The sequence below is a fragment of the Mustela nivalis genome (genome assembly GCF_964662115.1).
Source record: "Mustela nivalis genome assembly, chromosome: 11".
Lineage (NCBI taxonomy): Eukaryota > Metazoa > Chordata > Mammalia > Carnivora > Mustelidae > Mustela > Mustela nivalis.
Genome location: NC_139030.1, coordinates 49,145,943 through 49,434,300, shown reverse-complemented (window position 1 = coordinate 49,434,300; position 288,358 = coordinate 49,145,943). Strand labels below are relative to the sequence as shown.

The window sequence follows — 288,358 nt, the reverse complement described above, 5'->3', positions numbered from 1 at the left end:
TCAAAGCTAAAGATCTAATTTTATCAGACTACAAGTCAAAAAGTACACAGCATGGGAGAAAATATCTCACATGTCTGGAATCCTAGTGAGAGAACTGCCAAGTACCATATGCATTCAGCCACACTCCTGCCAAATTGAATGAGGCTTTTCAGAGTATAAGTATACCTGAGCCATAGACCTGTCATTAGAATATGGAAACTTCTTACCAAAATAATATAATCTGGCATCAAAAATTTACTATTGAATAAGAAAATGTCAACTCAATAAAAATTTCTAGCTACCTCCACCTAAAGCCATTAATTTTCTAATAAAAGTTCAACGGTAAGGAGTATCTTAATAATATCATTAATTTGGGGAGCTAGCAAAATAGCAGATGAGTAGGAGACCTAAATTTCATCCCAGGAATTCAGCTAGATAGTTATCAAGCCATTCTGAACACCTACAAACTCAACAGGAGATTGAAGAAAAGAATAACAGCAGCAACTCTATGAAAAGAAAAGTGACCACTTTCTGGAAGGTGGAACACACAGAGAAATGAATCTGAGGCAATATATGGGAAGATAGACCTGGGGTTGGGAGAGGGAGCCTCTGTCAGCCAACTACCAGCAACTGATAGAGCAGCAGAGCACAAAATTGGAACTTTTAGAATTCTGCTCCACGAAGGGATGTTGCTCCAGTGGCTAAGCAGGGGTGGGGGGGGCGTTTTTATGGAATCCTTACTGGGACAGTGTGGTCTCAGGACCCTCAGGGTCACATAAAGACCGGGGGTGCCTGAGTGTGGCAGAGCTCCCAGGTATCAGAGCAGGGAAGTCAGCTGCCCAGGAGTGGGCTCTCAGCTCAGGTTGCCATAAACCGAGATCTGTGGCACAGTTAGGCCACTGCTTTTGGAATAGGAGCCCAACAAGCTGCAGATCTGGGGAGACTCCCCTTCCTCCCCCAGGAAGAGCAGCACCGAAGCGTACCACAGTAATCTACTGGGTTTGGAGACTCCAAACGGGGTCACATGCCAGAGCTAGAAACCCTAGGTCACACGCCAGGTGAGCACAGAGCGCAATCAGAGACCAGGAAGACAGCAGTGATTGACTGTTTTTGTCTGAGGCACACTGAGGAGTGGAGCTCAGAGCTTTCAGCTCTGGAGCTGGAGATTGGCCACCATTTTCATTCTCATCCTCTAAAGCTGCCCTGAAAGCCTTCAGGAAACAAAAGCCACATAGAGCAGTGGAGCAAACAGGAGCAGATTACTTAGCCTGTCCCCAGGCAAGGGCAGTACAATTCTGCCTGGGGCAAAGACATTTGAGAATCACTGCAACAGGACCCTGCCCCAGAAGATCAGCAAGAAAGTCCAGCCAGCACCAAGTTTATCCATCAATGAGAACTGCAAAGCTATAGCACAAAGGGAATATAGCAAGCAATAGAACTCGTGTTTTTTCCCCCCATGATTCTTTAGTCTTTAAAACTTCAATTTTTTTAATTAAAAACTTTAATTTTTTAAAATGTTTTCTTTTTTTCTTTTTTTAATTTTAATTTTAATTTCTCTCTTTTTAAATTTTCTGTATTTTTTTCTTTTTTAAAAAAATATTTCTTCTTTCCTTTTCAACTTTCTTATTTTATCAACTCCTTTTTTTAAATCTTTTTAAGTTTTCACTTTTATAGTCACATTCTATCCCTTCAGTATATTTAATCTTATTTTTGTATATATATTTTTTCTTTCTTTAAAATTTTGGGATGTAGTTTCTTCTAACAGACTAACATACACCTGAAATCTATTGTATAGCTCTGTTCTATTCACCCACCTGATCATATTCTTTCTTTCCTTCTTCCTTTTTTTTTTTTTTTGGGTTTTGTTATTCTTTGGAGGTTTTATTGTTTTGTTAAAGCCTTTTTAAACTTTCATTCTTATAGTTATATTCTATCCTTTCAATGTATCTACTTTTATTTTTATATATATAAGTTTTTCTTCCCTTACAATTTTGAGATGTAGTTTCCTCTAACAAACTGACTAAAATATACTCAGGAGATAGTGTTCTGTGCACCTGTCTGTTTATATCCTTTCCTTTTATTGTTGTTTTCTTTCTCTTTTGTTTATTCTTATCTTTTAATTTCCATTTTTACAGTTACATTCTATCCTTTCATTGTATTTAATTTTATTTTTTGTACATATATAAGTTTTTCTTTCTTTATAATTTGGGGATCTAGTTTTCTTAAAAAAATAAATAAATAAACAGACAATCCAGTATATTGCTCTATTCTGCTCACCTGTCTGATTATATTCTCTCCTTCCCTCCCAGTTTCGGGTCTCTTCTGATTTCTTTAGTGTGTATTTCTTTGAGGTCATTGTTGCCATTAGTATTTTGCTCTCTTGTTCATCTATTCTTCTCTGGACAGAATGACAAGATGGAAAAACTCACCTTACAAAAGAGAACAAGAGGCAGTACTATCAGGGACCTAATCAATCTGGACATTAGAGTTCAGATATTATAAAGATAATAGCTGGGCTTGAAAAAAGCATAGAAGGTACTAGAGAATCCCTTTCTGAAAAAATAAAATCTAACCAAGTCAAAATCAAAAAGGTTATTAATGAGGTACAATAAAAAATGGAGGCTTTAACTGTTAGCATAAATGAGGCAGAAGAGAGAATTAGTGATATAGAAGACCAAATGTTAGATAATAAGAAAGCTGAGAAAAAGAGAGATAAACAACTACTGGATCATGAGGGAAGAATTTGAGAGTTAAGTGATTCCATAAGATGAAACAATATTAGAATAATTGGAATCCCAGAAGAAGAGAGAGCGGGGCAGAAGGTATACTGGAGTGAATTATATTAGAGAACTTCTCTAATTTGGGGAAGGAAACAGGCATCAAAATCCAGGAGACACAGAGAATTCCCCTCAAAATCAATAAAAATAGGTCAACATGCTGACTTATAATAGTGAAACTTACAAATCTCAGAGACAAAGAGAAAATCCTGAAAGCAGTTGGGGACAAGAAGTCTGTAGCTTACAACAGTAGAAACATTAGATTGTTAGCAGACCTATCCACAGAGACCTATTAGGCCAGATAGGACAGGCATGATATATTCAGGGTATGAACGAGAAAAATATGCATCCAAGAATACTATATCCAGCTAGGCTGTCATTGAAAATAGAATGAAAGATAAAAAGCTTCCAGGACAAACAAAAATGAAAAAATTTTGTGATCACTGAACCAATCCTACAGGAATAATGAAAGGGATTCTCTAAGCAAAGAGAAAGCCTAAGTGTAACATAGACCAGAAAGGAACAGAGACAATACACAGTTAACAGTCACCTTATTGGCAAAACAATGGCACTAAATTCAAATCTTTCAATAGTTACCCTGAATGTAAATGGGTTAAATGCAGCAATCAAAAGACACAGGGTATCAGACTGGATTAAAAAACAAAAACAAGACCCATTGGTATGCTGCCTGTAAGAGATTCATTTTAGACCCAAAGACACCTCCAGATTTAAAGTTAGGGGCTGGAAAACCATTTACCATGCTAATGGACATCAAAAGAAAGCTGGGGTGGCAATCCCAATATCAGACAAATTAGATTTTAAACCAAAGACTACAATAAGAGATGAAGAAGGATACTATAGCATACTTAAAAGATCTATCCAACAAGAAGATCTAACAATTATAAATATTTATGCCCCTGACACGGGAGCAGCCAATTATATATAATCCAATTAATACAAAATCAAGGAAACACATCGACAATAATACAAGAATAGTAGGGGACTTTAACAGCCCCCTCACTGAAATGGACAGATCATCTAAGCAAATGATCAACAAGGAAATAAGGGCTATAAATGACACACTGGACCAGATGGATTTCACAACATATTCAGAACATTCCATCCCAAAGCAACAGAATACACATTCTTTTCTAGCGCACATGGAACATTCTCCAGAACAGATCACATCCTGGGTTACAAATCATGTCTCAACTGGTACCAAAAGATTAGGATCATTCCCTGCATATTTTCAGACCACAATGCTTTAAAACTCAAACTCAATCACAAGAGGAAAGTTGGAAACTGAGCATTGCTGGAGGGGAGGGGGGCGGGAGGGATGGGGTAGCTGGGGATACATACACTGGAGAGGGTATGTGCTATCGTGAGTGCTGTGAATTGTGTAAGACTGATGATTCATAGACTTGTACCCCAGAACAAATAATATATTATATGTTAATTTAAAAAATAAAAAATTAAAATTAAAAAATAGAAAATAAAAAGATCATGGGGCGCCTGGGTGGCTCAGTGGGTTAAGCCGCTGCCTTCGGCTCAGGTCATGATCCCAGCGTTCTGGGATCGAGTCCCACATCAGGCTCTCTGCTCAGCGGGGAGCCTGCTTCCTCCTCTCTCTCTGCCTGCCTCTCTGTCTACTTGTGATTTCTGTCTGTCAAATAAATAAAATCTTTAAAAAAAAAAAAAAAGAAAAAAAAAAGATCACTAATTTTGCAGGAAGAATGCTTCTAGCTAGTTTGTTTAATGTATAAGGTACTATAGCACTTTATTTTTAGATTGTAATATATCACTTAAGTAATAGTAACATTATAATTTCTATGTAGGGGTGCTTGGGTGGCTCAGCTGGTTAAGTGACTGCCTTCAGCTCAGGTCATGATCCTGGAGTCTTGGGATAGAGTCCTGCATCAGGCTCCCTGCTTGCAGGGAGTCTGTTTCTCCCTCTGACTTTCCCCCTCTTGTGCTCTCTCTCTCTCATTCTCTCCCTCTCAAATAAATAAATAAAATCTTTAAAAAAAATTCTATATAAATGGACCTATTGACCTAAATAAAACTTTATTTTTTAAAGATTATTTATTTATTTAAGAGAGAGAATGAGAGAGTATATGCACAAGTGAGTGGAGTAGAGGGAGAAAATTTTCAAGCAGATTCCCCACTGAGTGTAGAGGTGGACTTGGGGCTCAATCTCACAACCCATGAGATTACAACCTGAGCCAAAACCATGAGTCAGAGGCCCAACCAACTAAGTCATCCAGGCACCCATTATTGAAAACTTTATATTGCCATTAGTTGTAAAAAAAAAAAAAAGAGAGAGAGAGAGAGAGAGAGATTGGGGGGGGGGGCAGCAAATCAAAGTTTACTGAGCAATAATAAAGTGATTGTACAAAGCTCCCAAAGAGGGAGGGAATCAAGAGGTGGCCCATAAAAAAATATTTTTTAACTTTTTTTGAAAGTTGAGAAATTTAGAAAGATTTTGACTAGGCTGAAAAGGCACAGCAAAGATTGATTCTGCCATAATGTCAGTCTGCTTAAAGTTATGGCAGTACCCTTAACTTAAAATGCCCTTAGGGAGTAGGGGAAATAAGACCAATATTTAAGGGTACAGACTTGCAATGAGTAGTAAATAAGACATAAAGATCTAATGCACAGATTATAATGAATATAGACAACAATACTGTACTACAATCATCAAACTTGCTAGGAAACTAACTGTCATTATCCCATCAACTAAAAAGGAAGGATAATTATGCAAAATGACAAAGGTGCTAAATATCACTTCAATGGCAATCACATTATAGTGTATAAATGCATCAAATTAACACATTGTATGCCTTAAATTACATGTTATTAGTCAAATATACTCAATAAAATTTTTAAAAATAATTCAGAACTTAAAAAATACAATGTTAGACTATTTTACAACATATACAGATATATTTTTAGAAGTCTTACTATGTCTAAAATTAACCTATTTTAAACAGAGAACAGATTTTTTAAGTGGATGGGGGTATAGCTCAGGGGTAGAGCATTTGACTGTCCATTTTTTAAGTGGAACTGAAGCAATGATATTCTAGTAAATAAAAAGGATAAATATTAAGTTCTAAGAAATTCAATTATCATTTTATTTTTTTTAAAGATTTTATTTATTTATTTAAGAGAGAGACAGTGAGAGAGAGCATGAGCGAGGAGAAGGTCAGAGGAAGAAGCAGACTCTCCATGGAGCTGGGAGCCCGATGTGGGACTCGATCCCGGAACTCCAGGATCATGACCTGAGTCGAAGGCAGTTGTCCAACCAACTGAGCCACCCAGGCATCCCTCAATTACCATTTTAAGCAAGTAGGGTTAAAAAAATCTACTTCCTTAAAAAAGACCCATTCCTTCTGAAAATCCTTAAGGCATGAATAGTCTCACAATTACTTCAATTCAAATTGAATACTTTTTAAAAATATCTTGGATCAGATGAGATAACTTGAGTCCACAGTATGTATTCTGTCCTACCAGACAGTTCTCAGTTGTGTAACCAAGAACTTAATACTAGAACAAGCAGGAAGTGGGGCAGAGGCTGCTAAAAGCCATCTCACAATCACATGACATTCTATTTTCGATTTTTGAGGGATTGCAAAGGTAGCCACTCCTATAAGTCCACTGAAAACTGATGGTCCACTAAGTCGTCATGGGAGGCTGTAGGGCCTGTGCGTGTAAAGTCAACCACAAATCTAGGCCTGTCAGGGAGTTGCTGAATTGGTGACACCAGGCTGACACCGGGCTAGGCAGGAGTATGAATATTGTGCCTTTTTTAAATAAAGATTTTATTTATTTATTTGACAGATAGATCACAAGTAGGCAGAGAGGCAGGCAGAGACAGAGGGGGAAGCAGGCTCCCCGCTTAGCAGAGAGCCCGATGTGGGACTTGATCCCAGGACCCCAGGATCATGACCTGAGCTGAAGGCAGAGGCTTTAACCCACTGAGCCACCCAGGTGTCCCTGAATATTGTGCCTTTTAAACAGCATATTAAAACACTTCAAGCAAGGGATGCATGCACCCCAACTGACATAATCGACACCCCATTATCACCAATAGCCAAATTATGGAAAGAGCCCAAATGTCCACTGACTGATGAATGGATTAAGAAGATGGTGTGTGTGTGTGTGTGTGTGTGTGTGTGTGTGTGTGTACCATGTAATATTACTTGGCCATCAAAAAGAATGAAATCTTGCATTTGCAATGTGGATGGAGCTAGAGGGTATTATGCTAAGCGAAGTAAGTTGATCAGAGAAAGACAAATATCATGTGATCTCCCTTATATGTGGAATTTAAGAAAGAAAACAGATGACCATAGGGGAAGGGGAAAAAAAAGAGAGGGAAGCAAACCATAAGAGACTCTTAAATATAGAGAAGAAACTGAGGATTGATTAAAAGGAGGTGGGCAGGTAGATGGGTGATGGGGGATGGTTATTAAGGAAGGCACTTGTGTTGAGCCCTGGGTGTTATGTGCAAGTGATGAATCACCAAATTCTACTCCTGAAACCAATATTACACTCTATGTTAACTGACTAGAATAATAAAAACTTGGAAAAAAATATCCAGGGCAAAGGATGTTCTTGGCCATGAAATCCCATTCCATCCCACCTCTGGCCAGTCTGCCACACAGTCTGCCATACCCCACAGGCCCAGTGTGTCTCCCCCAACCCTGACCTGTGACCTCCCATGTTCCTCCCTCCAGAAGGGCAGGGTTTGCTGAAAGGATTAGCTGTACCTCCAGGTCTGCAGGCTGGTCCTGGGCAACCACGCCCCCACCCCAGCACCAACTCTTAGGTGAGAGAAAGGGCTTCTGAGGGAAACTGTGGAAACCAGGGAAATCTGGAGGACATCTTCCAGCCCACCATGGCATGGTGAAGCATGGGAGTGCATGGGAGGGCTGGAGGACAAACCTGGATGAAATCCAGAGGGAAGGGGAAGGGCCCAAAGAAAGGAAGGGCCAGGTGAATTCCTCCTGTACCTAAAAGGAGTCAGTCAGAGTGCCAGAGGATAGTCCTGGAGCTAGAGGTGGAGACCCTAGGAGACCCCAGCTAAGGTTGCTCAGGTTCCTGGATCCTCATCCCTAGACATATTTCTCTACCAGCTGGGTCAGTGCTAGGCGTTCTAGACTGTGCATGTGGGGCTGGTCTCTCCCAGGAGAAAGTCCCAAGGTCTATGTTTTCCTAATGCACAGAGGAATCCTCCCTGTTAGCTTTATGTGTGAGGCACAGAATAAGTGTGGTTATCAGGGATGTCTGAAAATGCAATCTCCTTCTCTAGGAAAGCTGCTTATCCTATCATATACACTGCAGTGAGCCTTTGGCTCTGGAAAAACTAGGCCACCTTCTCTATTTAGCAAGAGTATATAACCTATACCCTTTTTAACACTACAAGCCAGTGGGTTGGAATAGCTGCTGGGGATTGATTAGAGAGAGATGTGGCTGCAGGTTGGGAGGGAGAGGATCTTTGCAGAGACAGTGTTATTATACATGAACAGAAGCATCAAGGTGCAGCTAATGAGAGTCCTCATCAGGGCCAAGGAAATATGTTTATCACAATTTAATATTCTTCCTAGGGTTCAGGAGAATGTTCTGCATACTGAGAATCTTATTGGACCTCAAGGATACAACCATATGAAAGACACTTCCAACCACTAGATCTAATGGAATTATCAGTGTACAAAGGCTGATGCCAGCAAATGACCAGTGTCCAGAATCTCCTTTTTCATGTCCTAGGCTTACAGTTGCAAAACTGGGACAGCCCAAGGCTAGAATTTTCCTTGGTCACTGAAATTATCAGGTGCTTTGGAAAAGTCTTCTTCACAACTGATACTGGGATAAACCCATGTGGAAAATGGGGCTCTAGCCTTTTTGTGTTTATTTCATTCTAAGCGAAGCCACTTCTGGTACCTAATAAGAATGTAATACTAATTAACATTGTAGACATGGACTTTCCTTATTTTAAGGTGCATTCCTGTCCAAAATAAATTTTAAGAGATGTGTTTAAGAAAGATGGGTGTAGCCATCAACTGACTCTCTTAGTGGGAAAAAAAAAATTGTTGATCGAAAGCTAGAGGCTTAGCCCAGCACAAGCTAAGTTAGAATCTTGAACTAGTACTGGAGAGTAACTTAACAAATTTAAGCAATTATATCAGTCAGGAAACCAGAAACCACACAGGTCATTTCCGCAGAGAATTCAATACATGGTTACAATTTAACCAATACAATTGGTTAAACATATTTTGGAAAACTGAAAAAGCAAACAGAGAAGTCTGAGGTAATACAGACTATAACTGTCAGGAAGCAGCGATCACCCTGAAAGTTGGGGGAACGAAAGGAAGAGGGTGGAGTCATTAAAACAAAAACTTAGAGGAGGGGGGCACCTGGTAGCTCAGTTGGTTAAGCATCTGCCTTCAGCTCAGGTCATGATCCCAGAGCCCCAGAATGAAGCCCCACGTCAGGCTCTCTTCTTTGTGGTGGTTCTCTCTCAAATACACAAATTTTTTAAAAACCTCAGAGGAGGAAACCCAAGATCTGGGATTCTCTAAAGAAGAGATACTGTCTAGCTAGTGCTCTTACTTCTGAGACTAGAACAAACTGTAATTCTTGGTATGAAGAATAATATAATTAAATATTATTTATTTAATTAAATAATACAACAATTATGGTTTGACTGGTCAATTCACCATACAAAAAGATTTAGGGGCAGTATGTGCAAGAGGAACACCCTTTTTTGCAGAAAAGTAAAGCCTGCAAAAATGGCAGAAGACTTCAAACTCAAGAATACAGAAACAAATAACCCAACAACAACAACAAAAACCCCTAAGTATTTAAATAGATATTCTTTGAAAGAAGATACACAAATAGCCAATAAGCATGTGAAAAATAAGTTCAGTATCAGTGCCATCAAGGAAATACAAACCAAAACCACAATGACATACTACCATACCCTCTAGAATGGTTATAATATATTTTTTTTAAGACAGAGAAAGAACAGTAACAAGCATTGGTAAAGATGTGGATGTGGAAGCATTAAAACCTTTAATACATTGCCAGTGGAAATGTAAAATGGTACAACTGCTGTGAAAAACACTTAGGCAGTTCCTCAACAAGTTAGACACAGAGTTATCTTATGACCCAGCCACTAGCATTCAAAAGTGTTTTAGAATTAGTATGATGATTGCACAACTCTGTGAATATACTAAAAGTCACTAAATTGTGTACTTTTTTTTTTAAGATTTTATTTATTTATTTGATAGAGAGAAATCACAAGTAGATGGAGAGGCAGACAGAGAGAGAGAGGAGAAGCAGGCTCCCTGCTGAGCAGAGAGCCCGATGCGGGACTCGACCCCAGGACCCTGAGATCATGACCTGAGCCGAAGGCAGCGGCTTAACCCACTGAGCCACCCAGGTGCCCCTAAATTGTGTACTTTTTTTAAATACTTTTTTTGTCAAAGATTTTATTTATTTGACAGAGAGAGAAAGATCAGAAGTAGGCAGAGAGAGGCGGGGAAGCAGGCTCCCTGCCGAGCAGAGAACCCAATGCGGGGATCAATCCCAGGACCCTGGGATCATGACCTGAGCTGAAGGCAGAGATTTAACCCACTGAGCCACCCAGGCATCCCAAAATTGTGTACTTTAAAAGGGTGAATTATATGATATAATGTGAATTATATAATGTGAATGATAATGTGAATTATATCTCATTTTTTTTTAAATAATGAGAGAGAAGACAAAAAAATAAGGAAAGTGTTTTGAACAAGATAATATTAGACCAAACATATAAATGTGGCTCCTTTTTCTGGAACACCCTGTTTAATACCTTCCCACATCAAAGTGTATTTTGACTTTGTCATCTGCTTTTCAAAATCTGACTGACTAATCAAACCCTCAAAACACTAAAAAAAGTACACAGGAAAAAAAAAGTACATAGAGTGCTTTCATGATTAACCTGTGATTCACCCATCCAAGAATGCAAGTACAGAAACCTACAAAGCATAGTGTCCCAGTGTTATCCACCCCATAATCCTGGCTTCTGTGATCTGAGGCCCCTGCTGGTTAGGAAAGGGCACCCACCTTTCCTTCAGACTCCTGATCCCTACTTGGCACCAATCCTAGACTCCTACAAGCCTCCCACCAGCCACAGGACAGGGACCAGTAGCAGATGAATTAGTAAGATTATGGACCAGGAAGCCGTCTACTCATCTACCTTACTTGGTATCCCCATTCTCCTCCTATCACTCCATAGAACTCTCATCACACATCCATCCTCCTTAGCTAGAAGAAAGCCAGAAACCCAGAGGAAGTAGGAACATCTTCCTATCTTCCATCTATACCTGTAGGAACATCTCAGGTACTGACTTGAATATTTTATTTTTTTTTAATATTTTATTTATTTATTTGACAGAGATCACAAGTAGGCAGAAAGGCAGGCAGAGAGAGAGGAGGAAGCAGGCTCCCTGAGGAGCAGAGAGCCTGATGTGGGGCTCGATTCCAGGACCCTGGGACCATGACCTGAGCCGAAGGCAGAGGCTTTAACCCGCTGAGCCACCCAGGCGCCCCTAGACTTGAATATTTTAAACACCAATTCATCTTGCTCACATTTTCCTCCCAGGATTTTCCTCCATCCACCTCTTCTTTTCTTTTACCACTGCTTCTTCCTAGTTTATGCCTACACTGTTATAATTGTCTCTCGTTTTCTACTTAGTATCTCCCATTTCTCATTATCCTGCACACAGATATCAAATAACTTTCCTAGAACATTTTCTCTTTTTCACTTCTCTGAAATCCTTCAATGCCTCTTCAGTGTGAGTTTCAATGTTAATAAAGTCTAACTTCTGAATCTGGTTACAGAGTCCTCTATAATCTAGTTTCAATCTCTCTCTCCAATTTACATAAACTCCCAATTTGATGACATACGATATTCTACCCTCAGGCTAAGATTGCCTATTTCTATGTTTTTATAGGTGCCTTCTCTCCCAGTTCCTAATCCTCTCTCCATCACAGCCTATCAAAACTCTTCAAGGTCTTCAGGACCTATTTTTTAAGGCCTTCAAAGAAGCCTTGATTATCTCAGCTGATTTTAATCTCTCTCTTTGAAATCATCACTTTTTTCTCACCCATTTGTCCCTCACCATCCACTACTCTGTAGTGTAATCACTTCTGACCTCCCCAGTTCCCTGCTAAACTCCAGGAGAACAGTGGAGCTTTGGATGTCCTAAAGTTCTAGTCAAATTCAGACTGCAAATCCATTCTGCACAGTGACTTTAGAACTTTCAAGTAGTTATTGTCAACATTTAAAAGTTGGTTGGGGGCGCCTGGGTGGCTCAGTGGGTTAAAGCCTCTGCCTTCGGCTCAGGTTGTGATCCCAGAGTCCTGGGATCGAGCCCCGCATCGGACTCTCTGCTCCACAGGGAGCCTGCTTCCTCCTCTCTCTCTGCCTCTCTGCCTAGTTTCTCTCTGTCAAGTAAATAAAGTAAAATAAAAAATTATTAATAAATAAATAAATAAAAGTTGGGTGACTTCTCATAAAAAGCTGGATTTCCCACTTCTCTTGAGAATTTTGATCACACTGGGATGAATTCAATTCACACTGGACCTGTACTCCTGCTTAAAAGATGCTAAGGCTCAGTAGTGGCCGCCTCTTTAAGATGGGGACTGTATCCTCCAGTTCACCCAAATTCCCATCTTGCATAGTCTTTAAACCTCATTCATGCCCCCAAAGGGGTCTCTGCTTCTAACATCTCTACAGTGTAAAGGATGGATGGGTAGATGGATGGATGGATGGATGGATGGATAGATGGATAGATGATAGGTGGATGGATGGATGGGTGGATGGATGGATGGATGGATGGAAAAAGAGATAAATGAACAAAGTTAGCATGTGGTAAAACTCACATCCTCCACATGTGTCTTGCTGCCCAGGAAGTCCGACAGCTGAATCCTCTTAGCTTCCCCATTCTTCCACTCTGTTCTTTACCTGTCACAGGTCATGTTCAGAAAAATTTTGGTCTAACCCTGAGTGGAGAAAAGTGTATTTCTTTTTAATACACACTTCCCATTTTCCCTCTCAAAACTCATATGACTGTGAGATGACAGTCAAGATTTTTAAAAAACCATTCCTGTGCCTCTGTGTCTGAAACTGGGAAAGTAAAAACCCAAAAGGGATCCATGCAAGTCACAGCCTTTGCTTTGATGTGCCCCTTGGTGACCCACACTGAGGCAACACATGGCTATGGGTACCCATTGTTAGAGTAAATGTGACCGTTTTTACACAAGAGGATTGTGGTTTTGATCGATTGAAAGGACCCCGTGGGCAGCCAGGGATCAGGATAAAGGGTGAAAAGGTGAACAATAAATATGCCAGTGCATTAACACAATTAGGCTTATAAAAAAGGCACTGAAGCAAAATGAAACATCGAGAGTTTACAAAAGCAGTTGACGTGTTCTGTGTTTTAGAGATGGATTTATGGCTAATTAACTGTCCAGAGCCATTCTAACTCCTGTACATAGGAAAACATGAGCTGAGACAAAGAGTGATTGATTTTAGTGGGAAAGTCTTGTTTTGTGAAATGAGAGAGAAAGGGAGGATAGTATAGGGCAATTATTTAGGAAGTACTGAGTTTGCGCAGCATAGATGTGGAATCAGGGTTTTGCTAAAGACTGCGTTTTGTTGCTGCACTATTGTTCTTATTGCTGTGTTTGTGTTGTGTTAAAGTGTCTTATAATAAGGCAATGGTTATATCTATCATGGAAAGGTGGCTGGATCACAAGATTTACCAGATTTAAGTTACTATACTAGAATCCAATATTAGGTATTAATCAACTCTCATTGTATGGGGACTATAATGCTATTACAAAAGAGGAAAGAGAAGATTTTGACTTTAATAGTAATGACCTTTTTCATATTTCGAGTTTTACCTGGATTTCAGGGTCACTGAGAAAGTGCCCATAATAGGAACAGGTACTACCATATCTAGAAAATATACTTTCTATTTAACTCATTCTGTCTTGAAGTAAACACTTTCTGCCAACAGTTCCATATGCAACCACTCCTAGCCTTGAAACAGTCAAACCAAGAGAGTGTATACCATTAATAAATATTGGTCTAATACCAAACATCTATATTCAAATAAGACCTAAGAACAGATAATAGCAATGGGATTCATCATCTCTGTGGTTCTCTTTCCTCCACCTTTTCTTTTTTCTTTTTTTTTTTTTAAGATTTATTTATTTATTTATTTGACAGACAGAGATCACAAGTAGGCAGAGAGGCAGGCAGAGTGAGAGGAAGGGAAGCAGGCTCCTTGCTAAGCAGAGAGCCCTATGTGGGGCTGGATCCTGGGATCCAGGAAGGCAGAGGCTTTAATCCACTGAGCCACCCAGGCGCCCCTCCTCCACCTTTTCTAAAGATTAATTGCTCTGACTATGGTTATCCACTTCCTCCCTCTAGAGAAGCTTCTAAGAGAGGTAAGTGGGAATATAACTAGAGAAAAAGAAGGTCAAGTCTAATAACAGAGCAGACATAGACAGCAGAAGATACAGGGAAGTCTACAAAGAGGGAAAATGGTTTGGATACAATTCAAGTTGGCAGGGAGTAGTTAAGATTAAAGAAAACAAACAGCTTGTTTTTTTGAAAGGGAAAAGCTGGATTCTAGATTCTGCAGATTTGCTGATACCAGGCTCTAGAAAATATAAAGCTTAAACATAGAGTTGGTTACCACTTAGAAAGGAACTAGAGATAACTCAGAGCAACTGACCTCTTTTTCTTTTTTAAAGTCATGTGACAAAGTCCTCCATGATAGAGAAACCAAGACAAGATGATAGTACAGATAAAATTGACAAATTTATGATGACAGAGACTGTCGTTAACTTGTTCACTGCAGTTCACAGATCCTGACTCAGGCTCAAATATTTGTTTTGATTAGTAAAGTTAGGTACATTCTGATGACTGAAAAGCAATACCCAAAGCACATTGTTTTCTGGATCTCTGTCAACAGATTTTATTTTATTCACCTTCATATCTCCAGGGGATTAGAAAATACCTGGCATACAGTAGACACTTAATAAAATGTGATGAATGGATGAATGAAGAAACCTATAGGTCTTTTAGAACATTCTTACAAGGTTTTCTTTCTTAACCTAGTTAATATTTTAATCAATTATTTGGTTGAAGTTATATTAAAACAAAGGATTATCAGTTACTGCAATTATGCACATTGAAACAATGAATAGATGAAATACAGTGAATGAAAAGGACATAGGTCAATATTAATACTACAAAATTTACTATCACTAAATCTATATTCAAGAAATGCATGAGGCAAAATAATAATAATAATAATAATAATAATAATAATAAGCACAAGACCTATGATCCAGCAATTCTACTGGGCACAGACATACCTCAGAGATATTGTGGGTTTATTTCTAGACCACTACAATAAAGCAAACATCACAATAAAGCAACCCAAATAATTTTTTGGTTTCCTGGCACAAATGAGTTATTAACACTGTGTTGTAGTCTATTAAGTGTACAATAACATTATGTCTAAAAAATTAATTTCAAAATTAATTTTTAAATATTTTGTTGTGGGGTACCTGAGTGATGCAGTCGTTTGGTGACCAATTCTTGGTTTCGGCTCAGGCCATGATCTCAGGGTCATGAGATGGAGCCCTTGGAAGGGCTCCACACTCAGTGGGGAGTCTGCTTGAGACTTCTCTCCCTCTTCCTCTCCCTCTGCCCCTCCCTACCTCGTGCACACCACTTGCTCTTTCTAAAATTAATAAATAAATTTTTTAAAAGAAGAAGAAGAAAGAACATATCCTGGCTCATACATAAACCTTACCAAATGTAAAAGAATTAAAATCATATAAAGTTTTCTGACCACAAAGGAATTAAACTAAAAATCAGTAATAGAAAGAAAAATGTTTCAAACATATGGAAACTTAAAAACACACACTTAAATAATATAAATAAATAAAATAAATAAAAATAAATCAGACAGGAATTCTCAAAGGAAGTCAGAAAATGTTTTAAGCCGAATGAAAATAAAAATACCACATACAAAAACGCATGCTGTCCAGCTAAAGCAGGGTTTCAGAGTTCATGTCATTACATACTGACATTAGGAAAGAAGACAGTCTCAGATCCATAAGCTAAGTTTCCATCTTAAAAAAAAAAAAAAAGAAAGAAAGAAAAACTGAAAAAGAAAAGTAAAATAAACAAAAATCTCACAAACGGAAAGAATTGGAAAATATAAAAGCAGAAATCAATGAGATTAAAACTAACCAAATCAAAAAAAGAAAGGGAGTTACACTAGAGAAAACAATAACAAAAGAAAAGAGCATTAAAATCGAAAACCCTCAATAAATAAATAAATGAAATTGAAAACCCTCTAACAAGGCCAACAAGAAAATAGGAGAAAAGACACACATTACCAATTATTAGGTAAGAAAGAGGGAATCACAAAAGATCCTACAGATGTTAAAAGAATAATAAAGGAATACTACAAGCAATTCAATGCACATAAATAGAACAATCAAGATGAAGCAAACCAATTCCTTTAAAACTGCAAAATATCGGGGCACCTGGGTGGCTTAGTGGGTTAAAGCCTCTGTCTTCGGCTCAGGTCATGATCTCAAGGTCCTGGGATCCAGCCCCGCATCGGGGCGCCCGGGTAGCTCATTTTTTAAGCATCTGCTTTCAGCTCAGGTCATGATCCTGGAGACCTGGAATTGAGTACCACATCAGGGTCCCTGCTCAGCAGGGAGTCTGCTTCTCCCTCAGACCCTCACAACTCTTATGCTCACACTCTCAGTTGTGCTCGCTCTCTCAAAAAAAACTTCTGAAAAATCTTTTTTAAAAAATCAGGGAAACTGGGACGCCTGGGTGGCTCAGTTGGTTAAGCAGCTGCCTTTGGCTCAGGTCATGATCCCAGTGTCTTGGGATCGAGTCCCACATCGGGCTCCTTGCTCAGCAGGGAGCCTGCTTCTCCCTCTGCCTCTGCCTGCCATTCTGTCTGCCTGTGCTTGCTCTCTCCCCCTCTCTCCCTCTGATAAAAAAAAAAAAAAAAGGGAAACAAGCAAAAATAAACTATTGGGACTTCATTACAATAAAAAGCTCTTCACAGTGAAGGAAATAATCAACAAAACTAAAAGGCAACCTATGGAATGGGAGAAGATATTTATAAATGACATCTGATAAAGGATTAATATCCACAATAAAGAACCTATGAAAACCAGTACCCAAAAAAACAAATAATCCAGTTTAAAAAAGGGGCAGAGGGGGTACCTGGGTGGCTTAGTCAGTTAAGCGTCTGCCTTCAGCTCAGGTTATGATCCTAGGGTCCTGAGATCAAGCCCCACATCAGGCTCTCTGCTCAGTGGGGAGTCCGCTTCTCTCCCTCTGCCCCTCCCTCAGCTCAAATGCTTTCGCTTTCTCAAATAAATATGTAAATACATATATTTTTTTAACGGGCAGAAAACATGAATAGACATTTTTCCAAAGGACACATCAAGATGGCTAACAGACACATGAAAAGATGCTCAACATTACTCATCATCAGGGAGATACAAATCAAAAGTACAATGAGATATCACCTCACACCAGTTGAATGCTTAAAAATAACAACACAGTATACATGTTGGCAAGGTTACAGAGAAAGGGCAACCCTCTTACACTGTTGATGGGAATGCAAACTAGTGCAGCCTCTCTGGAAAACAATATAAATTTTCCTCAAAAAAGTTAGAACTACCCTACAATCTAGCAATGGCACTACTAAGGTATTTACCTAAAGGATACTAAAATACTGATTCAAAAGGATACATGCATCTCAATGTTTATTGCAGCATTAGCAAAAATAATTAAATTATTGAAAGAGCCCAAATGTTGACTGATGAATGGAAGAAGAAGAGGTGGTATATGTATACAACGGAATATCACTCAGCCATCAAAAAGTATGAGATATTGCCACTTACAAAGATGAGGTTGGAGCTAGAGAGTATGATGCTATGCAAAATAAATCAGTCAGAAAAGGATAAATACCATATGATTTCACTCATGTGTGCAATTTAAGAAACAAAACAGATGATCATGAGTTTAAAAAAGAGGGAGAGAGGAAAATCTAGAAACACTCTTACTTACAGAGAAAAAGGGTTATTGGAGGGGAAGTGGGCAAGGGGATGGGCTAAATGGGTGGTGGGTATTAAGGAGGATACTTGTGATGAGCTCTGGGTGTTGTATGTAAGTGATGAATCACTAAGTTCTACATCTGAAAATAATACTACAGTTTGTTAACTAATTGGAATTTAAATAAAAACTTGGAAGAAAAAATAAAATAATAAAAAATAAAATAAAATACTTTTCTAATTTTTTAACTTCAAAATATCGAAACTCACCCAAATGAAATAGATAAACTAAATTGCCTTATAACTAACGAAAGAATTGAAACTATAGTCAATGTCTTCTGAAAAAAGATTTCCAGATGCAGATGGTTTTACTGGGGAATTCTGGCAAACATTTTTAAAATATATATTACACAAATTTTACACGGTCTCTTCCAGAAAACAGAAGAGGAGGGAACACTTCTCAACTAATTTTTTATGAAGTTAGCATGACCTTGATGATAAAACCAGACAAAGACAGTACAAGAAAGCTATAGACTAATACCAAAATTAAAACCCAATACCACTTACAATAGCTCCAAAAAATGAAATATCAAGGTATACATCTAAGAAAACTTGTACAGGAACTGTATACCATAAACCTCAAAACCCGTTCTCTTGCTTTTTGTTTTCTTTGCCTTTCTTTCTTTTTCTCTTTAAGTTTTTTTGACCTATGGTAAATATGGTTTGCCAGAAGAAATGGCAACTTCCAGAGAAAAAGAGATTGATATAGCTGGTCCAAAGGTTATCAACAACGGTACTGACAGGGACATACTCTAGGGCACCTGGGTACTCAGTCCTTTAAGCATCTGTCTTCCACTAAGGTCATGATCCCAGGGTTCTGGAATTGAGACCTGCCTCATGCTCCCTGCTCAATGGGGAGCCTGCTTCTCTCTCTTCCTCCCCGACCCCCACAGGCTTGTGCTCTTTCTCTCTCTTGCTTACTTTCTCTTTCTCTCAAATAAATAAATAAAACCTTAAAAAAAAAAAAAAAGAAGAAGAAGAAGAAGGAAAGAAACATGCTCTAAGGTATCAGTTTTAAGTGTGTGGAAGCTAAGGGCTCGTTTCTCTAGAAATACACATAAACATATTTTGCTTACAATTTTAGGTATTCTGGATGCCATTGATGCTTTATGACATAGGTATAATTATTTTAGCACTTGGTCGTCTGGGAGACATATAAAATAACACAAATAAGTAACAACTAGGATAGTTCTTGTGCATAGTAGGCACTCAATAAATTCTCATTTAATCTGAAGTCTGATTAATTTGGTTAATAGTACTTTTTGCCTTCAAATAGGGAATCTATACCCACTAGATTTAAAATAGTCTATTATAAGAATTTGCCACAGGGTGTCACTATTGTTCTAGAGAAAAAATTAAGAGCTTGCAAACCCCCTCCTCCTCGCACCTCCCATGCTGTGCCCCCACCCCCCAACCTCCTTAATTTAAAAAACTAAGTAATTCCTTATGGAGTATTATGCTTCCATCAGAAAGGATAAATACCCAACTTTTGTATCAACATGGACAGGAATGGAGATTATGCTGAGTGAAATAAAGCAAGCAGAGAGAGTCAATTCTATGGTTTCACTTCCTTGTGAAGAATAAGGAATAACAGAGAGGACATTGGGAGATGGAGAGAAGTGAGCTGGGGGAAATCGGAGGGAAAGACAAACCAAGAGAGACTGTGGACTCCGAGATACAAACTGATGATTTTGGAGGGGAGGGGAGTGGAGATTGGGTGAGGCTGGTGGTAGGTATTAAGGAGGGCACGTATTGCATGGAGCACTGGGGGTGGTGCATAAACAATGAATGCTGGAACACTGAAAAGAAATAAAATAAAATGAAATGAAAAAAAAAATAAACTAATTCCTGTGTGGTGAGGAGGGGGTAGGGAAGGGCATCATTTTTGTATTCTATTAGCTTTTTAACATTTAATATTAACATAATTCATTGAATTTGAATGTCATTATAAAAATGTTGCATTAACATATTTTGGGTTACTGGGCAGTTGTCCAGAGTGTAAAAAAAAAATTAAAAAGCACTATTTGGGTTCAGAAAGTTTACTCCAACCCAGAGGATCCATGGAAAATCTCAATCACTCATTTATTCATTCATTAAAGATGTATTACCAGCTATGTGATATGCATCATGTAATCATAATATGTCAAGAGGTTTGGGCATATGTGGTCACTTTTACAATAGCTCGGGGTGATTAGACCCCTGCTTAGGGTAATGATAGGATAGGGATTTGGTTCAGGATACCTATAGAGAATTTGGTCACCCCAAACAGCCTCTCATAGTTATTCAACCTGAAATATGTCATAATAGTCCTACATCCTATAGTGCTTGGGGATAACATCCATCCATCACTGCTAAAATGAGCAGCAGACACCAGAAAAATAACCAGGTGACCCATGCCTTCCTCCCTCTGGGCACCAACTGACAGCACAAGAAACAAAGACACAACATTCCAATGAGCGGTTTTGTTTTGTTTGTTTTTTAAGTAGGCTCCACACCCAACATAGGGCTTGTACTCAGGACCCTAAGATTGAGAGGGACTCAAGTCATGGTCCCAGGATCCTGGGATGGTGCCCCACATTGGGCTCCCTGCTCAGTGGGGAGCCTGCTTCTCACTCTCCCTCTGCTGCTCCACCTGCTGTACCCTCTCTCTCTCTCAAATAAATAAATAAAATCTTCAAAAGGAAAAAGAAGATTCTCATGGCCTACTGACTGAGCCAGTCAGGCACCCTGAATTTTAAGTTTTCTTAATAAAATGTGTTATCTCTTTATCTGTATATTTATTCTGCTTGCCTCTCTGGAATCATTTTTTTTTTTTTTTTGAGGTTGACTCTCTTAATTTTTTATTTTTTATAAACATATAATATATTTTTATCCCCCGGGGTACAGGTATGTGAATCGCCAGGTTTATACACTTCACAGCACTCACCATAGCACATACCCTCCCCAATGTCCATAACCCCACCCCCCTTCTGCCAACCCACCTTCCTCCAGCAACCCTCAGTTTGTTTTGTGAGATTAAGAGTCACGTATGGTTTGTCTCCCTCCCAATCCCATCTTATTTCATTTATTCTTCTCTTACCCCCTTAACCCCCCATGTTGCATCTCCACTTCCTCATATCAGGGAGATCATATGATAGTTGTCTTTCTCTGCTTGACTTATTTCGCTAAGCACCATACCCTCTAGTTCCATCCACGTCATCGTAAATGGCAAGATTTCATTTCTTTTGATGGCTGCTTAGTATTCCATTGTATATATATACCACATCTTCTTTATCCATTCATCTATTGATGGACATCTAGGTTCTTTCCATAGTTTGGCTATAGTGGACATTGCTGCTATAAACACTCGGGTGCATGTGCCCCTTCGGATCACTATGTTTGTATCTTTAGGTTCCTCTAAATCTTGAAAATAGAACTACCCTATGACCCAGAAATTGTACTCTCTGGAATCATTTTAAAGAAGATTTAATTGTCAGTAAATAAATAATTCCCTGCTGTTTGTAAACCAGGTTCTGCCTAGTGTGATCAAATGATAAAATTTTGTTTCTTTTTTAAAAATTTTGTTACAGTAGGGATGCCTGGGTGGCTCAGTCAGTTAAGCATCTGCCTTTCCCTCAGTTCATGATCCCAAGGTCCTGAGATTGAGTCCTGTGTTGGGCTCCTTGGTGGGCCAAAAGCCTGCTTCTCCCTCTGCCTGCTCTGCCTGCCATTCCCCCTGCTTGTGCTCTCTCTGTCAGATAGATAGATAGATAGATAGATAGATTCTTTTATAATAGAAATGATAATCTACTTTTTAAAGTAGATTAAAGTACATTTAAAATGGTATTTTTTCAAAAATATTTTATTTATTTATTTATTTGACAGAGAGAGATCACAAGCAGGCAGAGAGGCAGGCAGAGAGAGAGGAAGGGAAGCAGGCTCCCTGCTGAGCAGAGAGCCTGACGCGGGGCTCGATCCCAGGACCCTGAGATCATGACCTGAGCCGAAGGCAGAGGCCTCAACCCCCTGAGCCACCCAGGTGCCCCCAAAATGGTATTTTTTTAATCAAAACTTGAAGATTCTTTTTTAGTCAATTCAACTTATTTTTCATTTTCATACCAACTGGTAAAATCTTTTAGCTCGCTCACTAGTTACTTGGGTCCAGCCCTTGAAAGAAGCAGCTTTAATAAACTAGTTCCAGTTTATTCTGGGAACCCGGTTAAGTTATTTCTGGGACTTGGGATCAGGAATGGACAATACTAAAGAGTCAAGAAATCACTCGTATCATCTATAATAGGTGTTTGGTGTGGGCTGGCAAGGTACATGTAGAGTTCCAACTAATTACCCCAATTCCACCTTCACTGAGCTTAGACTGTGCCTCATACACAGCTCATCGCCCACCTGACTTTCATTTCATCAGAAGGCTGACATTAAAAACCAGTGACTCAGTGAGAGAGGAATGAGCAAGAAGCCAAAAACATAAATAGAATCCTATTACGCTTGCTCCTCTTTCACAGATGTCTCTCGAGTATATGAGTGACTGAGTGAGTGAGTGAGTGAGTGAAAAAGCATTTAAACTTGAGTAACAAAATAATTAACTATAGTACTGTATTATAACTCAGAGTAAGTTAAATATCCATGAGTTCATACTGACATGAATAAATGATTGAAAAAATAAATACATGGCAGAAAAGGGAAAACCTTTCTTACAGAATTCCAAATAATAAACATAGATATTTTCCCCCTCCAGGATATGGAGCCTAATCTTCCTACACTTAAGTGTAGGCTGAACTTAGTGGCTTCCAAAAATTGAGCAGGGAAAGAGAAAACAGTAACTTGACTGTGGAGAAACCTGGTGCAGACACCACCTTAACTAGGTGATCAAGGATGGCATTATCCGTGATGTCATGTTGATATCATCTACCCCTCCGATTTGATCCCTTATATCACAGAACTCTCTAAATATATAAGGAAATTTAATCTCAAAAATATATTTAAAATCTCTTTTGTTTCTTTACACACTTACCTCAATTTAGGGATAGGTATGTGTGTATGAATCTATTCAGGAATATACAAAAGTGGTTTGAGAGGAAATAGATGAAACTGTTAACAATGGCTACTTCCAGGGAGAAAAGTGTTCTTGGAGGAAAAGGGACAGATGAAGGAGCACTTTCACTCTTTATTCTACACATTTCTGTATGGTTTTAAAATTTTTCAAAATAACTTAAGTAATTTTATGAATTTTAAAAAATAGAAATGGTCTAAAAGAAGAGCTCTAGGGAGAAAAAAATTTGCAATTTTACACTCCATAGCTCTGGTCTCCTTCCAGACACAAAGAAGTGCTGTCTTAAAGTATCTTATGAAGATCTTTTCTGATTTGTCATTCTCTACTTTCATTTATTTTCAAAATACTTAATTCACAACAATATAATTAAATGCTACTCTTAAATTTGAACTCTCCTTTCTCAACACCAGACTTTAGTGTCTTTTCCAGCAGGAGTGTTAAGGCTTAGTTAGATGGCGAGTGCCTATATGTTTCTCGGTGTTTTATGTAAGTGATGAACCACTGAATTCTACTCCAGAAACCAATATTACACTGTATGTTAACTAACCAAAATTTAAATTAAAAAAGAGTAGCTCCCAGGACTACTAATCTTTGCCCATTCCCAGCTAAGGCAAGTGGCAAGTGTATGAATAAGAGAATGCATGTTTTACACACCAAAGGATCACTGGAGTTAGAATATGAAGCCTATGAGAATGACTATAAAGAGGGAGGGGTAAGGGCAGGGTGCCCAGGTGGTTCAGTTGGCTGAGCTACTACGTTTGGCTCAAGTCATGACTCTGCAGTCCCAGGATCAAGTCCAGCCTCGGGCTCCCTGCTCAATGGGAAGTCTGCTTCTCCCTCTGCTCCTCCTCCATCTCATGTTCTCTCTTTCTCAAATAAATAGAGAAGGGCAAAGAACATTACATCTTCATTGAATTTCCAAGATACCATTATTTTTATATGTTAAAACAGGCATTAATCTACATGAACCTCAGATGTCAGCACTATCATCTTGATTCTAAGTAAGTAAGTTGATTGGGTAAAAAGTTGACTGGGTAAGATTGGGTAAAACATCCACTCCACCTTCTACACAATATCCAAGATGTCTGATGTCTCAAAGGGTTTGTCTTCTCATAGATACCTATAGCTCCAAGCTTTAACTTCCTCAGAATTAATTGGTTAAGATTACGGATGATACCTTCTTCACAAACTTCCTGTCCCTGTTCTGAGCCATGAAATTTGACATCACTTTCTAATTTCTACTGTGGAAGAAATACTCACACAAAGCTTTGTGTTTTGTGAGATGAATGGGGTTTACACAACAATTCTACCGATAACTTAAAATCCAGAGTTAGATGTCCATGCCATTCAAATGACCTGCCATTATGTTGAAACTGCAATTTCTACTTCAGCCTCCCTCCAGGCTTCTCACTTCCTCTCCCACTCATCCCCGCCCGCCCCCCATGTGAGTATCCTAAAGGTAAATAAGCTGACAACCTTCTGGAAAGCATTTTTCATACTGTTAACTTTTTTATTGGTATAGATAATAGTATAGCTTACAAAAAGGATTTTTCTCAACTTCACTGGTTGTTATAATCAGCAGATAATAGAAATTCTAAGAATTAGGCAATGACTTTTTTCTTCATTCTATACCTTCTTTAATCGTTAAAATTAACCTGCTGTTTAATGTACTGTAAATAGCCCCAACGTCATCAGATTGTTTTTGTGTTTTCGATTTGCACGAAAGAACAGTAACAATTAAACCCATTCCATTCATAACATTTATGTTTAATGCTGTGAGGAATTGCTATGTTATCAGTCCATTGAGCACTGAAGTTCAATTTGAGTGTACAGATCATATTGTAAAACAAAATAATAGCCTTCTAAATGTGTTACTATGTACTATTAATGGCATGCTATTAAAATAACTTTGGGTACCATAGTAAATCTACCTTGGAAGTATGAGTTTACAATGTTTATAAAATGTTTTATAAATATGATCAATAACAAAATATAAATAATTAGACATTTTCCTTGTTCTTTTTTATACAGAAGACAGGAATTATGATGTTGACCAACTGAGATCAAAGCCATGTATGTGTAATACAATTGTACTATTGTATGGTTATAAATGACAGCTTAGTTTTGGTAAAGTGGCTGCCAAAGAAATGTCTATCATTTTGGCAATAATGATCAATATATAGCGTTTTACCCAGTTTTTAGGGGAGGTTGTCATAATATAAATAAATGAATTTTGGAGTATAACTGGATAGTCTGATAGATTTATTTTAGGAAGGACAGTGTAGGCAGGAAACAGCATAAATAAAGTACTGGTACATACTGGTAATCAGTTCACTGGTTCAGAATTCCTGGTCATCAGTAAATAATGAGATGTAATGCTAGAATTTGGGGGTAATCTGGCTTGATAACGATAATGATAAAGAACTCATCCTATTAAAGTTTAGGGAAGACACACTGAAGTATAGTAAATGGAAATAGAGTGATTCACTTCAGAATCACTGGTTTGTTTAAAATTTGACCAGATTAATGGGGCTGTTGACACTGGGAAGAGAAAAGGCCTGATACCTATTACTGGTAGCATTGAAATAGAGTGGCTGTAACTATTACCATGAGAACTAGGTAGGAAGACACAAGATGAGGAGTACATAGCCTTCCTCTCTTCCCTACCCTACCATTTGTTGTCCCCATTAAAGCTGAGATTTGCCTCCTCTGCATAATCCATTGCCAACTTTTTACACTAAACTCAACTCAATCTACCTGAGCAAGAATACATCTACTTTGGATGCAATACGTTAAGAAAATGAACAAGTTTCGGGGTGCCTGGGTGGCTCACTCAGTTAAGTGCCTGCCTGCCTTCAGCTCAGGTCATGATCCTGGAGTCCTAGGATCTAGCCCCGCATCAGGCTCCCTGCTCAGAAGGAATCTGCTTCTTTTTCTCCCTCTGCCTCTCCCACGGCTTGTGTGCACGCTCTCTCTCTCTTGTTCACTTGTTTTTGAGCATGGCATAGTGTTCTTGACAGCATATACTAGCTGCTGATAAATATTCACAAATTAAGAATTTTTGTGTTTCACCCAGTTGCTAAGCAGTTCTTTCATTCCTTTTCAGTGATATAAGGAAACATCATTTCTTTTTTTTTTTTTAAGATTTTATTTATTTATTCAACAGAGAGAGATCACAATTAGGCAGAGAGGCAGGCAGAGAGAGAAAGAGGAAGAAGCAGGCTCCCTGCTGAGCAGAGAGCCTGATGCAGGACTCGATCCCAGGACCCTGAGATCATGACCTGAGCTGAAGGCAGCGGCTTAACCCACTGAGCCACCCAGGTGCCCTGGAAACATTATTTCTTAATGCATCCCCTATGATGTCCATGCATTCCATAGACCATCTTATAAATAAACCATAATGTTTCGTTTTATTTTCCATAAGCTTAAAATCTTTAAATGGATTCCACAACTTCTTTATAGTAAGAACATCTTTTTTCAACAAAAGAACAAAGGATTCCATAAATTCAACATTTCAGTATACACATTTATTCAAAATAAAAATTTATGGGAACATTAAAACCATCTAGTAGCTCTTCTACATTTTAAAAGAGCTTACAGTAAATGTTACTCAGGGACTTGTGACATGTATTTAATGATTATCTTCACATAAAAGCTAAGGAATAGATCAGAGTTAAAAAACAGATCAAACACTTGGAAAAGCACGGATATAATTACATCTCTCTCTAAAGGCTTTTTGCTTAGTACCCATTTTCTAGTAGTTAGACTTAGAAATTTGTTTCTAGGTGCAATAATTTTATTTTGATAGAAATATGTTTCAATCAATATTGATTGCCACCTAATTGAACAGAGTAACATATTTGTACTAATGCACAGTTAATGCTATATACATTCAAGATTTCATATTTTTTTAATATTAAGATCATAAAATATTTTTGGCTTACTGAATGTCTTCCTAGTAAAATGTGTCTTCTTGCCAGAAAGAATACCAACCACTAGGATATCCAATGTATTATGAACACACAATAAAAAGCAGAAGCTGGATTTAAGGTGCTCTGGGGGAAAGGCAAGATGGCAGACTAGTAGAGGACTCCATTTCAACCGGTCCCCTGAATTTAGCTGGATATTTACCAAGCCAGTCTGAACAACCATGAAATCTGCCTGAAATGTAAGATTATATATATCTGGATCTCTACAGGGGCAGAGGCTCTTCAGTCCAAAGGCACAAAGGATGGAGTTGTAATTGCCAGGACAGATATCGGAGGCTAAACAGAGGAGGGAAGGGCCCACCAGAAGCTACCCTCTGGGAAGTAAAATAATACCCCAGTGCAAAAGCGTCCTGCACTTGGGGACCAGTGACAGATGGGAAGCACCTGATAACAGCCATCAAACAGAATCCATGAGCTTAAGGGGCAAACACTGGACCCACTGGGCCCCTTGCATGGACCTGTGCCTGTGGGCCTTAGGGGTTGGCTGGAACCAGATCCTTCACAGTTTTGGAGGCACAGGGGGCAGACACAAGCAGGGGCCTGGGTAGACCACTGAGACAATTGTTGGGGGCATGCAGTGCCTGTGGGAGGCTGCAGTTTTCAGTGGCGCTCACAGAGGGGGAGACTGTTTTCTGGAGGGTTCAGAGAGAAGCCTTCTCCCCTCTGGGACAGAAGTCTGGCACAACATTCTCCTTTGCCCTGACCCTCTGAAAAGGCACAAAAAGCTACGGAGGACAAAAGTCTAAAATACCAGTTTCCACGGAGCCCAGCCCCTTGATAGGGGGCTGGGCAACTCCAAAGAAGCAGGGTTGCCTGAAAAACAGTGTGGCAGGCCCCTCCGCAGAAGACAAGCTGGACGAACAAGAGGACAACAACCTGAGGATCCCCATAAAACTGTAAAACCCCAACAATAGGGGAAAATAGTATACTGAACTCCTGTGTATTGCCTCACAGCCTGTGTATTTCTTTTTTTCTTTCTTTTTTTTTTTTTAATTTACTTGACAGACAGAGATTCACAAGTAGGCAGAGAGGCAGGCAGAGAGAGAGGAAGGAAAGCAGGCTCCTGCTGAACAGAGAGCCCGATGCGGGGCTCGATCCCAGAACCCTGGGATCATGACCTGAGCCGAAAGCAGAGGCTTAACCCACTGAGCCACCCAGGCGCCTCAGCCTGTGTATTTCTTAGATATAACTTTTTTATGCTTTCTCATGCTTCTTCTCAGCTTTTTCTTTTTACCTACTTAGCATTTCAACTAGATGCTTAATACAACATATTCCATATATGTTGTATTAAGCAGAGGCTTAACCCACTGAGCCACCCAGGCGCCCCTCCATAGTAACTTTTTAACTTCTATTGTTTCACACACATACTTTTTTCTCTTTTTCTTTTTATACATATATAGATATAGATATAAGCTTCAATGCAGTCCTTTTTACCTAATCAATACTATCTTTATATACACACCAGTTTTAATTTCCTATAACTCTGGGAAACAATGCTCCCTAACAAAGAGACCAAAATACACATAGGAAGAACGAAAACGCCCAACCTCACCCACATTAAGAGTTTATAGCCCCCTCCCCTTGCCTCAACCCCTCTTTTTTCCCTAACTTTACAAATCTTATTCTTGGGTTTCATGTTGGCTGGATTTCTTTGGTGGTGGCCTCTGATAGCTCTGAACATTCCCAGGGTGCACCTTGCCTGGATTGTGGTTGATATTTTTGACATAAGCTACAGTAGGAGACTTCAACACTCCACTCCCAGCAATAGACGGATCATTTAAGCAGAAAATCAGCAAAGAAACAAGAGCTTTGAATGACATACAGATGGACCTCATAGGTATACACAGAACATTCCACCTAAAACAACAGAATACTCATTCTCCTTGAGTACACATGGAACTTTCTCCAAAATAGACCACATACTGGGTCACAAATCAGGGCTCAACTGATATGATATTCTCAGACCACAATGCTTTGAACTGGAACTCAATCACAAGAAAAATTTGGAAGAAATTCAAACATTTGGAAGCTACCAACCATCCTGCTTAAGAATGTTTGGGTCAACCAGGAAATCAAAGAAGAACTTAAACAATTCATGGAAAGCAACAAGAATGAAAACACATCTGTCCAAAATCTATGAGATACTGCAAAGACAGTCCTACGGGAGAAATACATAGCCATCCAAGACTCACTCAAAAAAACTGAAAAATCCTGAATATACCAACTCTCTTCACACCTTAAAGAACTGGAAAATCAACAATAAATTAAGCCAACCCCATGCACAAGAAGGGACATAATTAAGATTAGAGAAGAGATCAATGAGTTAGAAACTAGAGATACAGTAGAACACATCAGTGAAACTAGAAGGTGATTCTGAAAGAATTAATAAGATTAATAAACCACTGCCAAAACTAATACAAAAGAAGAGAGGACCCAAATTTAATAAAATTATGAATGAAAAGGGAGAGATCATGACTAACACCAAGGAAATAGAAACAATCATCAGAAATTATTATCAACAGTTATATGCCAATAAGTTAAGCAATATAGAAGAAATGGATACATTTCTGGAAACCTATAAACTTCCAAGACTGAAAGAGGAAGAAATTGACAACCTGAATAGACCAATACCTAGTAACGAGATTGAAGCAGTGATCAAAAACCTCCCAAAAAACAAGAGTCAAGGACCTGATGGATTCCCTGAGGAATTCTACCAAACATTCAAAGAAGAAATAATACCTATTCTCCTGAAGCTGTTTCAAAAAATAGAAACAGAAGGAAAACTTCCATATTCTTTCTATAAAGCCAGCATTATCTTGATCCCCAAACCAGGCACAAACCCCAGCAAAAAGGAGAATTTCAGACCAATATACCTGATGAATATGGATGCCAAGAATCTCAATAAGATCCTAGCTAATAGGATCCAACAGTACCTTAAAAGGATTATACACCACAACCAGGTGGGATTTATCCCTGGGATTCAAGGGTGGCTCAACATTACAAATCAATCAATGTGACAGGACACAATAAGAGGAGAGAGAAGAACCATATGGTGTTGTGTCTCAATTGATGCAGAAAAAGCATTTGACAAAATATGGTATCATTTCCTGATTAAAACTCTTCAGAGTGTCTAGATAGAGGGAACATTCTTCAATTTCACAAAAACCATCTATGAAAATCCCACAGCAAATATCATTCACAATAGGAAAAGCTGAGAGCCTTTCCCTTAAGATCAGGAGCATGACAAGGATACGCACTCTCGCCATTATTGTTCAACATAGTATCAGAAGTCCTAGTAACAGCAATCAGACAACAAAAAGAAATAAAAGGTATTCAAATTGGCAAAGAAAAAGTCAAACTCTCTCTCTTCACAGATGACATGAAACTTTATGTGGAAAATCCAAAAGACTCCACCCCTAAATTGCTAGAACTCATACAGCAATCCAGTAATTTGACAAGATACAAAATCAATGCACAGAAATCAGTTGCTTTCCTATACACTAATAATGTAACTGTAGAAAGAGAGATTAGGGAATTGATTCTATTTACAGTAGCACCAAAAACCATAACCAAACCTAACCAAAGAGGTGAAGGATCTATAATCTAGAAATCACAGAACACTCATGAAAGAAATTGAAGAAGACACAGAAAAATGGAAAAACATTCCACACTCATAGATCGGAAAAATAAACATCATTAAAATGTCTATGCTTGGGCGCCTGGGTGGCTCAGTGGGTTAAGCCGCTGCCTTCGGCTCAGGTCATGATCTCAGGGTCCTGGGATCGAGTCCCACATCGGGCTCTCTGCTCAGCAGGGAGCCTGTTTCCTCCTCTCTCTCTCTCTGCCTGCCTCTCTGCCTACTTGTGATCTCTATCTGTCAAATAAATAAATTAAAATCTTAAAAATAAATAAATAAATAAATAAATAAAATGTCTATGCTTGGGGCGCCTGGGTGGCTCAGTGGTTAAGCCACTGCCTTCGGCTAGGGTCATGATCCCAGAGTCCTGGGATTGAGCCCCGCATCGGGCTCTCTGCTCAGCGGGGAGCCTGCTTCTCCTTCTCTCTCTGTCTGCCTCTCTGCCTACTTATGATCTCTGTCTGTCAAATAAATAAATAAAATCTTTAAAATAAAATAAAATGTCTATGCTTCCCAGAGCAATTAATACTTTCAATGCCCTCTTGATCAAAATACCAACGGCATTTTTCAAAGTGCTGGAACAAACAATCCTAAAATTTGTACAGAATGAGAGAAGCCCCCAAATCACCAAGGAAATGTTGAAAAAGAAAAACAAAGCTGGGGGCATCATGTTGTCTGATTTTGAGCTATATTACAAAGCTGTGATCACCAAGACAGTTTGGTATTAGTACAAAAACAGACACATAGATCAATGGAACAGTACAGAGAGCCCAGATATGGACCTTCAACTCTATGGTCAAATAATCTTCAACAAAGCAGAAAAAAAATATCCAATGAAGAAAAGACAGTCTCTTCAATAAATGGTGCTGGGGAAATTGGACAGCTATATGCAGAAGAATGAAACTCAACCATTCTCCTACACCATACACAAAGATAAGACAAAAGTGAATGAAATACCTCAACGTGAGACAGGAATCCATCAAAGTCTTAGAGAATAACATAGGCAGTAACCTCTTCAACACTGGCCACAGCAACTTCTTTCAAGACAAGTTTCCAAAGGCAATGGAAACAAAAGCAACAATGAACTTTTGGGACATCATCACAATAAAAAGCTTCTGCACAGCAAAGGAAACAGTCAACAAAATGAAGTCCCACGGAATGGGAGAAGATATTTGTAAATGATACTACAGACAAAGGGCTGATATCCAAGATATATAAAGAACTTCTCAAACTCAACACCTAAAAAACAAACAATTCAAAAAATGGGTGGAAGACATGAACAGACTTCTCCAAAGAAGACATACAAATGGCAGACAGACACATGAAAAAAAGGTTCATCATCATTAGCCATCAGGGAAATTCAACTCAAAACCACACTGAGATACTACCCTATACCAGTCAAAATGGCAAAAATTGACAAGGCAAGAAACAACAAATGTTGGAGAGTTTGTATAGCAAGGGGAACCCTCTTACTCTGTTGGTGGGAATGCAAGTCGGTACAGCCACTTTGGAAAATAATGTGAAGGTTCCTCAACAAGTTAAAAATGGAGCTACCCAATGACCCAGCAATTGCACTACTGGGTATTTACCCCAAAGATACAGATGTAGTGAAAAGAAGAGCCATACACACCCACAGTGTTCATGGCAGCAATGTTCACAATAGCCAAACTGTGGAAAGAGCCGAAATGCCCTTCAAAAGATGAATGGATAAAGAAAATATGACCCACATATAAAATGAAATACTACTCAGCCATAAGAAATAATGAATTCCCAACTTTTGCATCAACATGGATGGACTGGAGGAGATTATGCTAAGTGAAATAATAAGTCAAATAGAGAAAGTCAATTATCATATAGTTTTATTTATTTATGGAACATAAGGAATAGCCTAGAGGACATTAGGAGAAGTAAGGGAAAAACAAAGAGGGCGAAATCAGAAGGGAAGAGGAACCATGAGAGACAATGGACTCCAGGAAACAAACAGGTTTAGAGGAAAGGGGAAGAGTTGGGGAAGCAGGCTCCCCGCTGAGCAGGGAGTTCCATGCGGGGCTTGATCCTAAACCCCTGGGATCATGACCTGAGCCAAAGGCAGATGCTTAACTGACCAAGCCACCCAGGCACCCCACAGATGCATTTTTCTATGTAAATCATACTTCAGTAAAATTTATTCAAAAATTTTAAACGTTTAAACAATAAATGTTTAAGCACATACACACACAAACTTTCCTTGCAAAGGCAAGAGAAAAATAAAGTCTGGGAAACAGAATATATGAAGTTCTAGTTATAAGCACATTGAAAAATATGTCTTCATTTCAGTCTTCATTACAAAAATCTTACTGTAATTTCAGTATATTAATTTAATATGCTTCACAACAAATTTTCACAATCTTTAAAATTTAAAACAACACAAATTTATTGTCTCAGTTTCCATGGGTCAGGAGTCTGGGCTGAGTTCATTGCTTAGGGTCTCACTTGAAATCAAGGTGTCAGCAAGACATGATCCCATCTGAGGCTTGGGGTTCTCTTCCAGGCTCATTTGGGTTGGCAGAATTAGGTTCCTCATAATTAGATGGCTGCAGTTTGTTTTCTTGCTGGCTCTCTCAGCTCCTAGAGGCTACCCTCCATTCCTAGCCATGTGGCTTTCTCATAACTTGGCTACTATTTCAACAAATCCTGCAGAAAAAAATCCCCTTTAAGGGTTCACCTGATAAGGTCAGGCCCACTACAGATAGCCTCCCTTTTTTTTTTTTTTTAAAGATTTTATTTATTTATTTGACAGAGAGAGATCACAAGTAGGCAGAGAGGCAGGCAGAGAGAGAGAGAGGAGGAAGCAGGCTCCCTGCCGAGCAGAGAGCCCGATGTGGGACTCAATCCCAGGACCCTGAGATCATGACCCGAGCCGAAGGCAGAGGCTCAACCCACTGAGCCACCCAGGTGCCCCCAGATAGCCTCCCTTTTTGATGAATTTGAAGGACATTAATCATATCTGCAAAATCTCATTTTTGCCACATAACATAATTTCATGACAGGGCTGATATCTTTTTAATAGTCTTGGATTCTTCCATGCTTGAAGGAAAGTGACTAGATAAGGTATGCACGTAAGGAGAACAAGAATTTTAGGGGTCATTCAGAAATCTGTCTCCATAGTTTGCACTTTGGCACTCAACAATTCATGCTCCACCCAAAGGAAAAAAATACAATTCGCTCCCTCCCAAGGTTCCTTTCGCCTCCATTACACTGGCAGCTCAAAATCCATGATCTCATCATCTAAATCATCTATATGTGGTGCAAATAATGTTCTGGGCTATAAACCATTAAGTACAGTTCCTCGAAGCACAATTCCTCTTGACAGACTTGGGAAACTAAAGAGACCAGTTGTCTGTCCCCCACACTTCCATCACACAATGATGGGCTAAGCACAGAAGAACAGTTAGAGATATTTCAGTTCGAAACTTCCATCCTTGCCTTTTCATGAAAGGTAAAACGTACGTGCAGGTTTGAAATTTTATCAGCCTGCTTCCTACCGGAATTTTGCTGGGTCTTAGCCTCTGCTGTTTGTTCGAGTAGCACCACCCTTGATTCTACAACCTGTCTTAGTTCCCTGTTATTGCATATATCAAATTACCACCAATTCAGCAGCTTAAAACAACAGACATGTATTATCTCCTTGTTCTGTAGATCAGAACTACAAGCATGGTTTTTCTAGGTTTTCTGCTTATGGTCAAGCCAGGCTGCAAGCTAAATACTCCTTGAGCAAAGGGCTTATCAGAAGTTTTACTGGAGAAAGATCTGCTTCCAACCTCATTCAGGTTGCAGGCAAATTCCCATTCCTTGCGCTTATATAACTGAGGCTACTGGCCCTAAAGGCCGCATCATAGCAACTGGCTTCTTCTTCTTCTTCTTTTTTTTTTTTTTTTAAGATTTTATTTATTCATTTGACACAGAGAGAGAGATCACAAGGACACAGAGAGGCACGCAGAGAGGCAGGCAGAGAGAGAGGAGGAAGCAGGCTCCCCGCTGAGCAGAGAGCCCAATGCAGGGCTCCATCCCAGGACCCTGAGATCATGACCTGAGCCGAAGGCAGAAGCTTTAACCCACTGAGCCACCCAGGCGCCCCACAACTGGCTTCTTTAAGGCAAGCAGGAGAGTCTTGCTGCAGTCAGCTAAGATCAAGTCTTATATAACAACATAATCATGGAAATGATACCCCACCACTTTCACATCCCATCACTTTTGCCATAGTCTATTGGCTAGAAGCAAGTCACAGATTCTGCCTACACCCACAGCAAGAGGCTTTTACAAGGGCCTAACTCATTGCGGGCCACTTAAGTATGTTCCTTTGTCTTCATTATTTTCTTCAACCTGAGAAAAACTCCTGTGGTCTTTCACATTTCTAGTATTTGGCAAAGAGCCTACCGCAGAGGTGCTCTAGAAAATGTAAAACTGCAGTTATCAAACCTATGACTTCAGGATCCCTTTATATTCTTATAAACATTATTGAGATTTAAAAAAAAAAAAAAAAAACTTACTGAGGACCTGAAAGAACTTTTGTTTATATGGGTTATATGCATTGATTTTTAGTAAGATATTTAAAATGTCATTTACTGAGTCATTAAAGAGTAGTAAATTCATTATATGTAGTAGTAAATTCATTATATACATAACATCTTTTTTTTTTTTTTAAAGATTTTATTTATTTATTTGACAGAGAGAAATCACAAGTAGATGGAGAGGCAGGCAGAGAGAGAGAGAGAGAGGGAAGCAGGCTCCCTGCCAAGCAGAGAGCCCGATGCGGGACTCGATCCCAGGACCCTGAGATCATGACCTGAGCCGAAGGCAGCGGCTTAACCCACTGAGCCACCCAGGCGCCCCTACATAACATCTTTTAAAGATTTTATTTACTTCAGAGAGAGAGGAGAGAGAGAGAATGTGCATAAGGGAAGAGAAGGAGACTCCTTGTTGAGCAGGGAGCCTGATGCAGGACTCAATCCCAGGATTCTGGGACCATGACTGGAGCAGAAGGCAGATACCCCAACCACAGAGCCACCCAGGTGCCCAAAGTGGATAACATTTTTTTTTTTAAAGATTTTATTTATTAATTTGACAGAGAGAAATCACAAGTAGACGGAGAGGCAGCCAGAGAGAGAGAGAGAGAGAGAGAGAGAGAGGGAAGCAGGCTCCCTGCTGAGCAGAGAGCTCGATGCGGGACTCGATCCCAGGACCCTGAGATCATGACCTGAGCCGAAGGCAGCGGCTTAACCCACTGAGCCACCCAGGCGCCCCTGGATAACATTTTTTTAAAAATTATATCACACACACACCCCCAAATGTGAGAAGAGTAGCACTGTCTTACATTTTTGCAAGTCTTCTTCCTCTGGCTAATGGAAGACACCTGGACTGTCACACCTGCTTCCACATACAATTACACATCGTAGGGCTTCTGGAAAACGCCACTGCACATTCAATGAATAAATAAGTTACAAAGGCAAAGAATGTCTTCGTATTATTGTGCATATAGTTTGACCTTCTAGGTGGCCTGAAAGGATCTTAAGGAACTCCAGAGATCCCCAGATCACACTTTAAAAACCACTACTTTAAAGAATTGTCATAAGTTGAGGAAAGGAAAGCATTTTAATTCATTTGAAAAGTTTTCCAGTGCCTACTCTGCGCCAGCTACTGTTCAAAGCAAACTAGATAGATCAAGTGCTGCCCTCCGGGTGCTCGGCGTATGTAGGGGTGAAAGAAAGATCAGGGACAGCCTCTGTCGATATCTGAGCTGAGACTTAAGTGACAGAGGCCAGGTCATGCAGAGATCTGGAAAAGAGAATTCCTGGCAGAGAAAGCCCCCCACCCCCGCGCGCCTCACTGGAATGTACGCAGAAAGATTGGGTTAGCAAGAGGTCGGACAGGTGGGCAGGACCAGATCTGGCGGGGCCAGGTAAAGAATTAAGAGTTTTTAAGTTTAAATTTCTTGACTGTAGCAAAATGGGGGAAGAGGGTGGAATGGCTTAAGAATGTCTGTTTGGAGGCCCGGAAAGTCATTCAGAGGTCAAGCACAAGCTCCTGGGCCGGGGCCGCCCAACCGCGCCTGGAGCCTCAAATCCGCTTAACAACGCGACGCGGCGGCGGGGCGGGGGCGGAGAGCGCGCACTCTACCTCAGGAAGCTTGGATCTCGGCGCCCGCCGTAGACGTCGTGACAGAGGCGGTCCGTTGCCTGGGAGCCAGTGAGACGCCACTCGGCCTCCACCGCTGTGGAGAGTGCCCGTGTTGGGCCTCGGTCACCATGTCGGTGCTGGACGCGCTTTGGGAGGACCGGGATGTCCGCTTCGACGTCTCCTCGCAGTGAGTCGCTCCTAGGGCCTATAGAGGGCGCCGCGGCGCGGTTTCTGGAGGAGGCTGCGCCCCCACAGCTCACGGCCCTCGCGAGAGTGGGAGGGGGTTTGAGCCTGTGGTCCCCGGGAGATCCCAGATTGGCTTGGCCATTGAGGGAATTCATCTCAATGAAACCGTTTCAGAGATCTGGGGAAAGAGAATTCCAGGCAGAGAAAGGGGGTCCCGGGCACCTAGCGGGAAACTGAGCCCAAGTACGTCCGGGACCATCTAGGACTTGGGCGTTCAAGTACACCCAAGTGAGCTTGGGAGTGCTCCTCTTCTGTGATGGGGGACGTTTGGAAGGGACTCAGAGGAGACCAGGGTTCTGAAACTAGGTCTGGAATAGCGACACATATTGTAGACCCTTAGGCCTCGCCATTTTAAGCTCGAGTCTCTTTGTAAAACAAAGGAGGTTTGGGAATAAGCATTTCCCATAATGGCTAACCTCTTGAGAACTTGGTTTCCATGATAAGCTTCCATCTTGCCATTCATTTAAATCGCCAGTGGGAGGAAGAAGCTACTTTTTGGAACCTCTCAACAGAAACCCTGGGTTTTTTGTTTTTGTTTTTTAATGTCATGCTTTAAAGAAAAAAATACTTAACAACCTTCCTACCCAAAGACCAGGGGCGAAATGCCCATTGAGAAATTAACTGTTGGAAGACTGTGATGCTTCTCGGGTTAATGGTATGAAGCTTCTTAGCCACTTCCTATGATTCCCTATCATGACCAAAACCTTAGAAAATGAAATAATTTCCCAGGCTTAGTTATGGCTTGGTATCTAAAACTAACAGGGTCTTAGATCCTTTAAGAAGTTGTGAGGGAAGGGAATTTATAAACAATGGTTACAGACTGCACACATTCTATGACTTTTTCTATTATTCTCGGAGGGTTCTTAAACCAAGCAAAGGTCCATTTCATGAACACTTCCATTTTCTTGAACATTTATCAAATGCTTATTATGTTCTAGGTACTATGCTGCATTTATCAAATGCTTATTATGTTCTAGGTACTATGCTGATAGCTAGAGATACAAAAATAATAGAAAATGATTACCTGCCACCCATTTTAGTGCAGGAGATACACATAGACAACTATTTTTTAAAAATGTGGTAAATATCCATCCTGAAAAAAAATGAACAAAAAGCTGGGGTATCATAGGAACAGAATGGTTCATTTTGCCTGGAGAATGCCTTGAAGAAGAAATAATATTTGTGTTCAACCCTGAAGACTAGACAGGGCCTTGTCATGGTAGACAGGAGAGTATTCCAGAAAAAAAAGAAAACAAAACACTGGGAGCAAAGTCTTGGAAGTACAAACGGCATTGGCTGGAAGGCAAAGTCTGCAAGTGGAGGATGGAGGAACAAACAGGTAGATTAGCCAGATTATAAAATGTTTAGCGCAGGATTTTGGACATAATTTTTGTGGCAGTGGGATGACATGGAAGATTCTTAGGCAGAAAAGTTATATTATGATCATATCTGTATTTTGAGTAGGTAATTGGGTCAGCTGTATGGAGAATGTGTTAGAATTTCCTACCACATATTCTACTAGGTTCTGTTTGTTTGGGGACACTCTGGAATGCATTCTGTCTGACAGCAAACTATTCTTGCCTCTTTATTTCCTTTTATTCCCTGTATCTAATTGTTTACCGATTCCTAATGATGCTTTAACTTGCTCCTTCTGTAACTGCCTAACCTCTTTCGTCTACTCAGAAACCTCAGAGGGTTTTCCATTGTCCACAGGATAAGGCCCATACCTATCTGACTAAGCATTCTGAGGTAGTGGCATGTATTTCTCACTACCTCTTAACATGGATCTTCTTCCCTAGCTAGGCCCATCTTTCCACATTCCACATATTATTTCTTTTTTCTGGTCTTTAACCACTTTCCTCCCTCTCTCTCTCATTTCTCCAAATCCTACCTCTCCTACTTCTGGCTTTTCTACATGTCCCTGATTACTCCAGGCTCCACGGGTCTCCAGACTCTTAAAGTTCTTAAGCCCCTATTTTCAAATGCATGAGCGTTTGGTACTGTATCATTTATATTGATGGTTGTTTTATATGCATATGTCTCTTCTCTCCCTAACTAGATTGTAAGTGGGTATGGTTGTAGCTATTAAAGCCTCGATATTTATTTTAGACAAATGAAAACAAGACCTGGAGAAGTCCTTATTGATTGTTTAGATTCAATTGAAGACACCAAAGGAAATAATGGGGATAGAGGTGAGTATATTTCCTAATATGTTTTATATTCCTGGTTTGATTTCCAAATGTTAAATCATATTAACTGGGGAGTAAGATATAAAAGAAATGTAATTGTGTCAGTAAAAGAGTTAAATCCACATGAGAATTTTCTCAGACTTAAACAGGAGAAAGATGGGTATTAAACCTTTAGCCAGGGCCGCCTGGGTGGCTCAGTGGGTTAAGCTTCTGCCTTTGGCTCAGGTCATGATCCCATGGTCATGGGATCAAGCCCCACATGAGGCAGGGGAGCCTGCTTCCCCCTCCCTCTTTGCCTGCCTCTCTGCCTACTTGTGATCTCTCTCTCTGTGTCAAATAAGTAAATAAAATCTTAAAAAAAAAAAAAAAACCTTCAGCCAGGGAATACAGGTTCTTCCTCAGAAGTTTGGTCCCTTCAGTAAGTCTCAGTTTTGATATCAGCTTTCTCCAACATAACTGTTAAAACTTCAGGATCCCTGTTTGTAAGGGCCATGGGATAGTTCTGACTTTTGAATCTGCCTCCTCATGAAAAGAATATGAGGTCGTGGAACACAAGTAGGTCATAGCTGTGCTATCTGGAGCCATGCTTCCTTTTAAGAAATCCAAGAGTAATTCATGATCCCTTGAGACTGACACCTGGAGATAGACATGTGGAGAGCAAATTTAGTGCTGTACTTTTAAGTCTAGTGTAGGTTAAGCAGTGAAAAGTCTTGTGAGACATCTGTGTATGTCACTGAGGAACAGCCAGAGTTGGACTCTAGAGTCCCCCCAGATCAAATTCCCCAAAGGCTAGAACTTTGAAAAGTCCAAGCTGCATACAACAGCTATACATAAAACTAGCATCCAGTGACCAGTTCTTGTAAGCATCACTACTGTTGTTTTGGGTGTAAAAAAATAGGGGATGAGTGGGCAGTCTAGTATCTCTGAAAAGGTCTTTTAGAGAAAGGGAGGTTTAGGAGGATGGGTCATAAACCTATTATTGAAGAGAAGAGTAAATAGTAAAAAACCTCTTTCAGGTAAGAAGGGATCAGTAAATCCTAGAGGCTACACAGTAAACTTTATTGGGAGAATGGGCTCACTGCAGCCTTTCAAGCAGCCACTTGCTCTCTGGGTCTTTCCTCTGGTCTGCTCTGGGGTGGAATGTAAGCAGCACTTAGTTGCGGTCCTTTCTTCCCTGTGAAGGGCACCTATCATCACCACCACAATAGGCAGATCCTGTCAATGGCAAGGGTCCATCCTTAAAAGAATGCTTAGATCACATTTATGAAGTGATTCCTAGTATCAGGCCCAGGAGAGAGTGAGGTATGAAGGTTTAGCAGCAAACAAGAAGTTTTAGCTTGTGCCTTTGAGCCTTTGAGGGTGGAATAATCATCTCTAGGTACCTGGATCTTTTTTTTTTTTTTTTTTTTAAGATTTTATTTATTTATTTGACAGAGAGAAATTACAAGTACACTGAGAGGCAGGCAGAGAGAGAGAGAAGGAAGCAGGCTCCCTGCTGAGCAGAGAGCCCGATGTGGGACTCGATCTCAGGACCCTGAGATCATGACCTGAGCCGAAGGCAGGGGCTTAACCCACTGAGCCACCCAGGCGCCCCAAGGTACCTGGATCTTGACAAACCTAAATTAACTTAAGGAAGCCAAGAGAAAATTTGGTGGTTCTCATATAGACTGGCAGGAACTCTTATGTGACAGTCCATCTGTCATTTGAGACAGAGACTGTGGGTAATAGAACATTTTTTGGTTCATTGGGTATTCATTGAGTGCAGAATCTTATACTAGCACTTTGGAATAGAGAGGGCAAAACACCTCCCTGGCCAGAAGTGTCCATCACAGTGGGTGCCTGAAATCTTCCTATTCCTAAAAATAACTGTATGTATACTCGCCTCAGAAACATTCCTCAGAAAATGAAATGTTACAGGCGGGTATAGAGCTTCTAGTAAATAAGAAGGTAGAAAAAAGAAGGGGAGTCCTGCCTTTTAGCCTTCTTCCTCTCCTTTGCAGCAGTTTGAAAATTGCTGAATTAAGGCATTCATTAAGTTCAGGAACCCATGTTAAAACTATAAATACCCCGGGGCGCCTGGGTGGCTCAGTGGGTTAAGCCGCTGCCTTCGGCTCAGGTCATGATCTCAGAGTCCTGGGATCGAGTCCCACATCGGGCTCTCTGCTCAGCGGAGAGCCTGCTTCCCTCCCTCTCTCTTCCTGCCTCTCCATCTACTTGTGATTTCTCTCTGTCAAATAAATAAATAAAATCTTTTAAAAAAAAAAACTATAAATACCCCCAAAAGATTAGCACTTTTAATCCATTTCAACTTTAAGCACCCTGACACGAAATTATCAGATTAGCTTTGCACTGAAGCTGTACGGGAAAGAAACAGCCGTATTTCAGTGTTCGAGATTAGGAAAAACAGAGACAATTATATTTTGGTGTTTGAAAACACAGAGAGAGACAAGTCCATGCCTAGGACACTGGGTTTGTAGCAATAGGATGGGGCCTTTCAGCAAGAAAGAGGCAACCTAAGAATGCTAGAGATTTATAGGAAATGTACCAAGATCAGAAAAATAGGTCATTAGAGTTGGTTATTGGCTTTATTTACCACTTCATAATTTTTCCTGGAATCTTCTAATAGACAAATATCAAAAAGAATAAAAAGATATCCTAGGCTTATAGCCCAGTTGTGGAGACATAATGTTAGTTACATGAAATGGTGTAAGGAAAACATAAATCATTGTATCTATGATAACAGAATAGTTTGTCCATAATCTTTCTTGCTTGTGCCACTGGCCTACATTTGTCCCTCCAGGTCCAGCACCCATCACCCTTTCCCCCTTGCCCAGGGAAAATGAGTTGTATAGACCATGTCAAGGGGCTACTTGTGCACTCTAGCTTTGGGTTGGAAAAGCCAAGCCAGAAGATCAAAGGGGATCAGGAGAGTTTGGTCTGGATATTTATTCCCCCAGTTCTTTCTTCTCAAGGTATTTAGCCATGCAGGACTTCCACATTTGCTTAACTGTTCCCTATCCTTGTCCCACTGGGCCTGGGGTGGTAACAGGTTTGCAGCACTCACTTACGGTTCCTGACACCCCACCCATACCTTTCTAATAAGTGACTTATTTATAAGTCCTTTTATAAATAAACCTCAGTTATTCTGATTTGAATGTGCCATCTGTTGTCCATTTGACCCCAACTGATAGATTCCGTGTCTACTCTTCTATGTCTTGAGTGAATCTTATAGTCTTGAAATGCTGGACTATTTACTTTTTGTCAAACATACTATGTTCTACAGTTTCTCTTGAGAACACCTTCCTTTATTTTGGAAACAGCCTTATCCATCTTACCCTAGCATTCATACAAGCTTAGTTTCTCTAATTTTGGATATTCTCAGGGTTTTCAGAGAGGAAGAAATATTACCTGGCTATAGATGACTCATCAATAGAATTCGCTGGGGGGGGGGGGAACGCCTGGGTGGATCAGTCATTAAGCATCTGCTTCAACTCGGGTCATGATACCAGGGTTCTGGGATCGAGCCCCATATGGAGCTCCAGCCCCGCATCAGGCTCCCTGCTCAGCAGGAAGCCTGCTTCTCCCTCTCCCCCTGCTTGTATGTCATCTCTTATGGTCTGTCTCTTTCTATCAAATAAATACATAAAATCTTTGTAAAAAAATTCTATGGTTTATAATTTGTTGAAGAAATGTTAAAGTTAAGTGAGTTTTATTCAGGATTATCAAAAAGCTATGCTAGTATGTTAATTGTATCATAAATCTGTAAGACACATAGTTTACCATGCTCAGATTTACTTGACTTTTTTTTTCTAGAGCATTTATAGGTACTACTGTTTCCTAAGATACACTTTGAGAAATGAAGTTTATCTAACTCTGTATGTCAGTGTAAGAACATCAGTCTGAGGTTAGGAATGAAAAACATAAGGCCTTAAGGAGACTTCAGCTTGGCCATAACTTCATATGAGCAAAAAATTTTTTGCTTATTGCAAAAAAAGAGAAAAAGTATTTATAAGTGTGGCTCATATAAATGAGAACTGTTAAGAGATTAGTATATATATGAAAGTCCTTTGAGCAGTGTGATTTCACCAAATGGCTTTGTGATTATACCATCCCATACTCATTCTCAGTTGTGCACATATGACCTGCCAGAATTCCAGAACAGCTTCCACCAAGACAAAAATCCAGTACACAGTTCTCTCTATTAATTTGAGTCAAACCAAGCTATTGGCATTGAAGACATGTATCCCATCTGTAACTATCAGATTTTGTTTCTCTGGGATTCTGAGTCGTGCATTATATGCCTTATACTGGATATAAAAGAGCAGTAAACATGTTCATTTGATAAATGTCTGAGAACATCTGTGGGGGTTACTGCTCTTCCTGAGCTAGAGGTTTCATGCCTATCTCTCTCTACTGCAAAAATGGGTCCTTACTTAAGGTAACCTACTTTTTTGTCTGTTTGTTTTTAGGTAGACTCTTAGTAACAAATTTAAGAATTATCTGGCATTCTTTGGCATTACCCAGAGTCAATCTTTGTAAGTATCTTTGTTAGAGAACACTAAAAAAAAAAAAAAAAAAAAAAAAAATACTTTGTCAGATGAACTTGCACAGTGGCTTTTGATAACCAAAAAAGCTATACCATGAAATATGAAGAAAAATTGATAAAAAAAAATTTTTAGCAAACCTAGACTAACCACAGACTGTACCATTTTGCAAAGAAAGGTTTATCAGTCCGTTTGTCTCTTGGAAACACACGAGATTAGTGCTTTTACACTGAATGGTTTTGTTCTTTGCATATCTTTGACAATTTCCTGTGTTTCAACTAATCCAGTAGAAGGGAGATCTAAATTCTAATAAAAGTGCAACCTTCCGGGATGCGTGGGTGGCTCAATTGGTTGGACGACTGCCTTCAGCTCAGGTCATGATCCCGGAGTCCTGGGATCAAGTCCCGCATCGGGCCCCCAGCTCCATGGGGAGTCTGTTTATCCCTCTGACCTTCTCCTTGCTCATGCTCTCTCTCACTGTCTCTCTCTCAAATAAAAAAATAAAATCTTAAAAAAAAAAAAAAGTGCAGGGCGCCTGGCTGGCTCAGTGGGTTAAGCCGCTGCCTTCGGCTCAGGTCATGATCTCAGGGTCCTGGGATCGAGTCCTGCATCGGGCTCTCTGCTCGGCAGGAAGCCTGCTTCCCTCTCTCTCTCTCTGCCTGCCTCTTCGTCTACTTGTGATCTCTCTGTCTGTCAAATAAATAAATAAAATCTTTAAAAAAAAAAAAGTGCAACCTTCCATTGTGTTAAATTTTATTTTACTTATTTTTAAAAATTATTTTAGATTGTCCTGCTAGACTTTTTCTCTAGAGGTATTGGTGCTAAGATGTTCAGTAAATAATAATATATAGGTTTTAGAGAAGCAAACTTCCTTTCTTTCTTTCTTAAAGAAGCTAAGAATGTTTGCAAAGAAGCAGAATTTACTTGTTCTTTTAATTATTTAACTTAAATTTGTAGTAATATATTAAAATGTTTTAAAGTTGTACTTTATATTTAATTTTTAAAAAACTTAAAGTTCGGGACGCCTGGGTGGCTCAGTTGGTTGGGCAGCTGCCTTCGGCTCAGGTCATGATTCCAGCGTCCTGGGATCGAGTCCCACATCGGGCTCCTTGCTCCGCAGGGAGCCTGCTTCTCTCTCTGACTCTGCCTTCCACTTTGTCTGCCTGTGCTCGCTCTCGCTCGCTCTCTCTCTGACAAATAAATAAATAAAATCTTTTTTTTTTTTTTTTTTTAAAGATTTTATTTATTTATTTGACAGAGAGAAATCACAAGTAGGTAGAGAGGCAGGCAGAGAGAGAGAGGAGGAAGCAGGCTCCCTGCCGAGCAGAGAGCCCGATGCGGGACTCGATCCCAGGACCCTGAGATCATGACCTGAGCCGAAGGCAGCGGCTTAACCACTGAGCCACCCAGGCGCCCCATAAATAAAATCTTTTAAAAAAAAAAAAACTTAAAGTTCTATTTGCGGAGGTTTTTATTTTTCAGTTTATTATATCGTGTTCTTGAAATTCTTTGCTTTTGAATTTTAGCTATCGGTTACAACTGCATATTGAGCATTACAACAAGGACTGCTAACTCTGTAAGTCTGAAAAATCTTATTGAAATATATATAGTGAAGAAGCATTAGATATTTGATATTGGACTTATTTTCACTGTAAATGAGAAATTGCTCTTGAAATCTGAACTTTTAAATAAATTTGTCCTTACAGAAATTACGAGGCCAAACTGAAGCTCTTTATATACTAACAAAATGTAACAGTACTCGTTTTGAGTTTATATTTACAAATTTGGTTCCTGGAAGTCCTAGACTTTTTACTTCTGTGATTGCAGTACACAGGTATGATAATACTTTATGGAATATTAAATAATTTTAAGGTCAATCTATGATTTAGAAGTTTGTAGAGCAAAGTATATAAGTATGGTACCATCTTCCTCCAAGCTCAGAAAATTGGAGTATCCTGAAGATATATAGAAGAACATATTGCATTATCATTTAATAAGCACTTTTAAAGTATTTCTAAAACACATAAGACTACTGAAGATTTATAAAAATTTCTACTTGAAGATTCTATTAAATTAGCTACCAAACTAGTTATAGTGAAACAGAGAGTTAATTCAATATAGATAACGAAGTTGGATAATTCAGTTAATGAATTAAAAAAGATTATTTTAGGGGAACCTGGGTGGCTCAGTTAGTTAAGCCTCCAGCTCTTGGTTTTGGCTCAGGTCATGATCTCAGGATTATAAGAATGAGCTCTAGCTAGGGCTCTGTGCTCAGTGCAGAGTCAGTGTGAGTTTCTCACTCCCTTTTCTTCCCTCCCCCACTCCCTGCTCTCTCTCTTTCTCTCTCTAAAATAAATAAGTAGGGGCGCCTGGGTGGCTCAGTGGGTTAAGCCTCTGCCTTCGGCTCAGGTCATGATCCCAGGGGCCTGGGATCGAGTCCCGCATTGGGCTCTCTGCTCAGCAGGGAGCCTGCTTCTCCTCATCTCTCTCTGTCTGTCTCTCTGCCTATTTGTGATCTCTCTCTCTGTCAAATAAATAAATAAATAAATAAATAAATAAAATAAGTAAATCTTAGCAGGGAAAAAAAGGTTATTTTACTAGCAGTTGAAGGCATGTCTGGGTGTTTTCCCTTAAGAGTTTTGTTTTCTTTTGTGGCGGTTTGTTCATTTGTTGCTAAATTCTTTATACTACCTTAGCTTTTTTTTTTTTTTTTTTTAATTTTATTTTTTTACTTGAGAGAGAGTGAGAGCACAGAGGATAGAGAGAGAGAGAGAAGCAGACTCCTTGCTGAATGAGGAGCCCAACACAGGGCTCTATCTCAGGACCCCGGGGGTCATGACCTGAGCCAAAGGCAGCTACTTAAGTAACTGAGCCACCCAGGTGCCCTGCTGTTTTTTTTTTTTTTTTTAATTCTATAAGGAAATGCAAGTTGACATTTTCTCATTTCCAAGATATGTAGAAACAACATATTTGCACATAATTTTTTGGGTGAAACTCGGCCTCAATCCACATATCATAAATTGCTTTGCAGGAATATTTTTCAAATAAAACATCACAATTTAATTATTCAGTGCTGCACATTGTGCTCATATCATTTCCCTCGAGTGAATCTACAAAGGGTGGCAATTAGTTGGGGAACTGCAGAAAATATGGAACACTTCACAAATTTGCATGTCATCGTTGTGTGGCGTCTATGCTAATCTCTGTTATCATTCCAGTTTTAGTATATGTGCTGCTAAGTGAGCACCTTAGCTCTCTGGTTTTTTTTTTTTTCATTTTTTTAAAGATTTTATTTAATTATTTGACAGAGAGAGATCACAAGCAGGCAGAGAGGCAGGCAGAGAGAGATGAAGGGAAGCAGGCCCCCTGCTGAGCAGAGAGCCCCATGCGGGACTTGATCCCAGGACCCCGGGATCATGACCCGAGCCAAAGGCAGTGGCTTAACACACTGAGCCACCCAGGCACCCCTAGCTCTCTGTTTTTAACCAGCCTTAAGTACAATGATCTTTTAAAAGCTTGGCTAAGATGACAGGCTATTATACATATACACAAATTTATGCTCACACAGAGAAGTATATATACTTTTTAAAATTTGCATTTCTTTATTACTAGTGATGTAGACATTTTTCTCCCTTTTTTGGCTATTTATAGTTTTCTATTATAAATTTTTTAATTATGCCCTCATCTGTCATATATGTAGAAATTTATTTCTTAGTTTCCTAGTTACTTGATTTTTCATTTTGTTGATGATTTCTAATCTATATAATCATATAAATTTTTTGAGATGTAATTCATATAGTATAAAATACTATTTTAATATTTACAGTTTGAGGGGTGCCTGGGTGGCTCAGTTGGTTAAGTATCTTCCTTTGGCTCGTGATCCCAGAGTCCTGGGATCGAGTCCGGCATCTGGCTTCCTGTTCAGTGGAGAGCCTGCTTCTCCATCTGCCCCTCTCACCAAACCCCTCCCACTCATGTGCTCTCTCTCTCTCTCTCTCTCTGCTCTCTCTCAAATAAATCTTTTTTAAAAACAAATAAGGTTTACAGTTTGATAGTTTTAGTTTTCACAAGATTGTGTAGCTGTCATCACTACCAATTCTGGAATATTTCTGTCACCCCAAAATGAAACCCTTGTAGCCCTGTAGTCCCCATATTCCTTCCCTATCCTGTCCTCTTCATAGCTCCTGGCAACTACTGATTTTCTTTCTTTCTGTATGGATCTGCCTATGTGGGACTTATAATATAAATGGAATCATGCAATATAGTGACCTTTTATAGCTGACGTATTTCAGTGTTTTCACTGATCATCCATGTTGTAGCATCTATCAGTACTTCATTCTTTCTATAAATAGTATTACATTGTGTAAAAATATTTTTTTTCCTTACTAGTTGTTGATACACATTTGGATTGTTTCCACTTTTTAGCTACTATGAATGCTTTTAATTTGTGTTGGACATATTTCTAAACCTTAGCTCTTTATTTTACTTTACTTAGAAATATAATATGAAGAGGATTATGAAAGGACCTTATAAGCTGCTTTTCTTCAATAGAATAAAAATAAGTGTTCCCCACAAGTAACTCACAGCATAAATAGTTTCCATTTTGTCCACTGGTTAAACGATGATTATAGCACTAAAGGAAATTAAGGTCTATAGGCAAATGCTCAAATCTTCTTCTTTTACAATTTATATATTAGTTCAATTAAAGTTAAAATGACAGGTTTAACAATGAATATTATGATTTATGTAAAAGACATTTAAAGTTATTCAGGCTAAGAAAATTCTTTAGTCTTATTAAATGAGTAAATTAGCCTATAATTTTGTGGGGTAAAATTATAATCAATCAAATGTTATAATAAAACTAATCCAAAAACTTAAAACTAATGAGGGGCACCTGGGTGGCTGAGTTAAGCATCCTCAGTCTTGATTTTGGCTCAGGGTTGTGAGATTGAGCCCCATGATTGGGCTTCATACTCATCAGGAAATCTGCTTGAGATTCTCTCTATTCCTCTCCTTCTTCCTCTCCCTCTGCCCCTCTCCTGCTTGTGTGTGCTCTCTCTCAAATAAGTAAATCTTTTAAAAAAACTAATCAAAACTAATAATAAATACTGAAGAAAGTTTTTTTTTTAAAGATTTTATTTATTTACTTGAGAGAGAGACAGTGAGAGAGAGCATGAATGAGGAGAAGGTCAGAGAGAGAAGCAGACTCCCCATGGAGCTGGGAGTCCGATGCGGGACTCGATCCCAGGACTCCAGGATCATGAGCCTTCGGCTCAAACCTGAGCCGAAGGCAGTCGTCCAACCAACTGAGCCACCCAGGCGTCCCATGAAGAAAGTTTTGAATACAGTACTTTCTTCAGTATTTATTATTTATCAATAGGAAGGCATGGAGAGAAAACAAAGAGGGATTTTATATATATATAAATGTATACACACACACAAACACTTGCACATGCATACACACTGTTCTAGGTTCCCTTTTGTGATTGGTACAGATTTATTCCAATTTTCTGTATAGAGGTAACTATGAGCATGTTTACGGTTGCAATGAGAAAATTAACTGGACGCCCAATTGTTCCTTTGACTAAAACAGAAATGCAGAGAAGGATTTTGATAGGGAAAAATAATATCGAAGTCTATTATATGCAAGCATTGTTTTTCAGCTTAAAGAGAAAATGTTTCCTCTCATATGTGCTATATATGATACATGTTGCCTTAAAAATTAGACCTCTAGGGGCACCTGGGTGGCTAAGTTGTTAAGCATCTGCCTTCAGCTCAGGCCATGATCCCAGGGTTCTGGGATCGAGTCCCACATAGGGCTCTCTGCTTGGCAGGAGGCCTGCTTCTCCCTTTCCTACTCTTTCTCTCGCTGTGTCTCTCTCTGTCAAATAAATAAAATCTTTAAAAAAAATTAGACTTCTAAAAACAGGTACTGAGATAAAATATGTAAATACTACAGTAAAATGATAGTCTATAAAAGACTGTGACACCAAAATTTATTGAAAAGTAAATTTTTAAATTTGTTATAATTGAATGATATACATAAGTATTAACAGTTGTATATTTTGGTAAATAAGTAAACATAACCTAGGAAAACCACATTTTCAGTTTGGGTTGGTCTCTGTTCTTTTTTATAGAGCATATGAAACTTCTAAAATGTATCGTGATTTTAAATTGAGAAGTGCACTAATTCAAAATAAGCAACTACGATTATTACCACAAGAACATGTATATGATAAAGTCAATGGAGTATGGAATTTATCCAGTGATCAGGTATTGTGCAAAAAGCTAATGAACCTTTTGGGTCAGTGCTTTGGTAATCATTTTCCTATTTGTCATTGAGTTTGAATATTCACTTAATTCTATTAAAATATAGCATTATATCTCCTGATAAATTAGTATTGAAGCTCTTCATATAAAATAATTTTCTGATTTTCATATCTTTATGTTCTTTTTAGCAACATTTGTTGTACATAGAACTTATAGCTAGAGTGGTCTTTAGAGGTTATCTGGTTCAGTCTCCATTCACTTATTGATTAAAAACTCAGGCCAAAGAAAAGTGACTTCACACATCTAGTTCATCTGAGAACTATGTTCTTCTCCTCATGCCACACTACTCTCATCATCTTGATAACTTACACTGATGGAGGATAGTCATGAGGTGGACAGTCATGGAAGACTTTTAATCTGGTCTTTTGGGGATGCCTGGCTGGCTGGTTGGAAGAGCATGCAACTCAGGGTTGTTAGTTCAAACCCCATGTTTGGGTGTAGAGATTACTTAAAAATAAAATCTTTAGGGGTATCTGGGTGGGTCAGTGTGTTAAGCCTCTGCCTTCGGCTCAGGTCATGATCTCGGGGTCCTGGGATCGAGCCCCTCATCGGGCTCTCTGCTCATCAGGGAGCCTGCTTCCCTCTCTCTCTGCCTGCCTCTCTGCCTTTAAATTTTTAAAATTTTTAAAAATAATAATAAATAATAAAATCTTCAAAAAAAATAAAATGATCCTTATGGAATTAAATGTATAACTCATTTGGTGATTCCTATATCCATTATCATGACTTCTCATTTGCTCTTGAAGTTATGACCATTTAAAACATCTAAGTTGGAGTAAGTAATACATCAATTTCTAAAGAAAAATTTTCTCTTACATAAGAATAGTTTCTTTGGTTAGACCGATAATCACTGGGTAAATTTAGCATTTGAATGAAGAACTTCTTGCTAAACGTTTTATCATAAACTTAAGTTGTAAATAAATTTTGCTCATTTGAAAAGTTCTCGTTTTAAACTCTGATGATGGTTCTGTAGTAAATAGCCAGCTCTACATCTGAATAAGTTCTCATCAGGAATCAGCAAGCTTTTTACTCTGAAGGGCCAGATGGTGAATATTTTAGGCTTTGCAGGTCATACCATTTCTGTCATAACTTCTCAGACTTGCCATTGTAGTGTGAAGCCATAGACATAGACATAGACAACAAATGAGCATGGCTGTGTTTCAAAAAAACTTTGTTATGGATCCTGAAATTTGAATTTCATACAGTATTCATGTATCATGAGTTATTATTCTTTTGACTTTTTTCTAGCTATTTAAAAATCTAAAATTTGGTTTGTGGGGCCAAGAAAATTGGCTTCTTGGCTCTTGGGCCATACAAAATGAGGCGAGAGGCCAGATTTGTCCCACAAACCATAGTTTACAGATCCCTACTTTAGGTCATAGCTTAGAAGTCGCTTTCTATAAGGCTTCCTTCTGAGTTTTGCTTATGCAATCTGTACTTAATTACTACTTTAAATTGTTCCTGATCTAAAATACAGGGACGCCTGGGTGGCTCAGTTGGTTGGACGACTGCCTTCGGCTCAGGTCATGATCCTGGAGTCCCGGGATCGAGTCCCGCATCGGACTCCCAGCTCCATGGGGAGTCTGTTTCTCTCTCTGACCTTTTCCTTGTTCATGCTCTCTCTCACTGTCTCTCTCTCAAGTAAATAAATAAAATCTTAAAAAAAATAAATAAATAAAATAAAATAAAATACAGAGCTTGTCTGTTCCCCAGCATTAGACTGTAGGCTTTATAAGGGTAGGAGTGGAATCACTCTGTTCATATTTAAATCTTTGCCATCTAGCACCGCACCTGGCATTTTAAATTGATTAATTAAGATGCTCAGGATTGTCAGAAATATTTTACTGAAAATAGGAATGTTATTGTTAACCTAACTTCTGTTTATTAAATATAAAATATGCCTTCCTATTCTTTTATTTAAAAAATCCTTAGGAGTTTTGTAAGTTGCTCTCTTCTAAAATAAGAGGAAAGAATGACATAAATAATTACTTTATAAAGTTAGACTTAGTACTGTTTAATGGGATGTTGGCCAGGGATAAGGGGGATAAAATTCTTTGTATAACAATTTTTTGCAAGATGAGAGTAGAGGAGGGAAATCTATATACTTACATATGTTTATTAACTTAATTGTAATTAAGAAATAGTTGGTCTTTTCTGTTGTTTCAAACCTGGTCATCCCAGGTTTTGGGTTTGTAAGTTAATATTTTATGCCCAACCTCAACATATAAAATAAATTCCTCTGGGAGTATATGGTGGGGAGGAGGTAGAAATGGAGGTAGATAATGATATGGATAAATAGTAGAGGTGGCTAATTTTGGTGTCATGTACTAGGTATTAAAGTTTTTTTAGACCATTTAGTTACCATACTGGAGTAATTATGAGTAAATATTGAGGGGCCATATAATTGGAAAACAGTTTTGATTCATGGTTAGTGTTGAAGAGCCATAAAGCATCTCTCGTGGACCAATGGAAGTTATCACATATGTTTTGTCTTTCTCTTACCACAACTTCCTTGTCTTAACTTAATCCCACGTTTTGAACAATAGCTGTAATAAGATCTAACACTTGCAGCATGCTTACTATGTGTCAGGCATTGTGATAAGGGCTTTATTTATAGGGGTTATTTAATCAAATTTCCACTTTACATTTGACACAATGCACCAAGAACAAATTTTTGCCCATGGTCAGGCAACTGGTAAGTACTGATAACATAATGATTATAGTCTAACTTCAGAATCCAGGCCCTCAGTCAGCTAATTGTTCTTCGATCCAGTGAATAATGAAGTCATTGATTCTCCATGATATTCAATTCTGGTATTCTCTGCTACTGCGATAATTAGAATTATCCCAGTGTTTAGAAAATAAAGAGTAAGTATTCAAACAAATGGTCACTCATGTATCTGTCTTTTACAGGGAAATTTAGGAACCTTTTTTATTACCAACGTGAGAATCGTGTGGCATGCAAATATGAATGAGAGTTTTAACGTCAGCATACCATATCTGCAAATTGTAAGTGCATGCATTTTGGTGTTCTTATTTTAATGCAGAATAAATAATTTCTGTTCATTTGTTAATGGAACTTTCAAGAATAGATGAATTGTCTCCCTCTTTTTCAGTGGCAGCAGTATAGCTGACAACAGACTTTTAAAATGTTGATAATTTACAGTTTCAACATAGAAAAGACCCAACAGTACTTACATTCAAGGGATGCCCCACCATTATAAACTTGCTATTAAGAGAAAAATATACTGGACTTAAAAATTTTAAATAGCATACAGGGGCACTTGGGTGGCTAAGTCAGTTAAGCGTCTGCCTTCAGTGCAGGTCATTGTCCCGGGGTCTTGGGATTGAGCCTCACATTGGGCTCTCTGCTTAATGCAGATCCTGTTTCTCCCTCTGCTGCCTCTTGCTTGTTTTCTCTCTCACTGTCCAGTAAATAAATAAAATCTTTAAAAAAAAAAAAATAGTCACTATGCAGATTAAAATGTATCTCTCTTCTTCCTTTTCCTTTTCTTTTTTTCTTTCTTTTCTTCTTTATTTCTTTCTCTCTTTCTTTTTTTTTAAGATGTGTCCTTCTTAGATTCCAGTCAGAGGACATTAGCTACTACAGTTTTCCATAATCTTTTCATGAGGCATGTATACAGCAGTTCTTTGCTTGGCTTCAGCGCACTGATGCACACACATTGTTTTGGCTCTCTTGACACTTTGCTTTTAAAGCCAGAGGAATTCTTTTATTCTGTGAATGAATTGTTTTCACTATATTCAGAGACAGCATGTAAAATAAGCTGGATTCCTTTTGGTGAAAGGAATTAAGATGGGTTTTAGTAATAATGATTTTTTTTAAAGATTTTATTTATTTATTTGACAGAGAGAGATCACAAGTAGTCAGAGAGAGAGAGGAGGAAGTAGGCTTCCTGCCAAGCAGAGAGCCCAATAATGCGGGTCTCGATCCCAGGACCCTGAGATCATGACCTAAGCCGAAGGCAGAGGCTTAACCCACTGAGCCACCCAGGTGCCCAGTAATAATGATTTTTAGCTTAAGTTCAACTGAAGCTGTTAAAATCCAGAACAGGAACTAACTACATCTGAGACCAATTTGTTTTGAGAATAAAGGTGGTTCTTTTTATCTCTTCTGCTGCTGCTACTATGTGATTCAGTGAAACAAATAGTAAACTCCAATAAACTGAAGTATTTCGTTTTACATAAGGAAATTACTTATAGGACTCTAGTGCAAATTAGATGGAACAAAAAATAGTTAATGAAAATCCTGTGTGATTTTCCTATGATAATTACACTTATTGCGGGATATTAGTAGTCTTAATACTGAGCAGTTTCATTAACAAATATTTATTGAATAGACACAATGTATGCGATATCTGGAAGATGTCATTTTTAAAAAGATTTCCTGGTTTACAAGAAGGATGATTCTTTGCTAACTATTCCCAAGCCAATTGTTTGCTGAATTGTTTGATTTTTGAGTTTCTTTAGAATATCAGGTCATTCATTTGCCAAGTATTTAGCACCTATGCTGTGCTAGGTGCCAGCAATACAGTTGTGAGAATTATGAACCAGTACACAGTGCCTGCCATCAAGGTTTCAGTCTGATAGAGATTAAACAGAAAATCATAGAATCTGGTAGGAAAAAAATAATTTCTGGTCATCCAAAGAAATACAAGAATTTATAATTGTGGCTGGGAAGATATAATAGAATCTACGTAGGTATTTGATAAACTGGGGTTTGTATTGTCCATTGCTGTTTTATATAGTTTACATATGTTACAGCTTGTCTGACCTAATCTCTATTACACTACAAAATTACTGAGTAGTAAACAACCTTGTGCTTTTTATTCTTCAGATAGATGCTTTTTGTTATTTAAGAATACAGTTCCCAAGTATGGCCTCTGGAATGAATTCAGCTTTGTCCAAACAACTTGCAATCTGATATCATCACAGTCTGTCACTAGGACAGTCATATTCATGTGACTTTTAAAAACTAACCCAGCCTTGGGAACCACTCAAAACACCGGCTCTCTAGTACTAAAAGATTGCTGGCCCTTGGTTTAAAATACTCAGAAAATTTGTATACTCCCTGATTGTGGGGGATATTTGAGTCAGATAATTTGTGTATACTTCAGATACGTCTCCTTCGTATTTCCTTACAAGTCTGATGGCTATTTCTAGTAAAGACATTTTCATTTACTTGATCTCTATGGGAATATAATGAAGGAAAGAGGGAGAATTCTGTTCTTTAGATTAAGAAAAGCAGTTACTGTGTAGAAGTTGAAAAATTTGTTTGTGCTAAAGAATCACTACTATCAGGTAATAAAAATATGCATTTTCTTCTTTTCCATTTTACATCTAGCGTTCCATAAAGATTAGAGATTCAAAATTTGGTTTAGCTCTTGTCATAGAAAGTTCTCAGCAGGTAAGGTATTATATATCCATATTAATCTTTAATAGATTTTTTAAACTATGTGACAGTCTATATTTTTTGTTTTATTTATAAAGTAACCTGTGTACATTCAAGAAGAATATTAGCTATAACATGTTGAATAGAGTTTAAAGTTGTATAGTAATTGTACTCATAGGAAAAATTGTTTCATGTTTCCTTGTTGGACAGACATAACAATTATTATCATTATGATTATTATTTTTAGTGACAGAGTTAAGTCACTGTATTTTTTATGCATTCCTTCAATCTTTACACAACCCTATGATACAGTTACTATTTTTCCCCATTTTACATTCAAGGAAACTGAGGCTTGGAGAAATTAGGAACCTTGCCCACAGTCTCTCAACTGGTAACTAGTCAGTCAGGTCTAACTGACTCACAAGAATATCAATGAGAAACACAGATATATACAAATATACACACACATGCAGGTTATACTGTATCTAATTATAATTCCTGTGCCCTATTAGGCCAGATCTTTGCAGAAATACATTTAAATAAAACATATACTTATTTGTAAAATCAGTGCTCTTGTAAATTCTAACTGTAAATATGAATGTCTACTCACTCCTTTCCCCTGGCCTGCAGATTTGTAGCTTCCATTTACTGAGTGCTTACTATGTTCTAGGAACTGTACAAATATCATGTGTACATTATTTTATTTAATATAACAAGTTGATAACTGTTTTATGGTTAGAAAATTGAGGCTTGGATGGGTGGCCAGGTGATGGATATAAAGGAGGACATGTGGTGTGATGAGCACTGGGTATTATACACAACTAATGGATCATTGAACACTACATCAAAAACTAATGATGTATATGATCCCTCTGATATGGGGAATTTCAGAGGCAGGGCAGGGAGTTGTTGGGGGTAGGGAGGGAAAAAGTGAAACAAGATGGAATTGGGAGGGAGACAAACCATAAGAGACTCTTAATCTCAGGAAACAAACTGAGGGTTGTTGAGCGGTGGGGAGGCTGGGTTATGAACATTGGAGAGGGTATGTGCTATAGTGAATGCTGTGAATTGTGTTAAGACTGATGATTCACAGACCTGTACCCTTGAAGCAAATAATGCATTATATGTTAATTTAAAAAAAAAAAAAAGGAAGGAAGGAAACACACAGAAGACCATTAAAAAAAGAACTAATGATGTACTATGTGTCAGCTAACTGAACATAAATAAATAAATTTATTTTTAAAAAAAGAAAATTGAGGCTTAAAAGACTAAGAAAAGTATGTTTCCCAGCATCATATAGCTGGCAAATTTGTTGTAAAACCTGAATTTAAACTCAAAAGTATATGCTGTCAACCTAAATCATATGCTTTCACCATTTACAGTATGCTACTTAATTTTTTTTTTTTTGCTACTTAATTTTTTAACAGTTTTCAACAACAATCTGTCGTGTTAAGGTTTCTTTCCTAATTCTTCAAGGAATTAGCCTCAGTTGGACCATTCCCTTTCTTCTGATATATGGTCTTTTCCCTTTCAAGGTCTAGCTCAAGAAAAACTTAGTTCCATTGGCCTTCACAATCAATAGTGTATTTTCTTAAATCTTAAAATCTCATCTTTGATATTTGTATATAGAAATGATGTGATATCTGGATATGCTTCAAAATAATCCTAAGTGGGTAAGGGGAGGAGATTTGGGGAAAGGGGAGGTTAAAGATGGAAGAGAGTTGGTCATATATTGCTACTTATTGAAGCTGGTTGATGGCTACATGGACACTTACTGTACCTTTTTTTTTCCTATTTTTATATATTCTTTAAGTTTTTCATTACAAAAATTTTTTAAAAATCAATTTATGTATGGAGCTCTGAAATAACATTAGAATGGGGTATAGTTTATCATATAGTATAAATACCCATTCCTCAGGCTTGTTTTTTGTTTTTTCATTATTTTTTCTTACAGAGTGGAGGATATGTTCTTGGCTTTAAAATAGATCCTGTGGAAAAACTACAAGAATCAGTTAAGGAAATCAATTCACTTCACAAAGTCTATTCTGCCAGTCCTATATTTGGAGTGGATTATGAGATGGAAGAAAAGGTAATTTGTTCACTATGCTATGTAAAATACAGTTTGCTGAATTGCTTTCACACAATCTATAAAATAAGGATATAAACACATTGTGAACAATTTAAGTTTGAACTATGTTTAAAATGATGGATATACAGACTCTGCTCAGAGAACATGACCCCTTGGCCAACACTAATTTGTGCCATCTACCTATCTTCTCACTGGCTGCTTCGTCATTCATTCCTGCCCTTTTAGGTGAGCAGCTTATCCAGAGAAGTGTCTATGTGCAAGGCTCCTGTGATGTGGACAGACTTCAGTCTCTCACTGTTTTATTTTTATTCCACTTCTGCCTCCCATTAGCATTTGGGCAAACCTTACAGGCCTCACAGACACCAAACCTACCCTGTTCTCCAAGTCCCTCAGCTCTCCTTTGACTTTACTCTTCAGCCTCTCCAGCTGAAACACTTGTCATCTGGTGTGTCACTGGTGTCCTCACCAGCCACTACACTTTATCTGCTCTATCAGCGGTACTCTGGCCAGAGGTTCTATCTCAGGTAGCCTCACCGACCACTCTTATCTCAGGTTCCCTTGCTGTCTGCTCTTTTGCCGGCACCCTCACTGTACGCTATGATGGTGCCCTTGCCACCCACTCTTTCAACAGCGTCCCTGCTGGTGCTCAGCATGTTGAGCCCTATCACACAGCACATATATTATCTATATCTCTTCTGCTCTTGGACTGTAGCATGTGACTCAAGAAGATCAGGAAGTAGGGCTGGACAGCTAAGTTCAAATTCACACCCTCTGACTTCAAACAGACCCTTGTTGCCTGGTAGCACTCCTTGCTAGTTTTTTTCTCTTCCTGCAATATTCTCTGTATATCCCCCTTCCCTTCAAGCTGAAACATCTCTTTGGGTTGCTGACACTGTATTAGACATACACTCATGTTTTTCACATCTTTAATCATCCTTTTCTGTTTTCCTCCCAACTTGCATTTCTTTCAACACTCTCCCTTTCATTCTGCCTTCTCTGTATATTCTTCAGGAATATCAGCTCTCTTCCAGTTTCCTCAACCTATACTTTTTTTTTTTTTAATATTTTATTTATTTATTTGACAGAGGGAGACATAGTGAGAGAGGAAACACAAGCAGGGGGAGAGGGAGAGGGAGAAGGAGAAGCAGGCTTCCCACAGAGCAGGGAGCCCGATGCGGGGCTTGATCCCAGGACTCCGGGATCATGACCCAAGCTGAAGGCAGACGCTTAATGACTGAGCCACCCAGGAGCCCCTCAACTTAAACTTCTATAGATGACTCCCACTTTATTTTGATCTTGACACATTCTCTCAGATGACCATGGTTCTAAATATTCTTGAATATCTTCACTATAAATGAGCATTTCAAACAACATAAACTGAATTTCTCATTTAAAAGTTTGTCCTAGTAATTTAATTAAGTAAATAATTTTCCAAATCTGTAAGATACACTGGGACTTGAGTATCTCAAACGTGGCATACTTAAAATGCTATCATTTTTCTCAAAAGCACCATCCTACTGATAGATTTATTTATTTTCTACTTATTTATTTTTAGCATTGGCAAAGTCAGCTGTGCTCAGAACCTCAGAGATTTCATTTTTTATTTTCCTGATTGTCTTATTTCATACATTCAATCATGAATGTCTCCTCCCTTTTCCTATCCCTTTCTTTTCACTCAAACCACAATTACCATTATTACTCTTGCTTGCATAATAATATTGTAGAACATACCTGGTTCTTGGAACATGGCAAACCTGACTTTAGTCCCAATTTCACCATTTATTTGTGATTCTAGGTAGATTTGAGCTTCAATTTTCTCATTATAAAATGAAGATAATCTGGGTGTCCAGGTGGTTCAGTCGGTTAAGCGTCTGCCTTCAGCTCAGATCATGATCCCAGGGCCCTGGGATCGAGACATGTGTCGGGCTCCCTGCTCAGCAAGGAGTCTCTTTCTCCCTCTCCCTCTCCCCTTCCCCCTGTTCATGCTCTCTCACTCCCTCTCTCTCTCACTCAAATGAAGAAATAAAATCTTTAAAAACATTTTTTTAAATGAAGATCATCTGCCTCACAAACTTATTAATCATATCCATGAAATTCCTGGCATGTGAGATACTTAGTATGTTAGTTCTCCTACCCATTCTCTCTCTATCTTTCATTTCTTTCCTTTTTTGGCCCCTAGTTTGTAATAATAGTGGCCATAATAACCCACTCTGTCATCTCATGTAAGTCCCTATGCCAAGCCACCTCTTCAGGGAGGTCTTCCCTGAGCACCATCTAAAACAGTAGCCTCATCATTTTATTGTTCCTTATCCCTGTTTGCTTGTTTGCTTTGTTTTTGATAACACTCATAAGTCTTCTCCACTATAAATAACCTCCATAAAGTCAGGGATTTTCATCTACTATCTTTAACCCTGTATTTCCAGCAATTAGAACTAGCACATAATAGGTGCTTTAGTGAATATTCATAGATGTTGAATGACTGCACTGAACACCTGTTGTTCCCATTCACTGCTCTAAGAGCTTCATATGTATCATCTATCTCATTTAGTCCTCCCAACAGTACTATGAAGTATAACATTATTATTATCCTTATCTCACAGTTATGGAGACGGAGGCTTAGCTAGGTTAAGTTACTTGTACATAAAACTTGTCACACAACTCTGAATGCAGGCTATCCTCAGATTAGCAGATCAGGTCACTTTTGTTGAGCACTATACTTCTACCCTATACACCCTCCCACCAGTTACCTATAGATAAAGTCTGAATTCTTTGGGCTGGTATTAAAGAATTTCAGTGGACACCAGCCTACATTTTCTACCTTATCTGCACAGTCACAGTGTCTGGTTGTGCAGGATGTGCTCTGCTCAGCTATGAGAACATAGTAAACACAGACTTCAGTGTGAATGATGCTCCTTGGGTTTGTTCAGTACAGTAGCCCTGCATAGCTTCTTCTGTCTCATGGGACTCTTCTCTTCTGACCATACTGGATTATTCATCATTCTTCAGCCACATTCTGTGGTTTCTCTCCTTTGCTGATGCTGGTCTCCTCTGGCAGAAATACCTTTTCCCCTAATCCTACCTTTGGAAGTCATCCTCATTCTAAAAGGCCTAGATTACATGTCATTCTTTTCTTCATGCAAGTTTCTGGGATTTACAATCCAGAAGTTGTGCTGTCTCTAAACCTTTCTTTTATAATGGATAGTACATTCGTTACAACTGCTATTCATAGGTTTAACCATATGATACTAATATTTGATCATTTTTTACTAACAAAAATAGTAACTTCATATGTTCCAACCTAATATTTAGTTATCTGTAATTGTGTTTTATTCTTTCTCCACCTCCACTAGATTACAAACATTTTGTGAGTAGGGACAGGGAGTTTCTACTTGGTAGTGTTAGCATAGTGCCTAACACACCAAAAATACTAAAACATTTGAATAAAGAATTAATATTGGTACCACATTTTATTCTGCTTTACCATTGGCATATTCCGTGCAACTCTTAGTTCTTTTACTTTTCACGAGTTCTATTTAATGACTGTTTTGAAGAAAATTGAAAATTTGCTATATCCAAACTTAGTTTTTTTAAACTGTATGAAAGAAAATCAGATTAAGTCCATTGAGAGTTTTTCTTTAAGGCTATCTCTAAGTATCATATTAAGTTTTTATAAATTTGTCATATTAATACTTTTGATGATACTGACTTCAGATTTAAAAGCTTAGGTTTGATTTATTACTCAGGTTAGTTTTAGTAGAATATAAATTATACAATGATTTTTCTAAGACTTGAATAGTTTTCAATTGTTTTACCCATTTACAAGTATTTACAATTCTCACAGCACATTTTATTAAAACTATTTGTTTAATTAATATTGTCTCCTCGATGCATTTTTTTTCCTAAAAATCTACTGATTTTTAGCCACAGCCCCTTGAAGCTCTAACAGTTGAACAGATTCAAGATGATGTAGAAATAGATTCTGATGATCACACGGACGCTTTTGTGGTGAGCATGACAAAGAAGAGCTACTAAATTTCTTACGATTTTTTAAAAATCTCAGTCATGTTTAAGTAATGGCTTAAGTGTATAAAACACGATAGAACTTGAGAGTTAGAAAGTAATTTTTTTTTTAAGTTAAGGATTTTTTTCTTTGTTTGAAATTACTTTTAAATTACCAAACTGGGAAATAGTTTGAGAACACTATTTTTCAGAGGATTTCAGATTTGTGAAAAATTTTTCATACCTTAGAATAAGAGAACAGGTTAAATAATTAATTAAATTAATGTAAAATATATTTTTCATTATTAATCTTTACAAGATTGACTTCCTTTCAACTTATTGGTATATTATATTAAAAACTATATTTGAACTATGAGCTTTCCTATTTCCAAATTTGTATGATTTCATAGCCAAAATAATACTAATTCTTTATATATAGTGTAATGTATGAATCTGACCAGCATACCGCTCTGGGAATAAATATTTTTAAACAAGTGTGAAATTAGTATAAAATATCTAATTATAAACTACAGCATTTGCTGACACATTGAAGCACTGATTGCTTTGTTTTGTTTTGCTAGCACCTTCTCCTAAACCAAAAGTAGGGATGAAATTTTATAGCTTCTAAGTCATTCTTTTAATCTCCTTTCAAGTTAACAATGCTAATTGTATACTAAATTACAAAATACATTTTTTGGAGCTCAAAACATAACTCTTGTAGTTGTTACTAATGATTAACAGAAGTGAAATCTGCTACTACCATAGTAAAGATAGGTGAGAAGACCATTAGACATACAGTAACAGAATGTAAAATACAGTTAGTTACACAATTGTTCTGTAAATTAATTACCTGTTCCTTAGTTCACTGACCTGTTACATGTCAAGTATGTGAAATAGAATTTTCTTTGTCTTCTAGGCTTATTTTGCTGATGGCAATAAGGTAAGGACATTTTATCTATAGTATTTGAAAAAAACTTGCTATATTCTAACATTTAGTATTCACAAAACTTATGTGAAACCTATTTTTTGTTTTTTTCCTCTTCCTTGCCCACCTTCTCTATTCCCATCTTATCCTCTTATCTCCCAAAAAGCAACAAGATCGTGAACCTGTATTTTCAGAAGAACTGGGGCTTGCAATAGAGAAATTGAAGGATGGATTCACCCTACAGGGACTTTGGGAAGTAATGAGTTGATCTTGAGTTGAGCTGGATTTCTATTTAAGGATATCTCAAGATTAAAGATACTAGTTGCCTGCTATAAGGCATGGAATAGTTTTTACTTTTACAGAGAAAGCTTTTAAAAAAGTTTTTTAATGATTAAGGAAAAACTCATTTATCTAAGATTTTATTGCCACTTTTCTAAAAATTGTATTTAAAATTGTAATCAAAATGTATCTGGTTTGTAAATATGTTTATTTTGTACCTAATGCTTGTAAATTATTAGTCTAGAGATATTAAATGACTGTATCTTGTTGGGTTTAATAAAGAATTTATGCAGCACCATTTAATGTTTTGAAAGCATTATTTAAAAGAATAAGTCTATTCTTATGGAGGGGCACCTGGGTGGCTCAGTGGGTTAAAGCCTCTGCTTTCGGCTCAGGTCATGATCTCAGGGTCCCGGGATCCACCCTACATCGGGCTCTCTGCTCCATAGGGAGCCTGCTTCCTCCTCCCTCTCTCTCTGCCTGCCTCTCTGCCTACTTGTGATCTCTGTCAAGTAAATAAATAAAATCTTTAAAAAAAAAAAAAAGGCTATTCTTACGGAGTAATCAAAGTACTGCCTTTTTTATTATAAAAGTCTGGTTTAAATAAATTATCAAATAGCTCCAAATGTAAGCCAACTGTAATATAAATCATAACCCTTAAACTTGTCATGTGTAAGTGACCATTTCTGTAAAACCTAAAAATTATAGTTAACTGTAGAGGATATCAATCCCTACGTAATGTTTTGGGCACTATCTTATAAGTAATTTCAATATAGTATTGGCAAGAATTTATTTTTTAAGGAAATAGTTTTAAATAGTTTGTAAACAAATTGTTCTTTTATTGACTTTCTCCTTGTTTGTACTCAATGAAAAACCTCTTTGAAATTTTCAAATAGGATATTCTCCGATTTTTTGGTTAGCTACAATTTGGCAACTTCTCTGGCATCCCTGCTTTTTGCTACTGCTTTGATATTAAGAAAAAAAAATTGTAAGGATCCTTTGTCAAATCATTGAAATTAACCAAAGGAGCCCTCTTTCTCTAGAGGGAAAGGAGTGAGTGTGTAAAAACTTACAAAATAAGATGCAACTGTATGTAAACCATAAACACTTAGTAACCAAATGCTAACTAAGTGCTAACCTGAGTTTAATTAAAGTCAAAGAATAAAAGCTATGCATTGGTTTCTTTATTTTAAAAAGAAAGGAGTTGTACATTTTTAAGAGATAGAGTTATAATAAACAACCTACATTAAGGGGAAAAAGGGGCTGTTCGAAATTTTTACACAGGTCACAAAATGCTGCCAGGAATATGTTTAAATAGTTTTCGAAGCAAAACAGACTTTATAATTGCTGACTAGTAAGGAATCTCAAATGTCATATCATGGTGTTCACATCTGACTCACTAATCTTTTCAAATGTTAGTTGTTAACAGAGTAGAGAGAAATGAGTCATTTATTCTTTAATCAGGGGAGCAGCTGTTAGTTTCTTCTAGTGTGTTAAAACCTTTAGTGACAACTATAAATGGAAAAAAGAGTCAATGAGCTCTTCTTTCAGCTGTTGTTTTAGCAGCTGACAGTACCTTTGACTTCACTGTGATGTAAAATAAAAGAAAAAAACCTTTACTCACAGAGACCTTGAAGTTTAAAAATACCCAATTCACTGATCTAGGGACATTGATTCATTTGACAAGTATTTACAGAGCACATGAGGTCCTGGGGCTATAGCATTGAACAAAGCAAATTAAAAAAAAAAAATTTCCTGTCTTCAGGGAGCTTATATTCTTTTGAGCAGGTTTAAGAATACCAGACTTTGAGGGGTGCCTGGGTGGCTCAGTGGGTTATAGCCTCTGCCTTCGGCTCAGGTCATGATCCCAGCGTCCTGGGATTGAGCCTTGCATCAGGCTCTCTGCTCAGCAGGGAGCCTGCTTCCTCCTCTCTCTCTGCCTGCCTCTCTGCCTTCTTGTGATCTCTGTCAAATAAATAAATAAATAAATAAATAAATAATATTTAAAAAAAAAGAATACCAGACTTTGAAATTATACAGTAATTTCCTGCAGTACCATTGAGTTCAGAAAATGTGACAGTAAAAATTTTGTAATAATTCATGAAGAGGTATATATGATGTCTATATGATGTCATCTGCATATAAACAAAAAAGTTTTTTTTTTCAAATCATGACTTATGCATTCCATAATTAAGAGGGTGTTCTATTACAATCAACAACTTAAATTATGATTTCAGTTACTCTTTTTTTTTTCTCTTGAATAGGCTTGTTTTCCAAATTATGCCAGTGATACAGCATTGCTTCCTGATTTTGCTGTGTTCTGTTGACAACATTGTTTTGTTTGTTTGCTTAAGACTTTATTTATTTATTTGACAGAGAGATATACAGCAAGAGAGGGAACACAGGGAGGGGGAGTGGGAAAGGGAAGAAGCAGGCTTCCCGCCAAGCAGGGAGCCTGATGCAGGGCTCAATCCCAGCACCCTGGGATCATGACCTGAGCCCAAGGCAGACACTTAATGACTGAGCCACCCAGGCGCCCCTGTTGATAGCATTATTTTCGTGGAGTTACATCTGTTCTGTATTTTTAACTTTTTATTTAATTTTTTTATTTTCAACACTTAAATCACAGAATATCTTTAGTAATCATATGTGATTTTTTTCTTTACCTAGTGTTGACTCTTAACTATTCCTATTTCTTTCTGAACTTGTTTCATTTTAACCTTATGCATTTATCCTACTTGTGTTATAATTGTTTGCCACATCAGATCCTTTGTAGAGAAAAGCAGGGTCTGAATAACAAATAATTTTGTAATGTAATTCAATACTAATTACGGTTTTTCCACTTAAAAGGGTAATTTAGAATGTTAGAAAAGTAGCAGTTTCCCTGCGTTTATTACTTCCATTATGATGAGATATTGTTATTTAAAGGGTTTTTTAGATTATATTACTAGTACATAAATAGAAGTCTTTAAGTTTCCTACTTCGAAAAGAAAATTATAAATACCACTGTTTTGACTAGAAAATAAAAATTTTTATGTAACAGTAATTGGAAAAGGGATTTTGCTTATGAGTATTCAAATGAACTCACCTCATATTCTTGACCTTTGCATCATTCATTCAGACAGCCAAGGAGTTTGCCACTAGACCATTTTTAGCGGACTGACTCATTTTTATGATTCAGTTTTCTGTCAGTTCAATAAACACTTTCTTTAAACATGTCTTTATTGGCCTATGTTCTAATGCTTTATGTAAAAGCTTCCCACTTCATTTAAATGGCTTGTTTCTTAGCTGTTTCCTTAGTGATTGAAAGTTCCAGTTGTTCCCTTCAATCTATAACAGCTGCAGGAACAACTCTTCTTTCCAAACTAGCTCTCCTGAATTCCCGTTGTTAGAGTTGGTATCTATATTTAGCTGGTGGGATTAAATTGCAAAGGCTTCAAGCTGGGCAAAGCACACCGATCTGCCTTTTTACAGCTAGACCTGTGTATTGCAAGGAGCTAAGGCCTTCAGTGTCCCCTTCCTTACCCAGGTTACTCACAAAATGGATTCTCAGCGGGAACTCACAGAGGAACTGCGGCTTTACCAATCCACCCTTCTTCAGGACGGTCTAAAAGATCTCCTGGAAGAAAAAAAATTCATCGATTGCACCCTAAAAGCAGGTGACAAAAGTCTTCCTTGCCACAGGTTGATTTTGTCAGCTTGTAGTCCTTACTTCCGTGAGTATTTTTTATCTGAAATTGATGAGGGGAAAAAAAAGGAAGTAGTGTTAGATAATGTGGATCCTGCTGTGCTGGATTTGATCATCAAGTACCTGTACTCTGCCAGTATCGACCTCAACGATGGAAACGTGCAGGATATTTTTGCCCTGGCCAGCCGCTTTCAGATCCCTTCGGTGTTCACTGTCTGTGTTTCTTATCTTCAGAAGAGACTTGCTCCTGGCAACTGTCTAGCAATCTTAAGGTTAGGACTTCTTCTCGACTGCCCAAGACTCGCCATCTCTGCCCGTGAATTTGTGTCTGATCGCTTTGTGCAGATTTGCAAGGAAGAGGACTTTATGCAGCTATCTCCACAGGAACTGATCTCAGTAATTTCAAATGACAGCCTAAATGTAGAAAAGGAAGAAGCAGTGTTTGAGGCAGTGATGAAATGGGTGCGAACGGACAAAGAAAACAGGGTTAAGAACCTTAGTGAAGTGTTTGATTGTATTCGTTTTCGCCTTATGACAGAAAAATATTTTAAAGATCATGTTGAGAAAGATGATATAATTAAAAGCAACCCAGAACTCCAGAAAAAAATCAAAGTTCTCAAAGATGCCTTCGCAGGCAAACTCCCCGAACCTAGCAAAAATGCAGAGAAGGCTGGGGCTGGTGAGGTGAATGGTGATGTTGGTGATGAAGACTTACTTCCTGGTTACCTGAATGACATTCCCAGGCATGGGATGTTTGTCAAAGACCTCATCCTCTTGATTAATGACACAGCTGCAGTGGCTTATGATCCCACAGAAAATGAGTGCTACCTTACTGCACTGGCTGAGCAGATTCCCAGAAATCATTCTAGCATTGTTACCCAACAAAATCAGGTGTATGTGGTAGGAGGACTATATGTGGATGAAGAAAATAAAGATCAGCCTCTACAGTCTTACTTCTTCCAGGTAAGAAGCGCTATTTTTATAAAAGTAGAGGCATAAAGGAAACTGTGATTCACCATTCCGTTAGCTGGTGTGTGAATTATTCAGGCTACTTATGTTCTATCCTGCTTGATGTCCTATTCCAGCCCCTTGCACTTTTGCTACTTCAAGAGCTGACAGAAATATTTAAATCAGTTAATTTAATGGCTTGTCAATATCTTAGAAATAGTTTGGTAAAAAATGAGGTCCTAATTAATATGTAAGTGATGACTCAAGATTTTCTTTATACTCTTACCCAAAGTGTCAAGTTTTTAGCTGATCATGACTATGCTCTCTCAAAACCCAGTGTTTTAGTAAGACTTAAATTTATTCTTGTATCTCTTCTGAAAAATAGGTTAGGTTATGACTTAGGGAACCTAAGATTTAGTACTTTACACATTACAAAAATGATAATTGATCAGATTTTCAGCCTTTTTCCAGGTTTTCTTAAAGTGATCTGAATAGTTCTTAAAGGTAGCATTTTATCTGTTATTTATGTTTACTGACAAAAATATAATTTTGTTGTAAATGAAGAGAACTTACATACTTAATTTACACACTTTGGGTTACTTTTGGGGAAAAAGTATCTACACCAGTGTGACTAACTTGAATTCATTAATTATATTTAGAAATTTTTTTTATGATAATTTTTTTTAAGTAGGTACTCCATACTAGGTATGGAGCCGTTAACTGGGCTTGAACTCACAACTCTGAGATCAAGACCTGAGCTGAGATCAAGACTCAGATGCTTAACAGACTGAAACACCCAGGCGCTCCATTAATTTTTATTTATGACAAGTGACCACATGTATTTGGATCAGAGTTGTACTTAGACATTATTGCAAGTTAATCTGTTTTGTGAAACCCCAGAAGTATCCAGGAAAACAAATCCTCCAAACTAATAAATTCTTTGAGGTTTATTTGAAGGGAGTTTATTTCATATTATCAACATGATATCTTTTTATCAGTTTATGAAGGGATCAGTGGCTTAACCTTTATCTTGAATAATGCCAATACCAGTACTTTGTAGCTTACAGCTAGCTCAGAAGTGTCTGTTTAGGTCATAGCTACCCAGAGCCTGAGGTTTATGGGCACTTGAGTTGGAAAGGCCAAAGATAAGTGTAGAATGTCATAGTCACTGTGTGCTCTCAGAGTGTGTGACATGCTATGCATTCACAAAATACTACTTTTAACCAGCTTTTTCTAATCTTGAAAAATCTAATAATACACATTGCTCACATTAATCACAATTCTTAATATTCAAAGTTCTGTCAAAAAGTATTAACTACAAAATATAAAAATACAATTGAAGCCATAATCATAAGTATTTGAGTGCATGCCAGAAAATTTCCTAAGCCCTAATTTCAAATTCACTGAAATTTCAGAAAAGCTAAATTCTATTTAAAAGTTAATAATTATATCTAGGAAGTAAAAATGCCATCAAAACACAGATGGGCAAATACAAAAAAATACAGATGAACAGATACCTAGAAATCATAGATCCAAGAAATACTTATAGTCTTATCTTCATTCTCTTCCATCTTGTTACTCTTCTTACTTTTATTGGCAAAGCTTCTCATTTCTGTTTCAAGAAACCTGTTTGATGTTCTTTATAGTTATTAAAAGTCACACAAAGTTGAAAAGATCGGCTTCTTGTCATTGCACATGCCTTGCTCCTTTTAAAAGGCACAATAGTGCAACAAGGTACCAGGATAAAACACCCAACTATAAAAAGGGTTATTTATGACTCACAAGAAAAAGCACGTATGAGAATATCAGGTTTTATATTGTATTTTTCTGCTTGGTCACATCTGTTTAAAATGTCTTAAGTTAGGAGTAGTATGATCTTCGATTGTATGTTATAAATAGATGATGAGAATTCTTTACCTGGGTAAGAGAGGGGATTTTTTTCCTTAGAATTAATAGATTCACCAAATCTTTGAATAGCACCCCATCTTAAAGTGCTCTAGGTTCAAACCTTGATCGGAAACTAGAGCCAGAAAAGTTAAATAGCTTGACAGCTCATCTATGAAAGTGCCTGGTAGGCAGTCTCCTATTACATTTGCTGTAGTAAGTGCCCTAACTGGGGGTCGTGTGGGGCTGTTGGCGGTACTGTCCAGCATGGGCAGTACGCCCTCCAGTCTGGGATTACAGCAGCTACTGTTCCCATTTAGAAAACAGTGGATTTATATAGCTTCTATTTGAATATCACTTAAAAGCTCTGTGAGCATTTAGTATAAAACCTGTCACAGAGCCAAACTTCATAAATGTTCATTATTTCTACTGGAGCACACACCACCTTCTTGATCAAAGGATTTGTTTTCAGAAGGAAAACATTAGAGCTCACTGTCTAGATATTTAAATTCGTGACTGCAGAGCTAACAATATATATGTGAAGAATAGACTGATCATCATATCTAGTCTTAATTAGTGCTTTACTTTAACCAGAGTTATGAGGCAAGATATATACAGACTTCTACAGAGATCCCTCCCTGGCCTGCAGCCTTTAATATCTGCACCTGCTCTTGGTATCCAGTTATTCTGGGGTTTATTCCTTTTTCTTCTGCTACACAGAAGTAGCACGACAGAGAACAATCTGTAACTGCATTCCCTCGTGAAGATGTGTTCTCATGCCTTGGTGTCCTTAAATGCAAACTGGAAAATCTTATAAATGACCAATAGTAAGTGCTGAAACCAATGCCAGCCATACCAGAATGACCCATGAGAGCATGGGCACTTCGAGAGCTGGCTTAGGCTTGCAGAAGTTGCAGTCGCAAAAACAGGCAAGTTGCTTCTATTACTAATAGATTTTTTTTTTAAATAGAGACAAGGGTATTTCAAATGACTTCCAATGAAAGGGTTGGACGTTATAGATGTTAATACCTGCCTATGTCAGAAGTAATAGAGTGAAACAAAGAGAACCTAAACAATTCTGAAGACTAGAAAAAAGACGTTGCCTAACATCCCAGTTGTCTGTGGACTGAGCGACAGGTCCAGCTGTCCTGGGTGCCGGCTTGGGGAGTGTGTTAAATATAGCATTCTGGGGTCACTCACATACTGTGGCCCTCCTTACAGTGACAACCTCTCTTTCCTCAATGCCCTGAAAGTATTATGATGTCTTTTTTGAACCTGAAGAAGGCAACATGGGAAGAAACTTTGACAAGAAACCTCACAGTTCTAACTGATCACTAGTGACTCTATTCTCTCCCTCCTTTCTGCAGATTTTGGCATTTTAAGTAAGCCAAGTAGGTGTTCTCATTTTTCATGGTATTCCAGTGGTAAAATATGATACTTTTGGATTGCAGTTTTATTTTACCTGCAACATCTTTCATTATGTCAATGCATTCAACACAACATGTTAAATATAGCATATTGCTTGGTGCAACTAACTTTTTTCTAACAAGTTCCAAAATTCCTCATATGTTTTTCTTTCAGCTTGATAACATAACATCTGAGTGGGTTGGACTTCCACCTCTGCCTTCAGCCAGGTGTCTCTTTGGTCTGGGAGAGGTAGATGACAAAATCTATGTAGTGGCAGGCAAGGACCTTCAAACAGAGGCTTCGCTGGATTCAGTATTATGCTATGATCCCGTGTAAGTTGACATGACGTTTTTGTTTCCTAAGCATTTGGGTATATGAGTACCTATTACATATTCGTAACCTTACACCCTGGTGTTAACTGAAAGCACAGAAGTTCTACCATCTTTTCATTGCAGGGCTGCAAAGTGGAATGAAGTTAAAAAACTGCCTATCAAAGTCTATGGCCACAGTGTAATTTCACATAAGGGGATGATATATTGTCTAGGAGGAAAGACAGATGACAAGTAAGTACCCTAAAATCTCCTTATGGTTTACATCCAAATGATTTTTTTTTTAAACCTTTGGGTTTTTTTTTTTTTAAGATTTTATTTATTTATTTGACAGACAGAGATCACAAGCAGACAGAGAGGCAGGCAGAGAGAGAGGGGAGAAAGCAGGCTCCCCACTGAGCAGAGAGCCCGACGCGGTACTCGATCCCAGGACCCTGGGATCATGACCTGAGCAGAAGGCAGCGGCTTAACACACTGAGCCACCCAGGCGCCCCACCTTTGGGTTTTTTAAAAGTAAGCTCTAGCCCCAGGGTGGAGCTTGGACTCACAACCCTGAGATCAAGAGTTGCATGTTCTGTTGACTGAACCAGCCAGGCACTCCTCCAAATGATTTTTATTGCAAGAGTTCTTTCCTCCTTTCATTTGAACCTATGTACTGAAATGGAACTTGGTTCTCATCCATAATATTTTAGAAGTTAAAGTTTCAAAATAAAATTTTGAAAAGCTATTAGAGGATATTATAAATGATTTCTAAGGGAAACTGAAGGGCAATTTAAATAAAATTGAAAAATTGCTAACCTAGGGCACCTGGGTGGCTCAGTTGGAGAAGCGTCTGACTCTTGATTTCGGCTCAGGTCATGATTTCAGGGTTGTGAGAGGGACCTCTGCATTGGGCTCCATGCTCAGCATAGACTCTACTTGAAATTCTCTCCTCCTCCTCCTACCTCTCCCCCTCTCTCTTTCTCTAAAATAAATAAAAGCTTTTTTTTTTTTTTTTTTAAGTTGCTTAAGTAAACTTGTAGATTCCAGCATATTGCTAGGAACTAGCATGATATTGCCATCATAAGCATTCTTACAGTGAGAAAGCAGCATTTAGGAGCATAATCAAGTCTTTAATTGGGCTAATTTTTTTAAAAGATTTTATTTATTTATTTGACAGAGATCACAAGTAGGCAGAGAAGCAAGCAGAGAGAGAGGAGGAAGCAGGCTCCCCACTGAGCAGAGAGCCCGATGTGGGGCTTGATCCCAGGATCCTGAAGGCAGAGGTTAAAGCCTCTGAGCCACCCAGGTGCCCCAGGGCTAATTTTTAATTATATCTCACTACATTAAAACCAATAGGCTTTGGGGGCACCTGGAAGGCACAGTAGATTAACCTTTGGACTCTTGGTTTCGACTTAGGTTGTGATCTCAGGTCCTGAGATCAAGTCCCTAGTGGGGTACCCCTAGTTGGGCTCCCCAAGTTAGGCTCCCCATTAGATGCAGTCTGCTTGAGATTGTCTCTCCCTCTCCTTCTGCCCCTCCCACTTGTGCTTTTGCACTCTCCCTCCCTCTCTAAAATAAACTGATAAATCGTTAAAAAAAAAAAAAACAGTGGGCTTTCTTATTCTTTTGACCATAAATAAATAAAAATTAAGTCTACCTCTGTAATGTAATACTTAAAATATAACTGCTAAAGGGATAGTGCATAAAAATACTACAGATTTATACTTTCTATTCATAAAAGAGAATTTAGATAGATGAGTTTGAAACTGAAAAGCATGGGGACTGAAAAGAGTGCAGTTGTTTCCTAAGCAATGTTTCACTGACTTACTCCTGGACAGAGAGGATATTAAAAACATTTAACAATGGGTTACAAAAAGGCACTGATCAAACAGAACTATTGCACCTGGTTCACCCACTAGTGTCCAGTGTCTTGTGAGGAAAACAGGATGAAAATCATAGAACTTGATTTCTAGGCACTTCTCAAGGGATAGTTCATTAGGAAAAAGATTTTGTAACTCAAGGGGAGAAGTGAGTTCAGAGTGCTCTAGAAATCAGTTAATTAAATGAGTAGTCCATCTGGTAAAATGAAGATTTTCAGTTTAAATAGTAAGAATTAATTTCTTGGCCCTGAAAACTCTGCCTAATTTGGCTTTTGCCCAGGTTGCTTAATAAATAAAGATGTCAATCCTGGAAAGGGAACCAGAATTAAGAATTAAATGGACAAAGCAGGAAAGGAGAGTAAAATATGGAAATATGGAAATGTGCTAGGAATAAAGAACTCTATGTTCATAGTGAATAATTAATGGTCATTATTAAATTAAAATGACATATAACAGAAGAAATATGATTTTTTAAAAATATTTTATTTATTTGACAGAGAGACAGCAAGAGTGGGAACACAAGCAGGGGGAGTGGGAGAGGAAAAAGCTGGCTCCCCGCTGAACAGGGAGCCCAATGTCAGGGTCATCCTGAGACCCCCAAATCCTGACCTGAGCCAAAGGCAGTCAGTTAAAACTGAGCCCCCCAGGCACCCCCCAAAAATGTGATTTTAAAAAGCAGTGGGGGCCTGGGGGGCCTGGGGGGCTCAGTGGGTTAAAGCCTCTGCCTTCGGCCCAGGTCATGATCCCAGGGTTCTAGGATCGAGCCCCACATCAGGCTCTCTGCTCCGTGGGGAGCCTGCTTCCTCCTCTCTCTCTCTCTGCCTGCCTGCCTACTTGTGATCTGTGTCTGTCAAATAAATAAATAAAATCTTAAAAAAAAAAAAAAAGCAGTGGAAACCTGGGGAAAAAAAAGAAAAAGAAAAAGAAAAAAAACAGAAACAGACTCATGGATATAGGAAACAAACTGGTGGTTACCAGAGTGGGGTAGGGTTGAGGATGGGTGGATAATATTGTAATAACTTTGTATGGTAACTAGACTCACCATGGGGGATCATTTCATAATGTATAAAAATATCAAATCACTATGATACACACCTGAAATGAATATGATATGGTATGTCAATTATATCTCAATTTAAAAAATAAAAGACTAATTGTTTTAAAAAGGGCTTTTATACAGTCTATCCTGTTCAAAGATAACATATACTGAAATTTTTATATTTTCCTTAATCTAAGCTATTCCCATCAAATAAATATTTATAGGAAAGCCATGTTACAAACTTACTCAGTGAAAAATCTTATTTTGGGTATTTTTCCTGACTAAATGGCATGGAAAATGTGTATTAAGCAGTGTCCTGACTTTGGAAATGTAGTGACCCTGCCAAATGATTTGAATTGTTTCCTTCAAGTGGTGTTAGTAACTAGGAAATTGATATGTCAGTGAAAGCATACAGGTCTTGTCAGTAAGAATATATTAATCTTGAGAATATGATTAACCAAGACAACATTGCTTGACAAATGCCAAAGTCAAGAACTTTGAAATGAGTCATTATCTAAAAGTAAGCACTGAATCGCACTAGTTAAACCACTAGATTTGAAGAACATGATTTTGTAATCATGCCCTTGTCAAGAAGTTTTAAAGTAATACTTATAGTCAAATACTAGCAGAAGCTCTTCTACTCTGAATACATGGTTTTTCATAAGACTAAAGAAAAAAAGTTGTCCTCACAAAAAGTTGGGGATTTTGTTTGTTTGCTTTTTGACTTTACCAAATACATTCAGGGGTGCCTGGCTGGCTTAGTTGGTAGAGCATGTGATTCTTGATCTTGGGGTTGTGAGTTCAAGCTACACTGGGCATAAAGCTTACTTTAAAAAGGTGAAAACAGGGGTGCCCTGGTGGCTCAGTCCTTCAGCGTCCGCCTTCCACTCAAGTCATGATCCCAGGGTCCTGGGATGAAGCCCCGCATCAGGCTCCCTGCTTAGTGGGAAGCCTGCTTCTCCCTCTCCCACTCTGCCTGCTTGTATTCCCTCTCCTGCTGTGTCTCTCTCTGCCAAATAAATAAAATCTTTAAAACAATATACATAAAATATATATATATTTTTAAAAAGTAAAAACAGGGATGCCTGGGTGGTTCAGATGGTTAAGCATCTGCCTTTGGCTCAGGTCATGTTCTCCAGGTCCTGGGATCGAGCCCTGAGTTAGGCTCCCGGCTCAGCGAAAAGTCTGCCTCTCCCTCTCCTTCTTCTCCTACCCCTGCCCCCAAACTCCACATTTGCGCACGTGTACACACACACACACACACACTCTCTCTCTCTCTCTCTCTCTCAAATGAATAAATAAAAAAATTTTAAAGCAAAAACAAAACTAACTCAGATAAGTACAGGTTTTCTTGGTAGCATTTAGCGTATAAAACTGTTCTCATTACTCATCTACTCCCATGACTGGTTGCCTATAGTCCCAGATTTCTTAAAAATGCATTGGTGTATTACTGATATCCTAAAATGAAATAAGCCATCATATTAAATTTAAAATAGGTACTTCCATACCTAATTTTTTGAAATTAACTGATCCATTCCTAGGAGATTCAAATAATAAGATCAACTTAACATTTTTATTACTTAGCACAATAAAAGATTTATGAATTTTTTTTTTAGCTCTATTCCTGTCTTCCCATTGAATTTAGCAACAGAAAAGATTAAAATCTACTTTGTCCGGGCAGTTGCCAAAAGGAAAGTTACCCTACCTTCCCGTAGTATAATTAAGTTCCCCACATTTGGAATTGTTATATATTCAGATTAAGAATACTTTGAGTTTTTCTAATTCTGTTTTATGTATTTCAGATGGGAAGCAAAGCTAAATGATTAGTGAAATTGCTTCCTTCAGAAAAGGAAGTTTCTAAAAGGACCATTTTGTTGTCTTTTATGTTTACAGAAAGTGTACAAACAGGGTGTTTATCTACAATCCCAAAAAAGGAGACTGGAAGGATCTGGCTCCAATGAAAATCCCTCGTTCCATGTTCGGAGTGGCAGTGCATAAAGGCAAAATTGTGATTGCGGGAGGTGTCACTGAAGATGGTCTTTCAGCTTCAGTGGAAGCTTTTGACCTCACAACCAATAAGTGAGTTGCTATATCTTACTACAGCATATTAATCACTCTACTTTCCAACTTTGGATGAAAATTAAACTTTCTAATTAGGGCATGGGGAGAGGAAGGCAGGAGGCAAGGATTAAAAGGAAACATCTGGATCTGGGTTTCTTCTGCTGTTACTGGGTGTGAAATGCCTAACATTCTGATGCATTAAGTGGTTTGCAACTTGGGATACATAAACCTCAAGTTAATGCCAGAATGTTCCATTTATCCTTTTTATTAACTTTGTGAGTTTAGTCATGAAAAGGTAATGCTAATGAATGAGATGCATTTGGATGGATATACATATCTCCATATGGTTATTTGATTTGAAATATGTAGTTTGTTTAAGGACGGAAAGACCGCCACTTAGCTTGTGATGTTTGTAAAGTATGAATGCTTCAGAAATTTTTTTACACTCTTTATAATTTTCTTAAAATGTTCATATATAAGCTTTTACTGGCTTAAAGTTAATGTGAAAAGATATTTGACAGATATTCTTTGTGTAAAATTAGTCTTTTTCAAATTTTTGAGCTCACTCATCTGGATAAGTATACAGTTTTTATACCCCTAGTTTAGCAATGAAGAAAAAATTAGAGTACTGTCATTACTTTTTTAAGGAACCATGTAATGTGTGATTACCAAATAGACTTTAGTATCTGAAAATCACCAAGGAATTTTTATGGGAGAGGATTTAAATTATCGTGAAAAATCATCTTTTTTGAAAACTGTGTATTATGAGTAAACACTCATAAGAAGTTAAAAAGCAACTCACAGAATTGTAAATATTCTATGCTCTTAGTTTTTTTCATATGTGTGTATGGATGTTTATATTTAAATTTGTATGCTTTTTGAAAAATAACAAAATTACACTAAAATGTTCCTTATGATTACTCTGGAGGCTATGATTATGGGTGATAGTTGTTTTCTTCTATACCTTTCTGTATTTCCAGCTTTTCTCCAATGTACATATCCTACTTTTATAGTTAGAAAAACAGATAATATATTTCGAGTAAAGGTCCACTTTTAATGCCAGAGTAATCAAATAGAGAATTTCAAAATGATTAACTCATTTTAGATTCTTGATCCTGCCAACTAATTTGATTGATTTTATAGTTATGTGTCTTATTTCATATGGCTGTTAACATTAAAAAGTTCCCTTAAATCCTTTATTTAAGGGGCGCCTGGGTGGCTCAGCGGGTTAAGCCGCTGCCTTCAGCTCGGGTCATGATCTCAGGGTCCTGGGATCGAGCCCCACATCGGGCTCTCTGCTCAGCAGGGAGCCTGCTTCCTCCTCTCTCTCTCTCTGCCTGCCTCTCTGCCTACTTGTGATCTCTCTGTGTCAAATAAATAAATAAAATCTTAAAAAAAAAATCCTTTATTTAAAAAGATGTAGGATAAGTCATCAAAAAGATATCCTAGTTTCTAAACTAGGATAATATAAAGTTAGTCACATGCCTTTATCACAAAGGATTTGAAGATTTCTTGAGAAATGATGGAAATCAGAGTTTCTAAAAATGTGTATTAGCATTCAAATGAATTCCAACATCGTAGGGCCTAGGAGGCCTAGAACTGCCACAAAACACCCACTGTTTATATCACCATTGCTGAACATGTGAACTGATGAAGGAAATATTCTGGGATTGACATATTGAGAGCTTTATAGTTAATCTGGTTACATCTTTCAAATAAAGGAATATGTCGATATTTTTCAGTAACAAACTTAACCTTCTAGTATAGATGCCTTTGCTAGTTGAATTTTTAAATTAAATTTTTATATAATTGTTCAGTAAACACATGTGACATTTCCTTGGGTTTTACATTGACTCTATTTTAAAAAATTCCTAGGTGGGAAGTAATGACTGAATTTCCCCAAGAAAGAAGCTCCATCAGTTTGGTCGGCCTGGCTGGATCCCTATATGCCATCGGTGGTTTTGCCATGATTCAACTGGAGTCCAAAGAGTTTGCCCCCACTGAAGTCAATGACATATGGAAGTAAGTTTTTTTGACTCCCAGTTTTCAGGACCAAATAGCAAATCAAATAACTGATAACAGATAAGACAAACAATTTTGCAGTAAAGAGTAGGCCAGACTTTCCTAACATGGATGCTTCTTCTTGGTAGTAGACTAAACACTTTTCAAACCTAACTGGACTTCTGCACGTGCCACTTACTTGAGCATCAAGTACTGCTTCTCATTGTGCCTGGGGAAGGAGTCTTCTGGGCCCGTGAACGGGAAAATGAGAGTTGGACTGGTGATCCCGTGAGCTCCATTCTGGCTGTAAAAGTGTACTGCTCTTGTACAGTAGCAGAGCAAAGGCTACTTCCAACCCTTTCTACCAATGAGTACTTGATATCTTCAGAAAACAGAGTTCTGAAGAAACACATAACTTCTTGAGTTTCCGTGAATTCATTAATTCTATTTTGAATCTAATGTAAGTGGTTTTCCAGTTTTTGAGGATTCAGTTACAGAAGCTATTTAAAAAGAAGAAGTGAAAAGTAGCGATCCATTTTACCGGTCAGATAGGAGCTGGTCAGATGTCCCAAATATGACACTGGCAGTTGTTACTCATTTGAGTATTTTAAGTTAGACTTAAAATGAAGGTAGTGTTTATACAGCATGTGTGGGGTGGAGAATTCTACCATAGTTTCTGATGCTGTGAACACCCCCTGGAGAATAGGGTGTACACAAGAAGTCTTGGGAGATGGGTAGATTGTGTCATGCATAGAGAGTCACGTAGTTGGGCAGGGCATACACTATGCAGATATCTGGTTACCATTAGGCACCTCATGGGTCTGCCAAATGATGCTTGCTGCCTTCAGCCCAGGAACTGTGCTTGCTGAGAAAAATTCATAGTAGGTAGATCTCAGTTTCCCGCGGTGAGCATTACTGAATTCATCCCGTACACTTACCCAAAAATTGCCAAACTCATGCTTTCCCTCTCAGCTTAAAGGCCAGCCCCCACTCTCAAGGATGGAGGCCCTTCCCTGGTCTGTTACCAGATTGTTCAGAACCTTGGACACACTCAAGGGATGGCCTATGGACTAGCAGTGGTGGCATCTCCTGAGAGTCTCCTGGAAATGCAGAATCCCAGGCCCCACCCCAAACTCACTCAATCAGAATCTTCATTTTAACAAGGTTCCCAGGTGATTTGCATGCACATTTAAATTTGTAGGGACAGCTCTGGAAGAGGGATCAGTGAAGGCATACCACCAAGGCTGAGAATAGAAAGTGTATGTTATTGGTTCTATACCTGACCCAGCACATGCCTCATTCCCTGGGGAATGGGAAGGCTGAAAGGCCCATGGCTTAACCAAGCAATTATTTTGTGCATCAAACATCATTTCCTTGTGTTGTTGTGATAGTAACTAGCTGTGGAGAGGGCAAGAAAGAAAATGGCTATAAAGGCTATAAACTATTCCTCATCTCCCCCGCAAAAAGAAGGAGGAAGAAAGAAAAGTGGAAATTTCCAGGGAAGGAAGAGGCTAGACTGGAAGAGGAAAAGACTGGAAGCAGTAGGGAAAAAAAAGAATGAAATAATGGGAGGGCTGAGAAGGCCAGGGTTTTTGGAAAACAGGGATGAATACCAACAGTGAGATGGGCAGTGATTCTTAACACTCGCCACACATTTAAATCACCTCAGATGTTTTTTAAAATATACCAGTGCTTGGACTTCCGTGCAGGCCATTTATATCAGGATTTCTGCCGTCAGGTCCTAAAACCTTCTCAGGTGATTCTACCAGACAGCCAGGGTTGAGAAACAGTGATGCTGGGAAATGGTGCCATCAGTCAGCTGAATCCCATCTGAGCCGCTCTGCTCCTTACCGGTGACCAAAAGCCAAGTTGCTTCAGTGGGAGGATGCTGTAGGCAGGAAAGGGGAGCATCTCCACTAAAAGTAGCCCTTACCCTGCTGAGGGGGGCTTGAAAGAGGGACCCTCTCTGATGATGGTGTATTTTGCGATTAGGATGGTGGTTCCCAAGGCTCACCTAGGGAGCTTCAGGAAGTATTGACACCTCTGTCCTACCACCACTGACTAGGATTTAATCAGTCCAGGGTATTGTCTGGGCTTTGAAACTTTCAAAAGACCTCTGGTCTTTTGATTCTCATGTGCAGACAAGTTTGGGAACCACCCAACTGGGGAAAGGCAAGAATACATTCATCACTGTCTGCTTAGCTGTAAAACTTTAAATTTAGGTACTGGGGTTTCCACTCGGGTGATAAAATCTAGAGCAATAATTCTCAAATCTTGCTGCATATTAGAATCCCTTAGAGAACTTTAAAAAAATGCTCATGCCCAGGCCATACTCCATACCAGTTAAGTCAATCTCTGGGGGTGAGAGCCAGGCATCAATATTTTTAATGTCTCTAGGTGGGCTCTAAATGTGCAAGTCATGTTTGAGAACCAGTGATCTGTTGTGGTTCCCAAGGCAGCATCAGCACCACCTGGGTACTTGATAAATATGTAAATTCTCAGGCCTTACCTCAGATCTACAGAAACTTTGGGGATGGAGTCCAGCAAACTGTGCTCTAGCAAGCCCTCCAGGTGACTCACATGTGTGCTAACACTGACAGCAACTCACCTGCAGAAAGGTGGCTGCCCACTTGTCCTCGACTTCCTAGTGAATCTACCCACACATGCAGATGAAATTCAGAGATGAAAACTATCGGTAATACCGGTATACCACATTCTAAACCTACACACCGTCTTAGTGTGATGTGTAAAAAAAATTGTTTTCCATTCTTAATTTTTTTATTGAAATCTTTCCATTATTTAGGATTGACCAAGCTGAAAGTAAAAATATAACTGCCAAGAAGCAAATGCTTCTAAGACTCATTTACCCTCCTACTGCTTATATGTGCTCGCTTTCTCATTTAAAACTATTCCTTATCTTTTAGTGTGTTGCCCTAAATTTTGCAGAGATAATTAAGGTTCTTCCCTTTATTAGTTGTAAAATATTTTTGTCTACTTAGCATAAAAAATCACTTGGTGCACAGTACAAATGTTAAGATTAAATTTAGACCACTGATGATATTAAGTCAGATACCACACAGCTTACATAGGCATTAGCAATCTTAAAAATTATTACTTTAAATCTTATTCATCATTATAGGATGATTTAGGGGTATTTCTTATGTGTCAACTACTGATAGCTTCTGGAGAAGGGGAGGACACTAAGAGGAGTAAGATGTTATTTGCCCTCAAGTACCCTTGAGCTTGTTGAGAACATAAATATAGGGAAAAAGATTAAAAGAATTATAACTGCTATCATAGATACTATATAAAGGACAATGTGAGAAATGAAGGGAAACTACAAACTCTGCTTGAGGAAGGCAAGAAAGGCTTCAGAAAGAAGGCAGCATTTCAGAATTGCTCATGCAGAAAAAGCATTCCAGGCACGAGGGAGAGTAGAGGCACACATATTTCAAAGCAATTCGAGTTGCCTGTATCTTTATAACCATGAATCTTCCCCCCAGGGAACAACCTAGTGTTAGTTCTTACCTAACATCAAGTGCAAAATCTAAGAGGAGTACTCGCACAAGACATTAATGGGGAAGGGAAATAGGTTCTTCTGGAGTGATCACTAGGGTCAGATGCCATGCTGGGCACAAGTATATTGGAAAAACTGAAATTATAATCAAGGTATCTAGCCACCCCTGTTCTTCCCAGTTCTTACTCTTAAGGTAGAGTCAACTGACCTTGACTCATAGAGACTGGCCATCATTATTGGCCCAAAGGTGAACAACTGATTGCTTTAACTGTTGATTACTCTTAGTCTCTTAACAGTCTTTGATTCCCAGAAAAGGCTTAACTGCCTAAGCATCCTGATTAAATACCATGGCAGTGGTTCAGGAGTTCAGACACTCGCTCATTCAGGGAAAGCATATTTGGGGAGGAATGTATTCCACCAGTCAGGTGCATCCTCCTCTAGACAAAAGCCAGTAGGATTTTCTTAAAAACCCATATTTGTATACTGAATACTAGGAAACCTATAGAGCTATTTAAAAACTTCTTATTCATCACTTTTCTTTTTTCTCCATCAGGTATGAAGATGATAAAAAAGAATGGGCCGGGATGTTGAAGGAAATACGTTATGCTTCAGGAGCTAGTTGCCTAGCAACACGTTTAAACCTCTTCAAACTGTCTAAACTATAAACGGGGAGGTGGAAAAAAAAACAATGGAATGGGATGTGTTTTGTTTGGAAATAGGGCTTTAATTTATTCTGTTTTTCAAAAGCCTATGCAGAGATTCATGTAGAAATTATTCACTAAATTACTGTCCATGAGGTTAGCAGTAAGCATCATAACCTCAAGTCATTGAATTCCTAGGTGTAATGATCATTGTTTAAAACCATTTTCTAGTAAGAAATTAAATATTAAGTTGAATGGATTATTTCTTTTGTTACTCTGTCTCAATCAGCTGTAAAGATTTCTAAATTTGTTTACGAATTCTTTCACTTGCATTGTTACGGTAACTTTACACTCATTTTCTATTATATATTAAATTGGAATGAAATAGGTACACCTACAATTTTTTAATGTTTAAAGTATCAAATATCACTTTCCCTTGTGCTTCAAGATATGACAAGAATCCTATGCATTATGTTAAAGATTACATAGCATAAGAAAACTTTGGAAATACCTTTTAAGAAGTGTAATAAATGGGTCTCATTTGAAGGGAAAAAATCTCTTAAGTAGTCAAATTCAAGTGGTCTTCCTTTTTTTCTCCATTCCTTTTGTGATACTAGTATATTGTTATTTAAATCATATTAAATTTTTTAAAAAATTAAATACCAGTAAACCACAGTCTTCAAGCTCCTAACTACAGTATCTATGGTAGAAGGGTTAAGGATTGTTCTCAGGAAATGAATTGACTCTAAATTGCCAGGCATTAGTTGGAGCCAGTGAGTGTACTGGAGGAGGGTAGGTATTTGTTAGTTTAAGCTTTATCTATATTTTCCATGGAAGAGCTACCTATTCATAAATTTCTGATAGAAAGGTGACTGTATTATTGCATTTTCTGGGATGTGAAACACCATATTTAATATGTTGTTCTTAATGTACACACTAAGTTGACATCTCAGTCTGTCCACAACCACCGATGCATCCACAGATACGTTTGCCTTCTATCCTTACACATCTTATTTTCTGAATAACCTGACTTGGAGCTAATTTGGAATGTTCCACTATTACTTGTCAAGCAATTTCATGAAGAAAAGGTGAGTCTTCATACAGGATTATTGTCTCTACCATAAATATGGGAACTTCCAACAAAACCCAGCTTTAACTTTGGATCTCTGATGTAGAATCCTGAGTACTTTTCTGTATTAACAAATACTGCCCTAGACTATACCACCATTATACAATCCACAAATCCTGAGGATGGGAAACTCCACAGGTTTTTCAGCAGATAACTGTTTGGAAGAGAATGTGGGAGATGGGGGCGCCTGGGTGGCTCAGTGGGTTAAGCCTCTGCCTTTGGCTCAGGTCATGATCTCAGGGATCTTGGGATCGAGCCCCACATCGGGCTCTTTGCTCAGCAGGGAGCCTGCTTACCCCCTGTCTCTTCCTGCCTCTCTGCCTACTTGTGATCTCTCTCTGTCAAATAAATAAATTTTTTTTTAAAAATCTTAAAAAAAAAAATTGGGGCGCCTGGGTGGCTCAGTTGGTTGGACGACTGCCTTCGGCTCAGGTCATGATCCTGGAGTCCCGGGATCGAGACCCACATCGGGCTCCCAGCTCCATGGGGAGTCTGCTTCTCCCTCTGACCTTCTCCTCGCTCATGTTCTCTCTCACTGTCTCTCTCTCTCTCAAATAAATAAAATCTTAAAAAAAAAAAAGAGAGAGAGAATGTGGGAGATGCTTATAAATTAAGACACACTTAAAGGGGGTGAGGTGCAAATTATGGTCTCTATAGAGATGCAAACCTGAATGATAAAACTGTTAGAGGAAGTGCTTACTATAAAAGCAAGATAGTGGTTACTTTGGGGGACCCAGGGGATCCTGGGATCCTGACCTGAGCAAAGGAAGACACTTAACTCACTGAGCCACCCAGGCGTCGAGCTAAGTAATGATATTTTAAACAAGGTACTTTCAACTAAACCTACATCAAATATCAACAGACCAAAACTTAATGCAGGACCCATGTTTTATAGCTATGCTTAAGATTCAAGGCGCTCTGGCTACCAACTTATTTAGGGACAGAATGAACTTAGAGGGTCATTAAGTCAGAAGACAGTAAGTTTCAGATGCTAATTACCTGCACTCCCACCAGGTGGCCTGAGGATAATTACAACACGGTTTTCTGCCCAGCACAAATAAATCATTCTTGGAAGAAGGGCTAGGCATTATATCACATAGTAGGCCTTTAGTGACTATTTTATTGGATAAATGTGTTGTAAAACAAGAGAAAATCATTATTTCCTCATCATGGGTAGGAGCAGGCCAGGTCAAGATTGGTCCATTTCCCACTCCCATCTCTTTATTTCCGTTTATTTAAAAAAAAAAAAAATGTCTCCTCCCACTTTCTATTAAACCAGTCAGGTTTCCACACACACCCCTTCCCCAAAACTCCTCCTCGCAACGGTACCAATGATTTTTATGTTGCTCAGTTTAATGGACATTTCCCAATCTTCGTTTTACCTGAGCCATCAGCAGCATCTGATACAACTGCTCACCCCCTCTTCCTCCTCCTCGAAATGCTTTCTCGACCTGGCTTCTAGGAAGTATCACTACCTATGACTGTCCCTCCTACCTCAATGGCCATCCCTGCCCAGCCTCCTTTGCTCATTTCTCTTCTCCTTGACCTCACGTTGGGGCACCTGGAGCTGAGTCCTCAGACTTCTCCTCTGTTTACTCTCCTCTAATCATATTATAGTGATTTCACCTACTTTCATAACTTTTTTTTTTAAGATTTTATTTATTTATCTGACAGACAGATCACAGGTAGGCAGAGAGGCAGGGAGAAAGAGAAAGAGGAAGCAAGCTCCCAGCTGAGCAGAAAGCCTGATGCAGGGCTGATCCCAGGACCCTGAGACAATGACCCGAGTCAAAGGCAGAGGCTTTAACCCCCTAAGCCATCCAGGTGCCCCTTCATGACTTTAAATACTGCAGACAACTTCCAAATTTGTATCTGACATCTGGACCTCTGCCTTCACCTCCAAACTCATTAAAATGCCTATTTGGTAACTCCACTTAAGATGTTTAAAAGGCATCACAGGGTGCCTGGGTGGCTCAGTCAGTTAAGCATTTACCTTCAGCTCAGTTCATGATCCCAGGGTCCTAGGATTGAGGCCCATGTTGAGCTCCCTGCTTGGAAGAAGCAAGGGGCCTGCTTCTTCCTCCGCCTGCTGCTCCCCCTGCTTGACTGCTTTCTCACTCTGACAAATTTTTAAAATCTTTCAAAAAATTAAAAAAAGAAAAAATTTTAAAAAGGCATCAAAAACATTTCTAAAACCAAACTCATGATCTTCACACTCGCTGCACCCCCTATTTCTTCCTCTAGTAGACTTTCCCATCTCAGTCAACAGCATTAACATCCTTTTAGTTGCTCAAGACAAAAACAAGTATCTTTGACTTCTTTCCCTCATACTTCTTTTCCAGTGAGTGAGCAAATTTTGTTGCCTCAGCTTCCAAATACATCACAAAATCTGACCACTTCTCATTACTTCCACAGCTACCACTCTAAGCCGACCACCTATTTTTTATTTATTTTAAGTAGGCTCCACGCCCATTGTGGGGCTTGAACTCATGACCCTGAGATCAAGAGCTTCCTGTTCTACAGACTGAACCAGCCAGGTGCCTCACCAACCAACATCTTTTGTCCGGATTATTGCAATGACCTTCTAATGGGTTTCCCCGCTTAAACACTTGTCTCCTTGCAGTCTTCTCCCATCTCACTGAACAGAGTAGCCCAAGAGATTCATTCCTTTATAGAAACTCTCCAATCACTGCTTATCTCACTCACTATAGCCAAGAGGTTGGGCATTATGTATTTGTTATCTGTGTTACCTTTTCTCGTATTATATACTTCTACCCTCAACCTCCCATTTGTTCTGCTCCAGCCACAGGGGATTCCCTGTTATTCTCAAATATGTCAGGCATATTCCTACATCAGGATCTTGGTCTCTCACCTAGAATACTCTACTGCCAGTTAGCCTCACCTCCTCAAACCTTAATGCAAATATCACCTTAGTGAGTCCACCTCAGATCACCCCATATAAAATCATACCTACCCAAAATATTCCTATCCCCGACCCTCCCAATTTTTCTCCATATCATCTAATATCATCTATGGCACAGTATATTTTATTCATTTTTTGGACTCTACCCACAGCAGATATGCTACATTCACTGCTGAATCCCCAGCATCTAAAACACTTCCTCGCACTTAGGCACTCAAAAAACGAATTGTAAACTAAGTTTCTTAAAAGCTACAAGTTCCTTATATTAAGAATTTTTATACCATTTCCCAACCAGATAATAAAGAAATATTAGAAAAAGGAAAATGTTGATTTTAAGTTTTTTAAAAGATTTTATTTATTTATTTGAAAGAGAGAATGAGAGAGACAGAACATGAGGGGGCAAAGTCAGAGGGAGAAGAAGACTCCCCGCTGAGCAGGGAGCCTGATGTGGGACTCAATCCTGGGGCTCCAGGATCATGACCGGAGCTGAAGGCAGCTGCTTAACCAGCTGAGCCACCCACGTGCCCCTGTTTGTTTATTTTAATAGGTATTCAGCTGACCTTGAAATCCATCAACTCTGAACTATTAGTTTTTCATTGAGTCAGGAAACATAATTGAAAATAAGTTCAGCTGGGACACACCATCATCACTAATTTGAAATAAAAACTACAGTCATGATTTGCCTTCCCCAAATATACATTCTCTCAGGTAGTCCATCCGAGCTTCCTTTGTTGACAGTGCCATAGAGTTCCATTCAAAGTGCGGGATCTGTAAAATATGCCAAAGCAACAACAAAGAGACATCAGGAAAGACTTGTAAGCACCACTAAGCCGAGCTGTAGGAACCTGCGAAATTAGTTTACAAAAGCATAAGCCATTTTTAGAAGCCGAGTTGATCCTTCTTCCTGATAAAGCCCAGACACCTACTTCTTCCTCCCAGCTTTTATCCTCCTATTCCTACAATACCAACAGCAGACCATTTTTCCTATGTACCTTTCCAACACACATAAACCAGCCTTTTTCTCTTGTATCTCTACCCATCTGCATAGTGCCTCTCTCATAAGATAAATAAAAAAAAAAAATAGATCTTCCAAAGACAATAAAATGATTTTTATTTACCATTCAAGAAAAAATGAAGGATGTTCTGTTTCAGAGACATTTTAATATAACATTTTTTTAATATTTAAGAAAGGTAATTCGAGGGTGCCTGGGTGGCTCAGTGGGGTAAGCCTCTTCCTTTGGCTCAGGTCATGATCTCAGGGTTCTGGGATCAAGTCCCACATCAGGCTCTCTGCTTGGCAGGGAGCCGGCTTCCTCCTCTCTCTCTGTCTGCCTCTCTGCCTACTTGTGATCCCTCTCTGTCAAACAAATAAATAAAATCTTTTTTTTTATTTTTTTATTTTTTTTTTATTTTTTAAAGATTTTTTATTTATTTATTTGTCAGAGAGAGAGAGAGAGAGAGAGCGAGAGCGAGCACAGGCAGACAGAGTGGAAGGCAGAGTCAGAGGGAGAAGCAGGCTCCCTGCAGAGCAAGGAGCCCGATGTGGGACTCGATCCCAGGACGCTGGGATCATGACCTGAGCCGAAGGCAGCTGCTTAACCAACTGAGCCACCCAGGCGTCCCCAAATAAATAAAATCTTAAAAAAAAAAAAGTAATTCTAGAACTTTCACGTTAAAAGGGAACATATACTGGATGGACCTAGACAGTATAATGCTAAGCTAAATAAGTCAGACAGAGAAAGACAAATACCATGTGATTTCACTCATATGTGATTAAGAAACAAAACAAATGAACAAAGACAAAGAGAGACCAAAAAACAGACTCTTAATACAGAAAACAGACCATGGCCGTCCAGCAGGGGGTGGGAGGGGGAAATAGATAAGGGGATTAAGAGGTACAAAGTTCCACTTGCTAAATAATAAGTCACAGAGATGAAAATAGAGCACAGAGAATATAGTCCATAAGACTGAAAAAATGTTTGATGAGAGGGGCGCCTGGGTGGCTCAGTGGGTTAAGCCGCTGCCTTCGGCTCAGGTCATGATCTCAGAGTCCTGGGATCGAGTCCGGCATCGGGCTCTCTGCTCAGCAGGGAGCCTGCTTCCTCCTCTCTCTCTCTCTCTCTCTGCCTGCCTCTCTGCCTGCTTGTGATCTCTCTCTGTCAAATAAATAAATAAAATCTTAAAAAAAAAAAAATGTTTGATGAGAGATGATCACTATATTTAATCATGGCGAACACTGAGTAATGTAGAGTACTCTTGAACCATTATGCTGTGTAGGTGAAATGCATAAACACGGTATGTTAATTTATACTCCAATTTTTAAAAAAGGAAACACATGTACAGCCAGTTTTCTGGGTTTTTTAGAGACTGAATTACATGAGTATTTCATACCTGAATTACACGATAGCCCAAAATTTCCAACTGTCGTTTCTGCATAGCGGATTTTCCTTTTAAGTGAGGCATGTTTCTACAAAAAGCTCTTGAATCCAAAAATTCCAGAGAAATCCTACAGAAGATAAAAAAAAATTTACTTCTGAATCAAAATGAGAAACAATAATTATAAGCCTTTTAGGTACAAAGTTGCATCTTTACAAATTAACAAAAGCCAAATGAATACAAATGAATATGCTATTTTTCTACTTAAATTAGTAATTGATGGGGGTGCCTGGGTGGCTCAGTGGGTTAAATCCTCTGCCTTCAGCTCAGATCATGATCTCAGGGTCAGGAGCCTGCTTCCCTTCCTCTCTCTCTGCCTGCCTCTCTGCCTACTTGTGATCTCTGTCTGTCAAATGAATAAAATCTTAAAAAAAATAAATTAGTAATTGATTTTTAATTGATTAGTAATTGATAAAAGTAAGCTTATTCATTAGAATTTACACCAAATTACAATGAAAATCTCCATGCTTTCATTCGTTTCCTTGTCCAATATATATTTATTATGCAACTACCATACGGAAGGCACTGTGAGGATCCAAACCTAAAGAGACAGCTTACAGTCTAACAATATGTGATACATCTTAAGTCACTGCAGTACAGTGTAGGAAGAGGTTAAGTGCTACTGGGTAAGTGGAGAGGTAGCAGAGCTCCAAAGAAGATACTATTTGCTTCCAGTGAGGATAACGAGAAGCTCAGCACTTTAGAGACATGGCCAGGAACTAGAAAGCAAAGGACAGACATAAAGGGTGAAGGCAAAGAAAAGCAAAGGCACAGAGGCAGAATGCAGGAGATAAATGAGGAGCAGATTCTCCTGCAATCGATCCTTGATAACCAAGTTCATTAAATTATGCCAAACTTAACATTTAACTAACAAAATCTGAAACTAAGAAGTAAGTTACCTTTCAGCTCCTGGTGGCAATCTTGATCCAGTTATTTGGGTATTTGATTCCCAGTGCTTTTCTGGCAGACTCCCCAAAGTTATACTGTGGCTTCCATATGGAAGAGCTTTTTTTCTTTTATCCAAGATACACTCAAAATCTGTAAGTACAGGAATCAACAATATGAATTAAGTAAATTCTTACAGGTAAAAGTTTAAGATACATTTTAATTTGTACACATATAGCACTATACATGTATATACACACACATATGGAAAAATGATGTACACCTCCCTAATCAACTTGTTTTATAAGATGTGGTCCAATGGCACCTCTCTTTGAAAATCAATCAATAAAAATCAACCAGCAAGTATTACTAAACTATATTTAGCATGGAGTTATATTTAGTGTGGTATAGGCCAAGTCACATTAAGAGTTTTATTTTAATCCTCTTAAATCTCTTGGTAGCATTTGGAGGAAGCTAAACCTAGTCATCTGAAAACTAGTAAGGGCAAAGATTCAAACAAAGATTCCTGTATGAACTATACATAAGAGTAACTAAATAGCTGATACAGGGAAAAAGTCTCTTTAGACAAATTCCAGCTAATCCAGAAGAAATGGTAGCTGTTGAATATCACTACTTTATCACCCCTAATGAGTAATCAATTTAGACAATAATTAGACTGATAAAATCTGTACATGAAAAACTCATAGAACTTTCTAATGGATGAGATGATGAATCTTTTTTTTTTTTTTTAAAGATTTTATTTATTTGACAGACAGAGATCACAAGTAGACAGAGAGGCAGGCAGAAAGAGAGGAGGAAGCAGGCTCCCTGCTGAGCACAGAGCCCGATGCGGGACTTGATCCCAGGACCCTGAGATCATGACCTGAGACGAAGGCAGCGGCTTAACCCACTGAGCCACCCAGGCGCCCCGATGATGAATCTTTAATAAAACAAAAGACAACCAACACGATGTGTCTTCTGATAGGATGCAATAAGAAGTACATACCACCTATGAAATCATCTGGGCAAAATAAACAGACAAAAAATTCTAACCTGAATTTAACCTGAATCTATTCAAGGCACTAGATCTAGGAAGTGACTTCCAGGAAAATAAGGGATGCAGGAGCAGGTTAAGAGATACAACAGAGGTATAAGTGAGAAGTCTAGAATGTGAAAAAAAAATTTTTTTTTCAATAAATAAATAGGAAGGGGAAAAGAGAAAGGGAGAAGTTACAAAGGCCTATCAACCAAATATGATGTCTGGATCCCAATTTTAACAAATAAACAGTAAAATGAAACATATAAAAGACAACTGAGACATTCGAACACTGACAAGCTACGTGACATTAAGAACTTATTATGAATGGTGGTAGGGGTGACAATGATGGTACTGAAGTCATTTATCTTTTCAGATACACATTTTAAGATGATATGTGTGATTTGCTTGAAAAGGATCAGGTGGGACTGTGGTGAGTGAGTGCTGAATGGGGGTTCATCATACTGTTCTATTTTCTGTGTTTGTTTGAGATTTTTCTGCAATAAAAACAATTGTAAAAGTATTTAAACCAAGAGAAAAAGAAAGGACAAATGAAAAAAGAAACAACAGATGAAAAGAAAAAAGTAGGTTTGATTATCTGCTTTTTATATATAAGGGAAACTGGGGCACTGAAGCAGCTTCCAGATAATTATCAAACAAGAAATATAGTTCTCTCACTGAGAGAATGAATTTTGGAGTTAGAATGCCTAGCTCAAATACTGGCTCCACCATTTGCCAGATAAAACCTTGGGCAAAGAATAATGTCTCAGCCTCAATTTTCTTATCTATGAAATAGAATAATTTATGTACCTGGTAGGGGCATAATAAATTTATTATGTATAAAACACCTTAAACATAATAAAAATATGTAGGTATATCATTTGCTATTGCTGTTATTATATAAAATTGCAGCACTGTTTAACAGATGCATGTCCCAACAAAAAACCCTAAGGATTAAATAAACCATGACTTACTCAATTCAACAAAATATGTATGCAGTCACTAAAAATAATGTATATATTTGGCTACAGAAAAATATCTGCAATATATAAACATAGCTACAAACATTATAGAATAAGCCATTTTTGGTTTTAAAGAAGTCAGTTACAAAAAGACAGCAAAAGTAAACAATGGTTGTATCATGGTAATTTCTCTTTTTTTGTTATCTGTGCTTTCTGGTTTTTCTGTGAGTAGGTATACTGTGATTTTTTTTTTTTTTAAGCGAGTGCTGTTTTTTTTTTTTTTTTTTAAAGATTTTATTTATTTATTTATTTGACAGAGAGAAATCACAAGTAGATGGAGAGGCAGGCAGAGAGAGAGAGGGAAGCAGGCTCCCTGCCGAGCAGAGAGCCCGATGCGGGACTCGATCCCAGAAACCTGAGATCATGACCTGAGCCGAAGGCAGCGGCTTAACCACTGAGCCACCCAGGCGCCCGAGCGAGTGCTGTTTTTTTAAACCTTAAGCACTGCTTCTAATCCATAGTTATTAATCATACTATTACGTTGTCTTAATTATGCTATATCCTTATATATAAATATTACCAATTAAATCTTCTTTTAATGATTTATATACATTTCACATTAAAATAAGCCTCTTGACAACAGGAGGTACAAATATGAATTGGAAATACAATGGTCTTGGGATAGAATAATCCTGGTTTCACTACTAATTACGTTATGCACGACTTGTAAGGCGTGATTTTTTTTTCTTTTCTGTATTTTCCAAATGTTTTATATAGATATGACTATTTATGGTTTGAAAGAAACATTAACAAAAGCAAATCAAAAATAATAAAATGAAGTAACAGGAATAAAGAGCTGCTACAGTGCCTGTCACAAAGTCGAAGCTCAATAATTTTAAATTACAAGATGGAATTACAGATCATTTTCATATTCATATTGTAGTACATTTCCTTCTGTGAGTATTATTTTTACAGGAGTATATTTTAAAATACAGATATAGTTTAAGTAGTACAAATTAACAGTACACAGATGGTCCCCAACCTATGATTTTTCAACTTTACAATGGTACAAAAGTGATATGCATTCAATATAGAAACCATACTTCAGATTTTGAATTTGGATCTCTTTGGTGCTCTGCAGCAATAGTGAGGAGAAACAGAATGATTTTGTTTTTCATTTTCAGTAAAGTTTTTGATAAACTACATGAGATATTCAACACCTTATTGTAAAACAAGCTTTGTGTTAGATGGTTTTGCCCAACTATAGGCTAATGTGAGTGTTCTGGGCACATTTAAGAAGGCTAGTCTAAGCTACGAAGTTCAGCATGTTAAGTGCATGAAAGGCATTTTTTTTCTTTTTCCTTTTTTTAGAGAGGTTGTGTGTGCAAGAGACAGTACAAGTGGAGGATGGAGTAGGGCAGAGAGAAGGGGGTGAGTAAGGATCTCAAGCAGACTCCCCACCCAGCACAGAGCCCCAGGAGGGGCTCGATCTCACAACACTGAGAACATGACCTGAGACAAAATCAAGAGTTGGACATTTAACTGACTGAATCACCCAGGTGCCCCTAAATGCATTTTGACTTAAAATATTTTCAACTTACAACCCCATGATAAGTCAAGGAAGATCTCTATTCTTAGCTGGGTACATGGCCACCCAGAATGAAAACATTTCCTAAACTCATTCACAGCCAAGTGTGACCATAGGGTATAATTTAAAAATGGTATGTGCAACTTCAAGGAGCGGAGCTCAGAGGCACAACCTTCCTTTTCCTTCCCTCCCTCCACCTTCTGCTTAGATTGTTGATATGTTGGCTAAAGCAGAAGGAGCCATTTTGGACCATAAAATGGAAGCTACATATTGAGGTTGTAGTTTAGAATAAAATAGATGGATCTTGGACGCCTGGGTGGCTCAGTTGGTTAAGTGTCTGTCTTTCGCTCAGGTCATGATCCCACAGTCCTGGGATCCAGCCCCACATCAGGCTCCCTCCTCAGTAGGGAGCCTGCTTCTCCATCTCCCTCTGCCTGCCCCTCTCTGGGCTTGTGTGCATTCTTGCACTCTCTCTCTGACAAATAAATAAAATCTTTAAAAAATAAAATAAAATAGAAGGATCTTGATCTTTTAAGATTTGTGGAGCTGGCATCCCAGCCCTGGATACCCTATGCACGTGAAAGAAGGAAATAAACTGGTTAAGTTCCTTTACTTGTGGATTTTTGTCACTCATAGGCAAATGTAAGCCTAAAATAAAACCAAACAACTGAGAAAATGGGTTTTGTAGTGCAAGATGAGAGTACAAATGATGAATTTGGTTCAGTCTTCTGAACACTCAGTCTGATAATCCAGCTTCTGCCCAAACATTTCTTCTTCACAAGGCACCCCATTATTTCAGATTTTGACAAAACTTTCATAAAATTCTTTTATTGACTTAAAATATTTTTAAAAGTATTTATATTTAAAATATAATAATATATAAAATATTTTTAAAGTATTTTTATCCTCAAAATAGATATCTTTTTCTTCTTTCACATAACAATCCTTCAAATATTTTAAGTTATGCTCACCACAACTTTTCCTGGTTTCAGATTAAACATTTCAGTTTAAACATTCAGATTAAACATTATATTATATTTGAGCACTCACTATGTTCCAAGGGCCGTGCTAAATGTTTTTCATACAATAAATCAGTTAACCCTGTTAAGAGGGCGTTATTATCCCCATTTACAGATGAAGAAACTAATAAGGTTCCAAGGTTGAAGAACTCGCTAAGGAATTTAAATCTGTGCAGTCCCCGTCCTCTCTAGTTCTAAGACAGGATTTCTAGACTCTTTCCAGGTCCCATTTGTCACTGTCTCTCACAAAATGCAACCCTCAAAAAAGAATACAATACTAAGACATGTCTGAAGAACATTCTTATTATTAATAACAGTTTAAAATAGTATTTGATTTTTGACAATCATTTATAGAATTAGTTAATATCAGGCGAATAATTCTTTTTTTTTTTAAGTTTTACTTATTTATTTGACATCTGACAGACAGAGATCACAAGTAGACAGAGAGGCAGGCAGAGAGACAAGGAAGCAGGCCTCCCTGCTGAGCAGAGAGCCCAATGTGGGGCTCGATCCCAGGATCCTGTGATTATGACCTGAGCAGAAGGCAGAGGCTTTAACCTACTGAGCCACCCAGACACCCCAATCAGACTTATAATTCTATATAACAACTTGTATGTATGCAAGATGTTTTCTAAATCTAAATTTACAAAGTTTATGTTAATTCTCTTAAAATTTCATCTTTAAGTTCACCACTTGAACTTAGCTATTTTTTAAAAAAAATCTTATGTTGCCATCCAATTTATCAGCTAGTCTACTAACTTTATGTCCTCCTGACAAATCAAAATGCCCTCTACAACTAGATAACTGAGAAAGTCAATGAGTTTAGAGTTGGGCACAAGTCTTCATCCAGGTAGATAATACAACCTGAAGATCTAGAACTGTTCAGTGAATCTGAATCGGGGTTTTATTTAGAATTGGGAAAGACTGGTTTTAAAAAAAAAAATTATTTTTTTAAAACAAAATGCTGATGGTTATCAAAGCTGGCCCATGGGAATCACTATACTCTTCTTTCTATTTTAGTCTGTTTGGAGATTTCCATTTGATGAGGTGATTGTACTTTAATTAGTTTAGTCTTCTGAGAGTACCTGATAACCTAACACACACTCACCTATTCTGTGGTAATAAGGTGTAAGAACTGAGGCTTTTACACAATTGGGTCCTCCCAGCACTTCTGCTAACATTTTATAAATCTGCTGCTGTGCTCCACTCAAGCTGCCAATATCTTTAAGAAAATAAAAATAATTAGTGCACTTAAAATAAGTTAATCAGTTTCACATGAAAATCAACCGAACTGTACTAACCAAAAAATCAAGATTAATATTTTCAACAAGAGCTTAGATATAATACCATATGCAATGACATTTAATTCAGAACGATACAATTTCTGTGCTCTCTACCAGAGAGGTTTAGTATCCTAAATATTAAGAAAGTCTTATAACATAAATCTCACCTATAAAATGGTTCTATCAAACAGGTCATGGCATTCTCGTTAACTCTGGTGTCATGGTTGGGCTTAACAAAATGCTGCTACTTATGAATTCACCTTGGAATTAAAATTTGCTGTTTGACCCAAAGACAACTCAAACCTTTATTATACTGCTGTTGACAGGAGCGGTCATGAAACCATGGAATCTGATACTCAGGGCACTCCAAGCAGACTGCTCTATTTAATTCCATAAGACGTAACTGGACCCTCATATTTAGAGATGAACATAAAACTGAAATCAAAAACAAAATATTAATGGATTTTGACAGGTGGGACGTAACAAAGGCAATCCATTTTTTCACATTCATTTATCCCCATTGTTTGTTAGTATTTTTTCCCTCATATTATAAAATCATTTCATTTGCACACACATGCTTTATATTTTTTAAATTATTCAGTGGCATGATTAGGACCAACTTCTATGTCGTTTTCACTAATCATGAATATGACAACTACATTTTGAAAAATACTACCAAAGAATTTTCATTGACCTAATATTCCACATTTAGGTTTCTATCCTAAAGAAACAAAGATGAGGTCAATGATTTATGTATAATAATCATTATTTATAATGATGAATTGGAAATGACTTACAAGATAATAAATGTTATTACATACCTATCATAGCAGATTATACAGATACTAAAACAATCATGACATCAGAAAATATTTAATGGCACACAAAATTGTTCAAAATATAGTTTAATGACAAGAGGCAACATAGAAAAATGAATATACTAATAATCCAAACTTTGTTTTAAAATACATATAGATATATAAACATATACATAAGAATAGGAGGGAGACAGAAAGAAAGATATACTCTAAAATATTATTAAAACTGGTAGTTTCGGGGCACCTGAGTGGCTCAGTGGGTTAAGCTGCTGCCTTCAGCTCAGGTCATGATCTCAGGGTCCTGGGATTGAGTCCCGCATCGGGCTCTCTGCTCAGCAAGGAGCCTGCTTCCCTCTCTCTCTCTCTGCCTACCTATCTGCCTACTTGTGATCTCTCTCTGCCAAATAAATAAATAAATAATCTTTAAAAAAAGAAAAAAAAACTGGTAGTTTCACTTGGTAGTAAAATTATGAGTTAGCTTTTATTTCCTGTTTTATACTTTTCTGTTTTCCAAATTTTCTCCAGAAAGTAGGAAATACTTTCATTAAAAAATACATATTTACATTTAAATGCTTTAGTTTAGATAGAGATGAAATCTGAATATAAAGTATAGGTAATAGTTTAATAAATTGTAGATACTGCCTTCAGCTCAGGTCAGATCCCAGGGTCCTGGGATGGAACCTCACATCAGGCTCCCTGCTCAGCGGGGAGCCTTCTCCTTCTCCCTCTCTCTCTGCCCCTCCCTCTGCTTGTGCTTTCTCTCTCTCTCTAAAATGAATAAATAAAATCCTTATAAAAAATAAAAATTAAAAAAAAATGTAGATACACACTTTCAAGTTGAGAATCCATTTTGGCTAAGAATTTGATGTTAAAAATTGCCTTCAGCAGATCTTCTGGAAAATACCCAAGAATGGCCAAAGAATAACCAAGAAACACTAACATGAGAGGATTCAACACATCTGAAACAAAATTAAGATAAAAAAAATTATAATGTACAGCCACCTCACATATACATAGGCACACACTTTATTCAGGTCAACCCAGGTTTTAAAAAACTGATACAAACACAGCCTTGACAAAGCTAATCTATACAGTTACCAGTCAGGATAGTGGTGAAGTGCTTACCTTTGCAGGGGAGCAGAGTAAGGAAAGGGGGACAGGAGAGAAGACACTGTGGTAATGCTGTTTCTTCACCTGGGTACTAATTCCTTGGGCGATTCAATTTCTGTAAATTCATACTATGTGCTAAGGATATGTAAATATTCCTATACTATTATTTGACTTCCATTAAAAAGTTTTAAAAATTGGCTTTGTAAAGAGAAAGAATTCAAAACAAAAAGGTCAGTAGTATATGTGGTTAAGTGGTCCAAGTCTCTATGTATTGATGATAACAATATCACAGGTGCTCAGAATGTGTTAGGTATCATTCTAAGCACTTTACATATATTAACGCATTGAAATCTCATTTCAATATACAGTAGAAACAATTATTATCTCCCCTTTGTAAATATATGTACAGAGGCACAGAGAAGTTAAATGACTTGCCTACAGTCACATGGTTAGCAAGCAGACAGTGAGGTTTAACCCTGAGAGCCCAGCTCCGGAGCCTGGACTACTATTCTGTATTGCTGTTAGGAATCTCAAATATCCAGGTTGAGTGTAGATGCATACGAAGCTCAGGTTTCCAAGAGCACCTCCTCCCTTATCTGTCACCCAACAGCAAAGGCACTTTGAGGTTATTCAGCAGATTTTCCTCACCCAAGAGACATTTCTGATGAGAAGGAAAGGGTTCCTACTGAGAGCGATATACTTAGAAAGGACAAAAAAGACATTACATCTTTGCTTTCAGATTTTTGCTGAGTTTATTTCATAAATCAAGATCAAATCACAAATGAGGTTAATAGTGACCTGTCAGTAAAAACATTAAATTGTCAGTGGACCTATTCACAGAGACCTGACAGGCCAGAAAGAACTGGCATGATATATTCAGAGCATTAAACGAGAAAAACATGCAGCCAAGAATACTATATCCAACTAGGCTATCATTGAAAATAGAAGGAGAGGGGCGCCTGGGTGGCTCAGTGGGTTAAGCCACTGCCTTCGGCTCAGGTCATGATCTTGGGGTCCTGAGATCGAGTCCCGCATCGGGCTCTCTGCTCAGCAGGGAGCCTGCTTCCCTCTCTCTCTCTCTCTCTGCCTGCCTCTCCATCTACTTGTGATTTCTCTCTGTCAAATAAATAAATAAAATCTTAATAAAAAAAAAAAAAAAGAAAATAGAAGGAGAGATAAAAAGCTTCCAGGACAAACAAAAACTGAAAGAATTTGCAAACACCAAACCAGCTCTACAGGAAATAGTTACCCTGAATTTTAATGGGCTAACTGCCCCAATCAAAAGACACAGGGTATCAAAATGAATAAAAAAACAAAACCCATCAAAATATGCTGCCTACAAGAAATTCATTTTAGACCCAAAGACACTTCCAAATTTAAAGTGAGGGGGTGGAAAACAATGTACCATGCTCATGAACATCAGAAGAAAGCTGGGGTGGCAATCCTTATATCAGATCAATTAGATTTTAAGCCAAAGGCTATAATAAGAGATGAAGAAGGATACTATATCATACTCAAAGGGTCTGTCCAACAAGAAGACCTAATAATTTTAAATATCTATGCCCCTAACGTGGGAGGAGCCAACTATATAAACCAATTAATAACAAAATCAAAGAAATACACTGACAATAATACAATAATAGTAGGGGACTTTAACACTCCCTTCACTGAAATGGACAGATCATCTAAGCAAAAGATATAAGAAATAAAGGCCTTAAATGACACACTGGACCAGATGGACATCACAAATATATTCAGAACATTCCATCCCAAAGCAACAGAATATACATTCTTCTCTAGTGCACATGGAACATTCTCCAGAATAGATCACATCCTGGGACATAAATCAGGTCTCAACCAGTATCAAAAGATTGGGATCATTCCCTGCATATTTTCAGACCATAATGCTCTGAAGCTAGAACTCAATCACAAGGGGAAATTTGGAAAGAACCCAAATACATGGAGACTAAACAGCATCCTTCAAAAAAATGAATGGGCCAACCAGGAAATCAAAGAAGAATTGAAAAATTCATGGAAACAAATGATAATGAAAACACAACGGTTCAAAATCTGTGGGACACAACAAAGGCAGTCCTGAGAGGGAAATATATAATGGTACAAGCCTTTCTCAAGAAACAAGAAAGGTGTCAAATACACAACCTAACCCTACACCTAAAGGAGCTAGAGAAAGAACAACAAAGAAAGCCTAAACCCAGCAGGAGAAGAGAAATCATAAAGATCAGAGCAGAAATCAATGAAATAGAAACTAAAAAACAATAGAACAAATCAATGAAACTAGGAGCTGGTTCTTTGAAAGAATTAGTAAGATTGACAAACCACTAGCCAGACTTATCAAAAAGAAAAGAGAAAGGACCCAAATAAATAAAATTGTGAATGAAAGAGGAGAGATCACAACCAACACAAACAATTATAAGAACATATTATGAGCAACTCTACGCCAACAAATTCAACAATCTGGAATAAATGGATACATTTCTAGAGACATAAAAACTACCACAACCAAACCAGGAAGAAACAGAAAACCTGAACAGACCCATAACCAGTAAGGAGACTGAAACAGTCATCAAAAATCTCCAAACAAACAAAAGCCCAGGGCCAGACAGCTTCCCAGGAGAATTCTACCACACATCTAAGGAAGAATTAATTCCTATTCTCCTGAAACTGTTCCAAAAAATAGAAATAGAAGGAAAACTTCCAAAGTCATTTTATGAGGCCAGTATCACCTTGATCCCAAAATCAGACAAGGATCCCATCGAAAAAGAGAACTACAGACCAATATCCTTGATGAACACAGATGCAAAAATTTTCACCAAAATACTGGCCAATAGGATCCAACAGTACATTAAAAAGATTATTCACCATGACCAAGTGGGATTTATTCCAGGGCTGCAAGGTTGGTTCAACATCTGCAAATCATCTGCAAATCAATCAATGTGATACAATACATTAACAAAAGAAAGAATAAGAACCATATGATACTCTTAATAGATGCTGAAAAAGCATTTGACAAAGTGCAGCATCCCTTCCTGATTAAAACTCTTCAAAGTGTAGGGATAGAGGGCACATACCTCAATATTATCAAAGCCATGAAAAACCCACTGCAAATATCATTCTCAACGGAGAAAAACTGAAAGCTTTTCCGCTAAGGTTAGAAACACGGCAGGGATGTCCGTTATCACCACTGCTGTTCAACATAGTACTAGAAGGCCTCGCCTTAGCAATCAGACAACAAAAAGAAATTAAAGGCATCCAAATTGGCAAAGAAGAAGTCAAACTATCACTCTTTGCAGATGATAGGATACTATATGTGGAAAACCCAAAAGGCTCCACTCCAAAACTGCTAGAACTTGTAAAGGAATTCAGTAAAGTGTCAGGATATGAAGTCAATGCACAGAAATCAGTTGCATTTCTTTACACTAACAACAAGACAGAAGAAAGAGAAATTAAGGAGTTAATCCCATTTAAAATTGCACCCAAAACCAAAAGATACCTAGGAATAAACCTAACCAAAGAGGCAAAGAATCTATACTCAGAAAACTATAAAGTACTCATGAAAGAAATCGAAGAAGACACAAAGAAATGGAAAAATGTTCCATGCTCCTGGATTAGAAGAACAAATATTGTGAAAATGTCTATGCTACCTAAAGCAATCTACACATTTAATGCAATCCCTATCAAAATCCCAATCATTTTTTTTTCAAAGAAATAGAACAAACAATCCTAAAATTTATATGGAACCAGAAAAGACCTCAAATAGCCAAAGGAATATTGAAAAAGAAAAGCCAAAGTTGGTGGCATCACAATTCCGGACTTCAAGCTCTATTACAAAGCTGTCATCATCAAGACAGCATGGTACTGGCACAAAAACAGACACATAGATCAGTGGAACAGAATAGAGAGCCCAGAAATAGACCCTCAACTCTATGGTCAACTAATTTTTAACAAAGCAGGAAAGAATGTCCATTGGAAAAAAGACAGCCTCTTCAACAAATGGTGCTGGGAAAATTGGACAGCCACATGCAGAAAAATGAAATTGGACTATTTCCTTACACCATACATGAAAATAGACTCAAAATGGATGAAGGACCTCAATGTGAGAAAGGAATCCATCAAAATCCTTGAGGAAAACACAGGCAGCAACCTCTTCGACCTCAACCGCAGCAACTTCTTCCTAGGAACTTCGCCAAAGACAACAGAAGCAAGGGCAAAAATGAACTATTGGGATTTCATCAAGATCAAAAGCTTTTGCACAGCAAAGGAAACAGTTAACAAAACCAAAAGACAACTGACAGAATGGGAGAAGATATTTGCAAATATCAGATAAAGGACTAATGTCCAAAATCTATAAAGAACTTAGCAAACTCAACACCCAAAGAACAAATAATCCAATCAAGAAATGGGCAGAGGACGTGAACAGACATTTCTGCAAAGAAGACATCCAGATGGTCAACAGACACATGAAAAAATGCTCCAAATCACTTGGCATCAGTGATATACAAATCAAAACCACAATGAGATACCACCTCACACCAGTCAGAATGGCTAAAATTAACAAGTCAAGAAATGACAGATGCTGGCGAGGATGCAGAGAAAGGGGAACCCTCCTATACTGTTGGTGGGAATGCAAGCTGGTGCAACCACTCTGGAAAACCGTGTGGACGTTCCTCAAAAACCTGAAGATAGAGCTACCCTATGACCCAGCGATTGCACTACTGGGTATATATCCTAAAGATACAAACATGGTGCTCCGAAGGGGCACGTGCATCCGAATTTTTATAGCAGCAATGTCCACAATAGCCAAACTATGGAAAGAACCTAGATGTACATCAACAGATGAATGGATAAAGAAGATATGGTATATATACACAATGGAATACTATGCAGCCATCAAAAGAAATGAAATCTTGCCATTTGTGACAAAGTGGATGGAACTAGAGGGTATTATGCTTAGCGAAATAAGTCAATCGGAGAAAGACAACTATCATATGATCTTCCTGATATGAAGAAGTGGAAATGCAATGTGGGGGGACTGGGGGTAGGAAAAGAAAAAATGAAAGAAGGTGGGATTGGGAGGGAGACAAACCATAAAAGACTCAATCTCAAAAAACAGACTGAGGGTTGCTGGTGGGAGTGGGGGACGGGACAGGGTGGTGGGGATATGGACATTGGGGAGGGCATGTGCTATGATGAGTGCTGTGAAATGTGTAAACCTGGAGAGTCACAGCCCCTGGGGATAAAAATACATTATAGGTTTATTTTTAAAAATAAATAAATTTAATTTAAAAAAATAGTGACCTGTCAAATCTAATAATTATTCAAAATAAAAATATTATGCCATTATTTAAAATTTTACTTATAAAGGTCTCCAAGCATTTTCCATTCTCTTAGTAAGTCTTTAAAAAAAATAATAAAGCTGTATTTCTCAAACTTTCTTCTCTTAAACTATTTATTTATTTTTTTAAAATTTTTTAGAGGATTTTATTTATTTATTTGACAGACAGAGACCACAAGCAGGCAGAGAGGCAGGCAGAGAGAGAAAGGAGGAAGCAGGCTCCTTGCTGAGCAGAGAGCCCGATGCGGGGCTTGATCCCAGGACCCTGGGATCATGCCCTGAGCTGAAGGCAGAGGCTTTAACCCACTGAGCCACCAAGGCGCCCCAAACTATTTATTTTTTTTTTTTTTTAAAGGATGTGCTTTCACTTCCTTCTGGCTATTGGCACAAGACTGAACAACCAGGAAAGCACAATAAGCTTCAGTTTAAAGTCTGCTCTTTCTACATAATTGTGTTACTTAAAAAGAGGTATATATGGGGGCGCCTAGGTGGTTCAGTGGGTTAAGGCCTCTGCCTTCGGCTCGGGTCATGATCCCAGGGTCCTGGGATCGAGTCCCACATCGGGCTCTCTGCTCAGCGGAAGCCTGCTTCCTCCTCTCTCTCTGTCTATTTGTGATCTCTGTCAAATAAATAAATAAAATCTTAAAAAAAAAAAAAAAGAGGTATATATGAACGCCAAACAGGACTACGCCCATTCATGACTAAATATAAACCTATCACAGCAACCCATTTTACTTGTCTATTCACAAAGTAGTATCAGACATGGCTGTCATATCACATTGCCAGTCAATGGCAGGGGAAAGGAATAAAAAAAAAAAATCTAGATTATAAGAGACTAAAGAGGTATCAACCTAATGCAATGAGTGGATGTTGGGCCCAAAATAACCACCCTAAGAGGTATTTTGAGACTAATAAGGGAGATTTAAACATGGACTGTATATTAGATATTAGGGACTATTAATTTTCTTAGGTGTCATAGTAGTGTTGTGGTGATAGAAGAGGTCATGATTCTTAGGAGACGTATGCCTGAGCAATTAGGGGTGAAAGGTCATGATGCCTTCAACTTACTGTGAAATGGTTCCAAAAAAATAAGAGAGCAAGAGAAACAAACAGTAAAGCAAATAATGGTAAAATGTTAACAATTACTAAATCTGCCCAGTGAGAATATAGGCACTCTTTGATTTTTTCCATTTCTTCTTTAAGCTTTATATTTTTCATAATAAAAATGGATAAATTGGGACGCCTGGGTGGCTCAGTCAGTTAAGCTGCTGCCTTCAGCTCAGGTCATGATCCCAGGGCCCTGGGATTAAGTCCGGCATCGGGCTTCTTGCTCAGCAGGGAGCCTGCTTCTCTCTCTGCTTCTGCCTGCCACTCTGTCTGCTTGTGTGCTCTCGCTCTCTCTCTCTCTCTGACAAATAAGTAAATAAGATCTTAAAAAAAAATGGATAACAAACTTTTTTTAGGTCTAGAACTCACAGCTATTATGGTTACCCCTTAAATGAGAAATATTTCTTACCACAGTGGCAATAGTATCCTCCAACATACTTACTCAATATATTATCAAACAATATACCTACTTAAGTAAGAATTCAGGTATTGAATGCAAATCCTGAAAAATTCATCATTTTGAGGTGGATCATAGTTCATGATGCTAAATGGAAGAATAATACCAAGGATCACAAAAGGGTGGATCTGTATAAACACAACAAAAAGTTATAGTTTAAACTTCAGTAAAATGAAACAAAAATTTAACCTAATTTTTATTGTGGGTAGAAATCGTTTTTTAACTTGCCTAGAGTAAAATGATAAATGCATCACTACTTACTACTTTTTCCGATTTTTATAATCTTCTTAGTATCACCAGTAGTTTCTAGTACCTCTAAGTTATCAGTGCAGAAAAAATTAATCAGATAATCTGCAAATTAATTTTGTTAGGTGTAAAATCCTGTTGCAGAATTCATTAGACATTAAAATGAACAGGAAACAGAATTCTGTGGTTATCAGTCCATTTTATAGACTCATCATATAATGTAATTAAGGAAGTTAGTTTATAATCATTTTTCTTTCATTCATTCATTTTTAAAATATCATTATTCACTCACTCAAATAAAACTTATTGACTGCCAGGTACTATGCTGAACAAATAAGACAGATTTTTATTTTATTTTGGGAGAAATACTGTCTCCTAAGTAAAAGCCTTATCCTGATATAGATTTTTTTAAGTGAGCTGCTTCTCACATAATCCAAAAGGCAACAATTTACAAATAAGTTCCAGAAATAAATTTGTAAGAAGACACACTGACAATTTAAGAATACGGAAGTCAGGGGCGCCTGGGTGGCTCAGTGGTTTGGGCTGCTGCCTTTGGCCCGGTTCATGATCTCAGGGTCCTGGGATGGAGCCCTGCATCAGGCTCCCTGCTCCGCAGGAAGCCTGCTTCCCTCTCTCTCTCTCTCTCTCTGCCTGCCTCTCTGCCTGCTTGTGATCTCTGTCTGTCAAATAAATAAATAAAATCTTAAAAAAAAAAAAAAAAGAATACGGAAGTCAGTGCACACCCTACATTTCCCTCATTCTTTTTTTTTTTTTTTTTAAGATTTTATTTATTTATTTGACAGAAATCACAAGTAGGCAGAGAGGCAGGCAGAGAGCGGGGAAACAGGCTCCCTGCTGGGCAGAGAGCCTGATTCAGAGCTAGATCCCAGGACCCTGGGATCATGGCCTAAGCTGAAGACAGAGGCTTTAACCCACTGAGCCACCCAGGTGCCCCTTCCCTCATTCTTCACACTTATCTCACACTTTTGAATGTAGTCATTCTTAAATAGTAAAAGTAACATCATAGGATTGTAGAAAATAAGAAAAAAGAAAACAAAATTCATTCTTCATTTTCTTAAAACAATTAGTATTGTTTTAAGCATTTCTTTCTAGACAATGAGTTTTGACTACAGTCTTTAAAATATTGTAGTGAACCAAAAGATGACTGCAATACTCCCCAGATCTACACTGGAGGAAAAAAACTTCAGAGGAGAAACAAACTGCTGAACCAGATACTAGAACTTAACTTTTAAAATTCAAATTCCAGGGGTGCCTGGGTAGCTCAGTCAGTTAAGTATCTGCCCTCAGCTCAGGTCATGCATGATCTCAGAGTCCTGGGATCCAGCCCAGTGTTGGGCTCCCTGCTCAGCAGAGAGTCTGCTAGTCCCTCTCCCTCTGCCCTTACCCCACCCATCACTGCTCCAGTTCGCATGCGCTCTCTCAAATAAACAAGATCTTTAAAAAAAAAAAAAAAAGCTAATAAAATTCCAATTCTAATTAAGTTCTCAAAGTACTTATGATAAACATTTATGCTTTTAGAAGTTGACAACTATTTAAAACTCATTATCACCTTTTCAATTTGCTGAACGACCACTGAGGCAATCCTATCCAGTAGCAAAGTACTAAGGTAGTTAGTTCTAGAAATAAAAGTTGCAATCTCTGCAACATTTTTGTAATTAATTTCATCCATCAAGCGCTGTAAAGTAGCAACTGTTTCTTCAAGAAGTGACTCGGCAAACCAGTCTCCTTTTAAAGATTTAAGTTCTTCCCATAATAGATTCAAATTGTTGAATTTTCGTAATCTCTGAAGACCATAGTGATCTAGTTTTTGAAGCAGTCTCAGTTGTTTCCCAGTGGTATTATCCAGGTATTTGCGATCATAATGAATCCATCTTAAAACAGATGTAGCTAAACCATTCAGGTCATTTAGGTCACAATGCGGTACAACAGCTTCAATTCGAGACATTTCCACTTCATCTAGGTGAGGAGATGGAAGAATGGAAAGAGTATAGACCAGGATGGAAATCTCACTAGGTATAAAACTAATTTTCAAATAACTATAAAGGAAAAAGAAGAAAATGAAAAGAACAAAATTAATAAATTGGCAATAAAAAATGAAAATTATTTAAAGTCTGAGTACATTATTATTATTATTATTTATTATTATTATTATTAACAGGTGTGATAGGTTTAAAATACAAGTTAATTTAAGAAGAACCGGTTAGATAAATGTAATGACAGGTCCACAAAGGACTACCACAATAAGTCTTAAGATTTTCTAAAGCACATCTCAAATCTTTTACTCAAAAATGAAACCATAGTCACCAGCATACCGAAGATCAGGGTCAAAACAATATTTCTAATGCTGTTGCTAGAGACAAATTTGGGGCTAAATGTTTGATATGACCTGTTAGGAGCTGGTATGACTTGCCATACACTGATCACTCAGTAACACTGGTTCCCTTCTCAGGCCTCTTTTCCCAAATTCCCATGGTAACAGTCCCACCCCCAAAGTAAGAGACCAGCCACCAGGGCAGCAGATGTTAAATTATAAATTTAAAACTGGAGTTTTTTTGTTGTTTTTTTTTTTAAGATTTTATTTATTTGACAGAGAGACATCACAAGTAGGCAGAGAGGCAGGCAGAGAGAGAGAGGAGGAAGCAGGCTCCCTGCTGAGCAGAGAGCCCGATGCAGGACTCGATCCCAGGACCCTGAGATCATGACCTGAGCCGAAGGCAGTGGCTTAACCCACTGAGCCACCCAGGCACCCTAAAACTGGAGTTTTTAAAGACTCTTGGGGGGCGCCTGGGTGGCTCAGTGGGTTAAAGTCTCTGACTTTGGCTCAGGTTGTGATCTCGGGGTCCTGGGATCGAGCCCCGCATTGGGCTCTCTGCTAAATGCGGGGCTCGATCCCAGGACCGAGGCCCCCCCCCCCACCGAGCTGGTGAGCCAGCTTCCTCCTCTCTCCCTGCCTCTCTGCCAACTTGTGATCTCTGTCAAATAAATAAATAAAATCCTTAAAAAAAAAAAAGACTCTTTTGACTTAGAAGTACTAGAAGAAAAAATCATGTAAATTAAAGTTGTTGAGTTACTTTTTAAAATATTAAATTAGCGTATTAAAAAAATCATAGTAGCAATGCTAGCAAGGGTCCATCGACACAGGCATTCTCCTTCACTTACTAAACTGAAAAGTAATTACGTTATTTGACATGGTCAATCCCTGTCTAGGAAACTAGCCTAAGAAAGTAATCTTTTTTTTTTTTTTTAAAGATTTTATTTATTTATTTGTCATAGAGAGAGAAGCGAGAGCAAGCACAGGCAGACAGAGTGGCAGGCAGAGGCAGAGGGATAAGCAGGCTCCCCGCCAAGCAAGGAGCCCGTTGTGGGACTCGATCCCAGGACGCTGGGATCATGACCTGAGCCGAAGGCAGCCGCTTAACAAACTGAGCCACCCAGGCGTCCCAACCTAAGAAAGTAATCTAAAGGGTGCCTGGGTGGCTCAGTTGGTTAAGCACCTGCCTTTGTCATGATCCCAGGGTCCTGGGACAGAGTCCCACATCGGGTTCCCTGCTCTGTCTGCCTTTGCCATTCTCTCTCATGAATAAATAAGTAAAATATTTTCCTAAAAAGAGAAAAGAATCTAAAATATGAGCAAATGGCAACTACACTTCAATTAAAAAAATTTTTTTAAATACACAGAATTACAAATAGATAAAATGCTAGCAAAGATTTGTGTTACGTTATCATATTTTTACATGGCTAAAATTTGAAAATTGAATGTTCAATGAGAGAACACTTAAATTATGGTACGGTCATATGATGGGTAATTTCCAGTCATTAAAAAGATACACAAATAGTTCTAAATGATGTGAGAAAATGCTAAGTGGGTAAGGTTAAGTGGGGGGGAAAAAGTACAAAACTGTATTCTCAACTAGAAAGGAAAAAAATTTTACACACATGTTAAGTACGTATCACAAGTAAATAAACAAAATTGTCATCAGTGGATGAATGAGTTTAGGAATGATCTTTGTTTTCCTTTTTATACTTTTTTCTATTTCCCAAAATTTTCAAAATGGTTTTTTGAAATATAATTTTATTTTTTCAGTGTTCTTAGATTCATTGTTTATGCACCATACCCAGTGCTCCATGAGATACGTGTCCTACTTAAGGCCCACCACCAGGCTCACTCTTTCCACCCCCCACCACCCTCCACAACCCTCAGTTTGTTTCTCAGAGTCCACAGTCTCTCATGCTTTGTCTCCCCCTCCGATTTACCCCAACTCACTTTTCCTTTCCTTCTCTTAATGTCCTCCATATTATTCCTTATGCTCCTTAAGTGAAACCATATGATAATGAACTTTCTCTTATTTCACTCAGCATAATCTCTTCCAGTCCAATCCAAGTTGATACAAAAGTTGGGTATTCATCCTGATGGCTGCGTAATACTCCTGTGTGTGTGTGTGTGTGTGTGTGTGTGTGTGTGCGTGTCTGTACACCATATCTGCTTTATCCATTTGTCTGTTGAAGGGCATCTTGGCTCTTTCCACAGTTTGGCGATTGTGGCCACTACTGCTATGAACATTGGGGTACAGGTGGCCCTTCTTTTCACTATATCTGTATCTTTGGGGTAAATACCCAGTAGTGCAATTGCAGAATCATAGGGTAGCTCTATTTTTAATTTTTTGAGTAATCTCCACACTGTTTTCCATAGTGGCTGCACCAACTTCATTCCCACCAACAATGTAAGAGTGTTCCCCTTTCTCCACATCCTCTCCAATACTTGTTGTTTCCTGTCCTGTTAATTTTGGCCATTGTAACTGGGATAAGGTGGTATCTCAATGTGGTTTTGTTTTTTTGTGTTTTTTTTAAAGATTTTATTTATTCACCTGATAGAGATCACAAGCAGATGGAGAAGCAGGCAGAGAGAGAGAGAGGGAAGCAGTCTCCCTGCTGAGCAGAGAGCCCGATGCGGGACTTGATCCCAGGACCCCGAGATCATGACCCGAGTCGAAGGCAGCGGCCCAATCCACTGAGCCACCCAGGCGCCCTCAATGTGGTTTTGATTTGAATTTCCTTGATGGCTAATGATGAACATTTCTTCAAGTGTCTATTAGCTATTTGTATGTCTTCTTTGGAGAATTGTCTGTTCATGTCTTCTGCCCATTTTTTTGACGTGATTATCTGTTTTTTGAGTGTTGAGTTTGAGGAGTTCTTTATAGATCTTGGATATCAGCCCTTTGTCTGTAGTGTCATTTGTGAATATCTTCTCCCATTCCATGGGTTACCTCTTTGTTCTGTTGACTGTTTCCTCTACCATGCAGAAGCTTTTTATCTTGAGGGAGTCTTAAAAGTTCATTTTCGCTTTTGTTTCCTGTGCCTTTGGAGACATGTCTTGAAAAAAGTTGCTGTGGCTAATGTTGAAGAAGTTACTGCCTATGTTCTCCTCTAGGATTTTGATAGATTCCTGCCTCAGGTTGAGGTCTTTTATCCATTTCAAGTTTATCTTTGTGTATGGTGTAAAAAGAATGGTTGAGTTTCATTCTTCCATACATAGCTGTCCAATTTTCCCAGCACCATTTATTGAAGAGACCATCCATTTTCCACTGTAAATTTTTTCCTGCTTTGTTGAAGATTATTTGACCAGAGAGTTGAGGGCCCATATCTTGGACTCTCTACTCTGTTCCACTGGTCTGTGTGTCTACTTTTGTGTCAATACCATGCTGTCTTGGTCATCACAGCCTTTGTAGTAAAGCATGAAATCAGCCGATGTGATGCCCCCAGCTTTGTTTTTCTTTTTCAACATTTCCTTGGCAATTCGGGGTCTTTTCTGGTTCCATACAAATTTTAGGATTGTTTGTTCCAGCACTCTGAAAAAGGCCAGTGGAATTTTGATCGGGATGGCATTGAAAGTATAGATTGCTCTGCGCAGTATAGACATTTTAACAATGTTTATTCTTCCAGTTCATGAGCATGGAATGCTCTTCCATGTTTTTGTGTCTTCTTCAATTTCTTTCATGAGTGTTCTGTAGTTCCTCGAGTACAGATCTTTTACCTTTTTGGTTAGGTTTATTCCCAGGTATCTTATGGTTCTTGGTGTTATGATAAATGAAATCGATTCTCTAATTTCCCTTTCTATATTTTCATTGTTAGTGTATAAGAAAGCAATTGATTTCTGCACATTGATTTTATATCCTTCCACATTACTGAATTGCTGTATGAGTTCTAGTAGTTTGGGGGTGGAGTCTTTTGGACTTTCCATATAAAGTATCATGTCATCTGCAAAGAGAGTTTGACTTCTTTTTTGCCAGTTTAAATACCTTTTTTGTTGTTGTTGTTGTCTGATTGCTGACTAGGACTTTTAGTACTATGTTGAACAACAGTGGCAAGAGTGGGCATCCTTGTGGTGTTCCTGATCTCAATGGGAAGGCTGTCAGTTTTTCCCCATTGAAAATTATATTCGCTGTGGGTTTTTCATAGATTTTATGAAGTTGAGAAACGTTCCCTCTATCCCTATACTTTGAAGAGCTTTAATCAGGAATGAATGCTGTATTTGGTCAAACACTTTTTCTGCGTCAATTGAGAGGACCATATAGTTCTTGTCTCTTCTATTACTGATTTGTTCTATCACATTGATTGATTGGCAAATGTTAAACCACCCTTGAATCCCAGGGATAAATCCCACCTGGTCATAATGGATAATCTTTTTAATGTACTGTTGGATCCCATTAGCTAGGATCTTGTTGAGAATCTTGGCATCCATATTCAAAAGTGATATTGGTCTGAAATTCTCCTTTTTGATGGGATCTTTGCCTGGTTTGGGAATCAGGGTAATGCTGGCTTCATAGGAAGAGTCTGGAAATTTTCCTTCTGTTTCTATTTTTTGAAACAGCTTCAGGATAATAGGTATTATTTCTTCTTTGAATGTTTGGTAGAATTCCTCAGGGAATCCGTCAGGTTCTGGACTCTTATTTTTTCCGAGTTTTTTGATCACTGCTTCAATCTCCTTACTAGATATGGGTCTATTCAGGTTGTCTATTTCTTCCTGTTTCAGTCTTGGAAGTTTATAGGTTTCCAGGAATGCATCCACTTCTTCTACGCTGCTTAACTTATTGGCATATAACTGCTGATAATAATTTCTGATGATCGTTTCTATTTCTTTTTCAATTTTTTTGAGTGAGGCTTGGATGGTTATGTATTTCCCTCTTAGGACCGTCTTTGCAGTAACCCATAGGTTTTAGACTGATGTGTCTTCATTCTCATTGGTTTCCATGAATTGTTTAAGTTCTTCTTTGATTTTCTGGTTGATCTAAACATTCTTAAGCAGGATGGTCTTTAGCTTCCAAGTGTTTGAATTCCTTTCAAACTTTTCCTTGTTGTTGAGTTCCAGTTTTAAAGCATTGTGGTCTGAGAATATGCAAAGAATAACCTAAATCTTTTGGTATTGGTTGAGCCTCGATTTGTGACCAAGTATGTGGTCTATTTAGGAGAAAGTTCCATGTGTGCTGAAGAAGAGTGAGTATTGTTTTAAGCTGAATGTTCTATATATATCTATGACCCATCTGGTCAAATATGTCATTCAAAGCTCTTGTTTCTTTTTTTTTTTTTTTCTCTTTTTTTAAAGATTTTATTTACTTATTTGACAGAGAGAGTTCAGAAGCAGGCAGAGAGGCAGGCAGAGAGAGAGAGAGAAGGAAGCAGGCTCCCTGCCGAGCAGAGAACCCGATGTGGGGCTTGATCCCAGGACCCTGGGATCACGACCCAAGCCAAAGGCAGCGGCTTAACCCACTGAGCCCACCCAGGCACCCCCAAAACTCTTGTTTCTTTATTGGTTTTCTGCTTAGATTATCTGTCTATTGCTGAGAGTGGTGTGTTATGATCCCCTATAATTAATGTTTTCATATCAATATGACTCTTTATTTTGGTTAACGGTTGGCTTATGTAGTTGGCTGCTCCCATGCTGGGGACATAAATATTTACAACTGTTAGATCTTCTTGGTGGATAGATTCTTTAAGAATGATATAGTCTTCTTCTGTATCTCTGACTACAGTCTTTAGCTTAAAATCTAATTTATCTGATACAAGAATCACTACTCCAGCTTTCTTTTGAGGCCTGTTGGCATGAAAGATGGTTCTCCATCCTTTCACTTTCAATATCTTTAGGTCCAAAGTGTATCTCTTGTAGACAGCATATGGACGGATACTGTTGTTTTATCCAGTCTGCAACCCTGTACCACTTTATGGGAACATTTACGCCATTCACGTGATTATTGAAAGATAACTTTTTATTGACATCATGTTGCCTGTGAAGTCCTTGTTTCTACAGAATGTCTCTGCAAATTTCTGCTCTATGTTACTCCTGGGTTCTTTCTTCTTTTATAACCCCCTCCCTTAATATTTCTTGTAGTGCGGGCTTGGTGGTCACATAATTTTTTAAGCCTTGCTGGTCTTGGAAGCTCTTTATCTCTGCATCCATTCTGAATGTCAGACTTGCTGGATCAAGTATTCTCGGCTGCATGTTCTTCTCATTTAGTGCCCTCAATACGACTTGCCAGCCCTTTCTGGCTTCCCAGGTTTCTGTGGATACGTCTGACGTATTCTGATGGTCCTTCCTCTGTATGAAAGGAATCTTTTCCCCTTAGCTGCCCTTAAGACATCCTCTCCAAATTTATGACTCATGAATTTCACAATTATTGCCTAGAGGTCTTTCTAAACTCGTTGATCTTGGAGGGAGTATCCTCTCTGCCTCTGGGACATAAACACTTGTTCCATTCCCCAGATTAGGGAAATTTTCATCCAGTATTTGTTCAATTATATCTTCTAGTCTTCTCTCTCCACTCCCTCAGGGATCCCAATAATTCTGACATTAGAACGTTTCATGGTGTCATTTATTTCCCTAATTCTGTTTTCATGGCTTTTAAGCTGTTTGTCCCAGGCCTTCTCCTGATCCTTCTTTTCTATCAGTTTGTCTTCTAGATCACTAATTTGATCTTCTGCCTCACTTATCCTGGCTGTTAGAGTATTTAGATTAGATTAGATCTCGTTGACAGCATTTTTAAGTTCTGTCAGATTAGCTCTTACTTCCACCCTTACAGATTCTATGTTGCCAGTAATGGCCTTCTCCAAACTAGCCATTGCCTGGATGATTGTTACCCTGACTTCCATTTCCAACATGTTGTTTTATGTTCATATCCAGTAGTTCTGTGGCAGAGGTCAGAGTCTCTGAATTTTCCCTCTGTTGGGTGTTCCTCCTCCTAGTCATTTTGGTGAGAGGTGGTTGAGGGGATGTATAGCTGAATATATCAACCACGATCCAGTCAAGGTGCACCTGGCACACAAGGGCTGTTTTGCTTCTTCAGAGGTCATGCCATTACCGCCACACATTACACATCCATGACCCTGTGGCAGCTGAACACCCTGATCTTCAGGCACAACCCAGGCAAGGACGGCCAGCATAGAATGTTCAGCATAAGATGTTTAGACTTGGAGCTGCTCCATCACATGAATAGGGTACAAAATAACAGCTGCAGCACAGGTGGTTGGGTCAGGACAGCCAGGTAGTCAACAGCAGTGCCCTCCAAGTTGGGGCTTGCTCATTCCTCGGTATAGGGTGCTGTTCAGATTTGCCAATCACAGTTTTAGTTCTGACATGTAAAGAGCTTGGAAATCACCACCACGCAATATAGACATCTTGCTGCAAAGGTTGGCAAGCTTAGCAGAAGGCATGACACACAGGGCAAATGATATGTCAGAGATCCAAAAATAGCTGTTTGTGAATTTCAGAGAAGATCTTTGAAGTATTATGACTGCTGCAATGAGCTATTCAAACGTGTTCATAAAGAGGGACCAAAATGGTAAGCCATCTCGAACTCTGAAGAAAATAGACTAATATAATCTGATGCTCTCTTGCAAACCACGGATCTCTTGAGCATCTTTAGAGTACATTAAAATGTAGCTTATGACTTTCTTTGTTCAAATTATTGATGATCGCAGCTGCCCAGTGTCTGCTGGGGGAGACAGTGCAGGGCTGTGAAAATACACCCGCAAAGGCGGCAGTGGTGGAATGCCCAGGCTCCATGTATAAGTGCTACAAAATGATTTTTATATGGTATTTGGCCCACTGCCTGGCACAAAGTAGGTACCCAATTAGTACTAAATGAATATTTTATCCTTATAACCAAGAAAAAAAAATACATATATATATATATATACATATATGTATATATATACGTGTGTGTGTGTGTGTGTGTGTGTGTGTATAAAGAAAAGGACCCAGGGCGCCTGGGTGGCTCAGTGGGTTAAGCCGCTGCCTTCGGCTCAGGTCATGATCTCAGGGTCCTGGGATCGAGTCCCACATCGGGCTCTCTGCTCAGCAGGGAGCCTGCTTCCTCCTCTCTCTCTCTGCCTGCTTGTGATCTCTCTCTCTGTCGAATAAATAAATAAAATCTTTAAAGAAAAAGAAAAGGACCCAGAAGCTTTATCTGTTTGCAGAATTGACCTAAAGGGTAGAACTCTCAATATGTATCAACCTTGTGGTATCTGTCTAAAAATACACCCCCAACAGATACATTCTCTCCAACCTCCCCTTGATGTTTTTCCTGGAAACACTTCCTCAAATTCCAAAACTTACATGTGCATGCATGTTTATTTATAATACTACCACACACCCACCAGCATAACTAAAAATAGAAAATAAAAATATGGCAAGTGTTGGCAGGAATGTCAAGCAACAGGAATGCTCAGCTCACATTCTGCTGGTGGGAATATAAACTTGCACAGCCACTCTAGAAAACCATTTACCAGATCTACTGAGGATGAATGTATGTAAAACCTACAAACCCACAATTATACTCCCTGGTAAATATCTACAGAAATGCATACATATATTTACTAAAAGATATGTAAGAGGATATTCATAATAACCAAAAACTGGAAATAAATAAAATATTCATCAATAGTAAAATGGATTTATAGTAAAATATTGTTGTTATATCCTTACAAAGAAAATACAACATAGCAAAAACATGGGTAAATCTCATAAACATAATTATTGAGCAAAAGAAGAGAGACACACCAGACACACAAACTAATAATCCACACAGTTGGAACTAGGGGTAGTAGCTAACCCGGGGGATGAGAGAAGCAGAGTAATGAGGAGGAGAAAGGTGTACTGTATGTAGATTACATTTCAATATGGTCTTTAAAAAAAGGCCACATTATTCTAGTAAATGAATTCCCTGTGTTCCCTGAGTGGTTTCAGGAGCTATTTATAGGAATAGTTATGTGAAGAGTTTAATTAGACTGTGTTCCCCCTAAAAGTCTACTTGATACTGCCTGCACTGAAATAGGAGAAAGTGAGTACCTATGATTTCCATGCAAAATCCCCCAACTAACTTTTTGATATTTTAAACCCCAGAGATGTATAAGGGCCCTCACTAACTCAGAATTTCTAGATTTTAACATTATCATATTGTTTTAAGTCATTTTACAAAGGAAATAAAACATCACGGGTAAATTAGAATTTCCTTTGACATACCCACTTCTGCTCTTATTTTTCTGTTAGCATACCTATAGGCAAACAATACTGTGTAATTTCAAATTTTTAAATAACATTGTGTAGACCAAAGAAACCATGTCCTTGGGCCAGTTTGATACTTAATATAGAACATAAAATTCTTCATCCTTGGAAAACTGAGTAACTACCCTGTTAAAATATGAATGTTATAGTCATGGAGAAACATAAAATGTTAAATTATAAACATAAAAATACTTTTTCAGTAACACTGCTCTTAAATATCTTATTTTTTAAAATTACAAATCAGGGACGCCTGGGTGGCTCAGTTGGTTAAGCAGCTGCCTTCGGCTCAGGTCATGATCCCAGCATCTTGGGATCAAGTCCCACATCGGGCTCCTTGCTCGGCAAGGAGCCTGCTTCTCCCTCTGCCTCTGCCTGCCATTCTGTCTGCCTGTGTTCGCTCTCTCCCCATCTCTCTCTCTGACATAAAAAAAAAAAAAAAAAAAAAAAAAAAAAAAATTACAAATCAAAAGATTTAATATGCTTTAAAACAATTAACATGCCTTAAAACAGGCAAGTAAGCAGACTGAAGGCCCCTAAATATGAGTGTTCCCAAATGGAGTTTTGCCTTGTTGGGCAGCTCCAGTCTTCATAGTTACTGTATTCCTGCAGGAAAGGAAAATGCCTTGGTTTTTTTAATGTTATTCATCGCCAGGAAACTCATTGCCTTACTGGCTTCAACTGGCAGAACATGCACGGGGAAAGAGAAGTGTGTTAACATTTTAAGTAATATGCCACTTAATTCTAACTCCAAAAGTTCCAACAACTCTCCACATAATTAAACAGAACAAATATTGAGTCTAGATTGTAAAATAAACACTTTGATTTTAACCTTACCTACGCAGTAATTCTCTGAGTTTCACAAAAAGCTCTTTACTTTGAAAATGTAGAAAAATCAATGCTTGAGTTATCTTCAATAACTCTACTGGTTTATAGTTATCCAAATGTTTACACAGGATGGAAGCAATTCTAAAAAGAATGAGAAAACATATATTACAATCAATTCATTCATTTAGGTCTTAAATATTTACTGAAGAGTTCTTTCATGCCAGACATGCTCTGTGCCAAAGAAACAGCAATGAATGAAATAAGTTTTTCTGCTCTTCAAGATCAGTCTCAAAATGGTGACAGACATGTAAACAATTAAAATAGAATGATAAAAGAGCTACCAATAAAGTGTGAATGAAATAATATTTAATTATTAATAGCAAGAGGGGAGAAAAGCATGAAGTTTCACTTTCTAAATTAAAAAAATTTCAGAACAGCCATTAAATTCCACATTTTCCCTGCAAAGAAATCTTTACCAAGAGTTATTAACAATTATCAAAACTGATTTTCTCCCTTAATTCACTTGCTCTCTAATGGAATGGATTAAATGCTATGAGGGAGTATGCTGGAATAAATGGGGCAGAATGAATACCTTAAAAAGGATCATATAATAGATAATAAAACATTAAGTATATATAATCTTAACTATGTATTTTTCTTCTTAAATTTCTTTTTAAAAAAGACAATATATGGCAGTATGATTTGCTAAGAGGGAGTATGCTGGAATAAATGGGGCAGAATGAATACCTTAAAAAGGATCATATAATAGATAATAAAACATTAAGTATATATAATCTTAACTATATATTTTTCTTCTTAAATTTCTTTTTAAAAAAGACAATATATGGCAGTATGATTTCAAGGAAACTGTGGTGTGAACCAATTCAACTTCACATAGATGCTCTCCACTTCCCTAGATTATGATGCTCTACTTGAAAATAACAGCAGCAGCAAATGAAATGAAAAATGTTATATAAATGATTTAAAAACCTTTATTTTTAAAAATGAACTATACAGATAATAAAAAAATGCTCTAAGTGTTAATTCCTTATTTCTTCAAAATCAACAGATAGATTATAGGAAAAAAACCATAATGCATCCCCAAGAAAAATAGTTACTTATGGATGACAAGCAAAGGTAACACCATGAATTTCAGGAAAGACTACTTTTTAATCAGATGTGAATTTCGGCTTTCCATCTCTTCCATTGCTCCCATGACTGCTAGGGCCTGCTGGCTGGTTAGCTCCTCTGACATCAATAATAGAGTTGATTTAAGTCTAGAAGTAAAGAAAAATGTTTTTATGTTGAAAAACTGATGACTAGCTTATAAAAAGTTCTTTTTAAAAACAAGTTCGTAGGTAGGGTGCCTGGGTGGCTCAGTAGGTTAAGCAGCTGCCTTTGGCTCAGGTCATAATTCGAGGGTACTGGGATAAAGCCTCATGTGGGGCTCCCTGCTCAGCAGGGAGCCTTCATCTTCCTTTCTCTCTGCCTCTGTCAATCCCCTTGCTCATTCTATCTCTAATAAATAAAATCTTAAAAAAAAATAAAATAAGTTATTAGGTAATGAATAGAAAAGAAGTACAAACAAAAACTGAATTCAATATGCAGTATCAATTTTCTCCCCACGTGATAGGGGATAATACAAATGATTGAATAAAAAAAAAATACACCATTTTTATCAAAGGAATTAAGGCTTCAGTATGCTCTAATCTTAAACTGTCTCTTAAAGAAATATAGACAAAAGGTTTTTAACTTGATACTCAAATAAGGTCATAATGATTATAAAATACAATTCAGTGAAATTATTCAGTACTACAGAGCTAAAGAACTAAAAACTAACATTCTAACGATATCCCAATTATCTTAAATTGAGTAAGATCTAATCAGAAAGTCAATACACCTGCATATTAACAGAAATTTCATACACTAAATACTTGCTGTGACACTATAAAATGAAAGTTTAAAAAGACAATCCATTCTTAAACCACCCAAGGTAGTGCATACACTAATACAAGTAACTATATTTAATTTTATCTTTTAGAATAATTTCTTTTTTAATATTTTATTTATTTGAGACAAAGAGAGAGCACACAACCATGGGGAGCAGCAGAGGGAGAAGGAGAAGCAGGCTCCCACTGAGCAGGGAGCCCAGTGCAGGTGGGGCTCCACCCCATGACCCCAGGATCACAATGTGAGTAGAAGGCAGACACTTAAACAACTGCCACCCAGGTGCCCCTATACAGTAATTTAGAAAACAAGCCCAAAACATAAAATCTGAAGGTAATAGGATAAATTAATTTTCTGTTCATACTGGATAGCTCTACACCATCATTTTCAACAACCTTATCAAACATTTCAAACCCAGCTTCTACTCAAAGCTTTTCCCAGTCATTTATGTCCACATTTTTCTCTCATTTTCCTATCTACTATTTCTATCACTAATTTGAGTACCTATTTGTAACAGTACTGCAATATCATGGTATTTACACATTTTAATTATATATACATTTCTATCCTCCTGGTTGGAATATAAATTCCTTGAAGGCAGGGAGCCAGTTAAATTCAACTCTTGTACTGCTTTAGCATATGAGATTCCAACAGTACTTGGTGGCAATAAATAAATAAATTCAATAAAATCTCTTTAAGTAGTCATCTTGTTCCCATCTTGATACAATCTCTTAAAATGTATCCTTAAATATCTTTATATAACTCAAAGGACACAAAAATAAAACTCTCCGTGAATCTTTGGTAAGAGAGTAATGATATAGATAACCTCTATTATACAACGTTTGGAATCCCTGCTTAACTGAATCTACCAATCATACTTATTTCTTTACTCATACTTAGGAATCATACATTAATTTAATGTTAGCCCATCTTTATATCCCAAACAATTCTATCTACATCAATATCTGGTAAAACTGGGAATTTTTAAAAGATAGGGAAAAGAAGAAATTCACTCCAACCCGATAAGGGAACATTTACCAAGGTGCTTAAACAATCTATGACTTTGATGATGAATATGAAGACAACAAAGAACAGAATGGTCCATTGTTAGGACTATTATAATTATAATTCTGAATATTCTACACCCCATACTAGAGGTGGGAAAGTCTTATATCTGTGTGTAGTGTCAGTCCTCTGGCCCAGGAAGGGAGAATAAAAACACTTAAATGGCATTCTCTAGAGAGAATATCCATCTCCCTATCCCTTCTTATGTTGGCCACCACCATGGAGTTATTGGTCCTTTCTCAGAATTTAACAGTAAATTGAGTTTGAGATGTAAATTAAAACAATCAGAAGGGATCAAAGAGCAGACATAAGAGATTATCCTCCCTTCCAGAGCTGCATGGGGTAATATATGTGCCTTCCAGAACTTCAAGGTCTAAGCTTGCGAGGTTCCATTCAATTACAACAAGAAAAGTAAAGCAATTTTAACTGAACTTACTGTTTCTTTTCTTCAGGTCCTGCAATGGGTCCCAGTGCTACAAACAGTTTTACAAAGCCATCAGGGTGATCAAACAGAGGAATCATTTCAGTTAGCCTCTTTTTAGCCATTTTAATAAATTCAAAACTATGAAACTGTAAAGAGTGATATAGACTAAGTATTTTACTGATGGAATCCAAATCAAGGTCGTTCATATTGCTTAAAAACACTTCATTACACCTTTCTAATAGTGGGTAATAACTATATCTAATATTTCGAAGAAATATTACTATTCTTCTTGCAACGTTGACCTGAGAAGAATCTATGGTATCAAAAAGATGTTCTGTTTTGTTCACTAATTGTTCCCGAAAACGCTGTGATATTAAAGAAGATATGCTGACCATCAATACAGACAAGGACCTAAAAAGGAAAAAGATGCAAAAATTTTCACCTTATTTAAGAATAAAGAACAATCCTAAGACTAAATGATTCGATATGGAAAAGAACTAGTTAAAATATTACAGGTTTTATACCACAGAATTTTGCCTTTATATATTCTTATGGGGCCTCCTAGTAATCAAATGTAGATTTTTAAAAATTTGCAATAATATCTTTTGTTAAGTGTACATAATATCTCATTCTATAGATAACTACCTTGAAGGAAAATATTTTAGTGAAATTCACTCAGAAATCACTTTGGACCAATAGCCCATGAATGCAACATTAAAAATCTCAATTTTTATTTTTGGCAATAGACTTCACTTTGTTTGTTACTCCTTTCTCTTTGTATCTGTAACTTACTAATAAAAATCTTGGCAAAATATTTCTCACTAATAAATGATTTCATATTTTTTAATGTCTTATGCTAGGCAGATAGTAATATATGACAGTAAGTACTGAATATAACATAGCATTTACTATTTCTTCACTAAAAAATACTTTTAGGAAACATAAATCACTCCTCCAGGCATTGAGGGAGACATCAAAATTACAAAGGTGAGGTCCCTGCTTTCAAAACACAGATCTTACATAATACAAAAATCAGAAAACCACAAATACAAGAATGTACCCATAATGGATAAGAAATGCAAAATGGAAAAGGTATATAACAAATGCTCAAGGATGATAATTATAAAACATCTACAGAAAAAATGTAAACTATCTCAACCCTTACGACAAGGGGACTGTTTGCATTTATTTTTGTTTCCAAATTTCTTCAACCTTTTTAATAAAACAAATATATTTTTAAAACCCAGTTGTATAATACTTTGACTTCTCGACTCAAGTGTTTGATGTTAATATTAAGCAACATTAATTGGTAACTTAGTATTGCTATTTCATTTAACCATTAAGCCTCTGAAATGATTTTTTTAATTTTATGTATATTTGTAATTGCAGTTTAGAGTAGGGAAATATCCAAAGATTTTATTAGATTCTCAAAGGGGCCTACAAGAATTTTTTAAAGTTAAAAAAATTTACACTGATTTTTATTTTCTCTGCTTTTACAAGCTACGTTGCTCTATGTTTATAAAAATATATATATAACATAAAACTTACCATTTTAAGCATTTTAAGTATACAGTTCAGTGGTATTAAGTATATTCACATTATTCTACAATCATTACTACTATCCACCTGCCGAACTTCCTCATCTTCTCAAAAACTCCTTACCCATTTAAACAGTAACTCTCAATTCTTCACGCCTGTTAGCCCCTAGCAATAGCCATTTTACTTTCTGCTTTTATGAATGTGACTACTCTGGGAGCTCATTTAAGTGGAGTCATACAATATTTGTCCTTTTGTGTTTGGCTTAGCATAATGTCACCCATGTTGTAGCATGCATCAGAATTTCTTTCCTTTTTAAGGCTGGATAATATCCCATTGTAGCTATATATCACATTTTGATTATTCATTCATCTATCAATGAACATTTAGGTTATTTCCACCTTTTGACTATTACAACTAAAGCTGCTATGAACACTGAAGTATGCTACAGACTAAACTGTCCCCTCACAAAACTCCATATATTAAAGTCCTAGCCCTGGATGTGACTGTATTTGGAGACAGGGTCTTTAGGATGGTAATTAAAGTTAAATGAGGTCACTGGGAGCAGCAAACTTTTAAGCTTTTACAGTAAAGTAAAATCTCAAATATTTCACAGATTTCAACAATATCATGTTCTGTTTTAATACTTTATCTCCAATTCCCACAGCAACATTGCAAAGAAGATTCCAAAGTAGTACTCTTTTATAGATAACAATACTAAAGTTTCAAGAGATTAAAGTCACATAGGAAGTAAGTGGAAAATCTAAGTGTATATGCATCCAAAGCCCAGATCTATCATATATTTACCTTAAGTACATTTACCTTAAGTCCTCTATGGTTTCCAGGTTCTTATGTACAATAGCGGCTATTTTTCCCATTAGTGGACTGAAATACAAATGTTGACTTGCTAGGCAAGAGGAAAATTTTGACAGGACATTAATATCAAACCTATTAAAGGAAATATACAAAGGATATCATTACTATTTACTTTCACTTAAAACACAATATACAATTATAAATTAATTTATATAATTATAAATTATAAATTAATTAAACACAATACAATTATAAAATAAAAAGTCATTCATCTATCAATGAACATTCAGAAGTATTAATATACTAATACATTACTAACATAAAAGGAATATTTTTAAAATATTGATGTTTTTTACTATTATAAAAGTATAAAAGCTAACAATTAAAAAGCCAGATACTATTGGAAGATTTTTTAAAGGGAAAAATCAGTTCAAACTATTCGAATCATTAATCTATTCATTTTTTGAGGTGACAGATCAATTTCAACATAAGATTCTACATTAACAAAACAACCACTACTATAACAAGACTGTGAATTTTTCTATAGGAAAAATGATTCCATTTCTTCAACAAGAAAATGGCAAGACAAAAGAAAAGGAAGGAGAATTGTTATAGATTTTTAAAAAAAAGAAAAAAAGAACTCAGAATTCACTAAACAGGCATAAAGGAGTCCACAGGAGCATAATATGTTAATAGCAAAAAACTTGAAACAATCTAAATATCTATTAAAAATACACTGGATAAATTGTACTTATTCATAAAATGCCACACAACAATAAAAAAAAAAAACAGCTGAATCATTTAAATCATGGAGGAATCTTTAAAACAAATACATGCTAATTACCCTTCCTAGAGTCCTTAATATAGTGTTAACCCATAATGTGTCCTAGTTGAATCATTCCAAATTATGTTTACATAACATTTATAAACATTTTAACAAAATATTGGTTAATAGCTAATGTAGTAACAAAAAATTAACATAATAGGCCACAGCAACCAAGAAAACCATGAGTTAATGTTATTTTATGATACTACTAAAAATTCTACATAGGAAATATAATTCGAGTTTTTTTTTTTTTTTTTTAAGGGCAAATCATTCATTTATTGTTTAAAGATCGCAAGACAACATCTGGATTTCTGTAGCACAATTTAAATGTTTTACTTTTCTGATAAAGCAGAGTATAATAGAAAAAACTATAATTCGAGTTTTAAAAATTTTTAAATATTATCAATATGAAAAAATGAAAGTATCACTAAAAATAAAAAACATCATATAGAATAAAATCTTCTAAGCTATTTTGAAATGAAAAAGTAAAAAGAAATGCCTGGTTGACTGGAAAGTACAACTGTAATTTGAAATTGAACTATTTAACAGAAAAACAAAAAAAAAGCATCTATTTTACAACTGATTTGTTCATGCAGCACAATATACATAACAATGCTGCTTTAAAGAACAATTTTTAAAATTTGAGCTATTGGCAACAATGACCAAATTTAATCCAAAAATCCATTTTGGACTGCTCACAAAAGAAATAAGGTATCTCTCCTTACTGCGCACAAAAGAATTAAGATATTTCTTCTTTCTCTCAAAAAAATTTAGTTACAGATAAAGAGAATGCAAAAATGGTGAAGAGAAGACAGATGGGTTTAGGTCACAAGACTTACTAGAATCATAATTCAGTAAACGTAGAATTTCTCAAGCCAGAGAACTGTTTGATCCTATTTAATTTAATCTAGTACATAACAACAAAGGCCTAAAGGACTCACCCATATATAACTACAGTTTTAAGAATGTGTCATGGTTTATACTTTAAGAAGCCATATGTTGAAAGGCTTAAGATGGAGTAATAATAACCAGTGTTGAGCCTGCTCCTCTCTGTCTACAGGTGAAATCCTGTTGTTTCTTCTGCACCTTAGTCAATCCTTTCCTTTCTGCCCTAGGTTTCTACTTGGTTTAGGAGAGATGTTCTATGTTTTGTTGGTTTTGTTTTTTCATCCCCATTTCCTACTTTGGCCACTCCCCCACCCACACCCACACACACACACACACCACTTCCCTTGTGGTAACCATCTGTTTGTTCTCCATAACTAACAGTCTATTTCTTGGTTTGTCTCTTCTTTCTTTCTTTTCCCTTTGCTCATTTGTTTTGTTTCTTAAATTCCACATATGAGTGAGAGTATATGTTATTTGTCTTTCTCTTATTTCACTTAGCATTATACTCCTTAGCTTCATCCATGTTGTTGTAAATGGTAAGATTTCATTCTTTTTAAAAACTGAATAATATTCTATCATTTAAAGGTACTGTATCTTCTTCAGCCACCCACCTATTGCACAGCTTCCATAGTTTGACTATTGTAAATAAAGGGGCTATAAACATTGGAGTGTATGTATCCCTTTGAATTGGTGTTCTTACATTTTGGGGGTAAATACCCAGTAGTGCCAATACTGGATCATAGGGTAGCTCTATTTTTAACTTTTTGAGGAAACTCCATACTGTTTTCCACAGTAAAATGCACAAGTTTACATTCCCACCAACAGTGCAAGAGGGCTCCTCATTCTCCAAATCCTCAACAACACCTGTTTCTTGTGTTGTTGATTTTAGCCATTCTGACAGGTGTGAGGAATTATCTCATTGTAGTTTTGATTTGCATTTCCACAATGATGAGTGATGTTGAGCATCTTTTCATGTGTCTGTTAGCCATCTGGATGTCTTCTTTGAAGAAATGTCTGTTCATGTCTTTGCCCATTTTTAATTAGGTTATTTGTTTTTGGTGTGTTCAATTGTATCAGTTCTTTATTTATTTTGGATACTAACTCTTTATGGGATATGTCCTTTGCAAATATCTTCTCCCACTCAGTAAGCTGCCTTTTAGTTTTGGTGATTATTTCCTTTACTATGCAAAAGCTTTTTTTTTTTTTTTTAAGAATTTATTTATTTATTCGACAGAGAGAAATCACAAGTAGGCAGAGAGGCAGGCAGAGAGAGGAGGGAAGCAGGCTCCCCACTGAGCAGAGAGCCCGATGTGGGGCTCTATCCCAGGACCCTGAGATCATGACCTGAGTCAAAGGCAGAGGCTTTAACCCACTGAGCCACCCAGGCGCCCCTATGCGAAAGCTTTTTATTTTGATACAGTCCCAATAGTTTCTTTTATTTTCCCTGACTCAGGAGATGTATCTAGAAAAATGATGGTATGACCACTGTCAGAGAAATTACTGGCTATGCTCTCTTCAAGGATTTATATGGTTTCAGGTTTCACATTTAGGTCTTTAATCCATTTTGAGTTAATTTTGGTGTATGGTAAAAAAAAAAAAAAAAAAGGTGTTTCTGTCTGTTGGACAGACTGTCTTTTGCCCATTTGATATTGATTCCTCCTTTGTCAAATATTAATTGGCCATGTAACTGTGGGCTTATTTTGTTATATTCCATTGATCTGTCTAGTTTTATGCCAGTACCATATTGTTTTAATTACTACTGCTTTATCATATAACTTGAAATCTGAAATTGTGATACCTTCAGTTTTGTTTTTCTTTTTCAAGATTGCTTTGGCTATTAGAGGTCTTCTGTAGCTCCATACAAATTTTAGGATTGTGTGTTCTGGTTCTGTGAAAAATGCTGTTGATATCTGATAGGGATTGCATTAAGTCTGTAGACTGCTTTGGCTAGTACAGACATTTTTACCAATATTTGTTCTTCCAATCCATGAACATGAATGTCTTTCCTTTTTTTACATTATTGATGGAGTCTTTTTTTTTTCTTAATATTTCACTTATTTATTTGACAGAGAGAGAGAGAGAGATCACAAGTAGGCAGAGAGGCAGGCAGAGAGAGAGGGGGGAAGCAGGCTCCCTCCTGAGGGGCTCAATCCCAGGACCTTGAGATCACGACCTGAGCCAAAGGCAGAGGCCCAACCCACTGAGCCACCCAGGCACCCCACATTATTGATGGAGTCTTTAAGGTTTTTCTATATTTAGTATCATGTCATCTGCAAATTTTGAGAGTTTTACTGCTTCCTTTAAATTTGGAAGCTTTTTATTTCTTTATGTTGGCTAACTGCTGTAGCTACGACTTCCAGTAGTATGCTGAATAAAGGTGGTGTTGTCTTGTCCTGACCTTAGGGGAAAAGGTCTCAGTTTTTCACTCTTGAGAATGATGTTGGCTATGGGTTTTTCATATAAAGTTTTTTTGATGTTGGGCTTTGTTGCCTCTAGACCTAATTTGCAGAGGATTTTGATCATGAATGGATGTTGTACCTTGTCAAATGCTTTTTCTAAATCTAATGAAGTGGCCAGTTTTTATCCTTTCTTCTACTGGTGATGTATCACATTGATTATTTTGTGAATATTAAACCACCCTTGTATTCCTAGAATAAATCCCACTTGATTGTGACATATTATTTTTTAATGTATTATTGATCCAATTTGCTATTATTTCATTGAGGATTTTTGCATTTATATGCATTAGAGATGCTGGCCTGTAGTTCCCTTTTTTGGTGGTGTCTTTATCTGATTTTGGTATCAGTGTTGACACTGGCCTCATGGAATGAATTTGGAAGGTTTCCTTCCTCTTCTATTTTGTGTAATAGTTTGAGAGTAATAGATATTAACTCTACTTTAAATGTTTAGTGGAATTCGCTTGTGAAGGCATTTGGTCCTGGACTTCTGATTTTTATTTTTTTGATTAACTGATTCAGTTTCATTGCTGGTAATCAGTCTGTTCAATTTTTTTATTTCCTCCTGCTTTAGTTTTGGTAAGTTATATGTTTCTAAGAATTTATTCATTTCTTCTAAGTTGTCCAATTTGTTGGCATATAGGCTTTCATATTATAGTTGTCTGTATTTCTGTGGTGTTGGTACTCTTTTTAAAACATTTTATTCATTTTACAGAGAGACAGAGAGCATGAGCAATGGGATGGCAGAGGGGAAGGGAGAGAGAGAATCCTAAACAGACTCCCTGCTAATCACGGAGTCTGACACAGAGCTCAATCCAAGAACCATGATATCTTGACCTAAGCCAAAAACCCAAGACTTGGACACTTAAGTGACTGAGCCACCCAAACACTACCTGTGGTGTTGGTTGTTATTTCTTCTTTTTCATTAGTGATTTTATTTGGGTTCTCTCTCTCTTTTGCTCGCTCTCTCTGATAACTCCAGCTAGAGGTTTATCAATATTATCAATCTTTCCAAAAAACACATTCCTGGTTTCATTGACCTTTCTATTGTATATTTTAGTTTCTATATCATTTATTTCCGATCTAACCTTCATTATTTCCTTCCTTTTGCTCAGTATGGGTTTTGTTTGTTCTTCTTTTTCTAACTTCTTTAGGTGTAAGGTTACATTGTTTGAGATTTTTCTTGCTTCTTGATGTCAGCCTGTATTACTATAAACTTCCCTCAAGACTTCTGCTGCATCCCAAAGATCTTGGAAACTTGGCTTTTAATTTTCATTTGGTTCAATGTTATTTTTGATTTATTTGACTTCTTGGTTCATCAATTCATTATTTAGTAACATGTATTTGTGCTCTTTGTGTTCATGTATTTTGCTCTTTGTGTTCCATGGTTTTCATTTTATTTTTTATCGAGGTGTAATTGACATTTGTCATTACATTAGTTTCAGTATGAATTTACATTTATTGATATTTGTATATGAATTAATATTTATATACACTGTGAAATGATTCCCCCAGTAAGTCCAGTTTACTCTTGTTATCATATAAAGTTACATAATAATATGTAACATAATATCATTGACTAAGATCACCATGTTGTACATTGCAACCCTATGACTTGTGACTGGAAATTTGTACCTCCTGCCCACCACCTTCTCTTATTTTGCCCATCTTCCAACTACACTCCCCTCTGGCAACCATCAATCTATTCTCTGCCTTTGTAAGTTTTCTTTTGTTCACTCATTTTTTTTAATTTCCATATATAAATGAAATCATATTGTCTTTGTCTGATTTATTTCACTTGGCCTAATATCCACAATGTCCCTCCATGTGTTTACAAATGGTAAGATTTCATTCTTTATTATGGCTGGGTAATATTATATGTATGTGTTCATGTATGCACAAACACCACATCTTTATCCATTCATCCATTGGTGGACACTCTGGTTGTTTCCATATCTTGAATATTATCAATGATGCTGCCATGAACATACATTTTTTTTTAGTATTTTTATTTACTTTGGATAAATACCCAGAAGTGGACTTATTGGATCATATGGTGATTCTGTTTTTAGTTTTTGTGGTAACTCCATAATGTCTTCCACAGTGACTCTACCAATTTATATTCCCACCAATAGTGAAAGAGGGCTCCCTTTTCCTCAAATCCTCACCAACACTTGTTACTTCTTGTCTTTTTGATAATGGCCATTCTAACAATAGTGAGATGATACCTCACAGTGGTTCTGATTTGCAATTCCAATATTAGTGATGTTAGGAATATTTTCATGTGCCCATTGGCCATCTGTGTCTTCTTTGGAAGATGATCTATTCAGGTTCTCTATCCATGTTAATTAATTAATCAGATTGTTGTTGTTATTGAGTTGTAGGAGTTCTCCATATATTTTGGATATTAACCCCTATTCAGATATATGATTTGCAAAGATCTCTTCCCATTCAGTAGGTTGCCTTTTTATTTTGTTGATGATTTTCTTCACTGTGCAAAAGTTTTTTAGTTTAATGTAGTCTACTAGGCTTATTTTGCTTTTGTTGACATTGCCCTTGGCCTTTATGATGATGAGGGGCATTCCCTATCTACCAACTTTGTAGAGAGTTTGCTTTGTTTTCTTTATCATAAATAGTTGTTAAATTGTGTCAAATGCTTTTTCTGCATCTATTGAGATGTTCATATAATTTTTATCCTCCAGTTCATTAATGTGGTGTATTGATTGATTTGTGGATGTTCAACCATCCTTGCATCCTTGGAATAAATCTCACTTGACAATGGTATATGATCTTTTTAATGTATTATTAAATTTGGCCTGCTAATATTTTGTTCAGGATTTTTACATCTATTTCATTAGGGATCTGACTTGTAATTTTCTTTTTCTACAGTGTCCTTGTCTGCTTTTGGTATTGAAGTAATGCTGGCCTTGTAAAATGAGTTTGGAAGGGTTCCCTCCTCTTCAGATTTCTGGGAGAGCTTGAAAAGAATAGGAATTAAATCCTCTTTGAAAGTTTGGTAGGGGCACCTGGGTGGCTCAGTGGGTTAAAGCCTCTGCCTTCGGCTCAGGTTGTGATCCCAGGGTCCTGGGATCGAGCCCCGCATCGGGCTCTCTGCTCATCGGGGAGCCTGCTTCCTCCTCTCTCTCTCTGCCTGCCTCTCTGCCTACTTGTGATCTCTGTCAAATAAATAAATAAAAATCTTTAAAAAAAAAAAAAAGAAAAAGAAAGTCTGGTAGAATTCACCACTGAAACTGTCTTCTCCTGGACTCCTGTTTGTTGGGAGTTTTCAAAATTCATTCATTCATTCATTCATTCATTTTATTTTATTGTGTTATGTTAGTGACCATACAGTACATCATTGGTTTTTGAACAAACAGTGTTCCATGATTCACTGTTTGCATATAACATCCAGTGCTCCATACAATCCATGCCCTCCTTAATACTCATCATGAGGCTTACCCATCTCCCTAGACCCCTCCCTTCTAAAACCTTCAGTTTGTTTTCCCGAGTCCATAGTCTCTCATGGTTCGTCTCCCACTCTGTTGGGAGTTTTTTGATTACTGATTCAATCTCCTTGCTAGTAATTGGTCATTATTTAGTCTTGGAAGACTGTTTCTAGGAACTTACCATTTCTTCTAAGTTGTCCAATTTATTGGCCTCTCACTAGCCTTTGTATTATTTTGGTATCAGTTATAATGTTCCCTCTTTCATTTCAGATTTCATTTATTTAAGTTCTTTTTCCTAGTAAATAGTTAAAGGTTTATCAACTGTTTACTTTTTCAAAAAACCAGCTTAGTTTCATTGATCTTTTCCTTTTTTTCTTTTTAAGATTTTATTTATTTGAGAGACAGAGTGCACAAGTGGGCCAGGGCTGGGGGAAAAGGAGAGGGAGGCTTCCCACTGAGTGGGGAGCCCGATGTGGGGCTCAATCCCAGGACCCCAAGATCATGACCTGAGTCAAAGGCAGATGCTTAACCACCTGAACCACCTAGGTGACCCTCACTGGTCTTTTCTATTTTCTCTCTAGTCTATTTTTTTATTTGAGAGAGAGAGAGAGAGAGGGCAAGCATGCGTACAAGTTGGGGGGGGGCAGAGAAGGAGGGAGCGAGAAAGAATCTCAAACTGACTCCATACTGAGAGCAGAGCCCAATTGGGACTCAATCTCATAACCCTGAGATCACGACCTGAGCTGAAACCAAGAGTCAAACACTTAGCCAACCAAGCCACACAGGTGCCCCTTTTTAGTCTCTACGTCATTTATTTCTTCTCTGACCTTTGTTATTTCCTTCCTTCTACTAACTTTGGGCTTCCTTTGCTCTTTGATTTCTAGTTCCTTTAGGTAGAAAGTTGGATTATTTCAGATTTTACTTGTTTCCTGAAGTAGGTCTCTATCACTACAAACTTCCCTGTTAGAAATGCTTTTGCTGCAGATTTTGGAAAGCTATATTTTCATTTTCATTTATCAAGGTATTTTTTTAATTTCTCCTTCAGTTTCTTTTTTTTTTAAAGATTTTATTTATTTATTTGACAGAGATCACAAGTAGGCAGAGAGGCAGGCAGAGAGAGGGGAGGAAGCAGGCTCCCCACTGAGCAGAAAGCCTGATGTGGGGCTCAATCCCAGGACCCTGAGATCATGATCTGAGCCAAAGGCAGAGGCCCTAACCCACTGAGCCACCCAGGCACCTTTCTCCTTCAATTTCTTAATTGATCCATTGGTTGTCTGGTGGCATGTTGTTAAATATCTACATATTTGTAATTTTTCCAGGTTTTTTAGTGATTGATTTCCACTGTCATATCACTGTGGTCTTAAAAGATGCTTGAGAGGGTTTCAATCTTCCAAAATTTCTTGAGACTTGTTTTGTAGCCAAACATATTATTAATCCTGGAGAATGTTCCACTTGAGAGGAATATGTATTCTGCTGCTTTTTGGTAGAATGTTCCACATATACCTAAATTCATCTGGCCTGACGTGTTTTAAGGCTGATGTTTCCTTATTATTCCTGTATGCATTGATGTAAGTGGGATATTGAAGGCCCTTATTATCATTGGATTGCTGTCAATTTCTCTCTTTAGATCTGTTAATATTGCTTTATACTTCTAGGTGCCCCTATGTTGGGTGCATAAATATTTACAAATGTTGTATCTTCTTGCTAGATTGAGTCCTTTATCATTATGTGATGCCCACCTTTTTCTTTTATTAGTCTATTTTAAGTCTACTTTGTCTGATGTAAGAATAGCTACCCCAGCTTCCTTTTGGTTTCCATTTGCATGAAACAACTTTTTCCATTTCTTCACTTTTAACCTGTATGTGTCAATACATCTGAGGGGAGCCTCTTATAGGCAGCATATAGATGGATCTTGCTTTTTTTTTTTTTTTAATCCATTCAGCCACTCTATATCTTTTGATTGAAGAATTTAGTCCATTTTGGAGGGTTGGGGGTTTGCTCTTTTCATCAAAACATTATTAAATGAATAACCATATGTGGCCTGAGCTGTATATGAGCTATTGAAGGCTTACGTCCTTAGCTAAAACCAGGAAAACTGCTTCCCCTTCCTCATGTTCACAGAGCAGCTAGTGTTCATAGTTGTGCAGCCTTATGGCCTGCAAAAGGGGTAGGTATCCAAAGGCAAGATTCTGCTGAACTGAAATGGAGCCAGCCAGGGATGAGGGCACTGAGACAACCCCTCTAGGTGGTGATCTTGTGCTCTGAAGACAGATGGGGAACATGAAGGTTCTTTTCTGGCTAGGATGTGGCACATAATTGATGGAAAAGAAAGGCAGAGAGGCTGGGGAAGAGAGATCGGAATTGCTCTTTATTGACCTAGTAGTAGGTTCTGCAGTAGAGCCCCATCAGGTTTAAGGGCATTTTTTCTTTTTCGTCTTTCTGCAACTTCTCCTACGGCTTAAGCTGCCATGCCTGCAACCTAGCATCCATTTCCCCTGACAGCAGTACAATTCATCTTGCAAACTTCTCCCTTTGGGCTTTTCTTCGAACCTAGCCTTTCACTGGAAGTGCAGGGGAGTCATCTGTCTAGGACCAGTTTGGGAACTCAAGGGGCCTATAGCCAGAGGGGTTGGCAGCCAGGCTCTGCCTGGGTGGAGAAAGAGTCTGGTGAGGATTCAGCCCAGCCTCCAGTCCCCCAGTTCTCCCTAGACTGGCACTCAATGGAGTTCTTACTGGCTGCTCACCAGAGCCACCGCTCTGCCATGCAGTTCAGGACACCTAAAGCAACTCTGCTGAGGCCACAGAGCTAGAAGTGGGCGTCAGTCCATTTATGTTTAAAATAATTATAGATGGGTATCTACTCATTGTCATTTTGTTATCTGTTTTCTGGCTGTAGTTCTTTACTTTCATATGTTTCTTGTCACCAATTGGCCTTTCTTTTCAACTTGAAGTACCTTTAATGTCTTAAAAGTCTAGTTGAGTAGTGGTGAACTTGTTCAGTTTTTGTTTGTCTGGAAAACTTTCTCTCCTTCAATTGTGAATGATAACCTTCTCAGGTATAGTCTTGGTTAGAAGTTTTTTTGCTTTCAGCACTCTGAATGTATCACATGACTCCCCTCTGACTTGCAAAGTTTCTGCTGAAAAACCTGATAAGAATCTTGGGCTTGGGGGGAAGAGGGAGGGTCCCTTGTACAAAACAAGCTGTTTTTCTCTTGCTACTTTTAAGATTCTCTAACTTTTGATGTTTTAATTATAATGTGTCTTGGTGTGAATCTCTTGGGTTCACCTTATTTGGAACTCTTTGGGACTCCTAGATCTAAATGTCTGTTTCCTTCCCCAGGTTAGTGAAGTTTTCAGCTATTATTTCTTCCAATAAGTTTTCTATCCCTCTCTCCTCTCTTTCTGGGACACCTATGATGAGAACATTATTTCACATGATGTTGTCCCATGGCCCCCATGAGCTAATTCAACTTTTTTTCTTGCTGCTGTTTGAGTGAGTTCCACTCCCGTCTCAGCCACTAATCCTTTCTTCTGGTTCATCTAGTCTGCTGTTGAACCTGTTTTATGTCTTTCAGTTTAGTTATTATATTCTTCAGTTCCATGACTTCTGTTTATATTTTCTTATGTTTTCCATTTCTTTTTTTTTTTTTTAATTTATTTATTTTGAGAGAGAGACAGTGAGAGAGAACATGAGCGAGGAGGTCAGAGGGAGAAGCAGACTCCCCATGGAGCTGGGAGCCCGATGTGGGACTCGATCCCGGGACTCCAGGATCATGACCTGAGCCAAAGGCAGTCGTCCAACCAACTGAGCCACCCAGGCGCCCTTTCCATTTCTTTTTTAAAGTTTTGTGTTTATCCATGCTTCTCCTGAGATCAGTGAGCATCTTTATGACCATGACCTTGAACTCTTTGTCAGGTAAATTACTTACTTGTGTTTCATTAAGGTTTTTTCAGGGGTTTTATCTTCTTTCATTTAGAACATATTCCTTTGTTTTCTCATTTTTCTTTGGCTTTTGGTGTCTGTTCCTATGTATTAGACAACATACCTATCTCTTCAGTCTTGAAGGAGTGGTCACAGGAAGACTGGGACATTACAATCTGCTTATCTGTATAGTGCTTTGTGGGTATTATAATGCCTGCCAAGAACTCTCTGATTTGTTCAGTCCTATGGGTCCCAGAAACATAAGCCTGCCTGGACACTAGAGGCAGGTGTTTAAAGGGTCTTCCCTCTATGGACTGCCATACTTGCCAGCCTTGGCAGGGCCAAGGAGGAGCACCAGGCCAAGACAAAGCTGCCTACCATCTTTAGCAGTTTGGGGCTGCGGGGAGCCGAGTCAGGGCAAGTTGGTCCAATAGGATTGGTGGGGCAGAGTCACAGAAGAACAAAAGACAGGGCAAACAGCTTTTATAAGGTAAAGGGAGAATGCAAAAATAGCACATGCCAGTTCTGGTGCTAGCAAGGTACAAGAGTGGAGAAATGGTGCCCACCAGTGTGCCTCTAGACACAGAGAGAATTCCAATAGACCCCTGTCCTTCTAGCAGGCACTTAAAGCTTACCCAGTGAATCCATCACATATGGCTGAGGCACTTCCAAACTGCTATTCTTGTGCTGGGTCCCAGGACAAGTAAGTCTGTGTGTGAGCACTTTCAGAGCACAGTCCCCACAACCCTTGGTGTAAGCCCCATTGGTTTTCAAAGCCATACATTTGAGAGCTCATCTCTGTGGTATAGGTCCCAGGAGTTGGGATTCCTGATGTGTGGCACAAACCCCTCACTCCTCAGGGATAGATCCCTCCCTCTTTCGAATCACTGAGTAGGGAGTGGGGTTCTTGGTGAGAACAAGGCTCCACTTCTCCTACCTATCTCAAGATGGCCTTGGATCATTTGTTGTGGAAGAGTTGTTCAGCCAGTCCTTAGGTCCTTTCTGAGACAGTTGTTCCCTAGGTATCTGGAGATTTGGTGTGTACTTGGTAGAGTGAGTAGGGTCTTTCTGTGCCACCATCTTGAACCACCTCTCTTTTCTGTAGTTTTTAAATCCTCCTTTCTCTTTCCCACTTTGATTTTCTCTTTTTTCACTAACATTTGTTATACTCCACTAATAATGGATATAGGCTATCCTGAATCACTATGTTAAAAAGGGATGAGGCTATGCAAAATTTTCAGAAATAGCTAAACATTTTCCAAAATAAGGTCTGTTATTATCTCCCCCACTTTTTTTTAATAAATGGGAGTTTCTCACATATTCCTATATAGTATATATAAGAAAATTTTGAATAGAATAGACTTCTCTATACTCATAAGAACACCCTGGACAAATTTTACATTTTCTAGTTCATTACTGATTATGGCAACATGTTACAAATATAGCTATGTACAGGAAAGAGATCTGATCATATTCCCAGCAGTAGACTTGAAAACTTCTAAGTCACCTATGAGCCATGTCCACTGTCTCTCCATAAAGAAGAAGTAATAAATAAGCACCTGCAAATGCTGCTAAACAATGTTAAATAGTTTTCCTTTCTAGTAAACTGGTGTCTTCTTTTCTTGCTTATCACTCATAGAATCTTTTCTTTTTTTTCTTTCTTTTTTTTTGTTTTTAAGTGAACTCTACTCCCAATCTACGCTCAAACTCACAATGCCAAGATCAAGAATTTCATGCTCTACCAATTAAGTCAGCCAAGCACCTTGAATCTTTTTTTCTGAAGCAGAATCTTCCAGAAAAGAAGATTCAAAAATCCAAATAGCTGTTACTGCACCTTACTTATATTTTGCTTAATTATATATGTGGAAAAGCACATTGTTCCCACTCTTAAAGAGCAAATATTCGTGTTTTCTTTCTCTCTTTAGGAAAATACACATTCCTTATTATTTTCCTTTACATAATCAAAAAATCCTCAACCTAAATGGGTTTACTTTTTTTTTTTCAGTGAAGCTTAACAGGTAGGCAGCAGCACCCCATTCTTTATAAGATTTTACTGAGCTAACCTTGAATAGGATAACTGTCATCTAAGATGATGAAATAGAGTACTTGCCTTTCCAGTCTTCTCCATGCTTCTGTAACTAGCACTGCAACCAGGTCATGGGCCTCAGTAGCACACCTTGATAAAATCAAGAGAAAATCATTTTCCATACATAAACACTTTTAAATTATTTAAAACAATTACGCAAGTAAGAACGCAAAAGTGAACCTCAAGTTATTCTACTCTTATGCAGTCCTTATTTATGGTTCACTCCCATTTTTTTTTATTCATTCATTTTTTTCATTCATTCATTTTTTCATTTCATTTTTTTCATTTTTCATTCTTTTTAATATTTTGTTTCATTGAGGGACGCCTGGGTGGCTCAGTTGGTTGAGCAGCTGCCTTCGGCTCAGGTCATGATCCCAGCGTCCTGGGATCGAGTCCCGCATCGGGCTCCTTGCTCCGCGGGGAGTCTGCTTCTCCCTCTGACTCTGCCTTCCACTCTGTCTGCCTGTGCTCGCTCTTGCTCGCTCTCTCTCTGACAAATAAATAAATAAAATCTTAAAAAAATATATTTTGTTTCATTGATACAATATAATAAACATCTACATTTTATCCCATGCCTCTCTCATTCTTTTGTCCGTTCAGTGCCTTCCACTGAACAATGAAAATGTTCAATGATACATATTATGTTAAAAGTATATATAATATATATATTAATTTTCTGATTGCAAAAATATTTTTATAGGAGAGAGTTCATAAAATAAAGAAAAACGTGATAGGTCTGTACTCATTAATAGCCACCATCATTAATTTGGAGCATTTCATTCCAGTTATCTTTCTTACACATATATGAAATACACATATTTCTTTTACACTTTTATATCCTGCCTTTTCAATAAGTTAACATTATATTAGGGACATTTGCTCATGACATATTGTTCACAACAATTTTTAAACATTGTATTCTATTCCCTTATGTGAATATATCATTTAAACACACAACTACTTTTAGAATTTTCGTTTTTCAATATTACAAATAATGCTGAGGTGAGTATCAATGTACAATAACCTTTACATATATCTCAGATTACTTTCTTAGGATAAATCCTAGAAGCAAAATTATTGGATCCAGGATATTTTTATAGTTTTTGATATATATTATACCACCACAACATATAAGAGTCCCTCTTCCAGTATATCTTCATTAACAATGAATACTTTCTATATAACTAACCACATATACTGTATTTTGTAGGTATAAAAATCTTTTTTTTTTCAATATCTTTATAATGTTAAGGTTATATAAGTTTGTCTCCTAAAAATCAAGGACTTTCAGGTTGAGTCATAAAGCAAAACTAAGCTACATATTGTTTCTAAAACTCAAAAACAAAAAATATATTCTATTTTTGAAATCCCTCCATTATTAAAATATGACCTAGGAGGGAAACGTAGAAATATAGTTTTTAGACAAATCATCACCAAGCAGTATTTCTCCATCTGCCTAATAGACATGAGTCTTCTGAAGTATTTTACAAAATGTTTTATGGTTAAGTAAGTCTGGAAACTGACCTTATTTATAATATAATGTATTTATAATATATATTAATATATTAAAGGCTCTGAAAGGTCCTGCAAAAAAAAAAGACTTGTTTAATTTTGTCTTATTCATCATTTTCCAAGTTAACATGACCACTGAGAAAACAAATGTATACTGATATACAGGTTGGATAATTCTGTGAGAAAACTGCTGTTTTTCCATGAATAAGGCTAAGAAACAAACTTATTGCAACTTTTGTGTGTTATTTTTGTCTTACACATCTGCCAAATACTTTATTTAGAAAATCCAGTTCTTCTAAAGGCTGGATTCCCTTGCAAACAATGTAAAATTTCTTTTTTTGTTGTTAATGTTTTCCCAGCTTTCCTGAATTTGATTAACAAATAAAAATTGTACATATTTAGGTTGCACAACAGGATATTTGATATACATATATCATATAAAATCAAAGAATATCTTCTAAACATCTTAAAAGTATTAGATGATCAGGAAAACTATCTATAGAAAAAAAGCAGTTTTTCATTTTAAAGAGATTTTTAGAAAATTAAAATATAAACTACAGTGATTTCTATAAAATCTAAAAGCACATTACTTACTGTTGTGTGATATACAACACATTCACTAGCGTATCATCATTCATGAATTCCATTTCACTTGTAGCTAAACTATGAAGAGTAAGAAATTGGGGATGGTCTCTGATACATTCAGCATTTTTGAAAAAGCTGGTCTTCTGCTTTTGAAACCGCCAAAGTATATTCAGTGCACATTCCACTTGTTTTTCTGAAAGTATGGCTTTGTTTTTTCCAATAAGATCTAATACTTGCTCTTCATCTGTACATGTAATCATCTGGCTAATTAGTGGTTTACAACTGCAGGTTCGAAATTGAAACACTCTCCGAGAGAACGGAAAAACTGCTCTTAGACGAAGCATATTTACAAACAACCAGTCTAAAAGAAAGGTAATTTTTCATTTACATCACAAATTTTCTTAGGTCACAAAAACCATCTGCGACTAGTAGTCAGGTGCAACATGCTGATTAGAAGATAACTATTTTTCCTTCATGTATTTTGCTTCCGTTATGACAACTCCAAATCCCATTCCAACATGCAGTTTCTGTAAAAGGATTGGTTTAACATGGTTATGCTAGTATTATTAATACCAAACTAGTTCCAAAATTCAAATTAAAGTCATAAGCTTTTTCTGCTTTAACTAGAGGCTTTGTTCTAGTCTGAAGCAAACAGCAGGATTTGGTCTGAAACTAAGTGTCCATGAAAAGGGACTTCTTTCTGCACTCCATTTAAAAAAATATTTGTTAAATCTAACATATATATATATATATATATAAACTATATATATCTAGATATACATATATATAGATATACATATATATAGATATGTATATGTATATCTAGATATATATAGTTTTATATATTTATATCTAGATATATCTAGATATCTTTTTGCTATACTCAGAAACATCTTTTTAAACAAATAAGTCAAACTATTTGCAATAAATAATCACCTTTAACATTTTTACAAGGAACAGCCATTCAGAGCCATACACTTTTTGAAAAAATTTTTATTTTTTTCTGGACTATCAGTGCAGGGTCAACAGTGACACCCTGTGTAAATGATTATATATCGATAGATAGATATATCTAGATATAGATATATATATAGTTTTATATATATGTTAGATTTAACAATTTTTTTTACATTTTTCTATATCTTTTTTCTGTATCTATATATAGATATAGAAAATATTTTTCTATATCTATATATAGATGTGTGACCATATATATGTGACCACATATATATGTGACCTATATATATATATGACCATAAAAGCAGAAGGGAAAAAAATCCTATACTCAGAAACATCTTTTTAAACAAATAAGTCAAACTATTTGCAATAAATAATCACCTTTAACATTTTTACAAGGAACAGCCATTAATTCAGAGCTATGCACTTTTTGAAAAAAAATTTTTTTTCAGGTGGCTCAGTCAGTCAGCATCTGCCTTTGGCTTGAGTCATGATTACAGGGTACAGGGATGAAGTCCTGCATCTGCCTCCCAACTCAGTAAAAGAGAGTCCACTTCTCCCTCTCCCTCTACCCCCCAACTCACATGCTCACTTGCTCTACCTCAAATAAATAAACTTTTTACAAAAATAAATGAATAAGTAAATCTTTTTAGGGGCACCTGGGTGACTCAGTCGATTAAAGAACCAACTCTTACTTTCTCCTCAGGTCATGATCTCAGAGTGGGATCCATCCCAGCACTGGGCTCTGCCGTTAGCACCCAGTCTGCCTGAGATTCTCTCCCTCTCTCTCTCCCCATTTCTCCCTCCATTTGCATGCGTGCACTCTCTTTCTGTTAAATAAATAAAATTTAAAAAAAAATTTTTTTTTTCAGAAAGATAGTTTCTGGTTTATTTACTTTAAGGATAATTTCTTTCTCCTTTCTTCTGGTACTCTAGAAGAACTCTAATGGTTTGGTCACTACTGACCTTAGATCAGTATAAATCAGTAAGTAAGAAGATTAAAGCTCCAATCAGGAAATACAGAGAAATCAAGAAATGTATCAAGACATGATGAAGCAATATAAGAAGATAATTATGAAAAAGGACTATTTGTTTTAAATATATATTATAAATGTTTATATTTCTAATTTTGAAACAAAAGAAAAGCTGGGACTAAAATCTTAGCATCTAACAATTCTGCAATATTTCACAAAGGACTTCTAAAATATACCATCCTGTTAAATTCTCTCAACTAACCTATCAAGTAGATATTATCATCTGGATTTTACAGATAAAAGCTATTTTCAAAAAGGTTAAAAAACTATCTAGCACTTGTGGAGCTGAGACAGTCACTCAATTATTTCAACTCTTTCAACTTGGAACACCTCCTTAGATCAACAAAACCAACACTGAAAGATTGGCTCAGATTCCTCTCTATGGCTATGCTAGGCTGTCCACAAGAAAAACAAAAACAAGACAGTATTGGTACTTTGTGTCTATCAGTAAGCATGCTGACCTAAGCCAACCTGGGTACACACGTACACAAAAACCCGGTACACAGCAAGGGTATCCTCAAAATGCTCCTGTCTGCCTACAACAGAGAATGGAACCAGCTCAATGGCTAGAAAACCAACGTGTTAAGTTTCCAGTTCTACCCCCAGATAAATGACCTTGGGGAAGTCATTTAACTAAAGGAGAGGCCTTGGGACTATCAGTGCAGGGTCAACAGTGACACCCTGTGTAAATGACAAGCATTCTCCACGCGGGGCGCACAGTAAAGTCCTGTACCAATGAAAGTGATCTCCCCCGTCCTCACTGGGAGTGGGCTCACGCCTGCCCTCCTCCAAGCACTGGAAAAATCCAATACCCTGCATCTCGGATAGAAATCGTGCTGGGCGGAAGAAAACCTGCCGCCGCTACCGGCCCGGACTTGCAGATTAAGCTCTTCCCTCAACAATCTCCCAACATTTCTGGAGGATTCCGGGGAAGGCTCGTCACGATGGCTCGTAAGTCAGGGCTATTTCTGGTCCCCAACAAGTGATGTAACAGGCTCGGTTGTGTCACTCCCTCCCGCCCCCCGACATTACATAGTTTGCAGCCTTTCCTCGGGAGACATCACCTCTCCTCTGATGATCCAGTCCCCCAAACAGGAAAAAATGCCGGGACAGCACAGCATGCTCAGCGGAAGGCACGTACTACATGCCCCAAGGGACGTAGCGGCGAGGCCAGCGGAACGGACGTCGCCTACGCATTCGCGGGGCATTCTGGGCATGGTAGTTCCACATTGAGAGCCTCTGCGACAACACCGTTTAAACTGTTAAGTTACATTAGGTCAGTGTTTCTCAACTATCTGAGGTTTTCTCCCAGCCCATGGAAGACTGATTTTTAAATAATATATAACAAGACATAAATATTTAGAAAATGAAATTTGAAACGGCAAACGGAAAAAAACACGTGGATTTTTGTTTCTTATAATATTCAACATACCTAAAGCTGTCAAATGGCTATAAGAGCAAATTCTTTCAATTTCTGCCTTTGTGTCATGGTGAGGCCAGTCTTTGGAACCATACTTTTTTTTCTAACAGCTTTATTGAGAAATTAGTTACACACCAAGCAATTTATGCATTTCCAGTGTATAATTCAATGCTTTTCCTAATTTAGCGTTGTGGAGCATCACAACTCATTTTAGAACATTTTTACAAGTCCAAAAAGACACCAGCTAACCAACAGCCGTCATTTTCCATCTCCCACCTCCAACACCATAGACAACCACTAATGGCCAGCACACTTTGAGTAGCACTGATTTAGATTGTTTGGAAGCAGATCAGCTGATAACAAATTTGAAGATTGAGGTTACCCTTAATGCACAAAATAGATAGAGTTTCAGAACAAACATTAGAAAAAGCGTAAGGATGAAACTGGGCATAACCTGTGTCAATACCCTACAGTTAGAGACCCATAGTTAAAGTTGGGGTTGCTGATCAGTTGCAATGAAGCAGAACACACCCCAAGGAATGTCAAATTAAGAAGGTGTTAGAAAGAACTCACTATGGCATTCAGCCCTGTGTTAAGTGATTTGGGGGAGGTTAACAGGGCTTTTCTCTTGTCTGAATGCTGTGGAGGAAGCAGAGATAATTCCATTATTGGGTATCTTAATAAACTTTGTCTGTAGGGCAGGAGGAATGAAGTGAGGTTACAGCTGTATTTGACAAAAAAGAGCAGTCACTCATAATAGCCAGGATAGGTATCGCCCTCGCCCCGCAAGGACGACAAGACGCCCTGGTTCGGATGCATCTTCTCTCTCTCTCTTTATTTCCGCAAGTCTACACACTTAAATACGCTTACATGACCAATCAGCGAGCAGGGTACAAGAGGGAGCAAATCAGGCTGTGCACCTAAACGAACAACTTCACTAGCAACCAATGCTGTTTACTTCCTCTTTGGGCGTTCCGCTTAGTCTCACGAGGCAATCCTAACCTGGCAACTAGCCAGGCGCCATCTTTTAATGGCTGAGGCCGCCCTGGCCAGGGGCCTGCCTCCGACAGATAGGTAGATGTTCAGTCATTTTTTGTGCTTTGGACAATGTTTTTATTTTGATCTCACCTCTGTATGATTATGGAATGGCCTTGTCTTTATCTTGTTCCATCATAGTCAGACAGTGGCCTTGTCTCATGTTGGTGTTCTCTGCAACTGTTCACCAGAAAACCTACACTGAGCTACGAGTGCCAGACCAGCTCTGGCAACGATAAGGCCTAAACGATAGTGCCAGGACAGTTTCTTCACTGTTGGGACCTGTTCATCTCCTTCTCACCAGTTTTCAGAATTGTAAGGAGACTGGCCTAAGACACAAATACCAGAAGCTTGCCTTCCTTTGGAATCTTGTTTAGGTAAAGAAAGGAAACCCTTTTTGTTTAGTCACTGTTAGTAAATTTTCTTTACTTGCAGTCTAGTGCATTCATAAGATACATATTTATATATAAATCACACCTAAGTACAAAGTTAAGGTAATAATAATTTAAGTCCATAGCTATAAAATTGTATTCTGGCTAATGACTTAAATCATGAAGAAGCATCTTTTATAAACGTTAAAAAGTGGTTAACAAAGTGTGGCTTTTAATTTCCTCCTAGTAAGTGTCAATGCCCTTTAGCCAAAAATCACAAGAAACCTGAAGATGAGATTTATTACTTGTTGGAGCTAAGGAAAATGCACACTGCAGGGAATCATTTAGCTGCACAGTAAAAGAGTATTAGAAAGAAACTATTATAGGATTTGGCTGGGTAATTTGGGGGAAGGTCTAAAGAGGAAAAGTTTGCTCTATCTTGGGTGCTCTAAGGAAGCAGGGCAATTCTATGACTGGGCATCTAATACATCTAATTATAGGTGTTAGGTAGTTGGATAGAAAAGCAGACTAACGTGGGGATAAAGCTGAAACTGGTAAACAAGTAGCATTTACTCATTTAATGAGAGGGGAATCCTTGGTATTTTGTGTGGCAGAGTAACCTTGTCTAATGTCAATGTTCTGTGAGATTGCTTATGTCCAACAGGAGGATAATATGCTTTAAGCCCTGTCAGATTAGCTTGAAATAATATTGAGTCTTTACAATGAATATTAGACCAATTTCTCCAACATCAGAGACTGTTTTTTCCCCTCACAAATTAGCTTGAATGCTTTTTTCTTCTGGAGTAATTCTGCCAGTAAAATTGTGTTTGTTGTATATAACACCAACAGCACTGGCAAAAAGAGAAAAAACTAAGTAAATTGGACTTAATAAAAAATTTTTATTTAGAGGCACCTGGGTGGCTCAGTGGGTTAAGCCGCTGCCTTCGGCTCAGGTCATGATCTCATGGTCCTGGGATCAAGTCCCGCATCGGGCTCTCTGCTCAGCAGGGGGCCTGCTTCCCTTCCTCTCTCTCTGTCTGCTTCTCTGCCTACTTGTAGTCTCTGTCAAATAAATAAATAAAATCTTTTAAAAAATTTTTATTTAAATATTTTGTTTATTTATTTGCCAGAGAGAGAGAAAGAGAGCACAAGCAGGGCGAGCAGCAGGCAAATGGAAAAGCAAACTCCCTGCTGAACAAGAAGACTGATGCGGGACTCCATCCCAGGACCCTGGGATTATGATTTGAGCCAAAGACAGACCCTTCACCAACTGAGCCAGACAGGCATCCCTGACTTCATCAAAATTTAAAACTTTCATTCATCAAAGAACACTGTCAACAGAGTGAAAAGGCAACCAACAGAATGGGAGAAAATATTTGCAAATGATATATCGGATAAGAGATTAATATCCAGAATATATGAAAAATTCATACAAATCAGTAACAAAAATTCTTTCAATGGGCAAAGGACTTCAACAAACATTTCTCCATGGTCACAGGCACATGAAAAAATGTTCAACAGCACTTATCAATATGGAAATGCAAATCAAAGTGCAATAAAAGACCACTTCACACCCAATAGGACAGCTATTATCAAAATATCAGAAAATAACAAGTGTTGGCAAGGACATGGAGAAACTGGAACTCTTCTGTATTTTTGGTGGGAATGTAAAATGGTGCAACTGCTGTGAGAAAAACAGTATGGTGTTTCCTCAAAAAATTAAACAGAATTATTATGTAATCTAGTAATTTTATTTCTGAATACTCAAAAGAATTAAAAGCAGGAACTTGAGCAAATATTTATACAGCAATGTTCTTAGCAGCATTATTTATAAGAGCCAACGTATAGAAGCAATCCAAGTGTCCATTGACATATAAATGGATAAAGAAAATGTCATATATACTTATAGTGGAATTTTTTTCAGCCTTAAAATGAAAGGAAATTCTGACACAGGCTACAACATGGTTTAATCTTGAAGACCCTAGGTTCAATGAAATAAGCCAGACACAAAAGAACAAATATTGTATGATTCCAGTTTTATGAAGTACCTGGAGTAGTCAAATCCATAGAAACAAAAAGTAGAAGAGCAGATGCTAAGGGATGCCAAGAAAGGGTAATGGGGAGTTGTTCATTGAGTATAAAGCTACAGTTTTGCAAGACAAAAGGTTCTGAAGATTGGCTGCACAATGTCAACATACTTAAAACTACTGAACAACACACATAAACATGGCTAAGATTGGGGCACCTGGGTGTTTCAGTAGGTTAAGCCTCTGCCTTCAGCTAAGGTCATGATCCTGGAGTTTCAGCCCCCATCAGGCTCCCCACTCAGCAAGAAGTCTGCTTCTTCCTCTGCTCTTCATGCCCCCCACCACTGTGCTTACTCTCTCTCAAATAAATAAATAAATAAATAGGGCGCCTGGGTGGCTCAGTGGGTTAAGCCGCTGCCTTCGGCTCAGGTCATGATCTCAGGGTCCTAGGATCGAGTCCCGCATCGGGTTCTCTGCTCCGCGGGGAGCCTGCTTCCTCCTCTCTCTCTCTCTCTGCCTGCCTCTCTGCCTACTTGTGATCTCTGTCAAATAAATAAATAAAATATTTTAAAAAAAATTTTTTAAAGGTATTCAATTTTTTTTAAAAAGGGCAACCTCACTGGCAGACTGGAAATTAGAAAATAAGATGATACCATTCTTTCACCCATTAAACTGGCAAAAACTAAAAAAATTGGAAACAACCTCCAACAAGGAAAAGAGCCACTTTTATACAACCTTAAAGTGCTTCAACCTTTCAGGATACTAATCTGGTACTATACATCACATTGAAAAGTGTACAGATTCTGAGATGCATTAATCTCATTTCTGCCTATCTTTCCTAAAGATTTATAAGCATCAATACATAAAGATATATGTAAAAGATGTTTATTACAGCATTTTTGTATTAACCAAAACTTGAAACAACTGAAATGTCCAAAAGAAGAATGTCTGGATATATTGTAGTATATCCATACTATAGAATGGTATATAGATATCAAAAAATGCTCGTAATATATTTTTTTGCAAACAAAAGCAATTGAGAAGTAATATGTTTGATGGGATCTCATTTTTGTTGAAGGAAGGGAGAGAAAGTTTTAAAGGTTAGTACAGGAATAGAAAAGAATATTAATGGATATCTCGAGGGAAAGGAATTTGAAAAGGTTAGGGGGAATTATTTTTAAACCTCTATGGAATTTTCAAAATTTTACAATATTGTAAATATATGTGACAACAAGCATGTGTTTTTGAAAAGTTTGACTTTTTATTATATGATTGGTGATATAGAAGAAAATAAACAATAACTTGTCATTTTTCTTTTTCTTTAAGATTTTATTTATTTGGGGCACCTGGGTGGATCAGTGGGTTAAGCCTCTGCCTTTGGCTCAGGTCATGATCTCAGGGTCCTGTGATAGAGCCCCGCATAGGCTCTCTGCTCAGCAGGGAGCCTGTTTCCCCTTCTCTCTGTCTACTTGTGATCCCTGTCAAATAAATTTTAAAAATCTTAAAAAAAAAATTTTATTTATTTATTTGACAGAGAGAGGCAGCCAGAAAGAGAACAGAGCAGGGGGAGTAGGAGAGGGAGTAGCAGGCTCCCTGCTGGGCAGGGAGACCTACACGGGACTCGATCCCAGGACCCTGGGATCACGACCAAGCCTAAAACAGACGCTTAATAACTGAGCCACCCAGGTGCCCTACTTGGTCATTTTTCTGTAGGTAGAAAGAAAATTTTTCATTCTTCTAAAAAATGGTAAGTTGGGGTGGGCTCAATCAGTGGAGATTGTGACTCTTTTCAAGATTTTATTTATTTCAAAAAGAGAGACAGGGAGAGAGCACCCAAGCAGGGGAAGAGGCAGAGGGAGAGGGAAAGGGAAAAGCAGACTTAGCAGGGAGCCTGACGCTGGTCTCCATCCAAGGACCCCAGGATCATGACCTGAGCTGAAGGCAGAGGCCCAGCCGCATTGAGCCACCCAGATGCCCTGAGACTATGACTCTTGATCTCAGAGTTTAAGCCCCATGTTGGGTACAGACATTACTTAAAACTAAAATGTTTAAAAAAATAAATTGGGGCACCTGGGTGGCTCAGTAGGTTAAGTGTCTGACTTTTGATTTTGGCTCAGGTCATGATCTTGGTGTCCAGAAGTTGAACCCCACATAAGGCTCAACCCTTAGAAGGGAATCTGCTCAAGATTCTCTCTCTTCCTCTCCCTCTGTCCCTTCCTCCAACCACACTATCTCTCTGAAAATTAAATAAATAAATCTCTAAAAATAATAAAATAATGGTAAGTTAATTGTAGTAGCCCAGCCCACCAACTTCCTCTCTTTTGGTATCAGACTCCACTCTTTATACTCTAAAGACTGAAATGACCTAATCTAGGTTGGACCAAATCTACCTCAGGTCCATGGCCTACTAGATGGATAATCCTATCTTTTGTGATAAATAAAGCCAAATGTCAGTGGTTTAACCAACATAATTTGATTTCTTTTTTTTTTTTCATTCGATTAGCTAACATTTAGTACATCATCAGTTTCAAACATAGAGTTCAAAAATTCGTCAGTTGCTTATAACCTCCTGTGCTATGCAGGTTACATGCCCTCCTTAATGCCCATCACCCAATATCCCCATCCTCCCACCCACCTCCCCTACAGCAACCCTCAGTGTGTTTCCTATAGCTAAGAGTCTCTCGGGTTTTTTCTCCCTCTCTGATGACTTCCATTCAGTTTTCCCTCCTTCCCCTATGGCCCTCTGTGCTATTTCTTATATTCCATATAATGAGTGAAATCATATGACAACTATCTTTCTCTGATTGACTTATTTTGCTCAGCACAATATCCTCCAGTTCTATCCATGTGGATGTAAATGGTAAGTATTCATCCTTTCTGATGACTGAGTGACATTCCACTCTTTAATACCACATCTTCTTTACTCATTCATCTGTCTATGGACATCTTGCCTCTTTCCACAATTTGGTTATTGTGGACATTGCTGCTATAAACACTGGGGTGCAGGTTCCCTTTGAGATCAACATAATTTGATATCTTGATCATATCACATTCCAACATGGATATCTCTAGTCAGTGGAAGAATTTTCTCTATATGGAGATTCACAAAACTATACTTCTTTTATACTCTCCCAGGACCTTAAAACTCTCTGGATCCAGCTAACAAAAATAGGAAGAAAGAACATGGAGAAGACATAGTACTTTATAAACATCTTGGCCTGGATGTAATATATATAATTTTCACTTATTTTCCACTGATAGAAAGTATTCACCTATCCTCACTTAGATGCAAGGGGACATAAAAACAAAATGTAGGCATGTCAGACACTTCCCAGCAACACTCCTAATTATGTAAGTGGGAGCATAAATTTTGGGTCTGTCACTACAGTGGTAATCAAAGACTTCTCTGGAGTTTTATAATTGGAGCTGGCAGGGACTTAGACTATTAAAATGTGAGGTAACCTCTTCAGTCTAGAGAATGGAGTCAAAAAACACATAAATCGAGTAGACAAGAGATAGGTTCCCTGATATTCAATCTATTCTTTCTTCTCTGTATTAGTTATCCATTGCTATTGTAATAAATCTTGCCAAGACATAGAGACCTAAAACAACATTTATCATCCTGCAGTTTCTGTGGGCCAGAAATTCAGAAGTAGTTTAAGTGAATGGTTCTGGCTCACAATTTCTTTTTTTTTTTTTTTTAAAGATTTTATTTATTTATTTGACAGAGAGAAATCACAAGTAGAGGGAGAGGCAGGCAGAGAGAGAGAGGGAAGCAGGCTCTCCGCTGAGCAGAGAGCCCGATGCGGGACTCGATCCCAGGACCCCGAGACCATGACCTGAGCCAAAGGCAGCGGCTAAACCCACTGAGCCACCCAGGCGCCCTGGCTCACAATTTCTTGTGTGATTAAAGTCAGATATCAACAAGGACTATAGTTATCTGAAGCCTTAAGGAAGACTGGAGGTTTGCTTCCAAATGGCTCACTCACATGATTTTTGGCAGGAGGACTCAGTTCCTGACTTTTGCCAAGAAGCTTTTCTTGTCACATGGGCTTCTCCATGGTCTGCTTAAGTGTCTTCTTGACATGGCAGTTGATTTCCCCTTGGGTGAGTGATCCAAGAGACACAGCAAGGAGGAAATTAAAATGCCTTTTATGATCTAGTCTCCAAAATCACGCTGTCACTCTGCCTTTTACTATTCATTAAAAGAAAGTTACATTAGAGGGGGAAAAAAAGAAAGTTACATTAGAGAATTTATAGATATTTTAAAACCACCAAACTGTGCAACAGTTTTCATTCTCAATTTTACCTAAGCCAGCTCAAGCTGGGTTCATTTGCAAATGAGAGCTCTCACCAATACTGGAATCCCAAGGCATATGCGATAAGAATATTGTACAACCACTTACAGAAAATTCTTTGGCAGTATCTACCAAAACTGATCCTATCCATATCCTGAAATCTAGCAATTCCATTCCTAGGTATATTTCCAACATATAAGTGAAATATATGTTCTCTAATATACCAGATACAAGAATGTTCACAGAAGTTTTATTCAATAAGAGATAAAACTCAAAAACAAAACAAATATCCATCTAAAGTAGAATAGATAAATAAACTGTGCAACCCCCTGTTGTGATGCTTAATTTTTTATCAACTTGACTGTGCCAAGGGCTACCTAGATTAAATATTTATTTATGGGTGTGTCTGTTAGGGTGTTTCTGGGTGAGATTAGCATTTGAATTGGTGTGCCGTGACTCTCCAGCAATACCAGTGAAGCCTAAAGGGGGGTGGTGGTTGTGGGGAATATGGAGGGGGATAGTCCTCTCAGTCTTAAAGCTACTAAAATTGATCAAGACCCTTACATATATCACATGCTCAGCTGTTGTTGATAATTCACCTACCCTAAACGAGTGAAAAACTTAAATAACAGTAACTTACCCTTTTTTCTATACAATAACAAATCTAAGTTCCTTTAGCTAGTTCCGCTAAAACTCACCCCACGTCCCCACAACGATTGTTGCCAGCCCGCTTCCCTACAAATATCAGAGGCATTTATTTCTAACACATTCTAGGGACTTGCTTGCCTCTTAAAATAATTAAATCGCAACATATGTCCTATTTTCTCTAGATATCCCTGGATTTGGAGTCAAAGATTTGCTTTGGTATTGAGGAACAGTGTATTTAGGGGGAAGGAGGCACTTCTCATCCCTGAGCCTTGATTTCCTTATCTGTAAAATACGCATTAATAACCTGTATCATGGTGTTACTGTGAGAATCTTAAAGCAGAGAGTCAATACCTTAGGTAATTTCCTCTTTTCCTAAGCTAGCACTTTGTTCGTTTCTGCTTTTTAAAATTTGTGTCACAGCGTTAACTGGAAGCTAAACTGGAAGTTCCTTAATGGTAGATCTTCCTTCCCAATACTCTTGGCAGAGTATGAATAAAAGTTTATTGGATGAAGCACTTCGTTTCATGGAGAATATGGCATTTTGTCGGTTACAAACGTTCCCAATCAACTCACACCAAAAGCATTTATACCTATGACTTAGTTATTTAACAGGTATCAAAATCCTAGAACTCCAGGGAGGGCCTAGGTGACGCAAGCAAGAGAATACCAGGAGATGCGGTCAACCCGTGACGTACTTCCTACGCGACGCTTTCCCTCCACGCTGGGACTGGGTTGTGGGGGAGGGAGGCGGTTAGTGGGCTTTAGCGCCTTTTCTGGCGGCGGTAGATTTGAAGCGCTTTAAAGGACCGGACCCCGGGAAGTGAAGACAACAGGAGCAGGTAGGTGGCGCGAAGCCCGTGTAGTTTCGGTGGCGTCCTTTGCAGCAGTCCCAGGGTATGAGAGCGGGAAGAGCCCGAGGAGAGGGGCGGAGTCGACGCGTTAGGCCCGGCGGAGCCAACCGTCTTCGCCTCGAGGTGTCTGGGCTGCCTGGTCCCTGAACGAGCCCCCCAAGGGCCGTGGCTCTTGCTTTGCAGCTGTTGCAGCTGGAGAAGGCCTCCAGCCGTGCCTCCCAGGCGTGGGAAACGATCCTCCCCCTGCCAGCCCCCGCCCTCTCACTTGGGCGCACACCTCCCTCCCTGACGCATTTTGCCGCACAAGCTGTAATATGGCGGCAGCGGCGGCGGCCTGAACTCTAGGGAACAAGGGTGATTTTTGATGCTTCAGAATCGTAAGACTAATCGCTAATGCGGGGTAGGTGGCAGAATTGGTGGGGAAGAAGTAACCTGACGTCTTGTCAGGTGAGGGTCGGAGACTTGCGGGCGAGGAGCCTGGATCATAGGGGTGAAGATTAGACTGAAAATGGGCTTTCCTCCTACTCCGACCTTTTTCCTCTCACAGACAGCGTCTATCGTACCTAGTTAAGTGTTACAGGCCTTTGGACTAAAACTGAAATCCAGGCTCTTCCCTTTTCATCCCAGGGCTGTCTCGAAGTTCACCCACGTTTCCGAGGAGCTGTGAGCAGCGCAGGCCTTTTAGGAGAAGATCATTACTCTTTAGGAGGAAGGCGATGGCTTCAGAGCTCCATATGCCTTAGGGGAAGTGTGCGAATTTGGCTCATCTTTAGTCTTTTAAGGAGCTAAGTCGAGGTCCGCGGGAACGGAGAACTCCCAGTCATTTTGGAAATGTTTTAAAAGCACCATTTTGTACGTTGATTGAATTTATTCCTACAACAGTATTTTCTTTTCAGGCCCCAGCTTTTGCAGTAGTGATGACAAATACGTCCAAGAAACAAAATGTTCTGGACTTTGGGGGTCCGTTAACTTTTAGTAGCTAAAACCGGATAGAAGGGGAAATATGTGCGCGTGTCGGTATAAAAAAAAAAAAGTCAGTAATTTGCCGGTTCTTAAAAAATGGGTGAGGAGGTGTATGAACATTTTCGAAATAGTACCGTAAAACCCAGAAAAGGCTCGGGTTTCTAGAATGGCTGCTTCTCTCATCATATTTTTTAGGTATCCGAAAATTTACCCGTTTTAGCATTTCTCCCCTTTTTTTATTTTAACCATTTTAAATACGGCTATTTCTATAACAAATGACTTCTCTCTAAATTAGAATTCATTTTACGTCATTTAAGGTTTTATTATTCAGTATTAATAGGTGCTCTGAAATCCCATTGGGTCTTGTAGTAGGCTTCTGCTATGCTTTTTTTTTTTTTTTTTTGAATTGTGTTTGCTTTTTAAGATTTTTTTTTTTTTTTTTTTGGTCTTTGCAAGCTGTTGTCAGGGTTGCCTTCCCCTGCTGTCAGCAGTGTACAAGTATGCAAGCTTCCTAGTTTAGAAAATTTGGATTTGTTTCTGGCTCAACCATCTTTTGAACCTCAGTTTCTTCATCTATAAAATATTTTGATTTCAGGCTGTCATCAACTGTGGGCTTCAAAAATAAATAATCAGGTTTGTTAAAATTCTCTGTAAAATTGGTTTTCAGTAAGAAGTCAGTGATTCTATGAGTGAAGTAAAGAACATACATTACATTTATTGTGGCTTATTAAAGGCCTTTCTTTTTTGGTGCTTATTGTGGCTTTGCAGTTATCAGTGGTCTCTGAGTAAAGTTTTTATCTTTTTGATATTTTGCATATTTTAAATTGGGTTTTCTGTCAGGCAACATCCATTCTACATGCAAAGGAAAATTGGTAGCCATTCATAATAATGTGAATTAGTCATCAGTGGTATGAATCGGGGTGCCTGGGTGGCTCATTGGTTAAGCGGCTGCCTTTGCTCAGGTTAGGATCCCAGTGTCCTAGAATCAAGTCCCCCACATCGGGCTCCCACTCCCCCTGCTTGTGTTCTCTCTCACACTCTCTGCAAAATAAGTAAAATCTTAAAAAAAAAAAATGGTATGAATCATTAGCAATTAATTATTCCAATGTTGCTAAATTAAGAAACAGATGTTGATGTTTTCCTTTTCTTTTTTCTTTCTTTTTTTTTTTCTTAATACTATTAGGGTTTTTCAATAGAATTATAATGTATTAGTTTTAGTATTCTAAACTAAGATTAATTGAATTAATTAAATAATTAATTCAAGTGATTTGAAGAGTTTGTTGCAGATTTCTGCTACATTGTGTTACTTCACTTTTTTTTTTATCTTTAATATTAGCACCAAGCTTTAGTTTCTGTTTAAGTGTCAGTGGTTTTACCCTGGTTTAATGCATATACTGTCTCTGTAAGAACTCTGTATTTGTATTTCTGTGGGGCAAACCTTCCATCTTGAAATTTACTACAGGCAGTATTATATAAATACTCAGAGAAAACTTCCATAACTGGGGACTTTGTACTTTCAGTACCATACAGCATATCTTTTGCACTTTTAAGAGGTGTCATAAAGCAAACACCAACCTCTTCTTGAAAGAGATTGTACCCGGGGCGCCTGGGTGGCTCAGTGGGTTTAAGCCTCTGCCTTCTGCTCAGGTCACGATCCCAGGGTCCTTGGATCGAGCCCCACATCGGGCTCTCTGCTCAGCGGGGAGCCTGCTTCCTCCTCTCTCTCTGCCTGCCTCTCTGCCTTCTTGTGATCTCTGTCTGTCAAATAAATGAATAAATAAAATCTTAAAAAAAAAAAAAAAAAAAAAAAGAAAGAGATTGTACCTATAAATGTAGACATCAGTTTTTTAAATAAACATGAATGATACCTTAAGTCATTGATTTTTTTTAAAAAATGAAGCCTCTTTATATATCAGGTACTCTTAATTATGTATAAACTTTAGCTTAAGATTTATTCATAATTATATCATTGCATTATAGTCATAAGGTAGAAAGTAAAATTAAATAAGCCATTATCTGGAATATTTATGAATAAGGTATTTTCTACAGTGAAGCTGTTAAAGTAAACCAGAAAACTCTTGCTTTTTCAACTCATGACCTTGCTTCAGTCACTTTAGTCCTCTTATTGTCAAACCTATAAAATCAGAAGACTGATTAGATTAAGTTTCCTCCAAACTTCAAAAGTCTGTAGTTTATAAGAGAATTATCACATTGGCTAGCATGTTGCTATTGTATGGTATAGGTATGAGAGAGTGGTATAATTTATCATTGTAAAAACTTAAATAATTGCAGGTGCAGTATGAAGAATATTGTCAGGGATTTCCCAGTTAGTATATGCTTTTGAGTTCAGTACTAACAAAGCATAGTTTTATGCTCTCATATTCTATGTTTTGAAAGTATGTAATACCCTATTTAACACCAAACTTGGCAACCTTACAGCTATTTTTATGTTTTCTAAAGGATTTGAGAATTTAGGAAGTGCAGGTACACTGTTATTCATGATTCTAGCAGCCTAGTGGTTTGTGACTATCAGATACCAGGTGAGGGGGGGATCATATGGAAGAGCATAGTTGCCTTTTCTGATGCCTCAGAATGTTAATTTGTTTGTGCTTAAGTAATTAATTAACAATATGATACTCAAATGCATTAAAATGTTTTTGAAACAGTCTGTTTTCATTTCTCATTTGATCTCTGAATTGTATTGGGGGTAGGCTGAAGATACTGATGTGAATGTCACATTGCCTTTGAAAGTAATTTTAAAGATCTGTGGTTTTAATTAGTTTAATGTAATATGTTTGCACTTAGAGGTGGAAATGGTGTGTGAAAATTGTTACCTGTTTTACTAAACTTAAGCAATTGAGAACTTTCCATCTTTATTTTTTGAAAGATTTTATTTATTTATTTGACAGATCACAAGCAGGCAGAGAGAGAGGAGGAAACAGGCTCCCTGCTGAGCAGAGAGCCCGATGCGGGGCTCGATCCGAGGACCCTGAGATCATGACCTGAGCCTAAGGCAGAAGCTTTAACCCACTGAGCCACCCAGGCGCCCTTATTTATTTTTTTAAAGATTTTTATTTATTTGAGAGAGCAAGGACAAGCAAGGGAAGGGACAGTGGGAGAGAGAGAAGCAGACTCCCTGCTGAGCAGGGAGCCTGATGTGAGGCTGATGCCAGGAGTCTGGGATCATGACCTGAGCCAAAGGCAGATGGTTAACTGACTGGGCCACCCAGGCATTCCTGCATCTTTATTTCCTCGTCCTGAACTGAAGATGCTCCCTCTTATAATGGATTCTGTTTACTAAGAAAGAAAAAACATTTTATTAGTAAAATGCAACTCATTTAGGCAGATCTAGGGAATAGGTTCTGTTTCAATTATGGAAAAGACTCAGAGGACGGTTACTGACTTAGTAGGCTCTGGGAGAATTTACTAACTACAGATGTTAGTATTCCATGTGAGAAGCAGTACATAGAGGAGGAAGTACTAAAGTTTAGGCAGAGCCTGGTTCTGCATGTGCCTTGATAAACTAGTATTATTTCCATTTGATAATGTAGTCCTGGGCCAGGCCTTGTGCATGTTTGAAGTTAGAAGGGTTCTGAACTTGTGGAGTCTACAAACAAGTTTATGATAATGAAAATAAGATTCAGCAAAGGAGGATCATTTAAGCTTTAGAGAGTCAAGGTGAAGTTCCCAGGGTGTACTCTATTTGAATCTTTAAGGACACAGAGAAATAGCCAGGGGAATCAGAAAGGGCAAAGACCAGCTAATCTTAATAGTTTTTTACTCTCTACTTTTTGAAGACTGAGTACTTTGTTGACTTTTTCATATTGTGTGAAACTTCTAAATAATTCTTTGAATGTCATAAATCACTGCAGTATTTATTGCCTAACTGCAAATACCGTGTCCTTTACCATATATTTTAGTAATTAGTTGTCTCTGTTCTTGTCCTGGCCCCTTTCCCCATCCTTCATGTTACTCTAGGATGAATATCAAAATTATTTTATGTATGAAACTACAAGATTATAATCTTTTTACATATGAATTTGTTACCTCTTATTTTTATGAAATGTATTTGTTACAGAAGTTTACATATTCTGGTATTTACTATTTTAAAATACTACATATTATGGACATACAAAACGATATTGTTGGTAGACAATACAGTTGAAAACAACTGTATTTCTCTCTGCTTAGAAAAAAGAATATACATGAACATTTTATTTATTTATTTATTAAAGATTATTTATTTATTTATTTGACAGATAGAGACCAGAAGTGGACAGAGAGGCAGGCAGGCAGGCAGGGAGAGAAAGAGGGGGAAGCAGGCTCTGTGAGCAGAGAGCCTAATGTGGGGCTCGATCCCAGGACCCTGAGATCATGACCTGAGCCGAAGGCGGAGGCTTTAACCCACTGAGCCACCCAGGCGCCCCTACATGAACATTTTAAAAGTTAAACCTTAAGTGTCAGGATTTCATGTGTTTTTATGTGATCTAACTTTTTGCAGTGATTCAGTTAGCTTTATTATATAAAAAGTATTTTCATTATAAAAAAATAGGTGTGGTTAAGTATCACTTGAATTTCTGAAGGAGTCCAGCATGTGAAATGAGTTCATGGAGTCAAGTAGATAGTAAATAGTAAAAATTAATAGGCTGTAGTTGGAGGCAGACCATTTTGATTGCTGGCTGTACAGGAATGGAGCACATTAATTTTGTTTGCTTTTCAAGAAAAATTAATGTCTGGATTTTATGGAAATAGCTGCAACTCACTTAGGTTTAACAAATTTGCAACAAAGGAGGCTACTCTTCTGAAACCTTTCATTATATAAGGAAAGTTGTGAATTATTTTATTGAAAATTGCATAGACTTGATTTTTCCCTGAATTGTCTCTTTGGTATCTCTCAGTATTATTTCTGTTTACTTTTTCTTGAAAATGTGAAAAATTGATCAGATGTTTATCTCATGTTTGATTTTAGGTATTATTAAGTAATACCAGAGGTATTATTGAGTAATACCTCTATGAAAATATTGAGTAATTTCACAGAGGAAATTCTATGTCCTATATTTCTGATTAGGTAAAATCTGATTCCAGTAAATTAGAGACATAGTATCGAGCCATCTTTTTTTGTCATCATTGTTCTTCATTAGCTATAACAACATTTGTATAGTTGAGATTTCTGTAGTGCTTTTAATAATTACTGTCATCTTTCTTGAATTTAAGGCTTTTTTATTTACTTAAGGAAAACTAACTTTAATCTATTTCTATGAAAAATGGTCTTATATGGGATAACCTAAATATATATATTATAATCACTTATAGCCATGTACATTATAATCTTAGAAGATTATATATACATTTTTTATTATGAATTTTTCTTTATAATACCAATTATATTTATTAAAGAAAAGTAGAATGAAGTACAGGAAGGCAGAAAACTGTCTTGGTCTTACAGACAACACAATAATGATTTTCCAATTTTTTTTTCTTTTTATAAATCTTCAGGAGTAGTTGATTATAATGCTTTTGCATATACTGTTTTGTATCTTATTTTTTAACAAATTATAAATATTTTGCAAATTACTAATGTTTATAACATTACTTTAACAACTATGATATCTCATTCAATTAGAGACCATGATTTAACCATTTTTTATAATATTGAGTAGGTTGCTTCTGATTATATATTCCTAAAAAGAACACTAAGATAGCTAACTTTATACATGAAGTCTTTCTAAAAGGGTAATTTCTTGTAAGAGATTCCTAGTTATGTGAATTTTACTGGTTTAAAGTGAAAATCAGTTTAAGGTATAAATAGTTTTAAGAGTTTCACATATTATTTCCGGAGGAGCTGTGTCTTGTTTTGGGAATTAGTCTTCTAAAAACTCTTTACTATTTTATTTTATTTTATTTTATTTTATTTTATTTTTAAAGATTTTATTTATTTATTTTACAGAGAGAGATCACAAGTAGACAGAGAGGCAGGCAGAGAGAGAGAGAGAGAGGGAAGCAGGCTCTCCGCTGAGCAGAGATCCCGATGCGGGACTCGATCCCAGGACCCCGGGATCATGACCTGAGCCAAAGGCAGCAGCTTAACCCATTGAGCCACCCAGGCACCCAACTCTTTACTATTTTAATAGGCAAAACATTATCTCATTTTATTAGTGTTTTTTAAAAATTATTTTAAAGATTTTATTTATTTATTAGAAAGCGCACACAAGCAAGGCGAGCGGCAGGCAGAGGGAGAAGCAGACTCCCTGCTGAGCAAGAATCCTGATACCGGACTCTATCCCAGAATCCTGGGATCATGAGCCAAGTCGAAGGCAGATGCTTAACCAACTGAGCCACCCATGTGTCCCTGTTTCTTTTAAAAATATTCATGACTGTAAACTTAGTACCTGTCGAAGAAAATTTGGAAAACAAATATGTAAAAATTATCCTTAAACTCATTGCCTAACTATAATCAATGTTAATATTTTGGTGTAAATCTTTGGGGGTGACTTCTTTTATTTATTCATTTTTTGGGGCTATAATTGATATTAGTTTCAGGTACAACATAATGATTTGATATTTGTATATGTTGCAAAATGATCACATTAAATCTAGTTAATCATCTCCTTACATAGGTGCAAATATTTTCTTGTGATGAGAGCTTTTAAGATCTTTTCTCTTAGCAAATTTCAAATATACAGTATAGTGCTCTTAAATATAGTCATCATGCTGTACATTACTCCCCAGGACCTCAAATGAATTTAGGTTTTGTTTAGTTGGGTTTTTTTTTTAAGGTTATGTATGTATATAAGTGAGATTATATGGTATTTGTCTTTCTCTTAACTTACTTCACTTAGTATAATGTCCTCAAGATTCATACATGTCACAAGTGATAGGATTTCCTTTTTTTTTTTTTTTTTTTTAAGATTTTACTTATTTTACAGAGGTAGGGGCAGAAAGGAAGAGGAAAAGAATCTCAAGAGAGTGGAGTCCAACCTGGGGCTCCATGTCATGATCCTGAGACCATGACCTGAGTCGAAGGCAGGAGTCAGACACCCAACTGACTGAGCGGCCCAGGCACTGCAGGATTTCCTTTTTTGTGGCTGAATGATATTCCTGTGTATATGTATGCGCACATATCACATTTTCTTTATTCATTCATCCACCAGGGGACACTTGGGTTGTTTTCATGTCTTGGCTATTGCAAATAATGCTGCATAATTTATAATCAGTGTCAGTATTTTGGTGTAAATCTAGTCTTTCACTTACATTGAAATGTAATTGACATATTGCACAGTATAAATTTAAAGTGTACAGCATATGACTTAACATATATTGAAAAATGATTACCACAATAAGTTTTGTTAACATCCACCATCTGATATAGGTGCAAGGAAGAAAGTTTTTTTTTCTTTTGATGACAGTTTTAAGGATTTATTCTCTTAGCAGCTTTCTAATATACCATACAGCAGTTAACTATGGCCATCTAGGTTTTTATTATATCCCCAGTACTTACTTATAACTGGAAGTTTATATCTTTTGATCATCTTCATTTGATTCTTCTACCCTCTCTCCACAGCTCTGGTAACTAAAAATCAGATTTCTTTTTCTGTGAGTTTGGTCAGGGTGTGTGTGTGTGTGTGTGTATGTATTTTTTTAATTTATCTTTTTTTTTTTGGATTCTGCATATAAGTGGGATCATACAGTATTCATGTTGTAGCAAATTGCCAGATTTCCTTGTTTTTTTAATGGCTGAATAGTATCCTTTTGTATATGTAAATACACTACATTTTCTTAATCCATTCATCTGTTGATGGACACTTAGGTTGTCTCCATGTCTTGGCTGTTGTAAATAATGCTGCACTGAACATGGTGGTACAGATAAGTCTTCAGCATAATGGTTTCATCTCTTTTTAATGTATATCTCTTATGTGTAAAGTTTTGGAAATCTTTACTAACCCACCTTTTTGACTTAATATATCGTGAATATCTCCTCATCCCTGAGTAGTCTTCGATAACTTTTCCTTTCCATTGTATTTTTTGTAGTAACTTTGTGTTTTTTTTTTTTTTTTAAGATTTTATTTATTTGACAGCTAGAGAGAGAGCACAAGTAGGCTGAGCAGCAAGCAAGAGGGAGAGGGAGAAGCAGGCTGCCTGCTGAGCAGGGAGTGCAACCTGGAGCTCCATCCCAGGAGCCTGGGATCATGACCTGAGCGGAAGGCAGATGCTTAACTAACTGAGCCACCCATGCTTCCCTGTATTAACTTTTAATAACAATATGTTCATATGGTATAAAACTGAAAAGGTATAAACGGTTGGTTATACAGTTAAAAAAAAAAAATCTTACCATCTTCCCCAGCATTTCCTCTACCACCAGCTGCCTCTGTATTAGATAAGCAAACATATATACATATTCTTTTTTTTTTTAAGTTTTTATTTATTTATTTGACAGAGAGAGATCACAAGTAGGCAGAGAGGCAGAGAGAGAGGAAGGGAAGCAGGCCCCCTGCTGAGCAGAGAGCCCCATATGGGACTCGATCCCAGGACCCTGAGATCATGACCCGAGCCGAAGGCAGCAGCTTAACCCACTGAGCCACCCAGGCACCCTATACATATTCTTTTTACTTTGAGAAATATACAAAGAAAGCAAAGCATTGCCATACACATATCTGTATCTTGCTTTTTATTTTTTTAAACTTAAAGTTTAAACTTAAAGCAGTACATAAACTGCTTTCTCATTCCTTTTTATAGCCTTGTACATTGTATGGATATAGTAAGACTTAGGTAATCTGTCTTTCTTTATGGACATTTATATTTACAGCCTTTTAACCACAGAAACAATCGTGCCTTGAATAACCTTGTACATAACCTTATTTTGCAAATGTGTGGGATTTGTATAAAATATCTAAAGTGTGTTACTGAGTCAAAGGGTATTTAATGTGCTAGTAATATTGGCTAGCACAATATTGTGCTCATATGGCTAGTAATATTGTATATGGTCAACTTGGCAATGGATTGTATCAATTTACCCCTTTACTATTGGCAACAATGTATGAGGTCATTATTGTTTGTTTGGGTTTTTTTTGAAGATTTTATTTATTTCAGACAGAGATCACAAGTAGGCAGAGAGGCAGACAGAGAGAGGAGAGAAAGCAGGCTCCCCGCTGAGCAGAGAGTCCAATGGTGGGCTGGATCCAAGGACTCTGGGATCATGACCTGAGCTGAAGGCAGAGGCTTTTAACCCACTGAGCCACCCAGGCACCCCTGTATTGTTTATTTTTGTTAGGTGAAAATGTTATCTCTGATTTTGACACGTAAGAATATGATTTCTAGTGACTAAATGAATATCATCATTTCATGAGAGAATCATTTATTTAACCAATTTCTATCACTGCACAACTGGTTTTTTAAAATTTTTTATTATAAAAAGCACTTTAGCGACTACGTATGAATTTTTTTAAGGTAAAGGGTAGATGTGAGGGTTTTTTTTTAAGTTGATGTTTTTAATAACACATGGGGCTCAAACTCATGACCCCCAAGATCAAGAGACACATGCTCTTCTGACTGAGCCAGCCAGGTGCTGCCAATTTTTTTTTTTTTCTTTCTTTTTTTACTTGATAGAGATCAGTAGGCAGAGAGGCAGGCAGAGAGAGATGGAGAAGCAGGCTCCCTGATTGTGGAGTAGAGAGCCTGATGCGGGGCTTGATCCCAGGACCCTGAGATCATGACCTGTGCTGAAGGCAGAGGCTTTAACCCACTGAGCCACCCAGGAGCCCGCCCCCAATTTTTTTATACTTAAAATCTTTCTAACCATTTAATGTTAGAACCATATAATGTTTTTTGTTTAACATTTTCTCCATATTTTTAAAAATTGCATTTTCATAGGCAGTGTAATAGATCATTATATGAGTATTTCTTAATTTAGTTAACTGATATGTTGGACATGTAGGTTGTTTTAATTACTGTTAAACCAAAATCAAAGAATATTTCATTTAAAATGATTGCCTTCAGAGAGATTCCAAGATACTAAATTATGAAAGTGTTAAATGTTAATATGAATATATTCAAAGTTGGTCTGTAATGCCAAGTTGCTTAGCAAAATTGTTAATGTTTATATTTTCTATTTCACTTTTTATAAATTGTTTATGTTCCCTTGGGTGGGTTTTGTGCTTTTAACTTGGTGCATTGTCCCATACAGGATGATGAGCAGAAGGACATGAACACAGAGAGGGCTTTTTGGTTGTCGCATGTGCTGATATTTAAATAGGGATATGGGTGATTAACATTCTGCAATGAGTTAGGATGGTTCTGGTTAGTGAAGAATTGTTCTAGCACCCTATTCCTAAGCACTGTTCTACAGTAAAAAATTAACCCATCATGTTTGTTGAAAATATTTTCCTGTTTTTTACTTACTTTTTAAAGACTTAAAAATATTTTTTTCTATTTCTTTATTAAGATTTTATTATTTATCAGAGAGAGAGAGCATAAGCAGGCAGAGTGGCAGGTAGAGGCAGAGAGAGAGAAGCAGGCTCCCTGCTGAGCAAGAAGCCTTACACGGAACTTGATCACAGGACCCTGGGATCTGACCTGAGCCAAAGGCAGCAGCTTAACCAACTGAGCTACTAGGTATCCCATTACTTACTTACTTTAAAAAAGATTTATTTATTTGAGAGAAAGTGTATGCGAGTGAACCCAGGGATGGAGGTGCAGAGGAAGAGGGAGAAAGAGAATCTCAAGCAGACTCCCTGCTGAGCACAGGGACCCACATGGGGCTTGATGTCATGACCCTGAGAATGACCTGAGCCAAAACCAAGTTAGAGGTTTAGTGGACTGTGCCACTCATGTGCCCATTTTCTACTTTCTAATTTCCTTTTGAAAAATAGGAATAATAAATATCTTCATGAAGTCAAATCTGTTTATTTCCTTTATTTATTCATGAACCCGAACAATTATTTAATACCCAGTTTGGATAAATATTCACATGTACTTTTCCTAGTTTCCATTGGGGGAGGAGTACACAATTTCGTGGAAAAAGAAAAATAATTTCTTAAGGTCTTCTAGATTTAAATGTTAGACAGCAGTAATAATCATGAAAGTGAGACACTTAAAAAGTACATTAAAACTTGAGTGCTCTTTTGGAGAGTTTTATTTATTGATTGATTGATTTTTAAAGATTTTTATTTGTTTATTTGACAGACAGATCACAAGTAGTCCGAGAGGCAGGCAGAGAGAGAGAGGAGGAAGCAGGCTCCCCGCTGAGCAGAGAGCCTGATGCGGGGCTTGATCCCAGGACCCTGAGATTAAGACCCGAACCGAAGGCAGAGGCTTTAAGCCACTGAGCCACCCAGGTGCCCCTTGAAGAGTTTTAGAGGTGTGTAGAAAACTTCGGAAATGAGAAACTAAAAAAAATTTGTGTATGACCCTTTCATTTAGCGATAGGCTGTTAGTATTTTTGTTTATTTCCTACTGTTTTATTTTATTATGCAGATACAGCTTTACATTTTATTAATTTTTAATTGGGCAACGAATACATGGATATATTCTCATTGCAAAAATTCAGACTTTATAGTTAAAGCTAAAGACTCCTTTGACCTCCATCCCTACTCCCAGTCCCTTCTGCAGAGTGCTATCAGTTTTGCTATGTAACTCTGTAGAAATTGAGTATTATTTAGAGCATTATTTAGCATTATTTACAGTATTTATTTTAGAGTGTAAACACAATACTGATATACAAATAGCTTTTTTTTCTTTTCAGCTAAGTCATAGTATTTTTGGATAGAGTATGTAGACTTTTAAAACTGCTATATAGGGGCGCCTGGGTGGCTTAGTGGGTTAAAGCCTCTACCTTCAGCTCGGGTCATGATCCTGGATCCTGGGATCGAGCCCCACATTGGGCTCTCTGCCCAGCAGGGAACCTGCTTCCTGCCCTCTCTCTGCCTGCCTCTCTGCCTACTTGTGATCTCTGTGTGTCAAATAAATAAATAAAATCTTTAAAAAAAAACAAAACTGCTATATAATATTAAATAGCATGTATATACCAGAATTTATTCAGCTGTTCTCTCATTGTGGGATATTTTGGATGTTTCCTTTTTGTTGTTGTTACAGTGTTAGAAAACTGTGTTCTCACATATGACTATCCTTTCAGTATATTCATGTATTTATAAGTACTGATTTTTTACCATAGCCAAATACTGTTTAAGGCACTAGGAATTAAGAGAGGAGCAAACCTATTATCACATCATGGAGCTTATATTCTAGTGAGAAGAACAGATAGAAAAACTTGAATTTATAATAAAAAAAATTAACAATAAAGGCAGGGAAGAAAAATAAATCATGTAAGGGGATATAAAGTGTTGGAGGACAGGGGCTGTTTCTTTGGATATACTGGTCAGGGATGGTTTCTTTGTGGAGGGGATACTTCAGCAATGACGTAAAATAAGTGAGGGAATGAACCACTTGACAGTCTGGGATAAGAGCATCCCACATGGAGGAAACAACAAATGGGGAAGACCTGATGGACTAGGCCTTGGGATGTTTGTTTTGTTTTAAAGATTTTATTTATTTATTTGACAGAGAGAGCACAAACAGGGAGGAGGGACAGAGGGAGAGGGAGAAGCAGGCTCCCTGCTGAGCTGGGAGCCCAATGTAGGGCTTGATTCCCAGACCCTGGGATCATGACCTGAGCTGAAGGGAAATGCTTAACCAACTGACCACCCAGGCACCCCGGGATATTTGAAGAAAGAACATGTGTTTCTAAAGCAAAGTTGAGAAGAATGTTAGATAAAGTTATAGAGGTCAGTAGGCGCTAAAATATTTAGAGCTGTGCTGTCCAGTACAGTAGCTATGAGCCACATGCATACATTGAGCACTTGAAATACGGTAATTTTGAGTTGATGAACACTGGATTTTTAAGACTTAGTATTCCAGAAAGAATGGGAAATATCTCACAATCACATTATTTATTTATTTATTTATTATTATTTTTTTTTATTTTTAACAAATCTTTTTTTTTTAATATTTTATTTATTTATTTGACAGAGAGAGATCACAGGTAGATAGAGAGACTGGCAGAGAGAGAGAGGGAGGGAAGCAGGCTCCCTGCTGAGCAGAGAGCCCAATGTGGGACTCGATCCCAGGACCCTGAGATCATGACCTGAGTCGAAGGCAGCGGCTTAACCCACTGAGCCACCAAGGTGCCCCACAAATCTTTTTTTTTTTTTTTTTAAGTTTTTATTTATATGGCAGACAGAGATCACAAGTAGGCAGAGGCAGGCAGAGAGAGAGGGGGGCAGCAGGCTCCCCGCTCTGAGCAGAGAGCCCGACATGGGGCTAGATCCCACGACCCTGAGATCATGACCTGAGCTGAAGGCAGAGTTTAACCCACTGAGCCACCCAGGCGCCCCTCACAATCACATTTTTATGTCGATTATATGTTGAGGTAATATTTTGGACATACTGAGTTAAGTAAATTATTTAAATTAACCAGTTTCTTTTTACTTTTTAAAATGTGGCTACTAAAAATTTTAAAAACTATGAATGTGGCTTATGTTTCTGTTGGACAGTGCTGGTTTAGGTTCTTAAAATCCATGGAAAGACATTCTGATTAAATGTGATGTATGTTGGGCACCTGGGTGGCTCAGTTGGTTAAGCAACTGCCTTCAGCTCAGGTCATGATCCCAGAGTCCCTGCTCCATGGGGAGTCTGCTTCTCTTTCGGACCTTCTCACCTTTCATGCTCTCTCTCACTGTCTCTCAAATAAATAAATAAAATCTTTTAAAAAAAGAATAAATGTGGGCGCCTGGGTGGCTCAGTGGGTTAAGCCGCTGCCTTCGGCTCAGGTCATGATCTCAGGGTCCTGGCATCAAGCCCCGCATCGGGCTCTCTGCTCAGCAGGGAGCCTGCTTCCTCCTCTCTCTCTGCCTGCTCCCTGCCTGCTTGTGATCTCTCTCTGTCAAATAAATAAATAAAATCTTTAAAAAAAAAAATAAATGTGATGTATGTTAGAAAATATTAGGTAGAGGAATGAAATGGTAAATTGTGCTTTTAAAGATGGCTACATTCAGGTTATTCTATGGACAATAGATAATACAGGACTAAGTAAAAACAGGGAAACCAGTTAGGAGTCTATTGTAATAGTCCATGTAAGAAATGATAATAATGCGGGCGCCTGGGTGGCTCAGTTGGTTGGAAGACTGCCTTTGGCTCAGGTCATGATCCTGGAGTCCCGGGATCGAGTCCCACATCGGGCTCCCAGCTCCAGTCTCCCTCTGACCTCCTCGCTCATGTTCTCTCTCACTGTCTCTCTCTCAAAATAAATAAATAAAAAATCTTTAAAAAAAAAAAAAAAAGAAAAAAAAAAGAAATGATAATAATGGTATAAAGATGATGAGAGCATTTTTTTTTAAGATTTTTATTTATTTATTTGACAGATCACAAGTAGGCAGAGAGAGAGAGAGGAGGAAGCAGTCTCTCCACTGAGCAGAGAGCCCGATGTGGGGCTTGATCCCAGGACCCTGGGATCATGACCTGAGCCGAAGGCAGGGGCTTTAACCCACTGAGCCACCCAGGTGCCCCGATGAGACTACTTTTTAAGCTAAAATTAAGTCAGTGCTAAACTGAATTATTAATGATTTGGATAATGACTGTGAAGGAGAGTGTAGTCACAGATGATTCCAGTCTTTCAGCTTTGGCTGATTTGGACAGTGATAACATTTACTAAATTTTGAGAGAAGTGGGTGTAGAGAAGTAAAGTTTTGTTTTAGATTTGTTATTTAAAAATTTTTTTTATATATAAAAATACATATAGTGTATTCGGTATAGTGTACCGAAACCTACGTAAAATCTTAAGTGTAGCTCAGTTTTCCCAAGGTGAACTCATCCAGGTAAGCAGCTCTCAGATTAAAAAAGAAAACAAGGGGCCCCTGAGTGGCACAGTGGTTTGAATATCTGCCTTTGGCTCAGTCATGATCCCACTGTCCTGGGACCCAGTCCCACATTGTGCTCCGTGCTCAGCTGGTAACCTGCTTCTTCCTCTCCCACGCCCCCTGCTTGTGCTCTCTCTCTTTCTCTGTCAAATGAGTAAATAAAATCTTTAAAACAAAACAAAACAAACACTATCCTGATAGCTCCCACTTGTGCTTATAACTCTGTAAATTAGTAGTGGTATTCATTACATTTTAGAGTACCAGAGCTGAAGACTTTTTTTACATTGTGCCCTAGAATTGAGAAACTCAGACAATTATCAAAAATTGTGTCTAAAAGGTTTTGGGTAATTAGGGGTTTTTCTGACTTACCATAAATTATGCCTACTTTTGTTTTAAGATTTCGTTAGAGAGAAAGAGGAATCATAAGCAGACTCCCCACTGAGCAGGAAGCTCCATGGGGGACTTGATCTTAGAACACTCACTAAGCCACCCAGGCACCCAAATTAGGACTGGTTTCAAATTGGGAGTTTGTTTTCAAGTGGGAGTTTGTTTCCTACAGTACTGCATGTAGGAAATTAACTGTAATTATAAATAATCTGATACATTTGGGACAAATTATCTATATTATTAGTACTCATTGTAAGAATAGTAGAGTATTGTACTCATAAGAATAGAAATCTCTACTTGGGGTATTGTGGTTAAATAAGTAGCTATATAGGTTTTTTCAGGGAAAAACAAGTCGTTGAACTTTGTCTTCTCTTCCTCTGCCTGCAAAAGTAGAGAATTTAAGGTGGCCTATAAAAATTACTTAGAAGATAAGGATAATCAGGTACTAAGATTTTTAAGAAAATTTCCTCAGCTTTATGGATTCAACATATTCTCAATTTCAAGTATGCAGGAATTGAGATTCTGTACAACTAAAAACAATGCAACAAACTTGGCAAGATTATAAAATTGCTAAGTTCTTTTGTTTTCAGGAAGTCTGGGTTACTGGAGGATTGAAAATTTAGCTTTTTTGCTTGTGTTTCATGTGAAACAAATTGTAGTATCCATTATATCTATTAGAAATAAAAAATGGAGAAATCATGAAAAATGCGGTCCTCCCCCTTCTCATACAATAATGCCTAAAGTGAATATACCAACACTTGGCCTGATTTTGAATGCTATAATACGTCTTTTATATAATTTTATCCCTAATTCACATAATCAACATTAAACAAATGAATACATATCTGCATTTTTCAAATTGCTGGTGATTTGGGCAATATTGAGTATTCTGATTTATAGTTTGTGGGTTGTGTAAAATTGATGAGAGATGGTGATACATAAACTTACACATATGATGAAATTGTGTAGAACTAAATAAATAGACAAGCATGCAAATGAGTGCCAGTGAGACAGAGAAATGTGAACAGGGATAAAGGATTGTATCAACATTGTTCTGCTTTATGCTACAGTGGCAGTATTATATAACAGTTTTCTAAAATACTGCCATTGGAAGAAACTGTTAAAGTAATACTATGATATTATTTCTTACAATCTATGGTGAATCTATAGATACCTCTACAAATTGATAAAGACAGGAATCTATTTGGGATGGAGAATATGGATTTTGCACAGCTTTGCTGGACCTAAAATATCCTACAGTGCTTGTAGAACTACCAGCTTAGATATGATAATTTTCAGAAAAGCATATATATTACAGTTTCTATTCTGAGCAGATGCAGCTATTTTTATAGTCCATAATTTTGGATGCTATTTAAACTAACTACCTTTGTTTCTTCTGCTCTTCACTTTACCCTGTCATATCCTACCACATATCATGGCTGAAATATCCTTCAAATAAATGTCTCATTAAAGAATGTTAAATAATAGTGATCTGCTATGTAGATAGAAGTGTTTACAGAGTATCTCACCTATTGGTATTTTTTTGTGTCTACACTAGCATATCAGTAAAGTCTCTTGCTCATGATCAGAAAATAGCCTCATATGTAATGTGATTTTACTGAGAGTGGAAAAATACCATATATTACTATTCTTAAAATATTCCATTTTCTTCCTTGATAATTTATTTTTATTGCATTTTAGGAATTTTAATGTTTTTCTTTTTAAAGCACCATTTTAATCAAAACTCCTTTTTGTTTTCAAGGAGCAAAAGGATTGGATTAGTCTGCCCTTGATTTTTCTCTGTTTAAAGGTAATCTGGTTGAGTTCACTAATCATACAGACTTAGTATAATTTTCTGTGTGGGTGGCAATCTATATTCAGTGGTTAAAATAGAATTTTAAATATTATGGCTGAGGTTTTTGTTTTTTGTTTTTTGTTTTTGTCTTTAATGTTTCACAAAGTGCAGTCTAATCTCTTTAAAAAAAAAATGTCGATTTAAGTTCAAACTACATTTTTAGTTTGTGTCCCAGGATTTTTTTTTCCCCTAGAAATTTATAAGAAATTTTTGCTGTTTTGGTCTGTTTGCCTGAAACTGTATTTTATTCATAGATTGAAGTATTGGAGCCATGGGAATAAAGGTTCAGCGTCCTCGATGTTTTTTTGACATTGCAATTAATAATCAACCTGGTAAGAAAATTAATCTTCCCATGTATCATTTATAAATGAATATTTAATATTAAAAATTAGTAAAGTATAAACGAGCTTTCTTCTTTTTCAGCTGGAAGAGTTGTCTTTGAATTATTTTCTGATGTGTGCCCAAAAACATGCGAGAACTTTCGTTGTCTTTGTACAGGTTTGTTGACATTTTTTTCTTTTCTCTTTTTAAGAGTTATTTTTTTTAATTTTATTTATTTATTTATTTAGTCAGAGAGAAAGAGAGAGCGAGCACAAGCAGGCAAGGTGTTAGGCAGAGGCAGAGAGAGAAGCAGGCTCCCTGCTGAGCAAGGATTCCCAAGGCAGGTCTCAATCCGACCCTGGGATCATGACCTAAGCTGAAGGCAGTAGCTTAACCGACTGAGCCACCCAGGTGTCCCGTTTGTTGACATTTTTGGTTGGCCTAAAAGTAGTACCATTTGACTATAGTTTTAATTTTTTTATTTAACATATTTTAATTTTCTTTATGCAGATTATGTACCATTGACCAAGATGTGAAAGTAATATATTTTTCTTCATTTAGAGTGAGGGAGAGAACCTTAAGCAGCAGAGCCCAATGGGGTGCGGTGGAGGGGGTCAGTCCCATGACCCTAAGATCACAATCTGAGCTAAAACCAAGAGTCGGATACTTTAACCGACTGAGCTATTCCAGATACCCCATGAAAGTAAATTTTAGAAAATACCACTTGTAATGGGATTTTATTTTTAAAGATTTTATTTTTTTATTTGACTGAGAGCTCACAAGTAGGCAGAGCAGCAGGCAGAGAGAGAGGGGGAACCAGGCTTCCCACTGAGCAGAGAGCCCGATGCTGGCCTCAGTCCCAGGGCCCTGAGATCATAACCCAAGTCAAAGGCGGAGGCTTAACCCACTGAGCCACCCAGGCGCCCTTCTAATCAATCTGAGATTGATTTCTATATTTCTATACTCTGCAGAAAAACATGGATGATTTTTAAATGAATTTAAAAAAAGAATTCCTAAGGGGAGAGAAAATTTTATAGTTTAAAAACATCTACATAGTTTGAGACGTGTATTTTACAGGGAAAAGTTTTCATCATTTTACTTTAATACTGCTTTCTTAACTTCCTTTCTACTAAATGGCCAACTAATTTTTCTTCTCTTTAGGTGAAAAGGGGACAGGGAAATCAACTCAGAAGCCATTACATTATAAGAGTTGTCTTTTTCACAGAGTTGTCAAAGATTTTATGGTTCAAGGTGGTGACTTCAGTGAAGGTAAGACTGAAAATCATGTATGCTTTGTTAAGTATCATGGATTTTAAAGTAAGACAAGTCTGTAAAAATACTCAAATAGACAAAAAGAAGGAAGCAGGTAGGAAGTAATTTTACTTTTGATGAATGAAGTAATTTCAGAAATTTGCTTCTGGATAAAAAACAATTCTGTATTCATCTCTTAGTAACCTATCAGTATGTGTGTTTGGTCTTGTCAAAACTAGTAATCCTTAACTACAGTATAGTTTATACCTATACTTCTATTTATTTTTTATTTTTTTAAGGATTTGTTCTTATTTATCAGAGAGCACAAGCAGGAGAAGCGGCACACGGAGGGAGAAGTAGGCTCTCCGCTGAGCAAGGAGCCCAGTGCAGGGCAGGATCCCAGGATCCAAGGAGCCAAGGACAGATGCTTAATCAGTTGAGCCACCCAAGCACCCCTAGTTTTTACCTATACTTTTAAATTGTAAAAACAAACTATTTTTAAAGATGCTTTGGAAAAAATCTAATTTTTGTTCAAAGGTCTACATAATCATTAGAATCTGAGTGTTCTTTTTTTCCCACATATCTTAATAGGCCTTGTCACATTTTTGCTCTTGTATCGAAGGGGAAAGAAAGTAATTTGGGATCTTGTCAGTATTGAATTTAAATTAGTATCTTTCAGGATATCCTTGTGAGCCTTTGAGTATTTTTGATTTGAAGTCATTTGAACACCTACTTTGTAAGAAGTATTTTCTTTAGGCGACATCTTCAAAAAGGTTATTGTTTTGAGAGTTTAAGAGTCTTGTGGTTTTCGTCCTTAGGAAATGGACGAGGAGGGGAATCTATTTATGGAGGATTTTTTGAAGGTAAAGATGTTTACATTTAAATTTTATTTTTAATGTTTTCTGTGTTATTTTTCTCTATTGAATCAGTTAATTTTCTTGTGAAAAATTTATGTGATAGATTTTCTTATAGAGGTAGGAATTTTTGTGTGATGAGGACATTAATGTACCATGTTATTTGAAGGGTTTCAATGGTCTGTAATAAAATCTTGGAAGTATAGTGCTAGAATGGGAACTGCCATAGCTTAATCTTAATTTTTATTAAAAGATTTAGCAGTATTTCATAGTAACAGTATCCACATGCTTAGTGGATAAACTTTCCTATGCACTTTTTTAAAAAATCTCTTTAACTTATTAAACTTCGGCTATAATGTTTTTTCTCAACTTTTTAAGTTTTCTCTTATTTTTTATTGATGTGAAGATCATTTGAAAGAAATATAAACATATGAATGTGGAAATAATTTCATATTTCCCATCTTTCACATTAGGGATTAAGTGACATTTTGTTTCACATTCCACTTGCATTGTTCCCATATTCTAATCCAAGATTGGAAGGCAAGCTACTCTACAATAAATGATGCTGTGGCAGAGATTAAGTTAATGAGTGCCTCTCTGTGTTTAAAATCGTGTATGTGCCTTTTTGTGCTCAAAAATGAAACAGATGAAATGTAAAAGAATTCTGTCTGGTTTCTTTCTCTTGCTTTTTAAGGAACATTTCATTTCTTTGCTTGAATAATCAAAGCTGTGTTGTTTTTTCAAAAAAAAATAGACATGCAAATGGAAAGGAAGGGGGTTGATAATAGTATTTGGAATTTTAGCAAAGGATTGAAAATTAGAAATATTTTTATCTAAAAAGATGGGAGAGGGAGCTAGTTAATATTTGATTCTCTCTTATTTTAACCTGACTTGTCTAAATTTTATCTGGTGCTAAAGAGCACATATGAACAAAAGAAATGAAATATGAAAATGAAATTTTTCTGGAGGTACTATCAGTAATGTAACTGAAAACTTTGCTTTTCTGTAGATGAGAGTTTTGCTGTTAAACACAACAAAGAATTTCTCTTGTCTATGGCCAACAGAGGGAAGGATACAAATGGTTCACAGTTCTTCATGTAAGTATCTGTGCCATGATCATTTAAAATATCCCTTCTTATGGTGTGTCATTTCTCATTGATCACTAATAAAGGGATCCATAATGGGGAAAATTTTTGAAATAAGGAGAACAATGAATTGTTGAAGAGAGTTGAAGAGAGTGGGTTAGGCCTCTGCCTTCGGCTCAGGTCATAATCTCAGGGTCCTGGGATGGAGCTCCGCATCGAGCTCTCTATTCAGCAGTGAGCCTGCTTCCCCCTCTATCTGCCTACTTGTGATCTTTGTCAAATAAATAAATAAAATTTAAAAAAAAAAAAAAGGGACAGAAAAAGCTGTTCCTTAGAATGACAGCTAATAAAGGTAAAAGGAATGATAGAAAATTTGCCATTTTGCATTCATCTCAGTAATGATTGATTAAGAGTTATCTATTTAGAGGGTAAATTTAATAATGGGATATTTATAGAGTATCTCTTTATAAATTACATGATTACAAAGAGTAGAATACAGTTGATCCTTATTAGTCAGAGATTTTGTATTTGTGAATTCATGTACTCACTAAAATTTGTTTATAGCCCCAAAGTCAGTATTCTTGATGCTCTCCAATTCTGACCCCCCAAAAATTTTGACCAGCGCTCTTGTCAACAATATATGTTTTTTTATTATGTCCTGTGGATACAGATTTATTCTCCTCTTCAGTAGCCTTGAACTCTCCTACTCTCAGAGGAACTTAATCTGTAAGCACCATATGGATTATTCCAGGGTTTTACTTTTCCATATTTGTAACTCCCTTCAACAGTAAGAAACTTGGCTCCCATTATTTCAGAATTTGTACCCATTTGCTGAGTCCTAGACTAGAAAATCACCATTCTATACTACTGTGAAAAGTAACCTATTCACTAGCGTTACTGTTTATTTATAGCTATTTTTAGTTTTAGATTGAGAGTATGTAGTTAAAATAATTGTTTAAAAGTGACTTGCAGGGGTGCCTGGGTGGCTCAGTGGGTTGAAGCCTCTGCCTTCAGCTCAGGTCATGATCTCAGGGTCCTGGGATCGAGTCCCGCATCGGGCTCTCTGCTCAGTGGGGAGCCTGCTTCCCTCTCTCTCTCTCTCTGCCTGCCTCTCCATCTACTTGTGATTTCTCTCTGTCAAATAAATAAATAAAATCTTTAAAAAATAAAAATAAAAAAATAAAAGTGACTTGCATTAGTGCATTTTGGGTGTGATTCTGTGTGATTTTGTGACTTGAAATATGTTAGGTTCATTTGTTTATGAGTATATTTTCTTCTCTCACCTGGTTTTGATTTGTTTTTTTGTTTGTAAAACATTATGTAATTCAAAAAGAATGTCTCTGAAACTGTCATTCCCACCTAACTCTTCACCCCATTGTCATTCCCCATTTTTTCATCCTCTGTTCCCACCCATCCATTGTAGTAACCAACCTCATTAGATTCTGGTTTATCTTCCTGTACTTTTTTTTTTTTAAGATTTTATTTATTTATTTGGAAGAGAAAGAGTGGTGGTGAGGGATGGGGCGGGGAGAGAAAGAAAGAGAAGCAGACTCCCTGCTGAACAGGGAGCTTGATGAGGGGCTTGATCCCAGGACCTGGAGATCATAACCTGAGCTGAAAGCAGACGCTTAACTGACAGCCACACAGGCACCCCTTCCTATTTTTTTTTTTTTTAGTAAAGATAAGCACAGATACATATATATTATTTTCCTTTTTTTCTTACACGATAAATAGCATATACTATATACCGTGTTTTGCTCTTTTCACTTACCACTATATCCTGGAAATCATTCCATGTCATTACATAGAGATCCTTTTCATTTGGTTTTGCAGCTGCATAATATTGTGTCAATATACTCTGGTTGATTACACCAATTGTTGGGGATTTTTCTGATTTTTTAAATGAAAACAATTTATATTGTGTTGGTTGTAGAAAAAATTAGAACACAGGTAATAAGAACATTCCCATCCCAGGGTATCTTTATCTGCATTTGAAATGAAAGTAAATATGGCATACAGGAATGTCTGAGTGGCTCAGTCGGTTAAGTGTCTGCCTTTGGCTCAGGTCATGATTCCAGGGTCCTGGGATAGAGTTCTGCATTGGGCTTCTTGCTCAGTGGGGGGCTTGCTTCTTCCTCAGCCTGCTGCTCCCCTTGCTTATGTACTCTCTCTCTTTCCCTGAAAAATAAATAAAATCCTAAATAAGTAAATGTTGCATATATTCTATAATCAACTTTTGGATACAGTATAAATCTCTGCACAGCACTAAGTATTAACATTTTTAATAACTATATGTGACTCCATTGTTTGGATGTATTATGCTTTATTTACCTAATTTTTAAACATTTGACTCATTTCTTTGTTTTCGAACTGTTGCAGTGAACATTGTTATACCTGTTTGATGCATTTTTAATTATTTTACATAAACTGCTAGGAGTTTACTTAGTGAAATGTTTACACTTTTTTTTTTTTTTAAGATTTTATTTATCTGAGAGAGAGAACGCAACCAGAGAGGAGGGACAGAAGTAGAGGGAGAAGGGGGCTTGATCCCAGAATCCTGGGATCATAGACCCGAGCCAGTCAGATGGTTAACCATTTAAGCCACCCAGGCACCCCTGTTTGTGCATTTTTAAGCCTTTGCAGGTTTATTGCTACTGGACTCTGGTCAGCAGTATGCAAAGATCCACTGTCACCAGATTCTCAACAACACTTAGTATTATCATTTGTTTTCCTTTTTCTTTTCTTTTTTTATTCTTTTTAAGAAAAATCCTTTCTGTGCTAACCAAAACCTCTCTGTTAAGTTTATATAATCTTTCATGTATATTTTCAGAACCTTCCCTCTATATGTTGATTTTTCCTTATCTCTTAATTTCCAGGTAGCCCTTCTTTAATTTCTGTGTGTTACTGTTTTTTAAAGGAGAAAAACATCAGTTTTTAATCTTAAATTATTTTTATTTATTTATTTATTTATTTGACAGAGAGAGATCACAAGTAGGCAGAGAGGCAGGCAGAGAGAGGAGAGGAGGAAGCAGGCTCCCTGCTGAGCAGAGAGCCCGATGCGGGACTCGATCCCAGGACCCTGAGATCGTGACCTGAGCCGAAGGCAGCGGCTTAACCCACTGAGCCACCCAGGCGCCCCTTAAATTATTTTTTATTGTGGCAATGCATTTGATATAAAATTTGCCATTTTAACCATTTTTAAGTGTATAATTATATTAATTATATTCACAATATTGGAGCTGTTACCACTGTATCCAAAACTCTTTCATTGTCCCAGAAATTAACCCATTTCTTTTTACCCTCAGCCCCTGGTAACCTCTATTTTCTATCTATGTGCATTTCCCTATTCTAGAGAAACAAGCAGAACTGTACAATATTTGTCCTTATGTGTCAAGCTTATTTCATTTAGCATGTTTTCAAAGTTCAACCATGTTGTTGATGTATCAGAACTTTTTCCTTTTTATGGCTGAATATCACTCCATTGTGTGTACATACCGTGTTTAATTTATCCATATGCATCTGTTGGTGGACATTTGGGTTGTTTCCACCTATTGGCTATTACGAAGAGTGCTGCAGCAAACATTGGCATACCCGTATTTGTGTGAGTCCCTTCTCAATTTTAGGTGTATACCAAGAAGTGAAATTGCTGAATCTTATGGTAATTCTGTAGTTAGTTTTGTGAGGAGCCACTGAACTGTTTTCCACATCATTTTACATTCTTATCAACACTCTATAAGAGTTGTAGTTTTTGTACTCCTCGTCAATACTTTTCTTTTTTTTAAATAACCAATCTGGGAATGACCATGAAAATAGAGTATTGGTTTAGGGGTTACAGGTAAATTCTGGAGAGCAGGTGAACTTGGCAAATGTATCTGTGAAGCAAAGATTGACTAAATGTAAATGCGAATTGTATATATACAAAAAATACAAGTACATATATACACATGGGTTTTTATATCTCTAGATGGTTTAAGCAGGTTCAGTTGAGCATAGCTGTTAGAGTCAGAAAACAATAATAGGTTGGTTGTAAAAGTAAGATGATCTTTTAAAAATACATTGACATGTTTGAATTTTTTTCATTAGTATTGTGTGGGCTTTAACCAAAGCTTAGCTTAAATTGTGTTCCTTCTTCCAAACTTCTAATGCCTTTCTTGATGATTCTTTAAAATAATAAATGAGGGGGTCCTAGGTGGCTCAGTGGGTTAAAGCCTCTGCCTTCGGCTCAGGTCATGATTCCAGGGTCCTGGGTTTGAGCCCCACATCAGGCTCTCTGCTCAGCAGGGAGCCTGCTTCCCTTCCTCTCTCTGCCTGCCTCTCTGCCTGCCTACTTGTGGTCTCTGTCAAAAAATAAATAAAATCTTTAAAAAATAATAATAATAAATGATATACAATGCTCATCTTCAGTCGTTATAGCAGTATGTCTTCATAGCTACTCAAATACCAGTCTTAACTATAGAGCTTTAAGCAATATATGGAGTGGAAAAAAGAATTTTAAAATATTATTTATTTGTTGGACTTTTTGCTTACTTTGAGTTTGGTCCAAAGTTTCTTTTTTTTTTTTTTTTAAGATTTTATTTGTTTGACAGGGAGAGAGAGAGAGTGCGCCACAAGCAGGGAGAATGACAGTGCGGGAGAAGCAGGACCCTGGGATCATGACCTGAGCCAAAGGCAGGTGTTTAACCAGCTGAGCCATCCAGGCATCCCAAATTTTTTCCAAAGTTTTAATCCAGATCTCTTTCTTCATTGTGAAGTTTCCTTGTTTATCGGGGCTAAAAAATTCAAAAGTTCTCAGGTCCTAGGCAAGTAAAATAAGCAAATAAAGCCTGCTGGGAAAAGAACCTAAACTATTAATCCATGTATTAAAAAGACAAGGATAATCAACCTGACCCATTATTGCCATATGTCAGGTGCCTCACCTTCCAGCTTTCCAAAAAAGGTCTGAAATCTGGACTTTTATGTGAAAGTATCCAAAATTTTGAATCTTGGCAACTAATTGAAAATTTTATAAACACTATAAGGACCATTTCTTTTCTGGTCCCAACAGAACATGTGTGAGGACCTTCTAAATACTATCCATAGGGAGTACATTTCAAGACCCCCCCTAGTGGATGCTTGAAACTGCAAATAAAGTTTAGTTTATAAGTTAGGGATAGTAAGAGATTAACAACAATAGTAATAAAATAAAGTAGTTATACTAATACACTGTAACAAAGGTTACATATGAAGGTGGTCGCTGTGAAAATATCTTACTGTACTCATCCTTCTTGTGATGATGTGAGATGATAAAATGCCTACCTGATGAAATGAAGTGAAGTGAAGGGTGCCTATGTGGCGCAGTTGATTAAGCGTCTGTTTTCAGTTCGAGTCATGATTCTGGGGTCCAGGGATTGAGCCCCATGTCAGGCTCCCTGCTAAGCGGAACACCTGCTTCTCCCTCTCCCTCGGCCTGCTGCTGCCCCTGCATGGGCTCTTTCTATCTGTCAAATAAATAAAATCTTTAGACAAAATGAGATGAGGTGACTAACAGGCATTGTGACATAGTATTAGGCTACTATTGAACTGACAGTATGTGAAGAGGATTGTCTGCTTCTGGACTGCGATTGACAGCAGTTGACTATAGGTGACTGAAACAGTGGAAAGCAAAACCATGGATAAGGGGGTGACCTATGCTTTAACTGTTTAAAATGTTAAGGTTAAAAAGCACTATAATTTACATTTAAACCTATAAGCTGGTAGAATCTTTTGATAAATTATGGTCTGTCCATACAATAGAACATTATACAACTGTAGAACTTCGTACACCTATGAATATTCAGTAAGAATCCAGTCACATGCAAGAAACATAGATGGATAGAAATGACAGCAAAATGTCAACTTTAATTACATGTAAGTTTTCAACAATGAGTAGATATTCATTTTATGATCAGAATAAGTTTTTGAAAACAGATTATGTAAAAGCCATCTTGCATTATTTGTTCTACTTAAGGTTAATGTAATAAGATTCTATTATGTTAAAATATCATGATTTCTTTGCAACTTTGTTTCCAATGCAGTTATTTTCTTTTCCTTTTTAGAGATGCTAACTTTGTTTTTCTCTGACTTTGTTTTTATTCTTCTATCTGATGACTTCCAAAGAACAACGAAGCCAACTCCTCATTTAGATGGGTAAAGATTATTTTTATTTTTTGACCATTTTAAATTAATGTTAAAATTAAAAGCTGTTATTTGATCATCTTACAATTGACTGTTTAGGCATCATGTTGTTTTTGGGCAAGTGATATCTGGTCAAGAAGTTGTGAGAGAGATAGAAAACCAGAAAACAGATGCAGCCAGCAAACCATTTGCTGAGGTGCGGATACTCAGTTGTGGAGAGTTAATTCCCAAATCTAAAGGTAAGAAAACAAGTACATACTTCTGGTAATTCTTATGCATACAAAATGAACCGAGACATTCTACATAGTTGGCATGAAATTTATGCTAATATGAATATAATTATCCGGCATTTTTGTTTTTTAAATGTATTTTATCTTTATACTTTGTTCATTTACCATGGAATCACTTAATTTTCTCAGTACTTGCTGTAATTTATCCTTCCACTTTGTTTTGTTTTTTTTTTGACGGTAGTTGTCTAAATAGCATGGTAAATAAATACTGTTCTAGAGAAAGACACAGTGAAGGGGAAGATAACAGTTGAAGAGAATAAGATAGACTACGAAACTGGGGAATAAATTATTTTCCCTTCATGCACTCCTGAGATTTCAGAAGTACCTGGCATTTTTGAGAAACTTCTTAGAACTTTTGAAGTTAACATGACCAGTAGTTTGATATGGTATTATCTGAATGGTAAGAACTTTGTTTTAAGTGAGTATGTTAAGTGTTTATATTTGTGAAATATATAACTGCTACCATTTATTACAGATACTTGGTCTCTTATTCTAAAAATATAGGGTGAGATTACCTGTGGAGAAAGCAATAAAATAATAAATGGATTCTATTCCGCCCATTCTAACTAGTCTAGGAAGTAATAATACCAGTACTTAGTTTTTCGTGTTTAACAAATGTGAGAGTCTTCTGTAATTTTTTGTGATCCTCATATCAACCTGGTAGTATTACCTCCATTTTACTGGTGAAGATGATTGGAAGATTAAGTAGTTTACCACATCAGGGAGCTAAGCTTCAAACCTAAGGTTGCTGGCTCCAGATTTAGAACTTTTTTCTGTTATGTATTGCTAATGCATTAAAGTCTTCAACAAATCCCTTTCAGAATTGCCGTAAGTAGAACATTCTGTTCTCAAGTTTTAGGTATACTAATTTCTTTGTGTCATGTAGAAATGTACACATTTGTTTTAATTAATTAATTAATTAATTTGACAGAAGGAGATTACAAGTAGGCGGAGGGGCAGGCTCCCCGCTGAGCAGAGAGCCTATGCGGGGCTCCATCCCAGGACCTGGGATCATGAGCTGAGCTGAAGGCAGAGGCTTTAATCCACTGAGCCACCCAGGCGCCCCCATTTGTTTTAATTTAAAAAGATGGGAGATTGTCATAGAGGACTTATTTTTAGTTTTCTGTTTCTGTATTCCACTTTGGTTCAGATGATTTCATTCTCTGTCATATCAAGTATGTACCTTGTAAACCATTGCAGGAGTATGCTGCAGTTCATAATGGGAGTATTTATATAACTTCTTGGTGTTCATGAGCCTGGCTATCTGTCTATATGTACAAACAACATGTATAATGTATGCCTTGTGTTTGTGAGGATCCAGTAAAGAATGAGGTATTACTGAATAACTTATTTTATTAGAAAATTGAAAACTAAAAAGCAGTCTGTGATGTTTGCAAGTTTTGGACCCTGGTACAGATACTTATTTCTTCAGAGTATTGTTAGTACAATTGGAACATTCTTGTTTAAGGCAGTACTTCTTCCCATATCATCTAGGAAATCTTTATCTTTTATTCTTTTTTTTTTCTTGTAGTTTGTAGTCTGTAAGATCTCTTGTGCTAGGATCTATTCTCTGCTTATAAAAGTTAAGAATACTGTCGTTTATATATTTAGAAAGAAGTTGAGGTAATTAAAAAATATGCCTTTTATGCCATAAGCAGTTATCATAGATTCTCTAATAAATTTGGTGTAAAGATTCTTTTGATAATAAAATGTCAGCACAATTTGAATATGTGCTGAAAGAGAAAGTGAATGATGGTCACTCTTTATATGTTGTTATTTATGTCTCATGTCTTTTTGATGTATTTTCACTTAATAGAGATAAATGCTAATTTTGCCTATGCCATTATGACCAGGAAGTTGTGCCGAAAGTTGATGTAGTATCTGCTGTGCTAAGGAAGCATACCTTGCCCTTATCATTCTCAGCAGTTGGGGTGGGGCGTGGCAGGGGGCATACATTTGGCCCTTTATTAGTGTCTGCCCAGGAGTTCCTGAAAAGGTCAGATTTGTTTTGAGCCATAGCTTCCATTCCTGCTCTGTTCTGGACCATACTGTGGAAATATGAAAAGATTTTTATATTCGAGGCCACACAGTTTGAACCCGTTACCCTACAGTCCTTTAGTTACCATTCAGAATATTGGTTAGAATCGATTTTGTCATGCCTCTATATAATCTTTTTTTTTTTTGGTAGAGCTGTATCTCACATCCAGTTTATAAACTGACGCCCTCCTTACAGTTTTAAATTGGAAACAGTTTCATGCAACACGGTGGTGTTCATCATCATTACATTTAAAACCTTGTTTGAGAAATTTACACCCCAGTTTAAAAAGAAATAAATACAGAATCTTTCTTTTCTTTTTCTAACTTCCTGAAAGAAAACAAAAAGACTTCTGAAGAATTCTGACTGTCTGGGCCCACCTGTATATTGTCTTGGTGAGTCTGGGCAATCTTCTTGGGCCTTTCTCCCTTTGCTATTGCAAGATTGGAAATTCTGCTTTTTGTAGCTAGTTGGATGTGCCTGAGAAGGTTCACAGTCAAGAAGAACCTTCCAAAAGATGCAGAAATGGAACACTGGAAGCTAATAAAAACTGTGTTTTTGTAGAGACTGTCATGGGGGAGAGTGGAGGATAGAACACAGACCACCAAAGAATGAAACCACTACCTCAGTCAAGGTACTTACTAGTTTTTCACAAGTTGGTAGGACCTCAGGTCATGGTCTTTTGAGAGCTTGCTGGAGTTGTTTAAATAGAGGTCTGTCTACCTTGACCATGCAACAAGAGAGGGGGCCGTTGCTACATTACAGAAACAGAAGTGCTGAGTTGGGGCAACATGACAATAAATAGTTATATGAGCAGAAATTCTGCATATATGAGGTAGGAAACATTGCCTGAGAATATACAAAGAACAGAGCAAGGGAAGCAGCTAGTGAATCTTATACTCAGTAGATGGTAAAGAATACAGAGACTCATTTGTATAGCAACAAACTCCCTCCCATTCATTGCCCTTAATGTGGAATTGGGGGCAGTGGTGATGGCCCTTTTACTGAAAAATAATGAGATATTAAACTTAGCAAGTGTTAGATGAGACCAGTAATATGAAATGAAAATATCTACTGGAGACCTATTTTAGTAGTTCTGTTCTTTAATTTCTGTTCTGTTCTTGAACTGTATTTGATAGTGCCTTAGAAATTTACTTGAATACAAAGGTTTCACATGAAATTCATTGACGAAAAATCTATGGATCTTAAATAAAAATGAATAAGGCAGCTTTTTTGTTTGTTTGTTTGTTTTACCTGAGATTTTTAGAAGCAAAATGTTCTGGAGCTTGTTTTATTTGTTTTTGTTTTTGTTTTACCTTAATATCATACTAGTAGAGTCAAGACCTAATTAATAAGATTTCACTACACCCTACCCTCACCCCCAAAATGGTCTGTGAATAGGTTTGGGAAGTTCTTTTTCCTGATGATAAGAAAACTACATAATCAAAAAAAAATTATCCGGATGTGGCCCCAAAGTTGAAAGTGTTATTACTTTTTGTAATTCCTTTTCATCTATTGTGATTTTTTTTTTTCGATTTTATTTATTTATTTGATAGAGATCACAAGTAGGCAGAGAGGCAGGCAGAGAGAGAGGAGGAAGCAGGCTCCCTGCTGAGCAGAGAGCCCGATGTGGGACTCGATCCCAGGACCCTGAGATCATGACCTGAGCCGAAGGCAGCGGCTTAACCCACTGAGCCACCCAGGCGCCCTCATCTATTGTGATTTTTAACTTGCCTTGTCATTTTGCTTTGAGCAGTGTTTAATTTGACCTTAAGAATACTTACATGTTTGTTACAAATACTTTGGAACAGATTGTTAAGTGGTTAGGCAAGTATAGGAGGATTTTCTGCAGGATCAAAACCATTGTTGTCCAACTTGAAAGTTTTAAAATATCTACAATTTTTAACTTTTTATTATTATTTTTTAAGATTTTATTTGAGAGAGAGAGTTAGCAAGAGTGAACACGAGTCAGGGGCAATGGGAGAGGGAGAAGCAGACTCTCCATTAAGCAGGGACCCTAACTCCAGGCTCGATCCCAGGACCCCAGGATCATGAACTCAGCTGAAGGAATCTGCTTAACCAACTGAGCCATCCAGACACCCCATTATCTACAATTTTAAAATTTTTATTTATTTATTTAAGATTTTATTTATTTATTTGACAGACAGAAATCACAAGTAGGCAGAGAGACAGACAGAGAGAGAGGAGGAAGCAGGCTCGCCACTGAGCAGAGAGCCTGATGTCGGGCTTGATCCCTGGGATCATGACCTGAGCCGAAGGCAGACACTTAACTGTCTGAATCACCCAGGTACCCCAGTTAGCTGTCTTTTAGTTTTGCTGATTGTTTCTTTTCTGTGCAGAACCTTTATATTTTGATGGAGTCTCAATAGTTTTTGCTTTTGTTCTCCTTGCCTCCAGAGATGTATCTAGAAAAAACATGCTATGGCTGATGTTAGAGAAATGACTGCTTATGCTCTCTTCTAGGATTTGTATGGCTTCAAAACTCATATTTAGATCCTTAATCCATTTTGAGTTTATTTTTGTGTACGGTGTTAGAAAGTGGTCTGGTTTCATTCTCTTCCATGTAGCTGTCCAGTTTTCCCAGTGCCATTTGCTGAAGACACTTTTTCCTGTTGTATATTCTTGCCTCCTTTGGCATAGGTTAATTGATCATATAACTGCGGGTTTATTTCTGAACTGTCTGTTCTGTGCTTTTGATTTCTGTGTCTGTTTGGGGGCCACTACTATACTGTTTTGATTACTATAGCTTTGAAAATCTTGAAATTTGGGATTGTGATGCCTTCAGTTTGTCCTTTTTCAAGATTGTTTTGACTATTTAGGGTCTTTTCTGGTTCCATACCGATTTTAGGATTGTTTTTCCAATTCTGTGAAAAAAATTACAAGTAGGCAGAGAGAGAGGAGGAAGCAGGCTCCCCACTGAGCAGAGAGGCCGATGCGGGGCTCGATCCCAGGACCCTGGGATCATGACCTGAGCCGAAGGCAGAGGCTTTATCCCACTGAGCCACCCAGGTGCCCCGGTCATTGAAGTTTTTGAGTTTGCACCCCTTTCCCCATTTTTCCCATAAGCCATGTAGTTTTTATTGTGTAATTTTTCATATACAGCATAATGATTTATAGGAATATATAAGTTGTGTAACAGCGGAACTGACTTTACTTCTTGAAAGCCTTTCTACTTTACTCTTGTGTTTCTTGGCTGTACTCACTTCTAGATCCTTATACAATTTATAGTCAAAGAGTTTCTAGAAAATTTACTACTTAAGTGTATATTTTCTGATGCTATTTGCTATTGAATGCACAACTTGTTGGTCTGATGTTCCAAATAGATCCTAAACTCTTTGAGGAAAAGTGCATGCCTTATAAGTTTACTATGGAACTTACCATGTACTCTACAGTCTTTATTCCTGCCATCATTTACATACCTATCTATATACTATTCAGTTAAACATACAGTTGACCTTTGAGCCACATTGGTTTGAACTCCATGAATCCATTTATACATGGATTTTTTTTTTAATAAACATATAATGTATTATTAGCCCCAGGGGTACAGGTCTGTGAATCACCAGGTTTACACACTTCACAGCACTCAACATATCACACACCCTCCCCATTGTCCACAACCCCCCCACCCTCTCCCTACCCCCCTCCCCTTGGTCACCCTCAGTTTGTTTTGTGACAGTAAGAGTCTCTTATGGTTTGTCTCCCTCCCGATCCTATCCTGTTTTATTTATTCTTTTCCTACCCCCCATACCCCCTATGTTGCATCTCCACTTCCTCATGTCAGGGAGATCATATGATAGTTGTCTTTCTCTGAATGACTTATTTCGCTAAGCATAATATTCTCTAGATCCATCCAGGGAGTCACAAATGGCAAGATTTCATTTCTTTGATGGCTGCATAGTATTCCATTGTATGTATATACCACATCTTCTTTATCCATTCATCTGTTGATGGATGTCTGTGTTCTTTCCATAGTTTGGCTATTGTGGACATTGCTGCTATAAACATTCGGGTGCACGTGCTCCTTCGGATTACTACATTTGTATCTTTAGGGTAAATACCCAGTAGTGCAATTGCTGGGTCGTAAGGTAGCTCTATTTTCAACTTTTTGAGGAACCTCCATGCTGTTTTCTGGAGTGGTTGCACCAGCTTGCATTCCCACCAACAGTTAGGAGGATTCCCCTTTCTCTGCATCCTCGCCTGCATCTGTCATTTCCTGACTTGTTAATTTTAGCCATTCTGACTGGTGTGAGGTGGTATCTCATTGTGGTTTTGATTTGTACATCACTAATGCCGAGTGTTTGGAGCACTTTTTATGTGTCTGTTGGCCATCTAGATGTCTTCTTTGCAGAAATGTCTGTTCATGTCCTCTGGCCATTTCTTGATTGGATTATTTGCTCTTTGGGTGTTGAGTTTGATAAGTTCTTTATAGACTTTGGATACTAGCCCTTTATCTGATATGTCGTTTGCAAATATCTTCTCCCATTCTGTCAGTTGTCTTTGGTTTTGTTAACTGTTTCCTTTGCTTTGCAAAAGCCTTTGATCTTGAGGAAGTCCCAGTAGTTCGTTTTTGCCCTTGCTTCCCTTGCCTTTGGTGATGTTCCTAAGAAGTTGTTGCTGCGACTGAAGTCGAGAGGTTGTTGCCTGTGTTCTCCTCAAGGATTTTGATGGATTTCCTTTCTCACATTGAGGTCTTTCATCCATTTTGAGTCTATTTTCCTGGGATCGAGCCCCGCATCGTGCTCTCTGCTCGTCAGGGAGCCTGTTTCCTCCTCTCTCTCCCTACCTGCCTCTCTGCCTACTTGTTATCTCTGTCAAATAAATAAATAAAATCTTAACAACAACAACAAAATGCTTGGTAGAATTACCCTGGGAATCCATCTGGCCCTGGGCATTTGTTTGTTTGGAGATTTTTGATGACTGTTTCAATCTCCTTACTGGTTATGGGTCTGTTCAGGTTTTCTATTTCTTCTGGTTCAGTTGTGGCAGTTTGTTATGTCTCTAGGAATGTATCCATTTCTTCCAGATTGTCAAATTTGTTGGCGTGGAGTTCCTCATAATATGTTCTTACAATTGTTTGTATTTCTTTGTTGTTAGTTGTCATCTCTCCTCTTTCATTCATGATTTTATTTATTTGGGTTCTTTCTCTTTTCTTTTTTTTAAGTCTGGCCAGGGGTTTATCAATCTTAATAATTTTTTTCAAAGAACTAGCTCCTAGTTTTGTTGATTTGTTCTGTTGGGTTTTTTGGTTTCTATTTCACTGATTTCTTCTCTGATCTTTCTCTTCTGCTGGGCTTAGGCTTTCTTTGTTCTTTCTTCAGCTCCCTTAGGTGTATGGTTAGGTTGTATATTTGAGACCTTTTTGTTTCTTGAGAAAGGCTTGTATCGCTATATATTTTCCTCTCAGGACTGCCTTTGCCGTGTCCCAAAGATTTTGAACTGTTGTGTTTTCATTATCATTTGTTTCCATGAATTTTTTCAATTCTTTGATTTCCTGGTTGACCCATTCATTCTTTAGAAGGATGCTGTTTAGTCTCCATGTATTTGGGTTCTTTCCATATTTCCTCTTGTGATTGAGTTCTAGCTTCAGAGCATTGTGGTCTGAAAATACTCAGGGAATGATCCCAGTCTTTTGATACCAGTTGACACCTGGTTTATGACCCAGGATGTGATCTGTTCTGGAGAATGTTCCATGTGCACTAGAGAAGAATGTGTATTCTTTTGCTTTGGAATGTAATGTTCTGAGTATATCTGTGATGTCCATCTGGTCCATTGTGTCATTTAAGGCCTTTATTTCCTTGTTGATCTTTTGCTTGGATGATCTGTCCATTTCAGTGAGGGGAGTGTTAAAGTCCCCTACTATTATTGTTATTATTGCCAATGTCTTTCCTTGATTTTGTTATTAAATGGTTTATATAGTTGGCTGCTCCCACGTTAGGGGCATAAATATTTAAAATTGTTAGATTTTCTTGTTGGGCAGACCCTTTGAGTATGATATAGTGTCCTTCCTCATCTCTTATTATATAGTCTTTGGCTTAAAATCTAATTGATCTGATATAAGGATTGCCACCCCAGCTTTCTTTTGATGTCCGTTAGCATGGTAAATTGTTTTCTACCCCCTTACTTTAAATCTGGAGGTGTCTTTCGGTCTAAAATGAGTTTCTTGTAGGCAGCATATTAATGGCTTTTGTTTTTTTATCCATTCTGATACCCTGTGTCTTTTGATTGGGGCATTTAGCCCATTAACATTCAGGGTAACTATTGAGAGATATGAATTTAGTGCCATTGTATTGCCTGTAAGGTGACTGTTACTGTATATTGTTTCTGTTACTTTCTGATCTACTACTTTTAGGGTGTCTCTTTGCTTAGAGGACCCCTTTCAGTATTTCCTGTAGAGCTGATTTGGTGTTTGCAAATTCTTTCAGTTTTTGTTTGTCCTGGAAGCTTTTTTTCTCTCCTTCTATTTTCAACAATAGCCTAGGTGGATATAGTATTCTTGGCTGCATGTTTTTCTCGTTTAGTGCTCTGAATATATCATGCCAGTTCTTTCTGGCCTGCCAGGTCTCTGTGGATAAGTCTGCTGCCAGTCTAATATTTTTACCATTGTATGTTACAGACTTCTTTTCCCGGGCTGCTTTCAGGATTTTCTCTTTGTCGCTAAGACTTGTAAATTTTACTGTTAGGTGACGGGGTGTGGACCTATTCTTGATTTTGCAGGGGTTCTCTGCACCTCCTGCATTTTGATGCTTGTTCTCTTTGCCATATTAGGGAAATTCTCTACAATAATTCTTTCCAATATGCCTTCTACTCCCTTCTCTCTTCTTCTTCTGGAATCCCAATTATTCTAATGTTGTTTTGTCCTATGGTGTCACTTATTTCTTGAATTCTCCCCTCGTGGTCCTGTAGTTGTTTGTCTCTCTTTTGCTCAGCTGCTTTATTCTCTGTCATTTGGTCTTCTATATCACTAATTATTTCTTCTACCTCATTTATCCTAGCAGTAAGAGCCTCCATTTTTTTTTTTTTTTTAAGATTTTATTTATTTATTTATTTGACAGAGAGAGAAATCACAAGCAGGCAGAGAGGCAGGCAGAGAGAGAGAGGAGGGAAGCAGGCTCCCTGCTGAGCAGAGAGCCCGATGCGGGGCTCGATCCCAGGACCCCGGGATCATGACCCGAGCCGAAGGCAGCGGCCCAACACACTGAGCCACCCAGGCGCCCCAAGAGCCTCCATTTTTTATTGCACCTCATTAATAGCTTTTTTTATTTCAACTTGGTTAGATTTTAGTTCTTTTATTTCTCCAGAAAGGGCTTTTATTTCTCCGGACAGGGTTTCTCTAATACCTTCCATGCCTTTATCGAGCCCGGCTAGAACCTTGAGAATTGTCATTCTGAATTCTAGATCATTCTGAACTCATGACCTATTACCCATGTCTGTATTGATTAGGTCCCTAGCCTTCGGTACTGCCTCTTGTTCCTTTTTTTGTGGTGAGTTTTTCCACCTTGTCATTTTGTCCAGATAAGAATATATGAAGGAGCAAATAAAATACTTAAAGGGTGGCAAGGACCCCAGGAAAATGTGCTTTAACCAGATCAGAAGAGACCCCAAATCGTGGTGGGGGGGGGGGGGAGAAAGGAGTAAAAAGTAGTTCAAAAAAAGATTAAAAAAAAATATATATATATATATATAAAAGAAAAAAAATATATAAAAATATATATATCTATATTAGACTGGTGCCTAGAACAGGGTCACCCACTTAATTTTGGGAGTATTTTGGTCTCCTAGAAGAAACTACCTCCCAAAATTTTAAAGAATGAAAAACATATATAAGGGTAAACACAATGAAGGGATGGAATATGACTATAAAGATGGAAAAAATATATATTTTTAAAAATTTCTAAAAAGGGGGGGCGCCTGGGTGGCTCAGTGGATTAAGCCGCTGCCTTCGGCTCAGGTCATGATCTCAGGGTCCTGGGATCGGGTCCCGCATCGAGCTCTCTGCTCAGCAGAGAGCTTGCTTCCCTCTCTCTCTCTCTCTGGCTGCCTCTCTGTCTACTTGTGATTTCTCTCTGTCAAATAAATAAATCTTTAAAAAAAAATTTTTTTTCTAAAAAAGGGAGTTGATAAGGTAAGTTGGTTGGGAGAATAGAGAAAAAGAAGGTGGAGAGAATTTTCTCAGGCTGAAGACTAGAAGAAGCGCGGTGCCAGATTTAGGGCATATTTTGATCTATTAGAAGAAGTTGTACCCCAAATTTTTTAGAAAAAAAAATTCTATGTGTATATAAAAAATAAAGTTAGATACAATGAAGGATAAAATATGTCTATAATAATGAAGTTTAAAAAAAGATTAGTTTTTTTTAATGAAAGGTATTGTTAAGATAAACTTAGTTAAAAAATGTTAAAAGAGGAAAGGGTAAAAGTTTTTAAAAATTTAGCATAAGAAAAAAAATAAAATTAGGGGTGCCTGGGTGGCTCAGTGGGTTAAACCTCTGCCTTCGGCTCAGGTCATGATCTCAGGATCCTGGGATCGAGTCCCGCATCGGGCTCTCTGCTCAGCGGAGAGCCTGCTTCCTCCTCTCTTCCTCTCTCCCCTTGCTTCTCTGCCTGCTTGTGATCTCTCTCTGTCAAATAAATAAATAAAATCTTTTAAAAAAAATAAATAAAATAAAAATTTAAAAAAATTAACCAACTTTGCAAGATTAAAGAATCATGGGGAGAAAGCCATAAATTCCATGCTTTGTTTTCTCCTTCTTTGGAATTCCGCTGTTCTTCTTGGTAAGTGAACTTGGTCTTAGCTGGTTTCCTATTTGTCTTCTGGGGAAGGTTCCTGTTGTGATTCTCAAGTGCGTTTGCCTGAGGTGGAATTGTACCGCCCTTACCAGGGGCTAGGCTAAGTAATCCCTTTGGGTTCGCTTTTGGGAGCTTTTGTTTTCTGAACACTTTAGGTAGAGTTCCAGAGGTCAGGAATGAAAATGGCAGCCTCCCAGTCTCCAGCCCGGAGGAGCCGAGAGCTCGGGGCCCCATTCCTCAGTGTGCCCTCAGAGAAAAGCACTCTATCACTCCCATCTCCCTGGCCACGGCTGCACTCTGAGCTCACCCAGCCTGTGACCAAGCGTCTCTGTCTCTGGCACACAGCTCCGCCTGGAGTCTCTGAACCCTGCAGATCCCTGAGCTCTTCTGGGGACCCCACTCACAGAGCAGTGGCCTGTGCCACGGATTACGAATGGGGCCCCGAGCTCTCGGCTCCTCCGGGCTGGAGACTGGGAGGCTGCCATTTTCATTCCCGAGCTCAGAGCTCACTCCTCAACTCTGTCTCTGTAGCCAGCTTCCCCGCTCTAATAACCTGCGAGCTCTGCGGCACTCAGACACCCCCCATTTTTCTGTGACCCTGGGTGACCTGAGGCCACGCTGTCCCCATGTGGGCTTTATCCCGGCTTAGCCTCTGGAACAATGTCCCTCAGTGGAGCAGACTTTTAAAAGTCTTGATTTTGTGCTCCCTTGCTCCGCTGCTTGCCGGGAGCCGGCCCCTCCCCCCGCAGTCTATCTTCCCATTGCTTTGGATTCACTTCTCTGCCGGTCCTACCTTTCAGAAAGTGGTCAGTCTGTTTCTAGAATTGTTGCTCTTCTCTTCGATCTCCTGTTGTATTTGTAGGTGTTCTGAATGGTTTGATAAGCTATCTAGCTGATCTCCTGCTACCTGATGTCGTCTCAGCCTGCTACTTCACCATCTTGACTCCTTCCTCCTATACATGGATTTTTAAAAATATATAAATACAGTATAATACTGGGAAGTGTGTTTTTTTCTTATGATTTTCTTAATATTTTTTCCTCTCATTTTTTTAAAGATTTTATTTATTTATTTGACAGAGATCACAAGTAGGCAGAGAGGCAGGCAGAGAGAGAGAAAGGAATAAACAGGATCCCTGTTGAGCAGAGAGCCTGATGTGAGGCTCCATCCCAGGACCCTGGGATCATAACCTGAGCCGAAGGCAGAGGCTTTAACCCACTGAGCCACCCAGGCGCCCCTCTCTCGCTTATTTTAATTATACAGTATACAGGGGCGTCTGGGTGGCTCAGTTGGTTAATCAGCTCTTCATTTTGGCTCAGGGTTGAGAGGTCAAGCCCCATATCAGACTCCATGCTGGGTGTGGAGCCTGCTAGAGTTTCTCTCTCTCTCTCCATCCATTTGCTCCAACTTCTCTCTCTCCTCTTTTCCTTCTCTAAAAAGGTATAATAAAATAAAATAGAGTATATAATCCATATAACTTATAAATATTTGTTGCTTAGCTATTTATATTATTGGTAATGTTTCTGGTCAATAGTAGGCTATTGGCAATTAAGTTTCTGTGGAGTCAAAAATTGCACACGGAGTTTTGACTATACAGGGGTTTGGTCATCCATCTGGAAAGGATAAAGTTTCAGTCAGATTCACAATATGCCTAAATCATAGTTTTAAATTTAATTTAACACAGATTTGGAGACTCAGGATATATTCTGTTAGAACTAATACTGATTTTGGCATGTCCCTTTTGCCTTTTCACTCTTTTGTTCTTTAACTGCCATTTCTTTCTGAATCATTTTTTCTTCTTTTTTTCCTGAGCCCATAATAGGAAAAGGACACAAAAACTAAATTTCACTTGTAAAATAATGACAACATTAGAAGTGGGAATTTTTTTCCCAACCTTGGAGCTTTTTAAGCTTCCTTCCAAGTCATTTTTCCTAAAACATAGTTTATTTATAGTAGATGTCATCTGATATTCAGGCAGATTATATTACCATTAAAAATAGTCATAAATCACTCTCTGGCATTTCATGTTATTGTGATACCTTGCTTCATTAAGATGTGTTCTTGAAAAGTGATGTAGCTTAGTCAGTTCAGTGACTGCCTTCAGCTCCGGTCATGATCCCCCAGGGCCCTGGTATTGAGTATTCATTAGGCTCCCTACTTGGCAGGAAGTCTGCTCCACCCTCACTCTCTTTCCCTGCTTGTGTGCTCGTGCGTGCTCTCTCTCTCTCTCTCTCTCTGTCTATCTCACTCTGTTGCTTGCTCTTAAATAAGTAAAATTTAAGGAAAAAAGCGGTATATGAACTAAATAATGGTCATTTGAAATAGATTTAATACAGTGGGGAGAATAGGCTTATTTGTTAAACCAACTGCAATGTATTTATTATGGGAAAGAATCTCATTGCAAAAAAATGTAAGTTGGAACTGATAAATAAAGCTTTGTTAATCTGGTAAATCATGGTGATCAAAGTATTACTATGTTTATGTGAAATTCTGCTTGCCTATTATGTGATCTCATGTTTAGAGTTACTCATTATGAATTTATTCCTTCAGTTTAAGTTTGATTACCTGCTACCCACCTACCCATCTCAGGTTTGTACTACATACAAGTAGGTGTTGCAGTTTGTATATGTTTACATACCCATTCTGTGCTTCAACTGGCAATAGTAGTCTTGGGTTCAGATTAACAATTGGACTCATGAGTCAAAATAGACTTTACTCAGCACTGACTTTATTTTCCTTTACGAAAGGATACAGGACAGGAACAGCATAGCTTGTACAACAATATAGTAGAGATCTCATGATTTCCACGCAGAGCTTGCATATGTCCCAGGTATCTCATACTTGTTATATTCATGATCCTGAGGAACATGACTGTGTGATGAAGCCTTTACCTCAGGTCCCTTCACCTTCCCGCCTCCTCCCCCTTCACCTTTTATACCTATTCCCATTCTCCAGTGCAACAGCATCTTAACTGGTACTGAAAAAACAATCTTGGCAGTGAACTGCAAATCCTGGATAAAGTACATAGTAACTTCAGCCAGACTGTCATTTATCTTATAATTAGTACACTCCTATAAATTCTGAGTTAAGAGTTTCAAGAATGATTTGGCCAACTGCTAGGTCCTCAGGTGCTCCTTCGGCTAAAGGAAAGGCTATAAACCAATTGTTAACCCTTTGAGTTAAGGTCTGCAATCAACCAGCAGTCAGTACAAAGATGGATGTTCTATGTCCTCTGATTTTTTTCTTAATCCTGGAAAATACTAATATATTATACAGAAGTGGTTGAAGTTGTATCACCAAGCAAGTGTTCATTACGCAGTTTCAACAAGTAAGTCATGGCCAGTCTCATTTTACCTATGCCCCGGCCTGTTCTCCCTTTCTTATAATTTTGAAGGATATTCTAGGCATAACATTTTATTGATAAATATTTCATTATTGGTCTGTAAAAAAATGATTCTTAAAAAAATCATAATCATAATGTCCACAAACATATATTCCTAAATGTTCCTGTCAGTGTTAAAATTTCTACTTGTTTCATTAATGTTGTTTTTTTAATGATTTAATTTGAATACATTGGGGTTGTGTGATTTTTTTGTTTGTTTGTTTGTTTGTTTTTTAAAGATTTTATTTTATTTATTTGTCATAGAGAGAGAAGCGAGAGCAAGCACAGGCAGACAGAGTGGCAGGAAGAGGCAGAGGGAGAAGCAGGCTCCCTGCCAAGCAAGGAGCCCGATGTGGGACTCGATCCCAGGACGCTGGGATCATGTCCTGAGCCGAAGGCAGCTGCTTAACCAACTGAGCCACCCAGGCGTCCCTTTTTGTTTGTTTTAAATAAATTTCTGCTGCCATCCCTTTTGTTAGTTTAGATTTATTTGTTGAACAAGCTAGGTCATTTGTCCTGTAGTATTTCCATTATTGCACACATTAGATTATACTGATTGCATCTTTGTTACATAATGTGTTCTTTCTTTGAACACATTATGTAGCATGTGTTACATATGACTTTGTAGTTAAGTCTAGAAAGTGGATCAGATGCAGCTTGGATGGATTTATATATTTATTTATTTAGTGGTTTTTAAAGATTTTATTTATTTACTTATTTGACAGAGAGAGAGAGGGAGAGATCACAAGTAGGCAGAGAGGCAGGAAGAGTGGGAAGGGGACGCAGGCTCCCTGGGACCCTGAGATCATGGCCTGAGCTGAAGGCAGAAGCTTAACCCACTGAGCCACCCAGGCAACCTGGATGTATTTTTTTGACAGGAGCAAGTGTCACGTATGAAAGGTAGTTTTTGTGCTCTGTAGCTCCTCTTGGTGTCAGTGCCTCATTATGAGTTACAAAATGATGATATCCTAACCTTAATTTCTACTTCATTTATTCCTGTAATACTTTTGATAAAAGAGCATATTCCTTTCATTTACTGTTTGGTTAGCTTGTATGGGGTACAGTTTGTATAAAGAAAAGTGTGTAAATTCTTCATATTTTATTTGCAAATATCATTATGAACTGATGGATTCGGATATATTTGATGTGTTCCAATTTATTATACTTATCCATATATCAGTGTCCCATCTTTGGCTTGATTTCACTTTAACTCCACCATAGTTTGATTTTGAATACCTTTTGATGAGTCAGGCTCCATTCAGTTCATCTTATCTTTCCCCAGTTCCTGTTGTATCATACCTGGTTAATTTCACTTAAATATATTAGTTGCCTAGTCCTTAAAGCATTTAAGTTTTGGGATCCCTTTAAAAATTATTACCTACTTAACCCAAAATAAAATTTCAATTTGAAATTACTTTTTGTAGCATAGTATTGTAACACAGTTATTAATCATTAGCAAATGACTGCCCTCTTTGGTAATTCTGCTCTTCAACTAAGCTAAATTTTTAATTATTAGAGGAATGCTCAGGTATTGAAACAAGCCAGTGCCAGTGCCAGTCATGTTTCTTATTTTCCAAATTCATGCCGAGTATTGTGTATGTGTGTTACTTCTCTCCCACAGTTATCCCTCTATTCTTGATAATAGAAAAAGTCAAAAACCGCAAGAAGATTTGATCTGGGACTCTTAAAATTCTCTCCTTCTTAGAAACTCATTTAAATGTTTCCTAAAATCAGCTTAGTACTTTAGACTTACCTGTTACTTTTCCAGAATTCTTTGGCATAATAGATACAACTTTGATCCATTAATTCAGAGATCTGGATTCTGATCCTAAGTCTTGACTCCTTCCCTGTACCCCTCAGTTCAGATAGCTGGATGAGCAAGTGTTAAATACTGGACTTAGTGAGAATCTGCTGCAAACCTAAATTTCCACTTACAGAGTTTATCTAAAAAGTCCTGACCAAAACATTTTTTGTTTCTTATTAAAGCTAAGAAAGAAGAAAAGAAAAGACATAAGTCATCATCATCTTCCTCCTCATCCAGTGACTCAGATAGCTCAAGTGATTCTCAGTCCTCTTCTGATACTTCTGACTCAGAAAGTGCTTCTGAAGAGAAATCAAAAAAAAGAAAAAAGAAACATAGGAAAAATTCCCGAAAACACAAGAAAGAAAAGAAGAAGCGAAAGAAAAGCAAGAAAAGGTCTTAATTTTAAATTCTTTTATAGTACTAGCTTTATATCCTAATTCCCTTTAGTTTATAAGTAAATCTTTTGGGATTTTGGATCAACTGTATGGCAATATTAAAATAGTGAGAAATATTTCCTGTCAATAAGTATAAGACCATTTTGTTTCTGGAGTCTATAGATTAAATTTAGGTACATTTCATTTCCATTTTCAACAAAGCCATTCAGTTCTTTTTGTCTGAACTCATTGAAATGATGCTTTTGGTTTTATAAGTTTATGTTTCATAGAAGGAATATATAGGATTAGTGAGAGTTATAGGAAACCAGCTACTGTTTTCCTTATTTTTTATAGCAGTCTCTCTCGCTTTTTTTTTGTCCTTTATTATTTTTTTTGTCCTTTATTCCCTTTGTTGCTATGAAAGTACAAGGGTAAAAGTAAATACTGTCAGTATATTTACTTTTCTGTTTTGTCTGAAATAATCTTTGTACTAGAACTTGATGCCTATTGCCTTTAAAGTAACTAATTTCTTTGCCTACATTTTAAAATATTTTAAATTTATTTGAGTATATTGCCTATGGAGTTCATATTTTAGATCCATTTAATTGGAAAATACTTTCTGAGAATGTGATCATGGAAACGATTGGTTTTGGTTTGGGGTTAGTTGGCTGGTTTATCAGAAGAATGAAGGAGGATTTTCTGTATATTATCACATCCTTGAAGGGGGTGGGCAGGATGGCTCCTATATTGTGACATCTTACAAAGAAAAGAAATAGCAACAGTTGGTTGAGGTAGGCACATAATAACCAAGTGGAATTTTTTTATGTTTTCTGTTAAGTGCATCTAGTGAAAGTGAGACTGAAAATCTTGAAGCACAACCCCAGTCTACTGTCCGTCCAGAAGAGATCCCTCCTATACCTGAAAATAGATTCCTAATGAGAAAAAGTCCTCCTAAAGCTGATGAAAAAGAAAGGAAAAACAGAGAGAGAGAGAGAGACAGAGAGTGGTATGTTAACGTCTCTATCTTGTAAAGTGCCCTACACTCTTTAAAATAGAACTTTTTTTCTTTAAGTCTTCCCATCCAAGTACTAACCAGGCCTGACCCTGCTTAGCTTCCAAGATCAGATGAGATCGGGCGCGTTCAGGGTGGTATGGCCGTAGACTTTTTTTTAAGTCTTTAAGCAAGATTTAATTGGTGACCTCGTCCTAAGACTGAAATCTTTTAGCAAAGCTCCTTTTTCTTAACTACATAGCAAAGCTCCTTTTTCTTAACTATATAGCTAAAAAGATACACTGACTTAATTCAAACAGATTTGAGTTAAAGTTACTTTTTTGAAAAAAAAAAGCACTGCAAATAGATGTGTTGTGGCATTTCAGACCAATTCCATTTAAAACAAGCTGTCTTACTGTGTAATCTGTATGTATTAAACTTTTAAATTTAAAAGTTTAAACTTAAAACTTTAAAAACCCTTATTTTTCAGTTATCTAATAGAGCAAAAATGCTATTTTTCAAAAATGCCTAATTCATAGTATTGTTATGAAAATTGATATTGTGTTCAAGGTCTTTGAAAATTTTTCTACATAAATTCACATAAGTAGTATTAGTAGGCTATTGGTTCTTTTTTTTTAAGATTTTATTTATTGGGGTGGCTGGGTGGCTCAGTGGGTTAAAGCCTCTGTCTTCGGCTAAGGTCATGATCCCAGGGTCCTGGGATCAAGCCTCTCTCACATCAGGCTCTCTGCTCAGCAGGAATACTGTTGACTCCTTTCTCTCTCTCTGCCTGCCTCTCTGCCTACTTGTGATCTCTGTCAAATAAATAAATATTTATTTATTTAATAGAGATTGGTAGGCAGAGAGGCAGGCCGAGAGACGGGGGAAGCAGGCTCCTGGCTTGCGGAGCAGAGATCCCGATGCAGGGCTTGATCCCAGGACCCTGGGATCATGACCTGAGCTGAAGGCAGAGGCTTTAACCCACTGAGCCACCCAGGTGCCCTGGCTACTGGTTCTTTATAAATCATTTTAATAATTATGTCTAAAAGCAAAAATATTTTGAGGTCATTTTCTTATTTATGTTTAAAATGTTATAAAAGTAATAAAATTCTGAATATCTCCCCTATACTTTCACAATACAGTAAAAATATAAAAATAAGTCTTAGTTTAAAAAAAATATTTACTTGAATTGTAATATCAATAGATTGGATTGAGTTCATTTTTCCTCAAGTATTAGGAAAGGATATTTTTAAGGAAATAAATATTACAGAGAAAATATTTAAACTACTTTAGAATGAGCTTTTCAAACATAATTTACATGGATATTGTTTGTGCTAATTAAATATTAACTGGTTATTTTTTGAAATTTTTCCCTTTTTGGTGTAAACCAGGATATAAATGTTTTTGCTAATTCACACCTGCTTGTGTCTACTTTATTATGATTAATTACTCTTTCCTGTAGTTGTTTTAACAGTGAACAGTTGCTTATAGGATTATAAGATACTTTGGAATATGATACAGTTTTTTTGTTTTGTTCTTTAAAGATTTTATTTATTTTAGAGAAAGTGTTGTGCAAGCAGGGGGAGGGGCAGGGAGAGAGAGAATCTCAAGCAGATTCCCCTTGGAGCACAGAGCCTGACAAGGGGTTGATCCCAGGACCCTAAGATCATGACCTGAGCTGAAATCAAGAGTCAGAGGCTCAACCCTACTGAGCCACCAAGGTGCCCCGGAATAAGATAGTTTTAAAATTATTCTCTTAGTGGCATACAGCCTATGCTGATTTTCCTTAACACTGTCAAGTTAATTTCATCTTAAAAATGGTTACTTAACAGTGTTTCTCAGCACACAGCTGGCATTTGGGGGCAGAATAGTTCTTCAGTCTCATGCATAACAAGATTTTAGCATTCCTAACTCATGGCTCTAAGTACCAGTAGCACTTGCTAGTCATGAACGGTTGAAAAATGCTCCTATACTTCAGATACTACTAGGAGTTGATAACATTGAAAACTACTGATTATATATAAGCCTTAAATTTATTAGTTTAGATCAGTAAAGCTGTATTCTCCAGATTTATTTTAATGAAGTTGTTTTAATTTAAATTTAATTCATTAATATATAGTATATTTTATTAGTTTCAGAGGTAGAGTCTACTGATTCATCATTTGCATACAACACCCAGTGCTCATGACATCAAATGCCCTCCTTAAGTCCATCACCCAGTTGCCCCATCCCTCCAACAACCCTCATGCTTTGTCTTCCTCTCTGATTTCGTCTGATTTTATTCTTCTCTCTCCCCTACTATGGTCATCTGTCTTGTTTCTTAACCTCCATGCATGAGTGATATCATGTAATTGTCTTTCTCTGACTGACTTATTTCATTTAGCATAATCTAGTTCCATTGTTAAAAATGGAAAATTTCATATTTTTTGATGACTGAGTGTGTGTGTGTGTATGTTTGTTTTAATTTTCCCTTTGCTTCCTTCTAGTAATCCACCTAATTCTCAGCCTGCTTCATACCAGAGGCGACTTTTAGTTACTAGGTCTGGCAGGAAGATTAAAGGAAGAGGACCAAGGGTAGGTGATTCTTTTCCTAGAAATCTTAATAATACTTTATTTATTGTAAATAATTTTAGAGTGTTTCTTAAATATTGTTTTATACATAAGTAACTAAAATTTAGAGTAGATATGGGTATTGAATTACACGTTCTCTTTATAGTAACTTCTTAGTGTAGGTACTTCAAAACTGAAAATACATAGGATGTTAATATATTTTAAATGTACATGGTGTAAAATGAGATCATTGTCTTTCTTGTGCCTCCTTGTTAATTCCTGACCACTATATCTCTAATCTTGCTAAAAATTAATAAAAATTAAACCTGTTCTATATTTTATCCTCTTTATCTCTACTGGATTCCCCCATCAGAATATCTTCTTGTGTTTTTCAAAACTGTTTAGAAATGTGGCTATACTTGGTATATTATTTCTTTACTTCATACTCCTTTCTAAACCATTTCAGTTCGTCTTCTACTGTTCTGCTGAAAACAGCACTTGCTGTATCGTTTGCTACATGTCACAAAATCCAGTGGGTCCGTGCTCGCTTTGGCCGCACATATACTGAAATTGGAATGATACAGAGAAGATTAGCATGGCCCCTGCACAAGGATGACATGCAAATTTGAAAAGCATTCCATATTAAAAAAAAAAAGTCCAGTGGCTCCTTTCAGTCTTTGTCTTTCTTAATTGCCTCCTTGTAATACTCTTTCCACTTGCTTTTGTCCTACTTTCTTTATGTCTCTGGCCAGTCTATTTTGAGTGGCTGTTGCCAGTTCACACTCTTACCTGGCCTTTAATATAGTAGTACCTCAGGATTCCAACACTTCTCATTCTGCATATGGTCCTTCAGCAGTCTGATCACTCCCACAACTTCAGTGGCTTACCTGTGTGTTGATAAATATCAAATGCTCATTTGCTTTTCTGGTGCCAGGTCTTAGTTGACAACCAGTTAGTTGCTTAACAGACACCTCAAACTCAGTGTATATAATGTTGAACATAACCACTTCCTCTTCAGACCTGATCCTCCTTTAAGTTCCTGCTTTTACCAATAAGACACCATCACCTGTGCAGTTACTTAAAGCCTAAGAATCATTTTACTTCCCTCCTTTCCTAACTTGCATATCTTATCCAACACCAAATCCTGTCATTTCAACCTTCTAAATACTTTGAAATCCATCTACTTCTCAAGTTCCACTCCCACCACCTTATTTCAATTTACCTTTGTATGTTCTCTGAACTATCAATGGCCTTTTAACTGTTCTCACAGCAGTTCTTGAATCTCTCTTTATACTCTCACACTCTTTTTTTTTCTTTCTTTTTAAATTCGGGGCTTGAACTCACAACCTTTGATCAAGATCTGAGTTGAAATCAAGAGTAGGATGCTTGGCTGAGCCCCCCAGGTGCCCCAGAATCTCTTTATACTCGTAAAAATTATTGAGGATCCAAAGGAACTTTGGGTTATCCATCGCTATTTATAGTTTTAGAAATTAAAACCAAGAACTATTTAAGATACAAGAATATATAAGCACACATTCAGTTAGCTATGAAAGCAAAAATACTAAAAACATCATGTAGTCTGAAAGGCTCTATTGTACAATAATGAAAGTGAAAAAGGCAAATAATTTGGTACAATGAAAATAGTTTTGACTTCACAGATCCCCTGAGTCTTGGGATCCCTAGACTACATTTTGAGAATCACTGATAGGATTTGTTCTCCAAACAGCATCCAGAATGGTGATTTTCTTTTTTTTTTTAAGATTCATTTATTCATTTGACAGAAAAAGAGCATGAGCTGGGGGGCAGAGCAAATGCTAAGCTCAGAGCCAGATGAGAATAGTCATCTTAAAATGAAAATGTCACCCTTTGCCATCAATTACAAGATAGATCCAAAATTGTTATCATGGCCTATGAGACCTTATAAAATCTAGGCCTTGCTTACCTCATCAGTATATCTAGTATTACTTTCCCTGGCACCTTTTTTTTAAGATTTTATTTACTTATTTGGATAGAGATTACAAGTAGGTAGAGAGAGAGAAGAGGAGGGAAGCAGGCTCCCTGCTGAGCAGAGAGCCTGATGTGGGGCTTGATCTCAGGACCCTGAGATCATGACCCGAGCCAAAGGCAGAGACTTTAACCCACTGAGCCACCCAAGCGCCCCTCCCTGGCACCATTTATCTTTAGCCATACTCATCTATCTTGTGGTCATGACTAAAAATTGCAATGTTTTTTCCTGTCTCGGGGCCCTCAAATAAGATATTTCTTACACTTCACTTATTCTTCCTTGCCCATCCTTCTTCACACTTCTACCTTCTTTTCCTTATCCTTGTCTATGTAACTGTTCATACATGTTTGTTAGTTGTTAGCTTTTAGTTATCGTTCAACTTCCTGTACTAGGCTGGATGACTGTAATGTATTCTCTGAGCACCTTGTACTTCTTTTACACTGATTGTAATTGTAACTGATTTGTGTTTATGAATATCTGTGATTATAGATCTGAGGGTTCTCCTAGCCTTGTAGAATTCAAGTTCCAAAAGAGCAAAATTGAGATACGTCTTGGCTCACTGATACTGCTGCAACACATGGTAGAATGGTTGGCCATTCCAGGGGCTGAGTAAATATTGGCTGAATGGATGAACATTACACATTTTTTTAACATTATGCATTTATTCAGTTTTTCTCCTCATATGGGATATTTGCTTTAGAACATCAAGAATACATATTTCCAAATTGAAACGTGGCAACTTGTAAGGGTACTTGTATCTGTTATGCTCTAGTAGCATCACTTAAATAGGACAGTTCTGTGAAGAGGACATGGGTGGCTAGAGAGCGTGTGGTTAATGCTTTTTATTTGGAATTTATAGTATGACTGAGTGTTTTCACCTCACTGGTTTCATACCTGAAAATTAGGAAAAAATTTATTTTAGAGGTTATAGAAATATCAGACATTTTATTTGAACCTAGAAATGTATAAGCTTACAGCTATGATTGTAATGCTTTTATATTTTCAGGAGGCTAATGTTTTTCCCATTTTATTCTTTTAAGCGTTACCGAACTCCTTCTAGATCCAGATCAAGGGATCGTTTCAGACGTAGTGAGACTCCTCCACATTGGAGGCAAGAGATGCAGAGAGCACAAAGAATGAGGGTATCAAGTGGTGAAAGATGGATCAAAGGGGATAAGTAAGATTTACCTATATTATTTCGAATGTAATGACATGTATTTTTGTTTTTACTTTTGTACATAAAGTTCTATTTATACTCATTTCACTTGTTTCTGAATATTTAAAAAACATACAGAATACCATTTCGGCTACTAATGGACATCATCCTTTTTCTATAAAATTTCCAAAAAGCTTTTTTCTCCTTTTTTTAGGAGTGAGTTAAATGAAATAAAAGAAAATCAAAGAAGTCCAGTTAGAATAAAAGAGAAAAAAGTAACTGATCACAGGCATGTGTCTGAGAGTCCAAACAGAAAAAATGAAAAGGAAAAGAAAGTTAAAGACCACAAATCTAACAGCAAAGAGAGAGACATCAGAAGAAACTCAGAAAAAGATGAGAAGTATAATAAAAACAAAGTGAAGAAAAGGGCCAAATCTAAAAGTAGGAGTAAGAGCAAAGAGAAATCAAAGAGTAAAGAAAGAGATACAAAGCATAATAGACATGAAGAAAAGAGGGTGAGGTCAAGGAGTAAAGAAAGGGATCATGAGATTGTTAAAGAAAAAGAAAAGTCTGATTCTAAAGGAAAAGATCAAGAAAGGAGTCGAAGTAAAGAGAAGTCTAAACAGTTAGAATCAAAAAGTAATGAGCATGATCATAATAAAAGTAAGGAAAAGGATAGACGTGCACAATCTAGAAGTAGAGAACGTGATATAACTAAAGGCAAACACAGTTACAATAGTAGAACAAGGGAACGAAGCAGAAGTAGGGACAGGAGCAGAAGAGTGCGATCTAGAAGCCATGACCGGGATCGCAGCAGAAGCAAGGAGTACCATAGATACAGAGAACAGGAGTACAGGAGAAGAGGAAGGTCACGAAGCCGAGAGAGAAGAGCAACACCAGGAAGATCAAGAAGTAAAGATAGGAGAAGGAGGAGGAGAGATTCACGGAGCTCAGAGAGAGAAGAAAGTCAAAGCAGAAACAAAGAAAAATACAGAAACCAAGAAAGTAAGAGTTCACACAGAAAAGAAAATTCTGAGGGTGAGAAGAGAATGTACTCTAAAAATCGTGATCATAATAGCTCAAATAATAGGGAAAAAAAGTCTGATAGAGATCAAAGTCCATTTTCAAAAATAAAACAAAGTAGTCAGGACAATGAATTAAAGTTCTCCACATTGAAAAATAAGGAGGATGAGAAGACCAGATCCTCTGTGGAAAAAGAAAACCAAAAATCAAAGGGTCAAGAAAATGACCACATACATGATAAAAATAAAAAATTTGATCATGAATCAAGCCCTGGAACAGATGAAGACAAAAGTGGATGAGTTGTGTAAACTTCTTATTTCCATTCTGCTCAAATTTTAAGTTTTAGAGACTTGCTGATGAATCTCCTTTATGTTGTTTTCCTCTTTTCATTGTTTTTTGGTTTTATGTTTGTCCTTTTTTTTTTTTTTTTAATGTGGACTTTATTGAGTTGATCTTTTGATAATCTGCAACCTGGATAATTTGTACTGCTAAAGTTTTAATAAACTTGAAATGAGAAAAACATTTTGGTGTAATACTGTGTGCTGTGTTTAACTATTTCATGTATGCATTTTTGTGTTGCAACAATCAGCCAATAGCAAATGTGCTATTTTACATCCCAGTTTGTGTGATCAGCCAGTTCAAAACAACCGTAACTGATTGTTGGAATACATTGTTAGAGAAGCTTGTGTTTCTCATGATTGAAGTAACTTTAGAAGCCACTAGATAGAAGAAATCTTGTATAGATTTTCTGATTGCATTTAAATAGAGGCTTGCAGCAGCAGCTTTTAATTAACATAAAAAAGCAGGATCCTAATAACTTGAGATCTTAAGTCATCACTTTTGATTTTATAGTAATTTGCTTTAAAAGTTATTTATATGGCACTGCTTATGTTACTCTTTATAATTCCACTCATAGCTTGATTCATACTAATATTTTTCCTGCCTAGTTTTGTTTACAAAAATAGTTGAGTACTTTTTTCAGTTGATGTACTTACTTAGTTTGATTTGCTGTTATACAGCAGCTGACAGGAACTATACCTTGGAAGATCAGATTGTAATTCTCAATTCTATGTTGCTTTTGGTCTGAAGAGATAAACTTTTTGCTTTGGGGAACATTGTTTTATAATTAGTGTTATTACCTTTCTCTAAAATGAAAATGTTTTTCTCACTAAAACATATCACTTGTGCAGGTCTTTAAGTTAGATTCTAATAATTGATAGTATTGACATACTAATTTCCAAGATTTCTCTTTTGGCCACTGATCTATACAGAGTTGAGTGTTAATTCTGCATGGTTCTTGTTTTGGTTTTATTTTTTTTAACTTGAGCTGACTTCTTTAACTCTCATAGTTGCGAGTTTCAAATGGCAAGAAAATGCATCTTTTCTATATATGTATCACAGTCGGGTATAGCATGTTTATGACTCCGGTTTCTTTCTATTCAGATGGCTTTATACCATTACTGTTAACATTATTTTAGCTTGGCATGTGCAACATTGCCACATAGAAGTAGAAGGTTCAAAATTTGATAGCTTACAGAGGTAAACAGTAATAGATACCCAAAGTCCATTTAGAATTTTGTGTGTTGTATATTGCTATTTTTGTGATGTGTGGCCTTTTCTGTAATTTCTCTTCTAAATAAAATATTGAACATCCAGCAAACACAAAACCTGCCTCATTTGAGAAGAAATTTCAGAATTCCAATTAATAGTAGCCTTTAGAGTGTTTTGTATTTCATATTTGTCAAGGTAGTGTCAACTCTTACCAAGGTAGGTTCTTGGTAAACCCAGTAACTATTCAGTGCTGTTTGTACTGAGCAAAGCAGTGCTTAACATAATACTTCCTATTATTGATTAATATAGTAATGAACATTTGGCATTGTGGTAGCTGTTTGGATAACAAATAATAGGTAATGATTATAAGATTGTTTGGAATATCTTGAAGCAAATAATCCACAATGAAGTCTTTCTAAATTATTCTTGATGATAAAAGTGACAGATGTTTATGATAATCTGGGGTGATTGATTCCTTAGAGACTTTGACCACAAACCTACTTTAGGGATGATTGAGTCTTGAGTTCCCAGGCTGTATAATCTATTAACCTTTACATATTTTAAGTTAATTATTGTATTTAAATTCAGTAAATTGCATTTTAAAAATACCTGCTAAAACTATTTGAGTTTTAAGAAAGGTGCTATTTAAGAAAGGTTTTCTAATAATTTTAAAAAACCCATTCTAAGTGAAAATGCTTACATGTTGTCTGATCATAGAGCTGTATCTACTAAGAATTATAGACAACTGTAGGAAAAAAATGTTAGCAGTTTCTATAAGTAGTATTCTCCTGTTCTGGTTATCAAGAGAGCAACTCCATGCTAAGCATTTATAGACATTTAAAAACTTAGTTTTTACAGTAGAACAGATAATGGTGAAGAAATTAAGATGAAGGATGACAATCAGCTAGATGTTACTTTCAGAATAAAAAAATTTAGAAAATAAACAGCATTAACTGTACCTCGTCTGCCTTTGCATTTGAAGTAGCACATAGCTCACACAGTTCTTTTATTGCATTTTTAAAGTTGTTGTGCCGCCTTTAGCTTTTTACTTTGAATATACTCTTTCCTGAAAGCCAGCTCTTTCCTGTAAAATTGATCTTATAGTTAAGTCTGAGCTTATGGTTTACCTCAAACTATCTTTGACTTAATATCCTCTAAAGATATTTAATTGGTTTATTGTTTGCCAATATCTGAGATTTTTTTTTCATGATTATTTCATTCTTTTTTGGGGGTAAACCATCTGCCACAGAAATTGACACTACAGAGAGATTAATGTTGATGAGTCGAGAATTTACTGGGTTGCTTTAAAATATTTTAAAATTACGATTAATGAGTTCATAGAGCATTGTAATTTCTAATGGAGTTCTTTAAAGCCCTCACAGAAGTTTCAAAGAATTTGCACAAGTGTGATACTGATTATTACCAGCTTTGCTGAATGGCCTTTGATTCTTGTACCCAGTGAAAGGTATGAAACTGAGAAGTAAACATTTCTTAATGTTATGGACAGGAACACATTGGGTTTCTGGTATTTTGAGTAGTGATACTAAAGGAAAATTCTAATTCATTTTCAAGTTAGTATTTTTTTTTTAATAGCTCACTGTGCTTAGTCCAGGTGGCAGTTGTATTTCATCACACTTTGAATCTTTTATAGTAAATTTCTATAGAAACTTGTTCCCTTTATCTTCACCAGAAGGTACTTTAAATATATACCACATATAGTTGATTGTTACAAAGAAACATAAAATGGGTATTTTCCTGTCTTCTTTTGGTCATGTTTGTTATAATCACTCAGCTTAGTATTCATACATTTACAGCTGAATAAACTCCAAGGATTGTAGATTTATAACCTGTTTATTTTGAAAAGATGTTTTGTTACCATACTTGTTTTAAAAATTAATAAACTCCAGGTGCAGCATTGGCTGACACCTGCCCATAGCGGGTTTCCCAGCTACCTTTGAAGGATTCAAATGTAAACTCTGACCTGTGGTGTGATTCAAGAAGTAAATATTAAAAGAAAAACAACATAAATAAAAATCCATCAGCGAGGTTGGAGAAGGGAGTTGTTGAGGGGTTTGGTTTTTAAGTATAGGATGAAGTCGTGGGATTAAGTTGTGTTTCTGCTTTTTTTTTTTCTTCTTTAATACAAATTCCTATGTTACCAAAAGCCCATGCTGTAGATTTTTTGTTTTGTGTGTTTCTAGTACTTTGAAGGATTGATAAATGAATTGGTTATTTGTATGTGGGGATGTTAAAAGTTGTGGCTGCTCTCTCTGTGGAAGGGAAAAATCCAAATGAAGTTAATGGACTTCTTTTCCTAGCTCAAAAGTCACTGTGATGTATATTTTTTTAATGAACTTTAGGAATAAAGCTGTTGTCACAATTGTATAATTAGTTACAAAATGCTGCTTCTCTTATCATTAGTCTAGTAACTGTTAAAACTGTTTTCTGCAAACTGCATTTTACAGAATTTAAACTCTGAAACTATCAACTTTTATAGTTAAACATTGTATTAAATAAACTATAACAGTTTGTTTTGTATTTTTAAAATTACTGTTGTATTAGTTATTCAACGTTTATTTTTATTAAAAGCTAAATAATGAAGATAAATCAACTAAAATATACTTTTATTTTACCCGTGGGGATATAGAATTTGTATTAGGAAAAACTGAGCAAAGAGTTTAACAGTACTGAACTTCTTTAGGAATTTAGTCAGCAGTGATGATTTCCAGAAGGTTTGGAGATAAATTCTAGTGTAAATGTTAAATCATAATGTTTCAGATTACAATGTGTTTTTTGCCTCAGCAAACCTAAGGTTAGATTTGGAATTTGCATTACTGTCTACTGGAATGCTACCATTTGCTTTTTAGTTCCTCCAAATTTCTCAGCATTGGGAACACTGTATTATATCCTGTGCCTGCCAGTTTTAATATAACACTGAACATTGTAAAGCCATATAGATGTTAATTGACTCGTAAAACAAATTGTCTAGTTTTTGGTTTCTTGTTTGGTTTTATTTTTATTTAAATTAAATTTAGATATATTTAGGGAAAATGCACCAACTTGAAAGTTAGTCACTGAAAATATATATGGTTAGATAAAAATGTTCTGACCATTCAGTGGTTTGTATGTGTTAAGAGGTGATATTAAATTCTCAAATTCTGGTGTGTTTTTAAATGCTTTATTTAGCCAGGAGAATATGTAAAATGTGAGTGCTTCATATGGACTGTGTAAATTAAATGTGTATTAAAATACTTTTAGTATCAATTTGCCTTTTCTATTTTCATTGCTTTTTAGGCTTCCTTCTTAAAACATATTTCCCAACCTAATACTGTTACTTCCTTTTTAAAGTGCTGATTGATAATTGTTATACATTTCCCCCCTCAATAACAAAATATGTATCTTAGCTACATACTTTATTTCATTTTTAAAGGAATTCTTTTATTTTTAAAAGATTTTATTTATTTGAGAGAGCACGAGCAAGCTGGAGGATGGTAGAGAGAGAAACAGACTTTCCACTGACCAGGGAGCCCAATGTGGGGCTCAATCCCAGGATCCTAGAATCATGACCTGAGTTGAACACAGGTGCTTATCTGATTTAGCCACACATTTTATTTTATTTTATTTTATATTTTTTAAAGATTTTATTTATTTATTTGACAGAGACACAGTGAGAGAGGGAATACAAGCTGGGGGAGCAGGAGAGGGAGAAGCAGGTTTCCTGCCGAGTGGGGAGCCCAATGCAGGGCTCCATCCCAGGACACTGGGATCATGACCTGAGCCACCCAGGTGCCCCTTAGCCACACATTTTAGCTGTGGATTACTTATATTGGCAGATTATAACAGTTGTGTTTCCACTGTTCTGATTGCCTTGCAAGTTGTTCCTTTTCACTCAATTGTTTTGTGATTTTTAAAACTTTGCATAGCACTTTTTTCTCCCAAAGATTTGTTTGTTTGTTTGACAGAGGGAGACACAGAGAGGAGGGAGAAACAGGCTTCCCACGGAAGCCGGCACTGGGCTCCCTCCTAGGACTCCCGGGATCATGACCTGAGCCAAAGGCAGACACTTAACAACTAAGCCACTTCGGCGCCCCAGCTCTTTTGTTTTTAATGTGCTTAACTCTCGTAGAAAGACCAGCCCAAGTGCAGGGGTTAAGCCTCTGCCCTTAGATCATGTCATGGTTTCGGGGTCCTGGAATCGATGGATTCGAGCCCTGAGTCGGGCTCTCTGCTCAGCAGGGAGCCTTGCTTCTCTGCCTACTTGTGATCTCTCTGTGTCAAATAAAATCTTTTTTTAAAAAAGTAATACAATGAAACTTAACATAAGGGAAGAAAACTAGTAATGTTTTATGTTCTTCACTCAGATTAGGTTGGTTATAAAACATTTATGAGATTAGCCATTTTGTAGAAACATGTTTCCTGTTTTGTAATGTGAAACTAGCTTTATCCAAAACTAGAAATGTATAGTACTTTCTATAACAATTTAAAGAAAAAGATACATGGCAGAGGTTCCGAGTTTATTAGTTCATTGAGCCTTGTACCCGGGTAATTTTTAATATGGTGGCAACCGTAGGCCAAAAGAACTACCAAACAATTTTGTAGCCCTGTGAAAAAGGAAAATAACCTGTATTTCACTCTTAAACACATTCACCAATGGAATGTGTGAAAGTTATTATACAACTCAAACCTTTGAGTCAGATTGATGCATGGTCACCTGTATCAAATTGCTCATATAACTACTTGTAGAAAAATTCAATTAACTCAAAAATAGTAATTTGCACATGTCTAGTGAGATATACTCTGCAAAACAAGCCACAAGTCATAAACTCTGTAATCCTATTGTTAGTAATAATATTGGTAGTGTTTGAAACTAAAAGTACTGAAGGATAAATAAATTTCGGCTGAAGAGAATAATGCCTCCAATGGAATATTATTTAGCTATGAAAAGGACCAACGTATTGATAATGGTAAAACTTGGATGAAACCTGAAAAAAATGCCAGACACTAAAGGCCACAGTATGATTCCATATAATTACATGAAATATCCAAAATAGGCAAATCCATAGAGACAAAGTGGTTGCCAGAGACTGGAAAGAAGGGAAGTGGGAGGTGACTGCTTAGGTACAGGGTTTCCCTTTGGAGGAATAAAACATTCTGGAACTAGGTATGGTAATGGTTGTACAATATTATAGTTCTACTTAGTGCTACTGAATACATATTTTTAAAGGCTAAAATTACACTTGCATATGCATTATCAAAGGGATCTGTTAAACTTTGGTAGTGAAGGATATTAGACATAATTGCACTTTGATGAAGAGCAGCTTTATTAATAAATTACAAGCATAAAATTCACTTACTTGTAGCTCATAATATTTATTATGAGCTACAACTTAGTCTTCTCAATCAAAATAAAAGTTTATCAAAAATAAACTTTTTTCTACCATGTAAAACCTAGCCTTCCCTTAGACTTTTCAAAATTACTATATTTTGATCCCTGAGAGTTATAAAAAGGGAGCTGGACTCCAGTGACATCATTTGCCTGATAACTGGGTCTTAATCCACCTCTGTCCACAAACACTGGTCCACGGCCACCTCCATGTCCTTCCCGTACAGCTTTTACAAGAGGATAGATATACTTATTTGTTGATTCAGACTCAAGTTCAATTACTTCTCTGGCATAATCCTGAAATTCCTTCTCCTTTTCAGCCACAAGAGCTTCAGTAAGTCTGTAATACTCTAATTCTGCTTGTTTTTCTTGCTTTGCATTAAATTTATTTTGTGCCTATATGGGAAAGAAAAAAAAGCAATTTCATATTGATAGAGATCAATTTTCTAAGTATCCATAGCATTTGAAGTTGTAGATAGAATTTTCTAAACTCACTGATGGGTAGCAATTTCTGACTTAAAAACTACATGTGACCCTTAAATAACATGGGGGTTAGGGACACCAACTCCTGGTACAGTAAAGAATTCATGTATAACTTTTGACTCCAAAAGACTTCTAAAAGTTTATGATTGACAAGAAGCCTTACTGATAACATAACGTTGACACATTTTGTATGCACATACGTATTATATGCTGCGTTCTCAAAATAATACCTTTTTCTTAATTTGGGGAGTTCATATTTCTAGGCTATGTGATTCATCGAGTTTTTTCAAATGGTAACAAATCAATCTCAATGAAATAACCTTATGCAGTAACATATCTTCAAACAATATAACAAAGTAGTTAAAAGCATGAATTTTAGGTAAAAAATAACTGAGTTTAGAATCCTGTTTCTAAAATGAAAGAAGATGGGATCAGGAGGGAGACAAACTGTAAGAGACCCTTAATCTCACAAAACAAACAGGGTTGCTGGGAGGAGGGGGAAAGGGAGAGGGTGGTTGGGTTATGGACATTGGGGAGGATATGTGCTATGGTGAGTGCTGTGAAGTGTGTAAACCTGATGATTCACAGACCCACCCCTGGGGTAAATAATACATTATATGTTTTAAAAAGAATCCTGTTTCTACCATTTATAAAAATGTGTACTTTGGCAGGTATAGAAGACCTACCAATCACTGCCTCCAACCTATCCACTATCCTTTTTTTTCTTAATCTCTACACAATGTGGGGCTCAAACACCTGATCCTGAGATGAAGAGTTGCATGTTCTTCCAACTGAGCCAGATAGGTGCCCTTCCTGCTATCTGCTATTCTGGAGGAACTCACTGAAGTCCACCATTCTGAGTCAGTCCAATATACCATGTATATTGATTGGTTAAATTAGCCATATAAGGTTAGTGTGTGTGTGTGTGTGTGTGTGTATGTATATACATATATACACACATACATACATATATATACATATATATGTATATTGGTTAAACCAGCCAAATAAGGTTAAATCAGGAGTGAATATCTGAACCAAATTAAACCTATATATACATATACACATATATATGTGTATATATATATATATATATATATATACACACACACACATATATTGTATATGTATATTGGTTAAACCAGTCAAATAAGGTTAAATCATGAGTGACTATCTAAACCAAATTAAACCAATTACATTTTATTTTCCCAGGAACTTGCAGTTGTAACAAGTGACATTTACCAATGTACATTGGTTGATCTGGAACTGAGTGGAGTAAGTACTCTAAACGATATACCAAAAGCCAATTTATATCTAAAAAACTCTTTATGTTTGCAAAAATATTGTTCTTTTAACTGATTATATGAGGTGATTTTAATGAAGTTTGATTGACAACTTTTTGTCTTAGCAGGATTTTAAGAAATGCTGAATTTGAGTTTGTCAAAAATTGAGTGATTTTATCTACATATGAATATCTTTAATATTTATGAAAATATTTTCCTAAATCAGTAACCAACACTTTAGTATAAAAGAGCCCAAACCTGATAACTACTGTACACTGAAATTTATAAGTAAATAGAGCAATAATAATGTATTAAACACCAATTTTTTGGAATTTAACTCAAATTCAAATTAATTCAAATACAATTTGAAATTAAGGTTTATGTACTGGAAAAAAAATGCTTATGTGCTATTTGTTGAATTGGTGATAAAATACCAGGAGTTTGAAAAAGTAAGAAAATGACCTTCAAAAAGACTGAGAAATCAGAAAAAGCTAAAACCACTCATAAAAAGTAAAATGCTATAATTTAGTAACTTACAGAGCAACTAGGATATGTTTGATAGCTATTTGTGGAAAGATATTAAGGAAGCAAGGAGAAACATCTGAAGTACAGAAACGAAGTGACAAGGGAAGGGAAGGATTATCCTAATGGATCATATGATTGATGCCTCGATTTTTATTGCATTAAGCATAAATAGGTTTATAAAGAAACTTTTAAAACATCGTTTTAAATTCCTAAAAATTACAACAGCTGGGGGTAAAGTAACAAGCATCTTAGAAGATGCTAGAGGGCTAATTATTTTGAATACTGGAAAATAAAGGGAAGGGATCAAGTATTCTGTCTTTTCTTTAAAAACTCTACCTTAGGGAAACCAACTTGTTGATCATGAAAAGTTCTTTGAAGACTTGAGCAAGTGAGTAAGAAAAAATGAGAGAATAATAGTATCTTGCCACCTCATGAACTAAGAGATCGAGGCAATAATCATCAAAGGCTGTTCCATGTGCCTTCTGATGGAAGTATACAACACCACATAAGAGGAGGAGTTTTCACCAAAAGATTTGAACTTGAATCTGACCTCAACTAGATTTTACCTGAAATGCAGGAAACATAATAAACTACACAACAGGGGTTCATCCATAAAAATGTAGGCTGTAGTAATTCAAAAAGACAATCCCTGTAAACCAGTAAAAACCCTCAACAAGTAAGTTGTAAAAAAAACAATAAAGACAAAAAAAGAGAACTTAGAACTTAAAAGAGGATAGGGGTGGATAAGGAATGTTAGATAAGAGACTTGAAAGACATATCAACCAAATAGAATATATGAACCTTATTTGATCCTGATTAAAAACAACTAAGGGGTGCCTGGCTGGGTTAGTCTGTAAAGCATGTGACTCGATCTCAGGGTCTTGAGTTCAAACCCCACACTGCACATAGAGTCTACTTAAAAAAAAAAAAAAAAAATTAAAAACCAACAAGCTAAAAAAAAATACAAGGCAATTTAAAGGAAATTTAAACACTGAATATTAATTGGTTTAGATGTAATAATGGAATTGTGATAATGTAAATTTGTAAAGAGTCCCTGAGTTTGAGAGATATATACTTAAATATACATTGATAAAATGATATCTGGGATTTGCTTAAAAATAATATGGCAGATCCTACTTCTGTCAATTGCTACATGAAGAGGTTGGCCATTTTTCCTCTATAAAAAACAAGCTTATTATTTAATTATTGAAATTCCCATTTCAAAGCACTGTTAAATGACCATGTATAAGCAACTACTTGAGAAATGTTTTTTCATGAAAAACTGCTACTAAGTCAGGTAAGAAATGCAAGATTGGGGACACCTGGGTGGTTCAGTTGGTTAAGTGGCTGCCCTCAGCTCAGGTCATGATTCCAAAGTCCTGTGATCGAGTCCCACATCTGTCTCCTTGTTCGGCGGGGAGCCTGCTTCTCCCTCTGCCTCCTCCTGCCACTCTGTCTGCCTGTGCTCTCTCTCTCTCTCTCTCTCTCTCTCTCTCAAATAAATAAATAAAATCTTTAAAAAATCCTTCTTAAAAAAAAAAAAGAAATGCAAGATTGCCTGGGGGATATTGCTATCCCTCCAGCTCAGGTGGTGAAAATTTGCAGATTTGCTGGACAATGATGGCAGATTCCATTTGGATTGAGTAGAAAAGCAGCTAGAAATTGAAGGGAAAGATTCTGGAAGTGAGATGAGCATAGAAGGGCTGAAGATATCCTTGTCTCATTGATAAACTACACATTCACACAAGGGACCCCAAAGAGTTTAGTAAAACTTAGAAGCCTGGGGGAAATTGTGAATTTGCTGTTCTTAGGAATAACATCCTCAACCCACACATCGCTTGTGCGCCAGGGTTAAAATCATTTCATTAATGAACTGAACATAAGCTCCACCCACATTATTGGTTGACTGTCAAGCAAACTGTCAATTTACTAAAAGCCAAAAATATAAAGAGGAATTTTTTAAACCAGCAAGAGATCAATGATACATCACATTTAGGGGACCAACAATATGATTAACAACAGATTGCTAATGATAAACAATGAAGGCCAGAAGATGATGGGACAATATACTCAAAGGGCTGGGAAAGAATGATACCCAGTAATTTCATACCCAATGAAATGAAGACAAAGGCATTTCCACAAACACATAAACTGAAATGACTGATTGCTAACCCACCTGTGCTATAAAACATGGCTACAGGAAGTCTTCAGGCTGAACTAAAATGGCTAATAAACAGAAGATGCTCAATACCACTCCACTCATCATTAGGGAAATGCACATGAAAACCACAAGTGAAATCCACTTCAAACCTATTATGATAGCTATCATAAACAACAAAACCATCAACAACAAACCCAGACCACAACGAATGTTGAGTATTTAGAGAAATTAAAGCCCTTGAATATTGCTGGTGGGAATGTTAAGTGGTATAGCTTTATAGAAAACAATATAGTCATTCAAGAGGCACCTGGGTGGCTCAGTCAGCACCTGTCTGACTCTTGATTTCAGCCCAGGTCATGATCTCAGGGCTGTGAGACTGAGCCCTGTGTAGGGCTCCAAATCCAGCATGGAGTCTGAGATTCACTCTCTCCCTCTGCCACTCCCCCTGCTTGCACACTCTCTTTCTTTCTCTCAAAATAAATAAAATCTTAAAAAAAAAAAAAAAAAGGAAATAGAACAGTGGTTCTTAAAAAAGTTACACCTAGGATTACCATATGATCTGGCAATTCTATTTCTGTATATATAGACAAAAGAATTGAAAGCAGGACTCAGACACCTGCATGGCTCAGTTGGTTAAGCAGCTGCCTTTGGCTCAGGTCATGATCCCAGGGTCCTGGGATCAAGTCCCGCATCGGACTCCCTGCTCCACAGAGAGCCTGCTTCTCCTCCTCCCTCTGCCTGCCACTCTGCCTACTTGTGCTCTTTCTCTCTGTCAAATAAATAAATCTTAAAAAAAAAAAAAAAAAGAATTGAAAGCAGGACTCAACAGATAGGTGAATACCCTATCCACAGAAGGATTATTCACAATAGCCAAAAGACGGAAACAACCCAAATGTCTACTGATGGATGGATGTATAAATAAAATAAGGTCTATATGTACAATAGGATATTATTCAGCCTTAATAAAAAAAGGAAATAATGACACATGCTAAAACATGGATGGGTCTTGAAGATATTATGCTAAGTAAAATAATACAGATACAAAAGGGCAGATATGATCCCACTAATATGAGGTACCTGGAATATTCAAATTTACCAGGACAGAAAGTAGAATAGTGGTCACCAGGGACTGCTGGAAAGGGGGAATGAAAAGGTACAGAATTTCAGTGTAGGATGATGAAAAAGTTATGGAGATGGACAGTGGTGACAGTAAATGCACTAAATGGCCTTGAACTGGTACACTGAAAAATGGTTAAAATGGCAAATTTTGTTATATATATTCTACCACATTAAAAAAAAAAACGTTAAAACAATAATAAGGAAACATCCCAGGGGTGCTTGGGGTTCAGTTGCCTTTGGCTCAGGTCATGATCCGAGGGTTCTGGGATGGAGTCTGCTGTTGCCCCATGCTTGTGCATTCTCTCTCAAATAAATAATTTATTTTGAAAACTCCACAAACAACCCAATTGAATAATTGGCAAAAGATTTGAATACACACTTCATAAAAGAAGGAACACAAATGTCTATAAAGGACATGAACATATGTTCAAAATCTTTATTCTTTAGGGAAATGCAAAACAGCACCAAGACATATCACTGCACTAGAAATCATTTAGGATAACAAAAACAAGTGTTGGTGAGGGTGTGGAACAATTGGTCCTCGCATATGTTGCTGGTAGGAATGGAAAATGGTATAGCAATCTTGGAAAACAGTTTTAAGTCATAAATGATGAAATGCCATGTCCTCCTTGTGTTATCTAAAATTTCTGGTACCCCCTAGCACCACAACTCTGAAACCTATGAGCTCGCAAACAGCATAATCTCTGAGCTATCGTTATAAAGAGGGAAGAAAAAGTAAAACAGAAGATAAGCATCATGGTCTGCCATATGAATTTGCATTTTCTTTAGTATGTACAGTAATAGAAGGAAAAATATCTGTGCAAAGGATATATACCTACTATGGGAACTTCAATACAGATAAAAAGAGAAATTAACTCCACATTTTTTATATATTTTATTGTGTCATAACCATAATGGTCATTTGATCTGATTTGACAGATGAAACCACCTGGGAAACAGAAAACTAGCATGAATTCTACATTATATATTTATTGTTAAAATAAGTATAAACATTTAAGAATAATTACCATTTGCTGAATATGGGCATCTCGAAGTTCTTGACGTTCTTTATCAGCTTTGCGTTTTTTCTCCTTTTCGTGCTCTTGGAAAATCTGATCTGCTTTCATGATAGCCAGCAATTGTTCTTTAGCATCTAGTTTCCTCTGTTTTTCTTCTTCCTCTTTATTTTTCATCTAGATGTTAAAAGGCAAAGAGAAAAAAACATTTTTTTAAAAATCAACCAGTGGGAAGCTCCAAGCAGAAAGCCAGGAGCAATGAAAGGGCAAAAGTTATATGAATCTGGGCTGATTCCTACATGGTTGGTTTACTTTGGTTTTGTTCTGTTTCTCAAATAACAGTAAAACACACAATGAAAACTTGAATGATACTGGTTCAAAAAATAAAATACAGGAACAGAATAGCAAGATCTTCCCAAGGTAGAGGAATATTTGTAGGTAAAAAATTAATTGCTATAATGTTTATAAACTAAATTAAATATTACAACAGTCAATTATGTAAGACATAAGGATTATCTGAAGGATTAAAAAATACAGAAATGCAATAGGGTAATTTGTATTTCATTAGTCTGAAAAACACTCAAATGCATATTAAGTGAATAACAATGTTTGCATTTCAGATGGTTCTGAAACAAAAGAGATTATTATTTTGTGTCTGAATATCTTATTTATAATTGATTATCATGTGAGCTTCCATTAGAAATTAAACATGGCCTGACTTCAAGAATATAGGAAGATAACTCATACATTATTTTTCAAATCTTTGCCAGTTTTTTGTCAGAGAAGCTGAAGGAGTGGCAACTACAGTGGAAAGGACTTAATTTTTTAGTATAAGTGCTGCCAAAGCAAGGACAGGACTTAATTTTTTTAAAAAGTTTTATTTGTCATAATTGAATTGCTTACCACAACAGCTCTATATTCTGCAATTGCTTTTAATTCTGCTTTGTTTTTTTCATATTTTTCTTTTTCTCTTTTTTCCCATTCAGCCTCAGCTTCTGCAGTATCTCTAGCAATAATCAAATCTTCATTGTCAAGTTTCTCTTTCATTAGTTCACTCAGAAAGTTATTTATTCTTTCTCTCCTTTCTTCCATTAGCCTGTAACAAAATAACCATTATTTGTTAAATCTTCATGAATAGATTTGTTATGAGCCAAAATAATTTCATTAGAAATCAGATATTTTATAGTTTTTTATAAAACTGAAAGGAGCCTCATTGTTCCTTATATATGTACTGATTATTTTAAGTGAAGACTATTTTTAATACTTTATTTTTAGAATGAAGTATATTTTAAAAATCTAAAGGGACTAATACATATATCTTTTGTAAGTACATGTTGTGTGCATGTATGTGTGTGTGTGTGTGTGTGTGTAGGAAATAAAGTATTAAAATTCTCACAATGAAAAATTCTCAAAATACTTAATCAGACACCTTGTTCCCTCTAACGTTGGAGGCTTAGGTTATAAAATAAAGGCCTTTCTTTAAATGAAACCTCAAAAATATCTAGTAAAAGTTGTCAAAACCTTAATAAATCCATCCTCTTACTATATAGTCTGTTTATAATTTATTCATAGCACTTTACTGACTTCATCTAGTATTTATTTATTTATTTATTTATTTATTTATTTATTTGACAGAGAGAGAGACACACACACACAGCAAGAGAGGGAACACAAGCAGAGTGGGAGAGGGAGAAGCAGGCTTCCTGCCACAGGAGAGCCTGATGTGGGGCTTGATCCTAGGACCCTGGGATCACGACCCGAGCCAAAGGCAGCTGCTTAATAACTGAGCCACCAGATGCCCCCTGACTTCATTTATTTTTTTTAAGATTTTATTTATTTATTTGACAGAGATCACAAGTAGGCAGAGAAGCAGGCAGAGAGAGAGAGAGATGGAAGCAGGCTCCCTGCTGAGCAGAGAGCCTGACATGGGGCTGAATCCCAGGACCCTGAGATCATGACCCGAGCCGAAGGCAGAGGCTTGAACCCACTGAGCCACCCAGGTGCCCCGACTTCATCTATTTATATGAAGGTAGATAACTGTCCTTTTACACTATGCGATTCCTGAGGTCAGAGAATGGGTAAGTCCTCTCTCCAGTTCAGAGCTGAGAATGGTGACAGGCATGTCATTAACAATAACTAGGTATTTGCTAAAGGAATAGGGGCGTTTTCATATGGGATTGGGTGAAAAATACTTTTTAATTTAGATGTGACAGAATCACTAATGTATTGAGTGAATTTGCAAAGCTATGAAGGAGAAGTGAGAAGAAAGGACACAGTGCATATCCCAAGGAAATTATAGTCTAAAATGGAGAAAAGACTTTTTTTTTTTTTTTTAAAGATTTTATTTATTTACTTGAGAGAGAGACAGTGAGAGAGAGCATGAGCGAGGAGAAGGTCAGAGAGAGAAGCAGACTCCCCATGGAGCTGGGAGTCCGATGCGGGACTCGATCCCGGGACTCCAGGATCATGACCTGAGCCGAAGGCAGTCGTCCAACCAACTGAGCCACCCAGGCGTCCCTGGAGAAAAGACATTTATGCAAATAACAATACATAGCAAAGGGTGATTCACACCATGAGAAAGCTAGAAAGTGACATAGGCAGATGAGAAAAAAGGAAGGCTTCATGAGAAAAGTGATACTGCATCTAGACTTCCAACAACAATATTCTAAACACTTTTATTTATTTTTTTTTTAAAGATTTCATTTATTTATTTGACAGAGAGAGAGATCACAAGTAGGCAGAGAGGCAGGCAGGGTCGTGGGGTGGGGTGGGGGGACAGGCTCCCTGCTGAGCAGAGAGCCTCATGCGAAGCTCGATTCCAGGACCCCAGGATCATGACCTGAGCCGAAGGCAGAGGCTTTAACCCACTGAGCCACCCAGGTGCCCTCTAAACACTTTTAGTGATTGCCTACCATGTTCCAGAAACTATTCCAGGTGCTGGGAACACAACGGTAAACAAAAGCATTAAATCTCTGCTCTAGAATTTTCATTACAGCTGGGGTAGAGGGATAGTTAACAAAGTAAATAATTGGAATGAGGAAAAAGTAAACAATTAAACAGATGAACAATGTGGGGTAAGACTGAATTTTCTGCTGTCCATGAGCCATATCAGGGCCGGGACAGTCTTGCGTAGGAGAGACAGCGCAGCACAAGAGGGCCAGGGGAGGTGGCCGCAGGGAGAGGAAGGGGGAGAGCGCCCAGCACCAGATAAACAATGTGGGGTAATTTTAATTAAGGTGGTCAGGGAAGGCCTCATTGAGAAGGTGACATCTGAATAATGATTCTTTTGAAAGAGTTTAGGGAGGTCAGAATTCCCCAGAGAAGATATCGGAGAAGTCCAGTGTGAGTGATGAGGAGGCAAAGAAGAAGAGCATAATAGTACACGATAAAGTCCAAGAGATGAGGCTGGGTTCACCTGGGAATTAAGATGGTGGAGAGCCTTATGGGCCTTAGTAAATACTCCACATGAGATATAAAGCATTGCAACATTTTGCACAAGGCAAAAGTGGGATGTAGACAGAAACACAAGGTACTGCAACCGGCCTCCTCTCTCTTACTTCATCCTAAACTTCTCACTAAAGTAAGCAATGGCCTCCATATCTGAAGAACATTTCCTTTTTAAAATCTCATTTAGGGGGGCGCCTGGGTGGCTCAGTGGGTTAAAGCCTCTGCCTTCGGCTCGGGTCATGATCCCAGCGTCCTGGGATTGAGGCCCGCATCGGCTCAGCAGGGAGCCTGCTTCCCTTCCTCTCCCTGCCTGTCTCTCTGCCTACTTGTGATCTGTCAAATAAATAAATTAAAAAAAAAAAGATTAAAAAAATCTCATTTAGGGGCATCTGGGTAGCACAATCAGTTAAGTGTCCACCTCTTGGTTTCCGCTCTAGTTGTGATCTCAGGGTTGTGAGATCAAGCTCCCTGTTGGGCTCCACACTCAGTGCACAGTCTGCTTAAGACTCTCCCTCCCTGTGCCCACTCCCACACTCTCTCTCTAAAATAAATACATAAATCTTTTTTTAAATCTCATTTAATACCTCTATTGACCTAACACCAAAGACTGCTCTCTTCTTCTTTTTTTTCTTAAGATGTATTTATTTGACAGAGATCACAATTAGGCAGAGAGGCAGACGGGGCGGTGAGAGGGAAGCAGGCTCCCCAACAAACAGAGAGCCCGAGGCAGGGCTCCATCCCAGGAGCCTGAGATCATGACCTGAGTCAAAGGCAGAGGCTTAACCCACTGAGCCACCCAGGTGCCCTGGGATTGCTCTCTTCTTATGGAAACTCTCTTGGTTGTTTCTCTGATTTTCTTCCAATTTCTGGAAACTATTCTTTGGTCTTTACATGATCTTCTTTGTCCATTTGACCCTTAAATATGGACTTCCCAAGGGACTACGCCACCTTCATTTCTTACCTACTCACCATAGGTGAACTCACCTGTATCCCCAGTTCCAGTGGCTCACAAAGCCATCTCTAGCTCATATCCCTCCCCTACTGCAGAGATTTCACTATTTCCAACCATCTACCAGAGAAATGTCCTTAATAGTCCATGGGAACCCTAACTCTGAGACCATCATGTCACTAAATGCCCTAGTTATATATAATGACTTACTCTTTAAAAAATTTTATTTAATTACTTTATTTATTTGTCAGAAAGAGAGAGAGCACACAAGCAGGGGGAGCGGCAGGCAGAGGGAGAAGCAGGCTCCCCACTGAACAAGAAGCCCAGTGTGGGGCTCAATCCTCTGACCGTGGGATCATGACCTGAGCCGAAGGCAGACGCTTAACAGACCAAGCCACCCAGCATCCCAAAAGATTTTATTTATTTATTTATGAATGGCAGAGACAGAGAGAGAGAAAGGCAGAGGGAGAAGCAGTCTTCCTAGTCCCCTGGGATCACCTGAGCTGAAGGCAGACGCTTAATCGACTGAGCCACCCAGGACCCTCCAATGACTTATTCTTAAAAATTACTCTCTCGGGCTCTCTGCTCAGCAGGGAGCCTGCTTCCTCCTCTCTCTCTCTCTCTCTGCCTGCCTCTCAGTGTACTTGTAATTTCTCTCTGTCAAATAAATAAAATCTTTAAAAAAATTACTCTCATATATCACAACTTCTGATTTATAATAATTTCAGATAGTACTTAATTAATTACATGAATTACTTTTAAAACCTTACCTGTGTGTTTCAGCTTCTTTTTCTTTCCCTATTTGCATAAGACGCTTTTTAGCTTTGATAAATTTTCTAATCTTTTCATCTTCCTCCTCTTGCTGCTGCCGTTCTACAGCTTTGATGATATTTTTGTCATTCATATTTTCCTTGGGGGGAAAAATTATGTATTATCCTATTGCAAAGAAAAATATCTTTCAACATATGAATATCTAACAAGAACCTATTAAATGGTCAGAGCTTCTGACTCAACTTCTCTCTTGGAAATTTATCCCAAAGAAAGAATCAGAGATATGCATTAAGCTTTATGTACCATGTACTTTATCCCAAAGTCATTTATAAGAGTGAAAAACTGGAAACAATCTCTAAATCTTTAATAATGAAAAAACAGTTAAATAAATTATATTCTCAATGATATGGGAAGATACAAATAATGAGTAAGTGGGGTGAAAGGAGACTATAAAATACTACATAGCATATTTCAGTTTTGTAAACATAAAGGTACAAGTTTATAATGATATACAACTTTATAATGATATAATGAGAAATGTATCAAATCTTAATAGTTAATCTCTGGGGTATGAGATTATATATGTGACATTTTGTCTTAATGATTTTCTGTATTTCCTTTCAAATATCTCATTTCTTTAAAATATGTAATTAAATAAAAAATAAATAAATAAAATTAAAAATAATTCTAGGGGAGGCTCGGTGGCTCAGTAGGTTAGGTAGCCAACTCTTGGTTTCGTCGCCTGGGGTCATGATCTCAGGCTTGTGAGATCAAGCCTCACATTGGGCTCTATACTCAGAGAGGAGTCTGCCTGAAATTCTCTTCCTCTCCCTTTTCCTCCCCCAACCCGTGTTTTCACTCTATCAAATAATTGAATAACAGGTGAATGGATGGCTCAGTCAGTTAACCATCTGCCTTTGGCTCAGCTCAGGATCTCAGGGTCCTAGGATCAAGCCCATGTCAGGCTCCCTGCTCAGCAGGGAGTGTGCTTCTCCCTTGGCCCCTCCCCTCACTTGTTCTCTCTCTCTCATAAATAAATAAATAAAATCTTAAAAAAAATAAATCTTTAAAAAACTTTATAGTCAGAAAATATACATTAGGGACGCCTGGGTGGCTCAGTTGGTTAAGCAGCTGCCTTGGGCTCGGGTCATGATCCCAGCGTCCTGGGATCGAGTCCCACATGGGGGCTCCTTGCTCGGCGGGGAGCCTGCTTCTCCCTCTGCCTCTGCCTGCCACTCTGTCTGCCTGTGCTCGCTCTCTCTCCCTCTCTCTCTCTGATAAATAAATAAAATCTTTAAAACAAAACAAAAAAAGAAAATATACATTAAATATTTTCATTTAGTGTTTAAATAGTTAATATAGTTATATGGTACACAAATTAAAAATATTTAATAAATACACAGTATAAAGTGTCTTTCTTTCCCCATCTACTATCTCCCTATATTCCTAATTCCCCCACCAGACATGATCACTGTGAAACTAGTTTCTTGTCCAGACCTTCTTTTCCCACATACACAAGATACAGATATATATTCTAACAAAACATTTTAATATAGGTCATTATGTTTCAAAACAAAAAATATAAATCTGTTCATATCAGCATATATTCTACTACTCCAGCCTGAATTAGATATCACAAAAATAGATGACTTTGAACACAATAGCCTGGATATATAGATATGTTAGTGTATTCAGTTACTATAAGTAGAAACCAATTGAAGTGAAAGATGCAACATTTAATCTTCCAATATATTTTTAACCCAGGGTCTATTATGCTTATCATTCTTAAGTACTCTCCTATCTTATGGCTATTACTTTTAAAAGCCCATAATCTGGTTAGGAGAAGCATTAGTCAACATGAGAAGCTAATAACAATATCAAACTGTTAAAGGTGGTTGTTCTAAATGATTTCTTAAAAGTTATATTTTGCTCTTTTTTTCTAAGTTTATTATAATATTCATACAGATTTTTTAAAAATAGTAAAGAATAGAGTTAATTAACACAAAGTTAATTCTCATTTTTAGAAGTTGAAAGCTTCAGTTCAAGGTTACATAGTTACTTAGTGGTAGCATTGGCATTTAAAAGTCTGTCCCATTCCAAAGTGTCTATTTCCAAAGAGATAAAAATATTGCACCCATGGAATAAGAATAAGATTTTATGCAAAAGGAACAATAGCATTACAGATAAAACTCTTTTTGAAATTAAAACTTTAGTAGCTAATTGGTAGCTTAATTTGGTGGCTTATTTTATTTTGTTAAAGATGTATTTATTTGAGAGAGAGCAAGCAAGGAGGAGGAGCAGAGGGAAAGGGAGAGAGAGAATCTTAAACAAACTGAGCTGAGCATGGAGGAATTAGAAAGGCTGTCTGGGAGGGAAAGCACACCTGAACGGTTTTTGGAAACATGGGGCCAAGAGGTGTCAACATCTGAAGGCCGCCCAACAAGTCATCCATAGCAGTAGCTCTCGAAGGCAGCTACTTAAGAATCTTGATCTGTTTGACAGAAGACTGCTTTCCTTTTAATCTAGTATCCCAATCTTCACTGTTATGCATGGAAATAAATTTGGTTTTGCATTACAATTTTGTGTTAAAGAGAAAAAAAAAAAAAAAGTGAGCATTGGCTTAATTCCATGACCCTGAGATCATGACCTGAACTGAAATCCAGAGCTGGGGGAAAAAAAAAAAAAATCAAGAGCTGGATCCTTACTTAACTGGCTAAGCTACCCAGGTGCCCCTTGGTAACTAAATTTAAAATTCAATAGAAAGCTTAAAAGACAAATTTGGGAATAACTCTCAAACGAAAACCAAAAATGGCAGGAATAATTAATTGTCTACCTAAGCTTATTTTTTTTTCTGCATTAGGAGCAGGACCCAGATTTTGTTCAGAGTGGCAACATGCTAGTCTAAAAAGACTGTATTTCCAAGCTTTCTCTTCAGCTAAGTATGACTAATTATGACCAATGAGATTTAGTAGAAATCATTAATGACTTCTGGAAATGTTCCTTAAAAGGAGAATAGATGGTTGGGCATTCTTTTTTGTCCCATCTTCTCTTCCTTCTTGCTGCCTGGAATGTGGATATGAGAGCAAGAGCTCCTGCAGCCATTCAGGGCCATGGGGCAACTGTGATGACAGAAGCCATCTAGGTTTCAAGAATAGCAAAGCAAAAAAAAAAAAAAAAGAGAGAGAGAGAGAAGTTGTTTCAGTCCCTGTTGATTCTAGAGTTGCCATATCAGCCTTGGAATGACTACCTCTGCACTTTAAAATTTAAGGGACTATTACTTTTGAGACTTCCCCTGACTAAAAAAGTTAGAAAACTGTTTTGTTTTGTTTTTTTAATTACAACATCAATTGAGAAAGTCCAATGTATATCATTGGTTCTAGAACAGAAGAGACAAAATGGAAGATTATACAAGAAATAAAATATGAAGAGTTTCCAGGATGAAGAGGATGTGGAGGAAGGGGAACCCTCTTACACTGTTGGTGGGAATGCCAGTTGGTGCAGCCACTTTGGAGAACAGTGTGGAGATTCCTCAAGAAATTAAAAATAGAACTTCCCTATGACCCTGCCATTGCACTCCTGGGTATTTACCCCAAAGATACAGATGTCGTGAAAAGAAGGGCCATCTGTACCCCAATGTTTATAGCAGCAAAGGCCACGGTCGTCAAACTATGGAAAGAACCAAGATGCCCTTCAACGGATGAATGGATAAGGAAGATGTGGTCCATATACACTATGGAGTATTATGCCTCCATCAGAAAGGACGAATACCCAACTTTTGTTACAACATGGACGGGACTGGAAGAGATTATGCTGAGTGAAATAAGTCAAGCAGAGAGAGTCAATTATCATATGGTTTCACTTATTTGTGGAGCATAACAAAAAGCATGGAGGACATGGGGAGTTAGAGAGAAGGGGGTTGGGGTAAATTGGAAGGGGAGGTGAATCATGAGAGACTATGGACTCTGAAAAACAATCTGAGGGGTTTGAAGTGGCGGGGGGGTGGGAGGTCGGGGTACCAGGTGGTGGGTATTAGGGCACGGATTGCATGGAGCACTGGGTTTGGTGAAAAAATAATGATACTGTTATGCTGAAAATAAATTTTTTTTTAAAAAAAAGAAAAAAAAACAATTAAAAAAAAAGTTTCCAGGATGAAAGGAATATATGTTTTCAGATTGAAAGCATCAACTGAGAGCTCAGCAAAATAATAAAAAAGAACTACACCAAAGTATTTCACTGTGAAGTAAAAATGACCCGGAAATCTTTCAGAAAGAGAGAGAGAAAAATAAAATACAAAATGCCATATAAAATGTCATCATACTTCTAACTAGCAATACTGGAAGTCAAATGATCATGAAACCATGAATACAAAATTCTGAATTCTGAACCAGAATTCTATGTCCAGTCAAACAATAAAGCAACTATGGCTTTAAATGATAACCTTTTCAGATGAGAATTTTAAAAATTGACCTGTATATCCTTTCTTAGGAAGTTACCCAAAGATGTATTTCAGTAAGATAAAAAAGTAAGCTAAGAAAAAGGAGGGCATGGAATTGAGGAAATGGGAACTGAAGCCCAGGAAAGGGACTCAGGGAAGTCAGAATGATCGCTGGGCAGGTGGCTTAGAGAAAGGCAGAGGACTTGCATGAGGGAACTCTAAGAAAATCAAGAACAGAGATAATTTAATATTACTTAGATGAATATTTGAACACTAATATCAACATACATTTGACAGAACTTAAAGAACATATGGAAAAAAACAGGTATACAGTCATCAAAGCAAATACACAATTATTTTAATCTTGGAAAAACATTTTTGCAAACAAGGAAATATAATCATGGTATATTATTTGGCTCCTCAGAGAACAATATTTTATAATAATAATGATTTAGCTAAAATTGCGACATAATTATTTCAGGGGAAGGGGAGAATGGGAAAGGGACAGCATTAGAAAGAGGTAAATCCTCAACTACAAGGCCAGACAGAAAATGTCTAAAATTGATAAATTAAGATACATATCTTTAGAACTAGATATATATTTTTTAAATATACAGATTATTTAGAATATAATTTCATATCAGAACAAACAACTAAAAAAACCTGGAAGTGGTTGTCTCCATGAAGCAGAAGGGGTAAAGCAAAGAACTGCTACTCTTATTTTAAGCTTTTTGGTGGTGTTTCATGTTTTAATTCTGTGTATCTATTAGTTAAGAATAAAAACTAATTTTAGAGAAAAGAACGTAAAAAAATCACAAAATAAAGTGAGTCGCAATAGGCACAAAACAACTACTACATTTACTGAGTACTTCTAACAGTGACACAGACACGGGACACATATTACCCCATTCATTCCTCACAACTTTCATTTAAAGGACAAGAATATGTGGGGTGCCTGGGTGGCTCAGGTGGTGAAGCATCTACCTTCAGTTCAAGTCATGATCCTGGAGCCTTGGGATTGAGCTCTGCATGATTTCCCTGCTTAGTGGGGAGGCTGCTTCTCCCTCTGCCCCTCACCCTGCTTGTGATCTCTTTCTCAAATAAGTAAGTAAAATCTCTTTTAAAAAAGACAAGAAAATGTATTCACTTGGAAAAAAGTCTCATTCTTTTCTCTCTTGTTCATGCATGAGAGCACGTCCACATAAATCCATAGCAAATACAGCTACCTCAAAGTATACTTAGAAACCCAACTTAATGACAACTTCTTTTCTACTCCACAATTTTTTATAAAAAATATATTAAAAGTCATGTGCTGGACTCTATACATTTTTTGAAGAAATGCTGTATTTTTTACTTACAAAAAACAGTTTTCTGCTTTCATTTCTCTCTTCTTTTTTCTTTTCTAGTTTTTTCCTCATTTCTATTTCATATAATGCATTCTGTCGCTTTATTTCTTTAGCATCCCTTTCTTCATGTTTTCTCCTTCTTTCTTCTTCCTCTTTATGTTCCTTGATTCTAAAGTAAAAACATAACTAAAATTGAGAGCAAGGCAGAAAAATAAGTCATATTTTAAAGAAATGAATTAGATTCTAACCTGGGATGATTTGAAGCTGTGGGGAAACTTATGAATTTCTTGGGGACAAGAACAGATATATAAAAAGCAGTTATTAAAGCAAATCTAATTTTGGTTAGCCCAGAATTGTCAGTATTTTCATTTCTCCAACATTTGTTTCATTCCTGACCAAAATTAAATCCTATGCTAGATTCAAATATTACTTTCCTTTAGAAAGAACTAGCTAACTGAAGGACATTATAGTGTAATGGTGACATTATACAGAAAAGTGCTTAATCCCTAGTGTTTCTCAACTTCAGCACTACAGTTCTAGCCTCTTAGGAAATGGGCTAGCCACTTTGGCTGTCATTCTTTCTCTAGCCAGCATTCACTAGCTATTGACGCCTTCTGCGTGGTAAGCCACACAGGGCTTATGAGTGAGTCCTTCAGAGATCCCTGAGCACCTTCCTTACTGCAGGGCTGTGTTCTGGGAGATGTAGCTCCAGCTCTACGTCTTCAGCCCACCTTCCCAGCCCCATCACCATCACTACCATGAGCTTCCACCATCAGTACTTTATTGCAAACTCTGAGTGTCTCATCTTGTGATCAATCCTCTGCATACTGGCAAGTCAGCTCAGCCTGAGATGCCTACTGGCCCATGCATCCTTGTCAGCCAATCGAGTGTGCAGATTGCTCCACTGCCATTCTCTATCTGCTGCTGTCTCTAATTTTTTTTCTTCCTGAACAGATAGACACAGGGTAGCTCAACAACAAACTTAGATGAAAAGACCGGGGAATAAACCTTTCTTTCATATGCATCCAATCCAAAAGAATGTTTTCTTGGAGACTCATCACTCAAGCTTCAGAGGGGAAAATTCCTTTTCCCTGTGCCATGGAGAACTACACAGTAAAGTGAGCCAGTAAGTTCACTTTGGTATTATGAAGCCAATGCAGGACAGGAGATTCCCAGCTGATGCATCTGTACAGAGTAAGCAGCTTTAGAGCCACAGTCACTGTCTGTGGGAGGAGCTAAGATAAAAGTCACTGCAGTTTACAGCTAAACCAGGTTTATGATTGCCCTAAAAATACTAGATTTTCAAAAATTTTTTATTGTCTATTTAGTTTGTTAGAATTATTAGATGCAAAGAAGATTCTTTGAGCTGGTGAGATACCCACTGATGAAAAATGGGAGAGCAAAATTCCGCACAGAGGGAAAAACCTGTGAGAAAGCCCTGAGGCAAGCAAAGGTTTGACAGGGGCTCAAAGGCTTGGAGATCTGTATGATAGAAGTAGAATAAGTGGGGCACCTGGGTAGCTCAGTGTGTTAAAGCCTCTGCTTTCCACTCAGGTCATGATCCCAGGGTTCTGGGATCGAGCCCCGCATCAGGGGCTCTGCTCAGCAGGGAGCCTGCTTCCACCTTCTCTCTCTCTTTCTCTCTCTCTGCCTACTTGTGATCTCTACCTGTCAAATACATAAATAAAATCTAAAAAAAAAAAAAAGAAATAGAATAAGTGAAGGGAATGAGTGGTAGGAAAGGAGGTTGAGAAGATGAGGCCAGATCATACAAGGGTTTGCAGGAGATTGTCATTTCCATTTTCTTTTAAATGAACAGAAAACCACCAAAAAGTTTTGTGGGAGAATAATATGACCAATTTTTATTTTAACAAAATCTCTCTGGATGATGAAAGGAAAAGTACTTAGGAAGAGAGAATAGGAGGCCAGTTAAGGAGTTGAGGCAGTAATCCATGGGACATGAGGGTGTCTGGACTAAGATGACAGCAGTAATTTTAAGATTCATTTTGGAGAAAAAAATTCAGTATCAGTTGCTGATAGATTTGGTGCGGAAAATAAAGGCACATGAAGAACTGAGGTGTATTCCTAGGTTTCTGATTTGAACAACTGAGTGGATAAAGATGCAACTTTTAGAAATTCCACTGCGAGGGTGGAGAATCAAAATTTTATTTCATATTAGAGATTTAAGATTTTTTACATCTTTGAGACTTCCAAATGGAGATGTCTTAAAGGCAGTTGGATATGTAAAGCTGGGACTCAAAGGAGTGGTCTGAACAAGAGTTAAAAATGTGGAAGTTCTTAGATTTAAGATGGGTTTCTAATCATTAGGAATGGTTGATGATCACTTAAGCCCTCATCTCTCTGCTTTTTCTCTGGATGATCTGATCCGGTGAAAGTGATGCAAACTATCCTATGATGATTTTTCCTTCTTCTGAGAAGCTGATGAGATAGATAAATAGTAACTGAGTTATTCTTTTTTTTTTTAAGATTTTATTTATTTATTTGACAGAGAGAAATCACAAGTAGAGGGAGAGGCAGGCAGAGAGAGAGAGAGGGAAGCAGGCTCCCTGCTGAGCAGAGAGCCCGATGCGGGACTCGATCCCAGGACCCTGAGATCATGACCTGAGCCGAAGGCAGCAGCTTAACCCACTGAGCCACCCAGGCGCCCCCTGTAACTGAGTTATTCTTAAGCAAGGTCTATTGGCTTCTTCCCAGAGAAAGGCTTACCTATCAATAGAAGGAAATAGAATTATATGTAGTATCTAAAGATATTATTAAATTTCTTTTCTTTTTAAAAGATTTTTATTTATTTATTTGACACAGAGAGAGAGAGAGAGATCACAAGTAGGCAGAGCAGCAGGCAGAGAGAGAGGGGGAAGCAGACTCCCTGCTGAGCAGAGAGTCCGATATGGGGCTCGATCCCAGGACCCTGAGATCATGACCCGAGCTGAAGGCAGAGGCTTAACCCACTGAGCCACCCAGGCGCCCCTAAATTTCTTTTCAATAATTATGGTTAAGCTTCTTGGTTAAAACCCCTCCATTTGGGGATTTTGGGGTCAGTACGGTCCCTCATTTGCCCCATCTTCATTATGTCCACTGGGCTGTGAGCCCCAGGCAGATTCTTAGACTGCTGAAAGCCCAACAATGGAATAGACTGCCCAGGTCTGCAGCTTAGAGATTGTTTTAAAAATGTAGGAAATCTCTCTTTCAGGCCCAGGACCAGCAATTATACAGTGTGTTTTAGTTATCCATTGCTGAGTAGTAACCCCTAACTTTAATGGATTAAAATAATAAACATTTATTGTTTCTCACCATTTCTGAGATTCAAGAATCTGGGAGTAACTTAGCTGGGTTCTCCAGAGGTTGCAGTCAAGATGTTAGTTGGAGTAATAGATACCTGAAGGCTTGATTGAGGCTGGAGAACTATTTTTAAATATCTCTTGGCAGGAAGCCACAGCTCCTTGCCACACGGACCTCTACATAGAGCTGCCTGAGTGTCCTTATGCCATATCCTCAAGAATGAGTGATCCAAGATAGCAAGAAGGAAGTCACAATGCCTTTTTTTTTTAAATTTCTTTTCAGTGTAACAGTATTATTGTTTTTTACACCACACCCAGTGCTCCACGCAATACGTGCCCTCCCCAATACTCACCACGTGGTTCCCCGAACATCCCACCCCCCGCCCCTTCAAAACCCTCAGGTTGTTTTTCAGTGTCCATAGTCTCTCATGGTTCTCCTCCCCTTCCAATTTCCCAAAATGCCCTTTATATCCTAATCTCTCTCAGGATGTTACACCTCATGACTTCTACTCATTCTCTTCACTGGAAATGAGTTACTCTATAGCCAGCACTCAAGGGAGGGAGGAATTAGACTCCACCCTCTGAAGGGAGGAGTATCAAAGAATGTGTGGACATATTTTAAATCACCACCAGGTAATACCTGAATAGCACTTGATTGTACAATTACCAGGGCATGGAAAAGAGTGTTGCCTCTTGGTATCCTGTAATTTCCATTTCTGTGTGATTAAAATAAGGTCTTTGCTCAAAGTGGAAAGTCATTCCAAATTTTGGCATGCCGTATACACCCAGCCTACAAGGCACATCATGACCTGGCCCTTGCCTCTTCCCAATCTCATCTTTAACACTGCTCTCTTAGGCCTCTTATTATAGTCCTCTTGCCTACTTGTAGTTACCTAAACCCATCATACTTTAACTCACTTCTGGGACTTCACCCCTGCTATTTCCTCTGCTTAAAATACTTCTACATCTCCACTATGCATGACTTACGCCTGCTCAGTTTTCACACTTTGTTGCTAGAACTGATCTTTTCTAAAAATTAGCCCCTTCTCTAGACTGGATCAGATGTCCATTTTATATACTTCCACATATCCTGTATGTATATTTGCCAAAATATCTATTATCATACCCTAATTATCTGTTCCATATTTATACCCTCCTCTCCAGATTGTAAACTTCTTAAAGAAAAAAGATAATTGTATTCATTTTTACATTTGCAGTTACTAGAACAGTGGCTGGCAAACGGAGATTGTCCAATAAATGTTTACAACAATGCATGGATGATTGGATGAATGAATTTATTAATGAATGAAAAAATAGTCTATCTTAAAGTTTTTTCCCCCAACAGACTCGTATTTAAATTTTTTTTCTTTTCTATTTTAAATAGGGCTCCACACCCAAAATGCAGCTTTAACTCACAACCCTCAGATGAGGAGTCCCATGCTCTAACAACTGAGCTAAACAGGTGCCCCAGAATAGACTCTTATTATTCAAGAAAGTGGGGGTAAAAACTCTCTCTTCTACTACATGGTCCTCTGTATCTATTCAGGTTAATACCAGTGTTAGTATTCCAGTTCTATTGTTCACTTCAAGAGGCTTTTTAAGGGCTAATTACCATTCCTACAGTATCTTAAGTGACATACATTCTGAATTGTATCAAACTGACACATGAATCAACATCCAACACAATTGTACTTGGTGATAATTTTGTAAATTCATATACCTAAAAAAATTTATAATAATAGATTTGCATTTTCCTTTGTTGTCCTCAATTACAGAATTGAATGTTTCTTAATAAATTTAAGATATAGAACTTATGGAAATTTGCAAATTGGCAACCCAAACCCACATGTCAAATAGCCTTCCCTTCCTAAGTCCCCATAATGCAACAAATAGAATGGAAGAATTTCTATATCACTACTAGAAACTAAATAAAGCAAAGTCTTACCTTATACTTGAATTTTCAAGAAATTTCAGCAAAAAACAGGGCACTCGAGAGTGCAATCAAGTTAAGTAATATTTGGACATCATTTACAAAGACAAAGCCCACCAGGAAAAAGAAAGGAATTTAAGGTGAGCTCAGAGCCCAGTCAACATCTCCTAGACTACACTGAAGATAAGCCAAAGGAAAAAAAAACCTTAGACCTGCTGGAACCTCTAACAGCACATGGAAAGCACATGGAAAGACCCCCATGGAAAGGGATCCTGTTGGCCTGATCACAGCCTACATGCAAAGGTTATAGGTAGGTAGATGGCCTGTGAAGGTGTTACCACTTGCCAGGTAATTTCCTGGAGATCAATCTGTTACCTGCAATTATCTCAGCCACAACAGCCAACATAAGAGAGATTTCTCAAAGATGACACATTGCTCAAATATTTGCCTCCGTATGCCAATGGCGCTGTCCCTAACTTGTATAAACCCTTGGGCATTGACACTGACAAAGAAAAAATTATAAAAAATCCAGGGGCTTCCCCTTCTCTTTTTACTAAGGATTACAAGAAATGAAGACTAAACAATATGGCAATACATGTATCCTGAGAATCGATATCTATGTCACTCAGACATTTGTGACTATGAGAAAACACACACACACACCTCAAAACCATAATAACAAAGAGAGACAGATTTAAGCACATAAAAATTAGTATCTTCTTGGGGCACCTGGGTGGCTCAGATGGTTAAGCATCTCCCTTCAGCTTGGGTCATGATACCAGGGCCCTGGGATCAAGCCACAAGTTGGACTTCTTGCTCAGTGGGGAGCCTGCTTCTCCTTCTCCCTCTGCCTGCTGTTCCCCCTGCTTGCTCTCTTTTTCCTATCAAATAAATAAAAATCTTTTAAAAAAATTAATATCTTCTAAATACTAAAACCACTCAGGGGTGCCTGCTTGACTCAGTTGGTAAAGCACATGACTTTCAGTCTCAGGGTTGTATGTTCGGGCCCCATGCTGGGTATTGAGATTACTTAAAAATAAAATCTTTAAAAAGAAAATACTAAAAACATTCAGAAATGATGACAAAAATCTGCAATATGTCTAATAAAGATTAATATCCAACATATATAAAAACTGCTTTTTAATCAGTTTTTAATCAATGAAAAACGTACACATCAATATGAAACAACCTACATAACAGAACAATGGAGTAACCAATTTATAACAAAAACCAAAACAGATGAATATTTACATATGAAAAAATAACCTGCCACACTAGAAATTGAGAGAAATATAAATTAAGAGATAATACTTTTTGGTCCATTAAATTATTTTTTTTAAGATTTTATTTATTTGACAGAGAGACAAGTGAGAGAGCGAACACAAGCAGGGGGAGTGGGAGAGGGAGAGGCAGGCTTCCTGCAGAGCAGAGAGCCCAATGCAGGGCTTCATCCCAGGACCTTCAGATGATGACTGAGCCGAAGGCAGATGCCTAATGACTTGAGTCATCCAGGCACCCTGGTCCATTAAATTCTGAAAAAATTACTGCCCAGCATTGATTATAACATAAAAAGAGTACCAGAAATCAGTGATGATTACATATTTAAAGCCTTCTCAAAGGCAGTTTCTCTCCACATGTAAAATCCAAGCTCAGTTAAAAAAAACTACTCTATATAACTACATCTTTGGACAAAAGTCACAAAATACATAAGGTCAGGGATGTTCACTACAGCATTGTTAGAAGAGGAGGAGGGAAAAATCCAAACTTCCCTCAATAATAACACAGTTAAACAAATAATGGTACATCCTTAATGTACAATAAGATTATTTTAAAAGATGTGACAGATCGATATAGTCTAGTAAAAAAGATATTCAAGGTATATTTTTGATTGAAAAAAATGAAGTCACAGAAAGATACATTGTAAAACATTCATGGTTAAAAATATATACACACTTATATATGCACTGTATACAGATATGAGTAATAGCAACAGAACATTCTGAAGGGGTAGTCACAACTTTTTTTCTATTTATTTATTTATTTATTTATTTATTTAAAGATTTTATTTATTTATTTGACAGACAGAGATCACAAGTAGGCAGAGAGGCAGGCAGAGAGAGAGAGAGAGAGAGAGAGGGAAGCAGGCTTCCTGCGGAGCAGGGAGCCCGATGCGGGGCTCAGTCCCAGGACCCTGAGATTATGACCCGAGCTGAAGGCAGCAGCCCAAACCACTGAGCAACCCAGGCGCCCCTATTTATTTATTTATTTTTGTCACAAACTATTTATAATGCTGTTTGTGAAAAGGAAAATGGGACTTAAAGAGACACTGAAAGTGTGAATATGAAGATGGGTTTTTCAATTTTATTCCAAATTTTGTTGTATCAAATTTTAACAAGTATATATTCATTTCCTATTAGCAAAATTTTAAAAAAACTTTGAAAAGTAGACAAATATATGCCCAAATGTTAACAGTGCCTGCTTTTTTGGGGTTTTTTTTTTTTGTTTGTTTGTTTTTGTTTTTTTGGATCACAGTTTCTAGTGATTTTATTTTTATTATTTTTATTTTTAAAAGATTTTTATTTATTTATTTATTTGATAGATAGAGATCACAACTAGGCAGAGAGGCAGGCAGAGAGAAAGGAGGAAGCAGGCTCCCCACCAAGCAGGGAGCCTGATGTGGGGCTCGATCCCAGGAGCTTGGGATCATGACCCGAGCTGAAGGCAGAACATTAACCCACTGAGCCATGCAGGTGCCCCAGTTTCTACTGATTTTAATTTTCATCTTGTTTTATTGTATTTTGTAATTCTATAATGATCATATATTAATAATATGTTTAAGTACAAAAATAATTTTTCTTCAAAAGCGTAATATTGTTTAAAATGTTTATTGTTTGAAATTTAAAATGATCCATGCACATTTAAACTATGATGTAAAGAAACTGGTAAGTCTCACATTGGAAAAACAAGGTGGCCAGCAGATGAGGAACAGACTTTTTACTGAATCCCCTTTGTGCCTTTTCCTATTTGTATGTATCAGCTGTTTAGAAAAGTAAGTAAAATTATACACAAATACAATTCCCTCTCCTGACGTATATAGTAGCTACTTCTTTGAAAGAGTTCAGGTTTGATTTCTATTTACTGACATAGCAAAAGCTCATAATATACTAGTAAGTGAAAAAATATCCAATGATACTATTGATCTGATTCCATTTTATAAAATATGAGTATATATGCTCAGAAAAAAAGTCTGTAGCAGTGGCTCAAAGATTGCCAGGGCCTGAGGGTGAAGAATAGAACTTAGTGCAAAGGCGCATGAGGGAAATTTTGGGGTGCTAGAAGTATTCTATATCTTGACTTAGGGGTAGTTATATAGCTATATGCTTTTTAAAAGGTGAATTTTATTAGTAAATGTAAATTACAGCTCAATGAATCTGACCCCCTCCACCACCACCAAAAAATATCTATATGGCTATATACCAACATGCCAAAAAATTACAGATTATTGCAGTAGATTAGATTATTGGTCAAAAAGACTCACTCTCTCACTTCTCATTTCCATTGGAGTCTATTTCTCTATTCCATGCTCGTTACACTTGGCCATATGTTTTGCTTTAGCCTTATGGTAGATCAAGTGCACTTCCTTGACTTTGCCTTTGAGTTTAGCCACATTTTTTTAAAATTAATTTATTTATTTTCAGCATAACAGTATTCATTATTTTTTACTACACCCAGTGCTCCATGCAATCCGTGCCCTCTCTAATACCCACCACCTGGTACCCCAACCTCCCACCCCCCCGCCACTTCAAACCCCTCAGATTGTTTTTCAGAATCCATAGTCTCTCATGATTCACCTCCCCTTCCAATTTCCCCCAACTCCCTTCTCCTCTCTAACTCCCCATGTCCATGCTCCACAAATAAGTGAAACCATATGATAATTGACTCTCTCTGCTTGACTTATTTCACTCAGCATAATCTCTTCTTTTAAGCTCAGGCTCATTCTCTTGCATCTCTGTCAATACCATGAGAAAAGTTTCCCCAAGTCCCTTTATCCTAGATCTTAAAAATGAACGTACATGGAACAGATCAGAGCCCTCTCCACAGCAACCAGCAAACCCAACCAGTTCTGTAGTGTGCAGAAAAGCTGTACAGCCAGGCTAAAACAACCCACAGATGCATGAGAAATCAATGGTTTGCTGAATGCCACTGGATTGTGTGACTGTTATGCCACATTATTGTGACAATAGTAACTAATATATTATCTCTGGGTAAGAGTAATAGAGATTTTTTAACCCTTCTTTGTATTTTTTCTACTTACTAGGTATTTCAGCATGTATTACTTTTATAATCTGAAAAAAAAGCTTTTGTGAGAAAGATAAGATACAAAAAAGGTAATTCATATATACATACTGTTTGAAATGATCATTGGCAAGAGCCATTCTATCTCTGCGTTGTTTTTCTGCTTTTTCTTTTTCTTCCTTAAAAGATTTTTCAATGCTGAGTTTCAATTGTTCTTCCCATTTTTCATCTGATTTTATTTTATTCTTTTGGAATTCAATCTGTGCATCACGCTCTTTCATAACTCTACTAAGAAGAAGTCCTGACTACAAAAAAAAAAAAAATTGTGGCATTTTAAGAAAATAAAGTCTAATTATGTATAGATAACATTAAATATAGAGAGAAATGCAAGAAAACCCAAGTAGTACATGAAAGCGTTTCACTCTTTCTGTCTGGTACAATTGGTATTGCTTTGCAAATTCAATAGCCTTTTTTCTTTCTCCTTGTTTGTGTATTTCTTCTTCTATATCAAGAATTTGTCTTTCTGCCTCTACTTCTTCATCACGCTTCTTTTTGGCTTCAAGTTTCTGTTCTTTCATCCCCTAAAAAAAGAAAAAAATCAGTCTTCTATTTTCATTTTTCAACTCAATTTCATAAAATTTAACATTACATATAACAAAATAATTTGAGCTTTCATTATGAGCTATTGTATTTGCATATATCATTAATAAATAAAATAAAATGTTACACTTATAAGCTAATATTTTAATTGAACTTTTGGGTAGGTAACATGTTTAATATTTTAAATATTAATATTTTTGGTTCAAAACCCCAAAATATTGTAAAGATATACAGTGAAGTTCTCCCTCTAATCCTAGCTTCCACCAGCAATCTCTAAGATAACCACTATTATTAGTTTCTTATATTCACTTCCAAAGTTCCTTTCCATGTTTATATAAATATATATATTACTATTTTTATTCCTTTAAAAAATCAACAGTAGCATATTTAATGCTCTTCTACATCTATGAGGAGTCTATCCAATGTGTCATGTCAGATGGAGTCCTTCTTCTCCTCTATGGGTCATACTTCATATGTCTTAAGTAAACCTTACTTTACCCTAAAATCCTGAAGATAACCTATTATTTATTTTAAAATTTTACTGTTTTACTTTTCACATCTGGGTTTTCATCCAGCTGAAATTCATTTTTGTATATTCTATACCATAAGGATATAATTTCATCTTTCCATATGCCAATTATCTCAGTATTAGTTACAGAATACCCAGTCCTTTCCCTTCTGTCTTGACTGACATTTCTGTCATATGTCAAGTTCCCATATATAACATGTGAGTTTTTTTAAGCTCTCTATTCTGGTCTATTGTTTTTTCAATCTCTGTGCCTATAAAACAGTTTTTACTACTACATTTCTACCACATTTACTATACTTCTTATTCTTTAACATCCATGGAGATACAGAGCATTATATACAGTGTGCTACTTCGGTTTATTTATATGGTATATTCCACTCCCCCATCCCTTTATGGATCAGGGACTTCTTTAAAATCATGTTTTTAGGAGCAAAATCTACATACCCCCTTTTAGTATAGTTTTACAAATGCATAGTCACTTATAGAACAGTTCCATCCTCATGGAACTCATGCCCTGGTATACCAACAACTCCCCCCATCTGCAATCCCTGGCATATTATGTATAGTAATATACATAATATGTAATGTAATACATATTATAATATATGTAATATAATATGTGATATAATATATTATAAAATATGTACTATTGCACATATGTAATATATGTGTAATGTGTATATTACATATACTACATATATTACATGTAACATATGTAATATATGATATCAGCCATGACATTTTTCCCTCTTCTAGAAAAAAAGAATAAATTATGAACACTATTCCTAAAGCAAGGTACCATAAGCTTTCTATGTCCCTTCCCACAGCTGGGAGAAAATATTTTTGAATTAAATATCTAATAAAGGATCTGTATTCAGAATATATTTTAAAATTCCCTAAACTTAATAATAAAAATTAGAAAACAAACCCCACTTATTTTTAAAAATATTTAATTATTTATTTTAAAGAGAGACAGACTGAGTTAGAGAATCTCAAGCAGATTCTGCGGTGAGCACAGAACCTGACTCGGGTCTTGATCCCAGGACCCTGAAATCATGGCCTGAGATGAAACCAAGAGTCAAACGCTCAATTAACTGAGCCACCTATGTGCATGCCAAAACAAACCCCATTTAAGCATGTGCAAAAGATTTCAATAAACACTTCACCAAAGAAGATATACAATAGAAAATAAGTTTATAAAAAGATGTTAAGCATCATTATAATCAGAGGCATTCAAATTCAAATTATAATTCTAATTAAAACTACTTCACACCTATTAGAATGTCTATAATTAAAAAGATGGACCATAGAAAGTTGGCAAGAATGTGGAGAAAATAGAACACTTATACTCTTATGGGAGTGTAAAATTAGAACTACTTCTGAAAACAGTTCAGAAGTTTCTTACAAAGTTAAATATGCAACCATCATATTATCCAGCCATTCTACCCAGATATTTACCCTAGAGAAGTAAAAGTGTATGTCCACAAATAAACTTACACATGAAGGTTCATATGCAGCTTTATTTATAATAGCCCCAAACTGGAAACAGCTCATATATCAACATTTGGTTGATGCCAAAACCATCAACCATTGAACAGATAAACAAACTGTGGTATGTCCATACAAGGGAATACTACTACTCAGCAATAAAAATGAATGAATGATTAATATACACAACAACATGAAAGAATTTCAAAACAATTGCATTGAATGAAATTTATAATAGAAAGCAGCTGAGGGCAAGAGCGCCTGGCTGGCTTAGTCAGTTAAGTGATGGACTCTTGATTTCAGCTCAAGTCATGATCTCAGGATAGTGAGATGGAGCCCTGCATTTGGCTCTGTGCTTAGCAGGGTGTCTGCTTGAGATTCTCTCTCCCTCTGCCCTCCCCCAACTCCTGCTTGCACAGGTATGCGCGCTCTCTCTCTCTCTTAAATAAATACACAAATCTTTAAAGAAAGAAAGAAAGAAAGAAAAGAAAGCAGATCAGGGCTGCCTGGCTGGCTTAGTCGAAGGAGCATGTGCCTTTTGATATCAGGTTTGTGAGTTCAACCCCCACACTGGGTGTAGAGATTACTTAAAAATAAAATCTTGAAAAAAAAAAAAAAAGAAAGAAAGGAATCAAGCAGATCAGTTGTCTGAAAAAGAGTGAGGAGGAATGAGAAGCAATAAACTGAGCATGAGGAAACTTTGGGTGATGAGTATGTTCATTATCTTAATTATAACGGTTTCAGGGGTGTATAATTATGCCAAAACTTATCAAATTGTACACTTTAAATATGTCTACTTTATTGTGTCACTTCTCCTAAATAAAGCTGTTGAGAATGTGTTTCAAAGTATTTTTTATGGTATTTTACATGTAAAAAAAACATATAGAAGAGTACTAAGAAAAGAGAGTGAGTCTTCAGTGCATGTGTACTCCCGGGTGATTAATACTTACTGCATATGTGTTAGTCCAATGTTTTACCACTTCTTGGGATCGGAAATGCATTTCTTTCTTTGCCTTTCTTTCTGCACGAAGACATGCTGCTTCTCTTGTCAAACTATCAAGGCTATCTTGAATCCTTTTCCACTCATTCTGTGGAATTATGGTAACCTCCCGGAGATCTACCTTGCTAGGTAGAAGAGGTGGATAGAGAGCTTGATCTTCTTCAGAGTTCTTTATTTCTAATAAATTTTAAAGAATGAATGTTAAAAACTTTCAAGAGTTTAAATGTTTTTTCTCAGACATTTCTATATTGTCATGATATCTGGAAATTATTTTAAATAATTTTATTCTTGTTAGTTTAAGAACACTGAGATTAATCACAAAATATATAAGAACTTGGAATCAAATGACAGATTTGAGTCTTCCCTTGGTCATTTCCTTACTCTGTAAACTGAGATAAGTCATTCAACTTTTTGGAGACTCAGTATCAACATCTTTAAAGTTGAGATCAATACCTACCCCAACAGGCTGTTATTAAAACATTTTTTCAAAACTGACCAAGTAGCAGTCTATAAATGGATAATTTGGGGGAATGTTCATCTTTAGAAGTTGTGGACATCATCATTGACTCTATTCAATCCCTTCTTAATTGAGTAGCAGCAATGTAATTTGGAAAACTACGGTCTCAGGGTGGGCCTCATTAGTTTAAGAATATTTGCATCTCCTTTGCCAATAATTATTTCTGTAATAAGCAAACAAAAGGAAAAGAGATTTATTTGTGACTTTTAGAAAGGTTCTTTCTTGTTCTTCTGGAAGAGACATCTGAGAGTGACTCTTAAACTAGATATGACCAAGGAAGCATAAAGAATAGACAGACAACCATCCTATGACCACAAAAGGAAGCAGCCTTACAGTGAAGCTATTACTGTGAACCACAAAGGAGAAACAAAGGAGGAATGTGGGGCAATGAGTGTCTCATTATAATGCCAAATCAATCAGACCCGAAGCCTGGAGTTCCTGTTACATGGGCAAATAAATTTCCTTATTTTTAAATATGATTGAGTTGGATATTCTATGTATGACTTAAAAAGCATCATAAAGGAACATACCACATATGAACTATGTAAATCTAGATAAAATTATTTAACTCTCGAGTTCCTTAACTGCAAAATGGACATATTAATAGGGCCTACTTTATGTGGTTGATGTGAGAATTAAATGAAGTTATATATGTAAAAAAATTAGAATAGGATGTGGCACACAGTATGTTCTCAATATATGTTAGTTATTATGTTTACTATTTTTATTTTAAGATGAATGAAACAGATGTAGGGAGAAAAGCAGAAGCCAGAAATCACATGACTTCAGAAACAGATAAAGACACTGAGAGAAAAGCTGCAAGGATCAACTAGAGTCTCCTTGGGGATTGAATTAAGGTTGATGGGATTGAGAAATTGGTTGCTAAAGTGTGAGTTTAGAACCACAGGTACCATCTTGCCTATCACATACCAAGTCTCCGCCCGCATAATAAGCTACACAAAGCTGGGAAGTAGAATAGTGTCCTGGATCAAGTTATACCTAAATTCCCAGCTATATGGGGGAACCTGGGTGGCTCAGTGGGTTAAGCCTCTGCCTTCAGCTCAGGTCATGATCTCAGGGTCCTGGGATCGAGGACTGAGGACTGCATCCCGCTCTCTGCTCAGCGGGGAGCCGGAGCTGGCTACCACCCCCCCCCCCGCCCCCACCGTCTCTATGCCTACTTGTGATCTCTGTCAAACAAATAAAATCTTTATGGACATTGGGGAGGGTATGTGCTTTGGTGAGTGCTGTGAAGTCTGTAAACCTGGTGATTCACAGACCTGTACCCCTGGGGATAAAAATATATGTTTATAAAAAATAAAAAAATAAAATAAATCCCCAGCTATGTGAGCCAAAATAGTCCCCTTTGTTTTAACTATCATAAGTTTGATTAGTCACTTGTAACCAGAGTCCTGACAAATACATCCTTGTAACAAATTTCCTTTGTTTTGCCTAAACTGACTCAACTTGATTTGTGCTACTTGCAATTAAAGGCTAACTAAACAAAGGTTACTACGTTAAACCATCTACGTTTTGATTAACATATTGTTAAGCATATTAGTATCTTTTTCTTGTGACAAGAACATAAAGATCTACTGTCTTAGCAAGTTTCAATTATGCTATATAGTACTAACTATACTCCCGATGCTATACATTACATCTCTAGGACTTATTTATTTTATAATAACTTCAACTTTGTACCTTTTGGCCTCCTTCACCATTTCTCCCATTGCCCATCTCCTGCCTCTGGCAACCACCAGTCTGTTCTCTATGAGTCTGGTTTTGGGGAAGGTTTTATGGAGTTTGTTTGTTTGTTTTTTATATTCCACATATATAAATGACATCATACAGTATTTGTCTTTCTCTGTCTGACTTATTCCCCTCGAAGTCCATGTTATTGCAATGGCAAGATTTTCTTCTTTTCTGGGTCTAAATAATATTCTATTGTACATATAAACCGTATTTTCTTAACCTATTCACCCATTAATACACACTTAAGGTTGTTTCCATATTCTAACATATGTAAATAATATTGCAATGAACATGGGGGTGCAGATATCTCTCTGAATTAGTGTCCTCATTTTCTTTGGATAACTACCCAGAAGTGGAACTTCTGAATCCTATGGTTATTCTATTTGTAATTTTTGAGGAACCTGCATACTGTTTTCAATAGTGTCTGGACTAATTTACATTTTCAACAAGAGCGCACAAGGCTTCCCTTTTCTCCACATCCTCACCATTTGTTATTTCTTATCTTTTTGATAATAGCTATTCTAACAACCACCATTTTTTAAATTATGTTATGTTAGTCATTATACAGCCACCATTTATTTTGGTTTTGATTTGCATGGTTTCTTCTTTGACCCATTTTTTAAAACCTAAAAGCATTTAATTTCTTCATACTTGTGAATTCCCCAAATTTCTATTATTGATTTCTAAGTCATTCCACTGTGTTTGGATAATATATTTTGTATTATTTCTATCCTTTTAAATGTATAAAGGCTTGTTTTATAACCTGTCATATGGTCTATCCTGAAGAATGTTCTATGTGCATTTGAAAGGAATATATATTCTGCTATTGCTTTGGTCTTTTAAAAGTTTCATCAACCTATGTCTGGTTCTGGATATGTTTTAATTTATTCTATTCAGACAATGAGCTCTTCAATATGTAATGTTTTTCATCAAATTTATGAAGTCTATAGTCATTATTTCTTCAAATGTTTTCTTCTACCCTTTTCCCTCTTCTCCTTCTAAGACTCAAATTGCACGCATGCTGGTATACTTGTGTCCTACATTTATTGCTCTGAGGATCTGCTCATTTTTATTCATTCTTTTTTCCCTCTATTTCTTAGACGGGATAACCTCAATCAATATATGTTCAAGTTCATGGAATTTTTCTTCTCCACAGTTACCTGCTATTGATATCCTGTAGTGAATTTTTCATTTAAACCATTGTGCTTTTCAGCTTGAAAATTTCTACTTGGTTTCTGTTTATAATTTCTCTCTCTTTATTGATATGGTCTATTTTGTGAGATAGCATTCTTAATATTTTCCTTTAGTTTCTCTGACATTTAGTTCTTTGAACATATTTATAATAGCTATAAATCTACACAAGAATATTGCTTAGAAGTCTAACATCTGGCTTCCTCAGGAACAATTTCTTTTAAAACTTTTTTCCTGTTTGGGACATAATTTCTTATTTCTTTGCATGCCTTGTCATTTTAAATAATATATGGTAAGTGTAGATATTAGATTCCCCTCACACAGCAATATTTTTTGTTCTGTTTTTGGTGTTGTGGTTTGTTTAGTGCTTTTCCGGAACTAAACCTATAAAGTCTGTATTCTTTATTGTATGTGGCTATTGGAATTTCAGCTTGGTTAATTTAGTTGTCAGCTAATAACTGGACAGAGTTTCATTAAATTAAATTTTATTTCCTTAAATAAGTTTCCCAGACTTAGCTAAGAAATGTTCTGTGAGGGGTGCAGCATGACTTCAATGCTTAGGCAGATAGTTTACAACTCTGTCTTAGCCTTTACTTTTTCTTGCATAGAGCCTCAAATTCAGCCAGAGGTGAAAGTTTCATTCTCAGGTATTTCCTGGGCATGTGCACAGCACGATGCATGCATTTGTCCTTATGAATTCCCAGGAATAAGTAGAATCTTCAGCCCCCTATGGACATCTCATTTCCCAGGTATTCCATCAGACTGCTGTGATGTTAAAAAAAAAAAAAAAATGCTACTGATCATTTTAACAAGTATACCCAGTGAGCTCTGAGTCAGGTCAAATAAAGTCAAGCCTTGTGAGTGGGATTTTCCAGTGAGACAGGTCAAATAACAGTTCTTAAAAAGGGGGGAGATTTGGAGAGGCTCCAAACCTGTTCCACCCCCTCCATTATTACTAAACCACTGGATTTCACTGTGGTAGCAATGGTTTTCTAGACCACCATGGGGCTAGGAAAAAAATATGGGATTATAGCAAGTTAAAATGGCAAAAAACATACTGTTGTTACCAAGATTTGGCTATTTTTTCCTGATAAACACTCCCCAGTTATTGCAAGCCTTTGGTTAATTTCCTGAGTTCTCAAAAGAATGTTGGTTCTGACAGGTTTTTTTTTTTTTTTTTTTTTTGGTCAGTGTTCTTTTTCATTTAATAAAGAGGAGGACTTTTGGAGATTGTTATCTCCAAAATGGATTTCTGGCTGATGTCACCCCACTAAATCTTTAGATAATCGTTTTACAGATAGCTGTCTACATATCTGAGCCCCTCTCCTACTTCACTACTTCAATGGAGATTATAATTTAGTAGTAAGGCTCAGATAGTACCTTTATTTTGTTTACTTATTTGTAATCTCCACACCCAACATGCCGTTCACACGCACGACCTGGAGATCAAGAGTCACATGCTCTACCGACTGAGCCAGTCAGGTACCCCTCGGATGGTAACTTTTGGATTGAGTGACACAAAACATTATTTAACATCTATCAGATAAATCAAAGTACTTTTACTGTAGTACTCTGTATATGAGCCAGTGAGTATGTGAGACTAATTGTGTTTTTTCAATACATGTCATATGGGTACTTTCTCTCTCCAACCAGTCAGGACCTTCTGCTGCTACTTCATGGTCCTTCACTGCAGAAATACCCATTAATGTCCACTGGTGAGTTAATGGCTGGCCCTCACTCTACATCTGGCATAAAGAGGCACTATTGCTACAGAAGTTCAGGCAATGACATGAAGAAAGTCCAGATTCCCAAGGTTCAAGTGGTCACGATGACAACATTAATTGGGAATTTTACAGACTTAAGAAAATAAAATCATTGGAATTGCTAAAGAGTTCTTTAGATGCCCCCCTAGGCTACTTCTATTCAAAAATCAGATTTTTATAACAGGTTGTCTAGATTACACTATCTAAGTAGAATTATTTTTTACACTTCTTCACTCTAGAGATGAGGAAATTGAGACATTGCCATTAGAGTCTTTGCTAAGAGCAGTCAGTAGGTTCACAGCACAGCCAAGACTCTAATGAGGTCACTGATATTTCCAAAAGATATTCCAATTCGCTCAGTGAATAACAAAAGCTTAAGGGAATTCAGCAAACACCGGACTCTTAGAGCTGCTACTGCACTGTTTGAGGATCAGGCCAGACGGTCAACTGGGAGTCTATGACTTATCTTTTCTCCGCTTCTATTTCTGTAAACTTTTCCCACCCACCTATTCATCTGAAGGCAAAACCGTCCGTTTACACAGAGCCCAATGATGCCCTGTGGGGATGCTTTCGAGTTGGTTGAGCCCTTTTCAAAAAGTAACCAAACTTTCATTTGCCACCCTTACTCTATGCCTGGAGGCCAGAAACAATCCCTGTGCCTAGATAGGCCAGTTTACCTCACCTGTATCTTCCTTCGCCCGTCCACAGCGCCTTCCAAACCGCACCAGCATCTCTAACGAGGTAGGTGCCTTTGGCTCTTTGTGACTTGGAAAGATGACTCCGATGCTGGGCGAGTAGCACTCCAGCCCGCCGAATGTTTGCCAAACTGCACAGTTGCTTAGCAACGCCGCCGGAAGTGACGGCGGACCGGCGAGCGTGCTGCCACGGGCCATTGGGCTGGGAAACAGGGACTGCGCCTGCGCGGGAAGTCGTGGCCCAGCGTGCCTGTTGGGTTACCCTCACTGACAGGCACAGGGACGAGGTCGGAGGGCAGAGTCCGCGGGAGCGGCGCGGAGGACAGGCTGCTGCTGGCGCCTGGTCTGGGTCAGTGAGGATCTCTGGGGACCCGGCCCGGCGCTCCCATCCTCATCCAGCGCGCTTCTCACAGGGGATGACCCCCCAGCAAGGTGCCTGCGCCTACGTTCAGTGCGGACCCTGCAGGTGTGTGGGAGAACGAGGCCTGGGCTCGGTGTGCGCGGTCCGCAGACCTCCGCGGGTGGAAGGTACAGAAAATCTGTTTTTAAATACTTCGGTTTCTAAGCCATGAACCAGGTTAGATGAAAAATATATTTATATGTATATATATATATATATATATATATATATATATATTTTTTTTTTTTTTTTTTTCCCAAAAAAGAGAAGTGTTAAAACTTGGATATCGTCCCAGAACATTCCTGTTAGGACCTTTAAGACATTTTAATTTGCTCTGTAAATACAGTATAGTAAAATTGAATGTATCTGTGGGACTAGTCAGACCTCGAAGGACGCAAAAAACTGTTGAGAGTGGATGCAGGCTAGGTTTCAGAAGATCCTTTTCTGACACATCGAAGTACAAATGATTTCATTATAAGCTAGTCGGCTAGGACACCTACACATTAGGCATCAAGCTAGAGTCACTCAAAATGAAAGAAGGGAAGATTTTTAATCACTAAAGTTCTAACACGTAGTTGTACTGTTTTTCTTTAGGTTTTCTATCAGATGTTCCACCGTAATAATGCTGGTAAGTATGAAAGGATTAATAAAATACTTGTTGGCAGAAATTAGCTTTTGCACATATAGTATCCATGGTTTTGTTTGTTTTTTGAAAGCATGGTTGTAAAAATGTCAAAAGCTGGGAAGGGTCAGAGATTTTTATCCCACTTGCAGGCTAACGACTTAGCCTGCCACAGTTCTGTAGAAGACACAGACTCCTAGGCAGAGATGGATTACCTACATACAGCATTAGCAGTAGACGGACTATGAGCAGTTTTGCTCCACGTCCCACAGGGTGATGCAAAGAGGCCCAGAAGTCACCTGCAAGTGGAGTGTGTTGCCTTACAGGACAGGAACCCTGAGCTTAGGGGACCATATTTATTATACTGAACAATAAACATGCCTTTCAAGACTGTTCACTATACATACATTTTTGAGACGATAGGCGAGAGCATAGAGCAGTGAATGTCTTGCTTGTAAGGCATGTAGAGCCAGTAGAGACCCATGAAGAATTACCTCCTAACAAAAATTCTCTGGAATTTTAACTAAATAGGTTACAGAAAGTATTGAATCATAAAATTCAGTGTCAACAATTTGCCAATTTAACATGATAGTCTAGTATCATTCAACTTCCAACACCTGGTTCACCGAACCCATGGTTCACCGAACCCATGGATGTTTACAGCTAAATCTATCTAGAGTTAGTTATCTCTCTGATTCCATCTCTGTGCTTTATTTTGTTGTGAAATTAAGGTAGTATTTGCATTTCTTTTCTTTTTTTTTTTAAGATTTTTAAAAAATTTATTTATTTGACAGGCAGAAATTACAAGTAGGCTGAGAGGCAGGCAGAGAGAAAGGAGGAAGCAGGCTCCCTGCTGAGTAGAGAGCTGGATGCGGGGCTCGATCCCAGGACCCTGGGATCATGACCTGAGCCGAAGGCAGAGGCTTTAACCCACTGAGCCACCCAGGCACCCCAGTATTTGCATTTCGATCTGAAACAGAGTTTATTCTGGGGAAAAATTATTACAAAATCAGTGTAGAAAAAGAATGCACTGCAATTGAAGCACCCATGATCTTGTCACTGTAAACACAGACATCTTTTTAAAACCAAAATGCGATTATGCTGTACACACTATTTAGTGACTTAATTTGTACTAAACATCTTAGCTTTTATTGGCTACATAAATATTCATTATCTGGTTATCATATACATTATCTTATTTAACCAGTCCCCAATCCTTGGATGTCTATGTAGTTTCAAATTTTCAGTATTGTAAAAAACACTTAGGCTATTGTTAATGCAGGAAACATTGCATAGATACCAAATGTGTACTGCTCATTCTTTTGGCGAGAATAGTTAATAACTGCTTTTGGAATTTTAACAAATTGGATTAAAATAGATTCACATTCTTACCACTAATTTTTGTGCACATTCTTGAGTTTTGAAGACTTTTTAAAAAAAATATAGCACTAATCTTTGAAAGTTTATGGACAACAGAATGTAGTACTTGTGTATTATTTAAGAAGAAAAAGAAGAAAATGGAATCTGGAAATCTCAGCATCATCAGTCTAATGCTTGTGATTTTATCCCATGGATAAAAATGTAGATTCATATAACATTCCCTGTTTTATAATTAAGACCTTTGTTTAATCAAGATTTTGTTTCTCCTATTGCCAACATGTGCCTCTCTGATGTGAGAGAAAACAACATAATTAGAAAACATAAATTTAAAAAAATACCCTTAAATACTTTTATTAATTTTAGGAGTTAAGATGTCTCCGTTTCTTTGTTCCAAACCAGAAGACTTTGTTCTCTGCATATAGAGTAGGAGTAATGTTGGTTAGAAACTGGCTGGTGTTTAAAACTGAAGATTGTCATGACTGTTTAACTTAAACCCTATTCTGAATAATTGCCTTGGAAATACTAAGTTGGGTAAGTATTTTTTAATAAAGGTCTATGTTGAGTGGTGACAAAAAAAATAACAGAAAATGATCTAAAATTAAATTTAAATTAAAATTAAGAAAAATACACTTTTAGATAGAAATTTATAGTCCATTGCAGAACTATGTTAACTTCAGGCTTATGATATATCTTATTTTGAGGTTAATAGTTCAGGAATTTAGATAACTTGTGGCTCATTAAATCTAGGCTTGAGACAGTTTTCAACCAATGAATTACATTTGAAAAATTTTTTAAAACTATGTATAAAGTTCAGAATGCTTGAAAAGTGTGTTTAATTTAAAGTGTGCCTAGAGTGTAGTGCTAATGTGTATGCCTTATTCTATGACAGTGAATTCTGCACTTAAATCTCTAGGAATCATCCATAGACACCTGGATTAGATATTTAGAGATACAAGGATCCAGAGTATCAGAGTATTACATACTGTCTAAATTCACACAACAAGAGGTACCCTTCTGCGTTAGTTATTCTCCAGATATTCTAAATTGAGAGACATAGAATACTTACTCTTATATGAGTCTGTAAACTCTATTCTCAGTTTTACCGAATATATATGGTTAAATGCCATGTTTTCCATTTTTAATTGATCTCTTCTTTTTCTTATTGGTGAGGTTCTTCACTTTTCTTTTTAGGATTTCTTGTTAAAACTTCAGAATGGTTATAAGTAAGTCACAGATGTGGTATTATGATTAGTGTGTACTTCGGGACTAATGAATGTTTTCATATATTAAACATCTTTTTGTCAAAATGACCGCCTAATATTTATTTTTAAACTGATTAATAAGTGGGGCACCTGGTTCCATCATTTGGAGGACCATGTGACTCTTGATCTTGGGGTTGTAAGTTTCAGCCCCATGTTGGAAGTAGAGATTACAAAAAAATAAATAAACTTAAATAAACTAATTAATAATCTTTAAATATTCTATTTCTTAGCCACTAGAGTACTGTACTTTAAGCATGAATTTTGGAGTGAAGTGGACCTGAGTCCAAATTTTAGCTCTTCAAATTAACTAAAATTTAATCAACTTAACAAATATTTAATCTTCAGTTTATATATTTTTAAGATGAAGATAATAATTTCTACTTAATAGAGTTATGAAGTTAAGTAGGTGATGAGATTGTAAAGTTCTTAGCCTAGTGTATTGTGATATCTTTAAAAGTATTAGTTACTCTTTAAAAAAAGATTTTTTTGTTGTTTATATGCAGTAATTGTAGCTTCTCATGGGTATTCTTTATAACTGTCTTTTTTTACATAATTTTTATCCATACTATCTGTTGGCCAGTTTAGTTTTTCCTTTTCTCAAGATTTAGAATTAATGACCTTCATTATCATTTAATGAAAACTAAGAATTAAGTAATCGTCATATCATAAGCAATGAGATTTTTCACACATTCCCAGATTATTTGGTACTCCAGAGCTAAACTGTCTAAGGAAAATACAAATAAATGTGAAAATTGTTAACAAAAGTTACTTCTAGTTTAGAAGAATGGAATTGACTCCCAGCTTTAATTTGTTTAGGATTTCAAGTACAACATCAAGCAACCATTTAGTTATAACACTGGCATTAATGATTTTAAGCTAAATGCCTTTTTTAGGAAAGTTGTTCAAATTTTGCAAGATGTCATGGTGTTAAAATTCGGTCAGAATTTAGGATAGTATACAGAGGATTTATATTATATGTGAGTTATTATTTAATATTTGGATTATTGTAAATATTTTAAACTAATTTATGATTGATAATTTAAAGACAATAAGAGTGATTAGCCTACTTTTCTCTGTCTTTTTTATAATTTTTCTAAATTAGGCTGTAAAAGAATTATTTCATTACTCCTCTCATTGGCTTACTCTGTAGTTTAATTCTGAGTGTCAAAGAATCATACCCTCCAGAACACAATAATACTGTGAATATCCTTTTAGATATTTTGTTTCCAATATGAAGTTCAAATATGAACTTTGCTTCTTAAGAAAAAAATGCTTAAGTGGTAGCCTTAAATGCTTAATCATTTGACTTTTTTTATATTAACCCTTTGTTTTAGCAGATTAACACTCAATAATGTTTGTTAAATAAGTGTAATAGCTAGACATGTAAAACAGTATGTTTAGGAAACACTATTTCTTGTTTTTCAGGGTAACCCACATTTGCTTTTGGAACCATGAAAATTTTGCTCGTTTTTGACTTTGACAATACAATCATAGATGATAATAGTGACACCTGGATTGTACAGTGTGCTCCAGAGAAAAAGCTTCCTATTGAACTACAAGATTCTTATGAAAAAGGATTTTGGACAGAATTTATGGGCAGAGTCTTTAAGTATTTGGGAGATGAAGGTGTAAGAGAAGATGAAATGAAAAGAGCAGTGACATCAATGCCTTTCACTCTAGGGATGGTGGAGCTTTTGAACTTTATAAGAAAGAACAAGGATAAATTTGACTGCATCATTATTTCAGATTCAAATTCAGTCTTCATAGATTGGGTTTTAGAAGCTACCAGTTTTCATGATGTGTTTGATAAAGTGTTTACAAATCCAGCAGCTTTCAATAGCAATGGTCATCTCACTGTGGAAAGTTACCATGCCCATTCTTGCAACAGGTGCCCCAAAAATCTTTGCAAAAATGTAGTTTTGGTAGAATTTGTAGATAAACAGTTACAACAGGGAGTGAATTATACACGAATTGTTTATATAGGTGATGGTGGAAACGATGTCTGTCCAGTAACTTTTTTAAAGAAGAATGATGTTGCCATGCCACGGAAAGGATATACTTTACAGAAAACTCTTTCTAGAATGTCTCAAAATCTTGAACCTATGGAATCATCTGTTATAGTTTGGTCTTCAGGTGTCGAAATAATTTCTCATTTACAGTTTCTAATAAAGGAGTAATATGCCAACAGCTGCAATGTGTATTGGTTAAGGTTACTACGGCAGCATAAAACTAAAAACCCAAATACGAGTGGCTTTAAAAAAAGAAAGTTTTTTTTCCCCTCACTTAACAGGGTTTCAGAGGTAAGTATCACAAGGCTGCTGTGGTGCTCTAGCAACCTCAGCATTTGGCTTCTCTCTCACATTCCAAGATTGCTGTTCAAACTCTTTCCCTCACATCAACACTAACCAGCAAAGCAGAGGGCAGTCAAGTGAGAAGGTTGCACCCTCACTTAATTTTCTTGGCCAAGACTTAGTCACGGTCCCCCCACCTGACTGCGAGGAAGGATGAAAATACAGCTTTTATTCCAGATGACCATATGCCTGGGAAAAACTGGGGGAAGAAAGGAGTACAGGATTAAGGTAGGTGCAATTAGTGTCTGCCAAAGGTGGTTGATAGGTAGATAATATTTTAAAATTTATTCCCAGATAGAGTGGTCATATATTTTACTTTCTTAGATGCTTACTTCAAAAGCATGTCTCGTAGTTACAGATCTTAAGAATAAGCGTGTTACTTTATTCAAGTAACAATACAAGGTTCCCAAATGTATATAATGTCCTACTCCCAAGTCAATATTTTATTTATTTGAGAGAGAGAGCATGAACAGGGGGAGGGTCAGAGAGAAAATCCACAAACAGATTCTGTTGAGTGTGGAACCTGACACGGGTTATCCTAGGACCTTGAGATCATGCCCTGAGCCAAAACCAAGAGTCAGCTGCTCAACCAACTGAGCCAGCCAGGTGTCCCCCAAATCAGCTTTTAAGATACAGATGCAATATCTATTGCACAAGTTTATACAAATTTCAGATTTTCTTTTTTTTTAATGAAATAAATTAATGTTCTTCAAATGTTTTAAATTTATATCAGCACCACAGGCTGTAATTCCAGTATGCTGGTTTCATCAGTATGTTATTTCTATTTAGGAACGAAGTCTTTTATTTTTTTAAGGACACTTCATGGAGCCCAACATGGGGATTGAACTCCCAACCCTGATATTGAGACCTGAGCTGAGATCAAGAATCAAATTCTTAACCGACAGAGCCACACACATGCCCCATTTTTTATTGTGGTTTTTCTTTCTTTTTATTCTTTAATTAAGTTTAGTTGATACCGTGTTACAGCATGTTGTTTGTACAGGTATACAGCATGGTGTTTGGACAAGTTTATATTTTACATGTTTATGCATCATGCTATGTTCACCTCAGGTGTGACTCCCTCATCTGTCACTGTGGAAGGCTGTAACAATACTGGTGACTATATGCCCTATACTGTATCTCTCATCCTGTGACTCACTCATTCCATGACGGGGAGCCTATATCTCCTCTTCTTCCTCACTTTTCCCTTCCCTCCACTCTGCACATGTCTGGCAACTGTGGGTTTATTCTCTATATTTATGGGTCTGTTTCTGCTTGTTTTATTTTCCAAACTACACATGTAAGTGAAATCGTATGGTATATCTCTTTCCCTGACTTAGTTCACTTAGCATAATGTCCTCTAGGCCCATCCATGTTGTTGCAAATGGCAAACTCCCATCTTTTTTGTGTCTGAGTAATATTCCTCTGTGTGTGTGTGTGTGTGTGTGTGTGTGTGTGTGTGTGTACACATCACATCTTTACTATGATAGACACAGATTTCTTCCATGCTGGGCTATTATACATAATGCTGCAATAAACATAGGGTTGCATATATCTTTTTAAAGATTTTATTTATTTGACAGAGATCACAAGTAAGCAGAGAGGCAGACAGAGAGGAAGGGAGAAGCAGGCGCCCCTCTGAGCGGAGAGTCAGATGTGGGGCTCGATCTCAGGACCCTGGGATCATGACCTGAGCTGAAGGCAGAGACTTTAACCCACTGAGCCACCCAGGTGCCCCAGGGTTGCATATATCTTTTTGAATTTGTGTTTTTGTTTTCTTTCAGTAAATACCCCTAGTGGAATTACTGGATCATATAGTATTTACACTTTTTAAAAGATTTTTTAAAAAAAAGATATTATTTATTTATTTGACAGAGACACAGAGAGAGAGGAAATACAAGCAGGGGGGGCAGGAGCGGGAAAAGCAGGCTTCCCACCCAGCAGGGAGCCTGATGTGGGCCTCGATCCTAGGACCCTGGGATTATGACCTGAGCCAAAGGCAGTTGCTTAATGACTGAGGTCATTAAGATAAATAAATAAACCTCCAGGGCACCTGGGTGGCTCAGTTAAAGCCTCTGCCTTTGGCTCAGGTCATGATCCCAGGGTCCTGGGATCAAGCCCCACATGGGGCTTTCTGCTCCACGGAGAGCCTGCTTCCTCCTCTCTCTCTCTGCCTTCCTCTCTGTCTACTTGTGATTTCTGTCTGTCAAATAAATAAATAAAAATCTTAAAAAACAAACAAACAAACCCTCCATACTGTTTTCCATGGTGGCTGCATCAACTTACATTCCCACTGGCAGTGCCTGAAGTTTCCTTTTTTCCCACATCCTTGTCAACACTTACCATTTCTTGTCTTTGTGTTACTAGCCATTCTGATAGGTGTAAGGTATTATCTCACTGTAGTTTTGATTTGCATTTCCCTGATGATGAGTGATGTTCAGCAGCTTTTCATGTGTCTCTTAGCCATCTATATGTCTTCTTTGGAGAAATGGCTCTCTACTCATATTTTTTGCCCATTTTTAAAATTGGATCATTTCTTTGGTGTTGAATTGTGTAAGTTCTTTATACTTGTTGGATATTAACCCCTTATTGGATATATCATTTACAAATATCTTCTCCCATTCAGTAGTTTGCTTTTTTGTTCTATTGATATTTCCTTTTGCTGTGCAAAAGCTTTTTATTTTGGTGTAGAACTAGTAGTTTATTTTTATTTTTGTTTCCTTTGCCTAAAGGAAATATATCTGGAAAAATGTTGCTGAGGCCAATGTCAAAGAGATTACTGCCTATATTTTCTTCTAGGAGTTTTATGGTTTCAAGTCTCACATTTAGATCTTTAGTCACTTTGAATTTATGCTTGTGTATGGTATAAGAAAGAGTCTGGTTTTATTCTTTTGCATGTAGTTCTCAAGTGTTCCCAGCACCATTATTATTATTATTATTATTACTTTTAAATATGAGGCATTTCTTTCTTTTTTTTAAATATATATTTGTTTTGTTTTATTTTGTTTCCTAAGAAAAAGAGAGAGTAGGGAGGGGCAGAGGGATAGAGAGAACGCCAAGCAGTTTTCATACCTGGTGCGGAGCTGAATATGGTGTTAGATCTTACAATCCTGGATCATGACTTGAGCCAAAATCAAGAATCGGACACTTAACTGACTGAGACTCCCAGGCACCCCTTCCTGCACCATTTATGAAAGAGACTGTCTTTTCCTCATTGTATATATTTGCCTCTTTTATTGTAGATAAATTGGGCACATAATTTAGGTTTATTTCTGGACTCTATTCTGTTTCACTGATGTGTGTGTCTATTTTTGTACCAGTACCATACTGTTTTGATTATTACAGCTTTGTAATATATACTGAAATCTGGGATTATGATACTTCAGCTTTGTTCTTCTTTCTCAAGATTAGCGATGCATATTTGAGTGATACAATATATAATAGTAGGAATATTCAACATTTAAAAAAAAATTTTTTTTAAGATTTTATTTATCAGAGAGAGAGAGGGAGAGAGAGCGAGCACAGGCAGACAGAATGGCAGGCAGAGGCAGAGGGAGAAGCAGGCTCCCCGCTGAGCAAGGAGCCCGATGTGGGACCCGATCCCAGGACGCTGGGATCATGACCTGAGCCGAAGGCAGCTGCCTAACCAACTGAGCCACCCAGGCGTCCCGGAATATTCAACATTTAAGAGACTGTTTCACATGAGGGTATTAGCAAAATACCAACTACCTTGAAAGTTTTATAATTCTATGCTAACTTCTAGATTCTCGTGTTTTAGGCATAAATTTCCATTATGTAACAATAGAGTTTTCTTATCATTATGAGAAGCTCCAAAAGTAGATTTTCAACATAATTTAATGGGAAAAATTTGTACCATCTGTTTTTTCTAGGCTAAAAATGTAATTCTTCATTTGAATCTTTGTTTTGCTGTAAATTTATAAACTAGATTATGTTGAAACACATTTACTTTTAGGTAACTGAGTAAGGAAATGAGATTACCTAGGATATCTAGACCTCCCAGGTGCTTGGCAGAAGCAAATCTAATTCCCTCAAGAGGAAATTAATATTCAAGTGTGGTGGACAGACTTTAAGGTGGCCCCCCATGATCCTTTTATCCTGGTATTGTGTGTGTGTGTATGTGTGTGTGTGTGTGAGACTTATGATTTGCTTCTAATCAATGGAATACCACAAAGATGATGGGATGTATGTGATAATGTGACATGATTACATTATATCAGATTATAATTATCTTGTTAATGAATTCTCTCCCTTTATTTTATTTTATTCTTTCAGATTTATTTATTAGGGAGCGTACGTGCATGTGAGCAGGAGGGAGGAGCACAGAGAATCCCAGATAGACTCCCTGCTGAGCATGCAGCCCGAGGTGAGGCTCAATCTCACAACCCTGAGATCCTGACCTGAGCCAAAACCAAGAGTCCAAGGCTTAACCAACTGAGCCACGCAAGCACCCCTATTATTGTTATTGTTATTGTTATTGTTATTATTATTATTATTATTTTCTGTCTCTCGATTTCAAAGAAGCAAGCTGCTCTGTTGTGAACAGGACTTTAGAGGGCCACAGGGCAAGCAATTGAGGGTGGCCTCTAGCCAACAACAAAGAGTAGGTCCCTGGTGCAGTAGCCCTTAGGGAACTGCATGCTACAACTATGTGAGCTTGGAAGTGGATCCCTTCCTAGTGGGACCTTGGCTGAGATCATAGCTCAGCCTGACACCTTGGTTTGGATTTGTGAGACCCTGAAACAGAAGATTCAGTGGAGGTGTGTTTGGACTCATGATCCGCGGAACCTATGAGATAAGAAATGTCTGTTGTTTTATGTTGCTAAATTTGTGGTAATACTGGTAAGCAGCAGTAGAAAAATTAATGCAGTAGGCCTCAAAATAAATTCTATAAATAGTTTTGCAAATACCTTTTGGAGCATACGATAAAAAGTAGCCACACCAAAAGACATGAATGAATACCAGAAGAAGCAGAAGCTCTATTTAAACAGATATTAGCATTTTCAGACACAAATGAAACTTATGAGAATTTTGGCAAAAAAACTGAAAATTACATAAACAATATGGAAATACTAGAACTGAAAATTACCATGACCGAAATTAGAATCTTGGTGGATGGATTTGACGGCAGAACAGGCCCAGCTGAAGAGTTAGAGAATGAGCACAAGTTAGAAGGAAACAACCAGAATGATGTGGAGAGAGACAAAATAGTGAAAATACAGAAGAAAAGAAACATGGAACTTATGTAAGATCTAACATGGAAACATAGGAGAGGAGGAAAAAAATTAAACATGCAGTGTTTTAAAAGATAATAACAGAGAACTTTACAACATTGATGTACAACAGCAAAATAAATTCAAGAGTCTTTATAAACCCCAAACAGGATAAATAAAAAAGAAAAAAACACATAGATCACATCACTGTTAAACCACTGATAACCAAAAAAAAAAACACGGATAACCAAAGATGGAAAAAGCAGTCAGAAGAAAAAACGAGATTGAAAAGAAAAACAATTAATTTAATAACTGGCATTCTTTCTTTCTTAAATGTTGATACAATTCAACAGTGAAGCCATCCAGGCCTAGAGTTTTCTTTGTTGGCAGAATTTTAGCTACTAATTCAATTTCCTCAATAGATATAGGACAGTTCATGTTGTATAATTTTTCTTGAGTAAACTTTGGTTGTATGTTGGGTCTATTTATCTATTGCTGCATAGCAAATTACCTCGGAATTTAACAGCTTAAAGCTAAGCGGTATCTCACAGTTTCTGTAGATGAGGAATTCAGGAGCACTTTACTGGGTTGTTCAGGATCTTTAACAGGTCAAGATGTCAGCTAGGGGGGTGCCCGCGTGGCTCAGTCGTTAATCGTCTTCCTTCCACTTGGGTCATGATCCCACAGTCCTGGGATCAAGATCACATTGGGCTCCCTGCTCAGCAGGAAGCCTGCTTCTCCCTCTCCCACTGCCCCTGCTTGTGTTCCCTTTCTCGCTGTCCCTCTCTTTTTTTTTTTTTTAAATAAATAAAATCTTAAAAAAAAAATGTCAGCTAGGCTTATAGCCATGAAAGTTCCATTAAGGCTGGAGCCTTTGCTTGCAAGGTGGCTTCCTCACATGGCTTCTGGCAGAAGGCTGCAATTCCTCACGGCTTATCAGGAAGTCTCAATTCATTGCTAGTTTTTGGCAAGAGGCTTCAATTTCCAACCACTTGGGCCTTTCCAAAGAACTGCTTGAGTGTCCCAAAAGACTTGGTTTCCTGCCAAGTGAGTGATCTAAGAGATAGGGCAGAGAGGAAACCACAATGCCTTTTGTGACCTAGTCTCAGGTGCCAAACACCATAAGTTTTGCCATATTCTATTTATTGAAACAGAACACTAAATTAAGCCCACACTCAAATGGACGGGAACTAGACTCCACTATTGAAGAGGGAGTTAAAGAATGTTGAATATACTTTAAAAATAAGTCTCTCAAGGACTTCACCTCATGTAACTTGCGAAATTCAGGGACACACAGCTTTTTGTAATATTCCTTTATTAATCTTTTAATTTTACAATGAACACATGTGTACGTATTATTTAAATTTTACCATTAACATTTAACTCTGCTTGTTTTTTCACGTATCTATACATCCTTCTATCTAGCCATCTTTTTTTTCTTTTGCCTTTTTTTTTTTTTTTTACAAACTTTATTTGACACAGAGATACACAGAGAGCATGAATGGGGGGAGGGGCCAAGGGAGAGAGAGAAGCAGACTCCCTGGTGGGCAGAGCCTGATGTGGGTGGGGCTCCATCCCAGGACCCTGAGATAGTGAGCTGAGCAGAAACCAATTTCAGATGCTTAACCGACTAAGCCACCCAGGCGCCCCTGATATGCCCACGTATTGATTTGCTTTTATAGCATTTCACTTTTTTAGCTCCTGGTTTATACTAGCCCTGAAAGAGAGTTAGAAAAGACTTTTTTTTTTTTTTTTTTTTACAGTCTCATAAGCTCCTTCAAGGGATAACTGATATGTCAGTAGGACAACTGCAGGCAGGGACCAAATGGGGTAGAGTAGCTCTGTTAATAGTGTGAGTGGGACTAGAATGTATAGCCACTTCCCCACCCCTATAATCAGATATGCTCTTTTACAGAAGATGAGAGGAGTCCTCTACTGATGTAATAACCGAACAACACATCTTCAGATGAGACTAACTGTAAGAAATGTATAAACTGTAATTGATTAAATTCCTTGACTAATACATTACCATATTGTGTACTCTATTTGATTTCTTTCTTAGGTGGACAATGTGAGAGTTCTGTTGTACACAGATTTTTTTGATGTTCTCTATAAGGGCTCATGGAATAGTCTAGGCCAAAAACTATATCTATCCTTGTTTATGTCATACAAACTAATGTCTGTATGATTGTTCAAATAGAAACAAAATATTAACGTAGATGTTCCTTAACACAGAAATTCTTAGAAAGTCCCATTGTTTATGGAAAACATGACTGAGTAAAAAAAATTAGTTTGTCATGTATTTAAATAATAAAATGTCATTTGTGTATCTAAACAACTAGTACATATTTATTTATAATTAAACCAAATATTGTTTACCTCCTAAGATTTTTATAGTCATTGCAAAATGGAAATCTTCCTCATTCACATTTTTTTAAAAGATTTATTTGTTTTGGAGAGAGAGCATGAGCTTAGGCAGTGGGGCAGGGGAGAGACAGAGAGAGAGAGAGCCCAGACTCGAATGAGCACAGAGCCCATTGCGGGGGTCTATCTCATGATACTGAGATCATCACCTGAGCCAAAATCAAGAGTCTGATGCTTAACTGACTGAGCCACTTAGGTGCTCTTCATTCACATTTTTCCTGCCATTTAGTCATTTCCTGGATTAAGTTACATACAAAAATCACAACTCTTTTCACAAGTTGGTCCAAAAGGTATTTTATCATCGTCAGTTCAGTATGAAATAACATTCTTTCATGGATCTATTAACAACTTAGCCCTTCTCACACTTAAATCTAGAAAATCCTTTTGTGCAATTTTGGAGGCTAAAAATCATTCAACAAATATGTTTTTGCCACCCACTGTGTGCAAACAAAACAAAAACCTCTGGAAGTATAGAACTATCTCTTCCAAGGAAAGACACCCTTCTAAGAAGTTATAATTTGAAGGGGTGGTACACTTACTTTCATAATTCACAATACCAAAGTATGCTTCATGGGGTGCCTGGGTGGCTCAGTGGGTTAAAGCCTCTGCCTTCGGCTCAGGTTGTGATCTCAGGATCCTGGGATTGAGCCCTGCATGGGGCTCTCTGCTCAGCAGGGAGCCTGCTTCCTCCTCTCTCTCTGTCTGCCTCTCTGCCTACTTTGATCTCTGTCTCTCAAATAAATAAATAAAATCTTTAAAAAAACAAAAAACAAAGTATGCTTCATGAGGCATCTTAGTAATTAGCATAAGCTAAAAGTACTTAGGCCAAGGAAGGACTGATTGACCATATAGTGCAGTGTTTTGCTCTCCATCATTTGATTTTTTTAAAAAAGATTTTATTTATTTATTTGACAGAGAGAGATCATAAGTAGGCAGAGAGGCGGGCAGAGAGAGAAAGGAGGAAGCAGGCTCCTCACTGAGCAGAGAGCCCGATGTGGGACTCGATCCCAGGACCCTGAGATCACAACCTGAGCTGAGGGCTGCAGCTTAACCCACTGAGCCACTCAGGTGCCCAACTGATTAACTGTGATATAAGAGAAGCTTTATGAAAGCAGTCAACTGTGATGCACACCTTAAAAAATGGAAAGTAGGGTCACTTGGCTGGCTGCATCAGTAGAACATACGGCTCTGGATCTCGGGGTCATGTGTTCAAACCCCATGCTGGGCATGGAAATTACTTTTTAAAAAATGGAAAGGATTTGGAGAGATGGAAAGGATAGAGCTTCCCAGATGAAGGGAATAATCTGAACCAAGATGGAGTGAGCACAGCATACTCATGAGGCTGTGATGAGGTTATGAAGTCAAGGGTTTAAGCTGGGGTGTAATGGAATCAGTTTTGTAAGTGGGATTTGGCCAATTTATGGACAGGTTTGAAAGCTAACCAGTGGAGTTTGAATTTTTTCTGCAAAGCTCTCAGGAGTAAGCTAATGGAAGTGATGTGCAGGAAGTGGTGTTTGGGGACATTGAAAGGTTATGTACAACTTGGGAGGAAAGGGAAGAGATAACACAGGAAAGTCTTACTGTAAGTGAGAAGTGACAAAGACCCCATAAGAGAATTAAAATGAAGGGATATGGGCACCTGGGTGGCTCAGTCATTAAGCGTCTGTCTTCGGCTCAGGTTATGACCCAGGGTCCTGGGATGGAGCCCTATCAGGCTGCCTGCTCAGTAGGAAGCCTACTTCTCCCTCTCCCACTCCCCTTGCTTGTGCTCCCCCTCTCACTGTCTCTCTCTCTTTCTGCCAAATAAATGAATAAAATCTTTTTTAAAAAATGAAGAGATAAACCAGATGGTTTAAATTTGAAAATTTTAAAAAGTCAAACCTTTTAGACCATATGCTAATCCATCCTACTGTGGATTAAGTCACTTACGTCATTTCCTAGAGAACTATGGACCTTGAGCATGTTTTTTAACAAAATTCCAGAAGTCTTCCTGTTAATACATTCATGTTTCCATTTATATAACAAATATTTATTGAGCACCTGTTAAATGCAGACATTGTTCTAAAAATATAGAATTGAATTAGCGATAGCAACTATGAACAGACAAAAATCAGTGCTTTCATGGAGCTTACATTCTAGTGGGAGAAATGATACAATAATCTGATAAATAAGCAAATATATATGATTTTCTAGATGGTAATAAGAACTATGGGTTAAAATAAAGCCAGTAAGAGGGATAGGAAATAGCTGGCAGGGCAGGGAGACAATTTTAAATGGGTTCGTAGGAGAAGGCCTCACTGAGAAGTTGATCCTTGAGTAAAAACCTGACAGGGAGCCCTGAGTGGGTCACAAAGCAGTAGCTGCAAAAAGCAGTTGTAGGAAGAGGAAGAGCCGTTAATGAGGACAGAAGCAGTGCTGTTCCTAGTGAGAGCAGAAAGCACAGCTGGTGTGGGGGTCCAGGAAGCCATTATAAGTAATTTGTCTTTTCCTTAATGAGACACAGAGTCATTAAAGAGCTCTAATCGCTGATTTATTTTAAAGTATCTGTTTGTCTTGGTTTATTTGAGCCAATACTCTTACTTTTTTTTTTCTGTTCATAAGAATTGGGTTTCTGCCGCTTGTAATTGAAAAAGTTTCTAGTTTATTATACTCTGTCTTCCATTAATTTTATCTGGAATTTAACTTTAACAGTGGCACCAAAAACATATTTTCAATAAACTACTATCTTTTAAGTGACTCTCCCCCGCAAAGCAGACTAGTTCCTGTTTTGAGGCTTTCTTAAGTTTTTTGAACAAGTGCTCCCAAACAACTGAAAAATTACATACTCACTTCCACGTCTTCAGACTGATATTGAAGACTTTTCAACATAGGTTTCAACATTTGCTAAGACTGTGATTTCTTTTTTCTTAAAGATTTTATTGATTTATTTTTGGAAAGCTACAGAGAGAGAGAGAGAATGAGTAAGGGGAAGGGCAAAGGGAGAGAATCTCAAGCAGACTCCACACTGAGCGTGGAGACTGACCCGGGGCTCCATCCCATGACCCCACGATCATGACCTGAACCAAAATCAAGATTTGGACACTCAACTGACTGAGCCACCCAGGCGCACCCCCCCACCACGCCCCAGGTTGTGATTTCTAATATATTATATTATAAAGTAGGACTTTGTTTTAAAGATTTTTTAAAAAAGATTGTATTTATTTATTTGACAGACAGAGATCACAGGTAGGCAGAGAGGCAGGCAGAGAGAGAGGGGGAAATGGGCTCTCTGCTCAGCAGGGGAACTTGATCCCAGCATCCTGGGATCATGGCCTGAGCCAAAGGCAGAGACTTTAACCCACTGAGCCACCCAGGCGCCACTAAAAATTTTATTTTTAAGTAATCTCTACACTGAACATGGGGCTCGAATCCACAACCCGGAGATCAAGTTATGCCCTCCACTGACTGAGCAACTGTGGCAATCCAGGGATGACTTTTTAAATAGGAGTTTAAATAACTTTTAAGTCTATTTAATAAAACCTGTCTATAGTAACTTGAAACCTGCCATCATTCATTTAAAAATACATAAACAGGGGGTACCTGGCTGTCTTGGTCAGTGAAGTATGCAAGTCTTTATCTTGGGGTTGTGGATTTGAGTCCCATGTTGTGTATAGAAATTACTTAATATCATAAAAAAAAAAAGACCTAAATGGGGGTGCCTGGGTGGCTCAGTGGGTTAAGCCTCTGCCTTCAGCTCAGGTTATGATCTCAGGGTCCTGGGATCGAGCCCCGCATTGGGCTCTCTGCTCAGCTTCTCCACCCTCTCTCTCTACCTGTCTCTCTGCCTTACTTGTAATCTCTGTCTGTCAAATAAATAAATAAAAATCTTAAAAAATAAATAAATTGTTTTTAAAAAAACCTAAATAAATTGTTCTTTAACAGTGTGAATTTTTTTCCTTTTTTATTGAAAAAAATATGCATAGTAATTGTATATTGGCATACAATGTTACATTTGTTTCGGGCATACAACATAGTGATTGTTGATTGTTTATACAATCTTATACATTATGCTATGCTCACCACAAATGTAGCTACCATCTGTCACCTGGCAACCTATTATAATACCATCAACTACATTTCCTATGCTGTGCCTTTTATTCAACAGTGGAAATTTTTTAAGCTCCTTCTTTTTTCTTCTTGAGCCTATATTTCTGTTCCACTTCTCCCGGAAAATGTTGTCTTACTGAAAATACAGGCAGTCCTCATTTTACACAGTAGTGCAGGAGCATAAAAATGACCACACAAGATCACTGTGCAAAAAGTAATGTTAATAATTAGTGGGAAACATTTTAATTGTCTTGTGACCTTTACACTTTTTTGCAGGAACATTAAAAACTGTCTTACTATTAGTTACAAATTAGTTACCAAAAAAATAAGAAAAAGGAAAAACATAGCAAGATCAGTATTTACTTAGTACACTGCAGTTAGAAACACTGAGGATGAAAGTATTTCTTTGTAAAAAATTTTTACTGAGTAGTTTGAACAGTTCTTGCCTTCATTTTGTCATACTGCTTAACAATACAGAGAGACCAGAATCTATGCCCTAGTGAATTGTCATACTTTTTTCTAAGTTTGGATCCGCTTCCAACATTTTATCCTTTGCATTTTCAATGTTGTGAAGAATCTTCACGAGTTCTTTTAATATGAAGTTTTTTGCTAACATCACTTCTTCTGGGACATCTTCATTCTTTTTTGTCAACAGCCTGTTTCCTCACTGAAGTCACTAAGTTGGCCTGCAGCAATTTCCACTGACTGCATGACCCGACTTTCTCGAGTGGTGGCAGTGTCAACATTCCCACGGTCAGTTGTTTCTTCTAGAATTTCATTATATTCGATTCAAATTTCACTTGTGGCATGATCCCTCAATTCTTTGCTGTGCTTTCATTTTTTTGGCCAATGTCCTCTTTCAATGATCTATTTTTGTAAAATATTACATACATTTTTCACAGGCAGACAAGGAGAGAAGACAACTACAAACTTTGCTATCCACATGTGAACTGAATCAGACATGCAGTGACCAATCACCAATGATTTTGAGAGAAGAAACATGTTTAGTCACTGACTATGACGTTCATCTTTATTTATGTGGTGACTCATGGATTGAAGAGCTAGGGGTGAAATTTGTATTTTGTACAATTACAGTTAATATACCATAGTAATTGAAATTCGAACCCAGTTTAGGGGATTGGTGTTAACTAAACCACAGTAACTGAAATTCGTGCATGTTGGAACCATTCAAAGAAAGGATTGTCTGTATACGTTTATACGTTTTGTTAATCACCTCCTTAAATTTGTCTGCTACAAAAATGTACATAAATTAAAATTTAAACTATTTGATGTCTTTGATTCTTAAGTAGTAAAAAGAATTCTGGGCTAATTAACATTACAATTACTATAATTGATCAAACAACATAAATATGTATAAATTAAAAGTAAAAATTTTATTTCAGTCTGATGAATTGGGTGATTTTCTTTTCACTTAAGCCATACATTTTTTGGCTAAGTATTGCTTACTGTTGAATGAAGACAGAGTTTAGGTCAATGATATTCCTGTTTTTCATTTCTGTCGATAAAATCCATGAAAAAGTGTGTTCACATAGACAAATTGATGGGAATGAGAGGAATTTTACTATAGCAGTACCACTCATTTTGTGGATTCTTTCCAAGTTATTTGTCAAAAATGCTCTTTTACTTTTGCTAAAAACAAGGAATTTTAAAACTTCTTACTTACAAAAGTATTTGTTACCCAGTCATTAGACTGTTAACATTCTTATTTTCTAAAAAGCGTACCAAACAAGCTTTGCCAGATGTTATCAGCTCCAAAGTGGCTATAATATGTCTGTGCTAGTTGTGAACTATACAACTCCTAAGGACAGTGTTCATATTGTACTCTACTTGAGGGGAACGAGCTGGAATACAACTTACACAGCTGTATGTGGTGGCCTTATAAATATCCTTACTATTTTATACTTAGCAGCAACTTATTTAATCCAGTATGTAAATGAAATATACAAAAGTTCCTATATATATCCGTCATTTACACACATTGCTAATGACATCACAATCAACATATCAAACAGTTGATGACATAGCAATACTTAGTGGAAAGATGTACTAATACAGTTAAAACAGTAAATAAAATAGTTATTTTTAGAAACTAAGAGTCTTTTGAAAAGCGAAGCGTGATGTCAAAAGGCATCTAACTCCATGCCAAACTCAATATCAGCCAAGAGTCATTTATAGCTCATCTCCACGGTGGCTCTTTATTTCCTCAAGACTTGAATTCACAGATGGCACATTTGTTTTCTTGAACAGTGTCATTACTTTATTTAACTTATGAATGCTAATTATATGTTTCCGAGTGCATCAAATCTATTAGCATTTGCAGTGATCTCTTTGACAAAGCATGTGGTAAAGAGGAACTGCTCTGGCAGCCCCCTACAGGCCCTGCTCTTCCCTTGGCAAGTTGAGGCAGTCTAATATATATTCATAGACACTTTTTTTTTTTTTTGCCTTTTAAAAAGTTGAGATATAATTGATGTGTAACATATACACTTTTAAGTAATATTCACAACCAGGGAACAACATCAGGCAATGGAAGCAAAAGGTTTTGTTTCTTTTTTTTTTTTTAAGATTTTATTTATTTATTTGAGAGAAAAAGAGAGGGCACAAACAGTGGGGGGGCAGGTGGAGGGAGAAGCAGACTCCCCACCGAGCAGGGCACCCAATGCTAGGACCCTGAGACCATGACCTGAGCTGAAGGCAGCTGCTTAACTGACTGAGCCATCCAGGTGCCCCAGAAACAAAAGTGTTAATTGATCTATACAGCAATCTGAAAACAAAAAACAAAAAACAAAAAAATACCTGTGCCAATGGCACTATAGTGAATTCTAATATTTAGTAATAACTTATTACATGCCATCTTGATTCTAGAAGCCCCTGCTCTTAGTTAGGTAGAGTCTATAATATTTTCTATACATCAGACTTGGCACCATAGCCACAAACAGCCATCTGTGACACTTCAGTGACAAACATGGAAAGAATGCCCCATCTTTAATCAGTCACAATCACAGCCTTGGATGATAGCCCCAACAATAACATCATTATCAGTCACGAAGGACAAGCTGTCTATAATCACAACTAACTACAAAATTTATAATTTTTTGAAGACATGTTTTAAAATACTAATTTCTAAATTGAGGTTATGATGAAGAATTAAGTGTAAATATCCTCTCATTATAATAGCTTTCATACATAATATTTAAATGCCACATCCAAAACGCTCTCACATTTGTAATTTTATTTTGTCTTTCTGATAACCTTATGTTAAGTTGAGCAAATAGTAGTAGTTTCTGTTTTACGTATCAGAAAAGTAAGGATCAGAGAAATTTAGTGACTTGCTTAAGGCTATATGTTACAAAAGTAGCAGAGATGAATGGTAACCCTGAAACAAAATCTCACATACTTTTCTTCTCTACCAAACAGTTCACCAGATGTTGAGATACTGAACCTTTTGTTTTTCTTCCGTTTGGGGTCCCACATTCATTCTTCGAATTGTGCAAAATTCGAATACAGATTCCTAGGGCTCCTAGGTGAAGTCGGCTTGTGGTGGTGTTTGTGGGGTGCTGCATCCTTAGCATCTCACATAATTCAATTGAGATCGACTTGTAGAATGAAACTAAAACCACCCAAATGAGAACAAGCGGACACTATTCAGCTCTTGCAATAGTAACAGAGTCAGCCACCATCACTTGCCTTTGGCAGAGGCTCAAAGGCAGACAGAGGATTGGGAAAGCTTTATAAAACTGAAAAAAGGGGAAGGTTTCAGGTATGTTCTGATTGGAAGTTGTTGGCCTGGGAAAGCTGGAGGCAGACTACTAGAAATAAGGGGGATTTTATGTGATTGGTTTGCGGAACACACAGGCTTTCCCTGATGGGTCCAGAATTGGAAGTCCAGCAAAAACAGGGAAGTTGGCAGTCCTTGAGGATGTCCTGACTGTTCTGCTCTGGCTACAGAAGTTATGGTGTAGCTTCCGGGGGTTCTTCTGTGGTTCAGAGTTCTGTGTTCACATATAGTTTGGCCATTGCCCTGTCTCTCACACCATACTCTGAAACACACTGGGCCTCTGGTGTTCATTTCATCCTGGTCTCTTTCCTCCCCTGACGTGGCTGGACTGTAAGCTCCATAAGATCTCTAGGTACCAATGCCTAGCCCTATCAGACCCTCAATAAAAACTTGCAAATGAATGGATGAATGATAAATGACAAGATTTGAAACTGGCTTTTGCTGGAAGAAAATGAACCTTCTGGTGTAGCACATGGACATCTTTGACGGGACCTGCTGTCACCAGGAAGAAAGGACCGGAGGCTGATTCTTCCAGCTACTCTGCTCTAAATACCTTAACCTGAATCCTTCCCCTTAGCTGCTCTCCGTTTTTCTGAAAGCTTCCAGGTTAGTGTGCACATCAGCCCCAGGGACTAGCTCCTGAGTGCTCCGCTGGCGAGCGGGATAGGGTTCGTGGAAAAGCGGCAGCTACTTCTGGCATTCTGAAGGCATCTTCCACCCCAGACCTTCCAGGTTTGCGGTCCTCTCCATCTCTCCCTCTAGGGCCTGGGCTGGTGAGAGCACCGAAGGAAGGGGGAAGGGATACAGTCCCCCCTCAGCTCCCATATGTGGTCTTAACTCAGGACTTACTGAGTTGGTGTAGACGGAAAACGCTCGGGGGTGTGTGCTGTGTGGAACACAGACCCAAGGAGAGAGGGGAAAAAGCTAGTCGCGCAAGCCCTGTCCTCAGGGCAGCCTTCCCACCTGCTGCAGGGAGGAACCGCTGGGAAGGGGCCGCAGCCGCGTGCCCGCCGACACCCCCCCCCCCGCCGCCCCACCCCTGCTCGCAGCGCGGTGCCGCCACCCGGGAGTTCCCGCGAGTGGCCCCGCGCCCAGGCCGCGCGGGGGGCCGTTCGGTTGGAGGCGGGGAGCAGCCGGGGCACCAAAATAGGAGCCGCTTGTGGGCTGGAGCTGCACTAGCAGGCACCCTCCGCCGCGCCTCTTCCAAAGATGGTCAGAGGGTCCGGAGGCGCCCCCGCCCTCGCTCGCCGCTAGCCCGTGGGCCAGCACCGCGTCCCGGAGCCGCCGCCGGAGGTAGGTGTCCCGTGGCCCCGCCGCCCGGGGCCAGCCGTAAGGGAGCCGGCGGGGCCGGGCGCGGGAGAACGAGGCCGCGCCGCCTCCCGAGCCCGCCGGCAGCAGAGGCGCGGAGACAATGGCCGCGCGGGCGCTGGGCTGGGTCGAGCGCGAGGCCGCCCGCTGTGCCCTCCCCACACCTGTGCGGCGTACCGGGGCAGAGGGACGCGGGCACCCGGCCCGGCCGGCTGCGCGCGGCGCCCTCGAGTCGAGTCCCCGCGCCAGGCCCGGGGCGGGGCGGTCTCCCGGCGGGAACGCGGGCCCGGGGCCCAGGCTCGGGGCGCGCGGAAACCCCTGCGGCTGCGGCGGGGGAGGGGGCGCGGGGATGGCGGGGCGTGGAGGGGCCGTGGAGGGGCCGCGGCCCCGCCGCTTTCTTTTCTCTCGTTTCTCAAGCAGAAAGGTACAGGGTTTCCCTTTTCCGAGATTTCTTCTTTTTCAATTCTATTTCGATCCTCCCTTTTTTGGCAGCTCGATGCGACTTGCAAGGGAGATGGAGCTAGTGAAAAAAGGTTGCATTGGGGCCGAGCAGAGACGGCCAAAGTCCGGTCTCTAGTGGGGCGACCCCTCGGACAGTTGGTTTGCCAAGCGGGGTCCTCTCGGACAGCCAGTTCGGGTCCGATTGCGGAGCCTGGGCGAATGGGATAGCAAATCAATATTTCTAATTTAAAAGATTACTGAAAACCCTGGGGGCCTTGTTTCAGGCTCCAAGCTACCCCGAATTTAAATTGACCATCACATAAACTATGAAATAGTCTATCCACATTTTGCGTTTCTTACTTAGAATGCTGAACTTAGTCTAGGTTTGGAGTATGTACGATGCTAATCAATCATCGCAAGCCTTGGCGTCCTTAGCTTTGATTATTTGCCGTAATCTGCAAAATTGAAAACCCGTTTATTTCATGTTTATTGCAGCCATGGCTCTAAAAGGACAAGAAGATTATATTTACCTTTTCAAGGATACAGCGCATCCAGTCGATTTTCTGGATGCATTCAGAACATTCTACTTGGATGGATTATTTACTGATATTACCCTTCAGTGTCCTTCAGGCATAATCTTCCATTGTCACCGAGCTGTTTTAGCTGCTTGCAGCAATTATTTTAAGGCAATGTTTACAGCTGATATGAAAGAAAAATTTAAAAATAAAATAAAAATCTCTGGCATCCACCATGATATTTTGGAAGGCCTTGTGAATTATGCATACACTTCCCAGATTGAAATAACTAAAAGAAACGTTCAAAGCCTCCTTGAAGCAGCAGATCTGCTACAGTTCTTTTCGGTAAAGAAAGCTTGTGAGCAGTTTTTGGTAAGGCACTTGGATATTGATAATTGTATTGGAATGCACTCCTTTGCAGAATTTCACATGTGTCCAGAACTAGAGAAGGAATCTCGAAGAATTCTCTGTTCAAGGTTTAAGGAAGTGTGGCAGCAAGAAGAATTTCTGGAAATCAGCCTTGAAAAATTTCTCTTTATATTGTCCAGAAAGAATCTCAGTGTTTGGAAAGAAGAAGCTATCATAGAGCCTGTTATTAAGTGGACTGCTCATGATGTGGAAAATCGAATTGAATGCCTGTATAATTTACTAAGCTATGTAAACATAGATATAGATCCAGTGTATTTAAAAACAGCTTTAGGTCTTCAAAGAAGCTGCCTACTAACTGAAAATAAGATACGATCTCTAATATACAATGCTCTGAATCCCCTGCATAAAGAGATTTCCCAGAGGTCCACAGCCACAATGTACATCATTGGAGGTTATTACTGGCATCCTTTATCAGAGGTTCACATATGGGATCCTCTGACAAATGTTTGGATTCAGGGAGCGGAAATACCAGACTATACTAGGGAGAGCTATGGTGTTACATGTTTGGGACCCAACATTTATGTAACTGGGGGTTATAGAACGGATAACATAGAAGCTCTTGACACAGTGTGGATCTATAACAGTGAAAGTGATGAATGGACAGAAGGTTTGCCTATGCTCAATGCCAGGTACTACCACTGTGCCGTCACCTTGGGTGGCTGCGTCTACGCTTTAGGCGGTTACAGGAAAGGGGCTCCTGCAGAAGAGGCCGAGTTCTATGATCCATTAAAAGAGAAATGGATTCCTATTGCAAACATGATTAAAGGTAAGTCCAGATTATATTTACTCTCTAATTTTCTAGATGTTTGAGGTTAGGCCAGTGGTCTAAATTCTCCTGCAGAGAACTTTAAAAAGAATGCATCACTTTGGAATGCTATCTAAGAACTATAATAGATTATACAAATAATAGTGGACAGAATGTTCCAAGTAGAAGCACAGTAGAGCAGTCCCCAACTTGTCTGAGGTTATGTGATTAGAGCATGTTCCTCAGACTAGAAAAATATCATTTATATAAGAAAACAGTATACTTCATCCCACTTACTCTACAGCCTGTTTCAAGTTTAGATCTTGCTTCAGGTCCTTAGAATTTATATTTAAGTCAAAGGCTAAATGAAAAGAGAAAGTTGGGTGGTTTTATTAGTTCTTATTTATTTATTTATGCTCTTGAAATTGAACCCTTTTCAGTTCTTCTTTTTAAATATTCAGTCTTTTCCCTCCCATTATCTGATCATCTCTCTTTTAAAAGGTCTTTCATTAAAACTTTGAAAGGTTCGGTCCCTGTAGAGTGTAACAAATTACATTCTCTAAAAAAGTAGAGACAGATAGCCCCTGCTTTTTGAGATTCAAGTCTTTCTTCCTAAGGTGAAAGATAGGGGCAGATCCCATGCCCTCCCTCCTGTGGTCCACACAGCCAGGCACACTATTGGGTTTCAATGTCTGTCTGATAAACACTCTGTTTTCTGCTGTGTTCAGTACTTGATTAGCCTTGCTCTCCTTCCCTCCCACTGGCAAAAAAGTTAAACTGGAATCTTACTTAATTACATTTATTCATTTGTGCTGGGGAGTTGCACAAAAACAACTGGTAGGTTGTTTCTAAATTTGTGTCATTTTATTCCAAATGTTCCTTCCCAGGCCTTTCTGTTTCTGTTTTAATACTACTGAGGGTGTGGGAATCTGACCTGGTCTGGGAATCTGACCTGGTGTGGTCGTTGGATGACAGGCAGGAAGCCCGAGAGGCAGAACGGTCTTGTGATCAGGCACATTGCTCCTGGAGCCAAACTGCTTGAGTCCAAATCCTGACTTTCCATTTCCTTGCTCGTGTGCTCAGGCAAATTGTTTCATCTCCCCGTGCCCCAGTTTTATTGTCTGTACAATGGGGGAGACAACATTATGAAGCTCAGGGCTTTGAGAGGATTAAGTGAATTTATGCATGTGAGGTGTGTAGAACAGGGTCTGGAGCAGGGGAAGCACACAGTGTCAGGAGTTGTTGTAGGTGTTAATTGTCACTATTTGTTGTTCATTATTGTCATAATGAAGGTGCTTATAAAAAAAAAACCACATCAACTTTGACAGAGCAAAATTATCTTTCATAGGAAATCATGTCTGCTCTCCTGCATGCATGAAGGTTCAGTAGTGGTTGGTAGAGGGCGACAAGGGGGGGTTAGAGCCCCCCCTGCTGCTGCCATTCCTGTTTTGGACTCTGCCTCAGCTTAACTGCCCATTCCTGGTCTCATCCCCAGGATGGTCTTCAGTGTCCTCCTGACTCCTTTCCTACTAAAGAAACAAGGAAGGTTCAAATATTGTAGCGGCTGTTGTCAACCTGGATACATTTCTGCCTCTCTTTCTTGATGAGGAGATACTGGTTGCCATGGTTTCATAGTTCAGAGCATATTTTCATGAGGAGGAAAGTTGGTTACTTTATTGCGATCTTTAAACATCATATTTGAAACACACTTGCTGAAAAGAAATGCTTCCGTGGTGGGTCCACTGTTAAAGAAAGCCTTGTGTGTTCTTGCCTTCACCTTGAGTGGAATGGGAGACCCTCATACGCCGAAGTACCTCCCCCCCGCCCGCCCACACACACACCAGCTGCGTCTGAAATTCCAGTTTTAGTTACACTTTTACCTTGAAGTCTGATTCCTGGTTATATTCAATCATCCTTGGGAAGGGTAATCCTGTATCCGTTCTATCCAGCTTTGGACAGTGCTGGTTTTGAACTATAAGTTTCTCATTTTTCTGTTGCAAGGGTAACATTACTTTTCCCAGTTTGCTTCCTTTTGTAGTCATGACGTGAACGATCAGCTTCCTCTGGTAATCAGAACTTAAATTGTGTAGAGTCAAATTTCAAATTCATTTCCTTTTTTGGTTTAGGGATGTACAGAGAAGAAATAAATACTTGACTATTTAGGAGCTCCTGACTTCTTTTTTCTCACTCATCATAGCTGCCCTGCGTATAAACTCACATTTATGCTGGAGTAGAAATGCACATTAAACTGCATCCAGCATTTGTCAACCAACAACTGTTGGTTGAAAGACTAAACTGACGTGTTCCACCAAAATGAGCCTCATCTTACTTACCCCGAGCTTTTTTTTCTGCCGAACTCATTTCTTCCTCCCCATTTTCCTAGAGCATCAGCATTTCCCAATTTCCCGAACTTAGGACCTCACCATCAGTTTTGCTTGTTTCGGACACAGTCGGGCATCAAGGCTTATGTGTTTATCTGTCTCTCTTACCTCCATGCCCTTCCCTCCACACCCAAAACCCCTTCTAAATTGGGCCCTCAATACTTCCCACCTGGGCCAATATCTGGATGTCTGGCTCTTTTTGTCCTTCTGCTTCTGTAGTCTTTCTCTTCCTCTGTTTAAAAATCTTTAAAGTCTTGCTGAATGAAGTCTTCATAGTTGGGGACCAGGATCCTTTGCAGTGTGGCTTCCAACTTACTGTGTCAGCTTCAATTCCCATCTGGCAACTCCAGCTGGGCCACCTGCCTTTGCGCGTGCTGGCATCAAATGGGGATACGCGACATTGCCCACTGGGTCTTTGCACTTGCCTTTTCCTCTGCGTCGGAGGCTTTCTCTCACCTCTACCTGCCAAAGTCCTACCTGCTGGGACCCAGGTCAAATTCTGCTACCTCCAGCCATCATTTCCCTGCTCAAAGCAGTTCTCCAGGCTCTGAATGTTCACAGTGGTTCTGTACCCGGTGCTCTAAATATTTGGGTAAGTATCTCACCCTCTTTTAGAAGAGTGCAAGGGGGCGCCTGGGTGGTTCAGAGGGTTAAAGCCTCTGCTTTCGGCTCAGGTCATGATCCCAGCGTCGATCAGCCCCACATCAGGCTCTCTGCTCAGCAGGAAGCCTCCTTCTTCTCTCTCTGCCTGCCTCTCTGCCTACTTGTGATCTCTGTCTGTCAAATAAATAAATAGAATCTTTAAAAAAAAAAAAAAGAAGAAGAAGAGTGCAAGGGACCTTTCGTATTCAGTCTTCCATCTCTCATAGCACTTAGCACAGGACCTGACATCTACTGTCAGTAGCAACAGAAACAATAATGAATTTAGCCCAAATATTCATCATGAAACACAACAATAGATCCATCTGAAGACATGATTTTGATTAACACACAGGCGTGGGAAATGCGACTGCCTGCGTCTTACACGAAGTTATCTATGTCATTGGCGGCCACTGTGGCTACAGAGGGAGCTGCACCTACGACAAGGTCCAGAGCTACAACTCAGATATCAATGAGTGGAGCCTCATCACCTCCAGTCCACATCCAGGTAATTAAATACTGTTCCAGGGAGCACATGTTGTAATACAGTTTAGACTATGAGGGACAGCTAAAAATGGCCTGGAAAAAGAAAATGCTAGACTTACAGCAGACTACCCATGGGTGTAATTAGAAGGCTCAGAATATTCATATGTCCATCTAACAGTAATCACAGGCTATTCTGATTAGATCACATCTACAAATACTTTCCCTGATGTTTTTATGAGACACATTTTAAGCCTGGGTGGTTAAAAATGGTAGCTTCTTTTTAAAATTTTCTTCACCTAGGTTCTTTTGTTGTGTTTCTTATTCCTGTGTTGTGTGCGTTCTTTCATGTATATGCATTATATGAAACAATTCTTGTAGACAGTTAAAAAGCACTAGTCTGATACAAATGGCCAACAGACACATGAGAGAATGTTGAACATCACTTGGCATCAGGGAAATACAAATCAAAACCACAATGAGATACCCCCTCCCGCCAGTCAGGAGGGTTGAAATTAACAAGTCAGAAAATGACAGATGTTGGCAAGGATGAAGAGAAAGGGGAACTGTCTTACACTGTTGGTGGGAATGTAAGCTGGTGCAGCCGGCCTGGAAAACAGTATGCAGGTTGCTCAAAAAGTTGAAAATAGAGCTACCCTATGACCCAGCAATCACACTACTGGGTATTTACCCTAAAGATACAAATGTAGTGATCCAAAGGGGCAGCTGCACCCCAATGTTTATAGCAGCAATGTCCACCATAGCCAAACTATGGAAATAGCCTAAATGTCCATTGACAGAAGAATGGATAAAGAAGATGTGGAATATATATATATACACAATGAAATATTACTCAGCCATCAGAAAGGATGAATACTTACCATTTACATGGACATGGATGGAACTGGAGGGTATCGTGTTGAGCTAAATAAATCAATCAGAGGAAGACAGCCTATGGTTTCACTCAAAGTAGAATATAAGAAACAGCGCAGAGGACCACATGGAAAGGGAGGGAAAACTAAATGGGAAGTTATTGGAGAGGGAGAAAAACCATGAGAGACTCTTAACTATAGGAAACAAATGGAGTGTTGCTGGAGGGGAGGTGGGGGATGGGTAAATGGGTGATGGGCATTAAGGAGGGCATGTGAGGTGATGAGCACTGGGTGTTACATGCAGCTGATATATTATTAGATACTACATCTGAAACTAATGATGTACTATATGTTGGCTAATTGAATTTAAATTTTAAAAAGTCACCAAACTGTCAAAAAAAAAAAAAAAAAAGCACTAGTCTGTCAAACAGTTGGGGGGAGTGACCATTGATTGTGTTCAACAGGAGGTGGTGTCTTCTTTTAAAGGCATGTTCTTTCTGGGTCTCGATAACTATTAAGCACCTTACTCCTGGGATGGGCAGAACCCTGTGTTAGCCTTACTTTAACAATCAGGAAGGGGACCTGTGGTCTGCCCATAAGGAATGGCCAGCCTTCTGCCTACTGTGCCTTTGTTCTTTGACTTGTCTCTTTGTGAAGAGCTCTGAGAAGTATGAGCCATAGCCTGTTACAGTTATGGCATATGTTTGAGACTTTTCATTAGGAAAGATTTATATCACCATATCACTATACTACTTTGAATAATTTTCCATATAGCATAAGGCTTCTATCTCTGTGAGTCATTGGCGAGCATGGTTGAAATTCGCAAGCTTGAACCATCTGAGAGTGATAGTAACAGTTAACCTTCCTGAACACTTTCTACACGTCAGGTACTGACTAAACACTTTACACATAATATTACCTTAATTTATGTCTATAGCCCTGTGAATAGGTATTGTTTATACCCATTTTACATATTTAGAAATGGTGGCAAGAAAGGATAAGGTCACACAGTTTGGAAGTGGTGGACCAAGGTTCAGTTCAGCAGTCTGATGGCATACTCCATGCTACAGCGACTAAGCAGCCTTCCTCTCCTTAAGGGAGTGGAGCAGGCTGTCCTGCTCTGGACCAGTGCAGCTGGATCCACCCCAGCAACAGACCTTTCATCTCGTGGTTCAGAAAAAGTCCTCTGCACCTGGGCTGGAGCTCCATAGGCCACAGGCTTTGCCTAACAAGAGACTTCAGCCACAGCCCGTCCTGGCTCTGAAGACATCATGGAACAGGCTGCCTTCTTCCTCCTAGTAGCCCAGATGTATTAGCTCAGACCCCCCACCACTTTCTGTTATGACCAATGAAGTTATAATGGAAAATAATAATACCAGCTCAAATTGAGCTGTAGCTAACATTTATTTAGTTAGTATGAGCCAGGCACTAACTATTCCAGTAATTTTTTTATGTCGTAATCTGTTTAAACCTTACAGCAATCCTGTGAGCTAGGTACTACTCTTTCATTTTGCAGGTCACTGGGGCACAGAGACACTAAATAAATTTCCCAAGATCAGCTAGCTAGTGCTTGTTAGAGGTGAAGTTCAAATCCAGGCAATCTGGCGGGGAGGCCATGTGTTTAAGAACTGCTTCTTCCCCCTGTTAACCTTAACAGTTAGACATGACTTTGACATCTTTACAAAGAAAGTCCAGTATATGAAAAGTCATATTAACAAATTAGAGCGCAGTTATTTACATTACCAATTTAATATATATTTCATATAAGGGATCCTTCAAACATCTTATAACATATTTAAGCTACATGTACCTTGTTCACTGCTTGAACGGGAGTCTGAAAGGCAATGAGATGTAAGCCAAAGCATGAAAATCCATGGCCAACTAAAAAATAAATCAGAAATAAATACTAAATTTGACTATAAATCGATGGGAACATATAATAATGTTTGTTAAGTTTTGCTTTCCATTGGACTTTTTCCTGACATAATGCAAGAAACAAAGGTAGCAAGTTGGTACCCTGCCTGGTCTGTTCTTTTTGGCTTTCAGTGCTTAAGATATTTTTAACTGACTTGCTACCAATATTTAAAATCTAGGAGATTTCAAAGAAAAGTCATGATTTCTGGCCTTTGGAAAAATTGTAGCAACCATGGACCACATTCCCTTCTGGCAGAGATCACTGGAGCCACGTAGTGGCTGCTCACTTAAATGGCACCTGCATGCTCCATTTCACTAGTCTCTTCCATTCTCATCCCGTCATAGACCTGGGGGACTGTGCTCTTGCTTCTCCTCCTCCTGGCCTGCTTCATTCAACTAGTCTGTTAGCTCCGTAGCCCCTGAAGGCATTTGGAGTTGCATCCTGTGAACTGTAGCAAGGTATGCTTCTTCTTCATCGTGGGAGCACCTCCCCAGGAATGTACAGTGCCAGTCTTTTTTTTTTTTTTTAAAGATTTTATTTATTTATTTGACAGAGAAATCACAAGTAGGCAGAGAGGCAGGCAGAGAGAGAGAGAGAGAGGAGGAAGCAGGCTCCCTGCTGAGCAAAGAGCCCGATGCGGGACTCGATCCCAGGACCCTGAGATCATGACCTGAGCCGAAGGCAGCGGCTTAACCACTGAGCCACCCAGGCGCCCCTACAGTGCCAGTCTTGAGCCTTCCTTACAGATACATAGCTTAGACTACAAAGAAATCATGACTACCGTTATTTTTCAAGGGTAATACAAGTGTTATCTTTTTTTCTCAATACCTTTAAGGGTGGTACTTTTGGATAGTTAAAAACCAAGGGACTCTAATTTCATTAAATGCAAGGTAATATTTATTGAGACCTTACCTTGGGAAAGATACCATTCTCGTTATTCTGTAAGACACAAAGATGATTAAGGGCTTGTCTCTACTGCTACAGGAACCCAGAATCTAGTAGCAAATATACATACATAACAGGAATACAAGGCAGGTATACAAGTAAGTGCTCTTGAAATTAAGGGTAGAAAGAGCTTGAGTCTAATTTAAAGGAAATCTGGAAATCTTAGAATTCCAGGAGTATGTTGTTATGAGTTAGGCCTTAAAGAATGGCTATAATTAAGGTATTTTTTGAAGAAGTGTTTTCTGGCAGAAGGGAACCAGTGGTGGGAAGCAGGAAGGCAAGTTCCAGGTTTATTTGGGGACTCGGGAGTGGATGTGTATGATGAGATGTGAGAGGGTAGAATGAGAGATTGGATGGGAGAGTTCGGTTGAAGAGCATTTCCCAGAGGGCTTCCAATGGCAGTCAGGAGAAATTTAAAAATGGAGAACTACTAAAGGTCTTGAGCCTTTTAGAATAGATTAGGAGAAAGACAGCAGGGAAATCTGTTAAAATTGTCATAATACACCAGGTGAGATATGCTGAAAGCCTGAAAGCGGTAGGAGGTGAAAAACGGGTAGATGTGAGGAATGTTACGCATTCAACATGAGAGAGTTGAGAGCCGAGTTGGAGCTCAGTTTTATAGTTAACTATGGAGGACTGGTTGGATAACCCACGAAAGCTGTCCATCAGGGATTGGGAAATACGGGTCTGCAGCTCAGGAGGAAGAGTGGGGCCAAATTTAGAGATCAAGGTGTCCTTTGCTTGGAGGCTATCTATGACTGTGGGTGTGGAGATGGTTGAGGTGCATTGGGAGGGTAGGACTCAGAGTACAGCTATGCACAGAGTCTTGGGAAACGGCACTGTTTAAGGGATGAGCTGGGAAGGAAGAGTGTGGGAAGACCAGGGAAGAAGCAGAAAGTAGTAAAGGGATAAAGCCTATGGAGAGCTGCATCAAGTGGGAAGAGAGTTCTCTCCTGGCTCTGCCATTTATTCACATGGCTAGTCGTGGGCAGCGGCTTAAGCTCTTGGGTCTTACTTTCTAGTAAAGAAGTTAGATTAGATAAGCTTTACAGGTCTTTTCAATGTGAATAATCTTGGGAAAAAAGTCTAAATCATTTCAGTGGATATTGAATATCTGAAAATATTGTGGTTGTCTGTGAATCCCTGCATGGCTTTCTTCATATCACTCATGCAACCCTGAATACAGACTGGTGTGTGTTTATAGTGAATATTTATGTGTAAACTTCTTGAGCCATGACAGATGGTGCCATTCTTGTACTTAGTTTGAAATTGTTCATTCCTTTGTTTGCCCAACAAAGGTTTGCTGAGTATTTCCCGAATGTGATGTGTAGTGCTAGGAGCTCAATAAACAAGGCACAGACCTTTGGGCTCAATAGCTTTGTAGAGTGACCAACAGGAAAAAAGCAGTTACACCTGTGGAAGAAGAAGTTTCCATCAACAATAACAGAAGGTTATGTTGATTTGGGTAACAGGAAAAGAACTATCAGGAAACACCTTATTTTATTTTATTTTTTTCTGTTCTTTAAAGTTTATTTATCTGAGTAATCTCCATACGGAACATGGGGCTTGAACTCACAACACTAAGAGTTGCATGCTCTTCCAACTGAGCCAACCAGGTGCCCCAGGAATCACCTTATTTTAAACATTTTTCCTGCTATAGGAAGATCAAGATATTTTTATTAAGAACCACAAATTGGGGGCGCCTGGGTGGCTCAGTGGGTTAAGCCGCTGCCTTCGGCTCAGGTCATGATCTCAGGGTCCTGTGATCGAGTCCCACATCGGCCTCTCTGCTCAGCGGGGAGCCTGCTTCCTCCTCTCTCTCTCTGCCTGCCTCTCTGCCTACTTGTGATCTCTCTCTGTCAAATAAATAAATAAAATCTTTAAAAAAAAAAAACCACAAATTGAGGATTTTTTGCTAAACTTTGAAATTTAAGAAAAGCCTAGTGAACTCGTTGAATCACACCAACTGATAAAATTTCTGAATTATTAATTTTCACAACCATTTAATAGAATCACTCATATAATTTATATAAACAATGTTTCACAAGTACCAAAACAAATTCTACAAAACTTCTGCATGTATAGTAACTGGAAACCCGGGTAAAATAAATGGGGCTTTACAAGGGTAGGAGAATTCTTGTTTTCCTCGCTGTCAGATACTTTGAGAACAACCAGTGTGTGGACTCATCTTCTGAGATTTTTCCTTAGCCTTTGAAACCTAGATAGCAAGAACTTTACTGATAAGAATGTGCTGACCTTCTTAAAGGGGAAATCACATTTTTTATTATACATTGTCTCTTTCTGAAGGGGGGCTTATAAGCTTTGTATTTTCCCCCACAGAATAATGGGAGTGCACATTTGGGTGCAGAGGGTACAAGTTCCAATTCATTCATTGATCCAACAAACTTTAATGAGTCCTTACAAGGTTCCAGACACTTGCCATTCCCCAACAGGGATGGAATAGTGGGCAGGATGCAGGTCCTACACTGTCGGAGGGGAGACGGACAGTCACCAAGAAACGTCAGACAGTGAAAAGTGTTGTGGAGAATATGAAAGAGGGTGAGGTGGAGGGGATGCCTGCCTGGCCACGTCAGGCTGGGTGGTTAGGGGAGGGCGCTCTGAGGAGATGACCGTAAGATGAGACCTGGATGACAAGAAGGGGGCGGTTGTGTCAAGTCCTGGGAGCAGAAGTTTCTAGGCAGGAGGAAGCCCTCAGCAATAGCAAGCTGAGTCTTCATTTATTTGCCATAACTTTTGGGCCCTGACAAGTCCTGCTCCTTCTCCCGGCCTGCAGCTAGGGGTGTTTAAGTGTAATCCTACGGTTGGTATTCCCGGAGAATGAACTCACAGGTTAGTCGTGGTGCTGGAAATGGGGGCAAGGAAGAAGCACAGCTGGGACCAGGGTGAGGCAAGAGCGATGCCAGAGGCACAGAGTCCGAGTCCATCTCAGAGAATGAGAGCAGCAGCCTTGCATTTGGTACCTCAGACGCCTTGCCTGCCTCGCCTGCGTCGCCTGAGGGACAGTGCTGGGAAGGGAGAGGACGTGAGGTTCCAGAAGAGCTGGGTGCCTTGATTGCCTGTGGGTGGCAGGGGGCGGAGGGAGAGGGATAAATAATATGGGAAAAATTAAAACAGCCCAGAAGGCTGACCCACCTCCTCCCAACTCCAGAGGCAGACTCCCAGCCTGGGATCCAGACCCCACACAGCAGCTGTCTGCCTTTGAGCTGCTTTTGGTCTCTTAGGATCATAGACTCTAGATCCCCACTAATCTGGTTTTGTCTTTTTTGAGCAGCAGTGTGAGAGAGGCAAGCCAGGTCCTCCGTCCTGCCCCCGGCGCTGCAGACGCTACAGAGTGCCTGCCCCTGGTTGTAGGGGTGGCCACTAAGACCTGAAGGAGCCTACACCAGTTCCCTCAGACGTCTTCACGTCAGAATGTCAGGGGGTCTCCACAACTTGTACCCAGAGTGTAGAATAAAAGGTGTCTGTGCTGGGTAGAGGTCTGAGGAGGACTTCCTCCCTGGCACCCTGTAAAGCCAGAGGAGGGACCACCTGAGAGAGAATGGCAGGGCGAGGCAGTCTGAATGGTGGTGATAGGGGTGGAAGGCTGGTGATAGGGGATGGATTTTAAGGCTCAGTGATGTGGTAGAGGAATCAGAATGTCAAGACGACTCGATTTTTGTATGCTGCATTGTAAGGGATTCTTACATCACCAGCCTAAGGGATCTCTGTTTGTTATCCTAATAAAATTTTGCTTTTTCTCTTTTTAATAGAATATGGATTGTGTTCAGTTCCATTTGAAAATAAGCTCTATCTAGTTGGCGGACAGACTACAATCACGGAATGCTATGACCCTGAACAAAATGAATGGAGAGAAATAGCTCCCATGATGGAAAGGAGGATGGAGTGTGGTGCCGTCATCATGAATGGATGTATTTATGTCACTGGGGGATATTCCTACTCAAAAGGAACGTATCTTCAGAGCATTGAGAAATATGATCCAGATCTTAATAAGTGGGAAATAGTGGGCAATCTTCCAAGCGCCATGCGGTCCCATGGATGTGTTTGTGTGTATAATGTCTGATTGAATCCATAGAAGTGGACCCAGTAATCACTGTTTTAGGGTGTAATAAAAGAGACAGAGAAAGACAGAATTTGGGATTTGGAGTCCCTTACTTATCGTTGTGGCCTGACACATAATGGGTGAATTCCCATGTCTAACCCCAACTCTTCACCTTAACGCAGTGATTAATGGAAAAATCCTATGTGTATTTACATTTGAATCAGTAGGGTTAACACCCTATAATCTCTGCTTTTCAAGGTAATATGGAATTTTGGACACTTGGCAAAAAGTGAAAAACCTTTGTAGTGAATTATTCTCCTGGTAGCATCAACACTGGGTGCAGGTCAGAATCATTCTTTGGAATGAAATGTCTCTTCTGACCCTGTAATGTACTAGTGTATATTAAGGTTCCATTTAGCTAGCAAGGAATTTGAAATTTTAAGGAGGGACTCTTCTCTACCTCTACAAAATCAACACTTTAAAACAGCATTTTTCCATGGTTAGATGTGTTTAGAATGTGGACTTATTTTAAGTCTTTTTTTCTTTGTAGTGTGTATAATTTATTGTTCTTTATTTGCTGACTGCCTGAGGTATACAAGATACTGTGCAAAAGATTATTACTGTTCAGAGTTTACAAACTAAATTTTAAAGAATAGCAAATCTGAACATTTGCAGAGAAAATAGTTAAATATTTGCTAATGCTAAGAGCTATTTTTAATTTTCAGCCTTGATGTAAATTGCTAGTTTAGGTGTCTTTAGTTCAAGCATGTTAGAAAAATCCTCTTTATTCATAAGTGTAGATACATTACTGCATACAAAATTGACTTTTAGAGCCAGAAGGCATGTAGAACAGTTGTGATGTAATAGAAAATACATTGATGAGAAGAAATTTGCATTCATTTCCCAGCTGTGCCACTAACTAGATTTTTTTGTGACTTGAATTGAGTCACAGTCACTTAACCTCTCCCTGATTAGAACTTCATGACCCATGGACTTTGGGCCACAGATGTGCCTACATGTGGGTTCCCATAACCCCTGGGGCAGCTAGAGGTAGCCTGGGTGGCTGGAGCTTCTGAGCAGAAACACCTTTGTCCACTTTCCCCAGTGTGCCTGCAGTATTACTTTCTGTGTGTGCCAAAACTTGATAAAAGTTGGGAAGCACTGCTTAAGTTAGCTGAAGTTTTAGTGATCTGATAGACCATCTCTCCACACTCTTCATTTTCTTAAAGACACAGTAATTATTTTTTAACTTAAAACATGAAAGTTGAAAACTACCTAATTCTTCTGATTTTTTTTTTTTTTTAAGAAAGGGACTGTTCAATGCATTCATTTCAGGTGGCATTTTAAATAGATGCAACCTTTTGGGAATGCAATATGGTACCACGTAGAAGGAGCCCAAAAAAGGGCCATATCTCTACCCCATAAATTCTACTCCTAGATTTGTAACATAAAGAATAATATAAAAACAAAACAAAGGGAAATGCATGAGGATGTTTATGTCTGCATTATTTATAATAGCAAAAAAAATTGAAAATAGTCTATGTGTCAAAGAAGAAAGCGGACTGATAAAATAATGAAGTATCATACTGCCATTAAAATAATTATTTGGAAGACTGTAAAAACATGGTTGTGTCTGTGATTCGGTAAGTCAAATAAGCACCGTAGAAAAGAGTATGCGTACTATGATTGTGACTTCGTAAAATCTTTTTGCATGTGGAAGGTAATAAGCAAAACAAATCCTTTGTGTTAGTGTAGGGGGATGTGGAATGATTTTTAATTTATTTAAATGGTTTTCTTTAATATTTGTGTTTTCAATAAAAATAAGTAAATCACTGAATATGTGGTAAAACTGCTTGAATTTGGCCTGAGTGAGTCAAAGGACAGAGTTAGTGAAACCGTTGATTATAGACGATTTCAATCTATAATTGGATTATAGACCCTTTTATTGCTTTTAAGGACACATAGCAATTAATGCTGGGCCAGTCATGTGATGTCCAGTAGTGTTTTAGAGATCTGTTTTATGGAATAGATGAAAACAGTTGCAATCACCTTCCTCTGCTTTTAGCTTACCTAGGTCCTATAGAATCCTGACTGGAGTCCAGCCTCTGGGAATTCTTCCCTATGGCTCAGGCCCAGTAAAACTCCCATTGTCACATTTTAAGGATTTATCATTATATATGTGAAGTATATACAATTTTGAGTTCGTGGATCATATCTTTTTAGTTTTTTTCAAGTCCTAGCATTTCATTTGTCTCTCCAGTGTACTTTTTAAAGAAAGGTGATGGTATTGGTTATTTTTACAAAAAAGCATTCCTCAGTTTGCGGCCTGAGGTATTTCATTTATTGTGCCTATTTTCTGTAAAATTCTGTTCTTGCTATTGCTCTGTACACACAAGAAAGTGTTAGGGAAGGGAAGGTAAACACTTCTATCAGCATTATCCCAAGTTCCAAATCATTGTAGTATGAGTGAAAAATATTTTACTATAATTAAATGCAAAGCATGGCTTTGGAAGGGCCAGCACTATTTTGCAAAATAATTAAAACTGTGGAGATGATTTTAAGTATGACTGAATTAAGAGAACTCTAAGTATCCAAATTTTAAAGTTACTGTTTCTCAAGGTGCCTGGGGGTGAGGGGGAGCTCAGTCAGTTAAGCATCTGACTCCTGAGTTCTGCTCAGGTCAGGATCTGAGATGTGTGGGGCTCCACGCTGGTTGTGTGGCCTGCTTACGATTCTCTCTCTCTCCCTCTCCCTCTGTTCCTCACCCCCACCCACCTCTTTAAATAAATAAATAAACAAGTTAGCAGTTTCTCACAAGTCATATTTTTAGTTTTGAGCTGCAACTGAAATAGGGTCAGCATCTGGAGAACTGGCTTAAGGTAGTACGTTAGCCTCCGTTTTCACATTCATGTAAATATATGCTTGTGTTAAAGACTGAATGTTTGTGTCCCGCAAAATGCCTAGGCTGAAGCCCTTATCCCCAGTGTGACTGTAGAGGTAGGAAGTACCTCTTCTGGAAGTAATTCAGCATGTAAGGGTACAGCGCGGATCAGACAGGCTTAGCGTCCTTGTAAAAAACACCAGAGAGCTTTCTCTCTCCCTGCCTGTGTGACACCACGATGAGAAAGCAGCATCCGCAGGCCGGAAAGAGAGCTCTTACCAGAACTGGGTCTCGTCTCGGACTTCCAGCCTCCAGAACTGTCAGCAAACTTTCTGTTGTTTGAGTCGCCCAGTCTGTGATGTTTGGTTGTGGAAGCTGAGCTGCCTCACACAGCCCACACCAGCAGTAGTGCTTTACGTGCTGTGGTGTGGGAGCCGAAGCAGCCAGGTGTAGACAGTCTGTTCCCTAGACAATCCTGGCCTTTCCCCCCCACACACAAAGTGACCAGAAACACCTGTTTTATTAGTCTGAAAATGTTTGAAACTCTATAAAGACAGCTTCATTTTTCTTAGGTGCTAGTAGACATAGCTAGCTAGGGGTTTCTGTCTGCCTAGTTCTTGCCAAGACTGTGTCTACTGATGTCCTAACTACCGCCCCCTACAGGGACACCTATGCATTTTGAAATCGTGAGTCATAAACTGTTAACTCTTATTTTATTTTATATTATTTGATTTGATTTATTTTTAGAGAGCACAAGCAGGGAGTGGGGGAGGGTGAGGGAGAGGAGAGAGAAAATCTCAAACAGGCTCCACGCTCAGTGCAGAGCCCAGCGAGGGGCTTGATCTCAGGACCAGGAGATCACAAGAGTGGGAGGCTTAACTGACAGTCACCCGGGTGCCGCCCTAGCTTTCTTTTCTTTTAAGATTTTATTTATTTATTTGACAGACAGAGATCACAAGTAGGCAGAGAGACAGGCAGAGAGAGAAAGCAGGTCCCTGCTGAGCAGAGAGCCCGATGTGGGGCTCAATCCCAGGACTCTGGGATCACTACCTGAGCTGAAGGCAGAGGCTTAACCACTGAGCCACTCAGGTGCCCCCGCCTTAGCTTTCTGATTTAAGATGTAATATTCTCTTTGGGGCTTCACTGGAGTGGTATTGAGCGACTTGCTCAAACCATCAGTGAATATTCTATATTCCAATAAGCCACAATTTAGGGTGTTCTCTGCTGGCTTAGGAAGAATCAATGTAAATTGTGTTCTGTTGTATACATAAGATTACCAATATTTCAACTTTTACCTTTGAAATTCAAACCATACCACAAGCTCTTACCTCTGTGTACCTGCAAGTGCCTCTCTTACACAGGTTCTCATAGGGGAATGTGAAATGCCAGAGCTGTGGACTTCAGCCTTGATAGGGAGAGATGGAGCCAGTTGTTCCCTAGCACACCTTGCCTCCCAAAAAACCCACATGCCTTACCACTTTTGCTCACCAACGTAAGACTGGGCTCATGGAATCTGGGAACATTCTTAACAATGCCTGCCTGACACCGAAACTTGTTAACTACATCTTTCCGTATACACGCAGATGGAGACACAAGGATGGCACTTGGGTTTCCCAGATATATACGTCTGCAGCCCTCTTCTACCCTTTAGCTCTTTCTCCTCCCACCTTCCTCATTAAGGAAATGAGACAAGCCTTCTCCCGGACAAGGGAGTATGGGACCTTGAGCATAGGCAGGCAGGGAGATAAGAGCTTCACTGGTTTCCGTATGATTTCTTAAACTTTTTTGTAAACTGTCAAATAGGATACAAATACAGAAAGCCACATGAAACAAATGAACAGCTTAATGAGTTATAAAAAGGCGAACCCTCTTGTAACTGGCATCCGTCAGGACAGAGGACCGGCCAACCACTCCAGGGGCACATCCCGAACACAGCCTCCCACCCCTGCGAATAACCTCTGTTCTTACCGTGGTGATTATTTTCTTTCTTCCACTAGTATTAGCACCTGGATTTTTAGTTTCCTGTGGCTGTTATTAAATAATTGTCGGGGGGGCGCCTGGGTGGCTCAGTCAGTTAAGTGTCTGCCTTTGGCTTAGGTCATGATCCCAGGGTCCTGGATCAAGCCCTGTGTTGGGCTCCCTGCTTGGGGGGAGACTACTTCTCCCTCTCCCTCTGCCTGCCACTCCCACTGCTGTGTTCCTCTGTCGAATAAATAAATAAATAAATAAATAAATAAATACAATCTTAAAAAAAAAGGCACAGTTGCAATTGTCTCCTTTTGATGTTAGCAACCACAGACACTGTGATGAGGAAACCGCTATTTGGAGTTGCTGCTAGGCATTTCTTGGTATGACAACCCTGCTTACACCCAAAGTCTGGA

At 37.8% G+C, this 288,358-nt stretch overlaps 7 protein-coding genes across 31 annotated transcripts; 5 read left to right on the top strand and 2 right to left on the bottom strand.

Moving 5' to 3' along the window:
• Positions 1-36,700: 36,700 nt before the first annotated feature.
• On the top strand, positions 36,701-63,107 carry BBS5 (Bardet-Biedl syndrome 5). 7 transcript variants are annotated; one of them, XM_082689218.1, is made up of 12 exons: positions 36,701-36,985; positions 39,154-39,236; positions 43,703-43,768; positions 45,304-45,353; positions 45,484-45,611; positions 49,915-50,050; positions 53,021-53,116; positions 55,470-55,532; positions 57,472-57,606; positions 61,528-61,611; positions 62,467-62,545; positions 62,697-63,107. In XM_082689218.1, exons 1-11 carry the CDS (start codon positions 36,927-36,929, stop codon positions 62,500-62,502), a joined length of 936 nt encoding a protein of 311 aa, XP_082545344.1. In that variant the 5' UTR covers positions 36,701-36,926; the 3' UTR covers positions 62,503-62,545; positions 62,697-63,107. The 7 variants fall into 7 exon arrangements, with proteins under 7 accessions (XP_082545344.1, XP_082545343.1, XP_082545346.1 ...); XM_082689215.1 differs by having other exon boundaries at positions 36,708-36,985; positions 62,522-62,545; XM_082689216.1 differs by having other exon boundaries at positions 36,877-36,985; positions 39,104-39,236; positions 62,522-62,545.
• A 3,086-nt stretch (positions 63,108-66,193) lies between these two features.
• Positions 66,194-82,445, top strand: KLHL41 (kelch like family member 41). Its single transcript, XM_082689209.1, has 6 exons — positions 66,194-67,460; positions 70,911-71,068; positions 71,192-71,299; positions 75,860-76,045; positions 77,903-78,049; positions 82,099-82,445. The coding sequence occupies exons 1-6, from the start codon at positions 66,351-66,353 to the stop codon at positions 82,208-82,210; spliced, it is 1,821 nt and encodes a 606-aa protein (XP_082545335.1). The 5' UTR covers positions 66,194-66,350; the 3' UTR covers positions 82,211-82,445.
• Positions 82,446-86,568: 4,123 nt separating this feature from the next.
• FASTKD1 (FAST kinase domains 1) lies at positions 86,569-141,596 on the bottom strand. Its single transcript, XM_082689197.1, has 15 exons — positions 141,503-141,596; positions 138,457-138,974; positions 136,375-136,440; positions 122,733-122,858; positions 120,387-120,785; positions 118,105-118,215; positions 116,948-117,079; positions 106,109-106,595; positions 104,306-104,420; positions 97,096-97,224; positions 95,751-95,882; positions 95,273-95,386; positions 89,574-89,712; positions 88,630-88,744; positions 86,569-87,006 (listed from the first exon to the last, which is right to left on the bottom strand). The coding sequence occupies exons 2-15, from the start codon at positions 138,789-138,791 to the stop codon at positions 86,911-86,913; spliced, it is 2,496 nt and encodes an 831-aa protein (XP_082545323.1). The 5' UTR covers positions 138,792-138,974; positions 141,503-141,596; the 3' UTR covers positions 86,569-86,910.
• Positions 141,597-150,928: 9,332 nt separating this feature from the next.
• On the top strand, positions 150,929-203,801 carry PPIG (peptidylprolyl isomerase G). 9 transcript variants are annotated; one of them, XM_082689202.1, is made up of 16 exons: positions 150,930-151,076; positions 151,716-151,940; positions 152,647-152,684; positions 169,107-169,154; positions 169,454-169,531; positions 169,623-169,697; positions 170,682-170,789; positions 171,590-171,634; positions 172,635-172,722; positions 178,846-178,875; positions 178,963-179,102; positions 195,363-195,573; positions 196,393-196,560; positions 199,032-199,119; positions 202,141-202,277; positions 202,471-203,801. In XM_082689202.1, the coding sequence occupies exons 5-16, from the start codon at positions 169,471-169,473 to the stop codon at positions 203,576-203,578; spliced, it is 2,259 nt and encodes a 752-aa protein (XP_082545328.1). In that variant the 5' UTR covers positions 150,930-151,076; positions 151,716-151,940; positions 152,647-152,684; positions 169,107-169,154; positions 169,454-169,470; the 3' UTR covers positions 203,579-203,801. The 9 variants fall into 9 exon arrangements, with proteins under 9 accessions (XP_082545325.1, XP_082545328.1, XP_082545326.1 ...); XM_082689204.1 differs by lacking the exon at positions 150,930-151,076 and adding an exon at positions 151,185-151,465; XM_082689200.1 differs by lacking the exon at positions 151,716-151,940 and having other exon boundaries at positions 150,933-151,076.
• A 6,332-nt stretch (positions 203,802-210,133) lies between these two features.
• On the bottom strand, positions 210,134-247,017 carry CFAP210 (cilia and flagella associated protein 210). The gene is made up of 9 exons (XM_082689210.1): positions 246,796-247,017; positions 240,841-241,067; positions 237,681-237,854; positions 237,385-237,578; positions 227,761-227,917; positions 221,967-222,106; positions 217,704-217,896; positions 216,813-216,977; positions 210,134-210,609 (listed from the first exon to the last, which is right to left on the bottom strand). Exons 1-9 carry the CDS (start codon positions 247,004-247,006, stop codon positions 210,265-210,267), a joined length of 1,806 nt encoding a protein of 601 aa, XP_082545336.1. The 5' UTR covers positions 247,007-247,017; the 3' UTR covers positions 210,134-210,264.
• Positions 247,018-265,961, top strand: PHOSPHO2 (phosphatase, orphan 2). Of its 10 annotated transcripts, XR_014300255.1 has the most exons (8): positions 247,035-247,274; positions 247,803-247,836; positions 249,574-249,741; positions 251,898-252,772; positions 257,117-257,207; positions 259,970-260,032; positions 265,220-265,317; positions 265,467-265,961. XR_014300255.1 is itself a non-coding variant. In XM_082689226.1 (4 exons), exon 4 carries the CDS (start codon positions 251,924-251,926, stop codon positions 252,647-252,649), a length of 726 nt encoding a protein of 241 aa, XP_082545352.1. In that variant the 5' UTR covers positions 247,037-247,274; positions 247,803-247,836; positions 249,610-249,741; positions 251,898-251,923; the 3' UTR covers positions 252,650-252,659. The 10 variants fall into 10 exon arrangements, 5 of the variants coding, with proteins under 5 accessions (XP_082545353.1, XP_082545352.1, XP_082545350.1 ...); XR_014300254.1 differs by lacking the exons at positions 247,803-247,836; positions 249,574-249,741 and having other exon boundaries at positions 247,018-247,274; XR_014300257.1 differs by lacking the exons at positions 247,803-247,836; positions 249,574-249,741; positions 251,898-252,772 and having other exon boundaries at positions 247,042-247,274.
• A 3,195-nt stretch (positions 265,962-269,156) lies between these two features.
• KLHL23 (kelch like family member 23) lies at positions 269,157-284,933 on the top strand (the record flags this gene model as incomplete). 2 transcript variants are annotated; one of them, XM_082690581.1, is made up of 4 exons in its annotated part: positions 269,157-269,656; positions 270,608-271,822; positions 275,177-275,329; positions 282,807-284,933. In XM_082690581.1, 3 exons carry the CDS (start codon positions 270,610-270,612, stop codon positions 283,115-283,117), a joined length of 1,677 nt encoding a protein of 558 aa, XP_082546707.1. In that variant the 3' UTR covers positions 283,118-284,933. The 2 variants fall into 2 exon arrangements, with proteins under 2 accessions (XP_082546707.1, XP_082546706.1); XM_082690580.1 differs by lacking the exon at positions 269,157-269,656 and having other exon boundaries at positions 270,595-271,822.
• Positions 284,934-288,358: the final 3,425 nt, after the last annotated feature.

What these genes read in the sequence shown, in the direction of transcription:
- KLHL41 (XM_082689209.1), top strand. Translation starts at nt 66,351, where the DNA reads ATGGATTCTCAGCGGGAACTCACAGAGGAACTGCGGCTTTACCAATCC. An exon ending in TTTGACCTCACAACCAATAA is followed by an intron (nt 76,046 to 77,902) that starts GTGAGTTGCTAT and finishes AAAAATTCCTAG; the next exon opens with GTGGGAAGTAATGACTGAAT. An exon ending in GAAGTCAATGACATATGGAA is followed by an intron (nt 78,050 to 82,098) that starts GTAAGTTTTTTT and finishes TTTCTCCATCAG; the next exon opens with GTATGAAGATGATAAAAAAG.
- PHOSPHO2 (XM_082689227.1), top strand. Translation starts at nt 251,924, where the DNA reads ATGAAAATTTTGCTCGTTTTTGACTTTGACAATACAATCATAGATGAT.
- CFAP210 (XM_082689210.1), bottom strand. Translation starts at nt 247,006, where the DNA reads ATGGCCCGTGGCAGCACGCTCGCCGGTCCGCCGTCACTTCCGGCGGCG. An exon ending in AAAGCAGAAAACTGTTTTTT is followed by an intron (nt 222,107 to 227,760) that starts GTAAGTAAAAAA and finishes TTTCCCCCCAAG; the next exon opens with GAAAATATGAATGACAAAAA. An exon ending in CAGAATATAGAGCTGTTGTG is followed by an intron (nt 216,978 to 217,703) that starts GTAAGCAATTCA and finishes TTTAACATCTAG; the next exon opens with ATGAAAAATAAAGAGGAAGA.
- PPIG (XM_082689199.1), top strand. Translation starts at nt 169,471, where the DNA reads ATGGGAATAAAGGTTCAGCGTCCTCGATGTTTTTTTGACATTGCAATT. An exon ending in AATGGTTCACAGTTCTTCAT is followed by an intron (nt 172,723 to 178,845) that starts GTAAGTATCTGT and finishes TGACTTCCAAAG; the next exon opens with AACAACGAAGCCAACTCCTC. An exon ending in AGAGAGAGAGACAGAGAGTG is followed by an intron (nt 196,561 to 199,031) that starts GTATGTTAACGT and finishes GCTTCCTTCTAG; the next exon opens with TAATCCACCTAATTCTCAGC.
- BBS5 (XM_082689215.1), top strand. Translation starts at nt 36,927, where the DNA reads ATGTCGGTGCTGGACGCGCTTTGGGAGGACCGGGATGTCCGCTTCGAC. An exon ending in AGGAAATAATGGGGATAGAG is followed by an intron (nt 39,237 to 43,702) that starts GTGAGTATATTT and finishes GTTTGTTTTTAG; the next exon opens with GTAGACTCTTAGTAACAAAT. An exon ending in TCTGTGATTGCAGTACACAG is followed by an intron (nt 45,612 to 49,914) that starts GTATGATAATAC and finishes TCTTTTTTATAG; the next exon opens with AGCATATGAAACTTCTAAAA.
- FASTKD1 (XM_082689197.1), bottom strand. Translation starts at nt 138,791, where the DNA reads ATGCTTCGTCTAAGAGCAGTTTTTCCGTTCTCTCGGAGAGTGTTTCAA. An exon ending in GTGTTGTATATCACACAACA is followed by an intron (nt 136,441 to 138,456) that starts GTAAGTAATGTG and finishes GATTTTATCAAG; the next exon opens with GTGTGCTACTGAGGCCCATG. An exon ending in ACCTTATTACCACAGAATAG is followed by an intron (nt 89,713 to 95,272) that starts GTGAGTGTGTGT and finishes CTGTACTTACAG; the next exon opens with ATTTTGAGTGTATCTTGGAT.